Source organism: Dermacentor andersoni, chromosome 8 (genome assembly GCF_023375885.2).
Source record: "Dermacentor andersoni chromosome 8, qqDerAnde1_hic_scaffold, whole genome shotgun sequence".
In the NCBI taxonomy this organism is placed as follows: Eukaryota; Metazoa; Arthropoda; class Arachnida; order Ixodida; family Ixodidae; genus Dermacentor; species Dermacentor andersoni.
This window is the reverse complement of record NC_092821.1, coordinates 147,417,008-147,705,365: the sequence shown is the minus strand read 5'-3', so window position 1 is coordinate 147,705,365 and position 288,358 is coordinate 147,417,008. Positions and strand designations below refer to the sequence as shown.

Here is a 288,358-nt window from a genome sequence, read left to right as displayed (position 1 = left end):
GAGAAAATTTCCCGTCCACCGCAATCACCAGAGTGCGCGGGATTCGCATGTATATATATTCTGATTGTTGAAATCCAGAGACTTCAAGGTGGACATGCTTGTGGCAACGACCCACATGGAAGAAACGTACCAGTACACCTTCGAATGCAGAATCACGGGACCGACCACTTGGGACCACAAGTACGACAGCCACGAGCTTCCCATCGTGAGTCAGCCTCGTTGTTTTCATTTCTCGACTGCAACGTCACATTGATTTCGACAACCGCCCAGACACATGGGCGCCCTCGCGAGGCCATCCTCACCTCACTAAGGTGACGTGGGTTGTCCGTATTACCTATAGCGCTTCTCGACAGGCGCCTCGCGATTGAGCTTGTCGAGGCGCGGTCACAACGACGATTCGCCTATTCTTGAAGCTTACTTTGCGAGCCCTCCCAAATTTTTTTTTTCTGATCATGGCTGTTGGGTATTGCTGCGTGCGTCTGGGTGACGCAGCTGTCTGGTCGAATAGGCCACACTTTAAGAACAACAAAAAAACATTAATAACTTGCTCGATGATGGGATCGAACATCGGAATCCCAGCACAGCAGAGCATCCCGATGCTTTGACCAATACAGGCCACAATCGCATGTACACTTCTATCGGACCAAATCAAAATTACAGCTCTTTGAGATGATCGCCGAGTGTGTCACGTTGCGTATAGCTCGGGTTCGCGAGAGGACGTAGGCACGTACGCCCGCTCAATCAGGTTCGAAGGGGTTGCGTTTGGACAGCCCGTGACGTGGATGATGTGATTTGGGCGATGGCCCCTTCGGCATGACCTTGCACTTACCATTGCCATTACATATAAAGCCATTCGAGTCTCGGCGCTCTTCATGTGTTGGAACAAAGGCTTCGATATATGTATAGATTCCCAAGAAATGTGCGTTGGATCTGACGCAGTTTTTTTTTTTATTATTATTGTCTGCCCACATTCCGGTGACCGTGACCGGCGTCCCTGTCACGAGCAGCTGTTGTAGTTTCCCAACTTATGCACCCGAACGTCAACGCGTATTGATCCAAGAAAGTGAACAAGAGGAACCGAAGGGCCCTATTTTCGTTAGTCGCAGCCGTGTGAAGCCAACGCACAATGAAGCCAAGAAAAGCGTAGGGAGAAACTGTTTGCACTTGTTAACTGAAGTGCGTATAAGCTACACGCGTCACGCCAGAACAGCCGAATGACGTGGAACTCGCAATGATTCTGGAGCCAACTGTAAACGGCGTTTCAATTTTGTGCCAATAAATTCTGGAACGTAGAAAGCCGTAGTTCGTACGTCAGCGGGCAAGCCAAACATGAGATTGAAAAAGAGCGTCGGGAAACGGTGTCATTTTATAGCTGCCAACGTTTAACTCCAAGTGTATGTTCATGCGAAAGCACCAAATTGTCCATTGAGCGAAAAAGCTGGCGTCAGTAGCAGCCAAATGGCCCCTAAAATCCCATTGGCTGCGACGCCAGGTCACGTGCGCGCCTCGATGGAGCAGAGTGGGTGAAAGGGCAAACTGCTGGCGCACCAGGTGTTGCGTGAGGGCGTCGCCGCGACGCCACGTCACCATCGCTCTCGCTCTCGGGAGCATGTGTTATCCGCCCGTTCCTTGTCCGCGCAATCTCTCGACTTCGTACTAACTTCGCCTCGGTAACCGCTACAAAGAAATTAATGTACAAAGGTGAAGCATTGTTTGCGATAGCAAATAAGTAGACAGCTATACGAAGTAAGGATAGCAGTTCTACCGGCCGTGTCAACTTGTAAACACCTTTCGCATCTCACTCGATGACCGCGCACACTCGCTGTCCAAATGCTGGAGCGAGAAAGCACGGCAGCAGCAGAGAGCGAATTCACCTTCGTGCTGCCTCTCGGCTTCAGCGCGAACTGAGCGGCGAGAACAGAGCGCGCACGAAGCGATTAGCCCTCGGTGCTCTTAAACTCTGTACTCTAGGGTTGGTAATCTCGATTAACGATTAAACGATTAAATGCATCACGCGAGACGATCAATCTTCATCGATGCTCGCCTTTCATTTAATCGACTTAATCGATTAGACTTGTTCGATAAATCGTTTTCGTGACACCGACAGGAGTGGCGCGAAAGTCTTGGAATCACACTGAAATGGCGGCGCACGAGCAGTGGCTGTGCGGCCACGCTAGAGCGACTGTCGACTGTTTTTCCGAGTCTCGAGCGATGCCTAACCGAGCGCTTTCCCGCTCTTTCCTCACACCGTACACGCTCCCCGAAGCCGGAGGCTTGAAATGCCCTAGCAATTCAAGGCACGTTATTGCAACCCAGTCGCTGATCGTCGTGCCACTCCCAGTCCACTAGATACGTATCACAGCATGCGCGCCGATTTGGAGTGCTTATCTGACATAGCGATAGAGTTCATGTCGATTCCCGCAAATCTATAGAGTCAAGAGCATCTATTCTCGCAAGCTGGTTGAGTGGCCATTCAAAGAAGGTGTCGGTTTTGCTCAAACATCCCAGCCAATTGACATTCCTTCGCTCTGTAGAAAAGAATATGTGGTTTAAAATCCTAAACCTGTAATTTTCTTTCCCCTTGTGCATATTGCAATGTCTTGCATATTTCAGTCGGACTTCACTTTTGCCATTTTTCTTATTGCATGTTTAACTATACTGTACAGAGGTTCCCTAGTGCCATTGTATCTTATCTAAGCCTGCACTAAATGTCATTTCATAACGTAAATTGTTTATCTTTTCATAAGCCACTAGCGCCAACAAGTTAAAAATTATCTTTGATCAAACTTTTACACACTCGTGTTTCAAACTCGTTTCCACCTCTCAAAAACTAAGATAGGGTCCTACAAATGTAAATAACTGTATTTCAACATCTTTAAAAGTGCCCACCAAATTTTCATTTATTTATTTATTTATTTATTACATACTGCAAGCCGTGAGGCCCAAGCAGGAGTGGTATACAAAAATACAACAATATTAAATTGTAACATCCAAATTCAAGCAACACGAGCAGTAAGAAATAACTCTTAACAATGCTAATTGCTAATTAAACAACACACACAGTCAGCGGGCACGGAGTTCCAATCATTCATTGTAACTCCTTGCCAATCATTGATTGATTGAGTTCCATTTATTTATTTATTTATTTATTTATTTATTTATTTATTTATTTATTTATTTATTTATTTATTTATTAACATATACTGCAGCCCAAGAGAGGGCTATAGCAGGAGTGGAGAATATTATACGTTACTATACATAAACATTAAAAACACACAAACACAGAAAGATGAATGATCAAAAAGAAGGGCTTTACATGTTAGCGAGGTGCTTATCAGTGGTAGCTATGAAATATTTTAGTGATAGTGAACGAATATTACCGGGTAGAGAATTGCAAAGCTCTATTGTACGTGGAAAAGAACTGTTCTTGAATGTGTTAGTACCGGCATAAATCGGCGTTATTTTCAAGGCCTGGGAGCTACGGGTACAACTTGCGTTAGTAAATGTGATGTAGTTACAACCAGAAAGACCAGGTCAGTAAATTAATCGATGAGAAATCTCGCATCGACAGCTATTAATCGATTAAACACTGAAATGATGAATGAGTAATCGTTAATCCAAGAAAAAAATTATTCGTCCATCCCTACGGTACTCATCACACATCGGATTGAAGATAGGGCCTGGGCGGCAGCGCCCTACGCAGCCGCCGCCGGAGTAGAACCCAGCACCCTTCCCTCCCGTTCCCCCGGTGCCTTGCGCGCGACGGAAGACGACGCGCTTCCTCACCGCTTTCCTCCCTTGCGCGGGCGAGATTGAGCCATCGTCGTCGGCTCACTCTCGCTCGCTTTTACTCGCACGTACAGCATACGGCACGCGGCGACGATGTTATCGCCCTTGGACCTTATGCAGAACATCACAGCGACGCCGACGGCAGATGTGCGCCTGGAGTGTCCTTGGAATTGCTACCGCAATAAACAAATAAATAAATATATGCAGATGGTATGGTGACACCTCCCCCTCCCCTCCGCTCACAGACACCTTTTTTTTCCTGCAGCAACGCCTTCAGGACAACTTATAAATACGTGGTCGGTCACGAAATAAAACGCCTGCGAGAATCGCGCATGCGCAGCATTCCTTTTGTCCGCGTGTTCCCCTGTTTCCGTGTTTCAACGTGGTATGCACGTGTCGTTAAACGTATCGCAATTTTTTTTTAATATGACCAACCCGTATTGCGCCAGTAAAAAAAAAACAGTCCTGCAAAAACGTGTGCGCAGATCGATGTGATCAAGCGGCTCTCCGACCGGGGATACCTGGACCTGAACATCCCGGTGGCCGTGTCGTTCACCCTCAAGGGGTTTTGGTACAGGCCGGAAAAGAACGTACACGAGGTCTACTTTGCTCCGGGCAAGCCGTGTGGCTACATTGTCGGTGATCCGACCGTCGGCAGCTACACCGAGGTAATGTACGCACATGCGTCCACACCGTGTAGTCTCTATATAGACTGACTGTTTGCACACTCCGTGACCGTCCTGACGGGGTCAACTGAAACGCTCTTGGAAAACAGTAAAAAAAAAAAAAACGTCGCCGATCTGTTAACGAGGCTCCTGCGAACATGTGAGCCAAATATTACTGCACGGCATGCCGCCGGGAGTTTACAATCGCGTGTCGAAAGCAGTGAACAGTCGCTTGCTCTCGCTTCCGCGATGTCGCCATGCAGCGTCATCGCGAGTAGCTGGACCCATCAACACTATTGGCTGATTTCGTGATCGCGAGAACATTCGCAGTAATACATAAATAACTTTGATATAGTGTGTGTGTGTGTGCGTGTGCGTGTGTGTGTGTGTGTGTGTGTGTGTGTGTGTGTGTGTGTGTGTGTGTGTGTGTGTGTGTGTGTGTGTGTGTGTGTGTGTGTGTGTGTGTGCGCGCGCGCGTTATGTCAAAGCCAACAAACACTGACACCCAGGAGAACATAAGGGAAATTACTTCTACTTAATAAATGAAATAAATAAACGATACATCAATGGAAATGAAAGTGGATGAAAATACAAATTCTTTGTATGTTTCTCATCTATATTAATGACTTGCCGTAATGCGTGACCCCTAACATTCACTTATTCGCCGACGATTGCGTAGTCTTCCGAGAAATTATTGACTAAAATGATGTTACGATCCTTCAAAACGACATCAACTGTATATCTAACTCGTTTGAAGTCTGGCTGATGGAACTCAACACAACGAAATGTAAGGTATTGCGTACCTCCCGTACAACTTTTTGCCCCACTTCCTACTTGCTCGAGAATTCCGCTCTCGTATCCGTAACATCCTATTGCTACTTAGGTGTCCACATAACTTCCTCTCTTTCTTGGTCTCTTCATATTAGCAAAATAATTAGCAATGCAAACCGCTCGTTAGGTTACCTCCATCGCAATTTTTCATCTGCTCCTGTTTCTTTAAAGCTCCTCCTTTACAACTCTTTAGTCCGAAGTAAACTCGAATATGCCTCTTCCGTCTGGGACCCAAGCACTGCTATATCAACCTCTGCCCTCGAGCTTGTCCAAAATAATTCTGACCGCTTCCTTCTAGGAAACTAGTCTTACTGCCAGTATCACTTTAATGAAAGAGTCTCTACAGCTTGCGTCACTCGCCTGTCGCCGCAAGTTTTCTGCGCCTATGTCTTTTCCACAAAATATACTACAGTCCCGCCCTACATAACGACCTTATTCTTCCTCCATCATACATTTCCCCTCGTTTCCATCATGCACAAAAAGTGGGAATAATGTCGTGCTTAACGCAAACATGTTATCAATCATTTGTACCCTGCACCTCACAGGACTGGAACCAGCTTCCGGGATCAGTCACGTCCACTGCTCACTATTCCCAGTTTCATAATGTTTTAAACACAGGTGTATTGCAATGTAACTAACCAACTATGTAATTATATTTGTTATCAGTCAATTGCTTGAATTTTTTGTTGCTTCCCGCTGTTATCTCATCTTTTTAGCTAACATTGTATTAGCAGAAGAAAAACTTGTGTCGTGTCCTTTTTCCCGTATGTTCCACTCCCCTCTGTAATGCCTCTGGCCCTGAGGGTAATGCTAATAAATAAATAAATAAATAAATAAATAAATAAATGATGTAATGGTGTAGATGTGCACGATGATGACAACTATGCCTTTGTTGATGCCCATGATAAAGACGACGCCCACAATGATTATGATGATGATGAGCCCTCGTTATATGTTCTCGTCCCTGACGTTGTCTTCAAGAGATAGGTTCTACCGAGAGTACTTTTCCTTTTTTTTTCTTCTCTTACCAGGTCTGCGAGAACACCACCTACCAGAGCCATATGACGACCTTCGAGGAAGGCCACTTCTTCAATTACACGTTCTGCAGGGAATACGACCGCACCTTCGTCTTCGACACCCTCAGCAGCATCACTCAAAAGGTAGGGGAGGACATGCTCCCCACTCACGTACACCAGATACATCGCAGGAATGCAGAGGAATCGAGGTTGCCGTTAGTCCAGAGCAATGATACAAAATGCGTTCGCGGCGACACCTGCAGCCTTTGTACCCTGAATATGTCTCTTCTCGCTATCGCATTACCGAGTTTACAAGCGCTCTGCAGCCATTTCAAGGAACAGCTTGTTAATGGTAAGGGATTCTAGGGACAAGGCAGGTCGGATAACACACGCGGGTACCGCTCGTGTAAGCGACGCATTCTACACGAGAATTTAGGGATGCGAGCGCCAAGTAACCTTTCTCTCTCTCTATCTCTCTCTCTCCACATTTTTTGTTTTTGTCAGTTCGCGTGTTTCGCGCTTGGCGCAATCACTAGGGGCGCCCATGTCCAAAGAATATGCGCTGCTCAGCCTGATCGGCCCACGTGCAGTTTGTTCAAAAAGTGCAGGCACCAAATTTTCGATGATTATTTTCTTTTAAGTAATACACATCGCCTAGGGGACCATAATAATATTCGGCATATGCACGATCGTGTCCCAAGTAATTTAGTTCAAGGATAGTTACGTAAAACAGTTCCCGATTTCGTATCGCCCGCCAACAGGGGTGGATAAGCTCACGTCACGGATAAGCCCCACCTCACGGAGTTCGCGTTCACTGCGCGCGTTACGAGCGCTGGAAAAATAGTCCAATCTTGCTAAGCTCTCTTTCTGACCCCTTTGAAAGTACGGCGCAATTCAATTTCTATAAAGATAAAAAAAAAGCTAGCTAGGCACGAAAAGACAAGGTCAACGTACATATGACGTCACCGCGGGCGCGAGCAGGTGGTGCTGGCTCACCGCGCTCACCGCGGGCTGAGCTTCGCGCTTTTCGACATCGACTACGAGGACGTGTTCAACCTGTGTCCGGACAACCTGTACGGGGCCTTCGACCGGGTGGCCGCCGTGCGATGGCTCACGGACCGGTTCAAGGAGCTACGGGAAGCCGCGATCGCCGCAGGCCCGGGGTCCCCGGCCTCATGACGCTGGCGCACCCCCGCGGCCGTCGGCCGCATCACGCGCAGACGGACGCTGCCAACCTAAATTTTTCCGCACTTAATGGAAAGAGAAATTCGCTTATTATGGACGCGCTCTTTGCCTGTGTGCATTCCCTTTCCACCCGCCACGGTGACGGAAGACGCTGGGGCGGGAAATGCTCGTATACGGAAACGCTGGTCATTAGATTTAGGTGCGTAATAATAATTAAAAAAACAACGGTGGTCAAAATTAATCCGGAATCTGCCCCACTACGTCGTGCCTGCATAATCAGACCGTGGTTTTGGCACTTAAGAAAACCCAGAATTTGTTTTTAATTTGTACACTCATCTGGAGCTCTCCGCAGTGTCCCTCATAGCCCTAGCGTTTCTTTGGCGCATAAACATCACGAATCAATCGACCGATCGATCGATCGATTGATCAACCAATTCCGCAACAGATTCCGTACAGAAGTACAGACCCCCCCCCCCCCCCCCTTATGAGACCACGAAGCGCCGCCATGTTTTTATGTTCACTTTACGGACGTTAGCCAGCCCACATACCACCCCCCTACGACACCACGCATACGGCTCATTCATACAAGTCCGTCAAGTAAACAGCTGCGCTGTAAGAATTACACGTTAGGCGTTTGTGTTGTGTACAGCTCACACATGGCTATAATAGTCCGCTTTTCGCACTCGCTAACTGCAGCGCACGCACCAGTGTACATGGGCTGAATCACTCGCCCAAAGTCGTATATAGGCAACAGCAGTCGCATTCCTCGAGCCAAGGATGAGGTGCCAGGCAACGATGGCTGCAACAAGCTGAAGCGATCGCATGCTCGAAAATTGGCGCTTGCAAGCGCACAAACCGACCTCGCTAGATTTCGTTCCGGACCAGGGCGAATTTTCCTTTAAATGCGTGGCTCACTTTCTGAGAATTCCGTATGGGTTTCCTTTGTATATCTTCGTGTTACAATTCAGGTGGATGCAAATTTTCCCTTTCATGTACTTTCCTCCCATCTTGCGGGCTTCCGCAGAACTGATTTTCCATATTCAGTGTCCCTGCAGTGCCTCGAGTTGATAATTCGCCCTCGCTCTACGATCGGCTAGCCTCCTGGTTAGCTCAGATTGTTGAGCGACCACCCCGGAAAGGCGTTGGTCCCGGGTTCGTGTCCCGGACCAGGACGATTTCTTCCTCAACTGCGAGGCTTTCGTTCTGAGAAAGGCCGTATGGGTTCCCTTTGTAGCTTCGCGCTACAATTCAGGCGGATGCCAATTTTTTCCCTTTCATATCTTGTATTTGTTTTCACTATGTCTAACGCTGCATGATTAATAGGGCCCCCGCCTTAATTCGCGGTATATCTGCTGTTTTTGCAGTCTGGCTATTCTGGCCAATCCGGCCGCCTTAATTCGCACTATATATCTGGTGTTTGTTTGCACTACGTCTATTACTGGCCAATCGGGCCGCCTTACTTGGCACAATATCTGGTGTTTGCACTGTCTCTAATATTGGCCAATCGGGTTGCCTTAATTCGCACTATATCTGGTGTTTGCACTATTTCTAATACTGGTCAATCGGGCCACCTTAATTAGCACGCACTGTCTAATACTGGCCAATCGGGTCCCCTTAATTCGCACTGCATATTAGCTGTTTCCACCATCTCTATTACTGGCCAATTGGGCCGCCTTAATTTGCACTATACCTGGTGTTTGCACTACGTCTATTACTGGCCAATCGGGTCACCTTAATTCGCAATACATAATAGCTGTTTGCACTATTTATATTACTGGCCAATTTGGCCGCGTTAATTTGCACTGTATCTGTCGTTTGCACTACGTCTATTACTGGCCAATCGGGCCGCCTTGATTCGCACTATACCCCATGTTCGTTTGCTTTATGTCTAATAGTGGCCAATCAGCCCGCCCTAATTCGCACTATCTGGTATTTGCATTATGTCCAACCGGGCCCTTAATTCTTACTATATCTGGTGTTTGCACTGCAAAAGTGCTGGCCAATCGGGCCGCCTTAATTTACTATATATCCGGCGTTTGTTTGCACTGGCCAATCGGGTCACCTTAATTCGCACTGCATTCGCACTGAGAGTTTCTCGCTCTCGTCTCTATATCCGCTTATTTATTTATTCGGGGGGGGGGGGGGGGGGGGGCAGAGCACCACCATAAACAGCTCTGAGTGACTCCCAGTGGCTATCAGACGTCTCGGCGTTCGTACAATGACATTGGACGGTGCGTGTGTAATCAAGGGACATGTACTATTGGTCCCCTTTCCAGTCTTAAAATATGCTTCACCGCACAACACGACGAATCAACGCACATTAGGTATTTGCATCAGGCACACTCCTCAACGAGCGCGTCTCGATCTGAAGCGAACCGAGTTAGGCCTACTCAAAAATGGCTTGGATTTAAATCCGACTTCGGCTAGCCACCTAGCGCATGGTGGCAATTGCGATGCGGTTGCGCTGCGTGACGCGGTTTTTTTTTTTTTTTTTTTGCTGCGATGGTGTTGGGGCAGTTTTACGGGATACTTGTGGCCGTGCCCGTAAAATCGGGAGGATCAGTCGCGATTCGGGAGTCGCACGAATAAAAAATGATCGGGACAGTTGGCAAAGTATGTGCCGCGCTCATCCTCGTGGTACGAGACTTTACGCGTGCCGCCCGTTACTGCACTGGATCCGTTTGTATTTTTTTAGCAGACCTTGCTTGTAGTTTTATCCGGACCATGACCTTGCTAGTGAAGAGAATACCCAAGCAAGCTCGGGCTCCCGGCGGAAGTTGCTCCCCTAGCCACTCCCGATGTACCTTGCTACGCGTCTGCCCATTCAGGCTAAGATTCCAAACGTTTCAAAAACTACCCTCTGCATCCCATCCTGGGAACAAAGTGTTTGCTAACGTAGTGTGCTCCGTTCGTAACTGCAATGTGGAGCGCTAGGGGGAAGACATGTGCTGTAGTTGGTTGCAAAGATAGCGATTGGCATATTTGGGATGAATCTGTGTGGACAGGTTCACGGAACGCTGCTACACAACGACAGCCTGTGTCACTGGCCCTTCGCGATGGACGGCCTTTTTTTTTTCCAAGGATAAAAAATGTAATTCATAGACGATTACGATACTTTCTAACGTTAAATTTCAGCGCAGCTCCATACGCGTTTTCTTTTCGCGATACATTGGCTAGCGCACACAATCTATTTGCAAACGGACCGAAGTGTGGCGCGACTGCCTCGCTAAACGAGATATCGCGAGGCACCGCGTGGGTGACGCGTGGGCGCGATTCACAGCAGCCACAGCAGACGGACCTTCCAGACGACGCACGCTACTCTAGCGCCATCTCGTAGCCATCGTCGCCGCAAAGCTCGTCTTGCGCGGCACTAAGCTTCTCTCACGCTTTCGCCATACCCTCCTCCTCCGCTTTCCTCCTAGTGCTCTTCACTATGGCCGCCTTTCATCTCTCGCTGAGCTCCGCGTTCGGTTGTATACGCGCCGCTTCCTGGCATATTAACGCGACAGCGTTAAGGAGCTTGTGTCGCAGAAAAGCCGCTGCCGTCGGCGGCGTTGGCCGTGAGCGAAAAATCCGGGAAGACAATTCATAAAACTTGCAAGATGGGCTGGGTGGGAATCGAACCAGGGTCTCCAGAGTGTGACGGAGACGCTACCACTAAGACACGAGTTCGAAGGTTCAAAGCGAGACAAAAGCGCCTCTAGTGAATGCGGTCTTGCCTTAGAAACGTGCCGTAGAAAGTTATACTGCGGTGTATATCGGTAATTATGAGCATGTAAATTACAGAAGTCGCAGTTAAACAAGTAACGAAGTACGTTTCCGCTACATTTCTGTGCTTGGCGCACACGCAGAGCTATCTTGCAGCAAACACAGAAGACCCTCTCCTCGCACTGTATGGCGCTGCCCCGACAGGTGGCGCGCCGCTCGCCCGCTTCTCCCCTTCGTCTCGTCAAGAGCATGCCCAGCAAATGAGTGGGCGGTGCAAACGGGGTGCAATAACGCTATTCCGTTTCACTCTTGAAGGCGAAGCTTAAGTGTCCTCCAATTTTTTAAGCTTCTATCTACAGACATCCACCCTAATTTACATGCAGACTTACGGCCTCACCCACAACTTAGTGGGGAAGCCGAGTGGCACGAATACAGACCTGGGTATTCTCACATCTAAAAACGCTAAACTCCATGTACCCCACTCGCTGCAAGGCCAACAGCCCTTAGTGCAGTGGCACACCCACCCCAATACATGTAATCTGGGAGTGCACTACACGCCCTCATAGGCAAGATAAGCAGCGAGAGGCACAGCTCGCCCACTCCAACCTGGCAAGACAAAAGTTCTTAAGGAGCCCCTGAAACAATTCGGACAAATTTTGTAGATGCGAAGGGCACAGCTAAAGTTAATCATTCACACCACAATTTGCATGAAGCGCCTCATATTAAGAGAGCTACGGACAATACAAGTTACCCTCCTCCATAGCCACGCATTTTCTCAACTCATTCGCCGAGTGATTGGGGCTAAGCTCCGCCTTCACTGGCTCAGTGTCGTGATGGCACGTCGTGTCGTCTACTTCCGATTCTCTAGGAGCGAGCGCACGAAGCCTCCCCAACCTCTCCGGCAGCTGCTTGGCAGTCGACCCCAAGCCAGAGCTATCGAAGCAGCATGCGTTGCGAGCATTCTGTCGCAGCACCGAACATGTCTGGTATTCCGGTAACCACAGGCGAGCTGGGTGTTTCGACGGATGGGTGGAGGCATACACTCAAGCTGGTGAAGCAAATTTAGCGTAGACGTACGTGAGCGGCCTGATCGGTCTGCTTAGTCCAGCCACCTGTTGGCGCAGAGTTTAACCAACCAAACAGAGCTAAAATTGCTTTAACCAAGTGTAAAACATTTTAAACATTTACAAAAACAGCATGTTAATGATTATGCTCCTGCGAATAATTTATACCAGCAGAATACACTTCGTTACTGCTACTTTGTTTGGTTGAGCTCTGTGCCACCAGGTGGCTGCACCGTACACATTCACATTTGCGCTTTTGCTCCTCCCGTGAAACGGCACGGACGAACGGCCAGGCCCTGTTCCCTTGCACTTGCGTTCACCCGAATACCGGACTTGCGAAACGCTGTTGTGGTAGTAATTTTCCGGTGCAAAGTGACAGCTGCAAACGCGCAATCCTGGCACCGATCGGATAGCAATAGTATGATGCGCTGCAGCCACTCCGCTCGTCTGGTGTGTTGCAGAGGGAGACTATGAGGTATGTTGAGATATTGCCAGTTGCTACGTTTGCAGGCCACAACGCAACAAAGTTGGATCATGGTGCTCACGAAAAGACAGACCGACACCGACTGCGGAGCTCTCAAGACGGAGCACGTTGACACAAGCACACGACACTTGCCGTGCCCCGGAAGTGCTTAAGTGTGCTGAGAAATTGTTCTTGTGCATTTTCTTTCTGTTACTTTCTTTTTATAGAAACAAATTAACTGACATTACAACTATTACGAACAACTGTACACCATTAAGTTGGAAAAATGATCGCCAACACACCCTGAGCAGCCAATCGTATAGCTCGCGCTACTGACATCATTAGGGCAATTTACACCAAATGGGTAAGGGCGGCTGAAGATTCAGCCGAGCAGTGTTCTGCGATTGGCAGCGATGTACATTTTTAAAACCTTATAATAAATTACAGGCTTTACGCGGAGCACTTAGATGCATCAATGATCACTTAACGTTGGTACAACATCGTTAAAATCATTTCAGGGGTCCCTTTAAATGGCCAGGTCAGGCAGGCAGAAGCCAGTGGGGCCCTGGACTGAGGGGCTCCGACCAGCCCTCCTTAAAATAGTTGCCTGCCTAATAGTTTATATATAAACTATTAGACAGTCACTTTAATGCCGACATATCAAGAATAAGTGAATGGGCAAACAAATCAATGTGCCAAAGCATAGCACATGGCGACACGATGTGCCTTGTTAACAGTCATTCACGACACCTTTTGCATATCACATGAGCCTCCGAGATGTGCCCCCAGGCATTGCAATAAGTCATATTTGCACTGGTTCTTATCTTGTCTTAAGCTTTTTGTGTGTCATATGTCAAAGCACGTAAAAAAGATAAAGAAAATGCAAGAGTGCATGCATAAACCTTGGAGGCAACAGCTGTCATTCGCTGAATGCATGCTAGACGACGAAGCATGCACAGCTACCACTTCAGTGTGCTGCTGATGCGGCAATAAATGATCAATAGCACCTACAGAATGGTCCACTTTTAGGGTAAACACCACATATAGTATTCAAACATCTATAGTTGCCTAAACTTGGCTTGAAATCCAGCAAACTAATCCTTAAATATTAGATATCTGCATTAGGAGTCATATTCGCTTGAGGTGCCCGTACCCACATTTCTGGACACAACTTGGTTTTGATGGTTCAGTCATGTGATGGCTAAGAGAAAGCTCCAGGTGAACTAAAGTCTCATGCCTGCTCAACATGCCTCGATCCGACTTCTAATGCGCTGCATACTGCTACAGCCAACCACGTCCCTGAACGTACTACCACATTTGATGGGATCTTCAACATCCCGCAGCATGCATGCAGTCAAGAATGACATTGTGCATGTGTTTCAAGCATGCGATTTAACCTTTATAACGCAAAAACTGAGCATTAGTGACTGCACAGTACGACAACTCGCCAGAAAATGCACAGTACCATGCTACCACCTTGTCTTTCTAGCAGTAGTGTCAGGTGCCTTGGAAGTTTGACACATTTATAGAGAGTCCTTCATAATTCAAGCCTGAAGGGGCTACAAGACAGATTTTCCCCATTGAGAAATGCTGAAGTTACAGTGGCCTGCATACTAATGATGATGGCGATGTTGGCTACAGGTTGATCTAGCCTTCCGGAACATGTTGCCAATTGCACCACCAGAGCCTCCAGGAAAGTTAAATGAAAAAGCTAGATATGTTGTTGAGTTCGACGACACTCAGTAGCCCTGTGCACGGGAGATACCTGAACTTGCTTTCGCAGTTCCTTTCACTCTCTGTTTTATGCATGGTTATCAAAAAAATGCTTTCAAGCAGTTCACCCGGGCATACACTGGTGAGCAACAAGGCGATGTCAAATAGGTGTTACGTGCCTACCAAACCACGAAACAGAGCCCAAGACTAGAGCTCATGAAACTGCGCTTAGATGATATATTAGAAATACTTTTGCATTGCAATACGCTCCAGGAGACGCAGCCGAAAATGCATCCCAACTTGTTTGGGAAGGCAAGAGGCAGCAAATGAGAGCGTGTCTCAAACACTGATCGAACATAGCGCATCGTTTTATTTTCTTCTCTGCATTCCTCCCAGTATTGTTGAGTGACACATGGCAGACTGTTTTTTTTTCTCCAGTTCCACAGCTGATTGAACGTTCGGCAACGTTTTATGTTAGCATTGGCCGGCATTGCAACAGATACACCATGCAATGTTCCTCAGTTATTCAAAAAAAAAAAAAATTATGCAATGCACTCAGACATGCCATCATTCGCACCCCACACACGCATAACAGAAAAATTAAAAAAAAAGGACAAAGTGTCTCACGAAAGGAGCAACAAGCCACACACCTTTCATTCAGAGGACTTGCAGAATAAGCAATTAGCATCTCTATATTTATAAAAGCTATAATAAAACTCTGTAAATAGAAATAGTCCATTTCATTAGAGGAAAACGTCTTCACATGCAGTAACGTAAGTGTTTTCTTTCTAACCTCGTTAGACTGTAACATACTTTCACAGTTTAGGCAAAACACATTTCATTCAGGACAGCCCTGCAATGCAGGTTTTGCCGATTATCGCACCAAATACATACCAGACAGTGTCGAATTTCGTGACATGTCTCAATGGCACCCCCACGTGCCGATCGAAACTGGAAAGCAGAGTATCGTAAATGTGCCAGCAAGCTTCCTGCCGACGGCCACTCTAAGCCGCCATCAGCAATTACCTGTTCAGGATGGCTCACTTAATATTAATTTACAGCCATTCCACAAGTGGATTAGACATGTTAGGAGTGTCAAAGTCCTGCATTCATCAAGTGGAAGCTTGTGTGCTTTGTTCATCTACCATACACTTTCAACGTGGCATAGTGCTGCATCTAACCAACCAGACCAATGACATGGCAGGAACACCACTCGACAGAGAAACAAATCCCACACACATACACATCTGTTTGAATCCCTCCTCGGGCAACTTTGTACAAGCTTATATGAGGTTACCATTCTTCGCAACAAGCTTCCTAAAGCTCGCACTAACACGTCTTCATTGCTACGACAGAAACAACACCAGCACGTGTCACAGTACACAGGACCGTGTGAACAGCCCCATTCTCCCCATTTCGTTAGTTTGTATAATGGCCCAGTCAACATACACACGTGCACTACCAAAGCCCACCCCTTCTTGTAGAAGCAAAGAGACAATGCACCTTTGTACACTAGCCCGACATGAGACGTCCACATTAGAGCACGTAAAACGTCGGCGCACAGCTTTCAGCACAATTAAGTGTTGTTTTTTTTTAACTAGGAACAGGCGATACAAATGATTTATGCTAGCACATTCACTCTCTGAAAGAAAGCGACGTCTCTCGAAAGTGACACAAGCCGGCCTCATGCCGAAGCAACATGGCGAGGACAAAACGAAATGCTCACTTTTGCCGCCGAAGAGTCCACACATCACGGCAAATTCCAAGTGTCATGAAAACATCCACGCATACCACCATACGTGTCAAGGGCTGGTTATATCAGTGGTACAGTAAAAAGTGCTCAGTTGAAAAGTGTAACTAGTGACAGCCACAGGTGTGCACCACTTTTTTTTCTTTTTTTTAGTGCCTAAAGCCTCCGCTACAGACTTCTCCAGCCAGTGTACAAACGTATGTACGCCTGCAGGAAAGCGTATGAAAAGGCGAACCACTGCAACCGCCAGCAAGCAGTTTCAGTCGCAGCGAAACGAGCAAGGCTGCACAAACCAAATAAGTGGGCTGAACTTCCACTAATGGCACAGGTTGATAACGGAGAAAAACGTGCCCTTACGTAAATTTTGTGCGAGCTACGCGACTTGATGCAAAGAAGGCTAGTCTTTCAACGCCCTGCCTCCTCGATGGAAATGAGCATATGCTGTTTCTTCCCAGCCCCAAGTGCACGCTGCACAATCAAATTGCACGTGGCAACCGCAGCCTTTTGCACTGAAGTGCGGGATGACTTCTCAAACTCTATGTAAAAAAGGCCGCTCACCTGCTACCCTCCACACTTCTAAACATTAGCCCACCAAGATCACGAGCACATCAGCCGTTCAGGACCCGGCAGCTTCCGATGATCCGTGCAAGTCCAATAGCAGTTATCGGGCAGAAGTAAGAAAAGCTTTGCTACCCACAACTAGGACTCTCCGACGCAGCCATACCGGCAGGAAATGGGCCACACTATTCAGTTTCCAGAAGGGGAAGTGCCCAACTATGACATTTATCAGAAAGGAGCTGCAGACTTGGCATAAAACGACCAGCACGAGTGCAAATTTCCTAAACAAGCTTCATAAGCATACGTCATGAACATGCATAAGAGAGCTAAGACCACAAGAAAATGTATTGGGATACCACAAGAATGGATTGCACGGTCTCTCGATGATCTCACTTTGCTGGCATTGCATGCTAATGAAGTCCAGATGAGAAGTTTGCGCCCGTGTTTGCCGTCTCACGTCTAGTGGGTCTTTTTCGTGCTAAATGTGGTAGCTACGAGCACCAATTAGAGCGATGAATGCAGTGGAGGGAAAGCGCCTTCAACAGATGTTAACAGGCGCAACAACCTTTCCCCATCTTTGCTCAGTGTTACCTCCATAAAGATATGGCTCTTTTCCTGCCGTCTGCACGGTAACACAATGCTCAAGAACTGCCTTCATTCTGCCTCCACTCAATGTCAAAGGTGGAACAGGGAGCACCACGTGAGAATGCATCTGTCAACGATGCCCGACGCAGACACTTTCTCGCTCCTAAGCAAGACAACATAGTGGTCCTCCAATACAAAGAATAAAAGGTGGGGAAGGCAAAAATATAACAATAGAGCTAGTCCGTGAAATGCAAGTTTGTTTTTCGTTTCTTCTGTTAGTACGAGACAGTCACGACAGGGGCTGGTTGTGCTGGTGGTCCGACATCGCTTTGACCGGGCCACAGGTCAAGCGAGCTTGGTCGTGACGACGTGGTGCTGAGCTGCACCCCTTTACCCCGCCGCCTCGTAAATGCTCTCTCACAAGAGGGGAAAGGAGAAACGCCGCTGGCACTCCCAAGATTTCACGTGTATGACCGCTCTCCTTTGGGAGACTCGGGTCGGAACTGGAACCGCGCTCAATTTGATGCACATATATTTATATATACTATATATTAAAACTTTCCACTTTCCAACCAACCCCTTTACCTACCGCCGTACACTTTCACGCCTCAGAGAAAACATCTAGATAGAGCGCACACTACATCGATCCGTTGGGCCTCGTTCGATGGTCAGGTGAGTTCATTAGTCTGGCCAGCTCTACATGAGACACGAAAAAAAGTTCACAGTTCACCATGTAGGAGGAGGAACCACTCGCACCTTGGCTCCATTTTCGCTTGCACCTCGGAAGAAGATGGGCGAACACCAAGCGGAATGCGCAGCAGCATCTTGGCTCTTTATGCACACACCGATTAAGAAGAAACAAGGGCCTTTTCAGAGCGACAGGTAGGTCATTTAAAAGAAAAAAATAAGAGACACTGCTGGGCAAGGCAGCGGCGGGCCCGACTCTCGCGCTTTTTTTTTTTTTTTTTTTCCGCGGTCCTAGTGCGAAACAGAACCCCTCCCTACTGCTGCGGTTTCCTTCAGAGGAAGGGGTTCTGCTGGCCCACCGCAGCTGCACCTGCAGGCAGGCCTACGTAGCCACTGTGTGGGGGCAAGGGCTGCTGTGGAACCAGGGTAGCGGTGGCGACCGGATGCGTCAGGAGCGTCGTCGTCGTCGGGGCAACCGGTGCCGGCGGGAAGCTGCTGTTCTGCAGTCGCAGCTGGTTGATTGTAGGTGGCTTGGACGCCTGGAACGGATTGCTGGCTGCTGCCACTGCTGCTGCTGCCGCTGCCGCTGTCGTGGTAGGTGCCACCAGGCCTGACGATGGCGTGGGGAGTGGTGCCGCGAAAGGGTTTGCCGCAGCGGGTGCCGGGGCACCTAACGTACCTGGCCCTGCGGACAAAAGAGGTGAAGTCTTGCTTTAAGACCTTGCGTACATGAAAGCCACTGCGGTTAGAAAACTAGCACAGGAGCATGCTGGCTCTCGAGCACCCTCGAGGTTACACCCTTGCGTAGCATATTATGGCAGAACACGTTTGAACTTTGATTGGTTGGGGCGAGACTTTCAACGGTGGTATGGAAGGACTGAAATCAGAGGAGCCATGAACACGGTTGTACTTCTTAAATTATTCTTGTTGTATCAGTTATAGTCGGGCTATCTTATAGAGCAAAAAATTTTTCTGAAGAAGAACTACTTGTGTTTCTTATTTTATTTTTTTTTATTTTTCACAAATGCACCATTTCCAAAACTACCAAAGAGCTTTCGAATTTTCCTAAAAGAACGAAAATGATATGCTACACATTAGGTACTAGAGCTACGTAGATGCATAAAAAATTAGGGAGAAGAAAAAGGTTGCACTAAATGAAGGTCTTGGACCACGACACCCTAGAAACAGTGGCATGCCTTAGAGATCCCTAAATAGTTGGCTATAATAGCTTTTTAGCTGTAACAGCTAAATGGTTGCTAACTAGTTCCAGTTTTGCTTCCAAGAAGGTGCATTTGTGGCGAGCCACTGAAAGTGGTCGGGTGCAAGCATGACATTGTAACATTGTATTTTGCCATTTTCTCTGCATCTTGTTTATGACTCGCCATATAATTCAATCAATTTCATCGGTCCCGTAAGGGTCGAATTAACGAAGTCGACTGTCAGTCATTTACAGTGCTGCTTAGCATGCCAGTGTTCCTTCTAGGATTGGGAGGTCCCAATACCTTCATTCACAGCACAGAATGAAAAGTCTGAAATGCAATTTCAGTGCTCTTTTATAGTCCCCAACGCTGTGGTTCAAACTGGCATGGAAGTAAATTAGCCTAACACACCCCTGCGGCCTCTTACGCACCTTTGAACTGCATGTCAGAGGCGTCTGAACACATCTTTTTGGGGCTGTTGCAAGAAGGCAGGTGTTCGAATTTCGAATGCTTTCTGCAGAGTTCCTCACGAGCCTAACACAGAATTTGGCAGTGTCCAGGAGCACTACAGTTGTAAACCAATAAAATGTTATGCAGAGACTAACTGGTTCTTGACCGAGTAAGTATGGTTGCGCTGTGTAGCAGAAACACGTATTGAAAACGCATCACCCATGTGTTTGCAAGAGCGTGTGTATGTGTGTCTTAGCCTCGTTCCAGCTTTACAGTGCCAATCTGCCTCCTTTCCTGCAGCAGAAATTTTATCCCTACTGTCTTGCAGTCTTGTCAATACCTTGTAGACACCGTACATGTTGACACAACAAAGCAAGCAATGCAGGTAGAGAGCTACACAGGTGTTTTCATGTTATATGTGCCCTCCACGACAAGGTTTGACTGCATCATAGCGCAGCAAAGCACAGAATGCAGGATGCACACTGCTGCAGCAATTCTCGACTCTCTCCGAGCAAGCCGTCAGACCAGGGCCCTCAGTTTCAGGCATTGCCATGCATGAAGCCACACCGCTGTGCTACTCTCCGCTCTAGGTGGTAGGCGCGATCTTGTTTCTGTGTTCACGAGACCGCACGGCTCACCTGCGGGTCGTGTCGTGACGAGTGCATCCAAGTTCACCAGGTTCGAATTGGGACCTAGGAAGCTCTCCGGTGTTTTCCGTTTGCTCAGTTCTTCTTCCTCTGCACTGGGCAAGGCACGGCGCAGCCCGCCCAATGCCAACGCATCGCCGACCGCCCCAGTTTGTTCTACAGGCGTGCACGTGCCGACAACATCCCCGAGACAATGCACAGTTTAGTCGAGGTATTTCATGTCACAGGGCGTTCATGGTATGCGTTCATTAGAACACGGTGCACCATTTTCATTACACCGTGGTTGCAAATTTCATTTCGTGGTGTGCAAGTACATCGCAATATTTTGTAAGAGTGAGTTGACAGCATGCATTGAAGAGATAGCAGGGACAAGACATGTTCAGTGCAACAGGAAGATGATAAGATTGCAGTCACAAGATGGACGTGGTGAGAAAACATCTCAGTGGCAAGGAAATATTGTAATGAAAGTGTCATTGCGTTGCAAATGCCACAATTTAAGAAAGAACACGCCAGTTAATTAAAATAAGTTTTACAGGCAGTTTGAGATATTGTATTTGCAATGAGATAACCAGCGCACATCATAAGCCCGATGAGATAACCAGCGTTATTTCAAAGGGATCAAGAGGTACCGCATACCAGAGGACAGAATGTGAAACGCGAAACAGAAGAGAGTGCCCAATGACAGCGTTCAGCGCAGGACATTACCAGAACATTACCGATCGATTTGTTAGTAAATCAATTAATGCAAGGGAATGAAATGCATGTGAGAGAAGTAAGGAAAAACAGAAATGGTGTCACCATAAACGTTGTCAGCGATCGGCCGAACAACGACGACGAGCATCGTTGTGACAAGACGTTACCATTGCCACGATGATGCCGCACGGTTGGAGGTGAACGCAGCAATTGTTGCAGACAAGATGCCGTTTGCACCGCGCGATGAAGTCGAGGAAGGTGTGAGACGAAGATGGTAGACACGAAAGGGAATGGGAAAGAGGGAGCGGGAAGAGATAAAACACAAAACACACAAATCAGAGACAACACAACACCACAGGAGAACACAGGAGAAGTCACAGTCACAACACTTTTGAAAAGATTATGCGTCGCCGATTAAGGCATGCTTCTTTACACACATAGCTTCTAAAAGTTTTGCAGGAAGTAAGGTGAGCATCAATACTGTCAAACCTTGCTATAGCAATGTCACATCCAACATGAACGCATCTTTTTACCCCCCTCCACAAATCATAATGATATCAATGTGTAACACACCGATATCAGTGATAAACATTCCCGATATATTTTTCTTTATACAGTATAACCTTGCTGATACAATCCCATTTCACGACTTCCAGACACCAACATTCGCAATTGAGAACAAGAAAATTACCCAATACACTAACACTTCTTTTTTTTTTCTTTGCCGGTTTATAAGTACCCAGAAGAGAGTACCTTTCGGCATCACCATTCAGTACATCGCCTAACTGCGATCATGTGATAAGTTTTCCAGCCACTAGATACCGTGTGAACAAGATGCAAAGCACATGTGATCAACAGCAGTTGATGCCCGTCACAGCACCTTCCCTGCAAATAGCCGCTCGTGTCAAGTTAAACGCCGGCATGCACTCGGTTCCATTGCTGGTACCAGCAAATCTCCTCACGGTTCGCACCATGCCACATCTACAGCTATCCCCGCCAACCCTACTGCGATAAGCATCTTCCCCCCATCTGTTGCACAGCCCGGTTGGCATAGCGCCATTGGAAGCGCGCAGGTCGCTTTCAGTAGGCAACAACCCAAACGCGCTTCTGTTCTATGCTGCAAGAAGTGCAAGGTAAGCGTCATGTTCCGCTCTGGCAGCATTGTATTACAGCGTTGCCCACCAGCTCGATTTCATTTCAGTTTTCCCGTCACTGTCTTAAAACACTACACATCAGGAAAAAACAACAAAGCATGCCTCAGACCGCGTTGGCGTCTCATGGCCCAACAACTGTCGACAAGTGGGCATGTGAAACACAAACCCCCCCCCCAAAGCACAGCCCCAAGAACCCGCTGAGCTAAGCCGAATTCCAGGATCACACATGTAAGCTTGTGAAAGCCACAAAAAAACGACTATGCAGGTCTCACCAGCTCAGCATGCGCGGGTGTCCCCGTGCTACAACATTTCGCACAAAACTTCGCCTTGCACAGACATGAGCTACACTGCAGTCTGCCACATTTTTTAATAGTGACTTCAGGTCATACGCTTTCCCGGTGAGTACGTTTCTTTCTCACATTTTTTTTCTCCAAATTGAGGTTCTACTGTATCTGATATCTTGTTATACAGTCAACGACTGATAATTCGGACTCCATGGGGAACATAGGTCCGAACTACCCGATGTCCAAAAAAACAAATGTATCAAAAAAAAAATTGTTTCATTTACATTTTAAGGCCCCCTATGCAAGGAATAAGTGGACGATTCATTGCTTCGCGTACTCCTGCTTATGTGCAACCAAGCATGCCTGTATTTCTGCCAGTTTTTTTGCTGTTGCTGTACACCAATGCAAGGACTGCAAAAGCTCAACTCCGCATGTGAAGGCTACGAAGCACACGGCAGATCATCATCATCCGAGTTAGAGTCACTGTATGATGGTGGGAGAACTTGCTCAATTATTTCGTCATCGCTCAGTTCGGTGCACAACACCCCGTTGTCAACGTCTGTAACGTCTTCAAATGTAACGGTGGCAGAAATCAGCGCACTGCGGCCTAGCAGGTCATCAATGACGTTCGCATTTGTGCCCGTTGTGGTAGGCGGCAGGTTGAGGCTCGTCAGATGTGGAGTCATTCGGACTGCGACTCGAGACTCATTCCAAGTCTGAATGCGAGGGCACCGCTGGTGCCATTTCACTCGGCCTGTCAATAAGTTCCCGAGAAAGACTTTTTGAAGCCAGCGGAGTGCTGTCTGGAACACAAACTAAACCAAGCACAGAATAGCGGAACGGTGTCCGAAAGGCAAACTCAACAGAACGACGAGAGCAGGCCATGTGCGGAGTTGCCGGAATAGGATGCGATGATTGTGATGTTGATTCCATCTACAATTCGTGCAAATCCTCCAAGATTGGCATTTGCAATCAAATCCCTGAAGGGTAATGCTGTGACCAAGGCAAGGCCTCAGGGATTACTGTCTAATGCATAATCTTTTAGGTCATACTTGATGTCTCGGGTATTTAAGGCCTTACTTGATGCCTTGTCGAGGTTGCCAGAGGAAATAATGTCAGCAGAGTTGGCTTATGCTACAGCCACAGACGGAGTCCGGATAATCGAATGTAGAGCTGGCAACTGTCCGAAATTTCGGTCATCTCTACACATCGAGTCTATGGGGCCACAAGCGGTGCCGCAATGCTACCTGAATTACCGAGCATGTCCGAATTATCGGCGTCCAATTTATCAGTCGGCGACTGTATTGAGGTTTGACTATATACTGTTTTTATTCAAATCTAGGCCGATAGCTTTTTCCAAATAATAATATACAAAATTCTAGGGTCGGCTTAGATTCGAGGATTTAAAAAAATGCACCAGTTTGTGAGTGAAAATGATAAATATGGTCCATAGCTAGTGCCATCTAGAAAAGTCAGTATCGCAGCCGCTACTAGCCAGGCCAGTAGCCAACTGAAATACACGAGCGATGTCGCTTTGACCTGTATCGTATCAGAGTTAGTTTTATGGTATCGACGCGGGGCGTGGCATTAGCATAATGGCAGGCTATAATGCCGCTTTCAAACAAAAAGTTGAGCTAGCCGCAGAGGCATAGTAAGCGAGGCGGGACTTCAGCATCGACGAGAAAAACGTCCCTCATTGGAAGGGGCAACGGGAGACGCTTTTGCGTGTGCCACAACAAGGAGATGACAGCAATAAGGAAGATAAGCGCACAATAACAGAAAGGAGCTGTTCACCGAGATCGCGCTGTGTTTCGATGCGTGCGATGGCGTGCAGACGCAAGCTTGCGTGCGTCCGCAAAGCGCATGTGTGGTCTGGCCTATAGGGACGAGGCTAACGGCAGTGACAATGTAGAGTGACGTCGGTACGTTCATATTAAATAAATGCTGTTATCATTTTGTGAACGCCGTCCTTAATTTTTTTTTTTTTTTTCGGCCTACATTTGAGGTAAGCTTTTAAAATTTTTTTTCTAGCTTCAGACATTCGGGGGTCGGCTTATAATCGGAGCCTGCCTAGATTCGAGTAAATACGGTAACACGGATATAACAATTTGCTGCGGAAACTGCGGCTACATTTGATGTGGTTGACATATCAGATCAAATGTAGTGAATACAGCAGCTTACACTCCTCATAACGTAACCGTTTATAGTGCGGAACTGGCTAGAACGCGCCCTCTTTTGACTCCCATTTACTCTCCCATAGAACACACACCACTTGTAATGAAGATACGCCATATGAACTACAGTCTACGGTCGTTACAACAGACCCGCATACAACAGACTTTCGGATATAATGGACCATATTTCACTGTTAGTTTGTTCTACCTATTTTATTTATGCAACGAAGTTCACATTTAACGAACGGTGCTACAACAAACTACGGGCTACAGCGGATGAAATTTGCGGCAATTTTTTTCAAAATCGGGTGTGTAAAACGTGGTTTTGCAGTGTCAACACGGGCTGACAACTGTCTTACGAGGGTCAGCCAACGATCGCAGCTTAATATCGTGCACGTGAGAGAGGAAGGTGGGGCGGAAACGCGCCGTCTTCGTCCATGCGCGAGGCACCGGGGGAGGCAAGGGATAGGGGGGTTCTATCCGGCGGCTGCTGATTATGGTGCAACTGCGCGGCCGCCGTATCTTCAAAGCGATCTGCAATGTGGACGAAGTGTGCGCTTGCGCGGGCCTCGTCTCCAAAGCAATCTGCGACGTGGACAAAGTGCGCCCGGTGCCGGTAGCTTCGTATGCGCTGTGCTTTCAATGTTCGTGTGCGAGAGACAGGTCAATTCACTCGCTGCTGCTGCCGGGCTTCCTCACTCCAACGTTCTGACAGCGAGTTCCCGCGGTCACTGAGCGAAATAAAACTACTATCTTTGCTTCGCACAGCCATGTACCAATTTGTTATCGCAATGGATGCTTCACCTTTCGGGCAAAACTTCATGTTTCTTTGTTTTTTACTTTCGATGTTCGTAACTCACTCTTTGCAATAACACTGTTAGACATCGCAACCAAAGTTTTGGAAGTGAGTTTCAAATATTATAGACTACGGATAAAACAGATGTTTTTGGTCGGATTATCAAGGTCCGTTTTAACGAGAGTCGACTGCACTGGTTATAACGCGACTTCCGTGGGAAAATGCTGCCAACAAGTGCAGTAGCGAGCACACTTCTCAACGAGGTGTGCTGGCCAACAGGGAGAGAGAAGGAGATTCTTGTTGATGGGAAGGAAAGGTTGGGGTAAAGTGCAGCGCAGTAACTGTCTCTCAGCAGAGGACACCTCAACCGCGCTGCACAGGGGGTAGGGAATGAAAGTAGAGGGAAGGGCGAGCAACGAGGTCTATGTGGAGGAGGAGGAGAAGGAGCACGAGACGAGGAGCAAGCGAATGAAGGAACACGGAAAAAAAGCGCCGGCAGAGCGATGCAGGCACGCGGTGGTTGCCTAGGCAACGGAGAAGCCTTTTGCTTGACTGTGCACTGAACGTGGCTTCAGTTTCTGTGCACCCGTCGTGATGCACGTCGTCATGATCTGCAGATACTAGAAAGCTCTAGTTTTTCCGGTATTCGGGTAAACATGGGCGGACTGGGTGTTGGAGCGGAGGGGAAACATGAGCGGCCTGTATGGTGGAGCCACGTGGTGGCGTAGTGCTCAGACAGACAAAACCAGCTAATATTACAGTAACCAGGTTTATTCGACTTCGCTGCTGGTGTAAATTTTCGCAGTGGCGTAATCGTGTTGCTGCAGAAAAAAAAATGATGCCATGGCAACACAGGTGAGACTACGTAACTACATTATTAGGGATTGTTCAATGCACCAAAGACTTGGCACATGACCCACATGCCTGCAGGAATTTTTCTTAACAGCACACCCTCCAGAGAAAATTATCGATGCTCACCATCACACAACAGTGTTCGCTTATGTTGGCTACAGCAGCAGCTCACGTTAGTTTGAGTTCTTCAGCCAGGCGCCAAGTAATGAGACAATTGGTGCATGTTTGCTGTTCCCACTATATCCTTGAAACTAAGCGATCCTACATGTTCCAAATTGACAATTTTTGGAAGGATAGAAAAAGCATGCTCTCACTTTCGTATAAATATCGCAAAAATTCTGATTGTTCCCTTAAAGACTATGCAATACAAGAAGCATGAACAAGAGCATGTTTAACCCACCTGAGATCGGGCTGGTAGCAGCCGATCGTTTGCTCAGCGTGTCAAACTCGTCCAGGTCATTTCCGTTGGTTGTGGGCCCCGTGGCTGAAGATCGCCAGGGGTCTTGGCTGCTCGACCATGGGTCTCCATGATTCGCTGCTTCAGACAATTGATTGATTGATTGGGTCAAACCTATGACCCAATCTAGGGCTATGATCTAATCAAGGGCTATGATGTCATAGTGAAAGACTAAGGATTAAGACAAGTAATACACGTCCAAACCTCGACAACCAAACCTTTTTTTTTTTTTTTTTGCATGGCAGCCCCCCCCCCCCATCAGAATGTGAGACAGAACAGCAGACCACCCATTTGACTCACCAAAACATAATTCCTTGAATGAAGATAAAATGAAAGAAAAAAGCGCTACAAGAACACTGCTACATTTGTGCAAATAGGGTAGATTCATATCTGTGACGCTTTCCATGTAATACATGCGCCAAATTTTGCAACGAAAAAGGTATGCGCCTTAAGGGGGGAGGAGGGGATCAGAATTAACTTTTTTGTTTCTTGACAGAAAGGGCTGAAATTTAGCACACACACTGCACATTGCAATAAAGAGACAATTCTAAAATTTCATTAGGATATCTTAATTAGTTTTTGTTTTATAAGAATTTATAAGTTCCTTGCTTGTGGAAAGCCTGGCACAGTAACGAAACATGATAGGGAGCTGGAAATACTTTGCATGTTTGCCCAGATGTCTAATCTACATCAAGACAGTGTTCGATTTTTTTTTTAGTGCGCTAATAATTTTTTCCTCAACATAACATGCAAATGACTGTGCTTCACTGCATGGAGCCATGTAGTAATTGTGAAATAATTAAATAACGGAAAGATAAAGAAACATTTCAAGACTGTCTTTAAGTACAGCACAGCTTGTGGATCACAGCAAAACAAACTGGACCAAAATCGGTCCAGCCATTATTGTGCTACGCTTTCCACGAACGAGGTGAATGACAAAAAAAATGCAATTGAGAAAAATGGCTGCGAAGTTTTAAAAGCACTGCAAATTTATTAAAAAGCACCAGGGCTGTAATATTTTGAATCATTGCTGTCAGGCATCTTCTTACACCTTTGCCTCTTTATTTGGTGGGCTTTGGATGCCTTCTTCAGGCGTTCTTTATCCTTTTCTTGCGCCGTTTGGAGTAGTGCATGACCACCATTTTCACTGCCAGGCCGAGCCTGGTATCGCAGTGTACACCCACAGAACGCTGTTGGCATCTTGGGCACAGAGCTTTAGCAATCAAAGAGTTCATCGCGGAAACAGACATAATAATGAACTCGCAGTCACAAGGGGCCTAAATTTGTTCTTGGCATTGCTGCTTCCGCACAGTCGCGGACACTGCGCGAACGGAGTCGCGAACGCTGCATGCCTGCGCTTCTGCAGTCACCGCCGACACAAAACGCGGCTCGAGGTGCGTCTGAATCGTGCAACGATTCGTCTGGTGAGCCTTGAGTCACCATACAGTATGTAGCTCGTCGACGGTTGGGGCTCACTCGCAGGCTGCATGTCCTTGTCGCACGATGCATCGGAAACGCACACAGTCTCTGCCGGCGATGGAGACCTTCGACCCGCGTCGCCTCCAACAACGCGATCTCGGTTGCTGACTCACGCGGCCGTACGCACAGGTGCGAGAGCCTCCATTGGCACGCCTTCCGGTGGCTTAGTTATCAGTATCGATGTCACAGGGCGATTGTCGGCTTCGCTGCTGGAATAGCACGGTGCAAGATAACGCGGCACGTTATCCACGTGTTCAGTCGGGTTCTCCGCTTCTCCCGCTGGCCGCCGTCTTTTTCTCGCCGTAGGAGGCTTGCGCTTCCGTTTTCCGAAGGCATGCTTCATTTAAAAGTTCTTTTCGAACGAGCGACGATCCATCACTGACCGGGGAGCTTTCATAAATCTGAATTCTGCGAGTGTCAAGCGAAGAACGACGCCGGCGTGGTTTTCAAAGCAGACAACTGCCGTCCGCTGTGGTTGCCAGCTTGCCCGCTGCTGCAGCAGCAACCAATGGCGAGACGCCTTTCAGTACGGCAACCAATCGGAGGCCCGCTTTCATCGCAGGGCCCGTGTGACCGCCTCTAGCAGACCCGCGCTTCTTTTGTGTTTGTGCGTTTGTTACAAGATGGCGACGACCGAAGAATTCAGAAACGGAATGGCGAAACTTCAAGCGTTCGAACGATACCAAGATGGCGGCGTTCGGTGGCGGGAAAGACGAGTTAGGGCTCCGCGAACTGCGGTGATTTTACGTGATTTAAAGCTGTTTTCTCGCCCTACGCACTGATAAATTAATTTTTTTCGGGCACTTTTAGTGCGTTTTCAGTCAAACCATTTTGATACAATGTAGATTAGGCATTGCAGATACCGAAACACGTCGTTGCCAAAAATCGATCTTTTTTGCGATTTTCGCGATCTGATCCCCGCGTCCCCCCTTAATCCATCAAGTTACAACACACACAACTATAGACCGCGAGACCGACCAGAGTCGCCACCTGGTGGATACTAGCTGAACCTCACACTTAGTGTGGATGGCACGGTGCGTCGTCTGCTAGCCACTATGTGTTCACGAGTGGCTGTACGCTGGGCTTATCCTACAAGTTTGCTGTGCGGTTGCAGCACAGTCTTAAATGGTGGTATGCATTATTTTTTTTATGAAGTACAGAAGAATTTTGCCTCGAGCTGCAGCCTTTGCACCGTAATAAGATCAGTGAGAGCATGTGTCGTGCGCGCTATGTGTGATCGTCGCGATCTCTGTTCTCCACAATTCTTTCAATTTCATTGCCACATTGCGTTTAAAGAACATCACATCACAAAATACATTTGCAGTGTCATTTTAGACAAATGAAGCATTCTCTACTAAACCTAAACGCCGCACTTCAGCGACTTCTTGTCGCAATGTGTTGATCATTACAGAATCTTTCCAATACCATGAAACACGAACGAGGTGGCGTGAAGATCACTCAGCAGTAGCAAAAAGGAACCTTAAGCACTTATAATCGTAGGATACACTTGATCTTAGGAGTGACATTGCCTCACTTTCACTTAGTGGTTATGCAATCATCCTTAGCTGTTCCCAAGGTGTCCTTCTAGTATGTGGATATCCCACTACACAGAAATAATTTGCCCTTGCAATATAATTTTATCACTTTGGTACTTTGATTATCTGTTACAAGGTAGAAGCAGAAATAAAGTATTCCAAGAGGATGATGTGTAACATTGCAGCCGCAAGACACAGGACATCATAAAACTGAGTCACTGGCAGCTAATATAATGCACTTTTAAGTGTGGTTGTTAATGTGCTTGGTAGCAGCCATTATTTCCTTAAGTAAAGCAAACGACATAGGTTTGGTCCTTAAAATAATTTTGAACTTTCTCGCATCACTTTCATGCACGTAGACATGCAAGGACAAGCTTTACACTTAAATAACATGTTTTTACTGTCTTTGAGAAAAGAAAAAAGAATTGTCTGAGGTCACATGGCACTCCTGTCCCTGCACAATTATTCATAGTGACGTACCTTGTTTAGCTGAACATGGTAACTGTTTCTTATTTAACAGAAAATTAGGAAAGAAAGAAAAAATAAGGTAGTTATGTATGCATACAAGCGTTGAAGCACAGTGCGCATTAACTGGCTACTTCAATTTCATGTTACCAGAATACAGACATTTCTTAGTTCCAGCTTTAGTACAAGTTCAGTCACGCGAAAGCAGTGCCAACAGAGTTGGCAGAACGCGAGTCGAACGCGAAACAAAAAGCACCGAGGAAGTACTGAAACAGAAACTATGTCTTGCACTTCCTTCCCGTACAGCAAGAACGTTCTGTTCCCCTTGCGCAATGATGTGGCATTGGCGAGTAATACAGTATGTTTACTGCAGTCAGCACATTTCCTTGCTAAGCAGTTATCCCAAATCACTCGCAGCGAAGTGCTGCCGTATACATTTCACTGCATGCCACCAACTGCCTATCCACACCAACATGGCAACGCTGCTTCCCCCTGTAGCTCGATCGTGCGGCCAATACAGTCAATACCCCTAATATCAACCTTGAGGGGTCAAAAATTTTTTTGGATTAAGCAAAGTTCAAATTAAAGGAATCTCATTAAATGGAGGGTTTACTCGATGTGCTCCGTTATGCAGCAGGTGTGCTCTGCGCCAACACAAGTGACGAGTTGCAGAAGTGTGGCTTCACGGCAGCACAGCGTGCACTGCCGCGAAGCCTCATTCGTAAGCAAAAGATTTGCTGCTGTGAAGGCACACCTCAGGTCAAAATTTGCACATAACGCGCACCCAGACTTTACGGTTACATAAAAAAAAAACTTCTGGTGCAGGTTATACAGCGACAAAATAGAGTACTGGCTACAGGAGACATCGCGTGAGTTGCGCCGCCTCATGAGTTGGCACACTGATGAGAGCACAATCAGCAGCACAGTATGTTCGAATTAGCCATCACAAATGCTTAAGCATTTTAATTACTGGGCGCTTTCGCACGTTGAAGTACATGTAATTTTGAGAGGACCATCGCGTTGGCTCAACTAAGCCACAAATTCAAGTTAAGCGGGTTAGAATTAACAAGAGTCCACTATCTCTCGTTTATAAGACACTATTTTTTGGTCATGAATACAGGCATTGAGAAAAAGCATTTAGCCTTCAAAGCACTGCTTGCCATGAATGGGACGGGGTTAGCACACTGCACTGAAACAAGTCCCTCGCCAAAAGAGAGCGCACCTGGCTTGGAAGTGGGCGACCGCCAAGGGTCACCTGGTTGACTACCTGTGTTCGGACGACTGCTTGTGGGTGATGACCATGGGTCCGGAGCAGCAGCCTGGTCGTGAAATGAAAAAAAAAAAAAAAGAAAGATGGCCACGCTGTGGAAAATGAGTCTGTTTACCAGCCATGCCACTTACATTCAATTATTTACTTTACCCTCAGAGCCAACAAAGGGACATTAAGGATGGCAGGGCTTAAGAGGAAGCTTAAGCTCATGGCTAACTCTGATTTTACGATTCAAATACAGTCAATATCCGATTTTTCGGACTCCCTAGCAGCCGTGAAAACATCTGAAAAATCAGGCTGTCTGAAAAAGATGAATGCATGCCTTCTACTGCCCTCAAGGGCTCAGATCAGCACAAGCAAGTCTGAAGGCCTGCCAGTACACTTATTAGGCATATCAGCGCTCGTACTTTGACAGGAGGTCGTGAGTGCACGCGTATGTAATTAAGGAATACTAAATGTGTCCTGTGACTATTGCCCCTTCCTCCTATTAATATGCTTCACCGCAATGCTTCACAGTGCAAAACTGATGTGTGGAGGCAAAGCTGACTTTTGCAAACCAGCGTTGTGCGTGTGCTGTGCTTCCGAGCTCTGATTCCATTGGTGAGGATTACAAAGACAGAGTCAGAGCCTTTGCCAGCAACAAATTAATTCAATGAAAAACATGGCACCAAACAGCAAGAAGCTTTGTGACAAACATCGAAGCACCTAGGCCTAGCATTGCCGTGATGGTGGCTATGGCTGCCAGTGGATCTGCATTTCGAAGGGGCATAATAATCAAGATGGCAGCAGTGGTGGCTTTTATTATTGCCGTTTCGGGCATACGGTCACGGCAAAAAGTTGTAAAAGTCGGACTACGAAGGGCTTTTGCATCCGAAATTTTAGCCGTTCTTATACATTGATTCAATGGGGTACGTGGCAATGTCACAAAGGTGTCCAAATCTTCGGGCATGTCCGAAAAATTAGGCATCCAGAAAATCGGCCACTGACTATACAGACAAATGTCATTTGCAATGAAATAATAGATATAATGAAGTGAAAAACCCCTTGAAATCTAACTGTACAAGTAATAATAGACATAATGAAATAATTCTGGCTCCCCCTTTGACTTCACTATAACGAGGTTTTATTCTACAGTAAAACGTCGTCAACTGGACTCTGATTAATTCAGAAAATCAGATAATTTGGACTCGTCCTTCGTTCCCGGCAGGCGTATGCATCATTTAATGCAATGAAACTCGTTAATTCAAATGTATTTGGCCACATATCCGTTAATTTGAATAACCTTCAGAGCTCGGCAAGTGTGGAGCGCCACAAATGTGCGACGCAAAAGAGCAAAAACGGTGTCAACATCCACCGAAACAAAGTGGCAGAGTTTGCATCACCGTAGTCATCAGTGGAAATCGTACATGAATGACAGCAACGCCAGAACACTTCGTGCCTATTTGTGTCTTTAAAGCCTTTATTCTTGCATTTACTGCCACACGCTTTAAGTACCGCAAGGTCTATGATCGTGTCAACAGTAGCCACGGTTTCATCTGCAGCGGTTACGGCAAACAGTAGTTTCGTTTTCACTCAGTGCAAAGCGGTCGAGGATGAAGAGCAACTTCTACATCGCGATGGGTGGTGACCTGGCAATGCTGGCAAAAAAGTAATGAAGATGTGTGCACAGTAGCAAAAAACATTCCTCAGATGCAGAAACGTGCTGCAGCTGTGCTGCAAAGGAAGTTGCAAGGCCTTTGCCGCTGCGAGTGCTATCAGTCACGAGATGACGACAATTGCAGCTTCCGCACTGTTTTTGTGCAAGGTAGAGGCAGGATTTGCCGGTTCGTTCAGTAAATAAAAGCGTGACATAGTTAAACATTTGTTTATTGTTTCTTGATGCCCTCAATAATTTGACGTTTAGTTAACCAGACATTTTTTCGGTCCCATAAAATCCGAATTTACAAGGTTGTACTGGGTATGCGAGACAAAAATGCTCTCACAAGACAACTGCTGAACTAATTTCAATGAAATTCCATTCTGGGAAAATGAAAGGATCCTGGTAAACAAACCTAGCGTGCGAAAGACAAACAATAGAGCGAGAGAGAAATAACATTTATTAGTCCCAAAGGAACTAAGGCCCGGACCTTCTGGTAGGCTCATGTCTCCTGACCTTTACACGTTCTTTACATGTTCCTGTTCTTTACATGCTGCACCAGAAGTAGCGACCATAGTTTTTTGAACTTTCGTGGCGGAGTGGTCCATTCTTCCCAGCGACCGGGATGCTGGTTGTGTGGTAGTTTAGAAAGCACTGCCTTTCTGTAGATGCGAGTGGTTAGGGCACTCCCACAAGGTGTGTTTATTCGGTGGATAGGCCCCGCAGTGTTTGCAAGTGAGGGAACCCGGGTCCCCGTCAATACAGTAAAACCTCGTTGATACGTTCCCGTTACGCGTGTTTTTCTGGCGTCAACGTTCGCAATCGAGATCGAGAACACAAAAAGTGACCCAATAGAGTTAGTTACGCTCGTTTTTTACCAGTTAATACGGTCCCGGAAAACATGATTTTTCGGCACCAGCGTTCAGTGCATCACCAAACTGTGATGGTATGATACGTTTTCTGGCCACTAGATCCTGTGTAAACAAGAAAACGCGCAAGGCACGCGATCGAGAACAGTATATAGCTGCCCACCGCAGCAGCTTCACTGCAATACTCACCCGCCCTTCTCACATGAAAACGCCGGCACGCATTCGGTTTCTCATTCCGGTACCAGCAAATCTTCTCCAGAGTCACCGCACGTGGCATTTGCAGCTATCACTGCCAATCCTATTACATCTTCGCCTATCTGTTTCACAGTATGCAGCGCAGCCAGAAGCGTAGTGCATGCTTTTAATAGGCAATAACCGAAACACACTGTCCTTCCCTGCCGCAGATTGCAATCGTACACGCTTTCCGGCTGCTAGATCTCACATGAACCGGAAAAGGTGCATGGCGCACGCGATCGAGAACAGTATAAGCCGCCTGTCTCACGCGAAAACGACGGCGCATACAGTTTCTTCTTCTGGTACCAGCAAATCTCCGCCCGGGCCGTCGCATGCTGCATTCACAGCTATCGCCACCAAAGCTATTGCGATAAGCGTCTTCACCTATCTGTTTTACAGTGCACAATGTGTAGTGCCATTGGTAGCATACTGCATGCTTTTAGTAGGTGGCGATAATCCAAACGTGCCGCTGTTTTCCCTGCTGCAGGTGGCGCACAGTTGATGTTTCAAGATAATTCGAAAACTATTAGCAAAATATTTGCAGTTACGAATACATATTGATTATACGATTCAAAGGCCGAATCTGATAGCATGGAATAGGACACCATTTGATTTGTTATTTAAAAGTTTTGAACATTTGCACACTCATAGTTTTTAGTTGAGTGGCATTTTGAGTTGGGCCTGCTGTCTGTTCACTGTCGCAAGGAAACAGTGCAGAAATCTGATGTACAAAGGCACAACAAAAGACACACACACAGCGCTGTATTTGTTTTCTCTTCGTGCTCTTTCCTTCTCTGCTACCTCTTTTGAATTCTGCCCACCTGAGCACCGTCGTACAGCGGCATGCCCCAGGGATCTGTCACCGACGGGGGCTCGGCCCCACTGGGACCCCCCGAGGCCCCCAGGCTGAGACCCAGCAGGTCGTCGAGGCCCGACGCAGCCTGGTGGTGTGACGAAGATGGGCCAGCCCCTGCCGAGGAGGAGGAGGATGTCGCCCCGTTGTGCAGTGTCGCCGTGCTGCGAATGTGGCGGGCCCGGCAGGTGAGGAACAAGCGCCCTTGCACTCCGAAACGGAGGATCAGGAACGAAAGGAAATGGTTGTGCTTACAGTTCGGGGTGTCGAAGCACATGCTGCATGTGCATTTCGAGCGAGAAACTGTGGAAGTCAATGAACAGAGAGACAGATTTGAATGGGCGCAAAATGGAAGTTGCGACGGGCTGGCGTCACCATCTGCCGAGGGAATCCACTGGGCATAGCAGCAAATGGCTCTTCAGCTTTCTTCCCGGCAGGTGGCGACACCAGTCCGGTACTAGGCCTGGCTGGCCTCGCTTTGCTTTTCGCGCAGCTGGTTTTGAACGAGATCTGCCGAATGGCAGCTCATAAATGCTGGCTTAAACACAAGCTTACAACATTGGCATCGCAAGCCTCAGTAAAATAAAAAAAATGTTGCCCCAAAGGCTTAATTACTTGCAGTTATTCAGATATTAGGAACACTCATGATAAGCAAGGACCTATTGCCAGTAACTTTGGTACAGAAGAAATAAAGAACAAAATGGTTCAGCCTGACTAACATGGTTCATCTCTTCCATGTACTACCATACTCAATATAAGCTGCAACACGATATGCACCTGCTATTATTGCTGTTGACAAGGGTCCTACCACTAATCTTGAATAGCGTTCACCAATGTTTTGTGTCCCTCGGGCCATAGGCAACTTGTATTCAAGATGATGTACTGTCGGCCAAAAAAGTAAACGGACCACAGCTTATCTGGCCGGAGCAACTGCGGGGCCACACCGGGGCGTTGCTATCTAGCTCCGCACGCCGACGGCGAGAGTGCCCCGAGTGACGCCAGACTTCACCCTCACTCTCACACCGGGCCTCATCACGCTTGATAATTTTCTAGTGCACCGTTCGCTTGCTCTGGTGCTAACGGTCGCGATGAAGGGGACCGTGCATCTCCAGTAGTCCAGCACATGGCGCTGTCGTGCAGTAGCGGGCGGCCGCAGGACATCAAACCGCGACACTGAGAGGGAATGAAGACCCGTTCCGATTGTTGTTTTGCTTATATTCACCTTATCCTTCATATTAGTGCATGTCGCCGGCGTCCACCACTGCTCGATTTTAGGCAACATTGTGCAAGTAGCCGCCGTTGCGGCTACAGTGATGCCCGCTCTTTCACCTCGGTGCGATTGAGAGTGGGAAGCACTGCACGGATGCACGAACATCCAAAGCTATAGTGGCGGCGCTCTCGATGACAAGGCGAGCAAGCCAAGTCATCGCGATCGGTGGCAACTTTTCATCGCACTGAGGACGCCTTCAAGCCATGGTATGCTTCCGTGAATAAACTTTCACGACAGACTAGTTATTCCGATTCGTCATCCCAATTACATCTTCCTGGCCATACCTTTGTAAAATTTCATAACGACCTATGCATTGTAGTAGCTAATTAAAGCAGTTTTCAGAAGTGTCGCTGATACAATAAACCCACTGCTGGAGACAATGCCGGAAAAGTAATCTCGACAGAAAAGCCATGCCCTCAGTAAAACTTGGCGCCTGTAACTTATCTTACCGGCGTGAACGAGCGCGCATCACCGTAGCCGCCATTGCAGCTACTTGCGTTATGTTGCCTAAAATCGAGCAGCGGTGGACGCCGGCGACATGCACTAATATGAAGGATAAGGAAGGTGAATATAAGCAAAACAACAATCAGAACGGGTCTTCATTCCTTCTCAGTGCCGCACTTTGATGCCCGGCTGCCCTCCGTTACTGTGCGACAGCACCATGTTCTAGACTATCGGCAATGCATGGTCCTATTCGTCGCAACCGTCAGCACCAGAGCAACCGAACGGTGCACTAGTATCAAGCGTGATAAGGCCCAGCGCGAGAGTGAGGGCGAAGTCTGGCGTCACTCGGGGCACTCTCGTCGTCAACACGCGGAGCGAGGTTGCAGTGCCCCGGTGTGGCCCCGCAGCCGCTCCGGCCACCTACGCCATGGTCCGTTTACTTTTTGGGCCGACAGTACATTCCCATTTTAACCATTATATTTTGATAATGCTGCGGACTTTCTTTTTTTTTTTTTTTCTGGCACAGCCACAAGTCATTCCGGGTGCCAAAACAAGATATACAGTCAACGTTCGATTTTTCAGCCTTCCTAGGGGCCGTAAAAAAGACAAAAAAATTAAATGGATGCTTTTTACTACACCCAAGGGCGCGAATTACCACAGGCGCATCCAAAATAGCTGTGAAGGTCTGCCAGTGCACTTGTTAGCAGTACCGATGCTTGTCCCTTGACAGGGGACAGCGAGTGCACGCGTGTGTAATTAAGGAATACTAAGTGAGTTCCGTGACAACTGCCGCTTCCCACTCTTGATATGCTTCACCGCAATACTTCATGTACGCTTCACCGCACAAGATTGCTGTGTCGAGGTGAAGCTGACTTTCGGAAACCGGCATTATGCAATGCACTGTGCTTTCCCAGCTTCGAAGTCATTGGCGAGGATTACAAGTGCGGAGTCGGAGCCTTCGCTAACAGCAGCAAATTATTATTAGCAGCAGCAAATTACACCGAACAGCAAGAAGCCTTGTAGCCAACATCAAAACAGCCAGGCCTAGCGTTGCTGCAGTGGTGGCTACAGCTGGCAGATCTGCATGAGAGAGCACCTGTTCGAGGCAGTGAGATAATGAAAGTGTCGCCAGTGGTAGCTTCGACAACGCCATTTCAAAGCTGTGGTGATGGGAAAAAAGTCTGGAAAATCGGACGGCGAAGGATTTTGCGTCCAAAATTTCAGACTTTCTTATAAGTGCATTGACCCTATGGGGTAAGTGGAGATGCCGCAAAGGCGTCCGAATTATCGGGCGTGTCCGAAAAGCCGGGCATCTGAAAAATCAGTCCTTGAGTGTATGCGTGCACTGGCCACTCGGAACAGTTCGTATTTTCTATTTATTTAAGGCCCCGCAAGGTCTTCCTGTGTGAACAGTGACCTTGACCAAGTGCTGCTAATAATACAGTGTGTACATTCGTGTGTGCTTTGTGTTCATGCATGCTGCATCTGTGCATCTCACTTTGAACATCATTCACACAGAGTAGCTACTGAAAATTTGAAAACAAAGCAATACTTCTACATCAAGTATTGTCATAATTCAACTGACTGTTTACAATTGCATTTCTTGTATAAACTGACATGTAATTTGTTTCAGAGTTTTTTGCATTATAATAACACTGTCACTGTCAAATTTTATTTTGGCCATTTCTAACCCCTTTATGTAATACCTGCCGGGTCTTTAGTGTACCTTAATTCTCAAAATGTAGCTTCGTTTCTAGCTCTACCTTGAACATGTGGCAAGATAAGCCTATTAGTGTCCATTATAGTTAGAGATTTGTACAAAAATTACTTGAGAGAACTCTGGTGCTGCTGCTACCATGGGAAGGACAATTGGTGCACAAATTTTTCAATTTTTGTGTTTGCAGTTTCAGACATTCCCCTGTCTTTTAATGTGCCAGCATTAGATCGCTCATGCCAATGAAAGCCCATCGACGTCCGTCAGTTTTCTTGTGGCATGGTAGAGGATGAAAAGAATGGCGAGGAGGCGAAAAATGCTTGCCGTCACAAGTGGAGAGGACGAGTGTTAGAAGGGAGAGGATGTGAGAGAGGGTGTGTAAAGGAGGGAGAAGGTGGTGTGACATAACACCTTGGGAGGAGGAGGGGTAAGGAGGGAATCCCGCTGTGGCGGACTTGGCAGATAGAATGTGGCGTTTCAAAGGTTCACACACGTCTTGTGAAGACGTGTGCATTTTAGTACAAATTAAAATGGATGCAGTGCCATCAACAAGCACAATGGAAAGTCATGCTGAGAAGCGTCACTGAACGACAAGATCAAGTGAAAGTGAACGAAAGTGAACGAATGCAATTGGTGCAAAATACCAAGTGGAACATTAGGCGTAAAGTGACATGTATTAGGTGTTATTAAGGAGCCTTGCGGCATTCTTCAGACATCTTGTCAGTTACTTAAGGCTTGCGAAGGGTTAACGCTATTGCAGTTCCGTTGGATCAAACCAATCGATCGACTATCTTTTATATTTTATTCGCTATGCGTCACCTTTCTATATTTTCCAAGCAATTGTACGATTCTAAATGCACAAAGACAATGCCTTCAGCAGAGTAGAAACTCAGACTGGCCGGTGTAGCACAGTCAAGAGAGCGACACACACACGCTGCGACCCACATCGCAATCTGTGTGTTGCTCTTTTCTGTGCGCTTCGCCTGAGGGCTGGTGTTTCCAGAATTTGAACTAAGCCGCAGAAAGTCTCTGCGCCGATGCATAATCCTTGTGCACGCCTTTGCAATGGCAGCATTTCGCTGAAAGTCCTAAATTTGTGAAGCCACAGAGTTGCTTGTTCCCACACTCGCCGAGCTACCGCACTTGCAGCAGCCCCAGCAGATGTTAGTGCTCAATTTCAGTCTAGCAATTTTTGCAAAAAATTTATGAAGAAACAACCCCAGTTGCTATTCAAAAATGCATTTAGCATGCTTTGGGAGGTGGTTATTTGGGGCACTTTATTGCACTATGTGTTATGCATGGTACTCCCCTTGCCACCTTGCCTTACCCATATGCTACAGACAACCGGCACTTTGAGTGCCACTTCCTGAAAAGGACACTAAAGGCAAATATGAAGTCAAGCTAATGTGACAGATTAATGCTCGAGAACACCTAAGGGATCAATTTTACTGACAGCAGAGCTTTAGTATTCGAGAAATTGAAGTAAATGGTGGATCCAACTTGAGACTCACCCAAGACATTAAAGTACTGGCCCGACGACATAGGCACTCCTCATTATAATTCTTTCAGTGGTAGTACTCAGCCACTAATAATAAAAAGATAGTCTCATTGCCTTATAAGATGAAAGGAAATGCTACAAAAGAAAATGCTACTATAATTCTATTCAATTTTTAGAAAAAAGATATGTTACCCTTGACAGTGATGTGTATGTTGAAAAGGTTTTGCTTTCGCTCGACTATGCGCCATCCGTACTTTCAGATTTCAGTAGTTTCGTTATCACGTTGTGCTGCATTGGCTTTGCTGGCATGCGAAACTCGTGCAAACTGAAAGTAGCAGCGAATGCCATGTTCATGTAATATTGCAGGATGACCAAACAGTCCATGCCACTTGACCAAAGCAGCTGCAACGGCGAATCCAACGTCGTCTTGACTCAGTTTCTCCATAGCAGTGCATTTGCATTTTGCATAATAAACTGTAGCGCAGTCTGTTAGGTGCCGTTTTACCTACGGACTGCTGTAGAGGGCAGTGATGACGTACGCAATGTCACCACTCCTAGCTCGGGGGCAGGTGATTTGAATTGCACTAAAGGTATGTGGACCCTTCAGACCCAAGTTTCTCATTAACTAAGTCATTCCTTGGCACGAAGCAAGCACTGTGAGGTTTCTGTATTGGTATTTTAACAGTCCACGTTGACTTAGTATTTGCCTTTAGTCTCTCTTGAAGAACCAGTTCGCAACATCGCGCGGAATCTGCAACTGCCTGTGGTCACACGCTACCACTGCGAAAATTTTACCGCTGTGTTAGAGCGTGCAATCTTTGCGATCGGCCCATGAAAACGGGTCAGACATTTACAAGAAATCCTGGTTGGTTCCCAAAGAATGCTAAACGCATTAAATACCCTGTGCATTACAGAGTTGTCTCTCTTTTGTCTCTCTCCGCCGAGTGTTTGATAATTCCCAAACTCAAGAGAGCCGCTGCGGCTTTTTTTTTTTTCTCTGGCCTCTCGCGGGACAAGGGTCGGAGTGGGAGGGGCGGCAACTCACGTGTGCTGGGACTCGTTGATGGCCATCTGGAGCCGCAGGTCGTCGTGCTTGCGGAGCCGCTCCTCCTGCTCCGCCTCCTCTTTGCTCATGGCCAGCGCCAGCTGCAGCTGAAGCTCCTCCTCACCCGCCGTCTGGGGCCGGGCACACTCCAACTCTGAGGAGAGGCCGCTCGCTCCATCACCCTCGCCTATGAGCCACACACACACGTCCATCAATCAAACCGTCAAACTACAGGGACAAACTGATCAGTAGTTTTGCGTGCTCATTTCAGCCATGAGGTCCTTTTTTATCTCGTTTGGTTCTGGTTTTACACTAATTTCCTGTACTTAAATTTCTGAACCAACCTGAATATGTTTCTTCGACTTCACTAAGCAGGGTATCAGTGGCTTCTACACAATTCAGGAAATCCAATGACATCGACCTCATAGCTCTGTCCACTTTGGTACAAAAGTTGCAAGACCTTAAAGGTGACGCACAGGCACATACACTTTTCAGAGCGTCAACTTCGAAGTCCTGCAACTCTCGCAGCTATAGGCCACGCTGGCAATGCCAGGTACTGTATGTACAGTGTTATCAGACAAGATTAACAAGAATTTACCAAGATTTTGCATCAAGAGATGGCAAGACAAAGCTACACAATACTGATTTTCGAAGTCGGCCACTACATAACATCATGCACGCTGATGCACTAGTCTATCCCCATAGGCCAACTATTGTTACGAAGCATTTGGAAAAGGCCACGTGCGAAAGGATGTTGAAGAAATGGTCAGCCATTTACTGGAACTGCAAGCACATCACCTTGGATGTTGACCATTGCACCTTTACTTGTACATAGTTTGTATATGCATTTGTGCTTTAAGCTTTCTTTAATGACATTTGAGACTATACTTCTCTTTTGTGTCCCTTTCAGACCACGACGTAAAACCAAATCAAGTCCTCTTTTTCCTACACGCTGGTCTGGGCAGCACAGTGCGATAACTTTGATGTGCCTTGCTTTCTCAAATCGTCAATCTATTCTTTGCTTTCACACCTACTCGCAAACGGTTATAAGACATTTTCAACAAAAAGAAATTTCTTTTTTTTTTTAATACCTTTACAAGTTTTGTAACCCTGAGAGATGATCTCACCTCTGGGTGACGTCGCATCAGAGTTGTACGAGTCTCGCCGACTGGAGCTGCCATACTGAAAATCAAGAAGCAAAATAGATTGTAGGGAAAGTAAAATTATGAAAAAGTTAATGCAAGACAACTCATTTCTTTTAGCACAACAATAATTAGACATGAAAAATGATCAGAACAAAGATTCACACAAGAACTCCAACGAGCACACACTGAAAATTTTAATTACACAATTCTAGAAGCGACAGAATATGTCAATTTAAATTGCATGGGATCAGCAAGTTGCACTGCGGATTAATGTGTACCCTCGCTTACACGTGTTCTGAGAAACTACCTTTCCCAACATATATGCTGCTGAATGCAGTGCACAATGTCACACATGGGTCCACATTAACTAAATGTCAGATGCAATTTTCTCGTTAACTAAGTCTTTGCTTGGCACAAAGCAAATGTTCCGAGGTTTCTGGAATGGTATTTAAACAGCCCACACCGACTTTGTATTTGCCTTTAGTGTCCCTTTAAAATGACATTCACAGCATCTTTGTAGCTATCCACTTAGTGTCCCTTTAAAATGACATTCACAGCATCCTTGTTGCTGTCCACTAGCTTTCAACTGACGATCTGTCAAAATCACAGTTTGCACTTCAACAACAATCGCATCATTGCTCGTCGAAGGCCTCCCAAAGCGTGGCTCACTCCCAACATACACGTAGCCTTACTTGAAGCAGTTTTACCACACTTTCATCTGATTCCTGCCTATAGCATCATTTCTAAACGCTATTTGAATATTCCCCGTTGATCCTGCTTGGCTATTTATAGCCTATTACCAAGCTTCACGCAGAACTATATGCAATATCTTTGTTCAATTTGTTACGCCACTTTTGGCCACATAGAATCCTGCCGAGACCAGTCAAGAATACTCAACTGGTCCTGTACAACAAGATGCAACTCAATATAATGCCACATGCAGGGGTAAACACATCAAGGGCCCCCCTTGCATAACATGCGGTATGGCCAACCCGCACCCTGTAGTTTTCCCCAAAATAAAGAAGGCTGTACACTTTTTAGACAGCCCTTGTAGTTAGCATTTCTTTGTTAGGTTCCTGGGCAAATCAATGGTTCCGCATTCGGTCAATTCGAACATTTCTTCCACTCCCATGAAATCCTGACACATTTTACTGTACGACCAACTGGCAACAATTGCAGTTTAACAGGTTTCGTACCAAAAGGTGCCTAACGCAGGAGAAATCAGAAGAGACAAGGAAGTGGAGAAGCGATCTGCGCAGAAACGCAAAGAGCGAAGAGAGTCAGTGTAAAACGTAGGGGGACGCTGCATTGCGCAGGCGGCCACAACGCAACGGCTGTTGGGAGTGGGGGGAAGGGGGGAGGGTTGGAGACAGGTGAAAGAGCCCACGCTGCGGCATTTCGCAGGTGTGCACATGGATACTTGCACTGAACGCACTCCGTCACTGTCACTGTGCCTTTGGAAAAGTGCCAATGTCATGTAGAAGGGCACATAGCAACGTCGCCACTGCACGGAGAATCAACAAAGGACCTCCTTCAGACGCACACGCAGACCCTTTGATATGCAAGGCTGCACCGAGAACCTCAAGGAGCACAACGTGTTTCCTATGGAATGAGCGAAAATAATAAGAGGATGCCAGGGGCTTGACCTTTTGTTAAGCACTGCCATGCGAAAGAACCGAGAGTGAAGCCAGGGAAAGCACACGAGAATTTTAATGCTGTTTTAGCTGAAACATACAAATGATAATGTAAGAGGACAAAACAGCTTGCTGCCAGGCAGTAGTCGAAACACACATCTTCCGCGTCACACATGTGGTGCTTCACATCAAGCTACTGCAACAACCATCCTTCAAACTACTTTCTGTCGGGTATTTGTGTGTGCACACGAGATTAATCTTGGTACTGTTCATGTACCAAGTGACGATGCCTGCAGTTAAATAGACACTGCCTTGGCTGTGACCGGCACTGGCTAACACTTCCAGAGCTAACCTCGTACACAAATAGTACTTAAGAAAGTGGACCGCAGGGTGGCTGATGCGGTGGCTCGACAGGTGAAGCTGCATATACGTAACGTACAATGTGTCGGTTCAGCTCTCACACCTGCGGAAAGTTGTCTCTGCATCCACTTTCACTTCCCTTTACCTTATCATTTCTACAGTTCAATTAAACAACAAATAACTTTCCCCTATGCTACGAGTCCAGTGTTACTACGCTTCAAAAAAAGCATGGCTCGAATAGCATGCACGGCGGTCGGGACTGCGAAAAAGCTTCGTACAATGCAATACTTTAAATAAACTGATCTTGTTACGAGGGCTTGCTGTACCTTGGCCAGGGCCTCGGACCCGACGCGGGCCGTGGCCTGCGCAAAGCGTTCCTTGGCCTTGAGGGCGCGGGTGCGCTCCGCGCGCAGTCGCTCGTCGTCCTTGAGCAGGGCCACCAGCTGCTTGGACTTCTCCCTGACGTTCACCCCCTGGTCCTTGTTGTCCTCCGTGTGCTGGAAGTCCTTCAGCGTCTGGATCGCAAAGATGTTCTCCTTGCACTGCTGGCTCACCTGCAACGTGCAGCAGCGAGAGAAAGAGAGAGAGCAGGGTGCGGAATTCCGTCAGTCCATGCACACTTTGCAGTGCCCTCACAGCAGTGCAACGACTGCAGCTTAAGAAGAAATCTGCAGTTTCTTTTGAAAGACGGAGAATTGGTAGCGATGGCAACCAATGATGAGAACGGAAGTACGGGAGGGAAGCGGGGTGGATAATGGCAATGGCAGGGCAGCTATACTTGCACCTCTGAACCAGTGTTGCTGATTTAGTTTCTTTCCAGCTGAATTTAGGGGTTTCTTGTGCTGCCTAGCGGGAAAGTTTGTTCTCTTGTGGGCAGCTGGTTTCTTAGCTGTTTTCTTGCAATGTTGGCTTCTTCTATGGCAGTATGATTTTTTTTTTTACAATAATTTGTGCTTCATGTGTGGCAAACATGCAGCTTATCCATGCTCCTTTTGGAATTGAGAGAATTATCATCATCATATGAAGATGAAACGAAGGACACTTTTCTGTAACTTTAATCACTGCCCGGTAGCTCACCCTGTTTTACAGTAAGTAATTTTAATTCACAGAAGCCTTATTTTTTAGTTTTGTTTTGCAATACGTTTATGAATTTCAGTCACACAAAAAAGCACTTATAACAACATTGACTATTTGTATATTTTATTCCATTACAAGTGAAAAGAAACAGACCTTTCTGTCCAGTGCAACTTTTTTCTTTCTGGCTGTGTTTTACGTAGATGCAATGAAATGTGTTCTGAACATGACTAGGATAGTTGACTGCATTTACCGAGCTTTTATGGACTTTGGGTGCTTGTACTGGGGGCTTTAGAGTTTCTTGGGATCTTGACTAGAGCAATTTTCTTTTATTTCTAGTCGGCAATGCTGCTCTGAACATGGCAAGATGGGCCATTTGCAAAGGGCATCACAGCAGACAGGCAAAGGATCCTCAAAGAAGATATATAAAATAAAATACCGACCACTAGGCCATCATGTTTACTCAGTAAATACAAAACAACCAGATTCCACAGGTATCCGAGTACAGTACATTATAGCGAGAGAAGTGTTTTGTTACTTTCAAGATACCTTTTGCACCATTGAAGTGCTTAATATTTTCAAACAGCTCAGGGCCAAATCACCAGAAGCCTCAGAGAAGTGTTGCTTTGCAAAATGTGCATTTGACAACCTGAAGTATATGGAAAAGTACCTTCAAAAGTAGTAAATACCAAAGAGAATTATTTAGGCTAAAGTGCTTAGTACTCTTTTGTAAAAGTACTTGTGAAATACCAAAATACTTGCAGAAGTATAATAAAGCAATTTGAGTAGACGAAGACATGTAATACAAGCCTGCATCACCAATACAGCGGTAGCTGTGTAACAGAATACTAGCCTCCAGTGCAATCGGCTCAAGCTCGACTCTCGGGTGAAGTAGGTTATTTTGTTTATAGCCTGTGGCTGTTGACACAGTCAGGCACACAGCCTGCATGCACACTGAGTACTACCGAGTGCTAACCATTAACAGCTATTTGCCACAAAATGAACTTTCGACATACACGATGAACCGCTACAAAAAGTGAATACAGCCAAACCTCGATATAAAGAAGCCATGCATGCAGTCAAAAAAACTCCTTTAAAGTATATATGTCATATGTAAGTCATTAGGTCAAGGTTTCTGTGAAAGAAAGTTCAGTCGAGGATGCATGAGAGTGATGAATCCACTGTCAGGCGATGCTCTATTTCTGTTATATTCCTCATCACAAAAGCTTTGAGGTTCACGCACGTGATCAGCGCAGATTTTATTACTGTCGATGAGGTCATGGGTTAAATTCCCAGCTGCGATGCCTGCATTCTGATGGGTGCGGAATGGAGAGATACTTGTGCAATTCAATGCACGTTGAAGAACCCCGGATGGTTGAGAACAATACGCAGCCCTCTACTACGAGGAGCCTCCTAACCTACACTGTGCAGTTTCTGAAACCTAAACTAAAAAGTAAAAAAGAAAAGGACTTGGCCTACAGCATTGCCAGGCAATGCCGAAAGCCCGCCACACGCCTACGACCTACGGTTACGCAGCCAACAAACACCTGCTCCGGGATACACAGGAAGAAACTCGTGGGATGTGGCAATACAGGTGTTTATCGAGAAACGTACCCAGCGGGACGCATATGCTTTAGCATGCACAAGGCCAGGTCGCAGTGGCAATAGCTCGGTTGTTCCACGCATTTCAAAAGAAACCTTAATTTGTGGTCAACTCCAACTTCTTCTTTTCAAGCACGGGAAAAAAATGCACGAATGCTCACGTTATGTGATGATTTGAACAGCCTCTCGGGCTCTAAAGAAAAGGACGAATTCCAGCAACTTATGGGGCGCGTGATTTTATGACAGGTGTAAGGTATGATTATCAAAGGAAACCTTAACCCTTTGAAGAAATCATGATTGCAAATGCAAGTGTAAAAAAAAAAGCACTAGATGTGAGGGACGAAAAGGACAAAGCAAATGTCGTCCTTCCTGGCACCCTTTTTTTTTTTTTTACTTCTTTAGTGCCCGCTTTTAAAATCACAAATATTTACCAACTCCCCCCAACTTTCGAACTTGGCTTTGTCAAATTAAACTTCAAAAAATTTGAATGTCAAGTTCTCAAAGAAAGTATATGCAACTCTGTAAAGATGCACCAAAAGGCGAGAACTCTTCAAATGGAGAAATTTGCTACCTTATATCTTGCTTGCGCACCTGCTCAGATGCAGTGACTGTGCCTATGTGCTAACAATTAGTTAGTTGTCATTGCTGCTATTTTTCAATAATTCTTACCATCCCCCGCAGGATGTTCCAATTCAGTTTATAAGTATGTGACCCCTTTTTGTATACCTACATCTCTTGTCATTCTTAATTCTTACCTCATTACTGATATGAACAAACCAATGGTTCGAAGTCTGTAGCAATACGCAGCACACCAAAGTGGAAAGAAGCCACACTGAGTAGGCAGGGGGTTCAGTTCCACCTGAACTTCATAGAAGGACGGATTACGAGCGAAGCTGTTTAGGCCGCATACATGGGCTGCATACATTATGAAATCACACATTTCACAACTTCAATTACTGTTGCCTTTTCTTTGCCACCACTGGATATAACTTCCAAAAACAAATCGCCTACACGAATGTGTACATCGTTCCTGAAGGGGGTTATCTATCAAAGATAGCAGGGTGAATCAAATCAGAGAAGCACACAGGGCAGGGGCTTGACAGTTTGAGAGGCGCCCGACGGTCAGCACCTGTCACTGCATTGTCCTCCACTCTGTGTTGCGTCTTTCACACTTCTGTCATCATGATGAAAGCGTACCAGCATACCAACTTGCTGCCCACTTATCGGTCTAAGTTCATCTAGTAACACGTCATTAACAAAGCTAACTTGCGAACCTGTGATGCAACGAACAAAACCGTTAAACCGGTCAATAACCCAGAGGACATATAGACCACAAAAGAAAGGAAAAATCCGCACAATGCAACACACATTTGATAGCCTGTACACACAGTGTCGAAGCAATAAAGATATTCGGTTCTTGGCCACCATGGCCACATTTCAATGTGAGCGAAATGCACAAACATTTGTGTACTGAAGCTCAGATGCCCATTAAAACAACTCCAGGTGGTCAAAATTAGTCCAGAGCCCACCACTGCACCACCACCACCTCATAACCAACTGCACTGTTTCGTAACATTAAAAACCAACAATTTAATTTAATTTAATTTAATTTAACAGTAAAGACAGAACAGGTCGCCGCAACCTTGGGGTGTGATAGCAACCTTGGGGTGTTAAACCTTGATAATGTTAAAACAATGGCTAGCATGTTCCGCAGCTCCGAATTTCGGCTCCATCGAGTGAAACTAACACACATCCAAATTTTGGTACAAGAGCGTTTCCTCAACCCACACTTTCTGAAACGAGACCATTACAGCTGGCAATCGAACCTGCAACCTCGAGCCCAGCAGGGTAAAAGCTACAGTCGCCGCACGACAGGCGCCAGCACTCACCTTCTCGGAGCCAGTCTTGATGAGGTACTCCAGCAGCACCAGCGCCTTGTAGACGTGTCGCCAGTTCTTGCCGTGGTCGTTGAGCCGCTTCCATATCATCTGCATGATCTCGGTGAAGGCCACCACGTTGTACGACAGGTCGGCAATCTCGCCCATCAGGGTCGAGGGCGGCCCCCAGGGGTCGTTGGAGGTCGCCTCGCGCACCTTAACCTGGGCGTCCGAATAGTTCCGCACCACATTCTTCACGTTTCGTCTGAGGCCGTGGACGTTCATCATGAGCACGAAGGAGGCGCAGCACAGAAGCTGCCGGGGGTTGTTCTTGGGCACGGTAGCTGCCTTGGCGGGCGTCAGCTGCTAACACAGGCCAAGCAACTGTGCGCAGCTGCGGGGTCGGTTGCCGGCAGACAACGCGGACTGGCAGAGCAAGCCTCCAACGCGACGATCGGGCTTCGCGTGCGACCGAGCGTAGTGCTGAGTCGCTGGCCGACTCGCGCCTCCGTTGCTGGCGCACCTTCGCAGATTTTTGTTGCTTGCACCGATGATGGGTCCTCGGGTGCGGACTGATGCTGCTGCTTACGACTGAGGAATCGGCACACTTTACGGATGGCAGAGTAGTCCAGAAGACGGCAAGCCCAAAGGGGGCGGACGCGATTTCTGCCGCGTCTTGAAGAAGGCGGCGACGGACGGAGCGTCAACGACGGCTCAAAGTATGGCACACATTAAAATTGGTGGCGCCTGTCTCCAGGTCTTGATGGCAGGGGGTGTGGGGTGGCGCTCGGAACGTTTGCTGGGCAAGAAAAGAATGTAACAAGAAAAATTTCGTTAAGCAAGCTCAACACCATACCATATGGGTTCAAAATAACTGCCGCATTACTTTTCCATTTACTTCAACTACCCCAAAGGTCAAATGACATTATGGAAGGGAGCAGTTACTTTGACAGACTGCATAAAACAATTGGTAGTTCCTGCTTATACAATATCAGCCACGAGAAAAGAATGCAGATAACTATTAATAAACAGATATTAATTGGTGAAATAGAACAGAAAGCATTATATACATTTAACCGTAAGTGCATTTTAATATGTAATACACCGATACACTATATACATTACATGCATAATATAAACATGTATTCCTATGAACATTAAACCACAATACATTTTAATTAAAACAAAGACATATCTCGCGCAATGTTGACGCGTTGCTTATACATGGATCAGTTACATTTTGGCTCAAGATTTAAATATTCAGCCCCTTTCCTCCCAAAGCAGGTTTGACCTTACAACATAAAAAGAAAATTCCATGATTACACAAGCAAATATAGCTACAATAAAGTACAAAACAAGCAAACATATGACTATGTTGATGGCTACAGATGGCTGAATTGTGTTCATTGTTCTTTTCACAGTAACACATCTTTCATCACTGCCAAAGGGGTCAACTGCAATGAAATTTCACTTTGGTTAAATCAGTTATACTCAAGCAATCTTGGCAAAGCTGCAAGGCTGGTAACTGTCCAATTGTCACATTGGTGGCCCTTAAATAGCACCTTAGCAGAGTTGGTGACGGTGACGATTTGCCCAGCAGATGACGCAGACATTTGCGGTTAGTGGAGGGGACACAAATTTCTGTCCGTGGCCTCCAAGATTTTCACTGCCACGTTTAATCTCGGAAGTCGTGCCAAGGAGCATTCACAGTTCTGCACCGTTTCCAGCCTGTGGTAACGGCAACACTTTCCATTTCTCAGCTTTAGTATTAAAAAGCAATTTTTCAAGCTTTTCCCAATGCATCCACTCAGGTTTCAAGCGTCAGAGTTTGCACATCAACATTGTCTGAAACTAAGGTGGTAATGTGGTCCAAAAAAATGGCGCAGTTGGTCTTTGTTACTCGGGCTATTATTAACGAAAAGCACCAACGAATATTTTTTTTTTCAAAATTTTCTTTCACATTGTACACAATTCAGCTATTACAAAAGTATGTGTGGTATTCAGCACTTCATCAATTTTTCAGCGAAAGCCAAACGCTTTTCCAAGACACTGCAATCACTCCGGCCTTGCACAGAGTGCAACACACTATATGGTGGAGGGCCAAACCTCGATGTCTGCACCTCTGCAAGGACCGGCTTTGCTTCCTTGCGCCGCTATCCAGTCTGTCGGTCTGATAAAAAAAGAAGGGGGGAGGGGGCTGCCTGTTATCTATTATGTGCGTCGCATGCATCACTGGCCCTGCCCACTCCTTATTCATCCCCCAATTTTAGCTGAAACATCCTGAATACTCCTGAATACATCCTGAAGCTCCTAAATACTCTAATCAAATCCGGCACGTATGAGTGTTTGAGCGCTCATTGAGATCATGTTCAGTAAGAGCAGGATCCTGCGAATAAGCTTACAGCATCTGGACTAAGTGGAATGGGATTGATGCAAAAATAGCTATCCGTAGTTCTACGAGACCGGAAAGTACAAAAAAGAGAAAACTAATGAAACAGCTCCTATAATGTTTACTTCATGAAGAAACACAAGGGAAGTAGACACGTGCTCAAGACAAGCCCATGTACAAAATACCATGTGCAAATCGTGCAAAAAAAAAATTTGAGAGAGAGTATGGAACAGTGAAAGGTGGATCACTGAACATGAGATACGAAAACACCCCCAGGCGGCATTGTCGCTAAACGTTTCCTGTGAAGTTCCACTTGCAGAAACGACTGAGCTACGTGCGTACATGCTGCAGGGTGTGCTAGCCGCGCACATTTAAAAGAGCTGTCAAATGAGAGCTTACACAGCAACCATGCTTCCCTAAAACCGTAAGAACGAAGCACTCGTTTGTAACACTTTTTCATTTGCATCAATTTTTCCCCCTGTCCCATGCCCCAAAACTATGCAGCACTGCTCTGAAGCCTCGGGCAGGAGTCAGATATGACACAACACCGCGTTGGCTGGTGGCACCATCCTTACTGCCCTCCATTCCCCTCACGCCATTCAAGCTTTCAGTATGCAGAAGATTGGCCATCTTGAATAGAGCACGTTCGGTCCGCAAGCTACCCTTCTTACAGAATTAACCATGTGGACACGAGCACACTGTTTCTTTCTTCAGTGAACATTTTTCACCCACTAACCACTGTTATAAAGTTACCACTGCCTGCAAGACGCCTACGCGTATAGAAACTTTCCAGAATGTTGCCGCCAATTCTGTAGCCATAGGGCCTCGTCTAACCAGGTTGCATGCTTCAAGAGAGCAGTGGCATACGTTCTCTAGCCAACACGAGCACCAGCGACTATGCTGCAAAGTACGATGAGTCATGTATAAGCAGCCGACACTCTTGTCCCGGAGATCAGATTTCGATGACTGACGACTGCGCTCGCCACTATCAGTGGTGCTTTGAGTGTCACTTGTTTCCTTCAGGGCAGCAGTCCGCCAACGAAGTGTTGAGTTTGTGACTCGCAGTTGCGCCACACTGTCTGGCTCTTCACCGTCACCACAACTGAAGTTATGCCATCACCCCATTTTACATAAACAGCTAGTCCTTCCCCTGCAGCACTTTTCACATATATTAAATCAGTTATCTAAAGTCGGCGTTCCACCATTGTCGGACTACTCGATTTTATAACTGTTACCTATCGTGCACATCAAGCTAGTGGAATTACCTCCCCGCATCACTTGCAACTATTTTAAACCTCTGTTAATATAGTAATGTCCCAGTTAGCATTGTTTAGCAAGGAAATAATCGTTGACCTTGTATGTTTTATTTGTTGACTTTTCTGCTACAACGAATATTTGTGATTTTCTTCTCTCATAGCATAAGCATAGCATTGCATAAGCAGGAAGTGCTGAACGTTTCGCGCATTATCCCATATTCACCACTCCCTTCTGTAAATGTCACTCAAGCTCGAAGGCATGCAAAATAACTAAGTGTGCCGGACTCACCTTCTGAAAAAGCACCAATCCTGGACATGGGCTCCCGCAGCAGGTGCCTCCGAAGCAAGATGGTTGGCTGCCTAGCTCGATGTTCCCAGCAGCACTTCGTGCCCGCAAAAGGACACGACTGCACAAATTGGGGGGGGGGGGGATGGGGGGGTGGCACCGCACCTGCACTCACAGTTCGGGCCTGGCGTGGCACTGGATCTCGCGTCCGAAAGCGTCGCAGCCTGGCTTCGAAATTTTGACCGGCGACGAGACGGTGGGGGGGGGAAGGTCACGGATGTGAATGGAGGGGATGAGGGGTCGCCGTCAACTGTACGGCCGGGACAACATGTCACGCGACGACGACCGGGCGGCGACACGGGGGAAGGCGAAGCGTCAGCGACACGAAGCGCAGTGGTAGCCTGGCAGAAAACAACCTGCGTGACACGGTGAAAGGGAGGGTCACAGGAAGCGCATTCCAGACAAAGTCACTTAATAGCATATTCTGTAAGTGCTTTCTGGGTGCTACGGCAGCACTTCAAAGAAGTTCACATGAAACAATAACCAAGTTTTCACTGCAAGCTTAAGTGGGCTCCAATGGTGATGTAAAGCGCCACTAAGGTTATCCGGCACGCTTACTAATGTTATATAAAAGCATACAGGGCCTTAGGTATGTTATATGCAAGCATCTTATGAACACTGCAGTATTTGTCACTTGCAGAAACTCAAACGCAAGAATTACAGGGTCTCTTAAGAGGTGAACAGCGAAAGCCTACTCTTCCTCCTCTTATCATTTGCCTCTTCTATTTCTCCTCCTTCTTTTAGTCATTACTGCTCACTACTAAGCATATTTAGTCATTTGTAATCAATTCTAGTCATTACAAGCCGTCGTTACAGACATGTTGGTCATTTCACAGTCATTAGAAGCAATTTCAGACATTATTAGTCATTACTAAGCATTTTAGTCATTTCTAATCAGTTGTCATCACAAGTTTTCATTAGACATATTGGTCATTACAAGTCATTTCAGTCATTACTGCTCACTAGTAAGCATTTCTAGTCATTTGTAATCAATTGTGCTCATTACAAGCCATCGTTAGACATATTGGTCATTTCATAGTCATCACTACTCATTACTACACATTTCTAATCAATAGTGGCCATTACAAGCCATCGCTAGACATATTGGTCATTTTGGAGTCATTAGTAGTTATTACAAGTCATTAGTAATCATTACTAGTCATTATTAACCTCTACCAATCTCTATTATAATTCACTGTCACTACAATCATTTTTCATTCTTTAATCTGTCTTCACAGGGCGTGATGACGCTTCGGCAGACACTCCGGCGGTCAGGTCTGCTGACACAAACTTCACCATGAGCTTAGAAAGGCTTTCGCCTTAAAAACTAAGGGGTGGTGCCACCTGGTGCTTGTTGTGAAACCTGTCCAAGACAAGACAATCCATCGGCCCCCAATGTGCCGTTTCTATGCGAATTCATCATGTCAAGCTTAGTCACCAGCACTGCTGCACAATTTCTCAGAAATTGGGGGAATTGGGTGAGGGGGGGCTGGCCTTTTATTACTTGTGGTTAAGGTTTACAAGTAGTAGTACAGACTTAATTTATCATTCACATTACCTGTGATTAAAGAAAGTGAGAGTGCAGCCACTATGACAATTTGCACACGAAAAGAAGCGGCAAGTGCCATAGGCTCGACAATGTTAGTTTTCAGAATATGTATGCACTATGTACATTCAGCTCCTCAATTAACATACGCTAACATAGACTACAGTAGCCACAAAAACAATACACACAGAATGTGCAGTAAGAAGAGCACTATTTCTTTCAGCACCTAAGGCCTATCTGTTTGCTTGTACACACTATTCTAACGGTACAGTTAGAATAGTGTACACGGTATATCACACGGTACAGTTTCAAAGCCATCTGGCACTACCTTAATAGCACTGCCACAGCAATCTGAAGCAGCCAGTTTATTATACTGCAAGACATAGGCAAGTTTGGCACAAACTATTTTGGTGCACTTGTGCAAGGTTTGTGCTCCATTTGACCCACATTGGGCAATATGGCAAAAGCTGCGCATCAGATCAGCCAACCAGGAAAGGAACCAACAGTGTGACCTGCTATGTTGGCTCCGCAGCTATGGCATTCTGTTGCCATGCTCGAAGGCGAAGGTTCAATTCCCATATCATTGCAGCCACACTTCAGAAGGCGGGCTGATTGCCAGAATGCCCGCGTAACCGAGCTCTGGATTAAAAAAATACTAGGGCAGTCACAGTCTACCTGTGTGACACTCCTCCACCATGATCATATCATGAGAAGCCAATAAACAAAGACACCAACGACAACATAGGGGCAACATAATTCAATTGGTAAGGACAAGTAATTTCCCCTATGTTGTCCTTGCTATCTTTGTCTGTTGGCTTCTCATGATATGATTAATAAAAATCGGGCTCCTCTGTTAACCCCCTTTCTCGTTCCTCCACCATGATGCATCTTTACTCTGCCTCGTCAACTCCACGCAGTGCGATGAAGGCCAGGGCTCATGTAAGCCAATCGAAACGGAAAGCCAGTGAGGAGGGAGAAGGGCTCGCCCAACGTGCACAACAAATCCTTCCATTCCATTCAGCCAGGTTCGCACAGAGGGCAGCCAATGAAGGAGCACTTCCTCCGATACTCTTTTCCAGCTAGCTCACACAACCCATGGCTTTCGCTGCACTTGCACGGAGTTGGCAAGGCAAAGTACAGGCTCATGTTTCTTCAGAATGCGAAGTCCCATCGATCTCTTGGTCAAACACATATCTGCATGTCTTGCCTATTGTTTGCTGCTAATCCTCCAGTGAGCAATGCTGGCGTAATAAAGGTGTCACAGCAAGACAAGCAGCACACGGTGGAAAAGCCCTCTTCCCGTTCTTGACGGGCCTGTGCAGCCACTTCTCTCCGGCCTTATGCTATCCATACACTTCACTGCACAGCACAGAGTTGGTGAGCTGAAGCACAGTCCATTAATTACAAGAACTTCACTCTCTCACTTAAACTCATATTTCATGACGTAGCTCTACCAGTTCCCAAAGGCGACAAAGATGCTGGACAAAAAAAGCCTGCCTTCACGCGGAAGTAGCCAGCGAGGTATCACTCCAGGACAGCAACAGCTGCAATATTGCATGACAGTTTGACTGTGCGTGTGCCTGTCACACCCAGCTGCTCTCTACGTCACGGATCATGCTGCCTTCTTTTGCAAGAGTACAACTGCTTGCTTGACAACCAGAGCAGTGCCCAACCTCCCCCTCTCCCATCTATGTAGTTCGCTCTCTTCCTCGAGGTCGTGCCACTGATGTTGTGTTGGCATATCGCAATGGTGTAATACTACATTTTCAGAAGCTTCACTCTGAACCATAAGGATGGCCCTACAGTTTACTTTTCGGCTGTTTCACAAGAATGAATTCTGCTGCCCTTCGCATCTGTAATAGAACCACACGGCTATCAGGAGTGACTAGAGAGGTCGCATTCAATGCGCGCTCCATGGACTAGTATCGTATTCATGCACAATGCCCGCTTCGTTTCCGCTTTTCTTTACAACAGCAAAAATCTCATCATATCCCCACGAAAGAAAAACACAAGTCTGTTCATGCCCAATCACTCAAAACAAAGATAATAAGCCTCGCCCGCTGTAGACACTGACATGGTATCAAGGGAGTTAGGTTAAAAAAGGCTACTTTCTTCCCTTCAATAAGAATTGTCAGAAAGCACATTCTACAATGGCAACTAAAGTTGGTTACCACACAACCAGAAAGCGGCATAACCTCCAACACGTTCACTGTGTCAGAACTTCTTTTCCCGATTACTGCACAGAATGGCTCAGTGGGGCATGAAGCATCAAATTCCCCTGGTGCAATGTGACCCACCATTGTGTAAACTTTCCTTTGAAACTTTTTCAAGCTCCAGAAAGGAGGTGTCACGACAAGTCGAATCAGATGCAACAAATAATTTTTTTTTATGTCGACTTATTTCCAGCAAAAATGGCCCTTCGCGCCCCAGGAAAGCCCTGCACAGAATAAATAACTGCCTTGACCCGTGCCACAGTGAACATGTGAAGAGCATAGCGTGTCTGGTAACTGCATCTGCAAACATTGCCTTAGAGCTGAGCGATAACGCTGTAGACTAGTAGAAACATTAAACAGACTCATGCAAAAAATAAATAAAAAGCATGGCAAGCCACAGCGTGAATAACACGCACTTGGTGATATCAGAGCACTTACAGTGCCTGCAGCAAATAACCAGAAGCCATCAAGCTTACGCCCAGCTCAGTCCGAATGACCGCAAAAAGCATACCCGGGCAGATAAACATGTTCGACACACACGCAAAACTACTATCGGGTCGAATAGAAGGGCGCGCCTACCCATTAACAAAGGTACGGGTCGGTGTATATCTATATCGGCGAAGCTGCATTTTTCAATTAGACGTATCTCGATCAACGCTAGGACACGTCTGGTTGTGCTCAAAATGAGATATACGTACTACAAAAGCTGGCGGACAGCTTCAGTCACATCATTTTGCTGCGTCGGGCACCATAAAACGACCGTCGAACACTGAGCATCGCTCGACGAAACGAGGCAGGAGAACGAGGGCCCCGGGCCTCGTAAGCTCCCCTTGCCGCTCGTTTGAACTTAAAAGAAATAAATTGCCGAACAAGAAACTGAGCGAAAGAGCATGGAAAGAGTGGGAAATATATGGCAGCAGAAGCGATAGCGATACTCGAACCTTTCGACACGCCGTCTGCGTCACTTCTCTTTATCGTCTGCTGCAGCAACGCTCGCATTAATGGGAGTCGCGCATACCACGGCCGAACGCGATACGAAACACCGACGTCACAGGCTTCCCGAAAGCTCTGGAAAAAACTTCCTCTCCGATGTCGAATGACTAACGCAACAGCCCTTTGGCACAACCGCACGAGCACCCACAAGGATGCTCTCTACATTTGTAACCTCGCACTACCAGACTGCTGCGGCGGCAGTACTTCGACCTGAGCGAAACCGAATGTCTTGTTTATTTTCTTTTTTTTTTTTTCAGCGGTTAGCGACACACATGGAATCCAATTACGTGACGATGCGCTGTCCGAAACTGCAACCGCGCTGGAGGAGCTCGCAGCCCTAAATGGGTGAACAAAGAGAAAAAAAAAATGGAGTTTTACGTGGCAAAACCACGATCCGATTATGAGGCACATCGTAGTGGGGCACTCCGGAATAACTTGGGCCACCTGGGGTTCTTTAACGTGCACCTAAATCGTACATCACGGGTGTTAAACCGTAAAGTACACGGGCGTTTTCGCATTTCGCCCCCCATCGAAATGCGACCGCCGTGGCAACAAAGAGACGATACAGAATGAGCGATTAATACAACAGAGCAAAAAAAAAAAAAAAAACACCGAGGATCCCGAAACGCGCACCCGTTTGTTTACAGTGCTCAGTCCTCGACATTTTTTTTTTTTCCTAAATCCTGTGAGGTTAACGTGTGCGGCTAACGGCCACCGCAGAGTCGACCCTCGCGAACATATCAGGACGTCAGGTTCATCAGGCGCTGGATTAAGCTAGCCTCCGTGATCGTCTGCATTCGTAGCGTTTTGATAGTGCACAGAAAGAAAAAAAGAAAGGAGAAAAACTGAATAGCGTTACAAACTTTAGTTTATCGGTAGCAGTGGCATTTATTAAAACCCAGTTTCGTCTGCACGATCAGCACTGCAATGTCGCGTTCAGCGAAACGCTACCCTTCGACGTGTCACGCTGCTTTCCTTTGGTTCTTTTTTTTCCTGCTAACGTAGCGAACCGAAGCCCCCTCACGACACCGCCCGCCCGGGGAGTCAACAAGCATCGATTTGACATTCCGACCGCGGTTCGCTAGCTACGACTTCGCGCGGTTCGGTCACCCGCCCTGGGGGAGTTGTTCGTTCCTCCGACAACGTCAGGGGATCCAAGAGAGCGTGTCGGTCGCAGATAACAGCAGCTGCTACGGAGCGCCCTATCCGACCCTGTGGAGTTGTTCACCACCGCGAGGTTAAAAAACGGGCATTCCTCCAAGAGCAATAAACAGGCACGCGGCGTAGCACGGACTGGGGAAAGGAGACACGGAAACAGAAAGGGTACGAGGGACAAGTCACGGCGATTTTTTGCGAGCGGTCCGATATCCGACGTTAGGGGAGGAAAAAGCAAGAAAAGTGCGCGCAACAAAATATTATCGGTCTTTCACGTTCTCCCCTTTGACACACCTGCCAGGTCGACAGATACTACGCCGACGCCGTAGTAGTAGTGGATAGAATGCGGGTGCGCCCGCAACTTGGCTCACGACCCACGGAAGACGCACGCCTACACTCATTGTAATTAGCTTCGGCGCGAGGTGGTTGACTTGGCGGAGTAGGCAGCCAGCCAGCCCAGACACAGAGGGACGCGACTCGTAGCTAGCTGGAGAACGAATCGACCCCGAGCACCTCGGTTTCTCGGAAGCGCCCTGTGCCGCGTCACTTCTCACGGGGTTGCCTCTTCGAAAGTCACACGGCCTTGCTTACACAAGACGCCTCCTTCTGCATGCAAAAGCAACACACAAACAACACAAGCCCACCAACGGGACTCTTTCGGGTGGTATCTAGCCTCCGTCGAGCCAGCCTCCTCCTCTAGCTGAACGACGGCTCTCGGCCACAGAACATTACAAAACTCGGCTGTCGCTTGCGCCCGACATACTAAGGTGGCCGCGAGAACAATCGTCAACGTAGCCGTGCGCCAGGCCGCGCGGCACGGGAAAAGCTCTGGCTGTCATTCGAAGAAGCGAGTCTTTTAAAGGGGCCCCCTGTCGCCGATAGGCCTAGCCGAAACAGCAAACGTCACTCGCGTGGATGGCCAAGGTGAAATGTGACAGGTCGTCAACGAGACGTGAAGAACGTTTGGGGACAACACGAGTCCCCCAAGGGGCTTCCGATCGCGCAACACCCTGGCGTAAGTGGGAAAAATTGAAGCGTAAGCGGAACACAAACTTACATTTGATCAGTTGACCCATCCAGCGGAAGTCGGCTGCGGATGGATCTTTACGCAGGCAAGCAACAAACCGGAAGCCTCCGCCAAAGTGGCCGATGATGATGATAGTAACGACACTTAAAAATTTGTATTTGTCGGCAGTCAATATGCGCAATTTCGCTTGCAGAAATGAGCTATCAGTGATGCTAGCAACCAGAGAACACCTATAGTTGGAGTACATTCAAAACATTGCTTCTAATTTACCTGGAATTCGGACTTGCTAACCGGCGAAAATGTGCACGTCGTCTGCTATCCGGGTCATTTGAATTAGTACTTACTTTTCATAGGTTCTCATTAGCTCAAATATAAGCTCATTTGTTCATACTCGAGATTGCCAAAGCACTCCTTAAAAAGGCTTAGTGCCTTTGTAACGCCGCATGGGGTGGCGCCCTCTAGAGTAAAGGTGTGGCATTTAAAGACTGCGCTTTTGCTGGCTGAAATCGCCAGACCATGCGCCAGCCGGAAAATTGCGTTTTGTACACCACCTATTTGCTCTTGAAATGAAATTCTCTGCCGACTGCAGCGTCATACATGAACTAGTTTCGGCAACAAATTTAAGGCAAAGGCATGTGACTTATTATGTTCGTTATGATTGGTTGGACATGAAGAATATATTAGAGGAAGAGCTCACCATAGCGCCCATATTCTAGGAAACTCTATGGCACCCATGCATTGAAACCGCAAGGGCGCCGCCATGTTGTTATATTGTACAGGCGCGCCGGCGCAAACAGAGATCTGGATCACACAAGTTGAACAGGCAACGCGATCCCCTGTCACAGTCACACATTCGCAGATGCACAGTCAACACATTCCTTCAATGTAGTGGCGCCATCTAGTTCAGGTGAATGGAAACGCATCCTTTCGAACACAGTAATTTGTCCATTCAAATTTTATAAATAGCCATCCAATATTTCTGGATAATATAAAGAATGAAAGTTGCCCATACGTGTTTGCTCCCAAGGCACTTAACACTTGGACAACATTAACTTAGTGCAACCTCAGGACAAGCGTCATATTGAGGTTTGACCATGCGATGAAACAAAACTGCCACAAACATTGTGCGGAAGGGTTTCGATTTATTAGCTCACAGTTGCAGCGGGAATCAAAGATGCAGTCCATCTGGGAAGACCATTTGCATGCGACGCGGGAGTGCCTACTCCAATAGTAAAAACGCGTGCAACATGCATGTTAAATATGACTAGCATCGAAGTTTGTTACATTAAGAACAAGTCTTTTTAATGTACATTAATAAACAACTGAAGCGCTGCACAAAAATTTCCCAGAGGAATCATGTGATCATCATAGATACACTGAATAAATATATAAGAATTTTATAAAACGTTAAATGACATTTAAATTTTATGAGCAGAAATTAACGCATTATGTTGCCGAAAGCAACATGAAAAGTAAGGAGAAACACAACAAAATATTTTATCAAATGTGGTAGAGTCACACTGTAATATGTGCGTCTGAACATTCTATTAAAGAAAAGGCATTATTTTCCTGAGCATTACACCACTCATTTGATAGCGGAAACAATTTGTCAATCACAAAACATTTTTATGTATAAACATAAGGAAATGAAGTCTAGATCAATGTACACCCGGCCACAAAATTTTACGGACCACGAAATCTGAGAAAAAGCTCAATACCTCAGCAGCCTCACAAAGGAGTGTTGCGTTCGCATTTGCAGTCGCTGCTAGTATATGCGAAAAAAATAGTGATGCACTGTTTCAGTGGCTACTTTTACAGGCTGCTCGTAAATTCAACATTTTACGAGATCCCGCGGTACGTAAAATTTTGTAGCCGGGTGTACCTAACTGCTCAATTACAACTTACAGCCGCCTTAAGTCGCCAACAACACAGAGTTCACGTGTTTACAAGACCCTCATTATATAGACCGGCACCTAGTAATACACTTCATATGGGCTCATAGTTAATGGAGAGATCACTTGGACACGTTTTCTTGTGTACACGCATGCAAAGCAGGACAACAGGGGCAGAACACCAGGTGGCGCAGGGTGACAGGCTGAAACAGCTTGAGAAGCTGAAATAATAAGCGCTCTTGACAGCATGTAGATGCAATAATAGTTGAGGCACAGGTTAACATGTCAGGCGTTTTCAACATGGCAAAGATGCAGACAGAGACACAGCATATAGACCCAACGGCACAGAAAGCTTCCTTCTTCATGGTCACATATATTTTTTTTTTTGCACATCATGCACACCTTTTCTCTCACTCCTTTTCCCAACAGCTGTGCAATACCAAGCAAGATTAACATGCCTTCAATGAAAAAAACATGCTAAGACCACTTCGAAACAACTCATTACTAAACTGCTCATAATGTAGCATAAATGGTACAATGAAAATAGCGTAAAAGATTGCATAGCATCAAAGAAGTGCCGGCGCGATTGAACAGCAGCTAGAAAAAGTAAAAAAATTTCATCGTTCGGAAAGTGAAGACGGCACAAAATGCAAGTTTCACAGAAGTGCATAGAAAAACGCGATCCTAATTGTTTTATTTTCAATAACAAAAGCTTTTCTTGCCAGAAAAGTTATATTTGCCACAAGCATGTGGCTCTACAGTTGTGCCGTGACAATGATCCCGACAATAAAGTTGAGTGGGAATAAATTTCTGCAAGAACTTCACCACGCTACTCTCCAAACCCTCCAAATTATTTCATTTTAAACTTTATCTGTTCCGTCTGGATCAAGGTATATACGTGCAAACATATTTGTAAGCTTTAGCTGACTTTTTAAATAACTGCAGTGGAATGATGCACATGCAGCGTAATGTAAATAAAAGCACTTGGTGTGCATGCATTATCTGACTAACGCAATAGCCTATGTATTCCTGCTCAGTTTTCACACAGCAGGCACCTTGTGGCCCACGGCTACATTGCTCGTCTGTTTCGTCCAGAATAAATCAGAGGTATGTGGCCGTCTGCTACACTGCCAGAGGGAACAAGTGTAAATGTTTCCTACTACGAAGCAGTGGCTCCTTCACATCACAATAATTGACAAATACAGTGTGCATCACTGTTCATCGTTACAGTTCCAGATGGCACCACCTTTACTTTCACCCGAGACAATTTCCAGGCTCCACATCGCTGCAGACGACGCATACTTGCGAATATATTCTGCACAACACAGGTGTGCAATGCCCCCAAACATGGCATTAAGCTGCGTATATCGTGAAACAACATTTCTGTGGAAAATTTTATCACGGTGGAGTCTCTTGTTTAGCCAGTAGAGTTCGGTGTATCTAACACTTTTGTTTGCACAACATTTAATGGATTGTGCCCTGTGGGCGACAGGTTTTAAGAGGCGATACCTCTGACATCTCACTCTACTGGTGTGAGACCATCTACCTAACTTTCATACTGTTTCACCCATTAGAGTGAAACTTCTGCGGCCTAAGTAGCAAAACAGGAGAGCAAGCAAGGGTATTCAAAGGCTTGATTTGAGAGACGAGTGCAACGTTTCAGTGTAAACCATTTTTCCCGTGTACAGCAGACTGACAAATTTTAAAAAGAAATGCAGAAAAAAATGTAGGGCAAAGTGTAGGGCAAATTATATTCAAATTATATCCAAATGGGACATTTCCAATATCTTCCACTTGTGACTATGCTAAAGCAATATGTTTTACAAACTAGGAATGCATCGACGTTCCAGTGCACAAGTCAAATGATCAAAATGGTTGATCTTTCGCTAGCTTTAGCTGCATTGGCTAAACAAAAGCAAAGCCTCTTTAAAGCAAGAAAAAATAATGACAGTCATGCATTGCTTCATAAGGCTTGAAATCATTTGAAGTTGAATATCAAGGAAAAAAATTTGTATTTTTTTACCTAACTGATAATTGTTATAGTTGAGCAACTACAAAGGTTTGCAGATGAGCTTAGGGTGTATTACACTGCCCAGTTAGGAACACCACTTCAATTATACTCAGTCAAGCCATTGAAGCATGAGCAGAAGGTGGGAACTAGATGTGGCTTCGTGTACATACACCGCAACCTTGCGATACACAAATGCATTCGACAAGTGGCCTCAGCTTCTGGAAGTACACAGCCTTTTCTATAGTGACTGGAATGTTTGAGGAACATTTAGCTGCACATCGCACCATGCTGCGCATTATGCATACAGAACATCCAGGACTACGATATGCAGATACGGTGGCACACTGCAAGCCAATGCAAACTAAAGAAATGATCTGGCAGAGTTCTCAGCTGTTACACGAGTGGTGTTACACGAGTGGTGATGAACAGCAAGAACCAACAGGACACAGATGGACGTACAAAGACGGGACCTGGCACTGAATTTCAGGCTGGTAGTTTAAATTGGACGATCTTATTTTCGATCTGTGGGTGCTACCACGCTGGGTCGTAACAAGCATTTTCTCATTTTCGTGTGCGCCGACGTTAGGTCAAGCATGCTTGATCGATGCCAAATGCACCTGGACTATTTCTGTGAATACAAAAGCACCGCATTAACCTGTGTTGCTTGTTATGGCTAGAAGGCGCACGCGTTAAGAGCCCCCGATGGAGGCACTACGACACTTCCGCCATTACCCTTGATCAGATGAAGCAGAAAAACAGGAGGTGAAGAAAGACCCCAAAAAAGTATTCCATGTCGTTGATGGAAAATACCAAGTAGATGTTCAGCAATGGTCCTATTTTTCTGTGTCCTTCTGCATTTTGACTGTTTATAGTGCTCGTCATTGTTCACGATGGACCCACTTGCCTGATGGAAAGCACAGTCGAAGCTGTCAGCTTAAGAAAATTACCGAACTAATTAGTAATACATATTCCAAAATCTTTACAGTGCTCACAACATGGACATTGAGAGCACTGAGCATGTATTCTCCTTGAGTCTGTACTGAAAGTACTGCGAAAATTTTGGCGTGCACTACAAAGTTGCCCGTTTTTCTTCTTGCAAGGACCTACAATGAAGCAAAACAGCCTCTGCAAATGAGCTTATTCTACTCTCTAAGCAGCCTTAAGTAGTTCCGGGACAGTGGAGCATCAATGATTATCTACAACCCCTCGTTCACAGCAGCATATGTAGTGCCAACGTCCAGGGCGCCGTCTCCAGAATCAAGGCAAGAAAGTCACAACCTCTAATTGCAGGAACTCTGCGTATTACACAGAATGCACAACCACGACTGGATACACATCAACAGCAATAAAATAATGCATCCAGACGGTTTGAAATATTAAAGCTGAAGTGACAGACTCAAAAGTTCCAGGTCACTCTGATAACCGATACTAGTTCAGGAATAGAAAACTGGGCAACTTGGGTCATGTTCATGACAGATAGTGGAAAAAGGAACAGACGAAAATGGAGTCTCCTGTCTGTTCCTTTCTTGTCATCCGTTTCTGCAGCAGCAACAGACGAAAAATGGAGGTAGGACTTCTTTCTCCTTGTTTTGTCGTCTGCTCCTCTTTGCAATAGAAACAGGTGACACGAAAGAAGGTGAAACTTCTGTTCACTTCTTTTGTCGGCTTCTTTTTGTTATGGGAAAGGATTACAAAAAGGGCAGTGGAACTCCTGTTTCCATTTTCAGTCATCTGTTCTTTTTTGCACTCCATCATTAACTCAATGCCAACAACAGGGTGCAAACCCAACATTACTAATCCAAAAACACAAAAAATTTTTTTAACTAGTTAGGATGTAATGTAAGTGTTGTGCAGCACGAAATACAAGAAATGTGCACAAAAGCAAAAAGAGAGAAACTGAGAACAAGGCATAGTCGTGGCACTTAAACTATTCCTTTGCTCTAATCCGGTTTGTAGTTATGTACAGTAATGTCAAACAACAACGTGTAGTGGCTGCCATATTGATATGCAATGCTCATTCAAGAAAACTGCGCTGCTTTGGCTGGGCTTCAATCGAAAACTCTGTGGCTTTGTAATGTTTTTCACACCCCAAATACTCAAATTTGTGACCAAACCATCTACGATATAAAATTATCAGAAAGGTTGTGCAGTACAGTAAGAAGGAAAGGTGAGTTCACCTCTGTCAAGCATGCCACAGATACTGGACATTCCGCTTACAAAATAGGGCTAGAAATTAACTTAAAACAACACACACACATGCAACTCTATGGTGAATGACAAATTCAAACAAGAAAGTCTTCACAAAAAAAAGAAAGAAAGGAGAGAGAATCTACATGTCGTAAGAATGCTCTGTGACAACGCTAGAAAAATTCCCTAAACACATCAACACAGCACGTACTGGACATCACATTGTCTAAAGCCACAGGGCGCTTCAATCTCCTTGCAAAACAAGCTGCCTTCACATTTCAGACATAACACGAGCTCAACATTCGTTAATATTCATGACTAGATGTATAAATACTTGCTCACTTCTTCAGTGAAGCATGGGGGCACCATCTCCCTAACCCTTCCTGTCCATTCTTACGTTCAAAATCCCCACACAAGAGGCAACAGAGGGTAACAAAGTGAACCAGACGTTTTTCAGGGAACTCCAGCAGAGCAAAGGACGTGAATCTAATGAGACGACTACAACACAATAAACAGCTAGTTACCCTCCAGCCGTCGTTAACCCTTTTGCCTTCATACTTTTCTTTCCTAATGCCCCTTTACGAGCCTGTGCCGACTCAAAAAAGATTCCCGAATGAAAACTTCAGCTTGTAAATGCAATCGTAAAAATTCCCTCAAGTGTGCGAAGCTTCCTCTACCCCCCAAGTTCACTGGTGTGAGCGCGTTCTTCGGAACGGGGACGGAAGATGTGAAAAAGACGACCAACAACCCATGCTCGTCAGAGAGAGAGACTAGCATGGTCCGTGCATGTACTTTGGAAAAATGTTCTTGCAAGGGAACAGCAACTTCAAAAGCAGCATTGGGAAGAGAGGCGACGTCTTACGTCCATGGATGCAGAAATCCTGCCTAAGCACTGCTGCAGGTGTGGAGCAGGTAACCACAATCCTTGATTCCAGAAGCGGCATTGAAACAAGCAAAGGCTTAGCAGTCGGAGAAGTCCGACAATGGCAGCTAGTGAAGTTACCGTCACAGCTCCTCTGTTCACTGGTTCACGAGTGGCTGGAAAGAGTGCGAACGCCACCAGACTGGCTTAGCATCAACGTCGCGCTGTGCCGCGACATCGTTGACAGTGGGTGTACAGAGGCGCAAAATGTCTGCATCACCTGGGCAAAACCTCCACCATTCAGATCCGAGTTTTACATCATCACTTACGTCAGAAAAGCAAATCGCTCTCGTCTCGTGATAACATGTTTTGCCCTGCAGACTACCCCTCTATCTGCCAAGGCTTGGCGACAACTCTGCGGGAAGAAATGACAGAAGTGAATAAAAAACGAATGTGTGTAATGGTCGTTACGAGATGCTCCATGACGTAACAAGGCGATCGAAGCTCGCCAAACTGAGCGTACTCTCGGTCTCTGTGACTGCGATTACATATCGTAGTGATGGCAAGTTGGGTGAGATCTATTAGTAAGTGCGCTAGTGCGAGGCATTATAGATGGTGAAGCAGCCTAGACTGTATCCTACTCCGTGATATACAAGCTACAGCAATCTAAGGACTACTAGTGGGCAAGCACAGGTAGCACAGTCAGGTGACTTACTATCACTAGGTAAATTCAATGCCACCAATGAAACATGCCATATTCGCGAACAGTCTGGGGAGCACTATTTCCTGAGTAATTACGGCCATTTCCTTCCAGTGGGCTATGCAAGTATGCTTCCAATATTCTGAAAGCCAACTGTACAGCGACCTTCACGTTTATCCTAACAATTCGCAAATATCCCAAACAACAAGCAATTTTCTTATTTTGAATGGGGTTTGTCTAACATGTCAATCTTAAGTTTACTGCTGAATGCTGGCAATCTGGACAAATGGAATAAGCTTTCACAGCGTGTCCAAGTACATTGTGACCCCAAAATCAGACCAACCTTATCGAATGTACTATAGCAGACAAACCAAATAACAAGGTAGGCCTCACAAGCTGAGCCTGATAGGAAACGTCCTTTCACTTTGGCCACATTATATGATGTTAGCATAAAATCCACTAGCGTGCCTAGTTTAGAGCTTACACCATATTTGGCAACAGGACATCTAGCACTGTGAAGTCAGACCCTGATAAGAAATGTTCCACCTATTCATTTATCCATCATGTAACGCATAAACAACATACAAGAAGCATAAAAAGCCTGACCAATGTGCACCCAACAATGAGCCACATAGGCCTTACATTGGGCAGTACTGGCCCTATTTATTGCCAACACAGGCCTCACTTCCAATGCTACTTGGGTACACTTGGCGATCTCAAACTCTGCTTGCAAGTACCCGGGTGCAAGGGTGCAAGTACTCGTACATTTAGTCCGACTGCCAGCGGGGCATCCACTTAAAGCTTTTCGACTACAGGATGTCCACTTAAAGCTTGCATTGCTGAAAACCTTTGACAGCTGGAGTGAAATTTCATTCTCCCATGCTCGAGGTTAAAACTGTGCAAGTTAAAAAATGTGTGAGCAAGCCACAGCATGCGTTTGAGGTATGCATGCAACTCCATTAAATGCGGTATATGTTACAGCTAGAGCTAAGAGCTAATGCGCAGGCCTGAGCTAGATGAATAAAGAAGATGTGTCCTGAAATCGGTCACATTGCAGGCTTAACTTAGATTAGGCGAGACCTCAGTCCCCTTTTGAGCTACAAATGTTCTATGGGGAACACAGGGAATGTGGGAGATGTAAATTCAAGACGATGAGCAAAACGAGAAAAAGGTGTAAGCAGGAGCCAATGTTTCGACAAGTGGACTTGTCTTTTTCAAGGCGACATGAGCTCTCCTTGGCACGGTGTGTATAGGTACGGTTCTTACAAAGGGAAGAGAGGGTAAGGTAGGTGGGTGAGGCAATGACCGAGGGAGTGTTAGCGGCGAGGGTGTAGAATCGAAAAGAAAGGTGCGCTACTGGACATCGGTGGAGGAATGTGAGGTAGCGGCATGTGTCGGCCGGTTGACATGTCACTGTAGGTTCCTCGCCCTCACCCCTAACACACCCTCGTCACTAACACACTAACACATCCTCGGTCATTGCCTTGCCCACCCACCTTACCCTCTCCCCACTTTAGAAGAAATGTATCTATATATACTGCGCCGGGGAAAGCGTATATAGGAAAGCGCCGAGGAAAGCGAGGAAAGCGCCGAGGAAGTGCTTTTACCTTCTCGTTTTGCTCAAATGTTCTATGAGCAACACAACATGGCAGCTGACATTTACAGCCAACTGGACAGCCATACGCAAACACTTGACACATTCTTAAAAGATGCGCATGCATTGGTATACAGCAAGATGCTTTGATACGAATTCATCACGCAAGTTGATGAGGAAGAATGGAATGTATCAACATTGGGCAACAGGTTAATATTCGGACAAATATTAAATACCTTCTTAACATTTTGTGTGTGTATAAATACATATATATATATATATATATATATATATATATATATATATATATATATATATATATATATATATATATATATATGGTGGCAAAATACCTGTCTTTATGTGTCAGTGCACTACCTGAAACCAAACTTTGCCGGGTACAAACTGGTATCATTAGTATCGGTGCAAGCCTTCACAGAATAAAGATAGGTATCACCATAAAGAACAACCAGTTTCTGGATACTGTTTTCTGGAAAAAGTTAATGCTTGCATTTTACTCTGATGTGCCAAACATGTATTTTTTGCACTGGTGCAGCGTACTGCAGATGTTGTATATTTCCTGCAGGTTTAGCTACTAGCAGTTGTCGAACTTCCTTGAAACGCACAAGGCAGCAAGTATTGTGCGTGGTTGCGAGTCTGCACGAGTGGTAGCTGCGGTCATTGAGATTAGTTTTTTCGAGTTAAATTGAATTAAAAGTGAATTATTAGGTTAATTTGGAATGCCTCGATCAATTATGCATACTAATCATGACTTTGAAGAAATTGTTAAATGACAGCCTGACTGCGGTCAGACACTGAATTACCTGTCCCATGTTAATCCCTCTTACATTTTTCCCTAGGCCTGTGGGCCCCTTCTGTTAGAAATGAACGACAACAGTCACTTAAAGTTGACAGGGTTAACTAGACTGCAATCAACCACCGCAGTTGGCATGTCCACAGTGTAACGTTAATACCACTGCTTACATTTTCAGCATAGTGATTCCAACAGCCTTTTGGGTAGAAAGGCTGAAATCAATGAACAGATTTAGTTGCAGCCGCAATGTCCCACATGAATGGTCACAGTACTTCTGAGTGCTTTCAAAGAAATCATGTGTAACACGTTATGGTAATACAACAAACTAAACACGCCTAGCATGCAATGAGGAAAGATTTTTCCACCACGAGCAAATTTTTCCACCAGCACACGTCTGTAGTGATATTGTCATCTAGAAAATGTTTTGTTCAAGAAACTTGTTCCAAAGCTTCAGCAGAGAAATGAATTAGCAAAGAATTAGACTTAATAAAAACAATTAATTTGGCAGCGCTTGCCTCAATGTTCCAGCCAGAGAAATATGGCTTTTTCCTGCTCGACTTCGCGACAGGGGTGTCATTCTTATTGTATATAATTGAGCCCTTCCCTGATGTTCCTGGCACCAATTTTCGAAATTAGCACATTATAAAAAGCGCCCACCTTTCTTAAAATTAACCCCATTCTTGATACAGGATGCTTAACCAGCTGGCACAGAATGCATTTAGCAAGGTCTTAAAGTTTACATTCATAGTCACTAATACTAGAACTCAAGCAGCATCCTTCGCGTGCCTCCAACAGGCAGAAAAACGGTTTCCTCCTCTCAAAGGAAGTTACAACCTGTCAACGATAACTTTGTGACCCTTAAATGCAGTGTGTGCTCTAGGTTCATTATAAACAGGCAGTAGGAAACGACACTTTTGGCATAGGGTTGTAAGAATGTGTGCTCCCATTCACCAAGAGTGTTTTACCCTTTTAGGAATGCGATGTGACATCATCAAGCTGCAACCGCAAAACTGCAGACACCATGCCAAACGCGCAGCGAGGCAGTGCGTAGGATTAAAAAGCAGAAAATGCTGTATAGATCACATGTACATACAATGTGTCATAACACATACGGGGTAGGTTAGAGATCCCCCCCCAAGCCACAGAGACCCTGGAGACATTGCTTCTCACAGCTATGTCAAATACACACTGATCAACAAAGTTCTTTTGGTCAATACCAGGCCCAGTGCACACAACGTGAACGTGGTAAGCAAGCTCTGTTTGTAAAATGAACCGATATATAGCAAGAAAAAAACTTGAACATCCTTACCCACTACCCTAACACAATGCTAATCTGCAAGCCCTTTAACAATCACATTCATGAGGCTGAGCGTCCTAGGGTGGGTTACAGACAGAATCACAACACGCATTTCCCTAAGAAGGCTGAGCAAGTTGATTACTTTAAGCATGCCAAGCTGCATTAACGACCCAGGCACAATTAAGTGGGCAATAGAAGATATGCAATAGATATCAGAAGCTGTAGATTTCTTAGTTGTTTGCAGTGATCGTTGTTTGCTTGATAACGCGCAGGCAATACCTATTTGCATGCAAAAACACCCGGCACAGAATGTCAAGAAATAATGGCATATAACATGGCATGCCATACAGTACGGCACGATACCAAGTTCGAAGGCCAAGTTCACAAGGTTGAGAAATGCTCTCAAACTGGCATCAAGACATTGTGTAACAAGCTGAAGAAAAGACAAGAAAGAGCTTTGTTACAATGCAGAAGCAATGTGGTGTGGTTGTGTGAAACACGGTCACAAAGTCTTATACAGAAGAAAAGTGTGGCAGCACGTGCCGAGGTGGGACATGGTGTGGGTTCAACGTGCAATGACACAGAAAGCATAAAAACGAAGCGTGATGAAATGGAGTTACATTAACAAACAGGGATGAGCCCGAATGTTCACGTCAGAAATGGGTGCAACAACTCCATGAAGCCTCTAATTTGCCTGTGGACTGGCCAGAATGTGCTCAATTTCAAGTAGTCCTAGTGGCATTCAGGTCTGGAGTAACAAATATTTCTATGTTCTGCGTGTCACCAAAACACAGTCTGCACCAGTGTAAAGAGCAATTATATACGTTTCGACCGCACAACAACTTTCCATAGCATTACCATGAACAAATGGACAAATGAATCCTGAATGGGAAAATTTTAAGTCTCAGGAAATTTCACTTGAGCTACGTGATATAGTACTAGCACTGTTGATTTTTTACTTTGACACACCATACATTGTTTGAAGAGAAATGTTATTACACACCTATTTATGAAAACCAGCAAGGAAATCTGTGATCATTATAACAGCTATAAACAGCTGTGAACAGCTATAAATACCTTGGTGTTCACATTTCTTCTAATCTATCGTGGAATACGCATGTAGAATTTGTAACTAACCACGCCAATCGCATGCTTGGTTATCTGCGTCTAAACTTTTTTGATGCCCCATCGTCCCTGAAGTTAACACTTTACAAAACCTTGGTACGTTCTAAATTAGAGTACGCATGCGCCATATGGGATCCTACTCAGACTACACTCATTCAAACTCTTGAAGCCATTCAGAATCGCGGCGCACGTTTCATCTTGTCGAATTATTCCATCATTCCAGTGTCACATCTATGAAGAAAACCCTAAACTTGCCTGACCTTTCGTTGCGTCGAAAGTCATCTCGCCTTAGCCTTTTTCATAAAATCTATTATTATAACAACGAGATGAAGGACGTTTTGTTCCATCCACCTCATTACATATCTTCAAGGACCGATCATCGCTTCAAGGTGGGGCTACCTTCTTGTCGCACAAAATTGTGTAATGACTCTTTTGTTCCTAGAACAAGTGTCGCATGGAACCACCTTCCCTCCACAATCGCCAGCATTGCTGATGACCACCAGTTCAAGATCGCTTTACAAGACGCCTTGTAATACTTCTGTTTGTTTGTTTGCTGCACGCCTTGCCATTTCTTCCCCACTCCTTTCTGTAGTGCCTTTGGGCCCTGAAAGTATTTTAAATAAATAAATAAATAAATCATTTTGCGTTGGTGCTTCAAATGCCCTGTTTGCAATTCATATGTCTGCAAATACAGTGCATAACCAAGGAATGACAACTTCATGAGTTGACATAAGGAATATGAACACTGACCTAAAATGGCACAGATTAGCTGGCTTTGATTCCGTAGAGTTCATCATTTGGGTCCCAAAGCTGACTTAAGCAAGATTCTCATTGATTCAGTCAACCACGCACTTTCAGTGCTCAGAAAACGGTACTGGGCAGAGACAGCTTGGCCAGTTCACAGGAAATTGGAGTAACACTTTCGTGCAATAACAGGAACAAGTCTGCATGTCCAGAAGTCAATGGCATCCAGACAGCGGGATATTCAGGTGAGGATATAAAACCTCAAAGACCAAGCCCTCCTTGAGGTTCCCCGACAGCACAGTGAGTTCACAGGAAATCGAAGCAACCTTTCATGCCATTACAAGAAGTCGTCTGCTTGTCCACCATACGCGAATGGCATTCAGACGTCTGGAATGTGGCACTTCGTCTGCACATCTTGACGTCTGGAATGTGGCACCCAGATGTCCAGATGTCCAGGTGAGGGTGTAAAGCCTTTGTGAAGATCAAGCCTCTTCGAGGCATTCTTCAGGAAGTGGGGAAAGTAGGGAACAAGACAGCACAACAACGGCTGGGATGCATTCAACGCACGACGATGACGACAACAGCATGTTGCCACTGCCGCGGTCGTTTTCCCCGGCTGCCAACGAACGCGATGCACCGCGGGTCCATTTGCTCACGTCTTCGCCTTGTCCGAGGCAGCCGGCTCCACGGTCGTGTTGACACTCATCACAAGCATCTCGATAGTGTGCGAGCCCGGAAGGCCCGAGCCGGCAAGGTTGGGCGAGTCTGCTTCAAAGTTTTCGAGCGGAACTTGGACGCAGACCAAATTCCACTGCCGAAGCAGGCCTTCCATTGAGTAGTCCGCACTGGAAATGAGACGAGGAACATAGTGGCCACCTTGTGAACGCAAGATGCCACGAAGACCAATAGTTTCAAGCAAAAAGGTTCAAGCAATAAACAAATAGTAAGGTTAATGGCTGCAGGAAGCACAAAACAGATGGAAACATAGAAGCAGACGACACCAGTACACGTCTTGTCTGTCCCTCATGTTACCATCTGTTTTGTGAAGCTGTTTGCAGTGGATTCGTAGCAATTTGCCTAATTACAGTGTTTCATGGGTTACTACTAAAAAAAAAAGTGCACTAAATGAATCATTGATTTCTTGGTAAAAAGCAACAAGCTAGCTTGGATCAACTAAAGCACTCGTAAGTTGCATTTTCGAAAACTGAGCAGGTGAAGACGAAACAAACAAAAGAAATTAGTCGAAGCCGGGCACAGACTTGCAACTGAATTTATTGAAATTAAACACAAAATATGCATGCTAGCTGCCCCTCCTACACGCATCACCTGGTCAAACGTGAACAAAAAAAAGTAATGATCACCATGAAACGTAATTATTCATGCAACGTGCTTTGAACGTATGCAAATTCTTCACTTCACCTGCTAAGTTTTCAAGAATGCAATTGTGCCAACTTGCCCCACTATCCGTACTTTTGATATGTAAGTAGTTTGTACAAATCTGGAAGCGAAGTGAAGTGGAACAGTCCATAACGCACACAGAAAGAGAATGACACCACAATCCTGACTTCAACACAATGTCATTACCTTGACTGGTCTACGTACATACACGGCCAAAACAGCAAATTAGTACAGCAAGGAATAAGTAACACTTGTGTTTTATTAGTTATTTTGTTTATATACACTATATAAATATGACTGACAAATGCAATGAAATTCTGCTGAAGTCAGCACTGTGATGTCACTCTTCCTTGTTCTTACTGTTATGCATATGACACTTTTCTATGAGTTAACTCAGCATAAGTCGTCTTATACAAAGCCAGGAGTCAAAGTCGCCTCCTTTATTGTAGTTGGAGAACATATCATAAAACAAACAATTGGTGTTAAATTGCATGACCTGTAGTAGCAATCTGCATTGCTTTCCCAATAGAGCAGTTGTTTAGCTCATGGGGTGCTCACCTTCGAATCTGGTAGGCACACCAGAAGCGCCCGTGAGGGTTCTGGTGCAGCAGGTAGGACACTGTGACAATGATGTTCTCAAAGTCTGCAACAAAGTAAGTGTTAAACGATTGAGAAAAGTATATACTAAAGGCTCTTTGCGTACAACTCTGACTAAAGGAATGTGCAATAGAAAGTTCGCATCTCGCTTGCATGCCGTGCCACTGATGTACAAGCCCTTGCTCAACTTCCGATCACCAAAAGCATGCATTGATTGAAATTGCCTCGCTGAAAAGATTACTCTTATAACTGACTCCTCCCATTTTCGAGATATGCTAATTGCGTTTTTTTAATTGTGAGTAATTTATGTTCTTGTTTTTGCATTGTACTACTTGTGTTCCTAGCTCAGCTATTTCTGTACTTCGTATATTCGTTTAGTTGTTTGCAATTGTATTCCTTTACCTTGTTTTTGCATTTTGCCCATGCCTGCTCCCCTCAGTAATGCTGTTAAGCCTTGAGGGTAATAATAAATGAAATAAAATGATTAGTAAAAGGTGCAAGGCATGATTACTAAGTGCCTCGAAAAGCCCTCCAATTTTTCTGTGGTACGGTCTTGCGGCATCATCTAACATTCACTTACTGAATTACAACCATTGCCTCCCAGATTTCGGCACACATCCTTATGTCCTCTTTCACCTCTTTGTTCTTTTTCTGCCTTTCTTTTTGTCCATGTGTTATTAAGCATATGGGACACAAAGAGCTTCAGACAAGATGACACGGACCAGTACAAACACTGAGCGTAACTTGCTCTTGCAAGTAAAATGTTGTGTGATTACACATATTGAGGCACATATGACACACAAGAGGCTTCAGACAAACTTGCTTGTGCAAGTAGAAAAAAAAACAGGATCAGAGCTGTCAAACGAAATAGGCCACAACAGTGAAGGAATTCTAGGCCTATTACACAAACATGCCATGTTGCAGATACCAGATGGCTTGGTGTTCTCAATGTACAGCTGACTCATGGGTTCTCAAATTCCTAGCGAGCACATATCACTGGCTGAATTATGACAGGGCTGAATTGCTTGAAGCTGAATATCATATCATTAGCATTATAAAGTGCACTGCAGAATGAAGGCCTCTGCCAGCGATCTACAGTCACTCTACCTGTCCTTGTTGAGGTTAACCCACCATAAACAACAAATCTCTTCAAAAGACTCATCACTTCATACAAGCCTCTGCCACCTTTAATTTAATTTCCCCTTCCTTGGCACCCGTTCTGTCAGGCCACTAGTTAGCTGCTCAACATTTTACGTGGCCTGGCACATTGCAATTTTGTCTCTCCGTCTCTACAAAAATATCAGCTACTATAACATTGCACTCATTACTGCACTCTTCCTACATATACTTCCAAAAGGACTTGTTCTAGGGCAAGTTGGTGTTGAGGCTTATCATACATGCTGTTCCTGGCACAAAGTATGGAACATGAAGCTAGGAAACAGGAAAGACACAAAGAAGCTCCAACTACCAACTGTCCAATAGCAGACCCACATACAAAAATGAAGAAGACTTCCAGATGTGCACAGTTCAGAGAACGTGTGACACAAAAACAAGGCATCATGAAATCTGCCTTTTGAAAAAGCACGCTGTAGAAGAAAAGAATGCGATAGATGTGCCATTAACGCAAGTTTGACCCTTTCTTTCAGATAGAAAAGCTTCCACAAAAGCTTCCAACCCTTACAGTATGGTCCCTGCTCTTGCCTACAATATTAATAGTGATTTTTCTACTTTCTAATGTACTGTGTGCTGTTTCTTATTCGACTGCTTGTTTTGTGGCACTTAAATATTACTACGAGTGGGTTCGACTTACTAGTATACAATGATAAATCCGAATACCGGACTGTATTCAGAGGCTGTGGAGATATACAGCTTTATCTACAACCCTGTCGCCTGTAAACTTTTGTGGCTGACTGTACATGAACGTCTTCCTTTGTGGTGTTTTCGTGCACTACAAGTTTGTGAATTAAACAACTTTTCCAAGCCAATACCTTTGGGGTCGTAGAAACAGTCCGACCCCAGGATGATGTCGATGGGCCCGAGCTGGAAGAGGGCCGGGTTGAACAGGCCCCAGGAGATGGAGACCACGGGCACCTCATTGGCCGTCAGCCCGTTGGCCTCCACATTGCGTTGGCAGTTCTTGAGGCCCAGTGGCGAGCTGTCCGACAGGGTCACTCGGGCTCCCAGAAGAGCCGCTAGGATCCCCGGCAGGCCGGTGCCAGCACCGATCTGAAATTCAACGCACGGCCAGTGATACGGTATCAAGCATTCAGTTAGCGCCTAGCTGATAAAAACATTCATCTTGCATTTTCCACCAGGAAAGCAACGCATTAAAGCACCCTCAGAACAGTGTGAAAATTTGGAACGTAACAAAGGGCATGCGATGAGACATTATATCGTGCAGGCATTGCAATCAAAACACAGGCGAAATAACATTCGAGGCGTATCACATCAACAAAGAAGTAGAGTCCTGTGTCAGCTAGCCGAGTATAACCCTGTCAAAAAAATAATAATAAAAGAACGAAGTAGTGTTTCCAGATGTGTCATAGCCTTGAAGCGGCAGTGGTTTGTCTATTATTCATTGATGCTTTGTGCACTTGTTTATCACCACCAAGTTGAGTATTACCCTATACTATGTACATAGACTCCTCTCTTTAATAACATTTAGTCACTAGTCAGCAGTCTTGTCTTGCGCTTCTTTATGTCCCATCTTTTCGTGCTTTTCTAACCCCAACTTGCTCAACTTTCAGTACTATACAGCTGTGAAATAAGAGCAGCTACTACTGACTGGTTGATAAAACAAGTCATATGTCCTCATCCCTCTTGGTGTTGCCTTTTGCGTCCAGAAAGCGGTGCAGTAAAAAAAAACAGTGATTGGCTGTCAACGTGATGGCAACATGTTGACTCACTGTGCGACTGGTTTATTGAGTGGGTCGAACAGAAGAAAGTGACAACTTGCCTATGAGGGACGCCATAGCAGAGGTCTCCAGATTAATTCAGCCTGCCTGAGGTTATTCAATGCACACATAAATCTAAGCACTCCTTAATTTAATTTATTTCTTTATTTGTACTCAGTGGACTTGCTGGAAAGGCACATAAAAAGAAATAGCCAAAAGAATCAAATACAAGTGCCCGAGCATTTTTGCATTTTGCCTTTATCACAGCATGCAAATTTTCGCCACTGCCAGCAGTTTTATAAGAAAAAAATAATAACCGGAGAGACATGCAGGGACATGCATATTTCGCTTCAAGCATTCCAAAAAAAGATTTTGCGCTTACCGCTGCACTGTTCTTGCGAAAGTTTTCCAGAGGGATCGCATTTTGGTATCTACGTCGTTCAGTGTAACGCATGCCACAGCTAATTGCCTGGTCTTTAAGAAAATAGTGCAAATTTGCCTTCGTTTATGGGGATGCGAGCTGATGCCACGACGGTGCAAGCATAAACCTGTGTCGCGGCCTGCTGGCAGCTGCAGAAAGCAGCGTTTCGAGAATGGCTGCCGCGTGTTCCGGAGGAGCAGTCGACACGCGACAACCCTCCCTGACTGGCTGCTTTCTGCAGCTGCCAGCAGGCTACGACACAGGTTTATGCTTGCACCGTCGTGGCATCAGCTCACATCCCCATAAACGAAGGCAAATTTGCACTATTTTCTTAAAGACCAGGCAATTAGCCATGGCATGTGCTACACTGAACAATGTAGACTCCAAAATGTAATCCTTCTGCAAAATTATACCAATCACAGTGCAGTGGTAAATGCGAAATCATTTTTCGAACGTCTTAAGCAAGATATGCATGTCCCTGTACTTATTGCCTGAACACACACAGGTTGAACACAGTATACTTTAGTGTAAAAAATGAGGTATGTCACCGAACACAACTGGCAACTGCCTGCGCGTTCTACATACTCGAAGCGTAAAAAATTACTGCATCGTTGCGCTTATAATCTGCATCGAAAATTCTAGAAGTTTATTAGGTACAAGGTTTGAGTTGGGTTTCACAGCAATGGTGCCCTACATTGCCGTGAAGCTGCACTCGAAGCCAAAATTTGCATTTAACTCGAACTTCGCCTTTGTACCTAGAACTTCCATTAAATTACAAGGCACATTATACAACTAAATGTACAGTACAGCTGCTGCAGCAAATTGCACCAAAAGAACTTGCACGTGCCGGAAGAGCTTTGCCGCAATCCGTAATAAACAAGGATGACTGCAGCCAGACAATGAACAATGATGGGTCATTGGCAGGAATTCAGTCGGGTTATCTTGTGGCAAACACGACAGGAAGCGTTGATAAGGGCCCGGCCCGAGCAGTGTACCAAAGACCCAAAATTCAAGCAAACAAGGCCAAGGCTCTGTGCCAGTTTGGTTTCTTCCACGGCCATTGTCATGTCCTTGAATGAGCCAAGCTAAGAACATCGTCTTTGTGTTTCTACATCAAGCGCAAAACAATGTGTGCAAAACAACATGCACATAGCATGCCTAAAACAATGACCTGCCAAAATGTGTCAACGACAGTGTTTTCTGATCACATGGTCTGCGGACCTCCAAAGGTTCAAGGAATCCTGCAGGGACCTGTCTCGCAATGCATCATCAATGAGCATCATTGATCTAAAAGAGTGAATGAGATGCCTGCAATGACATTTCTGTGTGGAATTCGACTCTCCATATTGATTAAAATGGAAAAAAAGAAAAAAAATGAAAATGACATTCCAATCAAACCAGACTCTCATCTTTGACAGGCCTGAAACGTTTACTACCAGAAGCAGACACCAATTCTAATAGTGACTGTAATTTATCTCAATGGTTGATGAACTCTCATATCACCGTAACCGGTACAAAGGTGCTCAATTTCACATTTACAGGTCACACAGCTATTACCACAAATAGTAATGCTAGTTTTCACATTCTGTAAGTTTTTCTTCAGATCTAAATGCAACACCAATAAGTCATTTTTGCAGGAGCAACTCATAATTGGCTGTAGTGCAACACGTCAAGTTGCCAGCTAGGTGTCAACATGGTGCTTGGCACTAGAGTCACCCATAAACTGCTTTTGTGGCTTTTGCTATGGTTGATGTTAGCTTCATAACTGGTGAAGAATAACTGCCCAGTCAAACCACATCAGCCTCTTTTCACATAAAGTGGCTGTATGCAGTTATCTGCAGACAAAGCTTTTCGCAGCAAAGCAACCTTCCGAACACTCTACTGTTCCCTGGAAAGAAGTCTTGCACAATAGAAGAATGCTCCAGCAGAGCCTAATATGAACACATCTTCATATTTTACCATCAGAATTGGGGCCGACGTTTTCATCCCTGTATTCTGCTAAAACAGTAATGCTAAAACATATGCATAGCGCTAAATCTCCTGTTCGTTTGATTGTACAGCCAACGGAAATTGTATGAGCGGGTCCAAATTGCTGTAAATGTTTAGCTGGAATGAGGACACTTGTAACTAAGTCAAGCTTAAACTGAGGTCGCATGCCTTCAAAACCTTATTTTCATTCTGTTGCTAGAAAATAGTTCATTAATGATTATCACTGCAGCAAATTCAAGACCCTGCTCGACTTTCTTGCCATAGGCTAAGTGGCTGGTAGGTCAGTGTGACACCACAATTAAAGTATTTTCTCACATTTGGGTTGCATTGGGGGCAGGAAAAATTGTCAAAACTTGCTAGGTTGAGCCTTTGGCTCCCCCTAAGAATGTGCCGTGGTCATTATTTGCTGGTTAACCACTGACCAAGCAGATGCTGTGAAAATCTGCGACGTCACTACGAGCTTATGTGGGAACTTTGGGCCCAGTGTTACCGCCCATATTTCATTTCTGAATTCTTTTTTCTGGCTTGCCGATCTGGAAAGCCTTTCGAAGTAAGGATGGGTGTTGTGCTATTGCGAAAGCTTAACTTTGTTTTACTTCATTTTCATAGTGGTCTCACTTCAAGCAATGTGACTTGCAGCCAGTCACCAGTGAGTGAAGTGAGCCTGATCGCACTCACCTCGAGAATGCGTTTGCCCTTGATGTGCTCCCGGTTGAACCAGAGGTACTGGGCCAAAACGGGACTGCAGGGCCAGACGTACATGCCGTAACTTGGGTCCAGCATCTGCACGAAGCGTGACAGGATGCGTGTGTTTGGAGACCTGCAGCTGCAGGAACTAGGGCACATTCTTGGTCGATCACTTTTGGGGATATCAGTTTCAGTACCAGAATCACTTTCACTGTCACCAATCACTTTCGGGGATACCTATGTGCGTGCCAGCGTCACTTTTGCTATCATCAAACACTTTCAGGGATATCTATATCAGTGCCAGCATCACTTTTGCTATTATCAGTTACTTTTGGGGATACTTATGTCAGTGCCAGTATATATTATGCAAGAAAAGGTGAGGCATGCAGACAGGACACAAGAGAAGAGAAGTGGACAACACGAACGCCGGAGACAACGAACGCCGTCCACTTCTCTTCTCTTGTGTCCTGTCTGCACACCTCACCTTTTCTTGCATAATGAATCCTTACCAACCAGCTCAGCTTTCTGTCATTCTAAGCCAGTATATAACTTTCTCTATCATCAATCACTTTTGGGGATATGAGCTTCAGTGCCAGAATCACTTTCACTATCATTGATCACTTCCGGCGGATTTTGGAGATATCAGCTTCAGTACCAGTTTCTGGGATGTCAGATTTATTGGAGAAGCCTGCGAGCAGGATGCCCATGACTCCAATGACGTGTTGTGCTGGATGTTTTGCTGCGCAAAAGTATGAATAAAAGTGATCGACCAAGAATACCATGCCAGAGCAAGTAACAATTGCAATGTATGTGTGGTATAGATCAAACTTAATACAGGACATGAGCCTAATTAGTGCTCTAACACTGAATGCAGCTAATGCCAAACATGATGACCTTCAGGCTGACCTTTTTTAAATGGCTGCTCAACTTACATACAAGCACAACTACACCTTGTTGTTTAACAGTCAGAAAAAACAAATTAAATGTAGTGTGGAATTCACATTAATATTCAGCAGAGGTTCCTCTAGCTTTGCCATGGTACGGGATGATTCAATGTTGAGGGGCGTACTTTACTGTGTTGTTACTGCTAGAAATGTGCTCATGTTAGTTCTTGTTATGTTTTACCATTTTATTTCAAGACATAGTACTCGCAATGTATACCGTGATACATTAAATTATAGTCTTAGCCTCAGTGTATTGAGTGAATGTAAGGCAGTGATAAATGCTCAGGCAGTCTTTCTTAATTTTTATGTGAAACTTCGAAGCAGCACCTCAAGGAACCTGACTGAAAGTAATAATTTGCTATTTTAGTATAAGTACTAAAAGAGCGAGAAAAAAATTTGGAATGCACTAATTATGCACCTGGCTCTTAGCTCCCAAATGTTGTAAGTTGGACCACGCAACAAAATTATTATGCAGATTTGGTGGCATCAATATAAGCCATGGTGAAGCCCATATTACGTGGCAGAGCAGTTCTTTCACAAATGTGAAAACAGTTAAGTTCCTATTGTGCAGCGGGCATTTGTTTTTGCAAATGTCAGCATGCACCTCGTTAATTTTTACTTCATTCTTTAGGCTTGTTAAGCAACAGTTGTCAGGTCAGGGAGAATGCAGACGCCTCCTCATTCTTGTATATTGCGGTCGATCGGCTTTTCTGTGAAAGCAAGCTCGTCTAGTACGTGTTCGAGTGGCACTGAAGCCTCCACATGCTTTGTACAGCTCCCGTACAGGCGTCCCGTACGGGCGTACGGACATTAATGCGGAGTGTTGCACAATATTGTACAGTAAATAATATGGGCACTTGCACAGGCAGTGTTCAAAATGAAGGGATTAGACTGATTGTCAAGCTTCGGTCGAAGGTCATTCTGAAATCAACTGCGTGCACTCGTGCGAGTGAAAAGCCCAAAACGAAAGGAGAGACTGCTCGTAATACCTTGTACACACGCTGTCGAAACGCTGATGAATAAAAGCAAGCCATGGGGGAAAATGTTACACTTTTTATTAGTCGAACAGAATTATCGATATAACATGCACTCATAAGCATCTATCATTGTCTGAGACATTGATAATACAGCCTGGACTTCAGGTCGCAAAATTAGACACTAAGGAAGCTTCTGTGTCCCCGTTGTTGCTGTCATTTCAAAACTGTGTTGCCACATCGGCCAAAGCACAAATCTTGCGTCGTTACATTGAGGAAGTGTTAGGAGCACTGGCGACTAATTTCGACAATACCTCCAGTGAAAGCTTTATTTTTCCAGACTCCCCAATCTGCCAAAAATAGTCAAATCTGAGCAGTAGTTAAAGTTCAGTCGTCGTTTCAGATGTTGCATCATGTCGCTAGCAGAGCTATTCCAACAGAAATGATTAACACTGTGTTGAAATACTGTCGAACACATTGATCAATTTATATGGGCCCGGTAAAGGAAGACTGAAATGGCAATAACACTGATACTACGGGAACATTTCTTCAACTTCCTCAGAAAAAGTGACTGATCTGGTGCTTTGGGTTGACATTTAAAAATAAAAATATACAATTTACAAGTCGGTGTCACATCTCAGCAACAATCAATGGCAAAATACTAAATCAGTGTCTTTAAGAGTGGCTTATAATGTACATGCATACTACGTATAGTTTGATTACTAAAGGCATGCATTCACACTGTGTTTACCTTATTAAAGAGTTTCAGCTTGTCTGTAAACATATTACTCCACGGAATCTGGGGTTACCTGAGATGTGGACAGCAGCAAGTGGCACTGGTAGTGACATTTCGTGATGCTTCCTTCAATCACAATGTGTTAGGCCCAATTTTAAGTACATGTGTTCTTAATGAAGAAAATTTTTTTGAGGCTGCACGTTAACAATTACGTCCCTGTGAACACTTTATACCAGCGGCTAAGTAGAATATGGTCGACTACAACAATAAGTCTGCGTGCTCTCTTGTTAATGTATTAACTCTATGTACGCTCTATGCTACAGGCATTATAATATAATATCTGTGCCACTAACCCCGTCACTCACATCTACGTCTCTAGTAAACCAGTATTCGGCAGAGGCCAATGCGTTCACAGACAAACTAAATCTATTATTTTATGATTTCAGCCTCAAAATAATGAATGTGAAGTGTGTAAAACCTGGCAATAGAAGACTCTTGTAAACAGCTTTATATACATGTATATGGCTTCGTGCATTTCTATACACTTTGCCCAGGTCATTAGGAAGAGACTGGGACATTTCTACCAGATCAATGAGATGCATTTTCCCATACCACAATATACCTGGCCGGCTAGTCCGAAAAGTCATTCGTGTGCTATAATATGAGCACATAAATGTTCACATTATAACATGTTACGTGAAGGGTATGTGCTTATACACTTTCCACTGTGGATGAAAAGTGGTCCTTTAAAGGGAAATCTCGCCGATCACGCCTAACAATGTACGTCAGAACGACGGCACTAAATCTTCAACTGTAACTCAGCTGTGTTGTTAAATCTTTCTCACGAGGGGGGTTGCAATATGGAACTTAAATGGCCGCATGTTTACAAAGCCTGCGTCAAAAAAACTCTTCAGCTATATATATCCATCACGTACAAATATGATGATAGTATAAAGTCTGTTGGCGTAAGCGTAACACATTACTGCGAAACATCGATCATTTTCATAGCGTGGCCTGCGCACCATGCTGATATCGTGACATGTCGCATGGAAGCAAGCCCAGCAGGCCGCCGATCACGTGGCACGGCATTCTGGCCTCTCTTATCACGCGCAATTTGTGTTTCGGACATGCATAACGCCCGAGATAGACAACACAAGCTTACAGCGATCGCTACAGAAATCGGTCGACAAGAAGCTACGTCTACATACAATCTAACAGCTTGTCGCGAGGCAAAAGTGACAGTAATCTCAAAAGAACAATCTAGAACAAGTTGGTGGATTTTTCTCTCGCTCTTCTTTTTCTTCGTGCGGTGGTTACACGCGCCTTATCCTCTGTGGCCTCGTCTACCAATCTGTCGCTCAAATCAAATTAAAGCCACCGGTTGCATAAACAAGATGTCCGAAACCGAAACTGGCTTTCCCGGCTTTCTTCTTCCGCGCGCAGCGCACCCTAGACTGATAGCACATCGCGATAACGCGCCGCCCGCTTACCTCGATGATCTTGACAGTGAGCGACTCCTTGTGCGATTCGAAGACGAACGTCCTCGTCTTGTGGTTGCCGTCGCCGTTCTCCATGTAGTCTGGCTGCCTCATCCGCTGTTTTTTGCGACTCAGTGCCATGTCCGCTCAACGCGTTCGACGTCGAAGGGGCTGCGGGCGCCTCTGATCTCGACCAGCGACTGTCGCGATCACGCTACATGCTAACCTACGCACGGCCCTACGCGCCTATACCTAGAACAATAACGGCTACGCCCCTGGCGAAGAAAAAGAAGACACATATCCGAGCGAACAAGAAACTAAGCTAAACATAAAACGGCCTAAAACACAATACACACACCGAAAATTGGCGCACGCAAGGCGCCTCCCTCACTAGCGCTCCCCCATCTTTGAATAGCTTCGCCGCACTGCACCGACCGCAGCGCCCTCGGATTTTTCTGGCGGCGGTGACGGGAAACGCGTCCGCGCGCGTGTCGTCTGCTCGAGCGGCGCAGACGACGCGAACGATGCGCGTGTCAGTCCCAGGTGATGGTCGAACTGGCGGGACTTTCACTCCACTTGCATAATTTTTTAATGGCTTCTGTTGTTCTCTCTTGTTTGTTTTCTCTGCTGAACACAGCAAAACGAAGATAAAATGTCCCGGTGACGAATATTCGGGCCGCAATCGCGCAGAAATGCGGGCGCGCTCGAGTTTGCTTCAAGGCAAAACAGAATTAAAGCATTCAGTGTGTCGAATTTTAAAAGCGTGCATGTTGGAACACTTTCCTGTGCCTCATATAAAAAAAATATAGAATTTGTTTTTGGTGTTGGCATTGATCCGATAAGCCTGCACAGTTATGGGTGGTCATCTCGAGCACGTTGAGCGGACTCGCTATATTATAAGTTGCTTATAAACTCGCTTCAAGAATCGCGTAAGGCGTCTGGAAATAATTCAAAATGACTGTAGAGAACTAAAAGGTGTCCCTCAAAACGGTGTTTGCTGGCCTCAAGACGATGCCTTTATCAACAAGTGGATAGATTCCCCGAGTGTGCGTGGTGTCTTTTATCACTGATATAATTATCATCGTAATAACATGATGATAATTATTATAATGATGATGATCTATTTGATGGTGCACTGACGGACGGGGCATAACTGCTACTGCGGTAGAAAAGAAAGAAAGATAGTTTGCGTCTTTTCTTTCCCTCTTTTTTGTTTCCTTTTCCTTCTCGCAAGCTGCCAAGATTCGGGCGTAGAAACCCCCGTTCTTTGCAGACGTCCATATAAAAGTGCGTAGCAGACGACCGTTCCGAGACTCTTGAAGACGTCCCACATAAGTGAGCCGAGACGAGTTCTCGCATGAAGCACTTGTGCGAACGCTAGGTTGTTGTCTTCCGGTAGGCACGGTGAAGCATATCACTTTTTCTTTTTTATCGCGTTTGTTCTTTCGAGACGCACGAGCCGAGCCCCCCCCCCCTCCTTCATCGTTGGTCAAACAAACGCAGAAACCTCCTCGCGACCCCGCTAGGGTTGTTTTCGCGATGGAGCGATCGCACGAGGGTGCGGACTGGCGGAACGAACTCCTTATTTGGGAGGAGCTGGAGCTGCGGGCTGTTTCCGGGGCTCCGTTGGCCTCGAGGCTGGCATGGGCCGCGCTTGCGCCGAGCAGACGATACGCGACCGAGTGCGACGTCTTTTATCAAGCGGGGCTTTTCTCCTATTTTTCTTTCTTTCTTTTTTTTTTCTTCTCTCAAAAAACGCGTCGTTGCGCCGACGACGACGGCTAAGCGGTAGGCTTACAGAGTCCAGCCTTCTGGAACTTTCTCCGAATTGTTACACTGGATGCAATGGATGCGAACGTCCGGACAGTGGTGGCTTTTTGCAAGAACTTCGTTAAAGTTCTGGCCGCTAGTATGCAGTAAGTCGGGCCAGAGCTCGCTAAACGTGTCTGAGACGCCCAGCATGTCAATGCCGAAACGTTAGTAAAAGATTATTTACAACGCATATATGTCGTCGCTTAGACTTCAAGTTAAGAAAGATAATGGCCATGCGTGTGCGCACCTAAACCAAACTACGCAGTTTGAGATATATATTAGAGGAAAGCAAAGAATATACTGCTGGACGAATGTAAGAACATATACTCAGGGCGCGGTATAACGTAAGGGTTTCTTTCGCTTGGTTCTATTCATTTGTTATCATCTCTCATAATTATATATATATATATATATATATATATATATATATATATATATATATATATATATATATATATATATATATATATGGAAGGCAGGGAAGTTAACCAGTCAAGAGTCTGGTTGGCTACTCTGTGTCGAAGAGCAAAAAGGAATAGTGCGCTGGAACAAAATCGTCAAATTATCTTGGCCCGGGTTTTCGGAGTTACCGTCTCGCTATTGATTCCGAAACCGTTCCGGCTTCCTTGGAAGCCCGGAATGAAGGAGTGTATGGGAATGGAATTGTGACCATAGTTCCGAAGGAATGGGAATCGCTTGGTTTCCACTGATTCTCCTAAATGAACTCATGTTTCCCTGTAAAGCACTGAGAAAATCGCACACAGGGCAAGCAGGTCTGATTACGAACCTCTTCCACGCAGTATATAGAAAAGGAAAAAGTCCGTGTTGTCACGGCTGTTGCCCCGCGGCACCTTTGTCGGAATTCAATGTATGAAATAAGCTGCAATGTGAGGTCATTCCTGAGATAGACATGTGGACGCCTTTTGCAGCGCAGAAGACGTTCTTTGTCGTCCGGTCTTCCAGTGCCAACGGCGTATGTGATAATCAATAAATCAATCAATCAATCAATCAACCAATCAATCACTCGCATGTTTACTTTAGCGCCCAGGAATTACAGCTACGGAGCCTTTGTACTAGCGCAAATAAAATGCAATACGCAAGACACAATATCCAGGAAAAGCAAACATGTGGCAAAAGAAAACAAGGAGAGGAGAGTAAAAGGGAGCTACTCATACCACTAGATTGTCTACACATACACAAAACACAGGGAATGAACTCCGAAATATGTCCAGTACAGGCAGAATACTTATTGCATTTTTTTTTTTTTGACGCCATATAGCACAGTGACAGACGACCGACACGTATTCGGGTTGAAGAATACAGATTATTGCGTACAACATGCGGCATGCATAGTGTAGGCGAATTGAATTATCTCGGTAGTCTGCAAGCGGATCCAAGAGAGCGCACACCCCGCATTGCAACGCATTTAGTGTGAGCTGAAAAGTATAAGGTTGTATCTAAAGGTACACCGAGATCATTGACCTCACAGACCTGACGCAATGGTACAGAATCTACTGAATAAGAATGTTTGCTTCTTTAATTATGTGCGAAAGTCATCACTTGGTTGATGGAACATGGTTATAACGGCGCGTATTGAGGACAGGACAAAGAAAGAATGCACACAGGACAGTCGCCGAGCATTCTTTCTGTGTCCTGCCCTCAAAACGCGCCGGTATAACCATGTTTCATCAAGCCAGCAACCAACTAGCCCATCTAAGTCTGTTGATTCATGACTTGAGTCTTAGCAGCATTCGATGCGCAGCCTCACTCCGCAAATCCGGTGGTAGTATGTTAGCAAAAAATTTCAACATTGTCTCATGCGAAACAGAGTTTGTTTTCCCCCTTTCCCAATATAGCGGGAGAGGAGAAACACGTTCGCGTCCTTCTGCACGCAACTGAAGGCACCGGACATACAGCCCTGCTTAGCGTCCGCAGAGCGGATATGCAGATAGCGTCCCCGGTATATATATACAAGCAACACAATCGGCGAAAAGTGTGTCAATGACACGTCGTGTCCTCGACGGTTACAATCCACTGAAGTGCGCGCAGCAGACGACGAGAGGCAAAAGTGTTGCAAACGAATGACGTCTGTCTCGTGCAGACGATAACGGAGGTTTAAAACAAGATGGCGCAAGAAGCAGCGCTCAAGGAACTTGCGCAGCGCATGCAGGAAAACCAAACGAACTAAGGCATAACTTCATGCGACCCCTCTTTTTTTTTTTTTGTACTTTATGATGCATAATCATGTGAGCGCAAAAGTGCCCACATGTGTGACTCGAAAGTACTAAAATTGTGACGTCACGATATCGCATATTACACATAACCGAGAGAAAAATTGAAGAAACAAAACGAACATTCGTTGCAGACGTGGCAACGGATCCATGTTTCAATTAAGAGTAAGCATTATGTCGTGCCGAACTCCGATGTCACCTATTCAAATATATGTAAAACGCAAGAACGCTGTTCTGAAATAGCCACTGGGCCTATTTTAATGAACTTCACTGTGTTTGGGAGGGGAAGTTAAATTATAGTGACTGATGGAAGCAGAATTTCAATTTAGGCCCTGAATGTTCTTAACGAATTTTCAAAAATCGGTAGGTTCGAGAAAGTAACACAGTGTTCGCAAAGTTCGAATATTAAGTTACAAATTCGTAGCTCTGCACTAAGAACAAATATCGCAGTTCTGTACATTGCCTCCGGCAGAGCGTCCAAAGAGGACAAATTTGATATATCAATTTATTCCGAAGTTTTCGAGCTTACTATTCCAGAGTTAATTCCACAGTTACAAGTCGATCTTACCCCTTAAAGGTGTGGGTGCTGGTCATGCTGCCCGTGTTACGGTGAACGTTGTTACGGTTAAGGTGAACACCCTAAGGGCGTTAAAACGTTTAGTTTGCACCTACACGTACTACACTCTTCCTCTCGTTTCACTTATATTTCAAATAGTAAGTGGTTTTTCTTTTTTTCAATTTTGATCCCCCACTTATCTAAATGAAACTGGCAGCCGAAATAAATTCACAAAATATATCGAACAATGTTCAATGTATTTGGACCTCGTACTTTCTTAAACCATGCGGAACATTGGTCCACAAAACGTAATAGTCATGTAGAACTGCGTTCCAGTAAATTAACAACTGTTGTCTGTAAAGTTCCCTGGAACCATGTTTAAGCGTGTACAGCCTACATTTACAGAGGGTACGCAAATCACGCTGGGAAAACGTGGAACAACTTTAATCGTGGTAAAAGCTAAAGTAGCCTCATCGTGTATCTTATAAATCATGGTGTCATTTCAGACCTCGATGCAAAGAAGGAACGCCGCAGAAGGCAATCCGTTATTTACACCATATATGTGTATATATATATATATATATATATATATATATATCCAAGAGTGGACCGCTGCATGCGTTCATGCGTGTACGCAGAATTGTTACGACCGCTGTAAAACGCTTTCATTTCGTTTTATCACGCTTTGTTTCGACGTTCATATACCGAGAGCCGCGAAACATCGAAACTACGAGCGCTGCCACTTAAAGCACTCACACAAATTAAATCTTTCTGAACTGCCTCCGGGGTTTTGGGCACAAGTGCACGTAGTAGACGACAAGCCCAAAAAGGAGACCGCGCTCCATCCGAGCAGACGACGTGGAACACGAAAAGGAAAACGCCGTAAACAAATAACCGAAACGAATGATATTCAGAAACTGGCCCTCGGTGCGGACATTCACATTTAATTGTTTTTTGTTTTTTCAACAGGAATCAATAGGAACGTCCGAGAGTTTCATTTATTCACTTTTTTCTCTTCCTTGTACTGCCGTTGTGTAGAACCATGGAGGGTGGTGGTGGTAAGGGGGGGGAAGGCACGTTTTGTTTTCAGCCAGGGCGACGGGCACAAAAACATGTCGTCTGCTTCGTCTACTGTTTTTCGTCTGTTTTTCTTTGCACGTCTGCGCCGCAAGCGCGCATGCAGACGGACGTGCTTTCGAGGTCGGTCGTGCAGCAATCGATTTTCACGGCAAGGCCGCGCTGTGCACGTTATACATGGACTCCTTACGTGGGTGTGCCCCGAGGCGTGCCAAGAGGCCCCGGTTCTTCCTAACCTGTAAATAGCATCTCCACTTCGAGTCGGATCGATGCATACGAGAGCACCTTGTTTTTGAAGGGACACCATCGCTATGTTGTATGCACAAGCATGTACTGTGCCCCAGATATACATCGCTACCATAATAATAATCAATAATTTACTTAATGTATCCGAGAACAACAGCTGATGTGTGGGTGTTGGTGCACAGAACAAAAGAAAGGAGTAAAAATATAAAACAACTGCGACTAAAAGTTATGGGATAAAAAATAGAATAAATCAAATAAATCGATGAACAGCTACACATTGAACAACAGTAAAACAGTAACATACAGTTGTGACACAGAGAACACATACGGAATGAGAGATAAACTATTTGAAAGCAGGAAAGGAGTGTATAGCTAGAAAGAGCGCCCAAGAGAAAATGCAAAGCTAGGTACAGAAGGAAGATAACACGTTTTGAACGATATCAAGACGGAGAAAATGAGTTTTCTACTGACTTTGCATTCTGTGGAGAGGCGAAAGAAATTAACAGCGAAAGAATCGGCGACTGCTATAGCACTTCTGCATCGCAGGAGTCGAGAAGACGGACACAATCTCCTTGTTTGCTGGAGGGCGTATAAAGCGCCTCCAAAGTCTACCGGCCGGTTGTCATTGTAAAATAGTTCACGCTATTAAAAGTGAATAATGGTGTAAATGTGTCTATAACTCACACCCTTGCACCCAAATAAAAGCGAATGCGGGAATAAATGTGTACATAACTCATACTCCTGCACCCAATTAAATGTGAATGAGGTCGTAAATATGTCTATAACTCGCACCGTTACACCCAATTAAAAGTGAATAAGGGTGTTAATATTTCTATAACTCCATCCTTACATTACAGAGGGACCCCAAGAGGCGGAATTCTTTTATCTGTTTTTCAGGCTCGAAACTTTTGGCTTTTCTATAGGCTCGCCGTTTGCGCTGTATAGCAGTTATAAGTTCCGTAAAGAACCAATAGGGAAATTTAAATCGTTTGGGCTTGTACTGGGGGATTTAGTTGTGCATACCATTCAAACTCGATCACCTTGAACTGATGGACGCGTACGTCGACATCGCATGTACTAGTTACGATAGACCAATAAGCTGCAGGGAAAAAAACTTGAAAGAGACAACAGGGTCGTCAGATCTGAAAGCAAAGCGGGAGGACTTAGTGAGCCCGTTTGAACCGTTATGGCGTTATTAACGTATACGGGTAATGCCGTTGATGATTACAGGGCGCTATGCGAATGAGCCCAACTGTTTGTCCTCGTCTTGTGAGTGCGAATAAGTATAACTAATTAACAGAAATAATACGCTGACATACCCGTTGCTTGCCGTCGTATTAAAAAAAGAAAGAACGCGCGAATGGAGTGGTTACAATCCGTAAATGTGTATACACAGCATACTCCCGTTACAACGAACCCGCTTAATCCGATTTTTCGGATTAAGCGGGATTACGTGGGACGTGAGTCGCTACCATGAACCCAATAGAAAATAATCCGCTTAACACGAACCGCTATACTTCGGTTAAATCGAACTTTCAGAACATCCACTGGCGCTTTTTATACACGACTCAGCGAGAGGCCCGGACTTGGAAGCGGCAGCTCTGCTATAGCTACATGAAATGCAAAAGGCGTTTCCGAGGACACGAACAGCCATGTCGGTGTCGACGGTGATGGGGAAACTTCCACGGCTGGCACTGCAGAAACATTAATAATAATTCGGGAGGTCCACTATAGGTGTCTCTGCACGCTGATAATTATGGTGAAGGCACTACCCAGAGCCAGCGGTATTCACTTATGATGCAGTTGATAATGACCAGAATACTTAGGTACATTTTTTCCTCAGCAACATAAGGAAACTTGAAAAGCTTTAGAGCAAGCTGTAGGGGAAATGTCTTTCATATGACTGCTCAATGACAGCTGTCATGTCTACACAGTGTCGGCAAGCAACAATAATTGCTCTATTGCTTATGCATGCATGAGAGTGAGTAAAAAAATAGTTTTTCGCGTAAAAAAATCCAATAAAGGTCTATTTTTACATCTATAGGAGAAGAAAAGCCGAGGGGCCCGTTTTTTTTCCTCAGTTACAGCCGTATGAATCCAACAGACAATGAAGAATTCTAGTAAAACACGTTGTTGGGCTAGTTGGCGCAATGTATTAAGAAAAAAAAACAGCAAAAAAAGAAGACGCACACAGGAAACATACAAGAAGACAGGAAAGAGGCTGGACTAATAAACATTTGGTACAGTCCAACCTCTTTCTTGTCTTCTTGTAAGTTTCCTATGTGCGTCTTTTTTTATCTTTTTTTCTTAATCTCAAGATAATGAAGCGAAATAAATATCGTGTAGGAAATTATTGTTTGTTTTAATTGATGTGTACAAATGATAAGCTATGCGAAAAGGAATGTGCACGTTCACAAAAAAAAAAAAAAAAAAAACACTTGCCGGCGGTGGGAGCCGAATCCAAGGGTGTGGATTAAGCCTAATTTCTGACAGACGAACGAACGAATTTCTGCTACTACGAAATTTCCAATAAGACGAACAAGTTTACCCTCTCCCTGCGAGTTCGCCTCAACGGGAGCCTACACTTATAGTTCTCTTTTTAGGCCTATAGTTTAAAATCGGTGGGCTCGATACGGTGTACGATTGTTATCATCAATAGCGCGATGCGCCCTGCTGTTCCAGTACGGCTACGAAGCCGATGAAGCCAGCCACGAATTAATTGTGAGAGCCCTTATCCAGCCATTGCTGTAAAGAAAGGACGCTTCATAACGCGTCTCGTGACAGCGAGTCAGGCGAGCACACAAGGCGACGAGATAGGCGCATATCGCGCAGTTGACGCGTGGCACGCCCGCAGCAGACGACTCTAAACAGACGTTGTGGACGTTGTAACGACAACGCGCGCTGATGCGTAAGCAGACGACGGGAGTGGGTTGCTGACGCGATTATGCGCTGCGCCGACAAAACATCTTTTGGCACAGCGAAGGCGCACGCGAGCGGCTGACGAAATACAAACACACACGCTTATAACAACGCGTACACGTGCGCACCCACGCAAGAAAGAAAGGAAAAGACGCGCATTAATGCACGTATACGTGTATGAGTAGACATAATTGTTTCAGAAACCGTCGAAGGTGGTTGTCAGAGTGAGCGAATTCAGCAAATGCGAACCGCCCAAATAAAACGGACGCACTTGTAGCAATACAAATTGCAAAGTATATATATATATATATATATATATATATATATATATATATATATATATATATATATATATATATATATATATATATATATCGTCGACGTGTTTTGGCAGACGGCACGACAACTCCACGACGACGATACATGGCGCGTGACGGCGATAGAATGACGGCATTGTAATGCGTGACGATCATGTATGACCCGACGACGACATGACAATTAACGGCTGCGCAACTGCGCTTCCTTCTTTGTTCGTCTGCTCCACACAGGCCACACTCCTCCGAACATTCGATTTAAAACCGTGCAGAACCGGCGCACTGTGTAAGAATACGCGGTCTTTTTTTTTTTCAGCAAAACATTGAGGAACTAGACAAACATCTGGATAATTTGACATGGTATGAGCGATATGTATATACACAAGTAGCTAGTTTTATAGACTGCATGTGGTATGTCGGAGATCCTCCAGCAGGCGCCAGGAAGAAAAGATGGCGCGCGACCACGAAACAGGCGAGCCCCGTCACGTGACGCGACGTGAGCGTATTGCGCAACTGATTCTGACACGCTACCAGCAGCAGACTACTCTAGCAGACGGTAGCTGTGTGTGCTCGGCGGCTAGTAGACGACGCACGGAGTTAGGGACTGCTGGCTCATTAGGCTTAGTGGCGGCGCCGCTGGGAAGCATTATCGCATACTATATCGCTTGAGATAACGCTCGTGCGGGCTTGGCAAGCAGATCAGCGTGGCTGGAGGAATATCAAGAACACACATGCGACCGTGCATACGTAGGGAGGAGACAAAAGGCACGCCATTCGCGCGCACTTCGGCGGAAGTTGCTTCGGACTCACGATTGAAATGTGCACAGTCACCATAAACGAAGATAGAGAAAGAAGACATGGCATCAACACGCAGCACACACTACGCTACTTAGAAGAGCAGATTTAAGTAATGCTTAAAAATAGCGCCGTCAGAGGCGGATAGCACGGTTTGACGGGTGACACGGGGTAATGAGATGCTAATTAACAAAAGAAATTCATTAATTTACTTATAACTTGTTGTCTCAGCAGGCTCATCGTAGTTAGGAAATCGAAGCGAGCTCTCCGTACAACTTCGATCAACTTTTGGATCTGGAAAAATGGCATTCCGAGCGGAACCGTGACACGACGAATTTCGGCTCTCAAGAGAGCGCGAAGCCGAAACTGGGAGGCTGCAGCGAGCGCAATGCACCTCGAGGCGACGTTCTTTGCTTACGTCACCCAGCGGTGGCCAGCCGCCAGCACACAGCCAGTACACTCTAAAAACAGCTGCACCCTTTAGGGTGTATATTTGCCACACAACGATAATCGTCATCTGCCTTACCTGCATTTCCTTTCTTCGACGCGGCGAGCCCGGTACCTTGCCGGTACTTCCAAGCCACGAACGGAATGCGCGTTATCAGCATGACCGAGCTTTCTCGACAGGAAAGTAACGAGCGCAGCGTTTTTAAGAAAGGAAATGCGGGCAAGACAGATGACGATTATCGTTGTGTGGCAAATATACACCCCGAAGGGCGTAAACTTTTTTAAGAGCGTACACTCTTAGAAAAATTTACACCCTTTGGGGCGTATCTTGTCCCACAACAATAATCGTCATCTGTCTTGCCCGCGTTTCCTTTCTTTAACGCTGCGAGCCCGGTACTTTCCAGTCACGAACGGCATGCGCCTTATCAGTGTGACGCAGCGTTCTCGACAGGAAAGTAGCGTGCGCCGAGTTTTCAGGAAAGGAAACGCAAGCAAGGCAGATGACGATTATTGTTGTGGGACAAATATACACCCCAAAGGGTGCAACCGTTTTAAGAGTGTAAACAAATCGTACACCCTTTGGGGTGTATATTTGCCACACAACGATAACTTCTGTCTTGCTTGCGTTTCCTTGTTTGAAAACACTACGCTTGATACTTTCCTGTCGAGAAACCTCTGTCAAGCTGAAAACGCGCAAGCCATTCGTGACTATAAAGTACCGGGCTCGCAGCGTTAAAGAAAGGAAATGGGGACAAGACAGATGACAATTATCGTTTGAGGACAAAATAAAACCTAAAACGTGTAATTTTTTTTTTTAGAGTGTACACTCTAAAGACGGTTGCACCCTTTGGAGTGTATATTTGCCACACGACGATACTTTATAGTCACGAACGGCTTGCGCGTTTTCAGCTTGACGGAGCTTTCTCGACAGGAAAGTATCAAGCGTAGTGTTTTCAAAAAAGGAAACGCAAGCAAGACAGGTGATGATTATCGTTGTGTGGCAGATATACTCCCCAAGGGTGCAACTGTTTTTAGAGTGTGCGAAGCCGCATTTTTACGGCGAATTTGATGCCACATATCTCGATCCAAACTGATGTCATTCTAGAAATTCATTCCAAGTGGATACTAGCCTTGAAAACTCACCGGCTACAATTCGTAAATTGCCGTATGTGCTGTAATGTAATTAAGTGATGTCAAATATAGCGAATTTTCGTGTTTCGATTTCTCGGACAAATAATGTCCACCTCTCTGAATGACCCAGCTCAAGGACTAGAATTATATGTTATTATCTGCAACAGGCAATTTTTAAAAATTCCGCAAAACTTAAAGTCGACGTTCACCCTTTATAATGTCAGTATTAAACAGCACAACATTCAGAGCTTAAGTCAATATGTCATATATGCATACGACGCACTAAAGGCGTTCTTACACCGACCTCTATGAGCAATACGGACAAAAAATTAAGAAAAACTAGACGGGTTGACATCTCATTGAATATCTGCAGAGCATGTTTGTTTTATTTTTATTTATTTATTTTACCCGTGGTTTTTGCGCGAGTCGCCACTTTAAGGCACATTTTAAGACAGGAATAATTGGAGATCGCCGGAAGAAGCCTTCGTCCTGCTACAGTGTACTAGAATGGTAGTCCTGCTGTGTGCATAAAATAGGATTATGGTTATGATGATGATGGACTGAGTATCATATTTAACCGAATCTTCTGATCACGCTCAATTGTACCCCATGAAAAGTGCATTCGGATCCTTCAAAGAAGGGAAGATAAGTCTGAATGCAAGGCCTGGAGCCCGCGAGAGAAATCACTGCTTTGCGTTGGCCGTCGATCGCTGCTACTTCCTTTTACCTCTCCTGCGGGCTCATCACCTAATAGCATCTAAATATGTACATTTATTACTAGTTCGTATTCCTTCTTTTCTTTTTCTTTCGCGTCAGCGTTCGTTCTGTCGGATCCTAGGATACAGCCAACTATGGCGGTCCTACAGCCGAATTGTCATGGCTACATCATTGCCTCTGTCAAAATTCCCATTCCTTTGCTAACTCTTTCATGTATACGCCTCTCACACTTATCCACGATCTTAAGTCTCATTCGATGTACCTTATTCTCAGCTCTCTTATTCTTTGTCTCTTTATGTTTGTCTCTTACATTGAAACTTGGTAGTTTTACTGCCCTTGCCTCTGCTCTGTCAGCGATCAAGTGTGCTCATGGTCATCCAGACATGATCCAGAGACCGAGTTCATTACGCCGCTGAACGCTGCTAACAGCTCAAGACATCTGTAGGATTTTCCCTCCTTGTGTTTTCATTTTCTCCAATTTCGCATCGTCGACAAAATCAAACGTTAGAATTGTCCAGATCTCACACGCCAAATTATTACAGCTAATATAACGATAATTACTTCTTATTCGTTCCATTATTAGGTTTCCAGATACCTCATTCAGGATTTATATTGGTACATTTTTTTATTTATATAATTGCCGTTTCAATACGCTTCCTTTTGTGTTTTCGGTCCCTTTTATTTACTTTTTCTTTTATTGGCTTTAAGCCTGTCATAACTTTGTTGGTGCGGTTTCAGTTTCAGGTGCGGCAGCGTCAGTTTCAATTTCAATTTATTTGTTTATTTTCTGATAAAGAAAAAAAGGTGCCATTTTCAGAAATGTATGCCATCCGTGTGGTAAATTACACTCCGAATTTTTATAAAAACAGTGAACACTTATGACGCGTTGTTTATAAATGTTTACAAAATCACAGCGAACAACATGTTCTTTCAGTTTCAGTTTCAGCTTCAGCGTTTCGGTCGACATAAGCCAGATACAAAGCCGTTAGTTTTGACCTGTTTACTGCATTTCGCCAGAAAACACTGCACGAGTTCGCCGCGCTCAATGCAGTGCTGTGCACCGAGCGTCGTCAAGTGCGTTTCCTTCGACTTGCCCTGCCCTTTTTGCTACGTTGCGAGACCCCCCCTTGTCTGGGCAGTCGTCTGGCGTCTTATCGCTGACGCTGCGACGTCTCCCTCCGTCCTGGACGAATGGGCGTGCGGCTCGAGCGATGACTACCGCTACGCGACGATAAGGTTTCTTATCTCGCCTTGAAAAGGCTTTTGACGGCCGGCGCGCCTTCATGCGCCAGTCTGGCACCGAGGAGCGCAGCGAAAGCAAGTCCATGGCGGACGTCATCATAAGCGTGAGCTTATCGCGTTTATTTTTATAGCGCTCTCTCTACAGCGCCGATCGTTTCGATCGGCCAATTATATGTAGGCGTTGCGTTCTCTAAACTGTCCTTATCTTCGTGGCATTGCACTGGTTGAAGCCGAGGCGCGTTGCGTAACCGGGGCAGTTGACCTCTGAGCAATGCGGTGTCGTCGTTCCTGCCTGCGGGCGGGCCGCGCGTCGTCTGCTAGGAATAGTTGCCGTCTGCTCTTCTTCGTCTGCTAGGTTTGTTTCGTGATATCGGGCTTTTGGCATCATTCGACTGGCTCCTTACCTAAAAGTTTGTACGTGTACTACCTATCGTATATAGCAGCACTTGCTGAGGGGTCGCATTCGTGATTAGCCAGAATACGTCTATCGAAGCTCGCCTGGGATATGCGGCACATGCATTCATAGCAGACCTCATTATGGCGAAGTTTTATTACGAGATGCCTTGCTTTCTGAACGTGCGATGTGCATTGTAATTGTATCACAATTCTGCTTGCAGTCACCCCTTGTCAAGTCATTCCTCGCCGGCTCACTGAGCGGAACATTCTCCACACTACTGTTCCAGCCATTGGACTTGCTGAAGACCAGACTACAACAACCACAGATTTCTGGGTGCGTATAGGTGTACTACAACCAAGCCAATCAATGAACTTAGGGATTTATCTCTTATCTTTTGTGGCGAGATTATCGCAAGTATTATCTGCAGCTGAGGCCAACTCGACCGTGATTGATTGGCGACCTCTTGCATCATCTGCTTCATTTCTTTGCGTGTGAGAGTTCCCATAACATTTGGTCACAGCAATCATTAATCATTGCACCATTGTACAAAGCTATAAATCTTATCGAATCTATTGCCAAGTGGATGTGACGGCACATGCAGGCAGGTAGGAGGAGACTGGAGACAAGCTGCAAAATATTTGCTGGGTGCCCTTGTGGCCCTTAAAGAAAGGCACAACTCGGAGGCTACAATAGCAATAAATGTGGTTGTCGAATGCCACCCCTTGCGTCTGACCATCTTTATATGAGCCGTTGAACCTTCTAGATGCGTTTGCGGTGATGATGGCGTAATTTCTAGAACATACTGCAATCATCCGGTAGAACGCTTGTGAACTGATTGACTGGCCCGTCTTTCTGGAAAGATTGACAGCATTCAAGAATCGTGCATTATGCCGTATCGAAATCGTGTTCCATGTGCGGCAGCAAATATGTGATAACAAAGCCAATCAGCGAAAGCAAATGATTGAGGCTGGATTAAACTCGTATGGCAGTGTTGACAGTTGCAACATTTACAGTTATCTCGTTGGCAGCTTTATTGCACTGCCTGAGTTACTTCAACACACTTACCCCCGTATTTAGAAATGCAAGTTAAGTTGAAGCCCACGCTTGACTTGATCTAAGTGATGCCTATCGTGAACGCGCCGAATAAAACGCAGGGAGCGTCTTTGGGAACGTCAATGCCAGGCGTCACTTCAGTCAAGTCAAGCATGGGCTTCGACTTAAGTTGCATTTCTGAGTACAGGGGTTAGAACATCTTGCGCTGCACTGTCTTTTATGAAAGCCAAGTCAAATTTAATTGACACAGGTGACCTTTTTGCTCTGCGTGCAGGGAGACCTCAAGAGTGGGTATGCTCAAGCATGTCGTCCACGTCGTCAAAAATGAAAGAGTCTTCGGTCTGTGGAAAGGCACAGTGCCTGTAAGTGAGTGCGAGGCATTTGGTCCCTCAAAGTTATTGACATTAAACTCCAATCAATCAGTCAGTCAATCAATCATGGAGAACTACAACTAGCTGCTGTTGGTGGAGGCCCTTCACCTTTGCAAGGAAAAAAACAGGAGCCGCATTTTAGATTGATCATCTACAGTGTGCATTCGTCAGCCAAGAGAGTGAAAGCGCATATAACAGAAGTAGGCGTGTCCGAACAGTTCGATTTTCTAATAAAATAGAATACAAATGTACAAAAATTGCTGGCTTCAAATCTCAACTAAAATACTGACAATTTTTATGGTTGTTTTTGAGTGCAAATGTTGAAGAAAAAAACGTGGAAACAAATTGTTCAAAAAACAGATTTATTTCCTTTGGTATGCATAATGGTATTTGGAAGTGTATTCAACTGATGAAGCAGCGAGGGCTATAGAGGGAAAATTTTAATTATGTATAATGCTGCTGCTCCATGATGGTCTAGAAAAATTTTTTATAAGTGATTTGTGAGTAGGTGCAGTTTTACATTATAAATTGTCGCATGTTTGTTGAAGGGTGTTTTGGGGTCCTTTTAATAAGAGCTGCATGGTGGATTGACCTGGAATTGCAAATGGCTTATTTGTTCCAGCAGTTTGTAAATGTGCTGTGAATACTGAAAGCTAGAAGCAATAAATCTTGGAGCAAATATTTTTTTATATATTTGTTTGAGTGCTCATTCCGGTTATGAATGCATTAAAACACAAGTTTCTACACCCTATTGGCCATCCGGTGTAAATTTAGGGATTTTCATTTTTCTTACGAGAGTGAATACCCTTTGAATAAACCCTGTTTTGCCTACGATATCATGTATGCTGTCCTGAGTTTGATACCTCACAATGCATAATTAAGCCCAGGAAAGCTAACACAAAGCCCTTAGTTATGTTTTTGATGTGCTAGAGCGAAGTTCCAATTGTGGATAGTTCAACGACGTGATTAATAAATAATTAATTACTGTATGAAATCAGTTTTAATTCAAACAACATTTCATTGTTTTTTTTTGTACAAGTGCAAGTGACCAGAGTAAAGGTGGGCAATTTGTTCTAGTTTCCCTTAATGTAGAACTGCAATTGGGGATTACAAGCTTAAAATACTCTGTGTGTTTTCTTGTCTTATGTATAACATTTGTATAAGCTTTGTCATGTGTATAACAGCTGTCTGGACTGCCGTGCCTCATATACATTTTGTCACTTTTTCAAATCTGCAGCTGTTCACATGTGGAGGTTCTTCCTTTGAACCCCCCCCCCCCCCCTCTCTCTCTCTCTTCTTTTTTATTTTTTTAATTAAAGCAACACAGCAGTTCTTGTAGACCCTTTGATGCTCCTTGGCTAAAGCGAAAGTGAAAACGAAAAAAAAAGGAAGTTGGAGACCTGTGGAGAATGTTGTGATGCCAGATATTTGGCTTTCCTGTTTTCAGTCCATCGTTCGCTGCGTTCCTGGAGTCGGATTGTACTTCTGCACCCTTCATTTCCTGAAGACAAGCCTCCAGTAAGCATTAAAAAAAAAAATTCTTCAGCGCTTTTCCTTCTGTATAGGTTTAGAGAGCAGCCACTTTGCAAGCAATAACAACTGCAATAGTGCTAAGAGAAACCTATCATTCTTGTATAATGCAGTTCTAGACAGTTCAACTGCTTTCCATCTTTTTTTACCACATGATGTACTGCATCCATGACGAAGTATTAACAACAAATCTTGCTAGCCAATGTAACATGTTGATTTTTCAATGGAATGTGCTGGTTATATTGAGGCCAAACAGGTTGCACTTCAGTTTATCAGATGTTTACAGATATATTTACTGATATGTTGTACTTCTTGAATGACTGTATACGAGAAAGTTGGGCAGTAATGCAATGCTTCATAAGGACGAAACCGCTTTACTTGATTGCTTGACTTGAAGCAGGCACCTTGGTTACAAATGCATGTCTTGCATGCCTGTCAAGTTCTTCATTGTTTATCTCTGATCACAGTTTTCAAGAGCAGCGAATTGGGACCTAAGTTTAGGCATTCAAATTTGTGCTTAGTATGTGGTCATATTTTTACTAGAGTATTTGTACATCAAATTTTAACTTTATGTGCACACTTCATTCACTTTCATGCTGCTTTACATTGGTTTGTAAGAAAGATTTTGCATGAATTATGTGACAGTTGAAGTAGTTTTCTTGCTTCTGTATTGGATAATACTATATAATTGAAATTGGTTTCCGCTAATGCGTATCTAAGGGAGTGCAGGCGTTTACTGGTCATTAACCTAGCTTGCCACAACATTCTCCCTGGCTTAGCGTCCAAGAGATTGTCTTTGTTGCTTTGCCAATCGCCTCCAATCTCGTGAGCAAGGAATGCGCAAGTCACGTCTCGAGCTGTCTTCGCAGTTGCATTTGGCATCCTGCCGTACATCGTAGTCTGGCTATCAGTCGCGTGCATGTCTCGAATGACATGTTATCTGCGGTTGCACCATCTTTGTTGAGATATTACGATAGTCTCGAGAAACTCCCTCGTCCGAGGTGTTGCTGTAATCTTCGTCAGCGTGCATTTTGGTGCTCACTACAGAGCTCTGCTGGCACTTGACAAATGCACAATATTGAAGAAATGGTTTAAAATTTTCAAAATTTACAACATCAAAACTTTTTTTTTCTTTGCTGTCGTGTATAAGCTATAAAAGGGTGGTAGACTGAACTAGTTGGCACTCCATTCTTATTGCAAAATTCTGGGACACTAAGCAGGGAACGGGAAAACAACAGACAAACATGGGTGCTAACATCCAACCGAGGTTTATATTGATATACAGGGATTTTATACTGGTTAACAAAAAAGTAGTGTACAGGCAAGAAGGCCGGATAAGAAAACAAGCACAGGGAGCTAACACAGCATAAAAGAAAGCAAAAGTATCTAGGTCCAGTGACAGATACAAAATAATTACGATTACCAACTGTACGTGCATGCCAGCTTCCTCCATGAAACGCAAGTTCTTGCAGTATAGGGACTTCATGCAGTATAGGGACTTGCAATAAGTAGAAGCCTAACACTAAAGTTTTCTTTTTCCCTTACATTTGCTGCTTGCACTGTGAAGGGGAGCTGCCTGAATGGAATGCAACAGCTCTTGAGTCTGCTTATCATTTATTTCTCTACTCTCTGCAATTCTCATGAAGTTGATTTCTGTACAATGGTTTATCAGTGCTTGAAAAGCTCTGCATTGTCTTGCGACACTTGACAGCTGCAAGATATCCATTTGTACGCATTGATCGCTTCATTTGCTCTTTCTTTCTGTTTTTCTCATGAGTACGACAAATTTTGAAAAGTGTTCTGGGGGCCAAATTTTCCTGCAGTTCTTCTCCCAGTCGCATTTTTTTCCCCTCACTATTTGGTATTGACTCGTGGGACTTCTGCATTTATCCACTTTGAAAGTCTCTTGACCTTTCTAGAAATTCTGGTGAGAAAGGATGATGGCAGCACAGAGTTGAATGTTTGTGCACAATTGTGTGAACATGTTCCGTATTTTCGTATGGATAACACTCTCGTGTATGTAACTCGCACCTCCAATTTAAACACTGAGGGGGAAAATAAGCCTAGCATAACCTGCCTGCCATACGACAGCTGTCAGATCTTAATGAAAGCAGTTTGGCACCACCATCGGCACCAGTTAGAGCTCTGGAAGCAATTTCGCTTTCTATGTTAATTTGTCGTCGCATTCGCAGCTGTTCTCTCTTGAAGCGTGGCATGTCCTCGCAGCAATGCAAAGCATGTTAAGTTTAATTGCCTTCTGGTTGGGCTTCACGGCAGTGCACTTCACATTTATAAGTACAGTCGAACTTGAATGTAACAAGTCTGGGTCAAACAAGTTATTCTCTATATAGAAAGTGTGAAAGTTACTGACCGATACCCTTGTAAGATAATTGCCTCATAATGAAGTGGACATCGGATATATCAAATATGGCGAATATGCCGCCAGCCCTCTAAAGCAACGTGCATGCCATGAACATAATGTACAGGGTAGTTATTAATCTTTTTTGTCATGATCGGGTGAAAATTGCTGCCTACTACGCATGCTATCATATTCAGTAAATTTCTTATCCTTGATTATTTCTTCCACTGGAGATAACAGATCCGTATATAATGAACGCATCGCAGAAGTTCATTTAGGTTCATTATAGGCAAGTTTGGGTATATCGAATTACTTGGTACATCAAACTCTTTTTATCATATAAGGCCATTTGTTATAACCACGTTGGACTGTATACACGAATTCTGCCTTTGGGTGCGTCTTCACAGCAGTCACTTTGGCATTGCCGTGAAGCTACACATAAAGGCAAAATTTGCATGCAATTTCTATCCCAATTTGGTACTTGAAGACTTTGAATTTTCTTGGTGTGGGTTTTACATATGAAGATGTGGTACTATACGAGAAAATGTAGGAGCTTTATTGTGCGCCACCAACCTGATGCAGTGATGGGCCAGCTTTAAAACTGAGCCTAGTTGGTTTGTGTTTCAACAAGAATGGCCAGCAGACTCGCAGTGAAAGTTTGGCTTTCGACTACAGCAGGAATAATGGATTGCCTTCGCAGCCTTGACAACCCAAGCTCAAGCGAAGCCATGTTCCTTGGTGCCAGTGCCCGGTCCATAGCCGGTGTTGTGCTGCTGCCGGTCACAGTCATCAAGACGAGATTCGAGGTCAGCCTCATTGTTTAGGTTATTATATCTTTTGTTTACGGGATTCCTGCGGCGCCGTAGTGGCATTACTGTGGGGATGGGGGAGCAGGGGAGGGGGTGCATAGACAGAGTCCACCTATGGAGACATAGCTGAGCAAATTAACTGGGGGAAATCGAAATGCAAAGTACAATATCAAGTGGCATAAGCCATACAAAATCAGAGTGTCCATTGAATAGAGCATCATAAGTTACAAGGACGAAAAAAAGAGAAGGTTACCAGAGTGCTGACAGCACCTTGAAAGATACATTAGCTCCAAAGGATACTCTGTTTTGTTAATGCCGGTTCTATTATAACGTATAATGATTAAAAATTTCAAACTATGTTTCCGCCTTCCTGTTGATCAATTTACCTTGATTGATTCAGCGTACCATTGCGTGCATGCGTCGAATGCTGCTTGCAATCTGGGCCACCAGAAGCGTGATACAGGCATTTGTGTTGCCTGTTCTTAGCTGTAAATGTTTGTAATAAAGAGTTTTAGTACAGTGTAAAGCAGGAAATGCAAGGATTCTGCATTAGCGTTGCATTGATTCACACTGGTGCACGCCCAGTACACTAGCAATGCTGGGGCTCTTGCGAGCTTACGCAAGACTGGTTCTCACTGCACTCATCAGTGTATGATAGCGCTAGCGTTGCGCCGCCCACTAATGCTAACGTGAGCGTTTCGCACTGTACTAAACCTCTCTAATAGATACAGTGAACAAACGTGTTCTCAACATTTACTGAATTTACTAACTATAGCATGCTGATGTCGTACAAGTAAAATGCTCTAAGTGGAAAATAAAGCAATATTTAGTGTCGGAACTACCCTGAACAGCTTCCAGCTTGCTCACACAATGGGAAACCTTGGCACAGGCAATGAAAAAACAATAAAAAAAGAAGAAAAAACGGAAGAAGAGAAGTTCGAGCAACTGAGCGGTATTGCCTAATGCAGCCAGGACAGTACAATGTGTCAGAAAGTAAAGAACGCTCATGAAATTACAAAGCACTTTCCAACTTTGTAACCTCCTTTTAGAACACTGTAAGTGCAAAAGTGCTGCATGGCCTTCTCGATGGGAAACTGCTGTAACCTGTGCAACGTGCAGTGTAAGGTGTTGGAAACCATTCGGTTTCTGCTATCAGACAGCTGACGAAGGAAAGAAATCAGAGTTTTGCCGCAATGCCTACCTCTTGCAATGCCTACCTCTCGTCAAGCGTGGGTCTTCTTTTCTTTTTTTTTTTTGGTCTTTGCAAGCTGAATCTACAATTCTCAGAGCCAGCAGGCACAATCTCCTGCTGACAAGCGGCACTGATAAGGGCGTGTGTGTGAGTTGGGTTGAGGCTCCCGCTATCTCGGCGAACAAACTGCGCGGATTTCGGAGAGCCGCGAAAGCCTTTTTATTTCGTTTCGCGCACTCATCGAGGAAGTCGCACAATCTTTCTGCCTCTTGTCGTCAAAAGCAGCATCTGCCCACGCCCCCCCCCCCCCCCCCTCTCCTTATGCCTCTGCCAATTTTTCTGTAGTCGAGTGTGTCCACTTCATTGGCTCGCCGCAGACAGTGTGGTTAGGAAAAAGAGATACCTCCTGTCAGGTTTTCACCTGATGAACCATTCCAAGTGAGCAAACTTGATTCAGCTTCGAAGAGCGGTCTGAAGGAGTGTCACAACCAGTCAACACCAACAGACAATACACTGCCCTATCGGTAGGGTGAACAAGCAGATAATGGGACAAGTGATGCAAGCAGGAAAGATGTGCTAACAGTGTGCATAAGTTGCTTAGTCAGCTGAGCTACTTAATGTTTTGCACTTTTCTCTCATATATATATATATATATATATATATATATATATATACTATAAAAGAAATATCAGGAAATCATGTCCAGTTTATTAGAAAAAGAAATTTAAAAAATAATTGTCAGTTCGAGACCCACCGAGGTAGATTAGAGGCTATCTCGAGGTTGTGGGTTCGATCCCGGCCACGGTGGCCGCATTTTTATGGAAGCAAAAATTCAGGAATGCTCGTGTGCCTTGATTTAGGTGCACCTTGATGAAACCCGGCTAGTCAATATTAATACGGAGTCCCCCAATTATGGAGTGCGTCATAACCAGGTTGTGGTTTTGGCACATAATGTCCCAGAATTGAATTTATTTGTCAGTTCAAGGGCTAAAAACCATCACTCAAAATCGTATTTCCAACGAGAGCATTTATGCCTCTCACAAATTACCCTAGTGTACGGGTCCAGGGAAAACGTGGGGAGGGCAGGAGATGGAAATTCAAGACGATTAGCAAAACGAGAACTAAGTAATAGCAGGAGCCAACATTTCGACAGGTGGACTTGTCTTTTTCCAGGCACCTTGAAAGAAATGAGTCCATTTGGCGAAACTTTCGCTCCTGCTTTTGCCTTATTCCCATTTTGATCATCGCCTAGTGTTTGGGGTGAGCCAGAGATAGTCTCCTGTTTCAGTGGCATTTTTCTATCGCATTGATGGTAGAGGAGGCCAGTCGGACACTTCTACCCTCTGATAAGTGATCTTTCACGGTGAAGCTGTCAGCTGGGATCAGCATGGCTGTCGCCACCCGGAAGCCCATCGGGCGTAGTCTGTAGCCCGCCACGTTTCGAGCAGACGCCTCTGGTCGTTCACCTTTGGTTTTGAGAATGCAAGCACGAGGATGCCAGCACGTGGTTTTATGTTTGTGTGGAGCAGTGAGAGGCAGGAGGAGGCTTGGAGCCGATATGTCCCCTTATCTCTTATTGCCTATCTTGTCTCTGACGACAGACACATGACTGTCTGCCCCGCTCCCCTGTTCAAGCGCCAGACCACATCTCTTCTCTCTAGGCAGTTCCTTCTCCCCAGCAGGTGCAAAGTGTGGAGCATGATAAGGACTCTCAGTTTGATATTTACATTCACGGTTTAAGGCATGTTTGTCTAGGAGAAAAAAAAGCGCTGCGGTGCTGTTGGCAGGCCCTGCTTTCACGTGCCTGGAAAAGGAGTCGGGCACATCACAATCCATGCTTTATGTTGCCTTATCGAGGCATGTCAGGGTGGTACATCTATGGAGGAGTCGTTCCTGACTCATGCACGTGAAGCGCCGGCGGAGAATTTTAAAGTTTGACCATATCAACGATAACCCAAACCCCCCACTTGGTGGATGGATTTTCCCGCACTTCCAGAACCACTGAGTGACAACATTCATATCCTTACAAAAAGTGAATTTATTTTGCTTCTTTTCTTATGGAATATTTTTAAACTTGCCCATTTCTAGAAGACTTGTGAAGTATTTCCTGTGTCTTAGCTTGTGAGCTAAGGCATGGAAAATGTGTAGACACAAAAAGGAAGGGCAGGAGGTGGTTGATGTCCATGCTGCACCAATGTCTCTTGACGTCATTGCTGTCCTCACTTGCTGGATCACCACTTTCAGTAGTTGATGATAACAATGTTATCATCACATTTTCATGCACAATGTTTGCATGCACAGGCTGCATGCAAGCTGTCAGACCCACGTACAAGTTGTCAGCTCGAAGTCGTGGATTCGATCCCAGCTATGGCGGCTGCATTTTGATGGGCCCTGAAATGCAAAGAACACTCCTGCGCTTAGACTTAAGTGCACGTTGGAGAACTGCAGATGGTCAAAATTAATCTGGAGTCTCGTAATGTGATTGCAGTTTTGGCACTTAATGCCTTGTAATTTATTTATAATTTCTTACTTTAAATTTATCGAACGTGAATAGTAACACTGGCAGTGTTACTAAAACAAGAGAAAGAAAAAGGAGGGAGGTTTCTGCCCAGTGCGCATTGGTTTCAATGGTTTCCGTCGTGTCTCATTATTTCTTTACTTGTTATGCTTGTGCACGAGCAAGTATAAATGTGAAATTTACTGGGATAATGCAAAAAGCTTGTGAATAATCCTAACCCCCCTCCCCCCACACACACAATGGTGTATTTCGTAGTCCGTATGAGTAGCTCCGAGATGATTAAATGCCACAATCTTTTTTTTTTTTCTTATCTCATACTTTCAGAGTGAAGTGTACCACTACAGGACTATGAGTGAGGCCACCAGAGACATCTACAGGACAAATGGACTACGAGGTAGGCGCTGCAGCCTTACTTAAACACCAACTGCGAAGAAATTTCACTTTGGCTAAACTGGTTAAAAATGAGTAGGTATGTCGGAGCAATCTTTGCAAACCTGCAGTGCTGGTGATTATGCAGATTTGTCTTACTGTTAACAGCCTTTATGTACTAGCTCCTAAGCAGACAACAAGGGCGCCTCGTCAGATGTGATGCAAATCCCAGACCATGGGCTCCGAGACCCTTCAGCATGCCGCAGACATTGCCAGATCTTGGAGATAATGGCCAGGTGCTGCGCTGTTATTTAATATTCAGGGTTATGCATCATTTACAGTGAGTGGCTATGACATAGTTTTTTTGTTCTTTTAAGTTTAGTATCAAGTATTTTTTTTCTAGCGTTTCCTGATTTGCATTTCTAGTGTTATGTTTTGCACACACACCATTTTTCGTGCACAATGTCACTGCAGTCAGCCTTTAAAAAAAAGCAAGTGCAGATTGTGTGTGCTTCCTTCACTTTTTGTTATGTATACTCTTGACCTTTCGCTTGGTCATTCACTTCGCTTGCAATGCTCACTGTACCTGAACTGACCATTGTTCTAAACTGCAGGTCTTTACTCTGGTCTTATTCCGACTTTGGTTCGGGACGCTCCATACTCGGGAATCTACCTTGTCTTCTACGTCCAGGCCAAGCGCTTTGTCCCTGAAAGTGAGTTTTCCCATGCACATGGATCAATCAAAACAAAAGCGCATCCTGTTATGTGCTTTCCATATCCACTGAATGCCTATGTGCTGGCTGTACTGCTTGTAGTCGTCGGCGTCATCATCACCAGTGGTCTTTTCATGTCAACTGCAAGACAAAACTTGGAGGTTAACAAGGAAGCTTGAAAAGAAGCTAATGATCGTGCACTAAGTGATGGATGAAAAATCGTAGATGTGACATTGCGAGATGTGCAAGATAGTTCTTTAAGGCTGCTGCCTTAAGAGTTTTTGGGGACAAAGATAGTAGCTTTGATGAAAAGTGTTAGAGTGCCTCTGTCCTGTCTTTCTTTCACATTTGAAAAAGCACATGACCCAAAGGTGCCATAACTTCAGTCTGTGCCATGTATTGATGCTTCTCCTAAATTGTTTTGAGTGCAGTGTAATGGTGCTGCATCTGTCACGTGCACTTTCTCTTGACTGCATTCGTGTGCTCCTAATTACTTTTACGATTCAGTCATAACGCTGAGTTTGTTGATTTGAGGATTACCCACTGCTGCGGCTCTGTGTGCATAGCATTCTGCTTCTGTTTACTACCTTACAGGCTTTATCCCTAGAATTGACCGCTTCGTTTGAGTGGAGTGCGGTAACATTTGTATACCAAGCATGGGCACATGTGAAAGAATCCCGGGGTTCAAAATTAATTTGAATTCCTCTGCGGTGGAGTCCCTCATAGCCCACTCTACATAAAACCACATCACAGATTAATTTGAACATTCGGCGATTGATTGAATGATTAATTTACTAATTAATTAATTAATTATTTATTTAATGTGCACTCAAAGCTCATTGCACTAGCACTTCTCACATTTCTTCCCCTTAGCAGTGTAGTCCACACTCCCATGTCTACCTGCAGAACCCCATAGCTTGTGAGCCACCATGGTGGGTAACTTGAACGTTTAAATTTAACTCAATATGGAATGGATGTCTCGCATTAAGGAATAAATTTAAGGAGCACATTAAAAAGTGACACATTCTGGACAGGGAACAGCACAAGCGCTTACTATTAAGTGACATATTTTAGGAAGAAGTAAACGCACAGTTCAGGGTCTGCACATGTGCACAAACAAACACGAGGGGTAATCAAAAGGAAAAAGAAGCCCGGCCACTCCTTTATCAGAACCAACAGCCTCGTCAATTTAGCCTTTCACATGCCCACCATGAGCTGTCCTTTCACTCATTTCTGAAATGCACCAGCCGTTACTGACAGTTGTTAGTGAGCACTTGTGCTGTTCCCTGCCCGTATCTTTTTTTTCTTTATTGTGCTCTTTTATTTTATTTCGTATCATGAACCAACTCGCCCAACAACACGTCTCGCTTTAAGCCTTTCTGTAATATGAGTACATTGATGGAGGTAGTATTCCTGGTGAAACTCTGCCGTGTTCGAGATCGAGATCTGGAGCTTTGAAACATTATTCTGGCAGCCAGCGCTCTCTAGTGTTGGGGAAGGAGGTTGTCCCTCATGTTGTGGTGAAAAATGTTGGAACCTTGTTGCAGCAGTCATCGGCTAATGAGGCCCTTTGCTGCAAATCTCGCCCATCTAGGAGTGAGGGAGGGGAGCCACCTGGTGGCCGCCAACTTCACATGCGGTGTGGTCGCGGGCCTGCTCGCCTCACTCGTCACGCAGCCGGCCGACGTGATCAAGACCCACATGCAGCTGCAGCCGGGAAAGTTCCGGAGTATCCTCACCTCCATTCTCCTCATTGCCAAGGTGTGTGTGAAGAGCTGTGGAACCATGGAGGTTACTAGGTTCCTGCAGTGCACTCATTTACGAGGGGCGTTCGCAAACATTGTTTCATCAGTACCATAAATTTGGAGCAGGCACATGCGATAGGCATCAAAATGAGTGCACGTCTCTCTACTTTTAGCAGAATCCAAAAATTGTGTTCTATATAGGACCGCGAAACACCCTTAGGGCGTCAAACCAAAAATGGCAGTGTTAGTTAGTAAAGCTGGTTGAAGCACAAGCAGTGATCCGCTTTCTGCATTTCAAGAGGCACGATGCCGAAGAGATTCATAGCCAAGCTGGTGACGTTGTATGGTGACAGTCACCGGGCACTCTCACCAGCTCCGCTGTAATCTGCATTCCTGCATTTTGTATGTATTGCAATAGGAAAAGTCAGAGTTGGCCTCAAGGTAAAGCTACCTCTTAAGTGAATCCTAGCCTGAGTAATTGCTGCAGGAGTCCAACTAGGTTCTCTGTAGTCCAACTGGGTGCAACTGTGGTATGGAGCCCAGTTGTGTGGACAAAACGTTTTCTATATTGGCCACCAGCAGCGGTTGTATAGTACAGGGCAGAGCTCTCGCAGCAGAGCTGAAAAACACCGACTGGTGCCACTGGAAAATGTTGGGCATTACTCAAGTCACCCAGCTATATTACACCTTTCAGGTTTAATATTCTTTGTGGAATGTTGAAGACGAAGGTAATTAGGGCTGTTCTCTGGCTCAAAATGATGTAGGACTATGGTTGTAGTTGAAGTTCGCTCTTTAGATTGGTACACACTGACTCAAAATGGAGTAGCAAGCATTGGCGTAGCATGTTTCATGCTGTTACTTTATCAGATTTATGGGAAGAGCTGCACAAAAAGTAATTTCATTACAGTTTCCATAGTATCATGAACAAGCACAGAAAGTTACTTCTGCCAATTTATTAAAGGAGAAGGCTTTGCTGAGACACCCAACGTCCTCAGTAATTTATCAAGTATTTATATTTGTAAATAGCACAAAAAAACCAGGACAACAAAAAGGATCGGACACACAAATGTGGTATCCCAAATGAAAGTTCATTAATGAAATTAATGCATCCTCTTTCATACAGGCAATGGTCACATGACTTCACTGTGTGCAAACAATGCAGATGGCCACCTTAAACAGAATGTGAAAGAACAAGGCATGATAAGCAGTAGAAAGAGTGTTGATTGGCATGGTGACCTGTCCCCCAAGAATAAAAAAAAAGTCACTCTTGTACAGCGTTACCGATAGCACAGAATAGCAGTTCTTTTTGCCCCATTTTCAAATATGGTGAAATAAAGTGAGACATTGACCACGAAAGATTCAGTAGACGATGTTTCGGCTCCCGTGACGTTGACCTCACTAAATCTTTTGTGGTCAGTTTCCCATTTTATTTCGCCACATTTTATGCTGACGCAACGAGATTTTGTCACACCCTCACTTTTACTTACAAATGTGCATTGAAACCGACATGCCCAGTCCTCTATCACGTCACCATTAAGTATACCCCCAAATCCATTACAAAAAATTTCACCCAGGATGCTCTAAATTAAATCCTCATGATCTTGTTGTTCAGTGAGCTGAAAATTAAAAAATATATAATAAAGAAAGGAAATGGCAGCAATCCTCTGCATACGGCTCTACAAGGTACTTGCTGATGCAGTTGGGAAGATGCTGCGTTGATGTTTGACTGAAATGCGATATGTTAACTGCAGTGATTCAACAGTCATCCGAGCTTTTTCATGTTACGGCTACATGCGGCATTGTGCTTTGGCGAGTATTGTCACAGATGTGCTGCACTGTCAATGGCACTTGCAGGAGGAGGGCATGGTTGGTTATTTCCGGGGGCTGGTGCCAAGGATGCTGCGAAGGACGTTGGTCACTGCCATGGCTTGGTCATTCTACGAACAGGCAAGTCGTGGCCCTTGCTTGGTTCCATTGGTGTGGCCGTGATTAAGAACCACCTTGTGAATATACAGGCTGAGCAAAAGTCCAACGACGTAGACAAAATGAGCATAGGCTACCAAGAATGCATTTTGTTTTCTCTCATAGCTGTCATGTATGTGTCCTTTTGGGTTCTTGGTCTATTTAGATGCCCATATACCATGCCAAAAGGTTGTCGTTTTTAATAGACTATGTTCGAAATCGTCAACAGTAATAACCGTGTGGCAGCACTAAGCAAGTAAATCCACTCTTGAATGGGTCATGGGACAAAAAATACTTGAAACAGCTTGTCATGGCTGTGATAAAGTAGAGCACTATAATAAACGAAAGAGGGCACCACTTGAAGATGGGACTTGGTCGATTTCAGAGTTATCATCTGGGCAAAACAGACCCAGGTATATGTGAAATTACCATCAGATAGGTCTATGACGTCACACTGACATCAAAGCCTAGGTTTGCGAAAAAAATTCAAAAGAACATTCAGTTTCTATTGTGCTGCAGAAATTTTGTACAGTTGACTCCCATTAATTCAAGCCTTGTGGGACCTCAAGATTTGGTGGAATTATTGCAAAGGTAAAATTACCAAATGGTGACAAAAATTAATGAATGCACATCTTTTTTTCGCTTGAAGTAGCCTGTAATGTCTTTTTATTTGCTTCTTACTCATCAAGCATGACTCAACCATCATATGGTGGAGAGCGCCGAGATGTTTAAATGCTGCCTCAGCGTTGGACTGAAAAGTTCCGCAGCATTGAGTCTAGCCTCAACATCAGCCATATTCGTGACATGGCACGAAAGTGGAAATAGATGACTTCATGAGTGGAAAGAGCATGAGACACTAAAAAATAAAAATGGAACAGCTTAATGCCTAGGGATTCAGTAGCATCATTTGATGAATTTCTTGTTTTTTAAAGCTTTTAATAACCGTTGTGCTCATTAGGGTGCTGGTGGGGCTGAACTAACTGAAGCAGCATGCTTTACATTCGAACTAAAGAAGTTATTTCGTACCTTCTTGCTGGGGAATTCGAGTGTATTCAAATTAAGTGAAGTTTCAAATTAACCACAGACAAATTAACAGGAGTCAACTGTATATTGAATTTTGAATGGCTAATCTACAGAGTGAATTTAGTGTTCTTCTGTAGTGTCTCATTATGTGCTGAAAGTGATACAGTTGTCTCATGGTACTCTTGTGTTGTCTGCTTTTCAGGCAGTCACAACATGACGTCTGCTTTCACCTTGGCACTGTTCTTGTCTGTGTTGTGTGGCAAGTAGTGTCTTTTGTCTGCTTTTGTTTTTGTGATTTGCTTGGTCATGTGATGATGTGTCTTGCTATGCCGTGATTACTGTCGCATTAGTAAACACTCTCTATGATAACATAAGTGATACACTTCAAAACTTCTCCCCAAAATGCTAGCAAAAGCTTGGTGAAAAGTCTTTCTTCTGTTTGCACACAGCAAATGGTAGTTTTTATTAGGGGAATTTTAATACCTTTGGCTTGAAATGTGAGTAGAAAAGAGGACTAAACATCACATAAATAGAGCAGTCTGCACTTCACAAGCTTTTCAGCGCCACAAAATGTAGCAGTGTGTTCATCACAAGTAACAATGTCACAAAATGATGGAACAATGCAAGCAACAAGTGTGACAGTGTCACTAAACAAAACCGTGTGCACTTACCAAGTGTGTCAGCATTGCAGGTTAGAATAATGGAGCAGTGTGCCACACAAGTGTGACAATGTCACTGAATGGAACAGTGTGCACATCATAAGTGCATCATTGTCACAAAATGTAGCTAATGGCTCACCACAAGTCTGTCACAATATGGATTACTGCAAGTGACAAGCATGACAGTGTCACCATTGCAGGCACAGCGCACATGCAAGTGCATCACATCACAAAATGGCACAATGTGCACATGTGACAATGCCCCAAATGTAACATTCTGCACATGCAAGTGTGTCAGCAGCACAGATTGTAGTAATGTGTACATCACAAATGTGTCAATGCTGCGAAATGAAAGTGTGCACGGCACGATTGTGTCAGTGTCACAAAATGGAACATCCACACGATGAAGGAAGTGGCATGACGACGCTAACTTGGCTGTGCGTTCATCATTAGTGTGATTGACACAGAAGGCTTAGGACAGGACACTAGCAGATAGTGAACACCAGTCAACATCCCATGACTGCATCTTACTCAGACCGGAAGTGCATGATGACTGTAAGGGCCACTGAGGCATGCATACAGGCCATCTTTAATGCACTTTCCTTTCAGGCATTGTTGAATCATAGTCACTGCACTTGAGACAATGCAGAAAGGCTTCTTAATTGTGCAGTGTGTGGCATTCTGGGTTCTTTTACTCATTCCCTGAGCAGGCCCATTGTATCTTAGTTTTTAGAGCTGATTGTGACATAGCATGTGTTTATAGCTAATGCTAGAGGAAATGAATGTTTACTTAGTTTATCATTGATCTTCACCAGGGACAAATGAAGAAATTTGTCTGCAGATATTTTATCAGGGCAGCTATAAGATGTCCAAACTTAAATGGATGGTGCATACAAAGAGAACATTACAGGCATGCCCAACATGCGCGGAAACTTGTCATGTCTGTCAGGTCAATGTGAATCAAGAACTGTTAAGCGACATGGAAACTGCATCAGTGCTCCTTTTTCTCAATGATGCATGGACTCTGTGTATATTGCACAATGCTTACAGATGGGCTCTTTTTCATCTATTTTGCAGGTTACCAAAGGATTCATCAAGAAGTGAACGAAAATCAGTTTTTCAGTGTGCCAGAGCTAAAACAAAAAAGTCTTCATGCGAAGTTTCGCACGGGCAGTGACAATCCTGTGTGACCCTTTGGCCTCTAAGCTCAGACTCTGTCCTTGTACTGCGAATTCCCAGTGGAATCAACCTCCAGACTCTATACCTCACTGTACATACATCTCTCACTGTTTGTTACTGAATCTAGTCGTGCCCTTAGTCCAGACTCCTTTGCCCACAAGCATTGTTGGGTAGCATCTGTGATTCAAGCCAAGGTGGTTCGTGGTGAGGTGACTCGCTGGAGCTGTGGTGGTTTTGAGAGAGTTTTGCTGACTTGTACTGACATGTTGTTTCATGTTCATGTTGTTTCGTATGGCTATGTCTCGTGTGTAATGAGCTTTCCTTTTTTCATTTCTTTGCTGCCATAGCTTCTTTACAAGGTATCTAACCGAGCACATTGCTTGTTCATTCTTGAAGCACTGTAATGAATCACTTGCCAGCCACATAAATTACTTTTTTTTAAGAGGGAGCTTTAGCTTGGGTGCTCCTATCTAAATGCATGTAAAAGGAGAATTAGTTTTTCTCGGCAACCTCTGCACCAAATTTGACGCGGTTTTTCGCATTTGAAAGAAAAACTTAAAATCTAGTGACTGTTGGTTTCAAATTATTTATTTAGATTGTCATTTCTTTTATTAAAAATTTGCAAAAATCAAAAATTTTCAGTAAACGAAACTATCAAGTTTACAACTCTTTAAGTCAGCAATGAAAAATGATATCACAATACTGTGAATTGCATATAATAGTGCAGCTAAAGTGGACAAAATTGATGTGTTACACATGAATCTAAAAAAGAAATTTGCAATATTGAAATACAGCTTTTGCAGACATACACAGCGTAACGAGTTCATGTAAGCTATAAATTGACATATCAAATTTGTCCGCGTTGAATGATCTAATGGATGCCGTTTATAGAACCGCGATATCTGTTGTTGATGCAGAGATATTAATTTGTAAACTTCGTGCTTTTGTATTTTTCAACCTTTCAAATTTTAGAAATTTTTTTAAACAACATTCAAATCATAAATCAAAATTCCACTTGCAACAGTCACTAGAATTTAACTTTATCTCTCAAATGCAACAAAGTTAATTAAACTCGGTCCAGGGGTTATCTCAGAAAAACGAAAAAGCTCAAGCATGTGCCAGCGAGGCTTTTGTTATTCTAAAGGAACTACTTGCAGACGTTGATGCATGGTGGCTGAATGAGTCTTGAGGACCTTCGGAGAGTAATTGCAGACTGTATGCAACTTTTATCATGCTGGAAAACACTATACACATTGCTGCAAAAGTTTAAAGAATTTGGAGACATGCAAAGCTAAATATTTTTGTTAGGCTGGAAGCAGGAAGTTGAGTGCTGCAGTTGTGTGTTATGTCTGCCAGCACACTCAGATTTTTGTAGCCTACATGTTCCATGACATCTGTAACCCTTGGTAACATATGCTGTGGTCTCTTCCATGATTTGTCGATGCAACTTTATTAGGCGTCGGCTATGTATAGTGTGAGTCGCTTACATGACTGCTCATACGTCCACATTTTTTTAGGGTTGGTGGGTGGTTCGTATTCAGTGTCATTGTTGCCTTGCACAAACTGCACTTCATCTGTGGATTTAGCCAGTGGCAAGCTAATGAAATGAATTCTAAGGAAAGCGTTACATTGTTTTTGTTGTCATTGAACCATCAGCGTTACCTCATTTAGGTTGTCCGTATCTACAAATTTAGCCAGAAGAAGGGTTTGTTGTGAAATTTATTCAAAAGAAAGCAGGGCATTGTTTAGCTCTTTAACTTGGCAACAGGCAGGCGAGGGTTGTGTGTGAGTCGGGATGTCTTTACAGTTGCAAGTGAAGATGCAGTCCTGCAAGTGCAACCTGTGAAAACGTTTTGTGGCTTACGCAATGTGACTGTTGCAGCACTGTCTATGCAACTGTTTTCTTGCATGCCATGCAACATCGATGCTATTTCTTTGTGCAGAGTTCTTCTTGCATGTTTTTTGTACATTTGTACAGATGGAAGCATGATCTTTTTACATCTATTGGCTCTGAAGAAGTATCTGATCTGTTGCAACTAAGCATCACACTGAGCAGGTTGTTGTTAACTTGGCCTAATCAGCAGCGCTTTAAAGCTAGCGCTACACTTGTGAAGCAGACATTACACTGAGCGCTTATCATCTCTGATTAGTAGCCTGTGCCTTCAGATGCTTTAACTAGAGTTATATTATGTATAGTTGACAATTTCTTGTAAAGGACTTTGTATTTTGTAAATACACATAAAGATAATTTTTCATCGTACGATTGCTGTTGTCGCTGTATACTGCAGTCCAATGCACACAATATTAAATGCTTTTACTTTGCGATTCGACTGCTACAAATACATGGAATTTCAGACACCACATAATTGTACATCCGTGTTGCATGCATGCATGCAAGCTTTATGAAAACACTTTTTCTTTTTTTTTTTCATATTGTATTTGCGCAGGCTTTCAGTCATCCACACCAAAACAGTAAAAAGGAAAGTGGGACCATGTATGCATTAAATTTGGTTGCATCTGGAACTTGAATTATAGAATGAACAAGACAGCATACGACGAATTCCAATTCTCGTAGCTGTTCATGGCTTTTTATTTTAAAAATTCGGGCTCATTTAGCAGCTGTCAAATAACCCAGGAAGCACAAGTTGGCTACTAGCTAGCTTGTACAACTTGAGCCGTCTAGAAGCAGCTAAAGCTATGTCAAGTTATAGTTTAGACCTCTTCAGGATGGCTAGCACTTGATGTCTACAAGCCATATGCTTCTAGCCATTGTGTAGACAGTTGCTTAAAAAAAGTGCCCAAATTTCGAAGGCATTGTCAGAGAAGATCCAAGAAAGGCTCAACAAATTGGAGGGGGCGCGACACGGTCAATTTTGTAAGCGCGGAAGCTGCCGGCATGCTTCGGAAAAGGTGAGAAGATAGTTGTGTTGATAGGGCATATGAAACCCCTTGTAGCGTAATCAGCACCACAAATGGAGCGCGCGGAATCTTGTTCTTCGTAGATTTGCTATCCATGCTTTGAAGCACGTACGTTCGCCGGTTCAAATCTGGCGACACATTAATAGCGTGCTGCGACTTGCAGCCTGCAAAGGATCGAGGTGCGCAATTTAAAATGAACATAAAGAGAGTAAAATTAAAATACATAAGCTTAAGAAAAGACTATAAACAACTTTCTTCAAGCGCAGCACGGGTACGTAGCAGAGGTGGCGCGCCACACGCAGAGCTGCCCACTGCCAAAAGTCGGTGGGGCGCCTCTCATTGGGCGCTCACGGTAAGACTACAAATGAAGCCGTGCAGGGTGATATGGGCTGGACAAGTTTTGTATTGAGGGAAGCTCACAGTAAAATTATGAAGAACGAATTAAGAATATGGCAGAAAGCAAGTGGTCTGGGAGAGTGTTCAGATATTTGTACAGGAAAAACATTTATTCACAATGGAGGAAAATAACTAGGAAGCTTACCAACAAGTATGCGACCGGTATGGTGAGCAACATGGCGACAAAGAATGTTGAGCGGAAAGAGAGAGAGGCGGGAGATAATGTCAAGGGGGGCTGCAATGATAAAGAAACCTGCCATGAGTAACTAAACCTAAATGAAAAAAAAATTTAATCGAAGCGAGATCAGGATCTCAGAACATGCACTTATAAAGCGAAATACAAGGAGGAAGAATCATGTGCGTATTGCGATAAAGCTAGGGAAAAGGTGGAGCATGTTTTTTAGAATATGAAGACGACTGCCGAGCGATCGATGGCCTCCTTGAAACACTTGGATTCAGCGAGAGCAGGGGGTAAGTAAACATGTCCGCAATAGAGATTAGTTAAGAGGCGATTAGAAGATTCACTCTTTAAAAAATTTACCCCCTTTGGGGCTTATCTTGTCCCACAACAATAATCGGCATCTGCCTTGCCCGCGTTTCCTTTCTTTAACGCTGCGAGCCCGGTACTTACCAGTCACGAACGGTGTGCACGTTATCAGTGTGACAGCATTCTCGAAGGAAAGTAGCGAGCGCCGAGTTTTCAAGAAAGGAAATGCAAGCAAGGTAGATGACGATTATTGTGGGACAAATATACCCCCAAAAGGGGGCTACCGTTTTAAGAGTGTTGCACTCTAAAACAAAATTACACCCTTTGGGTTGTATCTTGCCCCACAACAATAAACGTCATTCGTCTTATCCGCATTTCCTCTCTACCGCGGCGAGCCCGGTACTTCCCAGTAAGGAACAGCATGCGCCTTAATATTATCAGCATGACATATAGCATTCCCGACAGGAAAGTAGCAGGCGCGGCGTTTTCAAGGAAACGCTAGCAAGCCAGATGACGATTACACTCTTAAAACGGTTGCGCCCTTTGGGGTGTGTATTTGTCCCACAACGATAATCGTTATCTGCCTAGCTTGCGTTTCCTTTCTTGAAAACTCGGCGCTCGCTACTTTCCTGTCGAGAATGCTGCGTCACACTGATAACGCGCATGCCGTTCGTGACTGGGAAGTACCGGACTCGCAGCGTTAAAGAAAGGAAACGCGGGTAAGATAGATGACGCTTATCATTGTGGGACAAGATAAGCCCCAAAGGGTGTACATTTTTCTAAGAGTGTATTGTTGTGTGGCAGATATACACCCCAAAGGGTGTAAATTTTTCTAGGAGTATCGTTGTGTGGCAGATATACACCCTAAAGGGTGTACCTTTGCCTGAGAGTGTGGTGGAAGAAAAGTACACTCTTAAGCAAATGTAGGCCCTTTGGCGTGTATATTTGCCACACAATGATAATCGTCATCTGTCTTGCTTGCGCTTACTTCCCTGAAAACGCTGCGCTCGCTACTTTCCTGTCGCGAATGCTCTGTCATGCATGCTGATAACGGGCATGCATGGGGCATGCCGTTCGTGATTTGGAAGTACCGGACTCGCCGCGTTAAATAAAGGAAATGGGGACAAGACAGATGACAATTATCGGTGTGTGGCAAAAGCATAGAGTTACTATACTGACTATAGAGGGCAAGCTACCCATAGGGCTCATGCATTGAAATCTGGAACCGCAAGAGGGCCGCCATGTTAACTGCTACGCCCTGAGGTTGCTAGCTCCTGAGACGCTTGCTAGACTTGGTGAGAGTAGTCAGTTTTCTTCTGGCAACAGTAGCAGCATGGCGTCTCGTTTGTAGTGTGTTGATGTGTAATTGTGCGGGCAGCGGTGTGTTTCGGCTTTATACGTTGATTTATTCTATGTTGCGGGATGGTGTGGGTGTGGTCGACATTGGCCGTGCAGGTGGAAGTTATGCAACTGAAGTATGATCCCGTAGAAATTTCCGGCGGTATGCGGTTTTCAGCGGTCACGTCTGTTACAGGAGTTGTTCCGTTCGAACTGCGGGGGCTGGCGATCTTCGGGGAAGCGACAGTCCCCAACCGAACGGCGCCGGGATGTCTACTGCGGCGACTCGCTTCGTAAAGACGACAATGCGACAGTCCCCAACCGAACGGCGCCAGGATGTCTACTGCGGCGATTCGTTTCGTAAGGACGACAATACGACAGTCCCCAACCGAAATGCGCCGGTATGTCTACTGCGGCGACTCGCTTTGTAAGGACGACAATACGACAGTTCCCAAACGAAATGCGCCGGTATGTCTACTGCGGCGACTCGCTTTGTAAGGACGACAATATGACAGTCCCCAACCGAACGGCGCCGGGATGTCTGCTGCGGCGACTCGCTTCGTAAAGACCACAATACGACAGTCCCCAACCGAACGGCGCCGGGATGTCTACTGCGGCGACTCGTTTCGTAAGGACGACAATACGACAGTCCCCAACCGAAATGCGCCGGTATGTCTATACTGCGGCGACTCGCTTTGTAAAGACGACAATACGACAGTCCCCAACCGAAATGCGCCGGTATGTCTACTGCGGCGACTCGCTTCGTAAGGACGACAATACGACAGTCCCCAACCGAAATGCGCCGGTATGTCTACTGCGGCGACTCGCTTTGTAAGGACGACAATACGACAGTCCCCAACCGAAATGCGCCGGTATGTCTATACTGCGGCGACTCGCTTTGTAAGGACGACAATACGGCAGTCCCCAACCAAACGGCGCTGGGATGTCTACTGCGGCGACTCGTTTCGTAAGGACGACAATACGACAGTCCCCAACCGAAATGCGCCGGTATGTCTACTGCGGCGACTCGCTTTGTAAGGACGACAATACGACAGTCCCCAACCGAAATGCGCCGGTATGTTTATACTGCGGCGACTCGCTTTGTAAGGACAATACGACAGTCCCCAACCGAAATACACCGGTATGTCTACTGCGGCGACTCGCTTTGTAAGGACGTCAATACGACAGTCCCCAACCGAAATGCGCCGGTATGTCTATACTGCGGCGACTCGCTTTGTAAGGACGACAATACGACAGACCCCAAACGAAATGCGCCGGTATGTCTACTGCGGCGACTCGCTTTGTAAGGACGACAATACGACAGTCCCCAACCGAAATGCGCCAGTATGTCTACTGCGGCGACTCGCTTTGTAAGGACGACAATACGACAGTCCCCAACCGAATGGCGCCGGTATGTCTACTGCGGCGACTCGCTTTGTAAGGACGACAATACGACAGTCTCCAACCGAAATGCGCCGGTATGTCTACTGCGGCGACTCGCTTTGTAAGGACGACAATACGACAGTCCCCAACCGAATGGCGCCGGGATGTCTACTGCGGCGACTCGCTTTGTAAGGACGACAATACGACAGTCCGCAACCGAAATGCGCCGGTATGTCTACTGCGGCGACTCGCTTTGTAAGGACGACAATACGACAGTCCCCAACCGAAATGCGCCGGTATGTCTACTGCGGCGACTCGCTTTGTAAGGACGACAATACGACAGTCCCCAACCGAATGGCGCCGGGATGTCTACTGCGGCGACTTGTTTCGTAAGGACGCCAATACAAGAGTCCCCAACCGAAATGCGACGGTATGTCTACTGCGGCGACTCGTTTCGTAAGGACGACAATACGACAGTCCCCAACCGAAATGCGCTGGTATGTCTACTGCGGCGACTCGCTTTGTAAGGACGACAATACGACAGTTCCCAACCGAAATGCGCCGGTATGTCTACTGCGGTGACTCGCTTTGTAAGGACGACAATACGACAGTCTCCAACCGAAATGCGCCGGTATGTCTACTGCGGCGACTCGCTTTGTAAGGAGTACAATACGACAGTCCCCAACCGAAATGCGCCGGTATGTCTATACTGCGGCGACTCGCTTTCTAAGGACGACAATACGACAGTCCCCAACCAAACGGCGCCGGGATGTATACTGCGGCGACTCGCTTTGTAAGGACGACAATACGATAGTCCCCAACCAAACGGCACCGGGATGTCTACTGCGGCGACTTGCTTCGTAAGGACGACAGTACGACAGTCCCCAACCGAACGGCGCCGGTATGAGTACAGGCAGTCGGCGGACCAAGTATTGTTAATGGATTCGCCGTTACCGTCACGGTTTGTTTGAAGCGGTGGCACTCCTGGAAGAATGTGTTTTGCGGCGCCGTCTTACGGGTCTTAGAAGTCGTCAGTCAATGATAGACGCAGCGGCCACTGTATGCATGCGGGGTCAACTCCGGGACCAAGAGGCACCTGCTCAGGGCAAGATCTGTGTCTGCGAAAACCCTCTCACGTTGGTGTGGTCAGTGAAACCTGTGCGGAAGTCTGTGTAAACCCTCCCCCTCAAGGGCGGGTCGGCTACGATGACTTTGGCGGCTCTGAATTGGTCGACGGTTGAACTGCCGTTTTCCCTCACATAGGGATCTAGGGAGGACAGAGTGTTTATAAGCAGCCGTGGCGCGGCTGGTGGGTGTGCATTCTCTTTTAGTCATGCTAGACTGATGAACTAGACTGATGAAGATGATGAAGACTGATGATGATGAAGACTGATGAACTAGACTGATGAAGATACTGTAAGTAAATCCCATATTCCTCGTTTTCGATGAGAACAAGTCTCTCCCTTCAACAACGTCCTCAGCGTGGATGACTTGGACGACGGCATCGGCCAGCTACCATCTATTTCATGCCCGACCCCAACCATTACAACTGACTGACAGCGGTGAGATGGACTTTGTGACGTGGTGCTGTGTCTGCGGTGAGTGCTTGGTTCTTGTTTTGACTTTCTTGGTGACTTTCTGGTTCTTGTTTTGACTTTTAGAACAGTAGGAAAGCTGGATTGTTGATTGTTAGCTTGGTTGTGTTTATCTACGTATGTTTAGCGAGCACGACCAAGGCAGTAAAGCAGCAATCATGGAGTTAAGGGCAATGCTGAAAGACGAATTGTTGACTGTTGGTGAGGAACTGAGCATAGAGGTACGCAAGGAAGTGCTAAAATCGGTATTATTGCGGCTGATTTTCGAACAAGCCAGTGACGAGGACATTGAAATTGGGTTGGAACTTCTTAGGAAAAGTGAAACGGGACAGAGGGAGAGAAGAGCGGGGCAGAGAGAGAGAGAAGCGCGAGAAATATCGCGAGTTAAGAAAAATGCAACTTGAGCTTGAAAGCAAGGATGAGCTACGGTAAGGATGTAGTTGACTGGAAGCATGCTGAAAACAGTGATAGGTGAGCGCAAAAGCTGTAGTGGAAGGCAGACGACAAGTGTGGCCGTAGCTGTAAGAAAGTACGATTTTGTTTATCAAGTCGATATTCCTGCGATTCATTTTTTTTCGAATTGTTAAATTATTTGTGCAATAACAGCTACATGTTTTCGTAGTTTCCTGTCCAACGTGCCAAAGTCTGAAGAATTCCGCGTCACTGAAATGGCTGAGTGTATGTAGAGGTAATTAAGAGTGGAACTTGCAAAAAGAAAAAGAAAGCCTCACAGGTTTTATTAGGTGTAGGTACGTTGTTGCCCAATACAGGACTAATTTCTCAGATTGAATACAATAAAAGTGGAATAGTGCCCGAAGTGAAACAAATGTAGAATACGTTTCAAATAGTTTTCAAAAGATGAGCAGGTATTATCGAAATATGCGTGAAACAATGTGAACGTCCTGGTGTTCATAACATTGGCAAGTTCTTGTAGTTCCATCGCACATTATGAAGCACTGTTTATTAAAAGCACAAATGGAGCAGAACGAATGAATGAACAAATCATTCTCATACAAACGGCTCTTCAGAGAGTGAAAATGGTCTCTGTATAGCCAGGAAAGCCTAGCTGCCTGAGAAGTGTATCCTGCCTCTACTACGCGCGCTCTCATGTGTTATGCCTATACTATGCTTACGGGGGCGGCATTTATCATGCTTTTGCTTCCATTTGAGATTTATTTCTGTCCACGTAATGTTTTAAGTGTTCGAAGGCTATTGGAAAATGGTTGTATTGACAAAGTGACTGCTTTAAAGTATCAAATATTTGCATGTCCTTAATCTAAACAGTGAATCCTTGTATTTATTATCTTAAAAGCATGTCCCGTGCACACTTTTGTCGGTGAAGAAATTCCTGATGAGAGACTGGCCCTGTTTCTTGCCTTCTGCACACAAATGTATTGCACAGTGCAGGTCTGTAAGCCCAACTCGAAATGTAAAGTTTATACAAACATTTCTACAAATATATGTCATACTAGTGCTTGTAGAAATGCTGGTACATTAGTTTGAATTAAATGTAGGAATGAATTAGGCATGGTGGACTTGACATTAGACTGAAAAAGATTACTCATTTATGTTACTTATAACAGCTTCTTTCTATGCTAATAATGAATTTGCGAATGTCGCCACTAAACTTCTCTTCCAGCTCCAGATACAATAAAATGCTAACATTCGTTTATTGCATGCTATCATTCACATATAAAAATACCAACAAGAGACATGAATACTCACAAACACTGACATTTATTTGATGCTCTGATGAAACATACCGTCGAAAGCTTTAATTTAGTGAACAAGCAATTCCACTAAAGAAGTAACCATTGCAAAAAAATAAAGATGTGAATAGAATAAGTTCTAAATAATCCAGGATGAACCACGTAAAACAGAACCTAGAGCCAACAAATACATGAATTGGTCAAACAGAAAAATTTGATATTACCAATGAGAATACTGAAAAAAAAACTGCTTAAAAAGCAGATCATTCATACATCTGTAATGTAATAATAATATTATTACACACAGTGATATACATAGTTTGTAGGGGCATGCAAACAGTAATTTTTGAGAAAGGAACGAACATCGATTAATTTTCGAATAATGAAAACCCACAAGATGACAAACCAAATTTCAGATTTTACCGACGTCAAGAAGTGTTTCAGGCACCCTTAATAGGAAGCTTCAGCTCAGAGGCTCCCATCTAAATACATGGGAAAGGAGAAATCGTTTTTCTCGAGAACTACTGCACCAAACTTGATGAGGTTTGTTGCAGTTAACAGAAATACAATCTAGTCACTGCTGACAGTGAATTTTTTATTTAGGCCATCAATCTCATAATAAAAATTGTTGAAAATCGCAAATTTTCAGAGAACGAAACCATCAAGTTTACAACTCAGCAATGAAAATGATATCACAATTCTGTAAAATACATCGAATAGGACATCTAAAGCAGACAAAATTGATGTATTAAACAAGGCTTTCAACTATGCCACTAATTAGTGGCACCCTGTCAACGTGTAACAGCCGAGCTCTGTCGAGTGAGGCTAGCATAGCTCGACTGTTTGAGGAACTATCAGACATTCTTTAGGATATCATCGGCCTAAGACGGATTAGAAACACTGGTGAGGCTGATACATTGATGAATAACGGCCATGTCTTCTGCTATAGAGGTCTCCCAGAAAAGAACCAATACGGGGTGCGATTCCAAATCCATAAGGACATGCCGGGCAACATTGACGAATTCTACAGCATTAATGAGAGGCTAGCAGCAGTCGTAATCAAACTTAATAAGAGGTGTAGACTAAACATAGTACAAGCCTATCCTCCCACATCCAATCACGATGTTGAGGAAGTAGACCGGTTTTATGAAGATGTTGAATCAGCAATGAGAAACGTGCACTCAGCATACTGTAGCAATGGGCGACTTCAATGCAACAGGGGGGGAAAAGCAGGCTGGTGAACAAGCAACTAGAAACTACGGTGTCGATTCTAGGAACGCTTGAGGAGAGATACTGGTATAATTGGCAGAAAGGAATAAGCTTCAAATAATGAACACCTTTTTCAGGAAGCGTAATAAAAGAAGGTGGACCTCGAAAAGCCCGAATGGTAATAAAAATGAAATTGATTTCACACTTTCTGCCTATTCCAGCAGAGTGCAGGATGTAGAAGTAATAGGCAAGGTAAAGTGCAGTGATCATAGGCCAGTGTGGGCTAGGATTCACTTAATTTGAAGAAAGAAGGAGTAAAATTGGTCAAGAAGAAACAGGTATACCTAGAGGTAGTAAAGGTAAAAGGAGACGAATTCAGGCTGGTACTTGCAAACAAATATGCAACCTTAGAACAGAGAGATGAAGATGACATAGAGGTAATGAATGAAACCATAACTAGGCTGGCTACAGAACCAGCAATTGAAATGAGAGGCAAGGCACCAAGGCAACCAGTAGGCAAGCTCTCCGAAATAACAAAGGACATAATAAAGAAACGACAAAGAATGAAAGTGTCCAACTCAAGAGATAGAATTCGCGGAACTGTCAAAACTGATCAAAAAGGCGAAAATAAGTGATATTCGAAACTGTAACGTGAGAGACTAAGAAAGCCATAAAAAATTGACGCAGCTTGAACTCCGTGAGGAAGATACTTGGCATAGGAAAACCAAGATGTATGCACTAAAAGATAAGCAGGTTAATATCATCAGCAATCTGAAAGGTATAGTAAAAGCAGCGAAAGAATTCTGTACGGACCTGTAAAGTACCCAGGGAAAACAGAATACCTCCACTGAAACAGTAATGAACAGGATTCAGAAACTCCTCCTATAACTAGCGATGAGGTCAGAAGAGCCTCGCAAGACATGAAACGAGGAAGCGCGGCAGAAGAAGATGGAACAACAGTCAACTTAATCAAAGATGGAGGAGACATAATGCTTGGAAAACTGGCAGCTCTACGTCTTTACAAGGCGTCTACCGACTGCATGCAAGGGTCCCAGAAAACTGGAGGAATGCAAACATTATAGCAATCCACAAAAAGGGAGACGTGAAAGAATTGAAAAATTATAGGCCTATGTAGCTTACTCCCTTATTTTTTATCATATAAAATATTCACCAAAATAATCCCCAATAGAATAAGGGCAACACTGGACTTTAGTCAACCAAGGAAACAGGCTGGCTTCAGGAAGGGGTGCTCTACAATGGATCACATCCACGTCATTATTCGGGCAACCGAGAAATCCGCAGAATACAATAAGCCTCTCTGTATTGCTATCATAGATTACGAAAAGGCATTTGATTCAGTAGAGATACCAGCAGTCATAGCGGCATTACGTAATCAAGGAGTATAGACCGCTTACATAAATACCTTGAAAAATATCCTGAGAGATTCCATAGCTACATTAATTCTACATAAGTAGGAACGTACCTATAATGAAAGGGGTCAGAAAGGGAAACAATCTCTCCACTGTGTGCCTGGAAGAGGCATTCAAGCTATTAAACTGGGAAGGCTCAGGAGTAAGGATCGATACCGAATATCTCAGCAACCTTCGGTTTGCTGATGACATTGTTCTATTTAGCAACATAGCAGACGAGTTACAACAAATGATTGAGGACTTTAAGAGAGAGAATGTAAAAGTAGGGTTGAAGATAATAAGCAGAAGACAAAGATAATGATGAATAAGTTGGCAAGGGAACAAGAGTTCAGGATCGCGAGTCAGCCTCTAGAGTCCGTGAAGGAGTATGTTTACCTAGGTCAAATAATCATGGGGAACCCTGATCATGAGGAGGAAATTCATAGAATAATAAAAATGGGTTGGATCGCGCACGGAAAGCATTGTCAGCTCGTGACTGGACGCTTACCATTAACATGGAAAAGGGAGGTGTACAATCAGTGCATTTTACTGGTGCTGGCATATGGGGCAGAGACTTGGAGATTGACAAAGAAGCTTGAGACCAAATTGAGGACCGCACAAAGAGCGATGGAACGAAGTATGCTAGGCATCACATTAAGAGACAGAAAGAGAGCAGTTTGGATCAGAGAGCAAATGGGGATAGTCGATATTCTAATTCACATTAAGAGAAAAAAATGGAGCTAGGAGGTCATGCAGTGTGTTAGATAACCGTTGGACCATTCGAGTTACAAAATGGGTACCAAGAGAAGGGAAACGCAGTCAAATACGGCAGAAGACTAGGTGGAGCGATGAAATTAGGAAATTCGCGGTGCTAGTTGAAATGGGTTGGCGCAGGACAGGAGTAATTGCAGATTGCAGGGAGAGGCCTTGAACCCGCAGTGGACATAAAATATGCTGATGATGACGACATTTGCAAAGTCTCCGAAAACAATGTAACAAGTTCACGAAAGATATAAATTGATACAACAAATTTGTACGCTTTGGATTATTATCATATACAACTTACAGGACTCCGATACCTATTTAAGGTGCAGACAAATTTATGAACATCTTCAATTTCTTTTCAAGCTTAACAATTTCTGTAAATGCCTGTTATAACATTCAGGCCTTCAACCAAAAATCTGCTTCCAACAGTCACCAAAATTCAATTCTTTCTCTCATATGTAACAAATTTTGTTATAAACTGCCCACTGGTTATCTCAGAAAAGCATTACTGTGTTTTAAAGCATTAATGCGTTTGAATAGGCGGCATTGGAGTGGGGCCCGAGCTAAAGCTTCCTCTTAGGAGCATGTGGAGACACTGATGAGACACTACCTGATGCAGTAGAACACTATGCAACATGCTGTACATTTGTAAATTTTGATTCAGACTCTTCTTCAACATGATTGTTGACCTACCCTACAGTATCATGGTGTTGTGCTCTCAAAGGTCTCATCAAGTGATGAGGACCTGGAGCAGATGGTGCAACTATATGGCGGATCACTTGTATGAACGTGATTGTGTATCGTCAGGGCATTCTTCGAGTATCTCAGACGGCAGAGTGGGCACTGAAATGGCTTCTCGCCTCGTGTTTCCTAAGGTTACTGCTTTCTGAGAAGCTGTGAGAGCAAGAAGGGCACTGATATGGCTTCTCGCCTGTGTGGGTGCGCAGGTGGACTTTCAGGTGACCCTTGCGTGAGAAGCTCTGAGAGCATGAAGGACACTGATATGGCTTCTCGCCTGTGTGGCTTCGCAGGTGATCGATAAAGCGGTATCTGTATACAAAGCCCCTAGAGCATGAAGCACACTGATATGGCTTCTCGCTGGTGTGGGTGGTGATCAAATGGGTATGCAGGCTACCCTTGCGTGAGAAGCTCTGAGAACATGAAGTGCAGTGATATGGCTTCTCTCCAGTGTGGGTGTGCAGGTGGTAATCCAGAGAACACTTGTGTGTGAAGCTCCGAGCACATGAAGGGCATTGATATGGTTTCTCGCCTGTGTGGGTGCGTAGGTGAACTTTTAAGTTGTATTTGACTGAGAAGCTTCGAGGGCACGAAGGACACTCAAACGGCTTCTCGGCAGTATGGACGCTGGCATGTGCTTCCAGAAGAAATAGATCATCAGCCTCACAGTCACACAGGTGACATCGGTGGAGGCATCCTTGCCTTGAGTTGTCACGTTTGGCAGTGGATGGAGAAAGACAAGGCCTCGACGCTGCACGAATAAAACAAAAGCACTTAAGAGTTATTATGAAATGTGAAAAAAGAACACAGATGCTAAATTTGACATCAAGCTGCCTTCTTTTATTTAGGAGATCTTCCGGGTGATTTTAAGTAGGATGAAACAAACCACTTCTAATGGCCCTTATTAATTTACTCAATCCTTCTGCATTTGAATGCTTCATGGCGCCGTTTGTGTAGTCCGCTTATAAAAAAGCATTTTTTCAGAAAGCTAAAAAATCACAAATGACAGGATTTGGAGTGTTTGACTACTCTCTTGGATTCCTCCGACTCTTAGAGAACACTAAAAATGCTATGGACAAGCTTGCTCTTTTAACCTCAATGAGCACTTGAGGCCCGGAGGCCATATTTGGCACTTGCAAAACTGGTTGCGATTCGCTGGCACAAAAAATTTCTCTCATACAAGACTCCATCAGTGGCTTTCCTTTTTATCACACACTGAACTTTGTCAATGTTTTCGTGAGTTGAGATTGCAAAGGTGCTGGCTATGAAATAACGTATTTTTCCCCATATAACCCACAAACACGTACAACCCGCATCCTCTTTCAGAACAGCCCAGATGGAAAAAAATAATGTGTGCGTATAACGCATGGAAATAACTGCATACAACCCTCACATGTTTACAAAAACAGCATACATTTGGGGATAAACGACTTGTCCATGTCGTAGCTTCAAACAGTGACTTAGCTTTACTGTTTTCAGAGACTGGAGCTGGGCCATTAAAATGGGAGGCCACCCTGGAGACCGAACCTTTTTATTTTTAAAGATATCCGAATGAAACTTTCAGGGTAGGTTCACACCACCGAACTATGAGGAAATACAAAGTTTCATGAAGATGTGTTTATTAGTTCCAGAGTTATTGAGGTCTAACCAAGTTGTTCATCTATATGCCTCAGGAAGAGCCTGGAGAAATGCCAGGACATCGTAGGAAGCTTAAATTCACTGTCATCATCCTTTGATAGATATGCCAGGGGGCTACGAAGCCCTTTTCTTTAATTTTCCCTCCAAAAAAAATTTAACACAGCTTTGAATTTAATGTAGCCAGCAATGACCACATTCATCACAAAATTAATTGTTTATTATAAATTAACCGCACCGGCTTTCAAAAGAAGAAACTTGTTACCCCCTGGCAAGGTCAATCAGGAATAGAATAAAAACAAACGGCACACAAATCTGACGAGCGGTTCTTGAGATATCGCCTTCCCCAGCACCACTACTAGCGAAAAAAATCCATTCCGAGAAAACGGGCCTTAAAGTTGAACACGTGATTTTTTATCAGAAAGCTCCTGCGGAGGTTCTAATTAGCTCTTGCGGCTACAGGCACACTCAATGTGTCGGATTTTCGACTGGCGACAGCCGACAGCACAGTTCCGCCTCTAAAAGCGTCTATGCAGTCGGCACTCGCTGTGGAAGATCGGAAGTTCCATGCTCGTACAAGTCGCAAATCGAGCTTCGGCGCACCGAACATCTGCACTGTCTTGGGCTTCGTTGCTGGCATCGCGTGCAGCAAAGAACTAGCGAAAAAAAGAAAGCTGAGAAATAACCTAAAAAAATTGGAGGGCGCGCTTAAGCTTCGCCTTCAAGAGTGGAACACGATAGCGTTATCGCAGCCCATTCGCACCGCCCACTCATTCGCTCGGCATGCTCTTGAGTCCCACAAAGACATAGTTTTCATATACAACACTTCTAAGTCCGCAGCACAACCTTTTTTCGAATTATTTGCTCCAGGAGCACCACGCAGACGCGTGACTCCTCGCCAGCAGCACGGCACACATCGCAGGGGACGCTTTCCCACCAGACGCGATGAGGTCAGCGAAGGTACACGCACGCTCCTTCGAGAAACACCCCATGAGGTCCGCCTGTGCCCGGTTTCTCGAAAAAAAAAAAAAAAAGGAATCGGCGGCCTCATTGCGGGCGCTTCCAGAGTGCGCGGGCTCCCAGATGAGTTCAGAGCTGCGGGAGAAGGGAGGGTTGTGGGTCAGTATGTGGAAGGTGGCAGGGCGAACTCTGCCCCATAATTTAGCGGTGCAGTCTTAGAATCACTCAGGATGTAGGTAGCACTGGAGCCGCCGAGAGCTAGCGCTATAGCGATCTCTTCCGCTTCCTCTGGGTCTGTTCTCGGGGGTAGTTCCTGTATTAAGGGAAGGGTGTTCGGTGTGTAAGCAACCGCTGTGGCTCCGTGCTGATCGCAGCAGATCTGCTCATATTACATTCTGTTCATCGCCGTACCGCTTAAGAAGGGCTGCTGCTCTGGCTTCTCGTCGCTCGCTCGCGGTTTTGGTCGGGGCGCATGTTACGGGGGAGCGGTCGAATGCGTATACCGTTTGACGAATTGCCAAGGGAAGGGTTTTTAGGGAGTTATGATTAGCAGGAATGTTAATTTGAAGCTTAGAAAGTATATGTTTTCCGGTAGGGGTGCTGGCTAATCGGAGATATATTGTGCCTGTAGGAATGCTTCGGTTAGTTCTTGTATGGTGTTATGCACACCTCAACTCCGCCATGCGTTCGTTACTGGCATTTTTGGGCAGACGGAGCGCTGCCTTGGTAGCTTGCCTGATTATAGAATTTATTGTTTGGGTTTCCGTTGCATTGAGGTTGAGATAGGGGGCAGAATACAATACTTTACTCATGGGAAAAGCTTGTACCACTTGCAGAGTATCTGATTCACGCAGGCCGTGAGCTTTATTTGTTACTCTGCGTATTAGCTATGCGGTGACTGCTAGTGTGCTCTTTAAACGTTTGATTGTTTCAGTATTTCTGCCATCTTAATGCAGGCAGAAGCCCAGGATTCGAATGGTGTGGACCTGTGGGACCTCTCTAATGTGCACTTAGATTCTGATAGGAGTATGATACGTTTTACCCTTTGGCGGGATGAAGAAAAGTTCAGATTTTTCCGGTGAGCAAGTGAGGCCTACCTTGGTGACTTCGTCCTGTATTACCATTGCGGCTGTTTGCAGTACTTCTTCGATTTGGGCCTCTGATCCATATGTAGTCCACAGGGCGATATCATCCGCGTACAGAGTATGGTCAAGATGGGGAATTTGCTGCAGCTTCCGTGCGAGCGGAAGAAGTACTGCATTGAAAAGGAAAGGGGGCAGCACGGAGCCTTGAGGTGTGCCCATATTCGTTAGAGTGTAGCGGCGTGTACGAAGGTTGTCTATGCACATGCTGGCCGTTCGGTTTTGCAGGAAAGCCCTTATGCAGTTGTGTGCTCGTTGGCCAACGCCTAGGTATAACATAGCTTTTAAGATGGCCTCGTGGGTGACGTCGAAGGCCTTCTTGAGTTCAATCGCCAGTACCGCTTTGGCGTGCATAGGTATGAGAGGGTCCAGTATAGGGCCGCTATTTTGTAGCGATGCCTTATGCCTTATTCTATGCTATTCTTATCATCCACCACACACGGCCGCCTGATCGCGTTGATAATGTGGGCAGACCGTCGCTCTGACCAGTGGCCAAGCGCGAAAAGCCTGAAAAGGCATAGAATCGGAAAAGGCATCGCTACAATATACCGACCTAGCTTTCGTGAGTTGAAGCATGGCATCTTGTGCGGATAGGCCAGATCGGAATCCACTCATTGAGTGTGGGTGTTGACTGGTGTCTTCCATGAGGCCGTGCAGTCTAGCTAGGATGACTTGCCCAAAGAGATTGCCTAAGCTAGAGGTAAGGGAGATGGGACGCATATTTTCTGGTGTAACTGGTTTGTGAGGTTTGGGTATTAGAATGACCCTTCCATGCGTCCACTCCTCTGGCAGTGTGCCGCTCTGCCAATGCTCTGTCGTATTTATGGTTGTGTGTTAGTTGAGCGACGATATTTCTAGTATGTTGTTGACTTTTCATTGGATCAATTAGATGTTTTAAAAGATGCCATGCTCGAGCGGTACTGAGATTGCCCCTGAGACCTTCGCATATCTGCTGCCAATTCTGCCTACAGAGTTGTTGGCTATAATCCTGAATTTGCTTTGCAAGCTCAGATATCTTGTTTTGGAGCTTCTTATTGCTTTTTTGCTGAACGTATCGTTTCATGAGACTTTCATGTGCTTCTATCATGTGGGCCAATTTTGAGTCCATAACTGGGACTTGTTGTTCTACGCTATATTCCTTGGTACACGCCGCTTGGTCCTCGAGGACTTGTGCTGTCCAGGTTCGCGCATCCACCGGCCCAGTTTTTTGGTTTGTTTCCCGTTGTTTTCTAAATTCATCCCAGTTGATTAGTTTATGTTTTATTCTCGTACGAGACGCTTGGGGACCTGAGACTTGAACTTCGATAATATAGTGGTCACGGCCTAAAGTATGTGTTGTTCTGTTCCACTCCAAATTGTTGATGCGTCTGCCCATCATGAGGTCCAGACTTGTTTCCATCATTCCTGTTGTACCTTCTCTGGTGGGGCAATCGAAATCATTGTACACTGTGAGCTGAGACTATTGAGTTTGTGTCATAAGAACCTCCCCTCTGCCATAAGTTTTCTGGTATCCCAGTCGATGTGTGCGCAGTTAGTCTCCGGTCACTATGATTGGCGTTTTATTTGCCGCTGTGGTTATTTGTGCTATTAGGTTAGCGCAGCGCGTTGCTGGCATGCTCGGTGCATTATAGATATTGGCGATGAGCAAGGAATCCTGTTGAATGTCGACTGGGATTACTTCAAGGACTACGTTTTGGACTTTGTGTGGGAATGTAAGTTGTGTGTGCCCTATGAATCGCTTGATAAAGGTGGACACAACTGGAGCACTATTATTTGGCGAGTAATAAGCAGTATATCCCGGGAGCGAGACACTAATTTTAGGGTCCTGTAGCAGAATTAGGTCTGGCGGGTGTTCATTTAGTATGAGTTGGATTAGCGCTTCTCGTTTGCGACGTATGCTGCGACAGTTACAATGCCAGAGTTTTAAAAGGGAAGGAGCTATAGTCTTCGATTTAGGCGAATCACCTGCCATTTTGCTGGCGAGAAGTTTTGGAAGTGGAAGGGGGGTGGGTTTTGGGGTAGCGCCGCCTGCATTTGGTTGGTTGCCTCCACCACCATTAGGCTCATTTATGTACTGAGCTGGGTGCAGAAGGTATCTAGTTTGTTCTCTAAAATTTTGAAGCGTTCGTCAATGAGGCAGTGCATATGCAAGTTTCGAGTGTTTGAAATCGAGCCTCAAGTGTTTGTAGGCGACTTCCTAGGAACTGCTGACATTGATCGCGCATCTGCTGTTTGAAGTCTGCTAGTTTCGCTGTTGATGTTGCCTCAAGTTTCGCTTCAAACTGAGCCTCCATCTCAGCTGTTTTGTCTGGTGGTTCATTCTCAGCTGTTTCGTCCGACAACGGAACTTAAACGATGCCATTTTGCAAGGCGGCAAAACAGAGACGGAGAACTCACGGTCAAAACGACGCCAAGACGGCGCGGCGCGGACAGGCCGCATGGGCCGGGAATGGCGCGCATGCGAAGTTTCGTTTCGGCATTTGCGCGTGTTTTGTGGGCCGTGGTGGCCTCAAATGTAGCGTTTTTCTTTTTACTTTGCGGTTGAACTAGATGCTGATAATTACAGAACAGGTAGTTTATGAGACATACAACCCAATAATAATTTTTTTTTCAAAAATCTACTTTTTCGCGATTTCTCTGTTTTCGAGGGCCGCGTCCCCCCTAAGCGTGGTTACCGTGTGACCCAAGTTCTACTTTGCCAGTGCCATGTGCAATATTCACTAACTGCTAAACGCATGTTGCACTGCCATGGACCCACACCTCAAATCAAAATTCCATCAATTCGCACGCCGATCCTGACCTCACAGTAAAATTTTTCCGGTGTTTGGTGCGGGTTATGGGTACAAAAATCTTTTTGCTCTACCATCGCAAAATAGTGGCAAATGATTGCTGGAACCGGCAAGGAATAGTTGAAACAAACCACTTCTTTTGCAAAGCACAATGCATTTTAACACACTAACAGGTGAAGGAATTGTAGTGTTTGCGAAGGGAGGCACTGAGCACCGTCAGTGGCTCCGAAGGAACGACACACACACGAGTTTCATACCCCGCAACCAACTTACCCCTCGGTTGCAGTGAGGGCGTTTATATATGTACGAGGACTGATCTAGAATTAAGGTTCCAATCAATTTTAGAAATAGACAACATTGTTTATTCTCATAGAAATTTACATCATTGGAAAAACGAAACATTTCTATATTTTTCTACATAATCGCCATCTTTTCTAGGCATTTATGTAAAAGGTGTTCCAATTTCTGTATCCCAATGTCGTAGAACTCCGCCGCCAACCCGTTGCGGAAGCGTTTCCCCTCTTCTTAGACTTCATAGTCGCTACGGAAGCGTTGACCATTCAAATGTTCCTTTAACCCTTTGAGTGTCAGTGACATAAGTATACGGCGACGCGAACAAGCGCAAAATGGTTGATGCCGTATATTTATGGCGGTGAAAAGAAGTGCCAGCGCTGCGGACGCACTTCGCGACGGCTCATGCCTTTATGAATGTTTTCCGCAGAATCATCGAGTCAAATGCCTGAAAACCGACCACCATCGGATAGAGCAAATCGATCCGAACCCAGGGACACCGTGACCCGGGGAGAGCGACCTTTTTCGAAGATTTTTCGAAGTGAGAAGCACAGCTAAGCCTAACGCCGACTAGGCCTATAGCGGACCCCTACCGGCCCCCGGCAGGTCGGAAAACGGTGTCGCAGTGTAAACCGGAGCATCGGAAGCACTTCCGAAATGGAGGTAGACGAGGCAGAAGTGGGGGAAACCCTGAATACCAAGTCCAGAGAAGAAAGAAATGGTCCCGCGAGCCGAGCCGAGGAAGGCGACGCGGATGGATGGATCGAAGTTACGCACAAAAGAAAGGGCCGCGCGAACGCTACTGATGAGGCAGACAAGCAGGGCACCCGCTGGATAAGGCCGACGCGCAAAGGCGGGAAGACCATAGTGAACAGGATTCTACGAGCAAGCGAGATGCACAGACTACCTAGAGACGACATCAAGATAATCGTCAGACCGAGAGACGGGCTGAACATCAGAAACACGTGCAGCGCCAGCCTAGACGAGGCGATACGCAATGAAGCAGGAGTGAGCAGCGACGAAATCATCACGATCTGCCCCAATCACACGCAAAACATCCTGGTGATAAGCACACCGGACGAGACGACGGTGACGAACGTCGCCAAAATCAAGGAATTAACAGTCAACGGGAGGAAGCTCACGACCAACGCGTACGTCTCGGCACCGGAAGAGATGGCCAAGGGGATAATCCGCCACATTCCCCTGAATTACGCACAAGACCAGCTCGTGCAAGCACTGGTGAACGTGAGGAACCCTTCCCTGGCGTACGCCAAGAGACTGGGCAGCACGACCACCGTGATACTACTGCACGAGGGCAGCAGGGTCCCCGCGTGGACGCACTTCAACAGCATCATGATGAGAGTATCCCTCTATCGGAAACAAATAGACTTTTGTAAAGAGTGCGGCAGGCTCGGGCATCGATCGACCCGATGTGTGCCCCATACCATACGACAAGCTGTGCCCGGCGTGCGGTAGCAAAAACCCGGCCAAAGACCACGAATGCACACCTAAATGCAAGCTCTGCGGAGCTCACCCCACGGCGGACCGAACTTGCAAGGCTAAATACAAGATGCCGCACATGGTCAAATTAAGAAGATGGACAGCGAGAAGAAACGAGGAGGAACTCTTGCGGATAGCTGGCTCCCAAGACCCCGACGGCGGGGAAAGCAACAACACACAACCATCTCCCGCACCCAGATTCAAGTCCAGCTCCAGATACAGATCCATGTCCAGGCCGGGAGCGCGGGGACGACCGATCTGGAGTTCCAGGTCCAGGGGCAGATGCAGGTCCAGGCCGGGAGCGCGGGGTCGACCGACCTCGAGGTCCAGGTCTAGGAACAGGGACAGGACCGGGAGTCACTCAAAGCGCGACCGCCTGTTTCTTGCTCGTTTAGCGCTCACAGGGGTGCGCATAGGATGGACGCCGCCGTACATGCGTTTCCTTTTTTTTTTTATTAGTGGAAGTTTGTCACACGTTTTGCTTTTTTGACGGGCACACAAGCACAGTTTTCTTGAGTGCGCTTACCTGCGCAGTTCGATTACGCTATGGACGTAAATATTAGTGTAAGAGCAGGAACTCTTGTCACTTGCGAAATATTCTCGTGTGCGCATTTTGTAAGCCTGATGTTTATAACAATGCATCAAATTTATAATTATTATAAGTTTATTTCCTTTTTTATTGTTGTTACTCATGAATAAACAGTACATATATACCAATGCAAAATATGTTTTTCTCACTTTACAGTCACGCTAGAAAAATTACGGTAAATTTTTTTTTCGAAATAGGTCCCTCAGAAGAATTGGAATCTGCAATAAAAAAAAAATCAACCCTCGGCGGTCGCATATGGCGCAAAGAATCGACCCTCAAAGCGTTAACTTGGGGAAGAAGTGATAATCACTAGTCGCAAGGTCTGGACTGTACAGTGAGTGGGGCATGACAGTCCACCCAAAGTTTGTCAAAAGTTCGTGGGTTTGACGGGAGAAGTGAGGTCGGGAATTGTCGTGAAGCAGCGTTACACCGACTGCCAGTCGTCCTCGCCGGCAATTCTCGATAGCTCGCCTGAGTTTCCTTAGTGTTGCACAATAACTGTCCGAGTTGATTGTTGCCCCACGTTCGATGAAATAGATCAGCAGTATCCCCTTACGATCCCAAGAAACACTGGCCATGACTTTGCCAGCACAAGGAGTTTGTTTGCACTGTTCGAATTTTTGTTTCGTTTCGGGAGTGAAATGAAACACGCACACATTGTCTTCCGTAATAACAGAGTCCAACAATCCTTCCTTATCTTTTTGACACTTGAAGAAACTGGCGAGCACAGTCAGGGCATTTCTCCTTGTGATCTGATCTCAATATATCCGTGGCACCCATCGAGCACAACAGTTGTGATACCCCAATTTTTCAGTCAACGCACTTTCCACTGTACCGTAAGAGCTACCAGCAACCTGAGCAACAAGTTCACGGACGCTGATCCTTCTGTTTTGAAGCACTTCGCAATGGACCATCTCGATAACCGCCTCCAAAACTGACGGTCTTCCACTCCGTTCTTCATCGTGGACTTCCTTCCGACCGGCACTCAACTCCTTGCCCCACTTTCGGACGTGTTGAATGGACCACACTTGTCGCCATACACCTCTGACAACTGACGATGAATATTCACGAGTGGAGTCCCTTTGGCATGCAAAAAGCTAATTTCGGAACGAATCTCATACTTGGCAGGATCAACAATGGGAACCTCCATATTGGACGGCTACTGAGCCAAGAACGAGTAGCAAAGCAAAGCACGGTCGGGGAGAAACAGCCGCGCGCAGCGGTGTTGCTGTTGCCGGACTTCACCTCACACCTTCCTGTGTGGCTGGAGTTCTTTGGGCACCTTCGTTCTGGATCAACCTTCGTATATATATATATATATATATATATATATATATATATATATATATATATATATATATATATATATATATATATATAGTGGGAGCCCCCTGGGGCCATCGAATAGAACAAAGTACTAAAATATACAACAGGTACGACAAAACATAATCTAAACAGTTGGATTCGACGAATGACAGCAGTGGCTACACCAATTCAATCAAAGTCATTGCGTGGATGTCAAATAATAGCGCTGTGTACAACCGAAAGCTACAGATAAGATAATTGAAGGGTGATCGAAAGGAATGCATTTTATGTTTTTTACTGTGCTCAAATGGTTGAAGCGTAGCACCAATCGCTGTCCAGACAACCAGCACCAAAGAAATGCGGGTGAGTGCCTTCAGAACTTGTGCCAGGTGCGCGGCCAATCGCAAGCAACACATGTAACTGGCTGCCTTGGCAACCAAAATGGCGGTTCTTTTTTCTCGGCCACCAGCATGATCGTTGCTCCGTGGGCTTGTGGCTTTATCTGGTCGCTGCAAACAATGGTGTTTCCACTTCTAAATGTTTCTTGCTCCATGGCTAGGGCTAACCGAGAAGCGGTCAACCAAGTGCAAGAACGAGAGGTCGCGGAAAGAAAGGTCCCACGTAACCACCTCGTTGCGGGCCTTTGAGCACCTTCTGCGGCGATGAAGCGCTCAGAGGAGGAGAGCTCGGGTGGAGAGGGCACCCGGGGGCCACCACTCGGGAGGCCAATCAGGGCTCGTCCCACTAACCCTTGCTTGCGCAGTGATTCGACCCCAGGAGGGAAAAGCACGGTTTGCGCAGGAAATCAGCTCCAGTGCGCTACCCAGTGTCCGCCATGTTGCCGTTACGGCGGTAGTTCCCGGAGATCGCGCCAAGCACAATGCGCGAGCTGCGCGGTCGGGGCACGGGAAGGCACAGATTTGATTGTGTCAGAGCAACACAGTCAGGATAAGCTGGCTTCTCGACGTCAGCCAGCGCACTGTCTGTTAATAAGAAAATTTCGCCGTAATTCTTTACAGCCACCGCTTATCGCACAACCTGAAGATAGGACTACGTGGAAAGGTTGCCATAGTATTCACAACTCCAAACAAGCTTATCAGCTTTTGTGCAAAATCAAGACTATATACAAAACAAAAGGAGGTATGCAAAACGCAGCATAGAAAAGGGTACATTGCCCTGTGGAAAGAGTTATATAGACCTCAGACTCTGCCCAGGCGGCGCTGCGGAAAAACCCGCTACCAGCGCCCCCATCGCAGCCTTGGCGCTAACTGAGTAGTGCAAGGAGAGCTGTCCGCAAGCGAAGGTGCATAGGCCACAATGGACCCTTCTCTTTCGTTTGTGTTGAGGCCCGGTTTCCTAAAAATGAAGGACCTGGAAAGCTTCTGCCCATCCACGCTTCGGAAAGGAAGCTCAGCAGGGCGAAGTGCGTGTACAATATAAAATAAAGTCTCAAGTGTTATTTCGGCGTGCTGCAACTCGCAAATACAGAGAGCATCAGGTTTGTCTGTATATCAGCATAAAAATCTAAGCATTTCAAATTGGTTCACATTGAATATTTGAAAAACACAGTCGAGCAGGCTCAGCACATTGCGAAGCGTGCTTGCTGTATCGGCGCAGGACTTACAAAATACCGAAAGTGGAAATGAGCTCGCGATAGAACGATGCTCTAGAACAGGATTTTGAATTCATAAACGAACCAAAATGCTTGGTTAAGCTGACCTGCCAATTCTCTCCGTTGCACTTGTTGAGTCAAGCGGAGGCGGACGTCTGTTAAAAGGTGGAGATATCGATGGCACATAAGCAGGATGGTTCACAACGTTGTTGTTTCTGTTACTAACGAAGTGGCGGCTGCAGATTCTTGAGTTTTCGCTTGGCTACCATTGTCCTCCGTCAGGGCTACGCAACACAATTACATAAGAAAAAAATTGTCGCACTTTCTCATGCGAGCTGCTGTGTTGTGGGGAATGCAAGTAATCCGATTACCCAACAGGTTGAACGGCCCGTATCCAGCGCTCTCGCCATTCCCCTTAATACGATCGCGATAGAAATCGGTAAAACTGAACGTTGTTATTCCGTCCTTCACGTTCATGGCAATTTACAACACAACAGTAACGTATATTGCGGCCTTTCTTCGTAGCGCGCGGAGCTATCGCGGTTGCCTTCGTTTCCGCCATCAGTCTGAAGAGTAAGCCAGCAAGCGCTTTATGGCAGTTCAGCGGCGCGTCCGACTAGCCTAGAAATTCATAGCTATCTGTCTGGGTGTTAAATGCGCAAAACACTCGCAATATGGACCAAAATCTAGTTAAATCGTTGTTTCGCAGTCGCTAGCTGCATAGGCAACTTAGCAAGGGAGTCGGGCTTCGCACTACCAGAGTCCTTCCATGTTTTTCTGGTCACGAAACTCCGCCGTCACGCTATGGGAGAGGTTCATATGCTGCCCAAAGGTGCCGCGACGCGGCGCCACTGTGCCACAGAGGGCATCGTTCGCGTACCGAAGCGCGTGCGCAGTGCGAGGCGAGCTGAGTGATCGGGTGCGTTATGTGCATCTGCTGCGCTATTTCTCGAGTGCTGGGCTGTTTAGTTGAAGTGGCGGGGTGGGACAACGATGCCGAACACGTGTTGCAAGTAACAGCTGAAGAAGTAGGATGTTGGTATCTCTAACAAGCCATTAAAAAAATTGCTGCATTTGTGATGTGGCTACTTGTGTTCGTTTAGAGAGTTGTTTTGCCATATGTTATGAAATGCTTATGCTTTAAACTTTCTTGTTTATAGAAACAATCGATTATGCATTCTGTATTTATTGCCATTCGTTTGCTGGTGTTTGTTTCCTGCCCCCCAATGCATATATCTCATGTTTGATGTTATTTCTTTATGCTTATTATATCAGTGTCATGCTTTTAACGAACTTCTTGCATTGTGAATGGTGGACCATTCGTGACCCGACGCCTCTGTGATGTCTGTACTTCGCTCCGCTTATTTTACATGATAAATAAATGATCGTGCTTGTATGTTGTTTTTGCACCAACACGTTCTATTTCTTTTCTTAATCGAATTATAAAGTTTTTAACATATTGTAAATAGTTGCGCATTAAGAACCAAAATACCTAGTCCCGTCGTTTCTGCGTTGGAACCACGAGCAGCGTGAATAAGTGCTGGGCTTTCTGACACTTCTAAACGACTGCTTGCTAAGGCAATTGCCTAATTACGATACAGCTAGTTTCAACTGTGCAAGTCCTAACACTTCACGTTCGCCTTAATCCGTTGCTAAAAGCCGCACCGAAGACATTTAGTAGCGAAGTTTGTCTTGCATTAATCCTACCTAAATCTCATTCATAAATGGCATCGCTTTGCAGAGAAATCTTAAGGGCACGGAGCAGCTCCATTTCCTTTTCTTTGTTATTAAGTATTCTACGGCAGCAGACCTTTGCAATAACAATTTCATTCTTTTGATCTTATTAGATACTGCCCACAGTATGAGTCCTTCTCTGCCACAGTTTAACAGAAAGTGAACAGCTGTGCTCGGCGAACAATCTGGCGCTATGCGCCACGGAGAGTTGGCGCTTACTTACGGGTAAGCGGGGGTGCAACAGCCCACATATTTGCATCTGGTGATAAGTGGGACCACTGGCACTTTGTTGCGAATGTGTTTAAATTAAATTATGGGGTTTTACGTGCCAAAAACACTTTCTGATTATGAGGCACGCCGTAGTGGAGGACTCCGGAAATTTTGACCACCTGGGATTCTTTAACGTGCACCTAAATCTAAGTACACGGGTGTTTTCGCATTTCGCCCCCATCGAAATGCGGCCGCCGTGGCCGGGATTCGATCCCGCGACCTCGTGCTCAGCAGCCCAACACCATAGCCACTGAGCAACCACGGCGGGTGCGCGGTGTTCAATTTCAGGCAAATATTAAAAAGCGGAGCCCACCGAAGTGTTGAGGCGAACGGCGATGATGAAATCTGGACCGAGACCGCCCGGCCGTGTACTGCGGACGCATTTCGACGGGGGCGAAATGCAAAACACCCGTTTATTTAAATTTAGGTGCATTTTAAATATATTTAGTAGCGAAGTTTGTCCTGCATTAATCCTACCTAAATCGCATTCAGACATTTATTTATGTTTATTTAAATTTAGGTGCATTTTAAAGGATCCCAGGTGGTCAAAATTAATCCTGAGTCCCCCACTACGGCGTGCCTCATAATCGTATCGCGGTTCTGGCTCTTAAGATCCCAGATTGTAAAAAATTTTTTTGGTCTGAGACCGCCGCAAGCTCCATGTTATGAGCGGCTTTTTTTTTTCGTCCCGGGCGCTCATATGATGGCAGAAGACACGCTCAGGCAGTAATTTAAACATATTCAATGTTAAAAATAGTTACGTGAAACTAAAGCGATGGTTGAGGAAGTTGAGAAAGCTAGAATACCGAGGCTGCCCCACACACAACCACAGCGGTAGCGGCGTTCGCATGCCCTCTCATGCACGGTTGCGCCTCTAGCGGCGGGCGCTGGCTCTATATGAAACTGAGGCGGCAGTTTCGTGACCAGAAAAAAAATGGAAGGACTCTGGCACTACTCAATTACTGCCTCTTCGCAACGGCAGGTGGCGCTACGCGTCTTGCAAAACTCCAGAGTCTGACGTCCATAGGACAAACCGGCAGATGCATTAACGATAGGCTTAAGAGAGCACTCCAATAAAGTTAACAAGCCTTCGCCAGATGGCTATCTCGCAATGCATTATCATAAGTGCAGGTGCGTTCTGTGATTTGGAGATACAGTTAATATTGGGAGAAGCAAATGCAATTTAACTCATCTCATCATTGAAAGTGCTCCCATTGAAGAGTTTGGCGATGCCTGCGTTAGCCAATCGTCCATGTCACTATCAAAGAAGGAGTTAAATTCCTGAGCATGTTCAGTTCAGTTTATTACTTTAAAAGTCCCCCGTAGGGGCTTTACATAAGGGGTGGGTTTTTATAAGATAGCAAAAACATCGTGAGAAATAATTATTTAACAAACTGGTCGGTTACAAGTTCTGTGAACGAAGATGGACAAGTGGTAGTAGCGAAGTTGGTGGGAAGGCCGTTCCAGTCTGTGGCGGTACGGAAGAAAAAGGAGGCTGCGAAGGTGGTTGTCCGTGCACGTGGGCGCGCTACTTGGGAGTGGTTGGCTGGTGCGATGAGATATGCGTGCTGCTGCTGTGATGTAAGGCTCTTGATTAAGGGAAGAAGAATTTGTGGTACAGGGAAAGAATGGAAATGCGACGTCAACATGAAGGCAGTGACAAGCCAGATTCTGATTTCAGAGATGAAACGCTGACGTCGTATGAGTATGAGGTATGAATGAATCACCCTGCCCGATTTTAAACTGATTCTCATGCGTCGGTGAGATATGCTTGATGCGGGTTCCAGATGGCCGACGCGTATTCCAGTTTCGCTCTGACAAGTGACTTATATGCTAAAATCTGATGGGACCTGCCATAAATTCTGTTTTAGAAAACCTAAGGTTTCGTTAGCTGCGGAGATAATGCTAGTGACATGTGCGTGCCAAGACAAATCGTGAGATAGGGTTACACCTAGATATTTAGAGGATTGTACTAATTCTAATGGTGTGTTATTAATTGTACATGGGAAGAAGGAAGGGTTGCGACGGCGGGAGAAGGACACGAATTTACATTTGTTGGCGTTAAGGGTCATCAGCGAATTGCTGCACCATTCTAAAACACTATGAAGATCATTTTGGAGAGCCGTATGGTCAGAGGAGTTATTGATAGCGCGGTAGATGACGCAGTCGTCTGCAAACATGCGTATATTGCAGGAGACACACTGAGGTAAATCATTAATATATATTAAAAATAACAGGGGGACCAAGAACAGATCCTTGGGGCACCCCAGAGGTTACTGGGAGGGGACCTGATAGGTTACTGTTGACTAAAACCATTTGTGTGCGATTAGACAAAAATTCCTTTATCCAGATTAGAATTTTAGGGTCCAAGTTCAACAGTTAAAGTTTTATTAGCAAATGTCGGTGGGATACTTTATCAAATGCCTTCGCAAAATCTAAATAGACTGTGTCAGTTTGTACATTGATGTCAAGGTTAATATGCAAGTCATGAACGAAAAAAGCTAATTGAGTTTCACAAGAGAAACCTTTGCGAAAACCATGTTGTGAAGGGTGAAAAAAGTGATTACTGTCCAAGAAGGCAATGATTTGAGAGTAGATAACATGTTCCATGATTTTGCCCGGCACGCTTGTTAGTGAGATGGGTCGATAATTTAATGGAGAATTCCTATTACCTGTTTGTACACTGGAACGACCTTTCCTACTTTCCAATCACCCGGCATGTTTCCTGAAAAAAGTGACTGTGAGAACAGTAAGGACAAGTATGATGCAGCCACGTGTCTTGTGTTTCTTAGAAGTTTAGAGTTAATTTCATCAATGCCAAATGATGATAGCTTAGTCTTCTGGATTATGGATGAAATTCTGTCAGCACAAAATGTGATGCACGGCATGTGACCTTCAATATTGCACAAACGTGAAGAAATGTTTATTTTGATTTCTTTCGTGAATACCGTTGCAAATGCGGAATTAAAAGCGTCAGCGCATTCAGTATCGGTAATCGTCTCTTGTGAGTCATTGGTGAGCGTAATAGTGCGAACAGGATGAGGATTTATTACTTGCCTAATTGCCTTGGGTTAGTGCGCAGCAAATTTGGGAGTTTGGTGCCATAAAAGGAACGCTTTGCGCTGCGGATAGCAATGAGATATTCGTTTTCAGCTTTGTAGTAGATTTCCCATCAATGCGAATTCCCATTATCTTTAGCCGCTCGGTAAAGGCATTTATTTTCTAGTTTTCTTAAGGCATTAGAAAACCATGGTTTTTGATTACTGGGGCGAATGTGAACTTTAGGAATATATTTGTTAGCCAAATCTGTGAACTTACCCTTAAACATCGACCAGTTAATAAATATTGACTGATTGCGATACGCGGCTTCAAACGTGGGGAAGAAGGTCTCAAGTTCGCGGTTAATTGCGTCATAGTCACCCTTTTCCTAAAGCCTTATAGTTTTCTTATGTGTCTTATTTGGTGTTACAGGAAAAGAGAAAGTAGCATGAATGACATTATGGTCCCTAATTCCTCGAAGGTGTGTAATTGATGAGACGGTACTGGGATTATTAGTCAGGATTAGGTCCAGCATGGTTGCGGATTCTGGTGTGACGCGTGTTGGCTCTGAAGCTAATTGTGTCAGATTAAAGTTCAAACAAATGTCAATAAAATACCTTGTCTCTGGGGGACCTACTATTAAGTTGCTCCAGTCTATGTTTGGGAAATTAAAGTCCCCGAAAAGTAGGATGGAGGCATTAGGGTAGGTTGTCGTAAGTTGTATTAAATTGTTATTGAACTCCCCACAGAATTCAGGAGTGGCATGGGGAGGCCTGTAGCAAACCCCCAGCAGCACTGTAAGCAGTGATGCGCAATATAATAGCCATGGTATTTCGAGTTTTGATGCGATGTTAATAGCTGAACACAAAAGTTGCCGGTGGACTGCTACAAGAACACCGCCGCCCATTGTGCATAAGCGGTCAGTTCGATAAACTTGGAAGTCGGGTAGCTTGGCCAAAACTTCGGTATCAGTGACGTCATTGTGTAGCCAAGTTTCTGTTAGAATGAGCAAGTTGCTGCCTGTTTATGATGTTAGATACAAGCTCGCGCTTCGGAAGATAACTGCGTGCGTCAGTAAAGACTGCGGAAAACGAAAGATCATTTCTAGGTGCAAGTTCTGGTTGATTCTTTTTTTGTAGAGGACGAGATGATTGCTACACAATCTCGTTTACAGAGATTGATGATTCGTCAAAAACATATCGTTTAGGACCAATGTACAAGGTTTTATAGCGTAGAGAGTATACAAGTGATTTAGATTTGGCGAAATGCAAAAGGGCCTTCCGTGCTTTCCGAGTCAGGCGGGAGAAATCATTACCTACACTATAATTAGTTCCTCTTTCCGTCTTTCGTTTTCCAATGTGCAAATTTTACTATTATTGGACAATTTCGATCTTTGGTGTGTTTTCCTAAGCAATGTGCCCGTTCTATATCTGTGGGGTTGATGTCGGCTTGTAGATGATTACTACGGCAGATCTGAATTATTAATTCTTCAGACTTAGTAAAAGTTTCATTTGTAGTGGGGTCAGTAATTCTGTAGAAGATCAGGTTATTGCGGTTTTCGGCGTCGTCGAAACGGGCTTCTAAAGCTGTGACCAGGCGAGTTGTTTCAGTTGATGTCTGCAGTATTTTTATGTCTTGGTGTTGAGGCATGAGAGCCTGATAATGGGCCTCTAAGTCGGTCATGCGCTTATTCAGGTTGCTGATTGTTTTGTCTGTGGTGGGCAGCTGCAGTTTCAGGCCTTTAAATTTAGCTCCTGCACAAGTGTTGTTTGGCCTGCGGTTAGTTTCTGCAATTCGGCCAGTACAGTGCCTAGGCTGGCAGGACCAGGGTTAGTCTCGACGTCACCAGATATGATTAGCAGCAGACGGATAACATAAATGTATTCAGTGGCAATCACGTCACAGCACCGTGGGCTCGGGAGCTGTACCAGGAGATAATTGCTTTATTTTTTTGCAAGAAGTGCTTATGTTTGACTAACCTGCATGGCGAGAGCAAAGCGGTTAGTGAACTGCACCAAGGTATAGTCACCGGGCCCACAGAGCTGCATCGACGGTGGTTGTTGCTTTATAGCTGGTAGGGTTGTCGATGACGATGATTCTTTCCAAGATGGCTGCAGAACCGGTAGGTCGTATTCAAACGGTGAGGCAGATCGAAATGGTGATGTGTTGAAACCAGGCAAAGCATGACACGTGGCCGCCCCGTCTCCGTGACAAGGGGAAGCCCGCACTGACGAGGCATCCGAGGATGCGCATGCCAGAACAGGAAGCAGCAGGTTGGAGATGAGATAGACGACCATCTGCATGGTGAGGGCAAAGCGGTTAGGGAACTGCACCAAGGTACAGTCGCCGGGCCCACCTGTGTTAAACATGTGTTAAACATAGTAGTTTATGCCTAGTCTGCAAGTGAGTTTTACTATAATTTGCTCTGATACGTTGTTAGTAGATATGGACGTATAAAAAAAAGCGGGAGAAGAAAGTGAGGGGAGGGCAACCGTCCCACAAATAAATGGTTGTTGGAAGTTAGCGCCTGTGTGTGTATGCTTTCTCTTCTAAGTCATTGTGCTATTTGTGCTACAGGAAAAAACAGCAAAATGTTACACCAACAAGCCCAAATGTCTACACTGATGGAACACATGCTTTGGCGCTGCTTGGCGTTGGCCGGTGATGGTTCTCAAGGTGAACAGTGGCGGCAGCTGATGCTACGCAGTGAAGAGCTGGCGGACTAATTCAGGCCTGTCCAGAGGGCCCGTGTCATGGCAGAGGGGCTTGGACTCTCTGTACCGACGTGGGAGCGGCTCGCATCAATCCCAGACTGATTCCTCAGGACCTAAATAAAGTTCTTCGTACCATACCATAGTTGTCTTAAGAGCCATGACATTATCGAACTCCGCTGGCAGACAGTTGGCATCACCTTTTTCTACCGAGTGGGAGAGGAGTATGGAAGCATCGTTGACTTTTACCTGTTATATTTTGAGCTTCGGCACTTGAAGCACACAACGGCAGAAGCTGTCATTAAGTAATGCCAAGAGGTAAGAGGTAAGTAACGCATGGCGTTCCCCGTTAACTTATGAGCAACAATGAACCACCGTTTAAGAGACAAGTTGGATCTGCACATGGAGCTACCCGACAATAGTCACTACATTGAGCCCACACTACCCCCGTTTAAATGGAATGGCAGAGCGAGCCATCTAAGAGGTGAAGAAGCTTCTGAACAAGACACCCTACCACACCACAGAGTTCCACAGTACCATATTGGAGTAGAGAAACATGCCAAGAGACAAACTCCTGCAGTCTCCAGTCAGGCGTCTGATGGGAAGGACAAAGATGTAGCTGCCTATGCACACTACGCTTCTAGAGCTTGAGACAGTGCCACCACAGCAAGTGACTGCAAGACTTAAGGAGATACACCAGTGTAAACAGACATACTACAACTGAGGTGCAAGAGACCTGGAGAGTCTGCACCCTGGCTCTGTGCGACAGCCGAACAGGTGTGGTCACAGAAAACCGCATACCCAGTCCCTACATCGTGGCAAATGAACATTGTCAAGAGCTTTGTAGCAACAAAGAGCATCCCCACTCCCACAGCCCAACATCAACAGCAGCAAAGATGCCACAGCCTACAGGACCCCAAACCCGAACACGAAGGTGTAGTTCGAAAAAGCGCTGAAAGCCACGATGCTACGTGGAGTGCAAATGAAGCCTTAGTTCCAAAATAGTAATTTTCTTTCGCTAAACAAAGGGAAATGTGGCCAACAACATCATCATGTGCATCATCAGTACAACTAGTGCCACATCCCTCCTTAATTAGTTGTAATCAAAGCGCACCTATAAAACGTCTGTTTCTTAGTGGCCAAGATGTGCAGTTGCGTGTGAAGCAGGGTCCACCGGATAGGCAACGCAAAAAGAAGTACAAACAGAGTACAAGTAGAAGCAGATGAGTGATTTCATAATGTGCCACCGTGCCGTAAATCTGCCTCTACTACTAACAGGTACAAGGCTCAAGGTGTGACCCGACCAAGCACACGCTACAGTGTTGAGCTTGACCTAAAGGCCATGATGCTACATGGTTGAACACAGCGAGGCGGTGTCCTGCAGCGTAACTGGTGCCACCTGATCCCCTTTGTTCCTGCAAGAGAACCGCAGACAACTTCACCAGGTATGCAAGAGCCACTGCAGCATTTTGTTGCAGTCCGAGGACCACCGTCTTCCAGCACAGCAGGTTCAGGAACTGCCCAGGGACAGTCCTCTATGGACAGTGCTCGAGTAGTGTGGACATTTAGTGGCCAACGTGTTGTTTCCCCAGATCACCTACACCTTTAATTGTTTCCTGGCCTCACCTCTCTCCTCTGGTCTTCAAGAGGGGAGATGTAGAGGATACCACTGTTCTGTATGCGAAAATTTCGTGGCTCCCTCTGGATTTTGGTTGACTGTATATGTACTGGCCTTAGAGTAATTGGTACTTGTTCATTTGGAATTGAGCGTGTCAGGCGTCTGTCTTTCTGTGCGGTCACATCAAGTCGTATGGGCCTACAAGCCTACACCGGTCATATTCGCAAACCAAAGATGTGAGGAACATTGTGCAAACATAGCATCTCACATAGCACCATCAAAAGAAGTAGCACTAAATAGCAGCTTAGCAATGTAGCTGGAATAAATCTAAGAACATTTCTTGGACTTCAAGACAGCAAACTTTAGAGCGCAATAGAGCATGAGTAGAACTATAAGTGGTCAGGCCACATTACTTAATATTCGCCTTCATTGTTTACATATGGGTTGCTGAACACGTGCCTTTTGCATTACGGCGAGCAGTTGCTGAAGCAAGTCTTCGATTCTCTAGCCACAAAAATCCGAGATAAACAGGGTAACAGTATGAAATGCAAGGCAAGCAACAGTACACGTAAACACTACATAGAGTGCCAATCAAATTTGAAACAGGTCACGTACCGCGCATTATCTGCAACATCAAGCCCCACGAAGAAGGACAAAATTTTTTTCATGATCGATGCGCAAAACCAAGTGCCAACAACAGCAACATGCATAAAAACCAGTTTAAACGATTGCACCGTGAGAGAAGAAAGGCCAAGTTGAGAGCCCACATGCACCCCATTCACAACGGCAAATTCAACAAAGAAGAGACACAGCACTGAATAAAAGATAAAAGCTGCACCGGACCAGCCTACCAACCACAAGCGCACTGCAAGGCACAAGGAAATGAGCTGCTCCAGAATGGCACCCAAGTGTCCCAACGTGTGTGGTCTGACTTTAAAGGGACTGACAATCAATTTTCATTGCACCCTTTTTTTTTACTGCAATGGAAAGCTTACCGGTCAGAGTGTCTAATCATGAAGTGGCAACGTGGAAAAAGCCGTGGAACATCCTCTATCACAATTTTTCAATCTGCAGTAAGCATGTAGTTCACTGGAAGCATGCCGAAAACAGTGATAGGTGAGCGCAAAAGCGATTATACACCGGCAATAGTGGGAGGCAGACGACAATTGTGGCCGTAGCTGTAAGAAAGTACGATTTTGTTTATCAAGTCTATATTCCTGCGATTCATATTATGCAAATTGTTCAATTATTTGTGCAATAACAGCTACGTGTTTTCGCAGTTTCCTATCCAAAGTGCCACAGTCTGAAGGCAGCCGTGTCACTAAAATGGCTGAGTGGATGAAGAGGTAATCCTTAGGAGTGGAACTTGCAAAAAGAAAAAGAGAGCCTCACAGGTTTATTATGTAGGGTACGTTTTTGCCCAACTTAGGAGTAATTTCTCAGATTGAATACAATAAAATTGGAATAGTGCCCGAAGCGAAACAAATGTAGAATACACTTCAAATAGTTTTCAAAAGATGAACAGGTATTATCGAAATATGCATGATACAATGTACACATGCTGGTGTTCATAACATTGGCAAGTTCTTGTATTTCCATCGCACATTAAGAAGCTATGTTTATTAAAAGCACAAATGGAGCAGAAGGAATGAATGAGGAAATCACTCGCATACAAAAGGCTGTTCAGAGAGCGCAAATGGTCTCTGAAACAATCTCTCTGAAAGGAGAGATCGTTTTTCTTGACAACTACTGCACTAAACTTGATTAGGCTTGTTGCAGTTAAAAGAAATACAATCTAATGGCTGTTGGTAGTGAATCTTTTACTTAGGCCACCAATCTCATAATAAAAATTGTTGAAGATCACAAATCTTCAGAAACAGAAACAATCAAGTTTACAACTCAGCAATGAAACTGATATCAAAGTTCTGTAAAACGGATCGAATAGGACATCTAAAGCAGACTAAATTGATGTATTAAACAAGACTTTCAATTATGCCACTAATTAGTGGCACCCTGTCAACATTTAACAGCCGAGCTCTGTCGAGTGAGGCTAGCATAGCAGGACTCTTTGAGGAACTATCAGACATTCTTAGGGATATCCTCGGCTTTAGAGACATTGGGAAAACTGGCGAGGCTTATACACTGATTAATAACGACGATACCCTCTGCTATAGAGGTCATAGAAGCAATAGAAGGTTGGATTCCTAATCCACAAAGACATAGCAGGAAACATTGACGAATTCTACAGCAATGAGAGGGTACCAGTCATCATCATTATCACCAGCCTATATATGGCCACTGCAGGACGAAGGCCACTCCCTGTGATCTGCAATTACCCCTGTCCTGCACCAACCGATTCCAACTAGCACCAGCAAATTTCCTAATTTCGTCGCACCACCTAGTCTTCTGCCATCCTCTACAGTGCTTCCTTTCTCTTCGTACCCATTCTGTCACCCTAATGGTCCAACGGTTATCTGATGTACGCATTATATGACCTGCCCAGCACCATTTTTTTCTCTCCATGTCTATTAGAATATCATCTATACCCATTTGCTCTCTGATCCAAACCACTCTCTTTCTGTCTCTTAAAAGTTAGGCGTAGCATTCTTCGTTCCATCGCTCTTTGTGCGGTCCGTAACTTGTTCTCAAGCTTCTTTGTCAGTCTCCAGGTCTCTGCCCCATATGTCAGCACTGGTAAAATGCAATGATTGTATACTTTCCTTTTCAATGATAATGTGGGCAGCAGCGGTCGCAATCAAACTTAACAAGAGGCATAGATTAAAGGTAGTACAAGCCTACACGCCAACATAAAGTCAAGATAATGAGGAAGTAGATCAGTTTTATGAAGATGTTCAACTAGCGATGAGAAAAGTGCAAACTCGATATACTGTAGTAATGGGTGACTTCAATGCAAAAGTGGGGAAAAAGCAGGCTGGTGAACAAGCAATTGGCAACTACGGCATAGATTCTAGGAACGCTAGAGGAGATATCCTGGTAGAATTCGCAGAAAGCTTCGAATAATGAACACCTTTTTTCAGCAAGCGTAGCAACAGCCCTAATGGTGAAACAAGAAGTGAAATTGACTTCATACTTTCTGCTGATCGCAGCATAGTGCAGGATGTAGAAGTGAAAGGCAGGGTAAAGTGCAGTGATCATAGGCTAGTAAGGGCTAGGATTAACTCCATTTGAAGAGAGAAAGAGTAAAATTGGTCAAGAAGAAACAGGTCAACCTAGAGGCAGTAAGGGTAAAAGCAGACAAAATCAGGCTGGCACAATATGCAGCCTTAGAACAGAGATGAAGATGACATAGAGGTAATGAATGAAACCATAACTAGGCTGTTTACAGAGGCAGCAATTGAAATGGGAGGCAAGGCATCACGGCAATCAGTAGGCAAGCGTTGTGAAGTAACAGAGAACCCAATAAAGAACTGACAAAGAATAAAAGTGTCCAACTCAAGAGATAAGAAAAAATTTGCAGGACTGTCAAAACTGATCAAAAAGACGAAAATAAGTGGTATTCGAAACTGTAATGTGAGAAAGACTGAAAAAGCCGTAAAAAATGAATGCAGCCTGAAATCAGAGAGAAAGACACTTGGCATAGGACAAACCAAGATGTATGCACTAAAATATAAGCAGGGTAATATCATCTGCAATCTCAAAGGTATAGTAAAAGCAGCGAAGGAATTCCAGACGGACATGTACAGTACCCAGAGGAGACAAGATACCTCCACTGAAACAGTAAAGAACAGGATTCAGAAACTTCTCCTATAACTAGTGATGAAGTCAGAAAAGCCTTGCAGGACATGAAACGAGGAAGTGTGGCAGAAGAAGATGGAACAACAGTCAATTTAATCAAAGATGGAGGAGACATAATGCTTGGAAAACTGGCAGCTCTACGTATTTACGTGTCTATCGACTGCCAGGGTCCCAGAAAACTGGAGGAATGCAAACGTTATACTAATCCACAAAAAGGGAGACATTAGAGAATTGAAAAATTATACGCCCATGAGCTTACTCCCAGTATTACATAAAATATTCACCAAAATTATCTCCAGTAGAGTAAGGGCAACACTGGACTTTAGTCAACCAAAGGAACAGGCTGGCTTCAGGAAGGGGTACTCTACAATGGATCACCCTCATGTCATTATTCGGGTAATCAAGAAATCTGCAGAGTACAATAAGCCTCTCTGCATTGCTATCATAGATTAGGAAAAGGCATTTGATTCAGTAGAGATACCAGCAGTCATAGCGGCATTACGTAATCAAGGAGTACAGACCGCTTACGTAAATACTTTGGAAAATATCTAGAGAGATTTCACAGCTGCATTAATTATATAAAAGAAAAGTAGGAAGATACCAATAAAGAAAGCAGTCAGAAAGGGAAACAACCTCTTCACTGTGTGCTCGGGAGAAGCATTCAAGCTATTAAACTGGGAAAGCTTAGGATTAAGGATTGAAGCCGAATATCTCAGCAACCTTCGGTTTGTCGATGACGTTGTTCTATTCAGCAACATAGCAGACAAGTTACAACAAATGATTGAGAACCTTAACAGAGAGAATGTAAAAGTGGGGTTGAAGATAATAAGCAGAAGACAAAGATAATGATGAATAGATTGGCAAGGGAACAAGAGTTCAGGATCGCAAGTCAGCCTCTAGATTCCGTGAATGAGTAGATTTACCTAGGTCAATTAATTACAGGGAACCCTGACCATGAGAAGGAAATTCATAGAAAAATAAAAATGGGTTGGATTGCATACGGAAAGCATTGTCAGCTCCTGACTGGGAGCTTACCATTATCACTGAAAAGGATGGTGCGCAATCGGTGCATTTTACTGGTGCAGTATGCTACGCATCACACTAAGCGACAGAAAGAGAGCAGTTTGGATCAAAGATCAAATGGGGATAGTCGATATTCTAATTCACATTAAGAGAAAAAAATGGAGCTAGGCAGGTTATGCAATGTGTTAGATAACCGTTGGACCATTAGGGTTACAGAATGGGTACCAAGAGAAGGGAAACGCAGTCAAATACGGTAGAAGACTAGGTGGAGTGATGAAATTAGGAAATTCGCGAGCGCTAGTTGGAATCGGTTGGCGCAGGAATAGGGTAATTGCAGATCGCAGGGAGAGGCCTTCAACTCCCAGTGTACGTAAAATAGGCTGATGATGATGACATTTGCAAAGTCCCCGAAAACAATGTAACAAGTTCACGAAAGATATAAATTGATACAACAAATTTGTACACGTTGGATTATTATCATATACAACTTACAGAACTACGATACCTATTCCAGGTGCAAAGCTACAAATTTATAAACATACTGCTTATATTTTGTTTCAAGCTGAACAATCTTTGTAAATTCGTGTTATAACATTCAGGCCTTCAACCGAAAATCTGCTTCCAGCAGTCGCCAGAATTCAATCTTATCTCAAAGACCTAAGAAATTTCCTTATAATCGGCCCACTGGTTATCTGAGAAAAGCATTACTGTGTTTTACATGCGTTTAAATAAGCGTAATCGGAGTGGGGCCGGAGCGAAAGCTTCCGCTTAGGAGCATGTGGTACCTTGTGGAGCATGTGGAGCATGAGACGCTTGTGCTACCTGATGCTGTAGAACACTACGTAACATGCTGCACATATGTAGATTTTTAATTCAGATTCTAATTCAACGAGATTGTTGACCTACCCTACAGTATCATGGTGCTGTGCTCTTTTAAGTCGGTTCAAGTGATCAGGACCTGGAGCAGACGGTGCAACTATATGGCCAGTCACCTTTATGAATGCACTGGTGTGTCTTCAGGGCATTCTGCAACGAGAATCTCTGAAGGCATAGTGGGCATTGAAGTGGCTTCCCGCTTCATGTGTTTTTGGAGGCTGGACTTTAGTTTGAACCTCTGAGAGCATGAAGGGCACTGATATGGCTTCTCGTCTGTGTGGCTGAGAAGGTGGGCTTCCAGGTGGCCCTTTACCAAGAATCTCTGAGAGCATGATGGGCAATGATATGGCTTCTCATCTGTGTGGCTGCGCATATGGGCTTTCATGTACCACCCGCTTGAGAACCTCCGAGAGCATACAGAGCACTGATATGGCTTCTCGCCTGTGTGGGTGCGCAGGTGGGCTTTCAGGTGGACCTTGAGTGAGAAGCTCCGAGAGCATGAAGGGCACTTAAATGGCTTCTCGCCTGTGTGGATGCGCAGGTGCTGATTGAGGGTGCTCTTTCGTAAGAAGCTCTGAGAGCATGAAGGACACTGATATGGCTTCTCGCCTGTGTGGCTGCGCATGTGATCAATTAAGCGGTTTTTGTGAAAAAAGCCCCGAGAGCATGAAGTGCACTGATATGGCTTCTCGCCGGTGTGGGTGATCACATGGGCATTCAGGCTAACCTTGTGTGAGAAGCTCCGAGAACATGAAGGGCAGTGATATGGCTTCTCACCAGAGTGGGAGCGCAGGTGCCTATTCAGATAACACTTGTGTGAGAAGCTCCTAGAACATGAAGGGCATTGATGTGGCTTCTTGCCTGTGTGGGTGCGCAGGTGAACCTTTAAGTTGGATTTGACCGAGAAGCTGTGAGAACATGAAGGGCACTCAAACGGCTTCTCGGCAGTATGGATGCTGGCATGTGCTTCCAGAAGAAATAGTTCATCGGCCTCATAGTCACACAGGTGACATCGGTGGAGGCATCCTTGCCTTGAGTTGTCACGTTTGGCAGTGGATGGAGAAATACAGGGCCTCGACGCTGCACAAATAAAACAAAAGCACTTAAGAGTTATTGTGAAATGCGAAAAAAGAACACAGATGCTAAATTTAATAACAAGCTGGCTTTTATTTAGATCTTCTGGCGATTTTAAGTAGGATGAAACAAAAAACTTCTAATTGCCCTTTTCAATTTACTGAATATTTTTGCACTTGAATGCTTCATGTCGCCATTTGTGAAGTCCGCTTACAAAAAGTATTTTTTTCAGAAGGCTAAAAAATCACAAATGAGAGAATGTGGAGAGTTTAACTGCTCTTTTGGATTCCTACGACTCCTAGAGAAGACTAAACATGCTAGGACAAAGCTTGCTCTTTTATCCTCAACGAGCAATTGAGGCCCGGAGGCCTAATTTGGCACTTGCAAAAGTTGTTTCGATTCTCTGGCAGAAAAAATTTGTCTCGTAAGAGACTTCATCAGCGGGTTTCCACTTGATCACACATTGAACTTTGGCAATGTTTTCATAAGTTGAGATTGCAAGGAGCTGGCTCGGAAATAACATATTTTTCCCCATATAACCCACACACACGTACAAGCTACATCCTCTTTCAGAACAGCCCAGAAGGAAAAAAATAATGTGCATATAACGTATGGAAATAACTGCATACAACCCTTAGATGTTTACAATAACAGCATCCATTTGGGGATAAACAACTTGTCCACGTTGCATCTTCAGCCAGTGACTCTGCTGTTTTCGGAGACTGGTGCTGGGCCATTAAGCATGGCTTATCGTGACCCAAGTTATACTTTGCCAGTGCCATGAGCACTAGTCACTAACTCCTAAACGCTAAATGGTGACCCATGTAGAGGAGGAAAATGACCGACAGTACAGGAGGATAGAAGGGATCTTCCACACACAGGTGGGAAAAACTGTGGGGCTCCTCAGGAGATAACAAAAGTGTGGGTAGTCAAGAACTTTGCCCGGAAGAGTGGCTTTATGGCAGCGCACATTGCACTGCCATGGACCCACACCTCAAATCGAAATCCCAGTACTTCATACGCTGATCCTCACCTCACAGTAAAATTTTTTCGGTGTTTGGTGTGGGTTATAGGTGCACAAATAGAGCAACATCTTTTTGCTCTGCCATCACACAATAGTGGCAAATGATTGCTGGCACCGACAAGGAATAGTGCAGATCAACCACTCCCTTTGCAAAGCGCAATGCATTTTAACACACTAACAGGTGAAAGTACTGTAGCGTTTCCAAAGGGAGGAACCGACCACCGTCGGTGGCTCCGACGGAACGACATCCGCACTAGTTTCATGCCCAGCGCCCAACTTACGCCTGAGTTGCAGTGTGAGCGTTTATATTGTATATATATATATATATATATATATATACGAGGATCGACCCAGAATTAAGCTTTACATCAATCTTATAAATAGACAACATTGTTTATTCTCATAGAAATTTACATCATTGGAAAAATGAAACTTACCTCTATTTTCACACATAATCGCCATCTCTTTCTCGGCATTTTTGTAAAAGGTGCTCCAATTTCTGTATCCCAATGTCACAGAACTCTGCCACCAACCCGTTGAGGCGTTTCACCTCTCCTTTGACTTCATAGTCACCACAGAAGCGTTGGCCATTCAAATGTTCCTTTAACTTGGGGAACAAGTGATAATCGCTAGGCAGGAGGTCTGGACTGTACCGTGAGTGGGGCAAGACAGTCCACCCAAAGTTTGTCAAAATGTCGTGGGTTTGATGGGAGAAGTGAGGTCGGGCGTTGTCGTGAAACAGCATTGCACCGGCTGCCAGTCGTCCTCGCTGGCAGTTCTGGATAGCTCGCCTGAGTTTCCATAGTGTTGCACAATAACTGTCCCGAGTTGACTGTTGCCCCACGTTCGATGAAATCCATCAGCAGTATCCCGTTACGGTCCCAAGAATCACTGGCCATGACTTCGCCAGCAAAAGGAGTTCGTTTGAATTTCTTTGCGACTGCCGACTCTGGGTGACGCCACTGTTGGGACTTTTGTTTCGTTTCAGCCACATTTCGTCTCCCGTAACAATCGAGTAACTACACTTCCTTATCTTCTTGACACTCTTTAAGAAACTGGCGAGCACAGTCAAGGCATTTCTTCTTGTGGTCTGATGTCAATAGCCATGGTACCCATTGAGCACCACACTTGTGATACACCATTTTTCAGTCAAAGCACTTTGCACTGTACCGTGAGAACTCCCAGGAATCTGAGCAACAAGTTCACGGACGCTGATCCTTCTGTTTTGAAGCACTTCGCATTGGGCCATCCGAAACTGACAGTCTTCCACTACGTTCTTCATCGTGGACTTCCTTCCGACCGGCACTCAACTCCTTGCACCACTTTCGGACGTGTTGAATGGCCATACACTTGTCACCATACACCTCTGATAACTGACGATGAATATCCATGGGTGGAGTCCCTTTGCAAGCAAAAAGCGAATTACAGAACGAATCTCACACTTGGCGGGATCAACAATGGGAACCTCCATATCGCACGGCTGCTGAGCCAAGAATGAGCCACCCAGCGATGCGTGGCCAAGGAAAATCGAGAGTGGGGGAACAGCTGCGAGCAGCAGTGTTTCCAGACTTCACCTTGCACCTTAAATATACAACAGGTATAACAAAACATGACCTAGACAGTTGGATAAAAACAAGGGAGGCAACTGTAGGCAGTGATGGAAGTGGCACTTGGTCTTTTTCAGCAGCTTCCAGCGAAAAAAATCACAGTTTGGAGCAGAAATATATGCTTTTAGAGCAAGAAACGAATGCTTTTGAGCAGCAACTTACTACTTCAGTGCAAGGAAGACACACTGTGTAAGTTAGTACTATCTGAAACATTCCATACAACACGTTTTATGCTAAGATGCTAGTATTTTTTCTGCAACTTTCTGTTCCATATCTTTTTATACAAGATGGTGAAGATAAGTCCTAGCTTAATCCTGATTCACAGTTAAATCTGCATTAAAGTAAAGCGTTAACCCCTCCATCAAGCCACGCATCATAATTGGGTGGCTATACCATATCGACACTATATATATCCCTACCATTGAAATTACTAGCTGAGCAAGTTGGTAGATGATCAGAAGCATGACTTAGCAGTGAAAATACAGATGGAACAGAAACAATCATTTTATTTTAACTGCCCTCGCAGGAATAGATTCAACAGCGTCTGTGTTGCGTGACCTCTATGCCCGTGGCTACCTCCGTCTACCATTATCGTATTTTTTTTTTCTATGTAGAAGCTGCCTAGTCATAATAAAATGTGCCTCAGAGTTCCAGAGAGTTCCACAGTGCCATATTGGAGCAGAAAAACATGCCAAGAGACGAGCTCCTGCATTCGCCAGTCAAGCATCTCATGGGAAGGACAAGGACGCAACTGCCTATGCACACCAAGCTTCTAGAGCTTGAGACAGAGCCACCCCAGCAAGTGACTGCAAGACTTAAGGTGATATGCCAGTGCTAACAGGCATACTACAACTGAGGTGCAAGAGACCTGGAGAGTCTGCACCCTGGGTCTGTGCTACAGCCGAACAGGTGCGGTCACAGAAAACCTTACACCCAGTTCCTACATCGTGGCAAACGAACATGGTCAAGAGATTTGTTGCAACAGAGAGCACCCCCGCTCCCACATCCCCACATCAACAGCAGTAACGATGTCACAGCCTACAGGACCCCAACCTCTGACACGTACGTGAAGCTCACGAGAGTGCTGAAAGCCACGTGATGCCAAAAGCCACGATTCTACGTGGAGTGCGACCAAAACCTTAGTTACAAGATAGTCATTTTCTTTCACTAAACAAAGGTAGATGTGGCCAGCAAGATCGTCATAAGCATAACCAGTATAACTAATGCCACATCTCACCTTAATTAGTAGTAATCAAAGCGCACCTATAAAATGTCTGTTTCTTAGTGGCCAGAATGTGCAGTTGCGTGTGTAGCAGGGTCCACAGGATAGGGAACACAAAAAGACGTACAAACAGAGTACAAGTAGAAGTAGATTAGTGACTTCAATATGTGCCACCGAGCCATAAATCTGCCTCCACTATTAACAGGTCCGACATTGTAGGTGCGACCCGACGAAGCACACGCTACAGTGTTGAGCTTGGCCCAAAGGCCGTGATGCTACATTGTTGAACACAGCGAGGCGGTGCCCTGCAGCGTAATTGGTGCCATCTGATCCCTTTTGTTCCTGCAAAAGAACCGCAGACAACTTCACCAGGTATACAAGAGCCACCGCAGCACCTTGTTGCAGTCTGAGAACCACCGTCTTCCAGCACAACAGGTTCAGGAAATGCCCAGGGACAGTCCTCTATGGACAGTGATCGAGTAGTGTGGATATGTAGTGGCCACCGTGTTGTTTCTTCAGATCACCTACACCTTTACTTGGTTCCTGGCCTCACCTCTCTCCTCTGGTCTTTAAGAGGGGAGATGTAGAGGATGCCACTGTTCTGTACACCAAAAGTTCGTGGCTCCCTCTGGATGTTGGTTGACTGTATATGTACTGGCCTTAGAATAATTGGTACTTGTTCATTTGGAATTGAGCATGTCAGGCGTCCGTCTTTCTGTGCGGTCACAACAAGTGGTATGGGCCTACAAGCCTACACCGGTCATATTCACACGTAAAAGATGTGAGGAACCTTGTGCAAAAATAGTAGCTTGCATAGCACCATCAAACGAAGCAATAATAAATAGCAGCTTAGCAATCTAGCTGTCATAAATCTAGGAAAATTTATTGGACTTCAAGAAAGCCAAAGTTTAGAGCAAAATTGAGCCTGAATAAAACTATCAGCGGTCGGGCCATATTACTTAATATTTGCTTTTATTGTTCACATTTAGGTTACTGAACATGTGCCCTTTGCATTACGGCGAGGAGTTGCTCAAGCAAGTCTTCGATTCATAGCTGCAAAAATCCGAGATAAACAGGGTAAAAGTATCAAATACAAAGGAAGAAACAGTGCATGTAAACGCTACATAGAGTGCCATTAAAATTTGCAACAGCTCACGTACTTGTGCATTATCTACAACAGGAAGCCCCACAACGGAGGAAATTTTTTGTTCGTGATTTATGCACAAAACTCGGTGGCAACAATAGCAACAAGCGTAAGAACCAGTTTAAACCTTTGCACCGTGAAAGAAGAAAGGCCAAGCTGAGAGCCCACGTGCGCCCCATTCACAATGGCAAATTCGACAAAGAGCAACAGCACTGAATAAAAGATAAATGCTGCAAACGACCAATCTACACACCACAAATGCACTGCAAGCACAAGGAAATGAGCTGCTCCAGAGCTTCACCCAAGTGTCCCTGCGTGCATGTGGTCCGACTTTAAACGGACTAACAATCAATGTTCATTGTACACATTTTATTTTTACTGCAATGGAAAGCTTACCGGTCAGAGTGTCTAATTATGAAGTGCTAACATGGAAAAAGCCGTGGAACATCTTTCATCAAAATTTTTCAATCTACGGTAAGCATGTAGTTCACTGGAAGCATGCTGAAAACAGTGATAGGTGAGCACAAGCGCTATTATACACCGGCAATAGTGGGAGGCAGACGACAAGTGTGGCCGTAGCTGTAAGAAATTACGATTATGTTTATCAAGTCTATATTCCTGCGATTCATGTTTTGCAAATTGTTAAATTATTTGTGCAATAACAGCTACATGTTTTTGCAGTTTCCTGTCCAACGTGCCACAGCCTGAAGGCAGCCGTGTCACTGAAATGGCTGAGTGTATGTAGAGGTAATTCTTAAGAGTGGAACTTTCAAAAAGAAAAGCCTCACAGGTTTTATTATGTGTAGGTACGTTGTTGCCCAATATAGGACTAATTTCTCAGATTGAATACAATAAAATTGGAATAGTGCCCGAAGTGAAACAAATGTAGAATACGTTTCAAATAGTTTTCAAACGATGAACAGGTATTATTGAAATATGCGTGAAACAATGTGAACATCCTGATGTTCATAACATTGGCAAGTTCTTGTAGTTCCGTCGCACATTATGAAGCACTGTTTATTAAATGCACAAATGGCGCAGAAAGAATGAATGAGGAAACCACTCGCATACAAAAGGCTCTTCAGAGAGTGCAAATGGTCTCTGTATAGCCAGGAAGGTCTAGTTGCATGAGAAGTGTATCCAGCCTCTACTACGCACGCTCTCATGTGTTATGCCTATACTATGCCTACGGCGGTGGCATTTATCACGCCTTTGCTTCCATTTGAGGTGTATTTCTGTACAGGTAAGGTTTTAAGTGTTTGAAGGCTATCAAAATATATTTGCAATTACGAAGTGCCTACTATAAAGCATCAACTATTTGCACACCCTTAATCAAAACAGTTAATCCTTGTATTTGTTGTTTGAAAAGCATGTCCTGAGCACAATTTTGTTGGTGAGGAAATTCCCGATGAGAGACCAGCACAACTGGAATTCACAAAGAACCTTTTCAAATTTCGAAAAACGGGATTGGCCCAATTTTTTGCCTTCTGAGCACAAACGTATCATACAGTGCAGGTTTATAAGCCCAACTCAAAATGTCAAGATTATACAAATATTTCTACAAACATATGTCATACTAGTGCTTATAGAAATGCTGGTACATTAGTTGCAGTCACATGTGGGAATGAATTACGCATGGTGGACTTGCCATTCGACTCAAAACTTAAATTACTCATTTATGTTACTTATAACAGCTTCTTTCTATGCTAATAATGAACTTTCAACTACCGTCACTCAACTTCTCTTGTAGCCCCAGATACAAGAAAATGCTAACATCGCTATATTGCATGCTGTCATTCAAGCATAGAAATACAGTACCAACAACAGACAATGAATACTCACAAACACTGGCATTTATTTGTTGCTCTGATGAAACAGAGAGTCAAATGCTTTAACTTAGTGATCAACCAATCCCTCTAAAAAAGTACCCATTCGTAAAAAAAAAAAGAGATGTGAATAGAATAAGCTCAAAATAATCCAGGGTGAAGCAAGAAAATCAGAACCTAGAGCCAACCAGTACATCAATTGGTCAAACAGAACAATTTATAGGTACCAATCAGAATACTGGAAAAAAAAACAGAGCTTAAAAAGCAGATCATTCAGTCATCTGTAAAATGAAAATAATACAACATACAATTACATACATAGTTTGCAGGGGCATGCAAACAGAAATTACTGAGATAGGAACAAACATAGATTACTTTTCAAATAATGAAAAGCCAGAATATGACAAAGCAAATTGGTGATTTCACAGACTTCATAATATCAAGGTTTAACTGTATCTTGAAATTTTTCTCAGCTATAAAAGCCTTTGTGTGGATCAGTTCTCATAACTCATTTTGCTCTGTGCTCTGTAACGTGTTGAGAAACGATCTAGAGAAAATATGGTGACTCCAAAAAAGTGTTTCAGGCACCCTTTAAGCTTCAGCTCAGGGGTTGCCGTCTAAATACGTGGGAAAGGAGAGATAGTTTTTCTCGACAACTACTGCACCAAACTTGATGATGTTTGTTGCAGTTAAAAGAAATACAATCTAATGGCTGTTGGTAGTGAATTTTTTATTTAGGCCACCAATCTCATAACAAAAATTGATGAAGATTACGAATTTTCAGAAAACAAAACCATCAAGTTTACAATTCAGCAATGAAAATGACATCAAAGTTCTGCAAAATCCATCGAATAGGACATATAAAGCAGACAAAATTGATGTATTAAACAAGGCTTTCAACCATGCAGTTAATTACTGGCACCCTGTCAACGTTTAACAGCCGAGCTCTGTCCAGTGAGGCTAGCATAGCAGGACTCTTTGAGGAACTATCTGCCATTTTTTGGGATATCCTTGGCCTTAGAGAGATTAGAAAAACCGGTGAAGCTTATACATTGGTGAATAACGGCCACGTCCTCTGCTATAGAGGTCATCCCAGAAAAGAAGCAATACGAGGTGGGATTCCTAATCCATAAGGACATAGCGGGCAACATTGACGAATTCTACAGCAATAATGAGGGAAGCAGTCATCATCATCATCATCATCATCATCATCATCATCATCATCATCAGCCTATTTATGTCCACTGCAGGACGAAGGCCTCTCCCTGTGATCTGCAATTACCCCTGCCCTGCGCCAACCGATTCCAACTAGCACCAGCAAATTTCCTAATTTCGTCACACCACCTAGTCTTCTGCCGCCCTCTACGGCCCTTCCGTTCTCTCGGTACCCATTCTGTCACCCCAATAGTCCAACGGTTATCTGATATGCGTATTATATGACCTGCCCAGCGCCATTCTTTTCTCTTGATGTCTGTTAGAATATCGTCTGTACCCGTTATCCAAGCCGCTCTCTTTCTATTAAAAGTTATGCCTAGCATTCTTCGTTCCATCGCTCTTTGTGTGGTCCTTAACTTGTTCTCAAACTTCTTTGTCAGTCTCCAGGTCTCTGTCCAATATGTCAGCACTGGTAAAATGCCCTTATTGTATACTTTCCTTTTCAATGATAATGGGGGTAGCAGCGGTCATAATCAAACTTAACAAGAGGTATAGATTAAAGGTAGTACAAGCCTACACTCCAACATCAAGTCACGATAATGAAGAAGTATATCAGTTTTATGAAGAAGTTCAATTAGCGATGAGAAAAGTGCAAACTCAATATACTGAAGTAATGGGCGACTTCAATGCAAAAGTGGGGAAAAAGCAGGCTGGTGAACTAGCAATTGGCAACTATGGCATAGATTCTAGGAACGCTACAGCAGATAACCTGGTAGAATTCACAGAAAGCTTCGAATAATGAACACCTTTTACAGCAAGCATAGCAACAGCCCTAATGGTGAAACCAGGAAGTGATATTGAATTCATACTTTCTGCTGATCACAGCATAGTGCAGGATGTAAAAGTGATAGGCAGGGTAAAGTGCAGTGATCATAGGCTAGTAAGGTCTAGGATTCACTTCATTTTATGATTGAAAGCGTAAAATTGGTCAAGAAAAAACAGGTCAACCACGAGGCAGTAAGGGTAAAAGCAGACCAATTCAGGCTGGTACTTGCAAACAAATATGCAGCTTTAGAACAGAGAGATGAAGATGGCATAGAGGTAATGAAGAAAACTATAACTAGGCTGGCTATTGAGGAAGCGAATGAAATGGGAGGCAAGGCACCAAGGCGATCAGCAGGGAAGCGCTCCGAAGTAACAGAGGACCTAATAAAGGAACGACAAAGAATGAAAGTGTCCAACTTAAGAGATAAGACAGAATTCGAGGAACTGTCAAAACTGACCAAAAAGGCGAAAATAACTGCTATTCGAAACTATAATGTGAGAAAGACTGAAGAAGCCATAAAAAATGGATGCAGCTTGAAATCAGTGAGAAAGAAACTTGGCATAGGACAAAGCAAGATGTATGCACTAAAATATAAGCAGGGTAAATATCATCAGCAATCTCAAAGGTATAGTAAAAGCAGTGAAGGAATTCTATAAGGTCACGTACAGTACCCAGAGGAGACAGGATACCTCCACTGAAACAGTTATGAACAGGATTGGGAAACTCATCCTATAACTAGCAATCAAGTCAGAAGAGCCTCGCAAGACATGAAACGAGGAAGCGCGGCAGAGGAAGATGGAACAACAGTCAATTTAATCAAAGATGGAGGAGACATAATTGCTTGGAAAACTGGCAGCTCTACGTATGTACAAAGTGTTTATTGACTGCAAGGGTCCCAGAAAACTGGAGGAATGCAAACATTATACTAATCCACATAAAGGGAGACGTTAAAGAATTCAAAAGTTATACGCCCATGAGCTTACTCCCAGTATTACATAAAATATTCACAAAATTATCTCCAATAAAGTAAGGGCAACACTGGACTTTAGTCAACCAAGGGAACAGGCTGGCTTCAGGAAGGGGTACTCTACAATGGATCATGCCCACGTCATCATTCGGGTAATTGAGAAATCTGCAGAGTACAATAAGCCTCTCTGTATTGCTATCATAGATTAAGGAAAAGCATTTGTTTCAGTACAGATACCAGCAGTCATAGTGGCATTACGTAATCAAGGAGTACAAACCGCATACGTAAATACCTTGAAAAATATGTAGAGAGATTTTACAGCTGCATTAGTTATACACAAGAAAAGTAGGAAGATACCTTTAAAGAAAGCAGTCAGAAAGGGAAGCAACCTCTCCACTGTGTGCTTGGAAAAAGCATTCAAGCTATTAAACTGGGAAGGCTTAAGATTAAGGATCGAAGGCGAATATCTCAGCAACCTTCGGTTTGTCGATGACATTGTTCTATTCAGCAACATAGCAGACGAATTACAACAAATGATTGAGAACCTTAACAGAGAGAATTTAAAAGTGTGGTTGAAGATTAATAAACAGAAAACAAAGATAATGATGAATAGATTGGAAAGGGAACAAGAGTTAAGGATCGCAAGTCAGCCTCTAGAGTCCATGAAGGAGTATGTTTACCTAGGTCTAATCACAGGGAACCATGACCATGAGAAGGAAATTCATAGAATAATAAAGATGGGTTGAATTGCATACGGAAAGCATTGTCGGCTCCTCACTGGGAGCTTACCATTATAATTGAAAAGGATGGTCCACAATCGGTGCATTTTACTGGTGCTGACATATAATGCAGAGACTTAGACATTGACAAAGATGCTTAAGAACAAGTTGAGAACCGCACAAAGAGCGATGTAACGAAGTATGCTAGGCATCACATTAAGGGACAGAAAAAGAGCAGTTTGGATCAGAGAGCAAATAGGGATAGTCGATATTCTAATTCACATTAAGAGAAAAAAATGGAGCTAGGCAGGTTATGCAATGTGTTAGATAACCGTTGGACCATTAGGTTTACAGAATGGGTACCAAGAGAAATGAAACGCAGTCAAATACGGTAAAAGGCTAGGTGGAGCGATGAAATTAGGAAATTCGCAGGCGCTAGTTGGAATCGGTTGGCGCAGGAATGGGGTAATTGCAGATTGCAGGGAGAGGCCTTCAACCCACAGTGGACATAAACTAGGCTGATGGTAATGATATTTGCAACGTCCCCGAAAACAATGTGACAATTACACAAAAGATATAAACTGATAAAACAAATTTGTACACTTTGGATTATTATCATATACAGCTTACAGAACTACGATACCTATTCCAGGTGCAGAGCTACAAATTTATAAACATATTGCTTCAATCTTTTTTTCAAGCTGAACAATCTTCGTAAATTCCTGTTATAACATTCAGGCCTTCAACCAAAAATCTGCTTCCAGCAATCGGCAGAATTCAATCTTATCTCTCAGATGTAACAAATTTCCTTATAATCGGTCTACTGGTTATCTCAGAAAAGCATTACTGCGCTTTACATGTGTTTATAGGCGGCATCGAAGTGGGGCCCGAGCGAAAGCTTCGCTTAGGAGCATGTGGAGACACTTGTGCTACCTGATGCTGTTGAACATTACGTAACATACTGCACGTATGTAGATTTTTAATTGAGACTTTAGTTCAAAGAGATTGTTGACGTACCCTACAGTATCATGGTGCTGTGCTCTTTTAAGCCTGTTCAAGTGATGAGGACCTGGAGCAGAGGGTGAAACTATATGGACACTCATCTGGATGAAGGCACTGGTCTGTCTTCAGGGCATTCTGCAACGAGAATCTCTGAAGGCAGAGTGGGCATTGAAGTGGCTTCCCGCTTCATGTGTTTTTGGAGGCTGGACTTGAATGAGAAGCTCTTAGAGCATGAAGGGCATTGATATGGTTTCTCGCCTGTGTGAGTGCGCATATGGACTTTCATGTGACTCTTGCGTGAGAAGCGCTGAGAGCATGAAGGGCACTGATATGGCTTCAAGCCTGTGTGGGTGTACAGGTGGGATACCAGTTGGCCCTTTAACACGAATCTCCGAGAGCATGAAGGGCACTTAAATGGCTTCTCGCCTGTGTGGATGCGCAGGTGCTCATTGAGGGCGCTCTTTCGTTGGAAGCTGTGAGAGCATGAAAGACACTGATATGGCTTCTCGCCTGTGTGGCTGCGCATGTGAACAATTAAGCGGCTTTTGTGAAAAAAGGCCCGAGAGCATGAAGCGCACTGATATGGCTTCTCGCGTGTGTGGGTGTGCAGGTGGGCTGCCAGTTGGCCCTTTACCAAGAATCTCTTAGAGCATGAAGGGCACTTAAATGGCTCCTCGCTTGTGTGGATGCGCAGGTGCTGATTGAGGGCGCTTTTTCGTGAGAAGCTCTGAGAGCATGAAGGGCACTTAAATGGCTCCTCGCTTGTGTGGATGCGCAGGTGCTGATTGAGGGCGCTCTTTCGTGAGAAGCTCTGAGAGCATGAAGGACACTGATATGGCTTCTCGCCTGTGTGGCTGCGCATGTGGTCAATTAAGCGGCATTTGTAAAGAAAGCCCCGAGAGCATGAAGCGCACTGATATGGCTTCTCATCGGTGTGGGTGATCATATGGGAATTCAGGTTATCCTTGCGTGAGAAGCTCCGAGAACATGAAGGGCACTTAAATGTCTTCACATTATTGTGGTTGCGCAGGTGCTGATTGAGGGTGCTCTTTCGTGTGAAGCTCTGAGAGCATGAAGGACACTGATATGGCTTCTCGCCTGTGTGGCTGCGCATGTGACAAATTAAGCGGCATTTCAAAAAAAAGCCCCGAGAGCATGAAGGACACTGATGTGGCTTCTCGCCGGTGTGGGTGATCACATGGGCATTCAGGCTATCCTTGCGTGAGAAGCTCCGAGAACATGAAGGGCAGTGATATGGCTTCTCCCCAGGGTGGCTGCGCAGGTGATTCTTTAAGTGGGATCTGTAGAACAAGCCCTGAGAACAGAAAGGGCACTGGTATGGCTTCTCGCTGGTGGGGGTGTTGATCACGTGGGCTTGCAGGTGACCCTTGCTTGAGAAGCTTTGAGAAAATGAAGGACACTCAAACGGCTTCTCGGCAGTATGGACGCTGGCATGTGCTTCCAGAAGAAATAGTTCATTAGCCTCATAGTCACACAGGTGACATCGGTGGAGGCATCCTTGCCTCGAGTTGTCACGTTTTGCAGTGGATGGAGAAATACAGGGCCTCGACGCTGCACAAGTAAAACAAAAGTGCTTAAGAGTTATTATGAAATGCGAAAAAAGAACACAGATGCTAAATTTATTAACAAGCTGCATTTTTTTATTTAAGAGATATTCTGGGTGATTTTAAGTAGGATGAAACAAAAATCTTCTAATGGCCCTTTTTAATTTCTCAATATTTTTGCACTTGAATGCTTCATGTCGCCGTTTGTGAAGTTCGCTTACAAGAAGAATTTTTTCAGAAGGCTAAAAAATCACAAATGAGAGAATGTGGAGTGTTTAACTACTCTCTTGGATTCCTACGACTCTTAGAGAAGAATAAGAATGCTAGGATCAAGCTAGCTCCTTTATCCTTTATGAGCAGTTGAGGCCTGGAGGCCTAATTTGGTACTTGCAAAAGTTGTTGCGATTCTCTGGCACAAAAAATTTGTCTCATATGAGACTTCTTCTGTGGGTTTCCACTTGATCACACACTGAACTTTGGCAATGTTTTCATAAGTTGAGATTGCAAGGAGCTGGCTAGGAAATAACAATTTTCCCCATATAACCCACAAACATGTAGAAGCCGTATCCTCTTTCAGAACAGCCCAGAAGGAAAAAAATAATGTGTGCATATAAAGTATGGAAATAACTGCATACAACCCTCAGATGTTTACAATAACAGCATCCGTTTGGAGATAAACGACTTGTCCATGTAGTATCTTCAGCCAGTGACTCTGCTTTGCTGTTTTCAGAGACTGGAGCCGGGCCATTAAGCATGGCTTATTGAGACCCAAGTTATACTTTGCCAGTACCATGTGCACTATTCACTAACTGCTAAACGCTAAATGGCGACCCATGTAGAGGAGGAAAATGAAAATGACCGCCATGGACTGCCATGGACCCGCACCTCAAATCGAAATCCCAATAATTCATATGCTGATCCTGTCCTCACAGTGAAATTTTTTAGGGAACCGACAAGGAATAGTGCAAACCAACCGCTCCCTTTGCAAAGCGCAATGCATTTGAACACACTAACAGGTGAAGGTATTGTAGTGTTTGCGAAGGGAGGCACCGAGCACCGTCGGTGGCTCGGTGCCGGTGAGGAACATTGTGCAAACATAGCATCTCACATAGCACCATCAAAAGAAGTAGCACTAAATAGCAGCTTAGCAATGTAGCTGGAATAAATCTAAGAACAATTCTTGGCCTTCAAGACAGCCAAACTTTAGAGCACAATAGAGCATGAGTAGAACTATAAGTGGTCGGGCCACATTACTTAATATTCGCCTTCATTGTTTACATATGGGTTACTGAACACGTGCCCTTTGCATTACGGCGAGCAGTTGCTGAAGCAAGTCTTCGATTCACTAGCCACAAAAATCCGAGATAAACAGGGTAACAGTATGAAATGCAAAGGAAGAAACAGTACATATAAATGCTACATAGAGTGCCATTAAATTTGCAACAGCTCACCTACTCGCGCATTATCTGCAACAGCAAGCCCCATGAAGAAGGAAAACTTTTTTTTAATGATCGATGCACAAAATCAAGTGGCAACAACAGCAAGAAGCGTAACAACCAGTTTAAACCTTTGCAACATGAGAGAAGAAAGGCCAAGCTGAAAGGCCGAATGCAACCCATTCACAATGGCAAATTCAACAAAGAGCAACAGCACTCAATAAAATATAATAGCTGCACACGACTAATCTACCAACCACAAACGCACTGCAAGGGACAAGGAAACGAGCTGCTCCAAATTTGCACCCAAGTGTCCCTTCGTGTGTGGTCCGACTTTAAAGGGACTGACAATCAATGTTCATTGTACCCATTTTATTTTTACTGCAATGGAAAGCTTACAGGTCAGAGTGTATAATTATGAAGTGTTAACGTGTAAAAAGCTGTGCAACATCTTCTATCAAAATTTTTCAATCTATGGTAAGCATGTAGTTTACTGGAAGCATGTTGAAAACAGTGATAGGTGAGCATACGCGCGATTATACACTGGCAATAGTGGGAGGCAGACAAGTGTGGTCGTAGCTCTAAGAAAGTACGATTTTGTTTATCACGTCTATATTCCTGCTATTAATGTTTTGCGATTTGTTAAATTATTTGTGCAATAATAGCTATGTGTTTTCGTACCTTTCTGTCGAACGTGAAACATTCTGAAGGCACGCGTGTCACTGAAATGGCTGAGTGGATGTACAGGTAATCCTTAGGAGTGGAACTAGCAAAACGAAAAAGAAAGCCTTATAGGTTTATTATGTGTAGATATGTTGTTGCGAAATATGGAACTAATTTCTCCGATTGAATACCATAAAATTTGAATAGTGCCTGAAGTGAAACAAATGTAGAATACATTTCAAATAGTTTTCAGACGATGAACAGGTATTATTGAAATATGCGTGAAACAATGTGCACGTCCTGGTGTTCGCAACACTGGCAAGTTCTTGTAGTTCCATCGCACATTATGAACCACTGTTTATTAAAAGCACAAATGGAGCAGAAGGAATGAATGAGGAAATCACTTGCATACAAAAGGCTCTTCAGAGAGTGCAAATGCTCTCTGTATAGCCAGGAAGGTCTAGCTGCCTGAGAAGTGTATCCAGCCTCTACTACGCACGCTCTCATGTGTTATGCCTATACTATGCCTACGGCGGTGGCATTTATCACGCCTTTGCTTCCATTTGAGGTTTATTTCTGTACAGGTAACGTTTTAGGTGTTCGAAGGCTATTAAAATATATTTGCAATTACAATGTGCCTACTATAAAGCATCAACTATTTGCACACCCTTAATCAAAACAGTTAATCCATGTATTTGTTATTCGAAAAGCATGTCCCAAGCACAATTTTGTCAGTAAAGAAAATTCCTGATGAGAGACTGGCCCAATTTCCTGCCTTTTGCACACAAATGTATTACGCAGTGCAGGTCTATAAGCCCAAGTCAACATGTAAAGTTTATACAAACATTTCTACAAATATATGTCACACTAGTACTTATAGAAATGCTGGTACATTAGTTGGAATTAAATGTAGGAATGAATTAGGCATGGTGGACTTGACATTCGACTCAAAATTTCAATTACTCATTTATGTTACTTATAACAGCTTCTTTCTATGCTAATAATGAAATTCCGAATGTCGTCACTAAGCTTCTCTTCCAGCTCCAGATACAATAAAATGCTAACAACCCTTTATTGGATGTTGTCATTCAAGTATAAAAATACCGATAACAGACAATGAATACAAACAAACACTGGCATTTATTTGATGCTCTGATGAAAAAGACAGTCGAAAGCTTTAACGTAGTGAACAAGCAATTCCACTAGAAAAGCACCCATTTGTTAAAAAAAAAAAAAAAAAAAAAAACGGACATGTGAATAGAATAAGCTCAGAATAATCCAGGATGAACCACGTAAACCAGAACCTAGAGCCAACAAATACATGAATTGGTCAAACAGAACAATTTCATAGGTACCAATGAGAATACTAAAAAAAAAAGCAGCTTAAAAAGCAGATCATTCATACATCTGTAATGTAATAATAATATTACATACAGTGACATACATAGTTTTTAGGGCATGCAAACAGTCATTTTTGAGGTAGGAACATACATCGAATACTTTTCGAATAATGAGAAGCCACAATAGGACAAACCAAATTGCTGATTTTACTGATTTCAAGAAAAGTGTTTCAGCCACCCTTTAAGAGGAAGCTTCAGTTCAGGGGCTGCCGTCTAAATACATGGGAAGGGAGAGATCGTTTTTCTCTACAACTACTGTACCAAATTAGATGAGGTTTGTTGCAGTTAACAGATACAATCTAGTCACTGCTGACAGTGAATTTTTTATTTAGGCCATCAATCTCATAATAAAAACTTTTGAATATCACAAATTTTCAGAGAATGAAACCATCAAGCTTGCATCTCAGCAATGAAAATGATATCACAATTCTGTAAAATGCATCGAATAGGATATCTAAAGCAGACAAAATTGATGTATTAAACAAGGCTTTCAACTATGCCACTAATAAGTGGCACGCTGTCAACGTTTAACAGCCAAACTCTGTCAAGTGAGGCTAGCATAGCACGACTGCTTGAGGAACTATCAGACATTCTTTGGGATATCATCGGCTTTAGAGACATTAGAAAAACTGGTGAGGCTTATACATTGATTAATAACGACGATGTCCTCTGCTATAGAGGTCATCCCAGAAAAGAAGCACTACGAGGTGGTATTCCTAATCCATAAGGACATAGCGGGCAACATTGACGAATTCTACAGCATTCATGAGGGGGTAGCAGTCATCATCATCATCATGATCATCATCATCATCAGCCTATTTATGTCCACTGCAGGACGAACGCCTCTCCCTGTGTTCTGCAATTACCCCTGTCCTGCGCCAACAGATTCCAACTAGCACCAGCAAATTTCCTAATTTCGTCGCAACACCTAGTCTTCTGCCGTCCTCTACTGCGAGTCTGTTCTCTTGGTACCCATTCTGTCACCCTAATGGTCCAATGGTTATCTGATCTGCGCATTACATGACCTGCCCAGCACCATTTTTCTCTCTCCATGTATATTAGAATATCGTCTATACCCGTTTGCTCTCCGATCCAAACCGCTCTCTTTTTGTCTCTCAAAAGTTATGCCTAGCATTGTTCCTTCCGTCGCTCTTTGTGCGGTCCTTAACTTGTTCTCAAGCTTCTTTGTCAGTCTCCAAGCCTCTCCCCCATATGTCAGCACCGGTAAAATGCACTGATTGTATACTTTGCTTTTCAATTATAATTAGGGTAGCAGTGGTCGTAATCAAACTTAATAAGAGGTATAAATTAAAGATAGCACAAGCCTATGCTCCAACATCCAGTCACGATGATGCGGAAATAGATCGGTTTTATGATGTTCAATCAGCAATGAGAAAAGCACAAACACAGTATACCGTTGTAATGGGCGACTTCAATGCAAAAGTGGGGAAAAGGGAGGCTGGTGAACAAGGAACTGGCAACTATGGCGTCGATTCTAGGAAAGCTAGAGGAGGGATGTTAGCAGAATTCGCAGAAAGTAATAAGCTTCGAATAATGAAGACCTTTTTCAGGAAGCGTAATAACAGAAAGTGGACCTCTAAAAGCCCTAACCGTGATACAAGAAATGAAATTAATTTCACACTTTCTGCCAATCCCAGCACAGTGCAGGATGTAGAAGTGATAGGCAAGGTAAAGCACAGTGATCACAGGGTAGTAAGGGTTAGGATTCACCTAATTTGAAGAGAGAAAGAGTAAAATTGGTTAAGAAGAAACAGGCCAAATTAGAGGCAGCAAGGGTAAAAGCTAACAAATTCAGGCTAGTACTTGCAAACAAATATGCCACCTTAGAACAGAGACATGATGATGACATAGGGCTAATGAATGAAACCGTAACTAGGTTGGCAGCATATGCAGCAATTAAAGTGGGAGGCAAGGCACCAAGGTAGCTAGTAGGCAAGCTCTCCCACGTAACAAAGGACCTAATAAAGAAACGACAAAGAATGAAAGTATCATCCAATTCAAGAGATAAAATAAAATTCGAGGAACTGTCAAAACTGATCAAAAAGGCGAAAGTAACTGATATTTGAAACTATAACGTGAGAAAGACTGAAGAAGCCATAAAAAATTGATGCAGCCTGAAATCAGTGAGAAAGAAACTTGGCATAGGAAAAAGCAAAATGTATGCACTAAAATATAAGCAGGGTAAATATCATCAGCAATCTCAAAGGTCTAGTAAAAGCAGTGAAGGAATTCTATAAGGACACGTACAGTACCCAGAGGAGACAGGATACCACCACTGAAACAGTAATGAACAGGATTTGGAAACTCGTTCTATAACTAGCAATGAGGTCAGAAGAGCCTCGCAAGACATGAAACGAGGAAGCGCGGCAGAGGAAGATGGAACAACAGTCAATTTAATCAAAGATGGAGGAGACATAATGCTTGGAAAACTGGCAGCTCTACGTATTTACAAAGTGTCTATTGACTGCAAGGGTCCCAGAAAACTGGAGGAATGCCAATATTATACTAATCCACAAAAAAGGAGACGTTAAAGAATTAAAAAATTATACGCCCGTGAGCTTACTCCCAGTATTACATAAAATATTCACCAACATAATCTCCAATAGAGTAAGGGACTACCGGACTTTAGTCAACCAAGGGAACAGGCTGGCTTCAGGAAGGGGTACTCTACAATGGATCACGCCCACGTCATTATTCGGGTAATCGAGAAATCTGCAGAGTACAATAAGCCTCTCTGTATTGCTATCATAGATTACGAAAAGGCATTTGTTTCAGTAGAGATACCAGCAGTCATAGCGCAATTACGTAATCAAGGAGTACAAACCGCTTACGTAAATACCTTCGAAAATATGTAGAGAGATTTCACAGCTGCATTAATTATACACAAGAAAAGTAGGTAGATACCTTTAAAGAAAGCAGTCAGAAAGGGAAACAATCTCTTCACTGCGTGCTTGGGAGAAGCATTCAAGCTATTAAACTGGGAAGGCGTAAGATTAAGGATAGAAGGCGAATATCTCCGCAACCTTCGGTTTGTCGATGACATTGTTCTATTCAGCAACACAGCAGACGAGTTACAAAAAATGATTGAGAACCTTAACAGAGAGAATGTAAAAGTGTGGTTGAAGATTAATAAGCAAGAAGACAAAGATAATGATGAATAGATGGGCAAGGGAACAAGAGTTCAGGATCGCAAGTCAGCCTCTAGAGTCCGTGAAGGAGTACATTTACCTAGGTCTACTAATTACAGGGAACCCTGACCATGAGAAGGAAATTCATAGAATAATAAAAATGAATTGGATTGCATACAGAAAGCATTGTCATCTCCTGACTGGGAGCTTACCATTATTATTGAAAAGGATGGTTCACAATCGGTGCAGTCTACTGGTGCTGACATATAATGCAGAGGCTTAGACATTGACAAAGAAGCTTAAGAACAAGTTGAGAACCGCACAAAGAGCGATGTAACGAAGTATGCTAGGCATCACATTAAGAGACAGAAAGAGAGCGGTTTGGACCAGACAGCAAATGGGGATAGTTGATATTTTAATTCACATCAATAGGGAAAAATGGAGCTAGGCAGGTCATGCAATGTGTTAGATAACCGTTGGACCATTAAGGTTACAGAAAGGGTACCAGGAGAAGGGAAACGCAGTCAAATATGGTAAAAGGCTAGGTGGAGCGATAAAATTAGGAAATTCACGAGCGCTAGTTGGAATCGGTTGGCGCACGAATGGGGTAATTGCAGATTGCAGGGAGAGGCTTTCAACACACACTGGACATAAAATAGGCTGATGGTGATGACATTTGCAAAGTCCCCGAACACAATGTGACAATTTCATGAAAGATATAAATTGATAAAACAAATTTGTACACTTTGGATTATTATCATATACAGCTTACAGAACTACGATACCTATTCCAGGTGCAGAGCTACAAATTTATAAACATATTGCTTCAATTTTTTTTTCAAGCTGAAAAATCTTTGTAAATTCCTGTTATAGCATTCAGGCCTTCAATCAAAAATCTGCTTCCAGCAATCGCCAGAATTCAAGCTTATCTCTCAGACGTAACAAATTTCCTTATAATCGGTCCACTGGTTATCTCAGAAAAACATTATTGCATTTTATATGCGCTTATAGGCGGCATCGGAGTGGGGCCGAGCGAAAGCTTCCGCTTAGGAGCATGTGGAGACACTTGTGCTACCTGATGCTGTAGAACACAACGTAACATGCTGCACGTATGTAGATTTTTATTGAGACTCTTGTTCAAAGAGATTGTTGACCTACCCTACAGTATCATGGTGCTGTGCTCTTTTAAGTTTGTTCAAGTGATGAGGACCTGGAGCAGAGGGTAAAACTATATTGACACTCATCTGGATGAAGGCACTGGTGTGTCTTCAGGGCATTCTGCAACGAGAACCTCTGAAGGCAGAGTGGGCACTGAAGTGGCTTCCCGCTTCATGTGTTTTTGGAGGCTGGACTTGAATGAGAAGCTCTTAGAGCATGAAGGGCATTGATATGGTTTCTCGCCTGTGTGAGTGCGCATATGGACTTTCATGTGACACTTGCGTGAGAAGCGCTGAGAGCATGAAGGGCACTGATATGGCTTCAAGCCGGTGTGGGTGTACAGGTGGGATACCAGTTGGGCCTTTAACACGAATCTCCGAGAGCATGTAGGGCACTTAAATGGCTTCTCGCCTGTGTGGATGCGCAGGTGCTGTTTGAGGGCGTCCTTTCGTTGGAAGCTGCGAGAGCATGAAGGACACTGATATGGCTTCTCGCCTGTGTGGCTGCGCATGTGAACAATTAGGCGGCTTTTGTGCAAAAAGCCCCGAGAGCATGAAGCGCACTGATATGGCTTCTCGCCTGTGTAGGTGCACAGGTGGGCATCCAGTTGGCCCTTTACCAAGAATCTCTGAGAGCATGAAGGGCACTCAAATGGCTTCTCGCGTGTGTGGATGCGCAGGTGCTGATTGAGGGTGCTCTTTCGAGAGAAGCCCTGAGAGCATGAAGGACACTGATATGGCTTCTCGCCTGAGTGGCTGGGCATGTGACGAATTAAGCGGCTTTTGTGAACAAAGCCCCGAGAGCATGAAGGGCACTTAAATGGCTTCTCGCCTGAGTGGATGCGCAGGTGCTGATTAAGTGTGCTCTTTTGTAAGAAGCTCTGAGAGCATGAAGGACACTGATAAGGCCTCTCGCCTGTGTGGCTGCGCATGTGGTCAATTAAGCGGCATTTGTAACGAAAGCCCCGAGAGCATGAAGTGCACTGATATGGCTTCTCGCCGGTGTGGGTGATCAAATGGGTATCCAGGCTATCCTTGCGTGAGAAGCTCCGAGAACATGAAGGGCAGTGATATGGCTTCTCACCAGTGTGGCTGCGCAGGTGATTGTTTAAGTGGGATCTGTAGGAGAAGCCGTGAGAGCATGAAGGGCACTGATATGGCTTCTCGCCGGTGTGTGTGTTGGCCACATGGGCATTCAGGAGATCCTTGCGTGAGAAGCTCCGAGAACATGAAGGGCACTCAAACGGCTTCTTGGCAGTATGGACACTGGCATGTGCTTCCAGAAGAAATAGTTCATCGACCTCATAGTCACACAGGTGACATCGGTGGAGGCATCCTTCCCTTGAGTTGTCACGTTTGGCACTGGATGGAGAAATACAGGGCCTCGACGCTGCACAAATAAAACAAAAGCGCTTAAGAGTTATTATGAAATGCGATAAAAGAACACAGATGCTAAATTTAATAACAAGCTGCATTTTTTTTATTTAGGATATCTTCTGGGTGATCTTAAGTAGGATGAAACAAAAATTTCTAATGGCCCTTTTTAGTTTACTCAACATTTTTGCACTTGAATTCTTCATGTCGCCGTTTGTGAAGTTCGCTTACAATAAGTATTCTTTCAGAAGGCTAAAAAATCACAAATGAGAGAATGTGGAGTGTTTAACTACTCTCTTGGATTCCTACGACTCTTAGAGAAGAATAAGAATGCTTAGGATCAAGCTAGCTCCTTTATCCTCAATGAGCACTTGAGGCCTGGAGGCCTAATCTGGCACTTGCAAAAGTTGTTGCGATTCTCTGGCACAAAAAATTTGTCTCATATGAGACTTCATCTGTGGGTTTCCACTTGATCACACACTGAACTTTGGCAATGTTTTCATAAGTTGAGATTGCAAGGAGCTGGCTCGGAAATAACATATTTTTCGCCATATAACCCACAAACACGTACAAGCCGCATCCTCTTTCAGAACAGCCCAGAAGGAAAAAAATAATGTGTGCATATAACGTATGGAAATAACTGCCTACAACCCTCAGATGTTTACCATAACAGCATCCGTTTGGAGATAAACGACTTGTCCACGTAGTATCTTCAGCCAGTGACTCTGCTTTGCTGTTTTCAGAGACTGGAGCCGGGCCATTAAGCATGGCTTATTGAGACCCAAGTTATACTTTGCCAGTGCCATGTGCACCATTCACTAACTGCTAAAGGCTAAATGGCCACCCATGTAGAGGAGTAAAATGACCGACAGTGCCGGACGGGAGAAGGGAGCTTCCACACACAGGTGGGAAACACTGTGGGATTCCTCAGGAGATAACAAAAGTGTGGGTAGTCAAGAAATTTGCCCTGAAGTGTGGCTTTATGGCAGCGCACATTACACTGCCATGGACCCGCACCTCAAATCGAAATCCCAATAATTCATACGCTGATCCTGTTCTCACAGTAAAATTTTTCCGGGAACCGACAAGGAATAGTGCAAACCAACCCTTTGCAAAGCGCAATGCATTTTAACATACTAACAGGTGAAGGTATTGTAGTGTTCGCAAAGGGAGGCACCGAGCACCGTCGGTGGCTCCAAAGGAACGACATCCACACTAGTTTCATACCCTTCGCCCAACTTTATATATATATATATATATATATATATATATATATATATATATATATATATATATATATATATATATATATATATATATATATTATATATATATATATATATATATATATACGAGGATTGATCCAGAATTAAGGTTTCCATGAATTTTATAAATAGACAACATTGGTTATTCGCACAGAAATTTACATTATTGGAAAAATGAAACTTTGCTCTATTTTCATACATAATCGCCATCTCTTTCTAGGCATTTTTGTAAAAGGTGCTCCAATTTCTGTATCCTAGTGTCGTAAAACTACGCCGCCAACCCGTTGAAGCGTTTCACCTCTTCTTTGACTTCATAGTTGCCACGGAAGCGTTGGCCATTCAAATGTTCCTCTAACTTGGGGAACAAGTGATAATCGCTAGGCGCCATGTCTGGACTGTACAGTGAGTGGGGCAAGACATTCCACCCAAAGTTTGTCAAAACTACGTGGGTTTGATGGGAGAAGTGAGGTCGGGCGTTGTCGTGAAACAGCATTACACCGGCTGCCAGTCATCCTCGCTGGCAGTTCTGGATAGCTCGCCTGAGTTTCCTTAGTGTTGCACAATTACTGTTCTGAGTTGACTGTTGCCCCACGTTTGATGAAATCGATCAGCAGTATCCCGTTACGATCCCAAGAAACACTGGCCATGACTTTGCCAGCAAAAGGAGATAGTTTGAACTTCTTTGCGACAGCCGACTCTGGGTGACGCCACTATATGGATTTTTGTTTCGTTTCAGGAGTGAAATGAAACACCCACATTTCGTCTCCCGTAACAATGGAGTAACTACCCTTCCTTATCTTCTTTACAGTTTTGAAGAAACTGGCGTGCACAATCAGGGCATTTATTCTTGTCGTCTGATGTCAATAGCCATGGTACCGATCGAGCACAACACTTGTGATACCCTAATTTTTCAGTCAAAGGCCTTTCCACTTTACCGTGAGAACTCCCAGGAATCTGAGCAACAAGTTCACGGACGCTGATCCTTCTGTTTTGAAGCACTTCGCATTGGGCCATCCGAAACTGACAGTCTTCCACTACGTTCTTCATCGTGGACTTCCTTCCGACCGGCACTCAACTCCTTGCACCACTTTCGGACGTGTTGAACGGACATACACTTGTCACCATACACCTCTGATAACTGACGATGAATATCCACAGGTGGAGTCCCTGTGGCATGCAAAAAGCAAATTACGAAACGAATCTACCACTTGGCAGAAATCAACAATGGAAACCTCCATATCGCACGGCTGCTCAGCCAAGAATGAGCCGCCCAGCGAAGCGTGGCCGGGGGAATCAAGAGTGGGGGAACAGCTGCGCGCAGCAGTATTGCCAGACTTCACCTTGCGCCTTAAGTATGCAACAGGTATAACAAAAAATAACCTAAACAGTTGGATAAAAACAAGGGAGGCAACTGGAGGCAATGATGGAAGTGGCACTTGGTCTTTTTGAACAGCTTCCAGCAGAAAAAAATCGCTGTTTGGAGCAGAAATAGAAGCTTTTAGAGCAAGAAAACAATGCTTTTGACATGCAACTTACTACTCCAGTGCAAGGAAGACACACTGTGTAAGTTAGTACTTTCTGAAACATTGCATACAACACGTGTTATGCTAAGATGCTAGTATTTTTTCTCAGACTTGCTCTTCCATTTTTTTTATACGAGATGCTGAAGATAAGTGCTAACTTAATTCTAATTCATAGTTAAATCTGCATTCAAATAAAGAGTTAACCCCCCCATCAAGCCATGCATCATAATTGGGTGGCTGAACCATATCGACACTCTATATCCCTACCATTGAAATTACTAGCTAAGCAAGTTGGTAGATGATCAGAAGCATGACTTAGCAGTGAAAATACAGATGGAACAGAAACAATCATGTTATTTTAACTGCCTTCGCAGGAATAGATTCAACAGCCTCTGTGTTGCGTGATTTGTACACCCGTGGCTACCTCCGTCTCCCATTATCGTATATTTTTTTCTACGTCGAAGCTGCCTAGTCATAATAAAAGGTGCCTCAGAGTTCCACAGAGTTCCACAGTGCCATATTGGAGCAGAAAAACATGCCAAGAGACGAGCTCCTGCAACTCTAGTCAAGCATCTCAGGGGAAGGACAAGGACGCAGCTGCCTATGAACACAAAGCTTCTAGAGCTTGAGACAGTGCCACCCCAGCAAGTGACTGCAAGACTTAATGAGATACGCCAGTGCGAACAGACATACTACAACTGAGGTGCAAGAGAACTGGAGTCTGCACCCTGGGTCTGTGCGACAACCGAATAGGTGCGGTCACAGAAAACCATACACCCAGTTCCTACATCGTGGCAAATGAACAAGGTCAAGAGCTTTGTTGCAAGAGAGCATCCCCACTCCCACAGCCCCACATCAACAGCAGCAATGATGTTACAGCCGACAGGACCCCAACCCCGGGCACGAAGGTGAAGCTCAAGAGAGTGCTGAAAGCCACATGCTGCCGAAAGCTACGATGCTACGTGGAGTGCGGCTAAAGCCTTAGTTACAAAATAGTCATTTTCTTTCACTAAACAAAGATAGATGTGGCCAGCAACATCGTCATACACATCACCAGTATAACTAGTGCCACATCCCTCCTTAATTAGTTGTAATCAAAGCGCACCTATAACACGTCTGTTTCTTAGTGGCCAAGATGTGCAGTTGCGTGTGAATCAGGGTCCACAGGATAGGCAACGCAAAAAGAAGTACAAACAGAGTACAAGTAGAAGCAGATGAGTGATTTCATAATGTGCCACCATGCCGTAAATCTGCCTCTACTACTAACAGGTACAAGGCTCAAGGTGTGACCCGACCAAGCACACGCTACAGTGTTGAGCTTGACCCAAAGGCCATGATGCTACATGGTTGAGCACAGCGAGGCGGTGTCCTGCAGCGTAACTGGTGCCACCTGATCCCCTTTGTTCCTGCAAGAGAACCGCAGACAACTTCACCAGGTATGCAAGAGCCACTGCAGCATTTTGTTGCAGTCCGAGGACCACTGTCTTCCAGCACAGCAGGTTCAGGAACTGCCCAGGGACAGTCCTCTATGGACAGTGCTCGAGTAGTATGGACATTTAGTGGCCAACGTGTTGTTTCCCCAGATCACCTACACCTTTAATTGTTTCCTGGCCTCACCTCTCTCCTCTGGTCTTCAAGAGGGGAGATGTAGAGGATGCCACTGTTCTGTATGCGAAAATTTCGTGGCTCCCTCTGGATTTTGGTTGACTGTATATGTACTGGCCTTAGAGTAATTGGTACTTGTTCATTTGGAATTGAGCGTGTCAGGCGTCTGTCCTTCTGTGCGGTCACAACAAGTGGTATGGGCATACAAGCCTACACCGGTCATATTCGCACACCAAAGATGTGAGGAACATTGTGCAAACAAAACATCTCGCATAGCACCATCAAAAGAAGTAGCACTATATAGCAGCTTAGCAATGTAGCTGGAATAAATCTAAGAACATTTCTTGGACTTCAAGACAGCCAAACTTTAGAGCACAATAGAGCATGAGTAGAACTATAAGTGGTCGGGCCACATTACTTAATATTCGCCTTCACTGTTTACATATGGGTTACTGAACACGTGCCCTTTGCATTAGGCAAGCAGTTGCTGAAGCAAGTCTTCGATTCACTAGCCACAAAAATCCGAGATAAACAGGGTAACAGTATGAAATGCAAAGGAAGAAACAGTACATGTAGATGCTACATAGAGTGCCATTAAAATTTGCGACAGCTCACCTACTCGCGCATTATCTGCAACAGCAAGCCCCATGAAGAAGGAAAATTTTTTTCTAATGATCCATGCGCAAAACCAAGTGGCAACAACAGCAAGAAGCGTAAGAACCAGTTTAAACCTTTGCAACATGAGAGAAGAAAGGCCAAGCTGAAAGCCCGAATGCAACCCATTCACAATGGCAAATTCAACAAAGAGCAATAGGACTCAATAAAAGATAATAGCTGCACACGACCAATCTACCAACCACAAACACACTGCAAGGGACAAGGAAACGAGCTGCTCCAGAGCTTCACCCAAGTGTCCCTGCGTGCATGTGGTCCAACTTTAAACGGACTGACAATCAATGTTCATTGTACCCATTTTATTTTTACTGCAATGGAAAGCTTACAGGTCAGAATGTCTAATTATGAAGTGTTAATGTGTAAAAAGCCGTGCAACATCTTTTATCAAAATTTTTCAATCTATGGTAAGCATGTAGTTCACTGGAAGCATGTTGAAAACAGTGATAGGTGAGCATACGCGCGATTATACACTGGCAATAGCGGAAGGCAGACAACAAGTGTGGTCGTAGCTCTAAGAAAGTACGATTTTGTTTATCAAGTCTATATTCCTGCTATTAATGTTTTGCGATTTGTTAAATTATTTGTGCAATAATAGCTATGTGTTTTCGTAGTTTTCTGTCGAACGTGCCACAGTCTGAAGGCACGCGTGTCACTGAAATGGCAGAGTGGATGTAGAGGTAATCCTTAGGAGTGGAACTAGCAAAACGAAAAAGAAAGCCTTATAGGTTTGTTATGTGTAGATATGTTGTTGCCAAATATGGAACTAATTTCTCAGATTTAATACAATAAAATTTGAATAGTGCCTGAAGTGAAAGAAATGTAGAATACATTTCAAATAGTTTTCAAACGATGAACTGGTATTATCGAAATATGCGTGAAATAATGTGCACATCCTGGTGTTCATAACACTGGCAAGTTCTTGTAGTTCCATCGCACATTATGAACCACTGTTTATTAAAAGCACAAATGGAGCAGAAGGAATGAATGAGGAAATCACTTGCATACAAGAGGCTCTTCAGAGAGTGCAAATGGTCTCTGTATAGCCAGGAAGGTCTAGCTGCCTGAGAAGTGTATCCAGCCTCTACTACGCACGCTCTCATGCGTTATGCCTATACTATGACTACGGCGGTGGCATTTATCACGCCTTTGCTTCCATTTGAGGTTTATTTCTGTACAGGTAACGTTTTAGGTCTTCGAAGGCTATTAAAATATATTTGCAATTACAATGTGCCTACTATAAAGCATCAACTATTTGCACACTCTTAATCAAAACAGTTAATCCTTGTATTTGTTATCCAAAAAGCATGTCCTACGCACAATTTTGTCGGCAAAGAAAATTCCTCATGAGAGACTGGCCCAATTTCTTGCCTTTTGCACACAAATGTATTACGCAGTGCAGGTCTATAAGCCCAACTCAACATGTAAAGTTTATACAAACATTTCTACAAATATATGTCACACTAGTACTTATAGAAATGCTGGTACATTAGTTGGAATTAAATGTAGGAATGAATTAGGCATGGTGGACTTGACATTCGACTCAAAACTTCAATTACTCATTTATGTTACTTATAACAGCTTCTTTCTATGCTAATAATGAAATTCCGAATGTCGTCACTAAGCTTCTCTTCCAGCTCCTGATACAATAAAATGCTAACAACCCTTTATTGGATGCTGTCATTCAAGTATAAAAATACCGATAACAGACAATGAATACAAACAAACACTGGCATTTATTTGATGCTCTGATGAAAAAGACAGTCGAAAGCTTTAACGTAGTGAACAAGCAATTCCACTAGAAAAGCACCCATTTGTAAAAACGAAAACAAAAAAGGACATGTGAATAGAATAAGCTCAGAATAATCCAGGATGAACCACGTAAACCAGAACCTAGAGCCAACAAATACATGAATTGGTCAAACAGAACAATTTCATAGGCACCAATGAGAATACTGAAAAAAAAAGCAGCTTAAAAAGCAGATCATTCATACATCTGTAATGTAATAATAATATTACATACAGTGACATACATAGTTTTTAGGGCATGCAAACAGTCATTTTTGAGATAGGAACATACATCGAATACTTTTCGAATAATGAAAAGCCACAATAAGACAAACCAAATTGCTGATTTTACTGACTTCAAGAAAAGTGTTTCAACCACCCTTTAAGAGGAAGCTTCAGTTCAGGGGCTGCCGTCAAAATACATGGGAAGGGAGAGATCGTTTTTCTCGACAACTACTGTAACAAATTAGATGAGGTTTGTTGCAGTTAACAGAAATACAATCTAGTCACAGCTGACAGTGAATTTTTTATTTAGGCCATCAATGTCATAATAAATATTTTTGAAAATCACAGATTTTCAGAGAATGAAACCATCAAGTTTGCAACTCAGCAATCAAAATGATATTGCCACATGCAGTGGCACAGCAAGGGGACTAAAGAAGAAGACAACGAGGTTCGTCTCGGTATCGCGCGTCAACGGTTTCGTTTCGTGAAGGACAAACGCCGGGATCCCTATTCAGTGTGTATACTTCAGCAGAGTATACGCGACAATTTGGTGGAGGTGCTGGGTACACCTAACTTATGCAGGAGACCCCACTGGGCAGCAAGAACCTCGCACAATTGGCGTTGACTCCAGTTCACCGCACAAGCCGGCGAATCCGAGGCCTCTCCCCAGAATTTGGAAACCTCCCGGAAAAAGTGATGACTACGACCACAGCGACGTCTACGGGAAGGGTGACACCGACTTACCTAACGCTGCTGAACCCCCAAGTGCCGACGGCTTTTCATGGCGACATATTTGAAGATGTGAAGACTGGCTGGCGGAGTTCGAGCGCGTGGCTGCGTTTAACGAGTGGGACAACAACGCTAAGCTCAGGAACGTCTACTTCAGCCTCCAAGATGGTGCTCGCACGTGGTTTGTGAACCGCGAAAGTGCCCTGTCATCCTGGCCTGAATTCCAGCGCAAGCTACTGGAGACTTACTCCAGCTCCGATAGCCGGGAAAAAGAGGAGCGAGCCCTTCAGTCACGCGTCCAAAAGCCCAACGAGAGCGTCACGATGTACGTGGAGGACATGACACGTCTCTTTCAGCGTGCCGATCCGAGCATGTCGGAAGGGAAGAAGGTGCGTCATCTGATGAGAGGCGTAAAGGAACAGCTCTTTGGCGGTCTTGTTCGGAATACGCCCAAGACTGTCGCGGAGTTCTCACCGAAGCCACCGCAATGGAGAAGACGCTTCAGCAACGGTCGAACATGTACAACCGACAAGCAAATTCCGCCTGCACTCCAGATACGCCCGTAGGCTTCGGGTGCGACGTCGCCTTGCTTTGTGAGCTGATTCGCTCAGTGGTTCGCGACGAGCTGCAGAAGCACCACGGTACGTCGCCGCCGCCAGTCAGCTTCCTTGCGAGCGTCATACGCAACGAAGTACAGCAGGCACTGCAGGCATCTCTTTCCAGCAGTGAAGCGCCACCTCTGCCAAGTGAATCCCTGCGCAAGACTTACGCAGAAACATTACTGAGCCCCGCCCAAGCTTTCGCACCTACTTATGTTGCGTCGCCAGTTGCGTTGCAATCGGCGCAAGCCGCTCCGACAACTCCGCTACCGTACTTCGACGACCGCCGAGCACCCGCGAGGAAATCAGAGGTTTGGCGAGACCCCGACCGACGACCGCTGTGCTACCACTGCGGCGAAGCTGGTCATGTGTATCGGGAGTGCCCCTATTGACGACTCGGCCAGCGGGGTTTTTCCATCGATTCGCCTCGACCTAGGATTGGCCAGAGGCCTCCCGACATCCCAGAATTCATCGAACAGCAGCGCAGGCTGGGTGCATCGCAGCGGCAGTCACGCTCACCCTTCCCACGGCGATATTTCCCTGCTCGTGATACCACCTCGAGGACGACGCAAGGGCAATCACCAAGTCCACGCCAGGAAAACTGACGTCAGCGACCTTCCGAGGCGGGGCCGCTGATACTCGACGCGCTGAAGACCTCGTATCGTGCCGACCGCAGAACAACGAGAACATGACGCCAGAACCAGTTCCCGCCAACAAAATTTCACTGGACATACCTGTGTTGATCGACAGCAGAAAAATGAGTGCACTTGCAGATACCGGCACCAATTGCTCCATTCTTAGTGGCAAACTGGCGAGCGTTTTGAAAAAAGTTACGTTGCCCTGGAATGGGGCACCAGTTCGTACGGCAGGTGGCCACGTCGTCACACCGCTTGGCTTATGCACGGCGAGAGTAGAAATTCGCGGTGCTGCTTTTCTCGCCACTTGTCTGGTTCTACGCGAGTGTTCCCGCGATTTAATTCTTGGGATGGACTTTCTCCGGGAATATGGCGCCATTATTGGCCTCCGCGAGCGCTGCATCACTTTCTCGACACAAAGGGCAACAACACAGACCGACGCTGTTGGACCCAGATCCACACTTCGCATTTCGGACGACAGCATCACAATACCGCCGCGTGCGAGTGTTATGGTCCCGGTCAAGTCCGACGAGGTACGAGACGGTGAAGCCATTGTAGAAGGCAACATTTCTATGTTGCTGGCCCAAGGTATTTGTGTAGCACGAAGCCTTGTGGAACTTCGTGATAGCCAGACAGCGGTCCTCGTTACCAACTTTAGCTTTGAGCATCGGCACATTTTTCGTGGCACTGCCGTCGCCTACGCCGAACCATCAGCGGACATCGCCGAGTGCTTTGCTTCTGAAGTGGACACAAACGACGGTTCGCTCAGAGACGTCGATATAAACTCCGAGCTTACGGACGACCAAAAGAGCGCACTGCAGGAACTTTTGAACGAGTTCCGCACATGCTTCGCTCGGTCTACTAAGGTGGGCCAAACGCCAATCACGAAGCACCGAATCGCGACATCTGCTGACGCACGCCCCATCAAACAACAACCTTATCGTGTCTCGCCGAAAGAACGTGAGGCAATTCAAGCCCAAGTCAAGGAGATGCTAGATGATGGTGTCATTCAGCCTTCGCACAGTCCGTGGTCGTCTCCGGTCGTTCTGGTCAAGAAAAAAGACGGAACGCTTCGTTTCTGTGTTGATTATCGACGCCTCAACGATGTCACCAAGAAGGACGTGTACCCACTACCACGTATCGATGACTCTTTAGACAGGTTCCGGTGAGCTAAGTATTTTTCGTCTCTCGATCTAAAGAGCGGTTACTGGCAAATTGAGGTAGATGAACGAGACCGCGAAAAAACTGCTTTCGTCACTCCAGATGGCCTGTACGAATTCAGGGTACTTCCTTTCGGGCTCTGCTCGGCACCAGCAACTTTCCAGCGAATGATGGACACCGTTCTCGCTGGTCTGAAGTGGCAAACCTGCCTCGTCTGCCTCGACAACGTAGTTGTTTTTTCGGCGACATTTGACGACCACCTGAAACGACTGCGGCAAGTTCTCGAAGCCATCCGATTGGCTAACCTCACCCTTAAGGCTCAGAAGTGTCACTTCGGCTACAAGGAGCTGATGTTTCTGGGACACGTGGTCAGCGCGGAAGGCGTTAGCCCCGACCCCGTGAAAACTGCCGCTGTTGCCACATTTCCAACACCGACCGACAAGAAAGGTGTCCGACGCTTCCTGGGCCTTTGCGCATACTACCGGCGTTTCATTGAAAATTTTTCGAAGATGGCGGAGCCGCTGACTCGACTCACGAGGGACGATGTATCGTTCATCTGGGCCTCAGAGCAAGAGACTGCTTTCATTGAACTTCGACAGCGTCTGGTGTCAGCACCAGTTCTGGCCCACTTTGACGAGGAGGCGGACACGGAAGTTCATACAGACGCCAGTAACGTTGGTCTTGGCGCGGTACTTGTACAACGGAAGGAAGGTATTGAAAGAGTGATCGCCTACGCAAGTAGCACACTATCGCGTGCAGAGACCTAACTACGCCACTACGGAGAAAGAGTGTCTTGCCGTCGTATGGGCGCTGGCGAAATTTAGACCTTACCTCTACGGCCGCCCATTCAAAGTTGTAACCGATCATCACTCGTTATGTTGGCTTGCAAATCTGCGGGACCCTTCTAGGCAACTGGCACGGTGGAGTCTACATTTGCAGGAGTACGACGTGACCATCGTGTACAAGTCAGGCCGCATACACGAAGACGCTGACGCACTCTCGCGCGCCCCTATCGACACTACCGACCAAGACATTGAGGACGACGGCGTTTCCCTTGGGGCCGTAAGCGTTACTGATTTGTCCACACGGCAGCGCGCAGACAACTCACTACGACCTATATTCGAACATCTGGAAGGACGAAACCCCGGCACATCGCTCGAGGATTGTCGTCTTTTTGTTTACGACATGGCATCTTGTATAAGAAGAACTCCGCTGCCACCAACAAGACATACCTTTTGGTCGTTCCAGCAGACCTCCGCGCCGAAGTTTTATTTGCCTGTCATGACGAGCCTCCATCTGGCCATTTGGGTTTTACGCGAACGCTTGATAGAGTGCGCAAATCCTACTACTGGCCGAAACTTGCCGAGTGTGTTAAGTGATACGTCCAAGCCTGCCGTGAATGCCAGCGCCGAAAGTCGCGAGCTGTGAAACCTGCGGGATTGCTGAATCCGATTGACCCACCTGGCAAACCTTTCGACCAAGTCGGCATGGATCTTCTGGGCCCATTTCCACTGTCATCTTCTGGCAACAGGTGGATAATCGTCGCCACAGACTATTTAACGCGATATGCTGAGACAAAGGCGTTGCCTCGAGGCACAGCTTCCGAGGTTGCCCAGTTTTTCATACAGAACATCGTCCTACGGCATGGCGCCCCATCGCACGTCATCACAGACCGAGGCAAAGCCTTTAGAGCGCAGCTCATTGAAGACGTTTTTAGGCTCAGCTGCACAACCCATCGACGGACAACTGCCTATCATCCGCAGACAAACGGCTTGACCGAACGACTGAACAAAACGATGACTGACATGCTGCCTATGTACATAGACGTACAGCACAAGACGTGGGACGAGATACTCCCATACGTAACGTTTGCGTATAATACCGCTACGCAAGAAACAACACGCTTCACGCCGTTTTGCCTCGTTTACGGCCGTGAAGTGCAGACTATGTTAGAAGCAATGCTGCCATGCAACAACATCAATCACCTCGATCTCGCCCAAGATGCCGAACTCTTCGTGAAACGAGCGGAAGAAGCCCGTCAGCTTGCCCGAGTGCAAATAAAGAAACAACAGAGCATCGATGCACAACGTTACAATCTCCGCCATCAACAAGTCGAGTTGCAACCTGGCAATCAAGTTTTGGTCTGGACTCCCGTGCGCCGAAAAGGACTATCCGAGAAGCTTTTGAGTCGCTACTTCGGACCTTACAAAGTGTTGTAGCGGATTAGCAACGTGAATTACGAAGTGCTTCCTGACGGAAGCCAGCCTCCCCGACGTCGACAACCGCAATCTGAGATTGTGCATGTTGTGCGGTTGAAACCGTATCATAGCCGCTAAAATCCGACTTCTTCAGCCGCTTAGGTTAGTTTTTGTTGTTGCTCGTCCCTCAGTGCCTTGTGACTATATCGCACACCACAGTGATTGTGACTATAGCCTATGTGTTCGTCCTAGGCCATCTCGGCGCTCTCACGTCAAGCCTATGTATGTTTTCATTCTTTTATTATTATTTTTTTGAAGAGGGGGTAGTGCCATATGCAGTAGCACAGCAAGGGGACTAAAGAAGAAGAGAACGAGGTTCGTCTCGGTATCGCGCATCAACGGTTTCTTTTCGTGAAAGACAAACGCCTGGATCCCCATTCAGTGTGCATACTTCAGCAGAGTATACGCGACAATATCACAATTCTGTAAAATGCATCGAATAGGATATCTAAAGCAGACGAAATTGATGTATTAAACAAGGCTTTCAACTATGCCACTAATAAGTGGCACGCTGTCAACGTTTAACAGCCAAACTCTGTCAAGTGAGGCTAGCATAGCACGACTGCTTGAGGAACTATCAGACATTCTTTGGGATATCATCGGCTTTAGAAACATTAGAAAAACTGGTGAGGCTTATACATTGATTAATAACGACGATGTCCTCTGCTATAGAGGTCATCCCAGAAAAGAAGCAATACGAGGTGGGATTCATAATCCATAAGGACATAGCGGGCAACATTGACGAATTCTACAGCATTCATGAGGGGGTAGCAGTCATCATCATCATCATCATCATCATCAGCCTATTTATGTCCACTGCAGGACGAACGCCTCTCCCTGTGTTCTGCAATTACCCCTGTCCTGCACCAACAGATTCCAACTAGCACCAGCAAATTTCCTAATTTCGTCGCAACACCTAGTCTTCTGCCGTCCTCTACTGCGAGTCTGTTCTCTTGGTACCCATTCTGTCACCCTAATGTCCAATGGTTATCTGATCTGCGCATTACATGACCTGCCCAGCGCCATTTTTCTCTCTCCATGTATATTAGAATATCGTCTATACCCGTTTGCTCTCCGATCCAAACCGCTCTCTTTTTGTCTCTCAAAAGTTATGCCTAGCATTGTTCCTTCCGTCGCTCTTTGTGCGGTCCTTAACTTGTTCTCAAGCTTCTTTGTCAGTCTCCAAGCCTCTCCCCCATATGTCAGCACCGGTAAAATGCACTGATTGTATACTTTGCTTTTCAATTATAATTAGGGTAGCAGTGGTCGTAATCAAACTTAATAAGAGGTATAAATTAAAGATAGCACAAGCCTATGCTCCAACATCCAGTCACGATGATGCGGAAATAGATCGGTTTTATGATGTTCAATCAGCAATGAGAAAAGCACAAACACAGTATACCGTTGTAATGGGCGACTTCAATGCAAAAGTGGGGAAAAGGGAGGCTGGTGAACAAGGAACTGGCAACTATGGCGTCGATTCTAGGAAAGCTAGAGGAGGGATGTTAGCAGAATTCGCAGAAAGTAATAAGCTTCGAATAATGAAGACCTTTTTCAGGAAGCGTAATAACAGAAAGTGGACCTCTAAAAGCCCTAACCGTGATACAAGAAATGAAATTAATTTCACACTTTCTGCCAATCCCAGCACAGTGCAGGATGTAGAAGTGATAGGCAAGGTAAAGCACAGTGATCACAGGGTAGTAAGGGTTAGGATTCACCTAATTTGAAGAGAGAAAGAGTAAAATTGGTCAAGAAGAAACAGGCCAAATTAGAGGCAGCAAGGGTAAAAGCTAACAAATTCAGGCTAGTACTTGCAAACAAATATGCCACCTTAGAACAGAGACATGATGATGACATAGGGCTAATGAATGAAACCGTAACTAGGTTGGCAGCATATGCAGCAATTAAAGTGGGAGGCAAGGCACCAAGGTAGCTAGTAGGCAAGCTCTCCCACGTAACAAAGGACCTAATAAAGAAACGACAAAGAATGAAAGTATCATCCAATTCAAGAGATAAAATAAAATTCGAGGAACTGTCAAAACTGATCAAACAGGCGAAAGTAACTGATATTTGAAACTATAATGTGAGAAAGACTGAAGAAGCCATAAAAAATTGATGCAGCCTGAAATCAGTGAGAAAGAAACTTGGCATAGGAAAAAGCAAAATGTATGCACTAAAATATAAGCAGGGTAAATATCATCAGCAATCTCAAAGGTCTAGTAAAAGCAGTGAAGGAATTCTATAAGGACACGTACAGTACCCAGAGGAGACAGGATACCACCACTGAAACAGTAATGAACAGGATTTGGAAACTCGTTCTATAACTAGCAATGAGAGCCTCACAAGACATGAAACGAGAAAGCGCGGCAGAGGAAGATGGAACAACAGTCAATTTAATCAAAGATGGAGGAGACATAATGCTTGGAAAACTGGCAGCTCTACGTATTTACAAAGTGTCTATTGACTGCAAGGGTCCCAGAAAACTTGAGGAATGCCAATATTATGCTAATCCACAAAAAGGGAGACGTGAAAGAATTGAAAAATTATAGGCCCATTAGCTTACACCCAGTACTATATAAAATATTCATCAAAATAATATCCAATAGAATAAGGGCAACACTGGACTTTAGTCAACCAAGGGAACAGGCTGGCTTCAGGAAGGGGTACTCTACAATGGATCACGCCCACGTCATCATTCGGGTAATTGAGAAATCTGCAGAGTACAATAAGCCTCTCTGCATTGCTATCATAGATTACGAAAAGGCATTTGATTCAGTAGAGATACCAGCAGTCATAGCGGCATTACGTAATCAAGGAGTACAGACCGCTTACGTAAATACTTTGGAAAATATCTAGAGAGATTTCACAGCTGCATTAATTAAACAAAAGAAAAGTAGGAAGATACCAATAAAGAAAGCAGTCAGAAAGGGAAACAACCTCTTCACTGTGTGCTTGGGAGAAGCATTCAAGCTATTAAACTGGGAAGGCTAATGATTAAGGATTGAAGCCGAATATCTCAGCAACCTTCGGTTTGTCGATGATGTTGTTCTATTCAGCAACATGGCAGACAAGTTACAACAAATTCTATTCAGCAGACAAGTTCTATTCAGCAGACGAGTTACAACAAGTGATTAAGGACCTTAACAGAGAGAATTTAAAAGTGGGGTTAAAGATTAATAAGCAGAAGACAAAGATAATGATGAATAAGTTGGAAAGGGAACAAGAGTTCAGGATCGCGAGTCAGCCTCTAGCGTCCATGAAGGAGTGTTTACCTAGGTCAACTAATCACGGGGAACCCTAGCCATGAGAAGGAAATTCATAGAATAATAAAGATGAGTTCGATGGCATATGGAAAGCATTGTCAGCTCCTGACTGAAAGCTTACCATTATAATTGAAAAGGAAGGTGCACAATCGGTGCATTTTACTGGTGCTGACATATGGGGCAGAGACTTAGAGATTGACAAAGAAGCTTGAGAACAAGTAGAGAATCGTAGAAAGAGCGATGGAACGAAGAATGCTAGGCATCACATTAAGAGACAGAAAGAGAGCGGTTTGGACCAGACAGCAAATGGGGATAGTTGATATTCTAATTGACATCAATAGGGAAAGATGGAGCTGGGCAAGTTATGTAATGTGCCGGTTAGATAACCGTTCAACTATTAGGGTTGCAGAATGGGTGCCAAGAGAAGGAAAACGCCATCATGGACGACAGAAGATAAGGTGGAGCAATAAAATTAGGAAATTCGCGGGCGCTAGTTGGAATTGGTTGGTGCAGGACAGGGGTGGTTGCAGGTTGCAGGGAGAGGCCTTCAACTCGCAGTGGACATAACATAGGCTTATGATGATGACATTTGGAAAGTCCCCGAAAACAATTTAACAAGTTCACGAAAGGTATAATTTGATACAACAAACTTGTACGCTTTGGATGATTATCATATACAGCTTGCATAACTGCGATGCCTATTCCAGGTGCAGAGCTACAAATTTATAAACATCTTGCTTCAATTTTTTTTCAAGCTGAACAATCTTTGTAAATTCCTGTTAGAACATTCAGGCTTTCAACCAAAAATCTGCTTCCAGCAGTCGCCAGAATTCAATCTTATCTCTCAGATGGAAGAAATTTCCTTATAATTGGACAACTGGTTATTTCAGGAAAGCATTACTGTGTTTTACATGCGTTTAAATACGCAGCATTGGTGTGGGGCTCGAGCTAAAGCTTCCCCTTAGGAACATGTGGAGACAATTGTGCTACCTGACGCTGTTGAACACTATGTAACATGCTGCACGTATGTAGATATTTAATTTAGACTATAGTTCAACGAGATTGTTGACCTACCCTACAGTGTCATGGTGCTGTGCTATTTTAAGTCTGTTGAAGTGACAAGGACCTGGAGCAGATGGTGAAACTATATGGCCAGTCACTTGTATGAATGCACTGGTGTGTCTTCAAAGAATTCTGCAACGAGAATCTCTGAAGGCTGAGTGGGCATTGAAATGGCTTCTTGCCTCATGTGTTTCCTGAGGCTGCACCTTAATAAGAAGCTCTTAGAACATAAAGGGCACTGATATGGCTTCTCGCCTGTGTGGGTGCGCAGGTGGATTTCCAGGTGGCTCTTTACCCAGAAGCTCTGAGAGCATGAAGGGCAATGATATGGCTTCTCACCTGTGTGGGTGCGCATATGGACTTTCAGGTGACCATTGTGTGAGAAGCTCCGAGAGCATGAAGGGCACTGATACGACTTCTCGCCTGTATGGGTGTGCAGGTGGGCGTTCAGGGAGGCCTTGAGTGAGAAGGTCTGAGAGCGTGAAGGGCACATAAAGGGCTTCTCGCCTGTGAGGATGCGCAGGTGCTGATTGAGCTTGCCCTTTCGTGAGAAGCTCTGAGAGCATGAAGGGCACTGATATGGCTTCTCGCCTGTGTGCCTCCGCAGGTGATTGTTGAAGTGTGATCTGTATAAAAAGCCCTGAGAGCATGAAGCGCACTGATATGGCTTCTCGCCTGTGTGCCTCCGCAGGTGATTGTTGAAGTGTGATCTGTATAAAAAGCCCTGAGAGCATGAAGCGCACTGATATGGCTTCTCGCCTGTGTGCCTCCGCAGGTGATTGTTGAAGTGTGATCTGTATAAAAAGCCCTGAGAGCATGAAGCGCACTGATATGGCTTCTCGCCTGTGTGCCTCCGCAGGTGATTGTTGAAGTGTGATCTGTATAAAAAGCCCTGAGAGCATGAAGCGCACTGATATGGCTTCTCGCCTGTGTGCCTCCGCAGGTGATTGTTGAAGTGTGATCTGTATAAAAAGCCCTGAGAGCATGAAGCGCACTGATATGGCTTCTCGCCTGTGTGCCTCCGCAGGTGATTGTTGAAGTGTGATCTGTATAAAAAGCCCTGAGAGCATGAAGCGCACTGATATGGCTTCTCGCCTGTGTGCCTCCGCAGGTGATTGTTGAAGTGTGATCTGTATAAAAAGCCCTGAGAGCATGAAGCGCACTGATATGGCTTCTCGCCTGTGTGCCTCCGCAGGTGATTGTTGAAGTGTGATCTGTATAAAAAGCCCTGAGAGCATGAAGCGCACTGATATGGCTTCTCGCCTGTGTGCCTCCGCAGGTGATTGTTGAAGTGTGATCCGTATAAAAAGCCCTGAGAGCATGAAGCGCGCTGATATGGCTTCTCGCCTGTGTGCCTCCGCAGGTGATTGTTGAAGTGTGATCTGTATAAAAAGCCCTGAGAGCATGAAGGGCACTGATATGGCTTCTCGCCTGTGTGCCTCCGCAGGTGATTGTTGAAGTGTGATCTGTATAAAAAGCCCTGAGAGCATGAAGCGCACTGATATGGCTTCTCGCCTGTGTGCCTCCGCAGGTGATTGTTGAAGTGTGATCTGTATAAAAAGCCCTGAGAGCATGAAGCGCACTGATATGGCTTCTCGCCGTTGTGGGTGATCACATGGGCATTCAGGCTGCCCTTGCGTGAGAAGCTCCGAGAACATGAAGGGCAGTGATATGGCTTCTCACCAGTGTGGCTGTGCAGGTGATTGCTTAAGTGGGATCTGTAGAAGAAGCCCTGAGAGCATGAAGCGCACTGATATGGCTTCTCGCCGGTGTGGGTGTTGATCACATGGGCTTGCAGGTGACCCTTGCTTGAGAAGCTCAGAGAACATGAAGGAGACTCAAACGGCTCCTCGGCAGTATGGACACTGGCATGTGCTTCCATTAGCCTCATAGTCACACAGGTGACATCGGTGGAGGCATCCTTGCCTTGAGTTGTCACGTTTGGCAGTGGATGGAGAAATACAAGGTCTCGACGCTGCACAAGTAAGACAAAAGCACTTAAGAGTTATAATGAAATGCGAAAAAAGAACACAGAGTGCTAAATTTAATAACAAGCTGCCTTTTTTTTTTATTTAGGAGATCTTCTGGGTGATTTTAAGTAGGATGAAACAAAGAACTTCTAATGGCCCTTTTTATTTTACTCAATACTTCTGCATTTGAATGATTCATGTTGCCGTTTGTGAAGTCCGCTTATAAAAAATATTTTTTCAGAAAGCTAAAAAATCCCAAATGAGAGAATGTGGATGTGTCTCTTGGATTGCTATGACTCTTAGAGAAGACTAAAGATGCTAGGACCAAGCTTGCTTTTTTATCTTCAATGAGCACTTGAGGCCCGGAGGCCATATCTGGCACTTGAAAAAGTTGTTGCAATTTTCTGGCACAAAAAAATGGTCTCCTATGAGACTTCATGGGTGGGTTTCCACTTGATCACACACTGAACTTTGGCAATGTTTTCGTAAGTTGAGATTGCAAGGAGCTGGCTAGGAAACAATGTATCTTTCCCCATATAACCCATAAATACGTACAACCCACATCCTACTAACCAACCGCGCCGCTGCTACTATGGCCGACCCATCGTGGTGGTGGGAAACCAAGGACAATATGACTTCTTACAACGAAATTGTGAAATGGTACCGACTAGAGCGAAGGACTATGCTGCCACCTCATCCGGGCTTGACCCGTAAGGAGGCGGTTTTATATCAACAACTTCAAACGGGGTCGTTATTCACCCCGGTGCTGATGAGGCACGTGTGTCCAAGTGTTTATGAAAGTGATCTGTGTTGTGTGTGCCGAAAGGAAAGAGCCACTGCAGCTCACATCCTTTGAGACTGTGCTAAGAATCCGCACGAAGCTGCTACGATGACAATGATCCCACCGCGGCTCGAGGCCGCAACGAGGTGCTATGACCAAGATGTTCAAACCCAGGCCGTCCAGTAGATCTCGGCGGCCTTCGAAAGGCAATGACCGAGCGAAACCGGAGGGAGGCTGCCACCCCAAAAGAGGGGCAGGCGCGGTCGACCAAAGGGAATAGTGCGGCCGCAGCCGAAGTAGAGGCGCCACACGCCGCGAAGACATCATGGCCGCGTCACGGTAACGCCTCCCTAAAATGGGAAGGATAACCGTTCTGCAGGCATTCACAACAAAGTTTCTTCACTCACTCACTCGCATCCTCTTTCAGAAAAGCCCAGAAGGAAAAAAATAATGTGTGCCTATAACACATGAAAATAACTGCATACAACTCTCATATGTTTACAATACCAGCATCCATTTGGAGATAAACGACTTGTCCACGTAGTATCTTCAGCCAGTGACTCTGCTTTGCTGTTTTCAGAGACTGGTGCTGGGCCATTAAGCATGGCTTATCATGACCCAAGTTATACTTTACCAGTGCCATGTGCACTATTCATCATCATCAGCAGCAGCCTGGTTATGCCCACTGCAGGGCAAAGGCCTCTCCCATACTTCTCCAACTACCCCGGTCATGTACTAATTGTGGTCATGTCGTCCCTGCAAACTTCCTAATCTCATCCGTCCACCTAACTTCCTGCTGCCCCCCGCTACGCTTCCCTTCCCTTGGAATCCATTCCGTAACCCTTAATGACCATCGGTTATCTTCCCTCCTCATTACATGTCCTGCACATGCCCATTTCTTTTTTTGTTTATTTCAACTAATATGTCAGTAACTCGCGTTTCTTCCCTAACCCAATCTGCTCTTTTATTATCCCTTAACGTTACACCCATCATTCTTCTTTCCATAGCTCTTTGCATCGTCCTCAATTTATCTTTATTTCACAAATTCTTTCATAGCCCTATGCGCATTGCACCTTATATCCTTCCTCCTTCACGCATATCTCACTGCACCAGCCATCAGCTATAGGTTGCCCGTCCACGCTCACGCACTGTCACGTTTTCAAATTCTTTTGTTCCTCGCACAGCTGTAGACTGGCACGGCCTTCCTAATGACGTTGCTGTCATTATGTGCCCATTGAAGTTCATCGAAAATGTAAAGATCTTCCTGTTATTGTAACTATGCATTTTTATTCTTGCCACCCCTTATGTAACGCTCCATTTATTGGAGCCTTTAAGGTTATAAAATGAAATTAAATGAAATGTAGAACCCTTTTCGTAAACCTCTAGGTTTTTACCCCATACATGAGTACTGGTAAGACACCATCTCATCCAGCTGTTATACAGTACCAGCTGTTATATGAGTACTGGTAGGACACCATCTCATCCAGCTGTTATACACTTTTCTCTTGAGGGATAATGGTAACCTGCTGTTCATGATCTGAGAATGCCTGCCAAACGCACCCCAGCCCATTCTTATTCTTCTGATTATTTCAGTCTCATGATCCGAATCTGCAGTCGCTACCTGTCCTAAGTAGATGTATTCCCTTACCACATCCAGTGCCTCGCTACCTATTGTAAACTGCTGTTCTCTTCCGAGACTGTTAAACATTACTTTAGTTTAGTGTTCTGCAGATTAATTTTTAGACCCACCCTTCTGCATTGCCTCTCCAGGTCAGTGAGCATGCATTGCAGTTGGTCCCAAGTTACTAAGCAAGGCAATATCATCAGCGAATCGCAAGTTACTAAGGTATTCTCCATTAACTCTTATCCCCAATTCTTCCCAATCCAGGTCTCTGAATACCTCCTGTAAACACGCTGTGAATAGCATCGGAGAGATCGAATCTCCCTGCCTGATGCCTTTCTTTATTGGGATTTCGTTGCTTTCTTTATGGAGGACTACGGTGGCTGTGGAGCCGCTATAGATATCTTTCAGTATTCTTACATACGGCTCGTATACAGCACGATTTCCTAATTCTTCCACGACTGCTGAGGTTTCGACTGAATCAAACGCTTTCTCGTAATCAATGAAAGCTATATATAAGGGTTGGTTATATTCTGCACATTTCTCTATCACCTGATTGATAGAGAAATGTGCGGACTATAACTGCTAAATGCTAAATGGCGACCCATGTAGAGGAGCAAAATGACCAACAGTGCAGGAGAGGAGAAGGGAGCTTCCACACACAGGGGGGGAAAACGATGGGGCTCCTCAGGAGATCACAAAAGTGTGGGTAGTCGCGAACTTGGCCCGAAAGTGTGGCTTTGTGGCGGCGCATGTTGCGCTGCCATGGACCCACACCTCAAATCGAAATCCCAGTAATTTACACACCGAGCCTGGCCTCACAGTAAAATTTTTCCGGTGTTTGGCGTGGTTTACAGGTGCAAAAATATGGAGCTTCTTTTTGCTCTGCCATCCCAAAACAGTGGCAAATTATTGCTGGAACCGACAAGGAATAGTGCAAACAAACCGCTCCCTTTGCAAAGTGCAATGCATTTTAACACACAAACAGGTGAAGGTATTGTAGTGTTTGCGAAGGGAGGCACTGAGCATCATCGGTGGCTCCGAAGAAACGACATCCACACTAGTTTCATACCCTGCGCCCAACTTGCCCCTCGGTTGCAGTGAGAACGTTTATATATTAGGCCCCACTACAGAACAGCTGCTAAAACAGCTTATTGATGGTCAAAAGAGCATTCATCAAAGATTCAACTACATCGAAGCTAAACTAAAGGAGGTCGAAGCGTCTGTGGCAATAGCGAAGGAAGTGGGGGTGAAAGTTTGTTGCCTAGCGAAAGCTATACAAGACGTGGCGAGAAAACTAGTGAATGTGGAAGACAGAAGCCACAAAAATAATCTCATACTCTTAGGCATCCCGGAGTGTACAGAACAAACGGCATCCTTGACACATACCGTGGTTACTGACTTATTTATGAACACACTCGGTGTTCAGGTATCCTCGGTTAAGCGAATACATAGGTTTGGCAGGAAAAGGTCGAACAGACCACAACCAATAATATTGAAGCTAATTGACTACCGAGAAAAAGTAAACGTGTTGAGAAACAGCTCAAAGCTAAAGGGAAAGAACATACCTATATCGGAGGACTTTTCTGCTACCACTAGGTCAATTAGGAAGAAAGTTTGGGATAGCACAGCTGAAATTAGGAAAGAGTGTGGCAAAGTAAAACTCATCCACAACAGAATTAAAATTGGCAATATGTTTCAATGGGACTGTTCCAAAATGCAAAGAGCACGTGCCTTCAGGGAAGCACCCACTCACGGCCAGACGTCATGACCCGCGAACGCCACAACATTCTGTTGCCTTAATATAAATGCTAGAAGCATAGTTAACAAAAGAGCCGACCTTGAATGTTCTCATTATTGCAAACAAATCACACTTCACAGTTATCACCGAGACATGGTTACATCAAGACATCGCCAATTTTGAGATTACACCTGCTGGCTACGGCATTTACAGAAAAGACCGAGATTCCAGAGGCGGTGGTGTTGCAATTATTTTCTGTGAGTCATTAACTGTGTCTCGATTGCCTGATATTGCAGGAATTGAATGCGTTATCTTGAAGGCCAACTTGCACAATTCGTGTTTAATTATCGGAGCTTTTTATCGCCCTCCAACCGCTAAAGCAATTTCTTTGAAAGCCTAAACGAGTTCTTGTGTGGGCACAGGAATCATTCGAGTTACATATTGTTGGCCGGCGACTTTAATGTCCCAGATGTTAAGTGGTCAGATGAATTTCCCGAGGCACTTTCACAAACGGCCGAACACCTTGTCGACATCGTTCTGCTTCACGATCTGTCACAATTGGTCAAGCTGCGTATACGAGTTCAGAGCAGATGTTCATCAACTTTAGATTTGTTCCTCACCAATTTAAAAACTCTCTCTAGCGATCCAATTATCAGCATTTTTGATGGAATATCTGACCATAAAACAGTGTGCCTGACAATGAAACTTAATCCTGTCTTCAAAGAAAAATGCAAAGAAAGACTCGTTCCTGCGCTTGAACATGCCAGCGATACAGATATTTTAGATGCCCTGGACAATTCCTTTTTCAATTTCGTTTCTGAGTATCAAAATGCCTCTGTAAACACTTTGTGGAACAGCTTCAAAAATCTGGTTACTTTGTGCATAAACAACTTCGTTCCAACAAACCGCTATGTGAAACGTCCTTCTAACACCTGGATGACGCGCGAGGTTGTTCATCTAAGGTGCAGGGTTAAAAAGGCTCGAAAAAAGCACCAGCTTACACCCTTCATCATCTACCGTTGATATGCTGTCTCAGCTACACGTAAACTTGAAAGACGCCGTTAAAAAGGCGCAAGACGACTACCAAACCGTTCGCTTAAAAGGGTTTCTTGCTTTCTCGCTCGCCACAGAAGTTCTGGCGTTATCTATCTACCAGGAAAAAGCCACCCGTCAGACTTCTTTTGCAAGGGATAGCTGTGACTAATGAAGCGCTAATCGCTGATGCATTCAATGTTTACTATTGCTCCGTTTTTACCAGTGATGACAACGTTCCATGCTTCCCTGGTTTCGACGACAAACCACCTATTGACGATGTTCATATAAGCGAAGACGGCGTCCTTTCGCTCTTCCTTAACTTGGATATCAAAAGGCCGCCTGGTATTGATGGTGTTCCTACTGTCTTTCTCTACCGATATGCTGAATGGTGCTCGAAATACCTATGCCTAATATTTAGAACATCGCTCGCAAGCGCTGAACTACCCCACGAATGGAAACAAGCCAACATTACTCCCATTCCAAAGGCAGAAGACAAGTTACTTGTGTCATCGTATAGGCCTATTTCCTTGCTCTGTATTTGTGCTAAAACACTTGAGCATATCATATCCAAACACCAGTCGACATTCCTTGAACAAAACTACATAATTGACAACCGTCAGCATCGCTTTCACCGGGGTATGTCTACCATTACCCAGCTAACTCAAAACTATTCATGACCTTACATTGGCCATCGACAACTCCAGTCAAACTGATATCATATTTTTAGACTTCGAGAAGCTTTTGACCACGTGTCTCATTCTAAACTGCTCTCAAAATTAAGACCAATACTCAAGAATGATTCATTACTCGCATGGTTTGCAGCCTACTTATCCCACAGGTCCCAGACAGTCACCGTTGGCCACACAACTCCTAAATCTGCCCCTGTGCAATCTGGAATCCCTCAGGGCTCTGTACTAGAGCCTTTATTGTTCTTGATTTTTATGAATGATTTGGTTAGGGATCTTCCTGTTGTGGCACGCTTTTCGCTGATGACTGCATTATTTATAAAGAAATCCGCACTCCGGCAGGTCAGGAATTATTAAACAATGCGTTAAATTGCATACAGACATGGTGCTCCACGTGGCAAATGAGTATTAACATTAAGAAAACAGTGGAAATGCAAGTAAGTCAAGCAAGTGCAAGGAAATGCAAGTCTCACCATCGTCAGTCATGTCTTCACTCAACCTGACATCTCTCGCCGAACAGCGACACGTTCATTCTTTAAAATTTTTTCATGGCATTATTCACTCATCTTGTCGCCTCTCCAGTAATGAATATATCACCTTTGCAAAAATATCTTCTAGTAGGAGACATCACGCGCTTAACATTACACCATTTTTTGCACGCACTAATACTTTGAAGTATAGCTTTTTCCCTAAAACAATTGAAGCCTGGAATTCGCTACCAGGAACCAACCGTTCACTCCCATTAAATGAATTCTTGTCCGTACTCCCTCAACACTGCGCCTAAACTTTCTTTGTTGCCTATTGTATTTCTTTCTTGTATTGTATTATCCACTCCTGCTATAGCCCCAGCAGGGGCTGCAGTATGTGTAAATAAATAAATAAATAACATGTAAGGTTCAATCCTTGAAGTTCACTTACGTCCTCAGTGGCACCAGTCTATCTGAAGTATCGAGTTATAAGTACTTAGGACTATTAATTAATCATGATCTTCGTTGGAATAATCACGTGACCTATAAATTAAGAGAGCTATGAAACGCTTAGGATATTTATGCAGATCTTTAGGTACGTCAACAACAGAAATTAAACTCTTGGCCTATAAAACTTATGTAAGACCGATCCTCGAATAATACGCCGCAGTAATTTGGGACCCCCATACAAAAACTAACATTAAAAAACTCGAGAAAATACAGAACAAATTGGTCAGATTTATTTACAACTCTTATAGTTGGAAAACATCCCCTACAGCCCTTTTACAGACAGCCAATTTGGAGAGCTTGGAGGCAAGGTGGTATCGTGATAGACTAAAGCTCTTCTATTTACTGTATCATGACAAATTAGGAATAGATAAGAATCTATACTTTCAACCAGTACAGCGACGGCAAACTCGATCATTCCACTCCAGGAAAGTCAGTGAATATTTTGCCAAAACGTATGCTCTTAAATACTCGTTTTTCCCGCGTACAATCCGTAATTGGAACGACCTGCCTGCTGAGGTGGTCGAAAGCACCACTATTTTGTCTTTCATGTGCGCACTTGACCGTTTGCAATAAGTAATTGCCTTCTATTTATCAAGCGTTTTTTTTTCATACGTATTTATTCATGTGCGTTCGTTCTGAGCTGTGACATCGAATACTCTCTTTGTTATGCGCAGTGCCGAGTGCTGTCATGCGCAACATTGGGATGCTGTTTACATGGAATTCTTGTATTGTTTCTTGCTTTATACATATATGAGCTGCGATATCGAATGCTCACTTTGTTATGCGCAGTGCCGAGTGCTGTTATGAGCAATGTTAGGATGCTTTTGATAAGAAATTTTTGTACCCTTGTATTGATCATTTATTCTTGTATTGTATCGTATATATACCCACTCCTGCCCAAGGCCTGACACTCAGTCCGGCAGTATGTACCAAATAAAATAAACATTATATATATATATATATATATATATATATATATATATATATATATATATATATATATATATATATATATATATACGAGGATTGATCCAGAATTACGGTTCCCATCAATATTATATATAGACAATGTTGTCTATTCTCATAGAAATTTACATCATTCTAAAAATGAAACTTAGCTCTATTTACATACATAATCACCATCTTTTTCTAGGCATTTTTGTAAAAGGTGCTCCAATTTCTGTATCCCAATATCGTAAAACTCCGCCGCCAACCCGCTGAAGCGTTTCACCTCTTCTTTGACTTCATAGTCCCTACAGAAGCGTTGGCCATTCAAATGTTCCTTTAACTTAAGGAACAAGTGATAATCACTAGGCACAAGGTCTGGACTGTACAGTGAGTGGGGCATGACAGTCCACCCAAAGTTTGTCAAAAGTTTGTGGGTATGAAGGGAGAAATGAGGTCGGGCGTTGTCGTGAAGCAGCGTTACACCGGCTGCCAGTCGTCATCGCCGGCAGTTCTCGATAGCTCGCCTGAGTTTCCTTAGTGTTGCACAATGACTGTCCCGAGTTGATTGTTGCCCCACGTTCGATGAAATCGATCAGCAGTATCCCCTTATGATCCTAAGAAACAGTGGCCATGACTTTGCCAGCAAAAGCAGTTTGAACTTCTTTGCGACTGGCAACTCTGGGTGACGTTACTGTTTGGTTTTTTGTTTCATTTCGGGAGTGAAATGAAACACCCACATTTCGTCTCGCATAACAATGGAGCCCAACAATCCTTCTTTATCCTGACACTTTTGAAGAAACTGGCAAGCACAGGGCGTTTCTCCTTGTAGTCTGATGTCAATAGCCACGGTAACCATTGAGCACAACACTTGTGAAACCCCAATTTTTCAGTCAAAGCACTTTCCACTGTACTGTAAGAACTCCCAGGAATCTGAGCGACAAGTTCACGGATGGTGATCCTTCTGTTTTAAAGCACTTCACATTAGACCTTCTTGATATCCGCCTCCGAAAATGAGTCTTCCACTCCATTCTTCATCGTAGACTTCCTTCCGACCGGCCCTAAACTCTTTGCACCACTTTCGTTCATGTTGAACGGACATACACTTGTTGCCATACACCTCTGACAACTGATGATGAATATTCACAGGTGGAGTCCCTTTGGCATGCAAAAAGCCAATTTCGAAACGAATTTCATACTTGGTGGGACCAACAATGGGAACCTTCATATCGGACGGCTGCTGAGCCAAGAATGAACAGCACAACAAAGCACGGCCAGGGAGAAACAGCCACACGCAGCAGTGTTGCTGGACTTCACCTCGCACCTTCCTACATGGCTGGAGTTCTTTGGTAACCTTCGTTCTGGAGCAACCATCGTGTATGTGTGTGTGTGTATATATATATATATATATATATATATATATATATATATATATATATATACACAGTGGGGAGCCCCCTGGGGCCATCCAATAGGATAAAGTACTAAAATATACAACAGGTATGACAAAACATAACATAAACAGTTGGATAAAAACAAGGGAGGCAACTGTAGGCAGTGATGGAAGTGGCACTTAGTCTTTTTGAGGAGCTTTCAGCAGAAAGAATTGCAGTTTGGAGCAGAAATATATGCTCTTAGAGCAATAAAAGAATGCTGTTGAGCAGCAACATACTACTCCAGTGCAAGGAAGACACACGGTGTAAGTTAGTACTTTCTGAAACATTGCATACAACACGTATTATGCTAAGATGCCAGTATTTTTTCTGCAACTTGCTGTTCCATTTTTTTTATACTAGAGGATGAAGATAAGTGCTAACTTAATTCTAATTCACAGTTAAATCTACATTCAAATAAAGAGTTAACCATCTTATTAACCCCCCATCAAACCGTGCTTGGCTTCATTATTTATTTCACCTAGTAAATGTTTTAACTATTCTAGCATTTCAGCCGCTAAACAATAAGGTTGAATGCACATAGCCGCCCAATTCTTTATCAATACAGTGCGAGCGCTGTATTCTCACACATTAAAAATACTGCGTAAGGATAAGCTCATGCACTTAAAGCTCATGCTAGTCAAAGCACATGGTCTTCTACGCTGTTCCAAGGAAGGCACTGGCACACTACCTGTTTGGCACTTCCGCGATTTTTATAAATAATTGGGTGGCTGTACTATATCTACACTATATTTCCCTACAACTGAAATTACTAGCTAAGCAAGTTGGTAGTTTATCAGAAGCACGACTTAGCAGTGCAGATACAGATGAAACTGAAACAATAATTTTATTTTAACTGTCCTCGCAGGAATAGATTCAACAGCATCTTTGTTTCATGACTTGTACACTCGTGGCTACTTCCTTCTCCCGTTATCGTATTTTTTTTCTATGTCGAAGCTGCCTAGTCATAATAAAATGCAACTCATGCACTTGTCAATATACCACTAAGTGACCACGAGAGAGGCGCATTGAGCAGCTGTGCCCTCACAATCGTGCATCAATAGTTACTTAACATAATTGCTATAGAAATTATACGGACACTTGAGGAAAAATTCCAAGGTTGTCGTCGGCGTCAGCGTCGCCGTGAAAGTGTGCATTATGTCCACATGCGATAAGATGGTGGCCACACGCCCTAAATGCTGTAGCTGTGATGGAAACCATGTGAGGGTGAGTAGTGAAGTTTGGTTGGTTGCTTGATGCTAACTGCAGTTGGTTGCTCCACTAACTGCAGTTTGACAAGGCTGCGGCCCCCTACAAACTCCAGCAGCAAGTGAACCGCAGTAATAGTTCTAAATAAATTTAAATGGCAAACAACTAAACATACTTATTGAAAAATAAATACAGTTTGACAAAAGATATACAAATAACCTATAATTTACACAAACAAGGAGCATAATAGGTTTTATTTGTCATACAATGTGGGAATATGAGAAACAGCATCAACGAATGACAAAACTGTGAAATAAAAACAAACAAACAGATAATAAATAAAAAATAAAAAAAACATCTCACGATATATGACGTTGAAATATCAGTGTCGTATCGAGCATGTAAAAACTAAAAACGGAAAGAGGCAAAAAGAACATTTTGCCACTTGCAAGTATAGATATCAAGAAAAAGCCAAAACGACACAGAAAAATTTAGTTTTCAATAAAAAGGAATGAGACAGTCATTGACAAATACATGAGCTACAAATACAATCAAGAGCGTTCTACGACTGCTGAAGTAAATAATACACGGTGTTGCTGAAACTAAGCAAGCAGCAGGCAGCAAAACGGCTTGATGGGTATGTGAACTAAATCGTACCTTGACCTGATAAGAACAAATAAAACATGCACGTGAATGCAGTCTCAGTGATTATCTCATGTTTGGCATATATGTTTAAGGCCACAGTTAGTTGAAATGATAGCGACTGATTTCCGTAATTTGTGCGGCATAATCGGTGAAGCCAAGGATCCCGAATTCTTGTGTTGTATAGGTAGTGTCGCTTTGCTAAACGAAAGGAACCAATAAAGTCAGTGTTATTGGTTTTAATGGTGAAATGATAAGTAGAGGAAAGACGGAATGCATAGGTAAATTCCACTTTTAGTATTTTAAATGTGTTAAAATAAGGAGATGTATGAACAGAATATAAAACGGTGGCGATTGCACGAACAGCATGCTTTTGACAAGACTGAGCTTCTTAATGTTATCTAATGATGTATAGCCCTATACAAGGTGGCAATAATTTAGTGTTGACAAAAATAATCCATTGTAAATCAAACGTTTAACTTTTGCGGGTAATGCTTGACAGTTTTTATTAATCAGTCCTGTGAAACAATTTAACCTGTTGCAGATATTCTCCACTTCCTTGTTCCATGATAGTGTCTCTGAAAATGTAACTCCCGATGTCGTAACCTCGTTAACAATACTAACTACATCATTATCAAGATATAAGGTTTCTGTCAATTCAACAACTGTGTGCTTAGTGCGATAAATTATAGCCTGTCTTTTTGGGTTGATTTTCAAGCAACTTCTTTTGGACCAATTTAATAGCTGTGCAAGCACATCATTTGCTAAAGACACCATCCTACCTGGCTTTATACCCCCCCCAAGAAAGGTGCTTTATCATCTGCATAGCCAACCCATTGACAATTTGTAAGAGCCAAAAATGTCGTTTATACAGCCAATGAACAAGAACGGCCCAAGTATGCTTGCTACCTTGAGGCAGTCCAGTGTTAATGTTGTTTGACTGTGAATTGAAATTACAATGTGAAAGAAACTGACTTCCCACGCATGCCATACTGTTCTAGATTTATACCGTAATAGATTACGTTGCACGTAGTCAAAAGCTTTACAAAGTCAATGTATACACCTAAGACATGGTGTTTATCCTCAAAGGCATCAATTATAAGTTTTTTTTTAGCAAGAAGAGCTTGTTCTGTACATTTGCCTTTCAAAACACCTTATTGGGGCTTGTAGATTAGCCTGTGTTTATTTAGGAATCCAAACAGCCGCACATGCATAATCTTTTTCAATCCTTTGGATGACACTGGTAGTATAGATATTGGCCTAAAGTTTGCTTTATCACCACCCTTTTGAATTGCACTTACCCTCGCCGTTTGCATGTTTTGCGGAAAACAGCTAGTTTCATGCACTAAATTAAACATTTTCATGAGGACAGGATGAATGATGTTTATAATATATTTGATACGGCGAATTTGCATGTCTTTTGCATCAAGTGTTCTTGAATTCTTTAGGCTGTTAACCTACAACTTCAACCTCTGTTGTCGGAAAAAACATCACACTAGAAGAGAGTGTGCTGGTTTCCCGAATAGGATACGGATTTACGTTGTAAGGATTTGGCTGGCCTACTGCAACAAAATGGTTATTCAGTGCATTTGACAAGTCTATTCGATCTTTCATTTGACCATTAATGCACAGACCTGAAATTGTACAGTCAGCCTTAGGATAAATTATGGCGTTTAGTCATTTCCACAGCAGCTCAGTATTGTTGGCCATGACGGAAAAACATGGCATAATACTCGTCCTTCGCACTCTTAAGTCTGGCATTAAAGCGATTTCAAACTACATAACAGTTTCCCACTTGCTAGGATTTCTGTTTTTAATAAAATCCCAGTAAAGGCAGTTTTTTTAGTTTGATTTGGCTGCGAAGGTTACTGGTTAGTCATGGCTTTCGTGAATTCTTACTTCTACAGTGTGCAACATAGGGGAAGTGTTTTTTGTAGGGTGTTAATAGATCAGTAATGAAAGTCTCGTACATGAAATTTGTGTCACGTATTGCAAGAACTTGGCGCCATCATGAGTTTCGACATCCTCATGAAAAGCCTCTAAAAGCACTCTTTTATATCTTGGAGACGCCGCGATGGCTCAAAAGGTTTCTTGATTGACGCTTCATTTTCGATGAAAGCAAAGATGGGAAGGTGGTGACCGCTTGCAATCGAACCACTACAGAAACATTTTTTTTCAGTGTTCGTGATCAAAAGACCAATAAGGGTAGTTGATGAATAGGTAATGTGAGTAGACTTCTCAATAGTGTTTACAAAACCATGTGACTGCAGTAGCAATGACAAGTCATTCTGTGCCCTTGAAATTTTTAGCATTTCAATGTTAAGGTCACTATTGAGGAAAAGGATGTATTTGTTGGCCCGAATGAAATAAAAAAAATTAAAAAACACACAAGAACATTAATATCGGCACCGGATGGGTAGTGGACAAGAGAAAAAATATTGGACCGACTGCGCACACTCAGAACGTCGATGCCAGCATTTGAAACAGAAAATTCAACAATATTAAATTAAATTATGGGGTTTTACGTGCCAAAACCACTTTGATTATGAGGCACGCCGTAGTGGAGGACTCCGGAAATTTCGACCACCTGGGGTTCTTTAACGTGCACCTATATTTAAGTACACGGGTGCTTCTCATTTCGCCCCCATCGAAATGCTGCCGCCGTGGCCGGGATTCGATCCCGTGACCTCGTGCTCAGTAGCCTAACACCATAGCCACTGAGCAACCACGGCGGGTAATTCAACAATATACTGTAAGCAGTAGAGTGGAACCCCGTTCATACATTTTTCACTGGACCGAGGAAAAAAAAACATAACAGCCGGGAAAACGCAAGTGAGGAAAGCTCCAAAAATGAATGAAAAAAGTGCAGCTTCAACTACAGACAATTTATTTCCACAAAGTGCGCTTAGGACTTCAAAAAGTCTAGAATGGTGGCTTGGCGTTTCTTTCGCTCGCTAGAAATCACCACTCGTTTCTCAATAGCCTGGAAGGCGGCATTGCTGTCAGCGTCGCTGTGAGGCGCGACGTACCTGCAGAGGAGGTCCAGAGTCGCGACGGCTTCTCCAAAGCTAGGATTTGGCAACTCCCCAGCATCATGCGGCTCGTGCTCCTCGTCGTCACCGCGCCACGACAATGGCAACGGACGAAGGAATATCCGCGGAAAATTTTGCTCTCTTTGGCGTACTCATGCTAACGTGCTAATGATTGTTTAGTATTGTTGCGGAGAAAGCGCGTCGGAGCAGCTCGGGAAAACGCAGCAGTGAGGAACGTAACAGCGCGGTTCTACTGTATTAACGTACTTCGTCGTTTTCATTTGTACATAGCCATCATCATCTTCCCTGTTCTTCGACTTCTTCGCGCATGAGCTGGAGCGTTGCCTTTTTTTGGGGAATAAACAGCGCTGGACAACTTGGTCGGTCTCAGTATTATAAAGTGGTGGAGGTACGTCAAGACCCCGACATCCTCTCGCGTTCCCGTCCTTCCTGGAGCTACGTTCTGGTCGTCGCCTGCGCCCGGCTATCCCTACAACGATGGACACTTCCAACCCCAGCTCTTTCGGCGCTTCTAACCCTACCACACCGACGACCCTGCCTGCGGCGCCCTCTTGGACTGTGACGAGACCTCAGCGCGATCCCCTTGTCATTGCGGGACTCCGCGGTGATGACGTCGACGATTGGATCAACCACTACGACTGCGTGAGTTCTTGCCACAAGTGGAACGACACCCAGAAATTGAGGCACGTCGCATTCTACTTGACCGGTGTTGCAAAGAAGTGGTATTTCAACCACAAATCCCACAACGTGGATTGGTCCACGTATACCTCCAAGCTGCAGCAAATCTTCGCTTCCTCATCTGGCCGTGCAGAAGTCGCCAAACAGAAGCTGGGCACGTGCCTCCAACTTCCACAGGAGTCTTACACCTCATACATAGAGGATGTCTTGGTTCTGTGCCGCCGTGCGAACCCTAGCATGATGGAAGCCGAACGCGTTGGCCACATATTAATAGGCATCGGGTCTGTCGCGTTCAACGCCTTAATCGTGCGAAATCCGACTTCTGTCCAAGACATCACTTCCACGTGTCAACACCTAGACGAGCTGCAGTCTATTCGTCTTCAACATGACAGCAGAGATCCCCAGGTTCCCCATTCTTCAGATCTGCATGCTCTTATCCGCACCATCATCCGCAAAGAGCTTCAAATACAAGACCTAAGGCGCCCACCTGCTGCCTGCGCCCCAACCCCCACCTTCAACTTGCACGAGGTCGTCAAGCAAGAGTTGACAGCGATGACTACACCCACGACACCTCTTGCTCCAGTAGTGCGCCCCACACCTACCTACGCGTATGTTGCTTCGCTACCCACCCCTACCATGACCTCTGTGCCTATTGACGTTTCCTATGACCATTTGGCTTCGACGGGAACCAGAGAACTTGCTGCGCCATCCTACCCTCAGTGGCTTCCACCTCGTCCGCTTTGTTTTTACTGTGGTATACGTGGCCATATATCTCGCTTCTGCCACTGTCGCCAGCAAGATGAAAGATGAGGCCATGCTGAGCACGAGAGAGACCGCACTCGCCGTCCAGACGCCCACTATCCCGGATCGTACTCGTTCCCACAACAGCGTTCTCCGTCTCCTCCAGCTGCTCCCAATCTGCCTCATAGTTCCCGTTCGGCTGGACGTCATTCTCCTTCGCCTTACCGGTGCTCTACATCACCGCTTCGCCCCACTTCCCATCTTGTCGACCAGCACTCGGAAAACTAACTGTTGCAGTTTCTGGAGGGGAAACTGCTTCTTATCAGTCTTCAAAAATTTCTCCTGTTCGCCCAGCCAATATGCTTTCTGTAACTGTCAAAGGTGTTCCTGCGTCAGCTCTTATCGATATCGGTGCCACTGTTTCTGTTCTTCGTAGTGATCTGTGTTTCCGGCTCCGGAAAGCCAAAAAGCCTCATCTTGAACCTATTTTGCGTGGTGCTAATAATGCATTCATTCACCCCGCAGACAGTGTACTGCTTGTATTCTCATCGACAGCATACGCCACCATATTGAGTTTCTCATCCTTCCAACATGTATCCATGAGCTTATACTGGGTTGGGACTTCCTACATTCTGCTTCAGCCGCCATTTCATGTAGAGAGGAAGTTGTCCATATCACGGATACAGCGCTTGCACCTGTTATGGACTCTTCACTTTCATGCGTGAACTTGGCCATCGCTGTAGACTCCGTCCTGCGTCCTGGTCACGAAGACGTTGTAACAGTAACATCCAGTGAGATCACCGACAGAGAGGCGCTAGTCGCCCCTACTTCCCGCTGTACTTCTCGCGGAATTCTCATTGCCACCTGTCTCGTCCGGTTTTCACGTGGCCGCAACCTTCTGTCTGCTTGCAACACGACCCCAGATCCAGTGATGCTGACCAAAGGGATGACTGTGGCAACCCTCACTGACACTCAACCTATCTCTATAGTTACGCTTTGCCCTTGCTCATCGCCAGCACCAACCTCAGGTTTGGATTCTTCTTTCCCTCCTCCAGCTGTTCTTGGTTCTGACCTAACCGCCGCGCAGACCGAAGCCTTACTGGTGGTCTTGGTAAAGTACAAAGCCTCTTTCGATAGATGTTCCCCTGTGTTGCGCCAAACTTCTGCGGCTACACACCGCATCCAAACCGATGGTTCCGCTATAATACGACGACGCCCCTATCGTGTATCGCCGTCTGAACGCAAGAGCATTGAACAACAGGTTGCTGACATGCTTGCGCGGAAGATAATACGGCCTTCATCTAGCCCATGGGCTTCTCCCGTGGTTCTGGTAAAGAAAAAAGATGGCTCCGTTCACTTTTGCGTCGATTATCGAGCGCTCAATAAGATCACACATAAGGACGTATATCCAATACCTCGAATCGACGACGCTTTGGACACACTACAAGGGGCGGAGTATTTCTCCGGCATTAATCTTCGATCAGGATATTGGCTAAATCCGATGAACAAGTCTGACAAAAAAAAGACCGCATTCGCTACACCAGACGGACTTTATGAATTTAATGTGATGCCTTTTGGCCTTTGCAACGCTCCTACCACATTTGAGCGCGTGATAGACAACATACTTCGTGGTCTGAAGTGGAAGACCTGCCTCTGTTATCTGGACGATATTGTCATCTTTTCGTCTGACTTCAGCCAACATCTTCATCAATTAGACGAAGTTCTCAAGTGCCTTGCAAATGCTGGTCTCCAAATCAATACAAAAAAATGCAAATTTGCAAGCAAGAGCATAATAGTGTTGGGCCACGTCGTCTCAAAAGATGGCATCCAGCCAGACCCCGAAAAGATTAGTGCTGTTTTTCAGTTTTCTCGCCCCCAGCAAAAGAAAGATTACGCAATTTCCTCGGCTTGGCGTCATATTTTCGTCAATTTACACGCAACTTCGCTGCAACAGCAGCTCCTCTACACAAGCTACTGGTTACCGGTGCCTCTTTCACATGGACTAGCGACTGCGAGTCGGCTTGATTCGCAGTCGCTGACTGACTCTGGAGCCTTGTCTGCGCAGTATCAGAGTCGATGAACCCTGCCAAGTGCCTTTTTGCGTTGCGGAGTGGAGGAACATTGTGCTCTTCCCTGACCGTCACTTGTAGAGCAAGCCTTGTGCAAACCCACTTCCACATTCATAGTAAGGTTTGTTACAGCGCAACACAAGACAAGGTCAACAGAAGGTATAAAACGACGACACGGCGCTAACTCTCAACTGATAATTTATAGAAGATATGTCTAACATATATATAGGTGCCATTTGATAACCATGACATGCACAAGATACAGAGATGCATCGAGGCAACTGTGACAAACTGATGCAAAATCAAAATTGACATAGGTAATGCAGCTCCTTGTCATGAAGAGTGATAGACGATTCACTGATACACGCTTTGTCCCTAAACTTTATATTGTTAGCTTCGGCGATTTCCCTTGTCAATTGGCTTAAGTGTTTAAAAAAATGACACTAGTTTTTTTTAAATTCGAGGCGACAACCGCACGACTCGCAGTGCTCCGAGAGATCAAGTGGCGCAACCCCTTGAAGAGATAGCTCATGCTCCCGAAGTCGAACATTCACACATCGCCTCGTTTGTCCCAAGTACTCTCGACCACAAGATAATGGAATGGCATACACAACCTGCGTAGCAAAAGTCATGTACCTGTTCACGTTTGACAGTGCATTTTCCCTTCACTTGCTTATCCTTCAGCAAATTATCAACTAACGGGCATATGCAACCTATCTTATGTTTCGCAGAAAAACGAACAGGCTTCTTTTTCGACGAACCTGTATGGGTTTCCTTTGTAGCGATTGCTACGAATGGGTGGATGTCTGATTTTCCCTTTATTATTTACTTCTCTCCACCTTGCGGGTTTCCGCAGAACTACTATGTCAAACACTTGCCTTTGTCTCGTGTTGTCGACAAATTCGACTTCGCCGTGCCATCTGCTAGCTGCTTGGTTAGGTCAGATGGTAGAGCGGCTGCCCCGGAAAGGCGGTTGTCCCGGGCTCGAGTACCGGACCAGGACGAATTTTTCTTCAACTCTCAGGCTTTTCTTTCAAATAACCCGTATGGGTTTCCTTTGTAGCAATTGCTATGAATGGGTGGATGTCTGATTTTCCCTTTATTAATTACTTCTCTCCACCTTGCGGGTTTCCGTAGAACTACTACATCAAACACTTGCCTTTGTCACATTTTATCGACAAATTCGACTTCGCCGTGCCATCTGCTAGCTGCCTGGTTAGGTCAGATGGTAGAGCGGCTGCCCCAGAAAGGTGGTGCTCCCGGGTTTGAGTCCAGGAGCAGGACGAATTTTTCTTCAACTCTGAGGCTTTTCTTTCTAGGTACCCATATGGGTTTCCTTTGTAGCAATTGCTACGAATGGGTGGATGTCTGATTTTCCCTTTATTTATTAAACCCAGAAGTCAACTTACATTCTGCATTGATCTACATTCATGTTCTTACACTCGTACACCAATCTATACATAACTAAGAGACTCACTGGGTGTAAGGTTATAATAAAGCAATGTAAGGACTACAACAACACCAGGTCAAGACAGCTCTGCATTAAGCTCTGCAATCTAAGGTGCTTCAATGTGTTCAGCAGAGCATTATTTTTGCATTTTGCCTCAATCAGTATACTGACAAGAATAAAAAACCTGCCAATTTGTCCTCAGCAGCACATCACACACACCTGAGCAAGTCGTGCCAAGCTAGGCAGACTTGGCCATTTGCCACACTCACACATGCAAGCGAATGTAAGAGAAGTGCCGGTCACTGCCTACCTGAGGTGGAGCTTAACTGTTCCACAGCCTCCGTAGTCTGCACGCTCCTAGACTCGCTCCCTGGTTTCAACGAGCAACCGACAGACTTGTCAGCGAGAGGCAAGCTGCACTGCATGCCAACATCGACCTGACCAACAACCTTTGAAGGGGTGTGGCATGCCATTTTGGCGGTGATGCTTTCAGCTAGGCTCATTGCATTTGTGAGGCCTGCAAAAAACAAGTGGGGCGATTGCAGTCCTGTTACAGCATCAAGAGCAAGAGGTAGATACAATAGAACAAATACAGGGGAACTTCGCAATGCATAGCCAAGGAACACAAAATAACCCTTCCGGTTCAGTATTCCTAAAGGGCTACAAAGGACAATCCACATTGAATACTTGAAAGGAGGGCAACCTTGTTGTGGAAGGCTTACGACAGCAGAACATATTTGAGACACTTCTTCATCTCATGCATTTTAAAGCTATTGGTGCAGTCCAACTAATGAAAAGTTATTGCAACATCCTAAGGTCATTGCCATCAGCCAATTTAATGTCAACTGTAGGATCCTCAATCACCCCATGTCTTGTGCCAGATGATACCATCCCGTGCTAGTAAATTTTCTATTTCCTCGCACTACCTGTCTGCTGTCCACGATTGCATGTCAGTTCCATTGGTACCAATTCAGTAACCCCGATAGGCCATCGGTTACCTGCCCTACACATTACATTGCTTTTCCAAAGTTCATTTTTAATGCAACAGCGGTCTTTAAGAACTTTACTCAATTAGCGGTAGGTCAGTACGTATGTATGCATGACCACACATAACCTCTTTCCTGCTAACTTGGGTCGGTGTGTAGTCTATGATCAAATGGGTAGAGCATTTGGTTGCTGCTCTCTCCTTGGGAACGGGGTTCAAAATTAACTGCCGGCCCAACTTCAGCCGCTGAGCATGTAACAATGAGTATGTGCTGCTATTCAACAAACTTAGTTAAGAAGAACTTGTTGTTGGGCGAGTTGGTAGATATTAGCGAACATTGTTTAACTGCACGAACAAACGAACCACAAAGAGAGCGAGGGACAAGGACTGCGCCCGTCCTTGTCCCTCGCTCTCTTTGTGGTTCGTTTGTTCGCGCAGTTAAACAATGTTCGTCAACAAACTTCTTTGATGCTGGGGTTGGGTCACTGGGTATGCGGCACTCAGTATGTGCCATTGTTCAATACCCTGAGCAGCCTCTCCCAGTGATCTCCAATTACCCCTGTCTTGACATCCACATTTACCCTGACTGTGTCTAGGTTGGCTGGCCTGTTCCCTCTTAACTAATTAGATCTTTCTCTCTTCAAATTGAGAACAATCCTAGACCTCTCTAACCTATGATCACTGCTATTTACCCTACCTCACACTTCTACAACTTGCACTATGCTAAGGTTGGCACAGAGTATGAAATCTATTTTATTTCTTGTGTCCCCATTACGACTTTTTCAGGCCCACTTCCTGTTATTCCGCTTCCAGAAGAAGGTGTTCATTACTCGGAGGCAATTTTTTTCCATGAAGTCTGCCACATCTCTCATCTTCTAATTCTAGAGTTTATGACATAATTGCCAGTTCCCCCACCCAATTTTCCTTCGCTTTTGCATTAAGGGGCCCCTCGAGGTCTGGCCATTTTGAGCTGACAAGCGCAGTGCATACAATGTGCGCTCACAATCAAGGATGCTAAAATTACAGCGCTACACACCACAGAGAGAGCTTAAATTTCGAATGAAACACCGTTTGCCCTTTTCCTCACGGGCCTTCGCCCCAAGATGAGGGGATGACTTATATCAGCAAAAGCACCTACGTACACCCGTGAGCAAAAGTATACGGACCAGGGATTGCGCGATAAAACCCATTTTCTCCTCTGTCTGTGAACGCAACTAGAAATTAAACACTGCAGTCCAAACTTAACATTACAAATTTTCTAATGCACTCGTCAGTTTCCGCTTACGCGTGTTAATTACGAAGAAATTATGTTTGTTTGGTGACCCTGTGGTCCGCATACTTTTGCTCACGGGTGTACATGTGTATGCTGTGATGTTGCTCATAGTGACATGTGACACTTCAAGAATTATTCAAGGCAACCTGTGTTATTTGTGTAATGTGTTGTCTCAAGAGACGAACTAAAGTTTAGTGAAATAATATAACACGTAGACCAAATGTCCGTAGTGTTCTTGTTTTACTTTGCACCACAGCAAGAGAGATGTACAGTCAAACCAACTTATAACTATACCGGTTTCAACAATATATCGGTTATAACAATGAAAAGCTGCTGCACCATAAACTTTTGTAAGTTTTTTATGGGGAAATAACCTGCTTACTTCAATGTCCTCACTATGCATTATCATTTATAACGATGAAGTATGGCTGCTGGGCATCCATACCGAAAGGTAATGGAATACGAAATCCTTGAAAAGAAAAAAAGAAAAGTGAAACGCAAGCCACTGCATGATTGTCCGGCACCCCAACTGCCGCCTCGTGCTTATCAGCCTCGCGCGCATTTCTTTCGTCGCCCTTCCACCCCTCCAAACACGAATAGACTGTGCCCATAGCTGTGTGCTGCACCACCCTCCGAAACACAGACCACGCCAAACAAGCTGACAATGCTGCCGGCGGTGGTCCCAGATTGCTTGCTCGGCCCTCACAGTTGGTTCTTTATTCTTTGGCCCTCATTCTGAGCAGTTCTGCTAACGGATTAGGTCGCTTGTGCTTGTCTTTGTTCGTTGCATTGAAGTCATTCCTGACCACATTGTTTCTCAGCCTTGTTTGACCTGCCACTAAAATGGGAGATGGCTGATCCACCCGCTGATCATCAGCAATGCACGACATTGCCAGTGAAAAGAAAGCGTACTGCTATAAATTTGGAAACGAAGTGTTTCTAACCAATGAGGTGATTGTCGCGAACGTGCTCGCACGAATAGCAACAGTGATGGCCACTACGGCAGCGCTGACGCGGTAGAGCAGGCTGCCTCAACATTGTCCCCGCAGGAGGTACTGTATATGATTCCGTCACTCACGAGCTTGTTCTCACAAGGGACCTTCCGCTTCACTATATGGAGCACCTAAATGTCTTGGAGAAGGATGTCGGCAAGCTTCGCATAAAGCAAGCAAAGCTGTCGAACATGCGGTTTTCGAGGAAGCCAGTGGGAAGTACGTGGCGAGATGCTTGTGGCGATCTTGCTCCAGCGTTCCTTCTGGATTTCTCAAGCTGAGATACTGCCACGGCAACCTTCCCGCATAGTTAAAAGGCACCTTTTGGGGCCACCAGCGCGATTCCTCAGAGGAGCTCGTATGTCATTTGCTCGTATGTCCATTCTCGTATGTATGTCGTATGTCTAGCTTGTATGTCCATTCTTTGCAGTTCTTACAGCAGTGCTGTTCTTGACTGCCAACAGCCGCACTGGTCAACAACATGTGATCGGAGCGCACAGGAAGCAGAGTTAAACAGTTAAACAAGTCAACACAATCAGAATCCAGATGGAGGAAGGTGGTGGGGAGGAGAACTGACAACTCCCCCATTATAGTTTCTTGGAACAGCTATGCCATCCCCCATTTTGATTTTTTTTTCATGCAACCCAGTTATAACAATGGCATTTTTGTGGCACTTAAATCAGTATTGTTAAATGTGGGTTCGACTCTATTTCTCTTTTGTCCTTATTCCCACATCGTTCAGTTGCACGTAAACACAATGAAACTACGTTATTTTCTAGCCTGTGGTCCAGCATGTGATCTGCTTGTGTCGGCCTCAGTGTCGCACTGACTAATGCCTCCTCTAAATAAGGTTATGCCCCGGATGTTGCTTGTTTTGACATTTGAGGTACGCAATCACGCATTGCGAGTGGACCACCGCCTGGTGGCGCTCGCAACTGTACTACCGGAGACGGAGTGATGTTGTTGGCAACATTGTGTCGGTGCAGTGGAGCATCTCGCTACACGTTGTGCAGGTGGTTGCCTGTACGCTTGCTACATGCACTGGGGGCACGACGTAGAGCATGCGCCTGCTTCGTCACAAAATTTTTCTTTGAAGCTATTAGAAGTATTTTAATGTGAATGAAATGACATGCTTACTTTAATTTTTGTGTGTTGTTAGGACACAACAGAATGTTTATGGTTTCCATTGATGTAATTTGTACCTAGAATTTTTATAAGCATTCGGCCGTCTTTCGATAATGTCGTCCAACAGTGTCCACAACAGTGTCTCTCGCATGTCTGGCATTCGGATAAACTCAAGCACAAGCGGACTGCGCCTGGGCATTTTACGGGATGAGTGGAGGCGCAAATGTGAACGGCCTGCATGGTGCAGCCCCTTGGTGGCAGAGTGCTCAACCACACAACTAATATTCAGTAACTAAGTGCATTGTATTTTCCTGCCAGTGCAAATTTTTAGTAGGAACATGTTTCTATAAATGTTTAGAAGTTTTTAGGCTTGGTCACAGCAATATTAGCTCTTTGTTTGGCTGCTTAAGCTCTGCAGCACCAGGTGCGTGGGCCATGTAGACCGATCAGGCTGCTCACGTACGTCTAAGCTAAAACTCCTTCATCGCAGCAATAGTAGTATGGGGAGGGGCTTTAGTTTATGCCTCCACACACCCGTCAAAGCATCCAGCTCGGCTGTGGTTACTGGAATACCGGACACACTTCGCGCTGCTAAAGAATGCTCGCAACGCACACTGCTTCGAAAGCTCATGCTTGCGATCGACTGCCAGGTGGCTGGAAGGGAGGTTGCAGAGGCTTCGCACACTGGCTCCAAGACAACCGGAAGTAGACAACATGACATTCCATCATCACGTAGAGCCAGTGAAGGTGGAGCTTAAGCCCGATCACTCGGTGAATGAGTTCAGGAGAAAATGTATGGCTGTGGCGGAGGGTGACTTGCAATTGCCTTTAGCTCTCTTAATATGATATGTTTCATGCAAATTGTGGTGCCAATGTTGTACCCTATGCGTCTACAAACCATAGCCACTAAGCAACCACAGCAGGTCCTGAACCATACCAGGGACCCTTTAAAGAACACGATGGTGTCAAAATCCTTAGTCTGCCACTACGGCGTGCTTCCTAATCTGATTGTAGCTTTGACACACACAACCGCATAATTATATTTATGCTTAACACATCTACCACGATGCGATGTTCCATGCAAGGCAGTGACAATGCTCGACCCTTTTGTAGGCCATGAACAATGACATACAACTCCTCAAGAAATGGTTTTCTGTAGTAACAGAAGTTTGACAAAACTTTATCAAAGATGTGCAATGTTAGCAAGCAAGAGCGGAAGTCCTAAGCTATTGTTGGTAAGATTGCTGGCAAATTAGAGTGTGCACTTGAGTGAAGAAAATGTGCAGGGACCATAGATGATGACTGTCAATGTAAGCAAATAGCCTAAAGGAGTGAAAGGGTGAGCAAACAAAAGAACAAGCAAATGAAAGAAGAAAGAGCGAAAATGTTTTCCTTGCAGAGTCAGACCACCAAGGAACAACGAAAATGGTCGAAAGAGCCAAAGAAATTCACTTCAAAAGGTTTCATTGCAGCCACACAACCATGTAAGAATGAAATGCAGAGTACACCACACTGCTACACATGAAGCCCAGAGCAAGTGGCAAAGTTTAAATAATATACCACCATAAGAACAATACACCAACAGTTGCCAATCACAACTCAGACAAACACCGAGACATACATCTAAGCATATATGCAGGCTAGCAGAGCTATTTCTGATGCCGAAACAATTTAAGCAATTGTTTCGGGCGACTGGCATTTCCTATCTACGAGACCGAATACATACTAACACTTTCGCCACCACTCACACGCATCACTTGTGGCGCAGGAACTGCATTGTACAGATAGACAGTCTTATGACAATGAGTCAGAGTGTGAGGATGCAACTGGCAAGTGACAGTGCACCCGACACAAAAGACTTTGGTAAGCAAGAGTATTCCCACAGGGAAATTACTCACAGCTGCAGAGGTTCAGTCGTAGTTCGCAACACAATTATGTCTGTATGATTTATTGTCTTGAGACAGCTGGACACAAATTTTCTGGATTCTTTTAGTTTCTTTTGTGATAGCATCAGGCACCAAGGGCACCACAGTAATATAAGAGTTCTGGCCTAGACAATCTTATATGCACATTTAATGCATTGTGGGAACTTCCAACACATAACTGGCCAGCCTTACTGGCCGAAATCTGAAGATGCCTTGCCACCTGTTTAGCACAACAGCGATAGGGTGTCACGCATCACTCAAACAACATTTAATTCAATCTTCCTTTATTGTAGCAGCTCAAGTATTAGAAGCATCAGCATGCCTTAACCAAATGGATGTGCATACCAGATTCTGGACTGAGCCAACCAGCTGCAATCAGAACTTGCAGCTAATTGTTGTCAACGGTGCAGAGATCGGCTAGATCTTGACGGGCACAATTAACATCTGCAGAAGCTGTAACGACAGCAGTGGCAAAGTAAAACAAATTAGACAAATGACGGTACAAACATGCAGGGATATTTGCCTTGCGCACTTCTCCGCGTGTCTTCCGCAAAGTGCAACATGTGCTCCTCGCGCAACCAGGAAAAATGTTCTTTTAGTTGTAAACATCACGAGTGTGTAGAGTTTGTCCGGGTAGCTCGTAATAGTTATCCTAAAAACAGCAGACAGACTACCTGTGTAGTATACCGTATTAGTGTTATTACAATGTCGACCACAGATCCAAAGTTACGCGCATGACATACTGTTACAAGGCGGGAGGCATCAATTTAGAGGGCTCGGCACTAAAGCACTGGATGGAGCGAGGCCGCCAGAGCAAAAACAAAGTGCTCCTGTTTCCACCGCACCTTTTCCCCTTCGTGTGCAAACGTGCGGTAACGTGTCACACATTACTGCTCTCGTCATTACTCACCCTCTTCTTGTGGCTTCTGGATTGGATTGCCGCGGCTCGCTACGTGTTTGCGCGCGCCTTTCGGAGCGCAGATTCGTGTGCGTCTGGTTTCTGCACTAGGCCGTTATGCGATCGCTTTTTCGAGCGCAGATTGGCGTGAGGCGTGCGGACAGCATCGTTTAGGGATTTTTTGAGAAGGCGCGATGCTGGCGCCGAGCGACGCCGTGGCGTGTTCGTCCTCGGCGTGATCGTTCTCTGGACCGCGCGTTGTTCAACATTGCTCATGTGATTGTACGTGCGTTGCTTGTGTGTTGGTTGTAGGTTCTGTGTTACTTGGCGGAAAGCCGTGAGTAGTGGTGGTGCGGCAGTGCGGCTTTGGCCTCGGTGAGCTCTGGCAGCCTTGTGTGACCCGTGCTTTCTTGAGAACCCTGCGGTGGTGACAATTGAAATAATTAAGTGGCCTAGCGCCTTGGCAGCGAACCGCAATGTGACGTCGCCGTGTCCGACTTTGCTTAGCGGACATCGAGGGATGTGCTGCTCGCTGCAAGTCATATAAATGCAACTGCGTCGACCGCCCACTGTTCAGCGCTGAATGTGTGTTTGGTGTGCTGTGCTTGAAACGAGTGGTGCAGCCGTGCAGAGGGGGTGGCGGAGTAGCAGAGTGGCTTAGGGGCTCCGTTTGCGAATTCACAGACATGTGCTCCCGTCTTGGTCTCATTAGATGCTGTCGCGGGATTGTGGTGTGCTAGCTCCTTGCCTAGTATGAAGTGATGTGACAGCACAATTTTTGTTAAGGGGACAAGATGTTGCCGAGATGGTTGCAGCACAGCTTCTTTTTTCTTCCAGGCACCTTTTCTACTTGAAGCTTCTTCCGTTGCAGTGTTTCGAGCCTCTTTGAACCAGCACGTAGTGTATATAAAAATTGGACACTGATTGGGAACATCACCTAAGTTCATGCCTATATCTAGTAAAAAGATGTAGCACGACCAGACAAAATAAAAGAAGGAGGTGGGCTGCAGCAATACTAAGTGTTAAATGATGCTTTATCCTTTCCCTGAGTTTTCTGTTTTTGTGCTTTTTATGGATCCTCCGCAGTAACCACATGAGTGCCGAACTTGTGCATATTGGTTTCAAGTCTCATGGTTGTTACTAACAGAAGATTGTGATAAATGAACAAGGGCTTCGAGGCATCCGTTCACCTTGCTTGCCTCATGGTGCTGCTTCATAAGCACCATGAGCATCCAGGCCAACTAGGAAAGGAGGTTTGTTGCAATCGCTTCTGAACTGTATTGCCACCAAACCAACAGTGCTCTCAATGACAGCTTTTGGACAGTAGAATGCTTGCACCCAGCAAAATCGTAAGAAGGAAGCATTCAGGATGTGCAAAGTGGGCTTTTGAAGCTGGCAGCATTACTGAAGGGGCTTTGCCCATCTGCCCTCTTTATGGATACACAAAAATGATTTCCTCTTTAAAAGGGATTGTTTCAGAGGTCGTTACATGCAACAGTGTTGGGTGTTTAGTAGCTTGTCTTTGCCCACTGTTAATAATCTGTTCCTTCTCCAGTGCCCCTGTGAAGTGCCTACTTTTTGGACACAATGTGCTCTCCATGCATGCATGCATGTTTAGCTTGTAAAGACGTCTATTACCCCATGCCTCAAGCTGCTCCTTGCTGATGTCACCCAAGAAGGCATTGGGGAGTATGGCAATGTACACTTACAAAACACTGTTGATACCAGTGAAACCAAATTAATGGAGCTGCTGTTCTTTTTTTGTCCACTCCATCCTTGTTAGTTACAATGAGCAGTTCTTTGTCCGAGCATAGGCATATGTAGTTGGTTGTGCATAGCTTGCACACTAAGACTTGTTGGCATGTTATGGCCTTAGCACAGTGTTTGGATGTAAAAACTTTCTGACGTGTTGATGACTTCCTTCTCTTTATCATACTTTACTTGATGGAGCCTGCAAGTGGGTCAACCTGATGTTCAACAGGCTTCCCACTAGTTTTTCCAGAGTCTCCTTTACCAGGGTGCTGCTCATAGACATCTGTTTTCTTGACCTTGCACTGCACTTCAACCGTGGCCACACCTGCTAAACCTATAGCATGCAATCAAAAAAGTGCTATAAATCATGTTCCTCCAAACTCGTGACATGTGCTACAAGGCCTTGAGGAACACCCTCATCATACTGTACGAAGCTTCGCATGATAAGTGCTACAATTAACATCTGCTGGTTTTTCAGTGTTATTCCTGTCTAGCTTGCTGAAAGCTATCCTGAGTGTTTCAAAAGCAAACGACCGCTGCTGGACAAGAAGTGCTTAAAACAAGGGCCGCTATAACCACATATGTCACACGATATGAAGAAGGCCACTGAGTATACAGGCGGTTTACTTCATATCCAACAAGCTTGGTTTACCCTTTGCTAGTGAGTAAACTCAACTTGCCCCGAATACATGGCCTGTGACAAACTATGTGCCAGATGCTGTGTCCCCTGCAAAGCTGAAAATGTGTATGAGATCCTGACACCCTGCAGCGGCTTCTACACTGGGCAACCAGGGTACTATAAAAATGACTGCCTTTACTAATATGCTAATAACATGAAAACGAGCAGAAATTTGGCTATTAATTGGACCCAACTGCAGGTGCAAGCCACTCTTCCACCAGATGTGCGTTGTTCACAGAAACTGGAGCTCTATAAATGCAGATAAAAACAATGATGTTTGAAAGTAGCAGAGTTGAACTATATTCTGCACAAGCAGTGCTACCTGCAGTGCTGGTACCTTATAGCCACAATTCATGGCTGCATCACCATGAAAAGGCACTATTCTTGAATTGTTAACTTCTATTATATTTATGGTGGCCATATATAGCAATTACATATCCACATTGTGTGCAAAATGGTTAAATGTCAATTATGATAGCCATTCGTAATCTGAAATGCAACAAAATAGCAAATATAGGCAACAAATTGCAATTCAAAGAGAGAACCAGTGCACAGGATAAATGACAGACTTCCTTTTATTGAAAAAGAAATGTCACGTGTCATGCCACCAGCAGTGGGTAGCAATCTTTCAAGCTTGGGTGACAGAGGCAAAACTTGGCAAAATGCTACAATCGCGCTGTAAAACGGCCTTGGACGCAAAAAAAAACTACATCATATTGTACAGAATGAAAGGGCAAGACTCCATCTAAGAAGTCTATGGCACCACATACTTGACATGGTGTAAAAAATGTTGACATGCCCTACCCATAAAGAAAAAGCAACAAACACAGAAAACACGCCTTAAATGCAATGTGCAGAGTCTGAAACCAAGAATAAACAACCCGAAAAAGGCTTCGTTAAGGCTTTCAGCGATTAAAATTGTCAAACTGTCTCATCACTTCTTAATGAATCTGCACAGGTGAAAATGAAGGAAGGAAAGCCCAATAGCAGGGCTGCAGAAAATGTCACCGAATAAATATACTTTGCTTACCAATGATACCTGTGGTTTAGTTGTGGTCTGACTTTGCACAATAATTGTGTATAAACTTTTCTTGATAAGAATGGTTTAGCGGATAGGCAAAAAATGACCGTAAGAGCACCAGGTGTATGCATAGTCTACGCACGAAAAGCCACTGCTTTCTTACTTTTTTTTTCTCTCTACTACTATGCATGAGTATTTAAGTGCCGTAATAGCACTGCTAACATCCTACTGCAAAACACAAAAGTGGGCAAGTTGTGGCATAAAGAAAATTGCAGTTTCACTCGTAATGTGAAACAATGATGCAGTAGCTGGTGAAATATGCGCAGGAAGCTTACTTCATGCAGCGTTTGTTGAACAAATGCCAATGCAAGTCGGTAATCTTCAAAAGTAAAATAAGTAAGAGTCGTATTTATTTGTGGGAGTTGTTCCTCCCAGTGTTGAAGTGGAAAGACTCGGCTTTTCTTCCTCCTCTTTCATATCCGGACTTGGCCACTGCTCTAACCCAAACAACCCTTTAGCTTCTTACTGCTGAATTCATTTTGGTGTTCTCAAATATATATTTGGGCTACCCATTGCTAGGTCTCACGCTTAAAGAATGAACCAATGAAATGAATCATTTCTCAAAGAGCACGTGCAGTCCAGCCAAAAGCAGGGGCAAGAATCCGCATTGTGCTCCTGCATTGAAGGTGAATAACACGTACCATAATGGCGAATGTGCTTTAGTAAGCTTCCCTGCAATATTAATTTGTAATGTACAAAGAATTGTCAATGAAGCTTACCACGAGCATAGATGCACTTGCAAATTATGTCACAACTGAAAATAATGAGCACAGTGTAAACCTATGTGCCCCTTCCACTCTTAGTATGCTTTACTGCATGATGCTTATTTACACCCCTGTACTGCGGTGTAGCAAGCTAAAAAAGAAACGTTGCACATTTAGGCTTTTTACGATTATCTTTCTCGCAATACACTAATATTTTGCGGTGAAGCCTAAGCAATGTACTGCGGTGAAACATACTAAAATTGAAAAGGGGCCACCGTCACTGGACATAATAAGAGTTCTGTAATTATACACTCGCGCACCCGCGGCCTCTGAGGTCGCCTAAGTGGACATACTATGCTGGCTGATAGCGGCCCCCTACAACTTTTAGTACGCTTCACCGCGTAACTAAAATGTACTGCGGCGAAGAAGCCGTACATCTTTATTGAGTGAATAAACAAGTGGTTTTTACAACAGTACAGCAATAAAATCACACCATGCATCAGTCTACCACACGGAAGAGCGTCGCAACATACGGTAGCTGATTCACACAGACATGTGTTTATGTTTACGTTCGCACTCCTTGCGTAATAAGACACCCAGAACTTCCACAATAGAACGTAATTTACAATACACAAACGCAAAGAACACAGACGTACGTCTCGTTTTCAACTCGGCCGTCATGCAAATGACATATAGCGCGGAAAAACGTGAACATGCTGTGTGTTCGCGTCGTAAACTTCATACTAGGCAAGGAGATAGCACACCACAATCCCGCGACAGCCGCTGAGACCAAGACGGGAGCACATATCTGTGAACACGCAAACGGAGCCCCTAAGCCACTCTGCTCCTTCGCCACCCCCTCTGCACGGCTGCACCACTCGTTTCAAGCACAGCACACCAAACACGCACTCAGCGCTGAACAGTGGGCGGTAGACGCAGTTGCATTTACGTGACTTGCAGCGAGCAGCACATCCCTCGATGTCCGTTAAGCAAAGTCGGACACGGCGACGCCACATCGCGGATCGCAGAACTTCGCTGCCGAAGCGCTAGGCCACTTCGATATTTCAATTGTCACCACCGCCGGGTTCTCTAGAAAGCACGGGTCACACAACGCAGATTCTGTACTACCAGAGCTCACCGAGGCCAAAGCCGCACTGCCGCACCGCCACTACTCACGGCTTTCCGCCAAGTAACACAGAACCTACAACCAACACACAAGCAACGCACGTAAAATCACATAAGCAATGTTGAACAACGCGCGGTCCAGAGAACGAACACGCCACGGCGTCGCTCGGCGTCAGCATCGCGCCGTCTCAAGAATCCTTAACGACACGATGCTTTCCCTAGGCACCTAGGATCAGGTCACGTGAGAAATTTTTGTACGACAAATAGACGCACTCCGCGCGCGTAGGGGGTAGGTTACCGGCGGCGCAAACGTGACCCCACAGCGCACCGATGCCGCGGGGCGGCGCTGTTGACCAAGGTATGCGTGCCGTAAGACCTGTAAACTGCAAACTACCTGATAAAGTCTGGACGTATTTACAAACCACTTTTTGTCTGCGCTTGCAGACCTGTAGCATGTCATTTTAACGCTCATATAAGGAAATTACTATGATTGCAGACAGTGAAGCAACAGATCTGGTCATGAAATCGTTTATTATTACAAGTGAGCAAAAATATTTACAACACACAAGGTTTCAGTGTTTTCCGTTTCTTCTCACTGCTCTGCTGATTGAAACTTTTAAGCAAAAAGTGAATCCTTGTGAGGCAATAAAAACGTATAACTGAGGCTGTCAGGGTAGCAGAATGGTCTAGGCAACCAATCTTTGACATTTAACCAATTGACTGCAAAATCTCGGCCACAGCTTTGGCATGCTAGCGTGTTACACTGAATTAAAAAAACTGGGGTTCTACGAGCCAAAACCACTTTCTGATTATGAGGCACGCCGTAGAGGAGGGCTCCGGAAATTTTGACCACCTGGGGTTCTTTAACGTGCACCTAGATATAAGTACACGGGTGTTTTCACAGTTCGGCCCCATCGAAATGCGGCCGCCGTGGCCAGGATTCGATCCCACGACCTCGTGCTCAGCAGCCCAACACCATAGCCACTGAGCAACCACGGCGAGTGTTACACTGAATAAACGAGTGAGTTTGTTTTCAAGGGCATTGTCCAGCTTATAGAACGATTCTGAGCGATATAAAAGGCCCTCAAGATCCCACTCTTTGGATGCCTCTGGTGGAAGCTCTCTGGGGATATTGCCTTTATGGTGCTTCGTAGTCTTCACAATGTGTGGGCAAAACACGCCTTCTCACCACATAACCTGCAATGTAGTAAACTAGCCGTGCGTCGCTGCGGTGCTCAACATAACTTTGGTGGTCCACAGCATCTCGCCCTCGAATGACGGAATGTCGGGAGGAACACTCCAAAACAGGCGACGAGCAGCGCCACGTTCCCCCTGGTGGCATCGGTGCGCAAGGGGTTCACGCGCGCCCGAAGGAAAGCGCCGCCGGTATTCACACCTCCCCTTCTAGCCACCCTAGTAGGGCTTCTCCTCAGTTTCCTTCTTCCATGCTCCCCACCCTTTTCGTGGCTTCTGGATTGAATTGGCGCGGCTCGTTACGTGCTTGCACGCGCTTTTTTGAGCGCAGATTGGTGTGCGCATGGATTCTGCACTAGGCTTTTGCACAATCGCTTGTCGCTGCTTTCCTTTCCTCTGGTGCAGGCGCACAGACTCGGTGTGCGCCTGCTTTTCGCACTGGGCTTTCAAAAGACGAACTGAGCGTCGCTTACTGTGGAAGTGCTGCGCCGCGGGCGTACCGTGTATGGAAGCGCGCAGCAATGCCGGGAAACATTCATACAAAAGCAAAGGGTCAGAAAACTGCGCTTCATTTTCCATCAGTGGGTCGATCAGTGGGCATCAGTGGGTCGATGCAATGCGCGCGCGTGAGCCATAAAGCAGATAATCCGGAAAATATTTGCCGCCGCGACGCGGCGCCACAGAACACTTATGGCTTAGAGTTTCTCACTACATTGTGAGAAACTCTATGCAGCGCCTCTATGCTTATGGCCATAGAGTTTTATGTTAGTATAACTAGTGGGAAATCTGGCGCTGCGATCGTTCAACCATCGTGTATGTCGTACCATGGTCGTACTAAAGCCCCTGCAACCACGCGCCACCGCCGCTTTCTTGCGGAAACGTACCAGTGCCTGGTCGTACAAAGGCCGTACAAAAAGGCGTACAAAAATCCCTCACGTGACCTGATCTTAGGTGCCTAGGGACAGGATCGTTTCGGGATTTTTGAGAAGGAATGATGGTGGCGCCGAACGACGCGGCAGGGTGTCTACCAAGTTGACATTTCCAAATTCCCTGAGTTTTCCAGGTTTTCCCTGAGCACCTTTGCAAAATTCCCTGAATGAGCCAGAACATTGTTTTATGTCAAGACAGGCTGACACCACGTTGCCTGATGCTGTCACTCTCTAGTAAGCATGCTGAAACAAAAAAGACTTAATCCAGTTTGAATAGTAAGGAGTAATATCTATTTTATTTAAAAAGAAAACAGAAGAAAGGTGTTAGTAAAATGCACAGCGAAAGAAATGGTAAAGCCCATTCCAAATTGAGTCGAACATGTTCAAATACGAATGAAAAGGAGATGCATACATTAGTCAATATCTTTTAATATGAGCTATGGAATACATACTGTGTCGCGTGACAATTGCCCCCTTCCCACGCTTGTTATGCTTCACCGCCTAACACTACTGTACTGAGGTGAAGCTAACTTTCGGAGACTGACATTACGCAACGCACTGTGCTCTGCGAGCTTCAAAGCCAATTGCGAGGATTACAAAGGCGGAGTCGGTGCCATTGGTGATAGCGGCAAATTCTTTCAATGAAAAACACGGCACCGCACGGCAAGAAGCGTAATAGCGAATATATAAGCAGCTAAGCCTAACGTTGCCGCGGTGGTGGTTATATATACGGCTGCCAGCGGATCTGCGTGCGAGAGTGCCGGTTCGAGGCGGCGAGATAATCAAAATAGCGGCGGTGGCGGCTTTGATTAATGCCATTTCAGACCTGCAGTCAGGGCAATATACATTGACTATATGGAGTACGTGGTGGTGCCGCAAAGCCTTGCAAATTATCGGGCATGTCCGAAAAATCGGGCGTCTAGAAAATCGGTCGTTGACGCCGTGCTGATGACGCCGTGCCATTGACGCCGTGCCGATGACACGGCGTCAATGACGATTCGTTGCGATTCCTCTGTTACTGGAGCCAGCATTAACACGACTTTCGTTCCCTTTCCATACGTTATAGCTAATTTTCCCTGATAGAAGCACAAATTCCCTGAGTTTTCCCTGACTGTTCAAATTCCCTGAGAATTCCCGGTTTTCCCGGTTGGTAGACACCCTGCGCGGTAGCTGGTAGCGTGTTCGTTCTCCGGCTCTCGCGGACCGCGCGTTGTTCAACGTTGCTTATGTTATTGTGCTTGCGTTGCTTGTGTGTTGGTTGTAAGTTCTGTGTGTTACTTGGCGGAATGCCGCGAGTAGCGGCAGTGCGGCTTTCGCCTCGGTGAGCTCTGGCAGCCCAGAGCACAGAGTCTGCGTTGTGCGACCCATCGCTACCAGATACTTGTGCGACCCGTGCTTCCTTGACCATTGAAATGTCGAAGTGGCCTAGCGCCTCGGCAGCGAAGTTCTGCGAACCGCGATGTGGCGTCGCCACGTCCGACTTTGCTTAACGGACATCGAGAATGTGCTGCTTGCTACATTAAGTCATGTAAATGCGACTGCGTCGACCGCCCACGGTTCAGCGCTGAATGTGTGGTTGGTGTGCTGTGCTTGAAACGAGTAGTGCGGCCGTGCAGCGGGGGTGGTGGAGGAGCAGAGTGGCTTAGGGGGCTCCATTTGCGCGTTCACAGACATGTGCTCCCGTTTTGGTCCCATTAGCGGCTGTCGCGGGATTGTGGTGCTCCTTGCCTAGTATGAAGTTTACGATGCTAGCACACAGGTTGTTCACGTTCTTCCGTGCTAGATATCATTTGCATGACGACCGAGTTGAAAACGAGGCATGTGTCTGTGTTCTTTGCGTTTGTGTGTTGTAAATTACTTTTTATTGTGGAAGTTCTGGCAGTCTTATTACGCAAGGAGTACGAACGTAAACATATTTCTGTGTGTCTGTAATCTTGAATTATACATAATACACTTTACGACTGATGAGTTGGCTACACGGCCTGTGTGAAGCTACCTTTTGTTGCGGCGCTCTTCCGTATGGTAGACTGATGCATGGTGCGCGTTTATTTCCGTAATGTTGTAAAAACCGTTTGTTCACTCAATACAAATGTACTGCTTTTTCGCCGCAGTACATTTTAGTTACGCGGTGAAGCATACTAAAAGTAGGAGGGGGTCGCTATCGCTCAGCATAGTATGTCCACTTAGGTGACCTGAGAAGCGGCAGGTGCGCGAGTGTATAATTAAAGCACTCTTAGTATGGGGTCCAGTGACAGTGACCCCTTTCCACTTTTAGTATGCTTTGCTTCAAAACGTTCGTCTTTTGCGAGAAACGTAATCTTAAGAAGCCCATTTATGCAATGTATCTTTTGTAGCTTGCTACACCGCAATACACGGGTGCAAATAAGCATCATGCAGTAAAGCATGCTAAGAGTGGAAAGGGCACATAGGTTTCCACTGGGTTCATCATATTCAATTGTGATATAATTTGAAAGTGCATCTGTGCTTGTAGTAAGTTTCATTGACAATTCTTTGTACATTACAAATCCATATTGAAGGGAAGCCTACTAAAGCACATTCGCCATTTTGGAACATGTTTTTCACCTTCAATGCAGGAGCACAATGCAGATTCATGCCCATGCTTTTGGCTGGACTGCACATGCTCTTTGAGAATTGATTCATTGTTCATAAGTGCAGTGGTACTTTCTCTAAACTGGAGGGCTGAAGTTGACTTGGAAGCACAATTTTTATTAAGGGGACAAGATGGTTGCAGCACAGCTTTTTTTTTCGTTTCTTCCAGGCACCATTTCTACTAGAAGCTTCCATTGCAGTGTTTTGAGCCAGCACATAGCGTATATAATAATCAGACACTGATTGGGAACATCACCTTTGCTCTCTGCAGTAAGCTGTGCACAGAAGTTCATGCCTATCTGTAGTAAAAAAAATGTAGCACGGCCAGACAAAATAAAAGAAGGGGGTGGGCTGCAGCAATACTAAGTGTTAAATGGTGCTTTATCCTTTCCCTTGAGTTTTCTGTTTTTCTGCTTTTCATTATGGACCTTCCTCAGTAACCACACGAGTGCCGAACTTGAGCTTGTTGGTTTCAGGTCTCATGGTTGTTACTAACAGAAGAGTGTGATAAAAACAAGGGCTTGGAGGCATCCAGTCACCTTGCTTGTCTCATGGTGTCGCTTCATGGGCACCATGAGCCGCCAGACCAACTAGGAAGGGAGGTTTGTTGCAATCGCTTCTGAACTGTATTGCCACCAAACCAACAGTGCTCTCAATGACAACTTTTGGACACTAGAATGCTTGCACCCAGCAATGTCTGAGAAGGAAGCATTCAGGATGGTGCAAAGTGGGCCTTTTGAAGCTGGCAGCATTGCTGAAGGGGCTTCGCCTGTCTGCCCCAGATGATTTCCTCTTTGAGAGGGATTGTTTCAGAGGTTGTTACGTGGAAAAGTGCTGGGTGTTTACTAGCAGAGAAGCTTGTCTTTGCCCACTGTCAATAATCCAAGAAAAAATAACCCAATAAAAGGTTTCGTTAAGTACTTCAATTATTTGAATTGTCACACTGTCTCGTCACTTCTTAATGAACCTGCACAGCCGAAAAGGAAGGAAGGAAAGCCCAATAGCAAGGTGACAGAAAATGTCGCCAAATAAATATACTTTGTTTACCAAGGATACCTCCGGTTTAGCTGTGGTCTGACTTTGCACAATAATTGTGTATAAGCTTTTTTTGTTGAGAATAGTTTAGCAGATAGGGAAGAAATGACTGAGAGCACCAGGTCTATGCATAGTCTACGCACAAAAAGCCACTGCTTTCTTAATTCAGTTTTTTTTTTCTACTACTATTCTCGAGTATTTAAGTGCTTTAATAGCACTGCTAACATCCTACTGCAAAACACAAAATAGGGCAAGTTGTGTCAAAAAGAAAATTGCAGTTTCACTCGTAACGCAGAACAATGATGCAGTGGTGAAATATGCGTAGGAAGGTTGCCTCATGCGGTGTTTGAAGTGAACGCTTGCCAATGCAAGTGAGTAATCTCCTTTAGAGAAGTAAAATAAGTGCAAGTCGTATTTATTTGTGGGAGTTGTGCCTCCCAGTGTTGAAGTTGAAAGACTCGACTTTTCTTACTACTCTTTCATATCCGGACTTGGCCACTGTTCCCCACCAAAACCCTTTAGCTTCTTACTGCTGAATTTGTTTTGGTTTTCTCAAATCTATATTTGGGCTACCCATTGCTAGGTCTCGCGCTGTGCTTGAGGAAAACAAGATACCAACAGCTCCATCCAGTAAATTTGAGAAGCCAAGATTAATGAAGAAGATGCACTCAATCGCTGTCATTACATGTAAGAAAAAAAATTAACATAGGACTGCCTTCACGAGTGGGAAGGTGATGTGTCAGAACTTGAAGGTGTGGACGCCAGCACTATATACAGTATGCAGACATTGAGCAGGTGTTAGCCAATCATGGCACCGGTTGGATTGATTGCACTCTCCAGGATCAGCATTTACCACGACTGTACCTTCAGCAGAGTGGCTCAAATGTAGAATGGTGGACTGCCAATCTTTTGATCGTATGTTTCAATCCTCGCAGCAGAATGAGAACTTTATTTGCAATATTCTAGAAAGAAATTTGGGAATTCCATTGACACCACCAGTAGACATCAAAACAACCAGGGGAATAAGCCCACAGCAGCTATTGCATTAAAAAAGATGACTGGCATAAGCACAAGAATTGAGGTGGGCACACCACATGCCTTTGTTCTAGTAGTGGTCCACTACATTGGTGCTACAGTTATTGATCTCGAATGAGTTCAAGGGGCAAGCATTTAGCCCAGAAAAAATATTACACTGTATCTAGTTGTATCATTTCGCATATGCAGCTTTATATAACCCAGTCCACATTTGCCTAAAGCACGTGTGGCATCCTGAAAAAAAGAAATGAGCTTTTGATATTGCTTTGGAGAACATTCATCTGTTTCGGCCTAACAGTACATGTACATACTGCACATACTTGCATTCAGTATACGTTATCGCAACTGTCAGGTCACCTTGCCTCATCAGCGAATCACTCCTGCAACCAAGTGTGCTTGTCTGGGTTTTACCTGCATTTCCACCTGTGCAGTTGGTAAAAGTCTGGCTGTTTACTGTAACTTCATATTTCAAACATTTGGCTGCAAAAGAGCCTTTGGCAGCACTGGTAACCCTAATGCCTGGGCAGGCTTCACGAAAGGCCACCAGTACCTCCTCGTTGTAGACTGCTCAACATTCTTGGTTCGACTGTAACTAAGAACCCATATATCCTTCCGAAGCGGCTGGTATTGGCAATGCTTTGATGCAGAAAATGGCTATCGTCACACGTGTCAACCTTAAGCCAGAAACCAATCTGGCACAGGTGGAAATAGTCTTGTCTTTCCCATATGGTGGTTCAGCCTCGCGAGGCACATCACTTCAGTCAATTTGCACACTGTCAATGTGAGTGAGACTGATCAAAGGTTGGCTATGGTGTCAGGTTTCTTGCCTAATTTCTTTTGTGCCATCATGACCAAGTGTTTCCACTCTGTGGGGAATTCCAATATTCCAGATTTCATTGATTACATGCAATAGTGCTTGCTTCCTCGTTTCGGCAAGATTCCTCAACATCTGCAAAATGACTCCATTTTTACCACGTGCACTTTAAGTGCCGACATGTTCGAGAGCAACAACAGGTTCTGCCATCGTAAAGAGGCTTTCCATTCCTTCCTTTCCAAGTGGTCAGTAAGGTGCGTACAACTCTAGTGACGGTCAGTCACTGTGAAGTGGTCGGGGGAAAGCATCTGCAGCTTGTTCCTCAAATTTCTCATATGTGCACTGAATATCGAGCAGCGTGTTTTCAATAATATTACAGTACTTAATTTATCCTGTTATAGCCGAGAATGTGTCACAGCTTACCGAGTCCTATACATTAAAACGACGCGCATTGGTCCATCCACTAGTCTCTGGCAAATTTCTTAGCATGACATCTTGCCTGCTCAGGCTTGTGCAGAGCATTGATCAGGGTTTGTTGTGTGCAGCCACAATTTAAGTATGCAACTTGGCTTGCTAACCCCAAAGTTGCAGCAGCTGCTTGTCAGGGCTGGATGCTGCCCCAGTAAGCTCTAGTTCGCATGTTGCTCTTTGCAGTGTGCAAAGGATGCGTGTTGCCAGCGATCCTTCAACACCTTCACATTCTGCACACTCAAGTGCATCACGGAAGTGGTCCCAGCCTGAAACCCTGATTGCGTGAATGTGGCACATTTTCACCCCGACATCAAGTGTTATATAGGATAATGGTCACTGCCTCTTGGGCCAGAGTCACACTGACATTCTGAATGAAACCCCCAGTTGCCCATGCTAGGCAAGTGTACTGCCCTTCTGGTTTTAATGGAAGGTGTGGCAGTTGTGACAGATGGTGTCATTGATTAATTTGAGGTCTGTGGTGTCTGCTTCGTCAAGGTGGCATCTTCTTGGCCACCTTGCATCCCCAATGTGGGTGGTGTGCATTCAGCTCACCTTGACCTAGTATTCTGTGCTCAGGAAAGTGAACTTGAAGATGTCAAAGCCAAGTGAAGTCGCCTCGGCTGTGGTGCTTGGTTTTGGGACAGAGGTAGACGAACACCAAAACGGCTTGCATTCACTGCCTTAGCCTGCAGCACACCACCACAACTTTCTGATCAGACATATGTTTATTCAAACTGTTCTTTCCCTGCCCTCATTCGATAATAGCCAATTTTAGGAGCTGCTAATCAAGTTGACTTCAGAAGACTGCAGATTTTTTAGCTACTTCTAGTAGCTTATTGCTTGGCTAATATTTTAGTTGGGCATGACATGCTTAGTGCTTAAAAAATGAATGGATTAAATAAATCTTGGAGTAATATTAGGACAGGCAACTGTAACTGCGTGATCATTGCTTTTTTCACAAAATGTGGCAATGAGCTAAGCAGATGCTCTCACGACGGCGTAGTGTTCAGGTTGTATGAGTATACAAGAAACAAAATTGGAGTTGGGAAGTTCAAAGCCCTACTTTTACAGCCTCTCTTTATATTGTTGACATTAGAGATACTTAAATTAGTGGATGCAAGCAGCATGTGTAAACAAGAACCCTGTTTGGCTATTTCTGGGACCCATCTGGTTTGCATAACCAAGCAGCACACGAGTTGCTTGCATCCTCTTATCCAATACTATTATTTTCAGTGTAAAGCAACCAATATCACAGTAAGTCTGATGAATCTGCATCAATATGCTAGAAATTTTGAAGCACTTAAGGCATTTCAGTTGAGTGTTTAAAGCACTTCACCACACCCTTGGTCACTAGACTTGTTCTTTCCAGTATTACTTACTGGTCAACTCTTGAGGTGGTTACATTGTTTTTCTGTGCTGTAGTATTAGTTTGACAGTCCCAATAAAATTGTTCAAGTGAAGGTCTTGGCTGTTGTATTGGCCATATCATTCTAAAACTGTTAGGTCTGACACTGTGAAAGCATTTGGCAACTTTAATGAGCTTCACCTCACTACAAATAAGTATTGCGATGGGACCATTCAGTATGTCAAAATAAAAATACCGGCAAATAGAGAGTTCGAGAGTACCTGAGATTATAGTAAAGCGGGCGGAGCAGTATCTTCAGGGCAACGGGGACATCAAAGCTGGAACTAGGGCTGCCATACATCCCGTCACCGCAATACACTGTTTCCTTCATCGCATTACACAAATGTGTTGCGGTGAAGTTATTGCAGACGCATATACACATTCATTCATCCCAACTTTGCATAGAACCCTGCGTGCCATTGCTAAATCTAAGAGCGCGAAAAGCGGGCAGAGATGCAGCAGAACATCACAGGGCCCAGTATTAAGCTCCACTTCACTGTGTGTATCGCGCCCTTAGTACCAATAATATGAAACATCTACTCTGCATTTTAGTTCGTGGATTTCTGGCAGACCATGTGGTGTCACTAAAGCTCAGTTATGTTTACAGCACTACGCGAGAATTGTGGCGAAGCCCACGATATAAGTAAATCGCATGAAGTCACGGATAACGCACTAGCGCTGAACACGATTGAAAACATGCGCTGCCCCATTTCAAGGACGCGTGAAAAGTTGTGAGCGAACAATATTACTTACGTAAGTCGTTGAAAAACACGTACAATACCTCCGCCTACAACGCCCGCCAAATAAAGGTGCATGTGCGATTTGATCATGCTTCCGAAAAGGGCGAACACAGCGACGCTGCAGCACAGCGCCGGTTCGCAAATTGCACTGCCAAGGCGCTACGCCACTTGAATATTTCGATCGTCAGCACCACTGAATTCTTCAGTAATACGGGTCTCAGACCACCAGAGTTCACCGAGACCAAAAGCCAACATGCCACACCACTACTACTGCACGACTTTTCGCCAACAAGTACTGAACCTACTGTGGAGACATCATACGGATCATACCACTGGCCATCGGCATGGCCCGGAGATACAACATGCCACATGGCGCAAAGTGATGCCATGCGCAGGTATGATCCGTATGATGTTTCTACAGTAGTTTCAGTATTTGTTGGTGAAAAGTCGTGCAGTAGTAGTGGTGTGGCATGTCAGCTTTTGGTCTCGGCAACTTGTGGTGGTCTGAGAAGGGCACAGAAGGACATGTCACAGGTTAAGGGTGACAAAGTTGGAAGTCTTTAAATTGAGTTGCTATGGTACGCCGCAGGTATCTGTACTCTCGCGAATGTTATATTCTGATAATATCGAAGTTGGCTAATACACTGGACACTGTGCAGGGTATTGGCTATTCCACCTACACGGATGACGTTACTGTATGGAGTGTCGGTGGTAGTGATGGAGAGCTTGATGCTAGGCTGCAGGAGGTGGTAACGCTTACGGAAGGGTATTTGGGTCTTATGTGGCTCAAGTGCTCCACTAAAAAGTTGGAGTCATTGATCTTCAAATCTAAGAAGCTAGGTGGTAGGCCGAAGGACTGGGTACCAGAAGTTTAGCCTTGCATTATAATCTACACTTGTGAAGGGTTGTTGATACCTAAAGTTGAGGCAATCAGGGTCCTGGGTTTGGTAGTTGAAGCGAATGAATCGAACAATAGAAACATTCAGCGTATTACCAAGAAGACGGAGCAGACCGTAAGACTTATCAGAAGGATCTATAATAAGCATAGGGGTTTAGGAGAAGGTGCGATGCAGTTAGTTCCCCCATTTATTCTGCGTCATTTCTCGTATGTGACAGCTATGCTAAATTGGAATAGGGGGGAGGAAGATAATTGGAAGGTTTAATCAGAAAAGCTGTTAAGGTGGCGCTTGGTCTACCTGTGAGTATGTCAAATGATATGTTGTTGTGACTGGGTTTGCATAATGCTTTAGATGAAATTGCTGAGGCTCAGTGTACGGCATAAAAAGAGCAGTTGCTAGGTGTACCAGCAGGTAGATACATCTTAAGAGTCAATTGGAGAATCGGTGGCTGTGTTGTGCGATGAGGCACAGCTACACGTGTTGAATGTAAACCTTAGGACCAATATCATGGTTTGTCCATTTTTGCGGAATGTGCACCCTGTGCACAATGTAGGGAGGCGGTGGCGAGAGATAGGGCTTTGTTGCGAGTGGCAAAGTAACAGGAGGAGGCTGCATTTGTTGACGCGGCATGGATTAATTGGAAAGATGCTTATTCGGTGGTGGTGGTAGATGGCACAGGGAGCGTTCAAAATGCCGTTCCTTTTTATACAAAAGAGCTGGGGGTTGTTGAGCAGGTGGCTATTGCTCCAGCACTGACTGATTCAGGAATACTTTTGGTGTTTAGTGACTCGCAATCTGCAATTAAAGCCTTCTCGAGGTGACTTGTTGCGGAACCGTCTTACAGACTGCTGCAGAGTAGAGATATCACTTCGCATACAGTTAAGTTACTTGGTTCTCGGCGCACAGGGGGTCTGGAGGGAGCCCCGACACCTCAACAAGGTGGCACACAGGGAAGCACGAGGATTAGTGTGCCATGTACTCCCTGAAGGGGCTGGATCTCCTGCTCCCGAGTTCAGGGACCAGCTGTTAACCTACGAGATCACCAAGCACTATAACTTAGGGCGCCGGGCATTCCCCCCGACACATTCTAAATTAAATATGCCACAGGCGGTTACATTAAGGCTTGTGCAGACACGAACATACCCTAACCCGGTTGTCATGAATAATATTAATTTGGACTGCGGGGTTTCAGTCTATTGTAGTAAGTTTGGGGGTTTGCTCTATTTAGAACACATGTTGCAGCTTTTTCCTGTAGCGCAAATAGCACAAGGACGTAGAAGAGAAAACAGACACACACGGGCGCTAACTTTCAACAATTTATTTCTGGGATGGACGCCACTTTTATACTCTCACTTCTTCATCTCTCTTTTCTTTATAAGCACATGCCTACTGAGAAGGCAACAGCGCAAATGACAATACAACTCACTTGCAGACAAGGCAAAAACTGTTCTGTTTAACCCATGCGCATGAATTACAACTCTTTTGATAGTGACATGGACTGGGTAACGCAAGCATCGCCAAACTCTTCAATGAGAGCACTTTCAATGATGAGACGAGTTAATTCGCCTTTGCTTCTCTCTACAATAACTGCATCTTCAAATCACAGAACTCATCCAGGGAAGGCTTGTCAACTATATTGGAGTGCTCCCTAAACCTATCATTATCACATCTGCCGGTTTATCTGATATAACTCTATCCACAGGACAATGGAATTTGTTACATAACACAGGTCCTACACTTAGCGTACTCTTTTCTGTGCTGCTTTTTGCACGCATCCTTTGTTTTATTATATGGTCTTGTTTTTGCACACAAGGGGATATGCCTGTTTGGAGCTGTGAATACTGTCAACCTATCCATGTTGTCCTACCTTCTTCAGGTTATGCGATAAGCGGTGGATGTAAGGAATTACGTCAAAATTTTTCTTTTTAGCAGACTCTGCCCTAGCTGACGTTGAGAAACCAACCTCTGCTGACTGCGTTGCTCTGAGCAGTGCTTCAGCAATTGCCGCAATCAAATTGCTTGGAAAACCGGCCTCACTCAACCACAGCACCTGTTGAAAACTGGAAAAAAAATGTAGGCACAACTTCTTTAGTACATTGTTTAAACACATTTTTGTTATGCCCCTCTTAATAAGGTTGGAATGAGCAGAGCTGTACGATAAAAGAGGCTAATTATTAGCTCCAGGTTGGTAACACCAGCAGATGTGATCCTCAGACAACACAAATTGTAGATCGAAAAAGCATTGGCATTTCGAAAGTCACATCAAGGGGACTAAGACGTTCACAAATTATGCTTTTAACACTTTCCCATCCTTGTTGAAAACAATGAGAAGTGCAGTCAAGAAACAAAAGGAAATCATCAACATATCAAAATGCTCTGTAGATTGAGGCTCCCTTATGCCTGTCTGCCTAGACTCTACTTTTGCAAGACACAGGTTGCAGAGGACAACTTCCAAACAACACCCGATACATACGCCTTGCTTCTATAGAAACGGAATATTATTCCAGTGGATAAACGCTGAGGTCAGGTACTGCTCAAGTAATGCTAAAAAACTCTGAACAGAAGTTGCGGCTTCATTGCAAAACCACACTGCGCCAAATTTGTCAATGCTTTCTTCAATGCAGGTTAACAGGTCGGACTGAGGAATAGAATAATTCAGGTCTTTTCTGTCAGCAGAGAATATATTCAGCTTCTTGTCAGAGTGCACTTTAACAAATTCTAAAACCTGCTCTGAACTCTTCACAAAGAAGGGGTCATTCATGTTGAGAAGATTTAGTATTTTTAGCAGGTAAGTGGCTATTTACTTCTGCCAGGTCCCTTTCTCATATATGATTACCCTCAAGGCCTGAAGGGGACGTTACTTTTGTGTGTCGTTCGCACTAAAACATACCTCTAAACACTTCCCGGTGTTCTTCTCAGTGCCTTTTACAACCTTACTCAGATTTATGTTTTTTTGCACATTTCAAAGGCTTTAGCTATTGGGCTTTAGCTATTGGACTTTAGCTAACGAGACGCTTTTATCTTGCCTAAGCACGCCTGAGATTGCTTCATTAGCCTTTGAGAAAAAAAAAGAGCTATGAGTCATGGCTGCAAGCCCACCCTCCTTGTCAGCGGGCGCAACGCACAACGAATTATCTACTAAATACGAAGCTGCGCAACACACAGATAACCTTGAAGGATTACAGCGTTTTTGATTAAAAGGGGCATGTAGCGAAAATGTGTGAACAATACTTTAAAGAAGTTGTAACCTCTTAATTTCTTCCAGTTTTCAACAACAGCTACTGCGGTTGAGTGAGGCGGGTTTTTAACACAGTTTGATTGCGTCAATTGCTGAAGCAGTGCTCAGAGCAACAAAGTCAGGATAAGCTGGTTTCTCGACGTTAGACAGCGCAAAGTCTGTTAAAAAGAAAAATTTCGCCATAATTCTTTATATCCATCGCTTATCGCATAGCCTGAAGATAGGACTATGTGGAAAGGTCACAGTATTCACAGCTCCAAACAAGCTTATCACCTTTTGTGCAAAATCAAGACCGTGTAGAAAAACAAAGGGCGGATGCAAAACGTGGCATAGAAAAGGGTACGTTGCCCTGTGGAAAAAGTTATATAGGACAAACCGGCAGTTGCATTAATGATAGGCTTAGGGAGCACTCCAATAAAGTTAACAAGCCTTCGCTGAAAGGCTATCTCGCAATGCATTATCATAAGTGAAGATGCATTCCGCAATTTGAAGATACATTATCGGGAGAAGCAAACGCGAATTAACTTATCTCATCATTGAAAGTGCTCGCACTGAAGAGTTTGGCGATGCTTGTGTTAGCCAATCGTCCATGTGACTATCAAAGGAGTTAAAATTCCTGTGCATGCGATAAAGATAACAGTTTTTGCTTAGTCTGCAAGTGAGTTGTACCATCATTTGCTCCGATACGTCGTTAGCAGATACATGCTTATAAAAAAAAAAAGCGGGAGAAGAAAGTGAGGGTATAAAAGTGGCACCCGTCCCGCAAATAAATTGTTGTTGGAAGTTAGTGCCTGTGTGTGCCTGCTTTCTCTTCTATGTCATTGTGCTATTTCTGCTACAGGAAAAAACAGCAAAATGTTACACCAACAAGCCTGTATATCTACACTGATGAAACACATGCTTTGGCGCTGCTTGGCGTTGGCTGGTGATGGTTCTCAAGGTGAACAGTGGTGGCAGGAGATGCTACACAGTGAAGTGCTGGCAGACCAACTCAGGCCTGCCTAGAGGGCCCGTGTAATGGCAGAGGGGCTTGGCCTCTCTGTACCGATGTGGAAGTGGCTCGAATCAGTCCCGGACCGATTCCTCGGGACCTAAATAAAGTTCTTCATACCATACCATAGTTGTCCCAAGAGGCACGACGTCCTCGAACTCCCCTGGCAGACAGTTGGCATCACCTTTTTCTACCGAGTGGGAGAGGAGTATGAAAACACAACAGCAGAAGCTGTCATTAAGTAATGCCAAGAGGTCTTCGCTACGCATGGCATTCCCCACAAACTTATGAGCAACATTGAACGACTGTTTAAGAGACACAAGTTGGCCGAGTACATGGAGCTACCTGACACTATCCACACTACAATGAGACCACACTACCCCCGTTTAAACAGAATGGCAAAGCGAGCCATCCAAGAGGTGAAGAAGCGTCTGAACAAGACACCGTACCACACCACAGAGTTCTATAGTGCCTTATTTGAGAAGAGAAACATGCCAAGAGACAAGCTCCTGCAGTCTCCAGTCAAGTGTCTGACGGGAAGGACAAGGACGCAGCTGCCTATGCCCGCCAAGCTTCTAGAGCTTGAGACAGTGCCACCCCAGCAAGTGACTGCAAGACTTAAGTAGATACACCACTGCAAACAAACATACTACAACTGAGGTGCAAGAGACCTGGAGAGTCTGCACCCTGGGTCTGTGTGACAGCCAAACCACCAAGTGATCCCCAACAGGCGCGGTCACAGAAAACCGTACACCCGGTTCCTACATTGTGGCAAACGAACAACAAACGAAGAGTTTTGTTGCAACAGAGAGCGCCCCCACTACCACAGCCCCACATCAATAGCAGCAACGATGCCACAGCCTATAGGACCCCAACCCCTGGCACGAAGGTGAAGCTCAAGAAAGCGCTGAAAGCCACGTGCTGCCGAAAGCCACAATGCTATGTGGAGTGTGACTGAAGCCTTAGTTCGAAAAGTCATTTTCTTTCACTACACAAAGGGAGATGTGGCCAGCAACATCGTCATATGTATCACCAGTATAGCCAGTGCCACATCCCTCCTTAATTAGTTGTAATCAAAGAGCACCTATAAAATGTCTGTTTCTTAGTGGCCAAAATGTGCAATTGTGTGTGTAGCAGGATCCACAGGAAGGGGAATGCAAGAAAAAGTACAAACAGAGTACAAGTAGAAGTAGATTAGTGACTTCAATATGTGCCACCGATCCATAAATCTCCCTCCACTACTAACAGGTCCGAGGGTGTAGGTGCGACCCGACCAAGCAGACGCTACAGTGCTCAGCTTGGCCCAAGGGCCATGATGCTACTTGGTTGAAACACAGCGAGGCAGTGTCCTGCAGCGTAACTGGCGCCATCTGATCCCCTTTGTTCTTGCAAGAGAACAGCAGACAACTTCACCAGGTGTACGAGAGCCACCACATCTTGTTGCAGTCCGAGAACCACCGTCCTCCAGCACAGGAGGTTCAGGAACTGCCCAGGGAATGTCCTCTATGGACCGTGATCGAGTAGTGTGGATATGTAGTGGCCAACGCGTGGTTTCCCCAGATCACCTAAACTTTGAATTGCTTCCTGGCCTCACCTTTCTCCTCTGGTCTTTAAGAAGGGAGATGTAGAGGATGCCACTGCTCTGTGCACCAAAAGATTGTGGCTCCCTCTTGATGTTGGTTGACTGTGTATGTACTGGCCTTAGAATAAAGGGGGCACTTGCTCATTTGGAATTGAGTGTGTCAGGTGTCTGTCTTTCTGTGCGGTCACAACGAGTGGTATGGGCCTACAAGCCTACACCGGTCATATTCACACATAAAAGATGTGAGGAAGATTGTGCAAACATAGTATCTTGCATAGCACCATCAAACGAAGCAATACTAAATAGCAGCTTAGCAATCTAGCTGGCATAAATCTAGGAAAATTTTGTGGACTTCAAAAAAGCCAAACTTTAGAGCGAAATTGAGCCCGAGTAGAACTATCAGTGGTAGGGCCACATTACTTAATATTCGCTTTCATTGTTTACATATGGGTTACTGAACATGAGCCCTTTGCATTACGGCGAGCAGTTGCTCGAGCAAGTCTTCGGTTCACTAGCCACAAAAATTCAAGATAAACAGGGTAACAGTATGAAATGCAAGGCAAGAAACAGTACATGGAAACGCTACATAGAGTGCCATAAAAATTTGCAAAAGCTCACCTACTCGCGCATTATCTACAACAGGAAGCCCCACAATGGAGCAAAAATTTTTTTCGTGATCTATGCACAAATCTCACTGGCAACAATAGCAACAAGCGTAAGAACCACTTTAAACCTGTGCACTGTGAGAGAAGAAAGCCAAGCTGAAAGGCGAAGCAGAAAGCCCAAAATACACCCCATTCACAATTGCAAACTCAACAAAGAGCAACAGCATTGAATAAATGATAACAGCTGCACAGGACCAATCTACCAACCACAAGCGCACTGCAAGGCACAAGGAAATGAGCTTCTCCAGAATTGCACTCAATTGTCCCAATGTGCGGGGTCTGACTTTAAAGGGACTGACAGTCAATGTTCATTGTACCCATTTTTTTTTTTTTACTGCAATGGAAAACTTACCAGTCAGAGTGTCTAATCAAGAAGTGCTACTGCGGAAAACTCCGTGGAACATCTTTTATCAAAATTTGTCAATCTGCATTAAGGATGTAGTTAACTGGAAGCATGCTGAAAACAGTGATAGGTAAGCACAAAAGCGATTTTGCACCGGCAACAGAGAGAGGCAGATGACAAGTGTGGTTGTAGCTGCAACAAAGTACGCTTTTGTTTATCAAGTCTATATTCCTGCGATTCATGCTTTCCGAATTGTTAAATTATTTGTGCAATAATAGCTACGTGTTTTCATAGTTTCCTGTCCAACGTGCCACAGTCTGAAGGCATGCGTGTCACTGAAATGGCTGAGTGGATGTACAGGTAATCCTTAGGAGACGAACTTGCAAAAAGAAAAAGAAAGCCTGACATGTTTATTAGGTGTAGGTACGTTGTTGCCCAATATAGAACTAATTTCTCAGATTGAATGAAATAAAATTTGAGTAGTGCCCGAAGCGAAACAAATGTAGAATACGTTTCAAATAGTTTTCAAAAGATGAACAGGTATTATTGAAATATGCGTGAAACAATGTGCACGTCTTGGTGTTCATAACATTAGCAAGTTCTTGTAGTTCCATCGCACATTATGAAGCACTGTTTATTAAAAGCACAAATGGAGCAGAAGAAATGAATGAGGAAATCACTCGCATACAAAAGGCTCTTCAGAGAGTGCAAATGGTCTCTGTATAGCCAGGAAGGTCTAGCTGCCTGAGAAGTGTATCCAGCCTCTACTACGCACGCTCTCATGTGTTATGCCTATACTATGCCTACGGCAGTGGCATTTATCACGCCTTTGCTTCCATTTGAGGTTTATTTCTGTACAGGTAATGTTTTAAGTGTTTGAAGGCTATCAAAATATATTTGCAATTACAAAGTGCCTACTATAAAGCATCAACTATTTGCACACCCTTAATCAAAACAGTTAATCCTTGTATTTGCTATTTGAAAAGCATGTCCTGAGCACAATCTTGTTGGTGAGGAAATTCCCGATGAGAGACCAGCACAACTGGAATTCACAAAGAACCTTTTCAAATTTCGAAAAACGGGATTGGCCCAATTTTTTGCCTTCTGAGCACAAACGTATCATACAGTGCAGGTTTATAAGCCCAACTCAAAATGTCAAGATTATACAAATATTTCTACAAATATATGTCATACTAGTGCTTATAGAAATGCTGGTACATTAGTTGGAATTAAATGTAGGAATGATTTAGGCATGGTGGACTTGACATCCGACTCAAAACTTAAATTACTCATTTATGTTACTTATAACAGCTTCTTTCTATGCTAATAATGAACTTCCATATATCGTCCCTCAACTTCTCTTGAAGCCCCAGATACAATAAAATGCTAACATCACTATATTGCATGCTGTCATTCAAGCATAGAAATACAGTACCAACAACGGACAATGAATACTCACAAACACTGGCACTTCTTTGATTCTCTGATGAAACAGACAGTCGAAAGCTAACTTAGTGAACAATCAATTCCTCTAAAAAAGTACCCATTTGTAAAAAAAATTAAAAAATATGCGAATAGAATAAGCTCAAGATAATCAAGGGTGAAGCAAGAAAACCACAACCTAGGGCCAACCAATACATGAAATGGTCAAACAGAACAATTTTATAGGTACCAATGAGAATACTGGAAAAAATAAACAGAGCTTAAAAAGCATCATTCAGTCATCTGTAATGTGAAAATAATACAACATACAATTACATACATAGTTTGCAGGGGCATGCAAACAGTAATTTTTGAGATAGGAACAAACATAGATTACTTTTAAAATAATGAAAAGTCACACTATGACAAAGCAAATTGTGATTTTACAGACTTCAAACTATCAAGGTTTAACTGTATCTTTAAATTTTTATCAGCTATAAAAGCCTTTGCGTGGATCAGTTCTCATAACTCATTTTGCTCTGTGCTCTGTAACGTGTTGAGAAATGATCTAGAGAAAATATGGCGAGTCCAAAAAAAGCGTTTCAGGCACCCTTTAGGCTTCAGCTCAGGGGTTGCCGTCTAAATACATGGGAAAGGAGAGATCGTTTTTCTTGACAACTACTGCACCAAACTTGATGAGGCTTCTTGCAGTTAAAAGAAATACAATCTAATGGCTGTTGGTAGTGAATTTTTTACTTAGGCCACCAATCTGATAATAAAAATTGTTGAAGATCACAAATCTTCAGAAAAAGAAACAATCAAGTGTACAACTCAGCAATGAAAATTATATCAAAGTTCTGTAAAATGGATCGAATAGGACATCTAAAGCAGACAAAATTGATGTATTAAACAAGGCTTTCAGTTACGCCACTAATTAGTGGCACCCTGTCAACGTTTAACAGCCGAGCTCTGTCGAGTGAGGCTAGCATAGCAGGACTCTTCGAGGAACTATCAGACATTCTTTGGGATATCCTCGGCTTTAGAGACATTAGGAAAACTGGCGAGGCTTATACACTGATTAATAACGACGATGCCCTCTGCTATTGAGGTCATAGAAGCAATAGAAGGTTGGATTCCTAATCCACAAAGACATAGCAGGCAATATTGACGAATTCTACAGCAATGAGGGGGTACCAGTCATCATCATCATTACCAGCCTATATATGGCCACTTCAGGACGAAGGCCTCTTCCTGTGATCTTCAATTACCCCTGTCCTGCACCAACCGATTCCAACTAGCACCAGCAAATTTCCCAATTTCGTCGCACCACCTAGTCTTCTGCCATCCTCTCCTGCACTTCCTTTCTCTTGGTACCCATTCTGTCACCCAAATGGTCCAACGGTTATCTGATGTACGCATTATATGACCTGCCCAGCACCATTTTTTCTCTCTCCATGTCTATTAGAATATCATCTATACCCGTTTGCTGTCAGATCCAAACCACTCTCTTTCTGTCTCTTAAAAGTTGTGCCTAGCATTCTTCGTTCCATCACTCTTTGTGCAGTCCGTAACTTGTTCTCAAGCTTCTTTGTCAGTCTCCAGATCTCTGTCCCATATGTCGGCACTGGTAAAATGCACTTATTGTATACTTTCCTTTTCAATGATAATGGGGGTAGCAGCGGTCATAATCAAACTTAACAAGAGGTATAGATTAAAGGTAATACAAGCCTACACGTCAACATAAAGTCACGATAATGAGGAAGTAGATCAGCTTTATGAAGATGTTCAATTAGCGATGAGAAAAGTGAAAACTCAATATACTGTAGTCATGGGCGACTTCAATGCAAAAGTGGGGAAAAAGCAGGCTAGTGAACAAGCAATTGGCAACTACGGCATAGATTCTAGGAACGCTAGAGGAGATATCCTGGTAGAATTCGCAGAAAGCTTCGAATAATGAACACCTTTTTCAGCAAGCGTAGCAACAGCCCTAATGGTGAAACAAGAAGCGATATTGACTTCATACTTTCTGCTGATCGCAGCATAGTGCAGTGATCATAGGCTAGTAAGGGCTAGGATTCACTCCATTTGAAGAGAGAAAGAGTAAAATTGGTCAAGAAGAAACAGGTCAACCTAGAGGAAGTAAGGGTAAAAGCAGACAAAGTCAGGCTGGTACAATATGCAGCCTTAGAACAGAGATGAAGTTGACATAGAGGTAATGAATGAAACCATAACTAGGCTGGTTACAGAGGCAGCAATTGAAATGGGAGGCAAGGCATCAAGGCAATCAGTAGCCAAGCGTTGTGAAGTAACAAAGAACCTAATAAAGAACTGACAAAGAATAAAGGTGTCCAACTCAAGAGATAAGATAAAATTTGCAGAACTGTCAAAACTGATCAAAAAGGAGAAAATAAGTGGTATTCGAAACTGTAATGTGAGAAAGCCTGAGGAAGCCGTAAAAAATGAATGCAGCCTGAAATCAGTGAGAAAGACACTTGGCATAGGACAAATCAAGATGTATGCACTAAAATATAAGCAGGGTAATATCATCCGCAATCTCAAAGGTATAGTAAAAGCAGCGAAGGAATTCTATAAGGACAGGTACAGTACCTAGAGGAGACAAGATACCTCCACTGAAACAGTAAAGAACAGGATTCAGAAACTCCTCCTATAACTAGCAATGAAGTCAGAAGAGCCTCGCAAGACATGAAATGAGAAAGCGCGGCAGAAGAAGATGGAACAACAGTCAATTTAATCAAAGATGGAGGAGACGTAATGCTTGGAAAACTGGGAGCTCTACGTATTTACGTGTCTATCGACTGCAAGGGTCCCAGAAAACTGGAGGAATGCAAACGTTATACTAATCCACAAAAAGAGAGACGTGAAAGAATTGAAAAATTATACGCCCATTAGCTTACTCCCAGTATTACATAAAATATTCACCAAAATAATCTCCAGTAGAGTAAGGGCAACACTGGACTTTAGTCAACCAAAGGAACAGGCTGGCTTCAGGAAGGGGTACTCTACAATGGATCACCCTCATGTCATTATTCGGGTAATCAAGAAATCTGCAGAGTACAATAAGCCTCTCTGCATTGCTATCATAGATTACGAAAAGGCATTTGATTCAGTAGAGATACCAGCAGTCATAGCAGCATTACGTAATCAAGGAGTACAGACCGCTTACGTAAATACTTTGGAAAATATCTAGAGAGATTTCACAGCTGCATTAATTATACAAAAGAAAAGTAGGAAGATACCAATAAAGAAAGCAGTCAGAAAGGGAAACAAACTCTTCACTGTGTGCTTGGGAGAAGCATTCAAGCTATTAAACTGGGAAGGCTTAGGATTAAGCATTGAAGCCGAATATCTCAGCAACCTTCGGTTTGTCGATGACGTTGTTCTATTCAGCAACATAGCAGACAAGTTACAACAAATGATTGAGAACCTTAACAGAGAGAATGTAAAAGTGGGTTTGAAGATTAATAAGCAGAAGACAAAGATAATGATAAATAGATTGGCAAGGAAACAAGAGTTCAGAATCGCAAGTCAGCCTCTAGATTCCGTGAAGGAGTACATTTACCTAGGTCAACTAATCACAGGGAACCCTGACCATGAGAAGGAAATTCATAGGATAATAAAAATGGGTTGGATCGCAAACAAAAAGCATTGTCAGCTCCTGACTGGGAGCTTACCATTATCATTGAAAATGAAGGTGCACAATCGATGCATTTTACTGGTGCCGACATATGAGGCAGAGACTTAGAGATTGACAATGAAGCTTGAGAATAAGTTGAGGACCGTGCAAAGAGCCATGGAACAAAGAATGCTAGGCATCACGTTAAAAGACAGAAAGAGAGCAGTTTGGGTCAGAGAACAAATGGGGATTTTCGATATTCCAATTCACATTAAGAAAAAGAAAAGGAGCTAGGCAGGTCATGCAATGTGTTAGATAACCGTTGGACCATTAGGGTTACAGAATGGGTACCAAGAGAAGGGAAACGCAGTCAAATACGGTAGAAGACTAGGTGGAGTGACGAAATTAGGAAATTCGCGAGTGCTAGTCGGAATCGGTTGGCGCAGGAATGGGGTAATTGCAGATCGCAGGGAGAGGCCTTCAACCCGCAGTGTACATAAAATAGGCTGATGATGATGACATTTGCAAAGTCCCCGAAAACAATGTAACAAGTTCACGAAAGATATAAATTGATACAACAAATTTGTACACTTTGGATTATTATCATATACAACTTACAGAACTACGATACCTATTCCAGGTGCACATATTGCCTCAATTTTTTTTCAAGCTGTACAATTTTTGTAAATGCCTGCTATAACATTCAGGCCTTCAACCAAAAATCTGCTTCCAACAGTCGCCAGAATTCAATCTTATCGCTCAGATGTAACAAATTTCCTTATAATTGGCTCGATGGTTATCTCAGAAAAGCATTACTGTGCTTTACATGTGTTTAAATAGGCGGCATCAGAGTGGGGCCCGAGCTAAAGCTTCCGCTTAAAAGCATGCGGAGACACTTGTGCTACCTGATGCTGTAAAACACTACGTAGCACGCTGCACGTATGTAGATTTTTAATTCAGACTCTAGTTCAACGAGATTGTTGACCTACCCTACAGTATCATGGTGCTGTGCTCTTTTAAGTCTGTTCATGTGATCAAGACATGGAGCAGACGGTGCAACTATATGGCCAGTCACCTGTATGAATGCACTGGTGTGTCTTCAGGGCATTCTGCAACGAGAATCTCTGAAGGCAGAGTGGGCACTGAAGTCTCTTCCCGCTTCATGTGTTTTTCGAAGTTGGACTTTAGTTTGAACCTCTGAGAGCATGAAGGGCACTGATATGGCTTCTCGTCTGTGTGGCTGAGCAGGTGGGCTTCCAGGTGGCCCTTTACCAAGAATCTCCGAGAGCATGATGGGCAATGATATGGCTTCTCATCTGTGTGGCTGCGCATATGGGCTTTCATGTACCACCTGCTTGTGAAGCTCCGAGAGCATACAGAGCACTGATATGGCTTCTCGCCTGTGTGAGTGCGCAGGTGCTGATTGAGGGTGCTCTTTTTTGAGAAGCTCCGAGAGCATGAAGGACACTGATATGGCTTCTCGCCTGTGTGGTTCCGCAGATGATTGTTTAAGTGTGATCTGTATAAAAAGCCCTGAGAGCATGAAGCGCACTGATATGGCTTCTCGCCGGTGTGGGTGATCACATGGACATTCAGGCTAACCTTGTGTGAGAAGCTCCGAGAACATGAAGGGCAGTGATATGGCTTCTCGCCGGTGTGGGTGATCACATGGGCATTCAGGCTAACCTTGTGTGAGAAGCTCCAAGAACATGAAGGGCAGTGATATGGCTTCTCACCAGTGTGGGAGCGCAGGTGCCTATTCAGATAACACTTGTGTGAGAAGCTCCGAGAACATGAAGGGCATTGATGCGGATTCTCGCCTGTGTGGGTGCGCAGGTGCTGATTGAGGGTGCTCTTTTGTAAGAAGCTCTTAGAGCATGAAGGACACTGATATGGCTTCTCGCCTGTGTGGCTGTGCATGTGATCAATTAAGCGGTTTTTGTGAAAAAAGCGCCGAGAGCATGAAGTGCACTGATATGGCTTCTCGCCGGTGTGGGTGATCACATGGGCATTCAGTCTATCCTTGTGTGAGAAGCTCCGAGAACATGAAGGGCAGTGATATGGCTTCTCACCAGTGTGGGAGCGCAGGTGCCTATTCAGATAACACTTGTGTGAATAGCTCCTAGAACATGAAGGGCATTGATGTGGCTTCTTGCCTGTATGGGTGCGCAGGTGAACTTTTAAGTTGGATTTGACTGAGAAGCTCTGAGAACATGAAGGGCACTCAAACGGCTTCTCGGCAGTATGGACGCTGGCATGTGCTTCCAGAAGAAATAGTTCATCGGCCTCATAGTCACACAGGTGACATCGGTGGAGGCATCCTTTCCTTGAGTTGTCACGTTTGGCAGTGGATGGAGAAATACAGGGCCTCGACGCTGCACAAATAACACAAAAGCACTTAAGAGTTATTGTGAAATGCGAAAAAAGAACACAGAGTGCTAAATTTATTAACAAGCTGCCTTCTTTTATTTAGGAGATCTTCTGGGTGATCTTAAGTAGGATGAAACAAAGAACTTCTAATGGCCCTTCTTAATTTACTAAATATTTTTGTACTTGAATGCTTCATGTCACCGTTTGTGAACTCCGCTTAAAAAAAGTATTTTTTCAGAAGGCTAAAAAATCACAAATGATAGAATGTGGAGTGTTTAACTATTCTCTTGGATTCCTACGACATTTAGAGAAGACTAAAAATGCTAGGACTAAGCTTGCTCTTTTATCCTCAATGAGCACTTGAGGCCTGGAGGCCTAATTTGGCACTTGCAAAAGTTGTTGCGATTCTCTGGCACAAAAAATTTGCCTCATATGAGACTTCATGAGTGGGTTTCCACTTGATCACACACTGAACTTTGGCAATGTTTTCATAAGTTGAGATTGCAAGGAGCTGGCTATAAAATAAAGTATCTTTCTCCATATAACCCACAAACACGTACAACCCGCATCCTCTTTCAGAACAGCCCAGAAGGAAAAACATAATGTGTGCATATAATGTATGGAAATAACTGTATACAATCCTCAGATGTTTACAATAATAGCATCCGTTTGGAGGTAAACGACTTGTCCACGTAGTATCTTCAGCCAGTGACTCTGCTTTGCTGTTTTCAGAGACTGGAGCTGGGCCATTAAGCATGGCTTATGGTGACCCGAGTTATAATTTGCCAGTACCTTGTGCACTATTCACTAACTGCTAAACGCTAAATGGCGACCCATGTAGAATAGGAAAATGACTGACAGTGGCGGAGGGGAGAAGGAAGCTTCCACACACAGGTGGGAAAAACTGTGGGGCTCCTCAGGAGATAACAAAAGTGTGGGTAGTTGTGAACTTTGCCCTGAAGTGTGGCTTTATGGCAGTGCACATTGCACTGCCATGGACCCACACCTCAAATCGAAATCCCAGTAATTCGCACGCCAATCCTGACCTCACAGTAAAATTTTTCCACTGTTTGGTGCGAGTTATAGGTGCAAAAATACAGCAACTTCTTTTTGCTCTACCATCACAAAATAGTGGCAAAAGATTGCTGGAACCGACAAGGAATAGTTCAAATAAACCACTCCCTTTGCAAAGCGCGATGCATTTTAACACACTAAGAGGTAAAGGTATTGTAGTGTTTGCAAAGGGAGGCACCGAGCACCGTCGGTGGCTCCGTAGGAACGACATCCACACTAGTTTCATAGCCCGCGCCCAACTTATCCCGCAGTTGCAACGAGAGCGTTTATATATATATATATATATATATATATATATATATATATATATATATATATATATATATATATATACATATGTATATATACGAGGATCGACCCAGAATTAAGCTTTCCATCAATCTTAGAAATAGACATCACTGTTTATTCTCCCAGAAATTTACATCATTGGAAAAATGAAACTTTGCTCTAATTTCATACATAATCGCAATCTTTTTCTCGGCATTTTTGTAAAAGGTGCTCCCATTTCTGTATCCCAGTGTCACAGAACTCCGCCACCAACCTCATTTTTCACTTCATAGTCACCACGGAAGCGTTGGCCATTCAAATTTTCCTTTAACTTGGGGAACAAGTGATAATCGCTAGGCGCGAGGTCTGGACTGTACAGTGAGTGGGGCAAGACAGTCCACCCAAAGTTTGTCAAAACTACGTGGGTCTGATGGGAGAAGTGAGGTCGGGTGTGGTCGTGACACAGCATTACACCGGCTGCCAGTCGTCCTCGGGCAAGTTTTCTTAGTGTGGCACAGTAACTGTCCTGAGTTGATTGTTGCCCCACGTTCGATGAAATCCATCAGCAGTATCCCGTTACGATCCCAAGAAACACTGGCCATGACTTTGCCAGCAAAAGGAGTTCGTTTGAACTTCTTTGTGACTGCCGACTCTGGGTGACGCCACTCCTTGCGCCACTTTCGGACCTGTTGAACGGACATACACTTGTCGCCATACACCTCTGAGAACTGATGATCAATGTCCATGTGTGGAGACCCTTTGGCGGGCAAAAAGCGAATTACGGAATGAATCTCACACTTGGCAGGATCAACAATGGGAACCTGTATATCGGATGGCTGCTGAGACAAAAATGAGCAGCACAGATAAGCACGGCCAGGGGGAATCGAGAAAGGGGGAACAGCCGCGCGAAGCAGTGTTGCTGTTGCCGGATTTCATCTCTCACTTTCCCGTGTGGCTGGAGCTCTAGGAATCTTATAGCTAAATCAACCTGTGTGTGTGTGTGCGTGCGTGCATATATATACATACATACATACATATAGTGGGGAGCCCCCTCGCGCCACCCAATAGAACAAAGCACTAAAATATACAACAGGCATAACAAAACATAACCTAAACAGTTGCATAAAACCAAGGGAGGCAATGTAGGCAGTGATGGAAGTGTCATTTGGTATTTTTGAGCAGCTTCCAGCAGTAGGAAATCACAGTTTGGAGCAGAAATATATGCTTTTAGAGCAAGAAAAGAATGCTTTTGGGCAGCAACATACTACTCCAGTACTACTCCTACTTTCTGAAACATTGCATACAACACGTATTATGCTAAGATGCCAGTATTTTTTCTCCAACTTGCTGTTCCATATTTTTTTATACAAGATGGTGAAGATAAGTGCTAACTTAATCCTGATTCATAGTTAAATCTGAATTCAAATAAAGCGTTAACCCCCCCCATCAAGCCACGCATCATAATTGGGTGGCTATACCATATCGACACTATATAACCCTACCATTGAAATTACTAGCTGAGCAAGTTGGTAGATGATCAGAAGCATGACTTAGCAGTGAAAATACAGATGGAACAGAAACAATCATTTTATTTTAACTGCCCTCGCAGGAATAGATTCAACAGCGTCTGTGTTGCGTGACTTGTACGCCCGTGGCTACCTCCGTTTCCCATTATCGTATTTTTTTTCTACGTCGAAGCTGCCTAGTCATAATAAAATATGCCTCAGAGTTCCACACAATTCCATAGTGCCATATTGGAGTAGAGAAACATGGCAGGAGACGAGCTCCTGCATTCTCCAGTCAAACGTCTCATGGGAAGGACAAGGACGCAGCTGCCTATGCACACCAAGCTTCTAGAGCTTGAGACAGTGCCACCCCAGCAAGTGACTGCGAGACTTAAGGAGATACGCCACTGCAAACAGACATACTACAACTGAGGTGCAAAAGACCTGGAGAGTCTGCACCCTGGGTCTGTGCGACAGCCAATCAGGCATGGTCACAGAAAACCGTACACCCAGTTCCTACAACGTGGCAAATGAGCATGGTCAAGAGATTTGTTGCAACAGAGAGCATCCCCGCTCCCACAGCCCCACATTAACAGCAACGATGTCGCAGCCTACAGGACCCCAACCCCGGGCACGAAGGTGAAGCTCAAGAGAGTGCTGAAAGCCACGTGCTGTCGAAAGGTACGATGCTACGTGGAGTGCGGCTAAAGCCTCAGTTACAAGATAGTCATTTTCTTTCACTAAACAAAGGTAGACGTGGCCAGCAACATATGCATCACCAGTATAACTAGTGCCACATCCCTCCTTAATTAGTTGTAATCAAAGCGCACCTATAAAATGTCTGTTTCTTAGTGGCCAAAATGTGCAGTTGCGTGTGTAGCAGGGTCCACAGGATAGGGAACGCAAAAAGAAGTACAAACAGAGTACAAGTAGAAGCAGATGAGTGATTTCATAATGTGCCATCGTGCCGTAAATCTGCCTCTACTACTAACAGGTCTAAGGGTCAAGGCGTGACCCGACCAAGCACACGCTACAGTCTTGAGCTCGGCCCAAAGGCCATGATGCTACATGGTTGAACACAGTGAGGCAGTGTCCTGCAGCGTAACTGGTGCCATCTGTGTTTTTGCAAGAGAACAGCACAAAACTTCACGAGGTATACGAGAGCCACCGCATCTTGTTGCAGTCCGAGAACCACCGTCTTCCAGCACAGCAGGTTCAGGACCTGCCCAGGGACAGTCCTCTATGGACAGTGATCGAGTAGTGTGGACATGCAGTGGCCAATGCGTTGTTTCCCCAGATCACCTAAACTTTGAATTGTTTCCTGGCCTCGCCTCTCTCCTCTGGTCTTTAAGAGGGGAGATGTAGAGGATGCCACTGTTCTGTATGCCAAAATTTCGTGGCTCCCTCTGGATTTTGGTTGACTGTATATGTACTGGCCTTATGCTAAGGCCAGTACATTTTTTCAGTACATTGGTACTTGTTTATTTGGAATTGAGCGTGTCAGGCGTCTGTCTTTCTGTGTGGTCACAACAAGTGGTATGGGCCTACAAGCCTACACCGGTCATATTCGCACACCAAAGATGTGAGGAACATTGTGGAAACATAGCATCACGCATAGCACCATCAAAAGAAGTAGCACTAAATAGTAGCTTAGCAATGTAGTTGGAATAAGTCTAAGAAAATTTCTTGGTCTTCAAGTAAGCCAAACTTTAGAGCACAATTGAGCGTGAGTAGAACTATCAGTGGTTGGGCCACATTACTTAATATTCGCCTTCATTGTTTACATATGGGTTACTGAACACGTGCCCTTTGCATTACGGCGAGCAGTTGCTGAAGCAAGTCTTCGATTCACTAGCCACAAAAATCCGACATAAACAGGGTAACAGTATGAAATGCAAAGGAAGAAACAGTACATGTAAATGCTACATAGAGTGCCATTAAAATTTGCAAGAGCTCACCTACTCATGCATTATCTGCAACAGCAAGCCCTATGAAGAAGGAAAATTTTTTTTAATGATCGATGCGCAAAACCAAGTGGCTACAACAGCAAGAAGCGTAAGAACCAGTTTAAACCTTTGCACCGTGAGAGAAGAAAGGCCAAGCTGAAAGCCCAAATGCACCCCATTCACAATGGCAAATTCAACAAAGAGCAACAGCACTCAATAAAAGATAAAAGCTGCACACAACCAATCTACCAACCACAAACGCACTGCAAGGGACAAGGAAACAAGCTGCTCCAAAATTGCACCCAAGTGTCCCAACGTGCGCGGTCTGACTTTAAAGGGACTGACAATCAATTTTCATTGCACCCTTTTTTTATTTTACTGCAATGGAAAGCTTATCAGTCAAAGTCTGCAATCATGAAGTGCTAACATAGAAAAAGCCGTGGAACAACTTTTATCAAAATATTTCAATCTGCGGTAAGCATGTAGTTCACTGGAAGCATGTTGAAAACAGTGATGGGTGAGCATACGCGTGAGTATACGCCGGCAATAGTGGGAAGCAGACGACAAATGTGGCCGCAGCCATAAGGAAGTACGATTTTGCTTATCAAGTCTATATTCCAGCGACTCGTTTTCTAAATTGTTAAATTATTTGTGCAATAATAGCTACGTGTTTTCGCAGTTTCCTGTCCAACGTGCCACAGTCTGAAGGCATGCGTGTCACTGAAATGGCTGAGTGGATGTAGAGGTAATCCTTAGGTGACGAACTTGCAAAAATAAAAAGAAAGCCTCACATGTTTATTATGTGTAGGTACGTTGTTGCCCAATATAGGACTAATTTCTCAGATTGAATACAATAAAATTGGAATATTGCCCGAAGCGAAACAAATGTAGAATATGTTTCAAATAGTTTTCAAAAGATGAACAGGTATTACGAAATATACCTTACAAAGAGATTAAAGATGCCAATGATCAAGTGATCTTGAGTAAGTCTTACTGCGATTTCTGACTGGTGCGACACCTGGGAAATGAAACTTAATGAAGAAAAACCGGTTTTTATGCGCATTACCAACAAAAAACACCCTCTAGCATATCAATACACTATTAATCAATCCGCGGTCTCTGAAACAGACTCCTTTAAATATTTGGGCGTAACCATCAACAATCGTCTAACCTGGTCGCAACACATTGATAATGTTTGTGCGTCTGCTCGACGTAAACTCGGCCTACTGAGACAAGCTGAAACATTCTCCTCCGTCCGTGAAACAATTGGCATTCAACACACTAGTAAGGTTGCGAATAGAATATGCTTGCATCGTCTAGGACCCATTCACGAAAAAAAATATTTAGAAACTGGAAAACATAAACAGGCTTGCTGTCCGCTACATATATAATTGTTATGGACGTTACGACTCCCCCTCTCAATTGATTAATGAAAATAATATTGCCACCCTAGAATCCCGAAGAAAGGTAGCATGCCTAACATTGCTTTTCCACCTTTGGAAAAGGGAACTACAACTTGGTCATTCACCCTGTCTCCAGCCGCTACCAGCTAGAGGTACCAGAAATTATCACCCCGACAAGATAACCCCTATTTTCGCGAGTACAAATTGCTTTAAATATTCCTCCTTTCCTAGAACAATAAATGATTGGAACTCTCTGCCGGCCAATGTATTCCTGTCGAATAACATATTACATGCCATTCAAAAACTGCATTTCAAATAAATGTGTGACCGCATGAGTAGTTTCATGTGAGCTAGCATGGAAAAAAAAAAAAAAAACTGTGTAAAAACTGTGTAAACTGGTACTGTAAATATTTCTCTCCTTTCAATTCAATCCCTTGCATTGTATGCTTGTAGAATGTGTTTTTTACGGATTTATATCATCCTTCAATGTATCTCATTTCAGGTGCGCTTCTTTTCTTTGAATCTATTTAATTGCATTACTGTATGAACAAATTCCCTCCTGCCTGGGTCACATGTTGGCCTGCAGTATTCTGTAAATAAAAAAATAAAAATAAGAAAGAAACAATGTGCGTCCTGGTGTCTGTGTAAACTGGTACTGTAAATATTTCTCTCCTTTCAATTCAATGCCTTGCATTGTATGCTTGTAGAATGTGTTTTTTACGGATTTATATCATCCTTCAATGTATCTCATTTCAGGTGCGCTTCTCTTCTTTGAATGTATGTAATTGCATTACTGTATGAACAAATTCCCTCCTGCCTGGGTCACATGCTGGCCTGCAGTATTCTGTGAATAAAAAAATAAAAATAAAAAAGAAACAATGTGCACGTCCTGGTGTTCGTAACATTGGCAAGTTCTTCTAGTTCCATCGCACATTATGAAGCACTGTGTATTAAAAGCACAAATGGAGCAGAAGGAATGAATGAGGAAATCACTCGCACACAAAGGCTCTTCAGAGAGTGCAAATGGTCTCTGTATAACCAGGAAAGTCTAGCTGCCGCAGAAGCATATACAGCCTCTACTACGCACGCTCTCATGTGTTATGCCAATACTGTCCCTACGGCAGTGGCATTTATCACGCCTTTGCTTCCATTCGAGGTTTATTTCTGTACAGGTAATCTTTTTAAGTGTTTGAAGGCTATTAGGATATATTTGCAATTACAAAGTGCCTACTATAAAGCATCAACTATTTTCACACCCTTAATGTAAACAGTTAAGCCTTGTATTTGTTATCTTAAAAGCATGTCCTGTGCACAATTTTGTTGGTGAGGAAATTCCTGATGAGACACTGGTGCAACTGAAATTAAAAAAGAACCTTTTCAAATTTCAAAAACAGGATTGGCCCAATTTCTTGCCTTCTGAGCACGAATGATACAGTGCAGGTTTATAAGCCCAACTCAAAATGTCAAGATTATACAAATATATCTACAAATATATGTCATACTAGTGCTTATAGAAATGCTGGTACATTAGTTGGAATTAAATGTAGGAATGAATTAGGCATGGTGGACTTGACATTCGACTCAAAACTTAAATTACTCATTTATGTTACTTATAACAGCTTCTTTCTATGCTAATAATGAACTTCCAAATATCGTCCCTCAACTTCTCTTGAAGCCTCAGATACAATAAAATGCTAACATCACTATATTGCATGCTGTCATTCAAGAATAGAAATACAGTACCAACAACAGACAATACTCACAAACACTGGCACTTATTTGATTCTCTGATGAAACAGACAGTCGAAAGCTAACTTAGTGAACAATCAATTCCCCTAAAAAAGTACCCACTTGTAAAAAAAAACAAAAAAAAAAACGTGGATAAAGTAAGCTCAAAATAATCCAGGGTGAAACAAAAAAAACGAAACCTAGAGCCAACAAATACATGAATTGGTCAAACAGAACAATTTCATAGGTACCAATGAGAATACTGGAAAAAATAAACAGAGCTTAAAAAGCAGATCATTCAGTCATCTGTAATGTGAAAATTATACAACATACAATTACATGCATAGTTTGCAGGGGCATGCAAACAGTAATTTTTGAGATAGGAACAAACAGACTACTTTTAAAATAATGAAAAGCCACAATAAGACAAAGAAAATTGGTGATTTTAAAGATTTCATAATATCAAGGTTTAACTGTATCTTGAAATTTTTCTCAGCTATAAAAGCCTTTGTGTGGATCTGTTCTCATAACTCATTTTTCTCTGTGCTCTGTAACGTGTTGAGAAACTATCTAGAGAAAATATGGCGACTCCAAAAAAGTGTTTCAGGCACCCTTTAAGCTTCAGCTCAGGGGTTGACGTCTAAATACATGGGAAAGGAGAGATAGTTTTTCTCGACAACTACTGCACCAAACTTGATGAGATTTGTTGCAGTTAAAAGAAATACAATCTAATGGCTGTTGGTAGTGAATTTTTTATTTAGACCACCAATCTCACAATAAAAACTGTTGAACATCACAAATCTTCAGAAAACGAAACCAGCAATGAAAATGATATCAAAGTTCTGTAAAATGCATCGAATAGGACATCTAAAGCAGACAAAATTGATGTATTAAACAAGGCTTTCAAATATGCCACTAATAAGTGGCACCCTGTCAACGTTTAACAGCCGAGCTCTGTCGAGTGAGGCTAGCATAGCAGGACTCTTTCCGGAACTATCAGACATTCTTTGGTATATCCTCGGCCTTAGAGAGATTAGAAAAACTGGTCAGGCTTATACATTCATGAATATTGGCCATGTCCTCTGTTATAGAGGTCATCCCAGAAAAGAAGCAATATGAGGTGGGATTCCTTGTCTATAAGGACATAGCGGGCAACATTGACGAATTCTACAGCAATAATGAGGGGGAAGCAGTCATCATCATCATCAGCCTATTTATGTCCATTGCAGGACGAAGGCCTCTCCCTGCGATCTGTAATTACTCCTGTCCTGTGTCAAACGATTCTAACTAGCACCAGCAAATTTCCTAATTTCGTCGCACCACCTAGTCTTCTGCCATCCTCTGCTGCGCTTTCCTTCTCTTGGTACCCATTCTGTCCCCCTAATGGTCCAATGCTTATCTGATCTACGCATTATATGACCTGCCCAGTGCCATTTTCTTTCTCTCCATGTCTATTAAAATATCGTCTATACCCATTTGCTCTCTGATCCAAACCACTCTATAGACCTCAGACTCTGCCCAGGCGGCGCTGCGAAAAAACCGGTCACCAGCGCCCCCATCGGAGCCTTGGCGCGAACTGAGTAGTGCAAGGAGAGCTGTCCGCAAGCGAAGGTGCATAGGCCACAATGGATCCTTCTCTTTCGTTTGTGTTGAGGCGCGGTTTCCTAACTATCAAAGACCTGGAAAGCTTCTTCCGCCCATCCGCGCTTCGGAAAGGAAGCTCAACAGGGCGAAGTACGTGTACAATATAAAATAAAGTCTCAAGTGTTATTTCGGCGTGCTGCAACTCGCAAGTACAGAGAGCATCAGGTTTGTCTATAGGCATATCAGCATAAAAATATAAGCATTTCAAATTGGTTCATATTGAATATGTCCTGAATACAAGACTTATTAAGTATCTCCTATATTTTTTATGTATTTAATCGTAATGTTCTGTCTCGCAATTATTTACAGAGAGTAAATCCTTTCATAGCCTTTTCCAGGGCAGCAAACAGAAAACGTTTTCCAAGGCAGCAAATAGCGCGCGATCATAATGAAAGTAAGCTTCCTTCAGTGCCTACGCGCTGCAGCTTTCTTTCTCGCAGGAGCTACGGCATCGCTCAGTACCTTAATTTGAACTTTTTGCAGATGCTTCGAGCAGCGAGCGCGGACACATAAATGTAAATAAACGCAACATTTTTTTTTTCTTTACACATGTGCGTTATTTCCCAATTACTCATCCGGTGCTCCTACAGCAACTTTATTGCTCACATTTGAAAAACGCAGTCGAGCAGGCTCAGCACATTGCGAAGCGTGCTTGTTGTATCGGCGCAGGACATACAAAATACCGGAAGTAGGAATGAGCTCGCAATACAACGATGCTCCAGAACAAGATTTTGAATTCATAAACGAACCAAAATGTTTGGTTAAGCTGACCTGCCAAATCTCTCCGTTGTACTTGTTGAGTAAAGCGGAGGCGGACGTCTGTTAAAAGGCGGAAATATCGATGGCACATAAGCAGGATGGTTCGCAACGTTGTTTTTTATGTTACCAACGAAGTGGCGGCTGCAGATTCTTGAGTTTTCGCTTGGTTACCACGGTCTTCCGTCAGGGCTACGCAACACAATTACAGAAGAACAAAATTGTCGCACTTTCTCATGCGAGCCGCTGTGTTGTAGGTAATGCAAGTAATCCGATAAGCCAACAGGTTGAACGGCACGTATCCAGCGCTCTCCCCTTTCCCCTTCATACGATCGCGATGGAAATCGGTAAAACTGAACGTTGTTATTCCGTCCTTCACGTTCATGACAATTTACAACACAACAGTAGCGTCGATTGCGGCGTTTCTTCATAGCGCGCGGAGCTATCGCGGTTGCCGTTGTTTCCGTCATCAGTCTGATGAGTGAGCCAGCAAGCGCTTTATGGCAGCTCGGCGGCGCGTCCGACTGGAGTAGAAATTCATAGCTCTCTGTCTGGGTGTTAAATGCGCAAAGCACTCGCCATATGTACCAAAATCTAGTTAAATCGTTGTTTCGCAGTCGCTAGCTGCATAGGCAACTTAGCAAGGGAGTCGGGCTTCGCACTACTCAATTACTCTCTCTTCGCACCGGCAGGTGGCGCTACGCGTCTTGCAAAACTCCAGAGTCTGACGTCCATTTCGGTCTCTTAAAAGTTATTTGCCTTGCATTCTTCGTTCCATCGCTCTTTGTGCGGTCCTTAACTTGTTCTCAAGCTTCTTTGTCAGTCTCCAGGTCTCTGCCCCATATGTCAGCACTGGTAAAATGCACTCATTGTATACTTTCCTTTTCAATGATAATGAGGGTAGCAGCGGTCGCAATCAAACTTAACAAGAGGTATAGATTAAAGGTAGTACAAGCCTATGCTCCAACATCCAGTCACGATGATGAGGAAGTAGATCGGTTTTATGAAGATGTTGAATCAGCAATCAGAAAAGTGCAAACTCAATATAGTGTAGTAATGGGCGACTTCAATGCAAAAGTGGAGGAAGAAGCAGGCTGGTGAACAAGCAATTGGCAACTACGGCATAGATTCTAGGAACGCTAGAGGAGATATCCTGGTAGAATTTGCAGAAAGCTTCGAATAATGAACACCTTTTTCAGCAAGCGTAGCAACAGCTCTAATGGTGAAACAAGAAGTGCAATTGACTTCATACTTTCTGCTGATTGCAGCATAGTGCAGGATGTAGAAGTGAAAGGCAGGGTAAAGTGCAGTGGTCATAGGCTAGTAAGGGCTAGGATTCACTTCATTTGAAGAGAGAAAGAGTAAAATTGATACAGAAGAAACAGGCCAACCATGATACAGTAAGGATAAAAGCAGATAAATTCAGGCTGGTACTTGCAAACCAATATGCAGCTTTAGAACAGAGAGATGATGATGACATAGAGGTAATGAATAAAACTATAACTAGGCTGGTTATTGAGGCAGCAATTGAAATGGGAGGCAAGGCACTAAGGCAATCAGTAGGCAAGCGCTCCGAAGTAACAGAGGACCTAATAAAGAAACGACAAAGAATCAAAGTGTCCAACTCAAGAGATAAGATAGAATTCGAGGAACTGTCGAAAGTGATCAATAAGGCGAAATAAGTGCTATTCGAAACTATAATGTGAGAAAGACTGACGAAGCCATAAATAATTGATGCAGCCTGAGATCAGTGAGAAAGAAACTTGGCATAGGACAAACCAAGATGTATGCACTAAAAGATAAGCAGGTTAATATAATCATCGATCTCAAAGGTATAGTAAAAGCAGCGAAGGAATTTTATGCGGACACGTGCAGTACCCAGAGGAGACAGGATACCTCCACTGAGACAGTAATGAACAGAATTCAGAAACTCCTCCTATAACCAGCAATGAGGTCAGAAGAGCCTCGCAAGACATGAAACAAGGAAGCACAGCAGAAGAAGATGGAACAACAGTCAATTTAATCAAAGATGGAGGATACACAATGCTTGGAAAACTGGCAGCTCCACGTATTTACAAAGTGTCTATTCACTGCAAGGGTCCCAGAAAACTGGAGGAATGCAAACATTATACTAATCCACAAAAAGGGAGACATTAGAGAATTGAAAAATTATATGCCGATTAGTTTATTCCCAGTATTATATAAAATATTGACCAAAATTATCTACAATACTATAAGGGCAACACTGGACTTTAGTCAACCAAGGGAACAGGCTGGCTTCAGGAAGGGGTACTCTACAATGGATCACGCCCATGTCATTATTCGGGTAATCGAGAAATCTGCAGAGTACAATAAGCCTCTCTGTATTGCTATCATAGATCATGAAAAGGCATTTGATTCAGTAGAGATACCAGCAGTCATGGTGGCATTACGTAATCAAGGAGTACAGATCGCTTACGTAAATACTAATAATAAGCTAATAATAGTAATAAGCAGAATATCTCAGCAACCTTCGGTTTGTCTATGACGTTGTTCTATTCAGCAACATAGCAGACGAGTTACAACAAATGATTGAGAACCTTAACAGAGAGAATGTAAAAGTGGGGTTGAAGATTAATAAGCAGAAGACAAAGATAATTATGAATAGATCGGCAAGGGAACAAGTGTTCAGGATTGCGAGTCAGCCTCTAGAGTCTGTGAAGGAGTATGTTTACCTAGGTCAACGAATCACAGGGAACCCTGACCATGAGAAAAAAATTCATAGGATAATAAAAATGGGTTGGATCGCAAACGGAAAGCGTTGTCAGCTGCTGACTGGGAGCTTACCATTATCATTGAAAATGAAGGTGCACAATCGATGCATTTTATTGGTGCTGACATATGAGGCAGAGACTTAGAGATTGACAATGAATCTGGAGAATAAGTTGAGGACCGTGCAAAGAGCCATGGAACGAAGAATGCTGGGCATCAGGTTAAGAGACAGAAAGAGTGCAGTCTGGATCAGAGAGCAAATCGGCATAGTTTATATTCTAATTCCCATTAGGAGAAAAAAAAATGAAACTGGGCAGGTCATGTAATGTGTTAGATAACCGTTGGAGCATTAGGGTAACAGAATGGGTACCAAGAGAAGGGAAGCACAGTCTAGGATGGCAGAAGACAAAGGGGACTGATGAAATAAATAAATTCGCAGGCCCTAGTTTGAATCGGTTGGCACAGGACAGGGGTAATTGCAGATCACCTTCAACCCGCAGTGGACGTAATATACGCTGATGATGATGACATTTGCAAAGTCCCCGAAAACAATGTAACAAGTTCACAAAAGATATAAATTGATAATACAAATCTGTACACTTTGGATTATTATCATATACAACTTACAGAACTACGATACCTATTCCAGGTGCAGAGCTACAATTTATAAACATATTGCTTCAATTTTTTTTTTCAAGCTGAACAATCTTTGTAAATTCCTGTTATAACATTCAGGCCTTCAACCAAAAATCTGCTTCCAGCAGTCGCCAGAATTCAATCTTACCTCTCAGATGTAAGAAATTTACTTATAATCGGCCCACTGGTTATCTCAGAAAAGCATTACTGCGTTTTACATGTGTCTATATAGGCGGCATCGGAGTGGGGCCCGAGCAAGAGCTTCCGCTTAGGAGCATGTGGTGACACTTGTGCTACCTGATGCTGTAGAACACTACGTAACATGTTGCACATATGTAGATTTTTAATTCAGACTCTAGTTCAACGAGATTCTTGACCTACCCTACAGTATCATGGTGCTGTGCTCTTTTAAGTCTGTTTAAGTGATGAGGACCTGGAGAAGATGGTGAAACTATACGGCCAGTCACCTGTATGAATGCACTGGTGTGTCTTCAGGGCATTCTGCAACGAGAATCTCTGAAGGCTGAGTGGGCACTGAAATGGCTTCTTGCCTCATGTGTTTCCTAAGGCTGCACTTTAATGAGAAGCTCTTAGAGCATGAAGGGCACTGATATGGCTTCTCGCCTGTGTGGGTGCGCATATGGACTTTCATGTGACACTTGCGTGAGAAGCGCTGAGAGCATGAAGGGCACTGATATGGCTTCTCGCCTGTGTGGGTGCGCAGGTGGGTTTCCAGGTGGCTCTTTACCGAGAAGCTCTGAGAGCATGAAGGGCAATGATATGGCTTCTCACCTGTGTGGGTGCGCATATGGACTTTGAGGTGACCCTTGTGTGAGAAGCTCCGAGAGCATGAAGGGCACTGATACGACTTCTCACCTGTATGGGTGCGCAGGTGGGCATTCAGGTAGGCCTTGAATGAGAAGCTCTGAGAGCATGAAGGGCACCTAAAAGGCTTCTCGCCTGTGTGGATGCGCAGGTGCTGATTGAGCTTGCCTTTTCGTGAGAAGCTCTGAGAGCATGAAGGGCACTGATATGGCTTCTCGCCTGTGTGGCTCCGCAGGTGATTGTTGAAGTGTGACCTGTATAGAAAGCCCTGAGAGCATGAAGCGCACTGATATGGCTTCTCGCCATTGTGGGTGATCACATGGGCACTCAGGCTACCCTTGCGTGAGAAGCTCCGAGAACATGAAGGGCAGTGATATGGCTTCTCACCAGTGTGGCTGCGCAGGTGATTGCTTAAGTGGGATCTGTAGAAGAAGCCCTGAGAGCATGAAGGGCACTGATATGGCTTCTCGCCGGTGTGTGTGTTGATCACATGGGCTTGCAGGTGACCCTTGCTTGAGAAGCTCTGATAACATGAAGGACATTCAAACGGCTTCTCGGCAGTATGGACACTGGCATGTGCTTCCAGAAGAAATAGTTCATTAGCCTCATAGTCACACAGGTGACATCGGTGGAGGCATCCTTGCCTTGAGTTGTCACATTTGGCAGTGGATGGAGAAATACAAGGCCTCGAAGCTGCACATGTAAGACAAAAGCACTTAAGAGTTATTATGAAATGCGAAAAAAGAAGACAGATGGTAAATTTAATAACAAGCTGCCTTTTTTTTTATTTAGGAGATCTGGGTGATTTTAAGTAGGATGAAATAAAAAGCTTCTAATGGCTCTTTTTATTTTACTCAATACCTCTGCATTTGAATGATTCATGTCGCCGTTTGTGAAGTCCGCTTATAAAAAATATTTTTTCAGAAAGCTAAAAAATCCCAAATGAGAGAATGTGGAGTGTCTCTTGGATTGCTATGATTCTTAGAGAAGACTAAAAATGCTAGGACCAAGCTTGCTCTTTTATCCTCAATGAGCAATTGAGGCCCCGAGGCCATATTTGGCACTTGCAAAAGTTGTTGCGATTTCCTGGCACAAGAAATTTGTCTCGTATGAGACTTCATGAGTGGGTTTCCACTTGATCACACACTGAACTTCGGCAATGTTTTCGTAAGTTGATATTGCAAGGAGCTGGCAAGGAAATAATGTATCTTTCCCGATATAACCCATAAATACATACAACCCGCATCCTCTTTCAGAAAAGCCCAGAAGGAAAAAAATAATGTGTGCATATAACACATGAAAATAACTGCATACAACCCTCATATGTTAACAATACCAGCATCCATTTGGAGATAAACGAGTTGTCCACGTAGTAACTTCAGCTAGTGACTCTGCTTTGCTGTTTTCAGAGACTGGTGCTGGGCCATTAAGCATGGCTTATCATGACCCAAGTTATACTTTGCCAGTGCTTGTGCATTATTCATCGTCATCAGCAGCAGCAGCAGCCTGGTTATGCCCACTGCAGGGCAAAGGCCTCTCCCATACTTCTCCAACTATCCCGGTCATGTTCTAATTGTGGCCATGTTGTCCCTGCAAACTTCTTAATCTCATCCGCCCACCCAACTTTCTGCGCGCCCCCTGCTACGCTTCTTTTCCCTTGGAATCCATTCCGTAACCCTTAATGACCACCGGTTATCTTCCCTTCTCATCACATGTCCTGCCCATGCCCATTTCTTTTTCTTGATTTCAACTAAGATGTCTAACTCGCGTTTGTTCCATCACCCAATCTGCTCTCTTCTTATCCCTTAACGTTACACCCATCATTCTTCTTTCCATAGCTTGTTCCGTCGTCCTCAATTTATCTTTATTTCACAAATTCTGTCATAGCTCTATGCGCATCGCACCTTATATCCTTCCTCCTACACGCATATCTCACTGCACCAGCCATCAGCTACAGGTTGCCCGTCCACGCTCACGCACTGTCACGTTTTCAAATTCTTTTTTTTTCTCGCACAGCTGCAGACTGGAACGGCCTTCCTAACGACGTTGCTGTCATTATGTGCGCATCAAAGTTCATCGAAAATGTAAAAAACTTCCTGTTATTGTAACTATGTATTTTTATTCTTGCCCCCCCTTATGTAACGCTCCATTTATTGGAGCCTTTAAGATAATAAAATGAAATTAAATGAAATGTAGAACCCTTTTCATAAGCCTCTAGGTTTCTGCCCCATACATGAGACACCATCTCATCCAGCTGTTATACACTTTTCTCTTGAGGGATAATGGTAACCTGCTGTTCATGATCTGAGAATGCACCCCAGCCCATTCTTATTCTTCTGACTATTTCAGTCTCATGATCCGGATCTGCAGTCACTACCTGTCCTAAGTAGATGTATTCCCTTACCACTTCCAGTGCCTCGCTACCTATTATAAACTGCTGTTCTCTTCAGGGACTGTTAAACATTAGTTTAGTTTTCTGCAGATTAATTTTTAGACCCACTTGGCCCAGAAATGTGGCTTTGTGGCAGCGCACGTTGCACTACCATGGACCCACACCTCAAATCGAAATCCCAGTAATTTACACACCGAGCCTGGCCTCACAGTAAAATTTTTCCAGTGTTTGGCACGGTTTACAGGTCCAAAAATACCGCAGCTTCTTTTCGCTCTGCCATCACAAAACAGTGGCAAATTATTGCTGGAACCGACAAGGAATAGTGCAAACAAACCGCTCCCTTTGCAAAGTGCAATGCATATTAACACACAAACAGGTGATGGTATTGTAGTGTTTGCGAAGGGAGGCACGGAGCATCATCGGTGGCTCCGAAGAAACGACATCCACACTAGTTTCATACCCTGCGCCCAACTTGCCCCTCGGTTGCAGTGAGAACGTTTATATATTAGGCCCCACTACAGAACAGCTGCTAAAACAGCTTATTGATGGTCAAAAGAGCATTCATCAAAGATTCAACAACATCGAAGCTAAACTAAAGGAGGTCGAAGCATCTGTGGCAATAGCGAAGGAAGTGGGGGTGAAAGTTTGTTGCCTAGCGAAAGCTATACAAGACGTGGCGAGAAAACTAGTGAATGTGGAAGACAGAAGCCACAAAAATAATCTTATACTCTTAGGCATCCCGGAGTGTACAGAACAAACGGCATCCTTGACACATACCGTGGTTACTGACTTATTTATGAACACACTCGGTGTTCAGGTATCCTCGGTTAAGCGAATACATAGGTTTGGCAGGAAAAGGTCAAATAGACCACAACCAATAATATTGAAGCTAATTGACTACCGAGAAAAAGTAAACGTGCTGAGAAACAGCTCAAAGCTAAAGGGAAAGAACATACCTATATCGGAGGACTTTTCTGCTACCACTAGGTCAATTAGGAAGAAAGTTTGGGATAGCACAGCTGAAATTAGGAAAGAGTGTGGCAAAGTAAAACTCATCTACAACAGAATTAAAATTGGCAATATGTTTCAATGGGACTGTTCCAAAATGCAAAGAGCACGTGCCTTCAGGGGAGCACCCACTCACGACCAGACGCCATGACCCGTGAACGCCACAACATTCTGTTGCCTTAATATAAATGCTAGAAGCATAGTTAAAAAAAGAGCCGACCTTGAATGTTCTCATTATTGGAAACAAACCACACTTCACAGTTATCACCGAGACATGGTTACATCAAGACATCGCCAATTTCGAGATTACACCTACTGGCTACGGCATTTACAGAAAAGACCGAGATTCCAGAGGCAGTGGTGTTGCAATTATTTTCTATGAGTCATTAACTGTGTCTCAGTTGCCTGATATTGCAGGAATTAAATGCGTTATCTTGAAGGCCAACTTGCACAATTCGTGATTAATTATCGGAGCTTTTTATCGCCCTCCAGCCGCTAAAGCAATTTCTTTGAAAGCCTAAACAAGTTTTTGTGTGGGCACAGGAATCATTCGAGTTACATTTTGTTGGCCGGCGACTTTAATGTCCCAGATGTTAAGTGGTCAGATGAATTTCCCGAGGCACTTTCACAAACGGCCGAACACCTTGTCGACATCGTTCTGCTTCACGATCTGTCACAATTGGTCAAGCTGCGTATACGAGTTCAGAGCAGATGTTCATCAACTTTAGATTTGTTCCTCACCAATTTAAAAACTCTCACTAGCGATCCAATTATCAGCATTTTTGATGGAATATCTGACCATAAAACAGTGTGCCTGACAATGAAACTTAATCCTGTCTCCAAAGAAAAACGCAAAGAAAGAGTTGTTCCTGTATTTGAACGCACCAGCGATACAGATATTTTAGATGCCCTGGACAATTCCTTTTCCAATTTCGTTTCTGAGTATCAAAATGCCTGTGTAAACACTCTGCGGAACAGCTTCAAAAATCTGGTTACTTTGTGCATAAACAACTTCGTTCCGACAAACCGCTATGTGAAACGTCCTTCTAACACCTGGATGACGCGCGAGGTTGTTCATCTAAGGCGCAGGGTTAAAAAGGCTCGAAAAAAGCACCAGCTACACCCTTCATCACCTACCATTGATATGCTGTCTCAGCTACACGTAAACTTGAAAGACGCCATTAAAAAGGCGCAAGACCACTACCAAACCGTTCACTTAAAAGGGTTTCTTGCTTCCTCGCCACAGAAGTTCTGGCGTTATCTATCTCCCAGGAAAAAGCCACCCGTCAGACTTCTTTTGCAAGGGATAGCTGTGACTAATTAGGCGCTAATCGCTGATGCATTCAATGATTACTTTTGCTCGGTTTTTACCAGTGATGACAGCAACGTTCCATGCTTCCCTGGTTTCGACGACAAACCACCTATTGACGATGTTAATATAAGCGAAGACGGCGTCTTTTCGCTCTTGTTTAACTTGGATATCAAAAAAAGTCGCCTGGTATTGATGATATTCCTACTGTCTTTCTCTACCGATAAGCTGAATGGTGCTCAAAATACCTATGCCTAATATTTAGAACATCGCTCGCCAGCACTGAACTACCCCACGATTGGAAACAAGCCAACATTACTCCCATTCCAAAGGCAGAAGACAAGTTACTTGTGTCATCGTATAGGACTATTTCCTTGCTCTGTATTTGTGCTAAAACACTTGAGCATATCATATCCAAACACCAGTCGACATTCCTTGAATAAAACTACGTAATTGACAACTGTCAGCATCGCTTTCGCCGGGGTATGTCTACCATTACCCAGCTACTCGAAACTATTCATGACCTTACGTTGGTCATCGACAAGTCCAGTCAAATTGAAATCATATTTTTAGACTTCGAGAAGCTTCTAAACTAAACATTCTAAACTGCTCTCAAAATTAAAGCCAATGCTCAAGAATGATTCGTTACTCGCATGGTTTGCAACCTACTTATCCCACAGGTCCCGGACAGTCACCGTTGGCCACACAACTTCTAAATCTGCCCCTGTGCAATCTGGAATCCCTCAGGGCTCTGTACTAGGGCCTTTATTGTTCTTGATTTTTATAAATGAATTGGTTAGGGAAATTCCTGTTGTGACATAGCTTTTCGCAGATGACTCAATTATTTATAAAGAAATCCGCACTCTGGCAGATCAAGAATTATTAAACAACGCGTTAAATTGCATACAGACATGGTGTTCCACATGGCAAATGAGTATTGACTTTAAGAAAACAGTGGCAATGCAAGTAACACATAAGGTTCAATCTTTTAAGTTCACTTACGTCCTCAGTGGCACCAGTCTATCTGAAGTATCAAGTTATAAGTAATTAGGACTATTAATTAATCATGATCTTCATTGGAATAATCACGTGACCTACATAATTAGGAGAGCTATGAAACACTTAGGATATTTACACAGATCTTTAGGTACATCAACAACAGAAATTAAACTCTTGGCCTATATAAATTATGTAAGACCGATCCTCGAATACACCGCAGTAATTTGGGACCCCCATACGAAAACTAACATTCAAGAACTTGAGAAAGTACAGAGGAAATAGGTCAGATTTATTTATAACTTTTATAGTTGGAAAACATCCCCTACAGCCCTTTTACTGACAGCCAATTTGGGGAGCTTGGAGACAAGGCGGTATCGTGATGGACTAAAACTCTTCTATTTACTGTATCATGACAAATTAGGAATAGATAAGAATTTATACTTTCAACCAGTACAGCGACGGCAAACTCGGTTCTTGTACTCCAGGAAAGTCGGCGAATATTTTGCCAAAACATATGCTTTTAAATACTTCTTCTTCCCGCGTACAATCCGTAATTGGAACGACTTGCCCGCTGTGGTGGTCGAAAGCCCCACTATATTGTCTTTCATGAGCGCGCTTGACCATTTGCAATAAGTAATTGCCTTCTATTTATCAAGCGTTTTTTTTTTCACATTCGTTTTTATTCATATGCCTTCGTTCTGAGCTGTGACATCGAATACTCTATTTGTTATGCGCAGTGCCGAGTGCTGTCATACGCAACGTTGGGATGCTGTTTATACGGAATTTTTGTATCCTTGTATTGTTTCACTTATTGTATTGTTTCTTGCTTTATATATATGAGCTGCGATACCGAATGCTCACTTTGTTATGCGCATTGCCGAGTGCTGTTAAGCGCAATGTTAGGATGCTGTTGATAAGAAATTTTTTTACCCTTTTATTGATCATTTATTCTTGTATTGTTTCATATTGATATGTGTACTTGCTTGTCTTTATTGGGCGACACGTTTCACCGCCTAACAAATGTCATCGCACAGCGCAGCGCGCGCCTGCATGTATCGGAAGTTTGTGGAATGTTATCGATGCTTCCATCCGCTGTCTGTGACCAAACCTTCTGTAATTAGATTGCATGTGTGAGCAACGCAAATAATGTAGAACTTTGTGGAAGGCACGCGGGTCCCAGCGATAACTCTGAAACATTCGACGACTGATGTATAAAATCCGACGCGCTTGACCCGCTGATCAGATTTTCGACGACCACCGACTGTGTTCGCCGCTGTCGCCGTTCTTTGAGTGTAGTCTGTTTTTGAGGGCACAAGTTCGCCCAATAAAACGCTAGTTTCGTCTTTCCCAGTTTGGCTGCTTTCTTTACCGTCACTACCCGGCGGGTCAACAGGGGTGTGTCATAAGCAACCGGCATCAGAGTGTTTTCGTCCGGACTTGTAGATTACAGTGATGTCGTATTCTTGTAGTCTGAGGCTCCACCGTGCCAGTTGGCCTAAAGGGTCCTTTAAGTTAGCTAGCCAACACAACGCGTGATGGTTGCTGACTACTTTGAATAGCCTGCCATAGAGGTAAGGGCAGAATTTTGCTGTAGCCCAAATGATGGCGAGGCATTCCTTTTCAGGCGTAGAATAATTGCCTTCCGCTTTTGACAGCGACCGGCTAGCATAAGATATCACCTGTTCAAGTCCGTCTTTCCTCTGGACTAGGACGGCACCGAGGCCTAGGCTACTGGCGTCAGTGTGGATTTCAGTATCGGCGTCCTCGTCGAAGTGTGCAAGTACCGGCGGCGACTGCATGCGTCGTTTGAGTTCTTGAAATGCGTCTGCCTGCGGCGTTTCCAACTTGAACTCGACATCACATTTCGTTAGATGTGTTAGCGGCTCCGCGATGCGTGAAAAGTCCTTGACAAAGCGCCTATAGTAGGCACACATGCCAAGGAATCTGCGCACTGCCTTCTTGTCGATTGGCTGCGGGAACTTTGCGATGGCAGCTGTCTTCTGTGGGTCGGGGCGTACTCCTGATTTGCTGATGACGTGGCCTAGGAACAAAAGCTCATCGTAAGCGAAGCGGCACTTTTCTGGCTTCAGAGTGAGCCCTGACGACTTAATGGCCTCTAACACTGTCGCAAGCTGCCTAAGGTGATCGTCGAAATTTCCAGCGAAGACAACGATGTCATCCAAGTAAACAAGGCACGTCTGCCACTTCAGTCCGGCTAACACCGTGTCCATGACGCGCTGAAACGTTGCAGGCGCTGAGCACAGTCCGAATGGCATGACCTTGCACTCGTAGAGGCCGTCTGGCATGATGAAGGCAGTCTTTTTGAGATCTCTCTCGTCGACTTCTATTTGCCAGTAGCCAGACTTGAGGTCCATCGACGAGAAGTATTTAGCGTTGCAGAGCCGATCCAATGTGTCGTCTATCCGTGGAAGGGGGTACACATCCTTCTTCGTGATCTTGTTCAGTCGACGATAATCGACGCAGAAGCGTAGGGTTCCGTCCTTTTTCTTCACCAGGACTACAGGAGAGGTCCACGGGCTTATCGCAGCTGGATGATGTCGTCGCGCAGCATTTCGTCAACTTGTTGCCTAATAGCTTCACATTCTCGCGTCGAAACTCGGTAAGGGCTCTGGCGGAGTGGTCGAGCGCTCTCTTCGGTTATTATGCAATGTTTTGCAACTGGTGTTTGTCGAATCCTCGATGACGTCGAAAAGCAGCCTTTGTATCGTCGGAGAAGACTTCTGATCTATTGCTGCTTACTCATAGGAAGACTTGGATTCACGTCAAACTCTGGTTCGGGGACTATGCTCATCGGGGTAGATGCGGCTGAATCCGAGAGGACAAAGGCATTGCTGGTTTCCACAATATCCTCGATATATGCGATTGTCGTGCCCTTGTTGATGTGCTTGAATTCTTGGCTGAAGTTGGTTAGCATAACTTCCACTTGCCCTCCGTGGAGTCGAGCGATCCCTCTTGCGACACAAATTTCACGGTCAAGCAGTAGATGTTGGTCGCCCTCGATGACGCCTTCTACGTCAGCGGGTGTTTCAGTGCCGACGGAAATAATGCTGGAGCGCGGCGGGATGCTCACTTGATCTTCGAGCACACTCAAGGCGTGGTGACTATGACAGCTCTCCGGCGGTATCGCTTGATCTTGCGACGGCGTTATCGATTTCGACTTCAGGTCGATGACTGCGCCATGTTGATTCAGGACGTCCATGCCGAGAATGACGTCTCGTGAACACTGTTGGAGGATAACGAAGGTGGCAGGGTAAGTCCGGTCATGAACGGTAATTCTTGCCGTGCAGATCCCAGTCGGCGTAATCAGGTGTCGTCCAGCGGTCCGAATTTGAGGGCCTTCCCATGCAGTCTTAACTTTCCTCAACTGGGCGGCGATGGGTCCACTCATGACGGAGTAATCGGCTCCTGTGTCTACTAAGGCGGTGACTGCGTGGCCGTCGAGAAGCACATCGAGGTCGGTGGTTCTTTGTCTTGCGTTACAGTTAGGTCTTGGCGTCGGATCAGGGCTGCGTCGTGTTGAACTGAAGTTAGAACGTCGCGTCGTCAAGTCGTCTTTCGTCGGTGTAGTCTTGGCTTCCTGATTTCGTCGGGACAGCAGCGTGTCGTTATGTCGTCGAGGTAGTTTCTTCGGTGTCTTCGTCAGTTTGACGAACAGCAACCGCACCTCCATCGGTTGCTGCTTTTAGTTTTCCGGATATGGGCTCGCTGACCGGCCCCGGGCTGGGCCAGTGTATGGTCGGCGCTGCGGCGACAGGTAGCTGCCTGGTGATGGCGAGTGCGACGGTCGTCGAGAGCTCCACTGAGTAGCGGCGAGGTAGTCGGCGATATCCCGGGGGCGTTCACCTTGCTGTGGGCGCGGAGCGTTCACGGCGAAACCTCGCAGTCCCATCTCCCGGTATGGACATCGTCAGTAGACATGACCCGCTTCTCCGCAGTGGTAGCAGAGCGGGCGGTGGTCAGGAGCGCGCCAAATGTCCGTCTTCCTCGCGTAGGTGCGCTGGACGACGGGTGTGGTCGTGCTGGCTGCGGCGGACGATGGAACTGCGGCGTGACAGGGCCCTGGCGCGGAGGGGGACCTTGACGGCGCGCGACGGTGGCGTAGGTCATCGCTTGCGGCTCAGGCTGCGGCGATTCAGGGGCTACTCCAAGTTGTTGTTGGAGCTCCTCACGCACGGCGTCGGCAATCAAAGCCACTTGAGGCTGTGATGATGGGAACAGCTTTTGTAGCTCCTCCCGCACGACAGCTCGGATAGTCTCGCGTAGGTCGTCGGTGGCCAGTGACTGAACTCCGGCATAGTTTGTCGAGTTCGTGCGGCGGTCGAATTGCTGGTTTCGCATCTCGAGTGTCTTCTCGATGCTGGTGGCCTCGCGAAGAAACTCGTCGACGGTCTTCGGCGGGCTTCGTACCATTCCGGCAAAACGTTCCTCCTTCACACCACGCATGAGCAGGCGGACTTTCTTCTCCTCGGGCATTTCAGGGTCGGCGTGGTGGAAGAGACAGCTCATTTCCTCCGTGAAGATCGCGGTTGTCTCATCAGGTAGCTGCACCCGAGTTTCTAATAGCGCCGACTCTCAACTGATATTTTATTGAAGATATGTCTAACATATATACAGGTGCCATTTGATAACCATGACATGCACAAGATAGAGATGCATCAAGGCAACTGTGACAAACTGATGCATAATCAAAATTGACACAGGTAACTCAGTTCCTTGTCATGAAGAGTGATAGACGGTTCACTGATACACGCTTTGTCCCTAATCTTTATATTGTGAGCTTCGGCGATTTCCCTTGTCAATTGGCTTACGTGTTTAAATATGACACTAGCTTTTTTAAATTCGGGGCAACAACCGCACGACTTGCAGTGCTCAGGGAGATGAAGTGGCGCAACCCCTCGAAGAGAGAGCTCATGCTCTCAAAGTCGAACATTCACACATCGCTTCGTTTGTCCCACGTACTCTACCACAAGATAATGGAATGGCATACACAACATGCTTAGCACAAGTGATGTACCTGTTCACATGTTTGACAGGGCATTTTCCCTTCACTTGCTTATCCTTCAGCAAATCATCAACTAACGGGCATATGCAACCTATCTTATGTTTCGCAGAAAAACGAACAGGCTTTTCTTTTGAGGAACCCGTATGGGTTTCCTTTGTAGCAAATGCTACGAATGGCTGGATGTCCGATTTTCCCTTTATTAATTACTTCTCTCCACCTTTTTAAACAAATTTACAAATTCCACAAATTTAAACACTTGCCTTTGTCTCGTGTTGTCCACAAATTCGACTTGCCCTGCCACCTGCTAGCTGCCTGGCTAGGTCAGATGGTAGAGCGGCTGCCCCAGAAAGGTGGTGCTCCCGGGTTCGAGTCCCAGACCAGGACGAATTTTTCTTCAACTCCGAGGCTTTTCTTTCGAGGAACCCACATGGGTTTCCTTTGTAGCAATTGCTACGAATGGGTGGATGTCTGATTTTCCCTTTATTTATTAAGCCCGGAGGTCAGCTTACATTCTGCATTGATCTATATTCATGTTCTTACATTCATACACCGATCCATACATAACTAAGAGACTCACTGGGTGTAAGGTTATCATAAAGCAATGTAAGAGCTACAACAACACCAGGTCAAGACGGCTCTGCATTAAGCTCTGCAATCTAAGGTGCTTCAATGTGCTCAGCAGAGCATTATTTTTGCATTTTGCCTCAATCAGTATACAGACAAGAATAAAAAACCTGCTAATTTGTCCTCAGCAGCACGTCACACACACTTGAGCAAGTCGTGCCAAGCTATGCAGACTTGGCCATTTACCACACTCACACAAGCAAGTGAATGTAAGAGAAGTGCCGGTCACTGCCTACCTGAGGTGGAGCTTAACTGTTCCAAAGCCTCCGTAGTCTGCACGCTCCTAGACTCGCTCCCTGGTTTCAACGAGCAGCCGACAGACTTGTCAGCCAGAGGCAAGCTGCACTGCATGCCAAAATCGACCTGACCAACAACCTTTGAAGGGGTGTGGCATGGCATTTTGGCAGTGATGCTTTCAGCTAGGCTCATCGCATTTGTGAGGCCTACAAAAAAAACAAGTGGGGCGATTGCAGTCCTGTTACAGCACCAAGAGCAAGAGGTAAATACAATAGAATAAATACAAGGGAACTCCACAATGCATAGCCAAGGAACACAAAATAACCCTTCCGGTTCAGTATTCCTAAAGGGCTACAAAGGACAATCCACAATGAATACTCGAAAGCAGGGCAACCTCTTCCTTGTGGAAGGCTTACGACAGAACATATTTGAGACACTTTTTCGTCTCATGCATATTAAAGCTATTAAAACTAATGAAAAGTTATTGCAACATCCTGAGGTCATTGCCATACGACTTTTGATGTCAACTGTAGGATCTCTAATCACCCCATGTCTTGCGCCAGATGATACCATCTCTTGCTAGTAAATTTTATATTTCCTCACACTACCTCTTTGCTGTCCACGATTGCACATCAGTTCCATTGGTACTAATTCAGTAGCCCTGATAGGCCCTACACATTACAATGCTGGTCCAAAGTTCATTTTTAATGCAACAGCGTTCTTTAAGAACTTTACCCACTTAGCAGTAGGTCTGTATGTACGCATGTATGATCGCATATAACCTCTTTCCTGCCAACTTGGGTCGGTGTGTAGTCTATGCTAAATGGGTAGAGCATTTGGTTGCTGCACTGTCCCTGGGAACAGGGTTTAAAACTAACTGCCAGCCCAACTTCAGTCGCTGAGCATGTAACAATAGGTATGTGCTGCTATTCAACAAACTTCTTTGATGCTAAGTTGGGTCACTAGGTATGTGCCACTGTTCAATGGCCCTAAGCAGCCTCTCCCAGTGATCTCCAATTACCCCTGTCTTGTCATCTACATTTACCCTGACTGTGTCTAGGTTGGCTGGCCTGTTTCCTCTTAACTAATTTGGTCTTTCTCTCTTCAAATTGAGAACAATCTGAGACCTCTCTAACCTATGATCACTGCTATTTACCCTACCTCACACTTCTACAACTTGCACTATGCGAAGGTTGGCACAGAGTATGAAATCTATTTCATTTCTTGTGTCCCCATTACGACTTTACCGGGCCCACTTCCTGTTATTCCACTTCCAGAAGAAGGTGTTCATTACTCGGAGGCAATTTTTTCCATGAAGTCTGCCACATCTCTCATCTTCTAATTCTAGAGTTCATGACATAACTGCCAGTCACTTGTTCCCCCCCCCCCCAATTTTCCTTCACTTTTGCATTAAGGGGCCCCTCGAGGTCTGGCCATTTTGAGCTGACAAGCGCATTGCATACAATGTGCGCTCATAATCAAGGATGCTAAAATTACATTGCTACACACCGCGGAAGGAGCTTAAATTTCGAAATAAACACCATTTGCCCTTTTCCTCACGGGCCTGCGCCCCAAGATGAGGGCATGACTTATATCAGCATAAGCGCCTACGTACATGTGTATGCTGTGATGTTGCTCATAGTGACATGCGACACTTCAAGAATTATTCAAGGCAGCATGTGTTATTTGTGTAATCTGTTGTCTCAAGAGACGACTTAAAGTTTAGTGGAATAATATAACACGCAGACCGAATGTCTGCAGTGTTATTGTTTTACTTTGCACCACAGCAAAAGTACCGGTACAGTCGAACCCACTTATAGCTATGCTGGTTTCAACAATATATCGGTTATAACAATGAAAAGCTGCTGCACCATAAGCTTTTGTAAGTTTTCTATGGGAAAATAACCTGCTTACTTCAATGTCCTCATGGCGCCTTATCATTTATAACTATGAGGTATGGTTGCTGGGCGTTGCTGCAAATGGGTCGCAAGCCCCAAGGGTAGTGTTGGCCTGGTGGCCTGGGGCACAGCTGGAAGCATCCGAAGGTCCTGGCAAAGGATGAGTCGACTGCTAACAGAACAACTCGTTTATTTTAGCATCGCAAAAGAGCAGCCGGTCAGGTCGACCGAAGTGGAGAAACGGGAGACCACGTTACTCAACGGAAGAAATCGGAGCCTCTCTCTTGGCGTCCGGGGGCAGCTGCTTTTATACTCTCGGAGTCGAGGGCAAGAAGGAACGGCTTGCGAGAGGCGCCCGTGACGGCGGCGCACGGACACGTTGAGACGAGAAGTGACGCATCCACCGGGCCGGCGCCGGTCAGACCTCCTCGCTTCTCAGTTGGGGAGCTCCTCTCCCCGGCTGCCGCGTTTTGACAAGCGTGGGCACCAACATGTACACACACACACACACACACGAAGACACGTGGCATTGAAACATGCCTGGACGCGCTTGGCAGGAAGCGTTGCGGCAGCGCTGAATGGCCAAAATGTCCGCCACTTTGAACGAAGCCCCGGCGTCCGTTGCATCCGCGCCGGCTATACCGCGCGTCGTAGGCGAAACATAACAGCGTCCGTACCGAAAGGTAATGTAAAGCAAAATCCTTGGAAAAAAAAATAGAAAAGTGAAATGTGAGCCGCTGCATCATCGCCCGGCACCCCAACTGCCGCCTCATGCTTCTCTTCACGAGATGCACACCAGCACTACGCACATATTTTCCGTCGCCCTTCCACCCCTCCGAACACAAATAGACTCCGCCCATAGCGCTGTGGTGCACCACCCTCCAAAACACAAATATAGCGCGCCAAACACGCTGACAACGCTGCCGGCGGTGCTCCTACATTGCTCGCTCGGCTCTCACAGTTGGTTCTTTATTCTTTGGCCCTAGTTCTGAACAGTTCTGCTAAGCGATTAAGTCGCTCGTGCTTGTCTTTGTTCGTTGCATTGAAGTGATTCCTGACCATATTGTTTCTCAGCCTTGTTTGACTTGCCACTGAAATGGGAGATGGCCGATTCACCCGCTGATCATCAGCAATGCACGACATTGCCGGTGAAAAGAAAGTGTACTGCTACAGATTTGGAAACGAAGTGGTTTCTGTAGTAACAGTGGCTTGACAAAACTTGATAAAAATGTGCAATGTTAGCAAGCAAGAGTGGAAGTCCTAAGCTATTGTTGGTAAGATTGCTGGCAAGTTAGAATGTGAACTTGAGTGAAGAAAATGTGCAGGGACCATAGATGATGACTGTCAATGTAAGCAAATAGCCTAAACGAATGAAAAGGTGAACAAACAAAAGAACAAGCAAATGAAAGAACAAGAAAGAGGGAAAATGTTTTCCTTGCAGAGTCAGACAACCAAGGAACAACGAAAATGGTCGAAAGAGCCAAAGAAATTCACTTCAAAAGGTTTCATTGCAGCCACACAACCATGTAAGAATTAAATGCAGAGTACACCACACTGCTACACATGAAGCCCAGAGCAAGTGGCAAAGTTTAAATAATATACCACCATAAGAACAACACACCAACAGTTGTCAATCACAACTCAGACAAACACCGAGACATACATCTAAGCATACCTGCAGGCTAGCAGAGCTATTTCTGATGCTGAAATAATTTAAGCAATTGTTTCGGCCGACTGGCATTTCCTATGTACGAGACCTAATTTATACTAACACTTCTGCCACCACTCACAGGCGCAGGAACTGCATTGTACAGATAGACAGTGTTATGACAATGAGTCAGACAGTGAGGATGGAACTGGCAAGTGATAGTGCACCTGACACAAAAGACGTTGGAAAGCAACAGTTTTACCACAGGGAAATTACTCACAGCTGCAAAGGCTCAGTCGTAGTTCGCAACACAATTATTTCAGTATGATTTATTGTCTTGAGACAGCTGGACACAAATTTCCTGGAATCTTCTAGTTTCTCTTGTGATGGCATCAGGCACCAAGGGCACCACAGTAATATAAGAGTTCTGGCCTAGATAATTTTATATGCACATTTAATGCATTGTGGGAACTTCCAACAGATAACTGGCCAGCCTTACTGGCCTAAATCTGAAGATGCCTTGCCACCTCTATAGCACAACAGTGATAGGGTGTCACGCATCGCTCAAACGACATTTAATTCAATCTGCCTTTATTGTACAGCTCAAGTATTAGAAGCATCAGCATGCCTTAACCAAATGGATATACATACCAGATTCTAGACTGAGCCACCCAGCAGCAATCAGAACTTGCAGCTAATTGTTGTCAACGGCGCAAAGATCGGCTAGATCTTGACGGACACAATTAACATCAGCAGAAGCTGTAACGACAGCAGTGGCAAAGTAAAACAAATTAGACAAATGACGGTACAAACATGCAGGGATATCTGCCTTGAGCACTTCACCGCGTGACTGCCACAAAGTGCAACATGTGCTCCTCGCGCAACCAGGAAAAATGTTCTTTTAGCTGTAAACATCACGAGTGTAGAGTTCGTCCGCGTAGCTCGTAATAGATATTCTAAAAACAGCAGACAGACTACCTGTGTAATATACCCTATTAGTGTTATTACAACGTCGACCACAGATGCAAAGTTACGCGCATGACATACTGTTACAAGGCGGGAGGCATCAATTTAGAGGGCTCGGCACTAAAGCACTGGATGGAGCGAGGCCGGCAGAACAAAAACAAGGTCCTCCTGTCCCCACCGCACCTTTTCTCCTTCGTGTGTACAAACCTGCTGCTACAACATGCTACAACACCGCAACCCTTCACCGAGCCCTTCAGTGAAAGCAACGGACGTAGGTATAATAAGCTAATTCGTGAGCTCATCCATATTTACCTTTGAAGGTGCTCGTAAGCGAGAGCAGCAGGGAAGTGAGTTTGATTACCTGCTCGCTCACCACGTACTTAAACACAGCATGACAGCTCACTCACAAAATAAATGATAGTGTACTAAAGTAGCTTCAGTGGGTCGATGGGGAGGCGCATGCAATGCGCGCGCATATTTGCGGCCGCGATGCGGCGCCACAGAACCCTTATGGCCACGGCCGGTCTCGAGGGGAGCGCGCACTTCGGCCGTGTTATGGCCATAGAGTTTCATGTTAGTATAACTAGTGGGAAATATGGCGCTGCGATCGTTCAACCATCGCGTGCGTCGTACCATGGTCGTACTAAGGTCCCTGGTTTAGTAGCCTAGTCCCTAGTACTAAAGTCCCTGGCATAGAGTTTCCTACAGGAAACTCTATGCCTGGTCGTACCACGGCCGCTCGATGCAAAGCAAGGTGCGGCCAGCTACGTCGCGCCGCGGACAATAGGCGGCGCGTCTCGGCCGAGTTTACAATTGCGACCGCTTTTCTTGGTGAGGGCGCCACCGGTCGGGGATGCTTTCGCAACTTCGCGCCGAGGCTAAGCGGGCGTTGGTTCTCGCGTCAGAGCGTGTTTGCCTCGTGCTTTTTCGCATGCGTGTGTGTGAGCAAGTTGGTTCGCGTCAGAACGTGTTTGCCTCGTGCGATATGCATTAATATCGTGCTTTTTCGCGTGCGTGTGTGTGAGCAAGTCGGTTCGCGTCAGAACGTGTTTGCCTCGTGCGGTATGCATTAATCTCGTGCTTTTTCGCGTGCGTGTGTGTGAGCAAGTTTGCCTGTGCTTGCTGTGCTTTGTTAAGGCTCTTCGGTGTGCGTGTGTGCCGTAGTCAGCCTCGTTCATGTGGCGCGATGCCGCGCAACTGTTGTGTGCCACTCTGCGACACAAATGCCAAAAAGGACCCGACTGTGAAACATTACGAGTTCCCATGCGACTTGGAGCGTCGAGAAGCGTGGCTAAAAAATATCTCTCGCCAAGGAGTGTCGGGAAAAGGAAGCAAGTAGGAACTGAGCGATAGATCTCCGGTATATTCCCTGCACTTTACAGAAAGTGACTATAAAACGAACACGGAACTTAGGCTCCTGCTTCCGAATGCGGTACCGACCGTGTTTTTCAAATATCCACAGTACCTGCAAAAAGAGAATGTGCAGCCCAAAAAACGCCATCGAGGAAACTTTACTGATC

General features: G+C 44.7%; 8 protein-coding genes across 27 annotated transcripts in view; 2 read left to right on the top strand and 6 right to left on the bottom strand.

Moving 5' to 3' along the window:
- The window catches only part of LOC129384214 (uncharacterized), a 9,947-nt gene extending 2,364 nt beyond the window's left edge, over positions 1-7,583 (top strand). The window contains exons 3-6 of one of the 2 annotated variants that reach the window (XM_055069435.2): positions 79-205; positions 4,275-4,457; positions 6,317-6,445; positions 7,283-7,583. In XM_055069435.2, the coding sequence (XP_054925410.2) occupies positions 79-205; positions 4,275-4,457; positions 6,317-6,445; positions 7,283-7,480 (637 nt within the window). In that variant the 3' untranslated portion in view covers positions 7,481-7,583. Of the gene's footprint in view, positions 1-78; positions 206-4,274; positions 4,458-6,316; positions 6,983-7,282 lie in introns of those variants that run through there. The other variant, XM_072284183.1, reaches the window with a different exon arrangement.
- A 7,203-nt stretch (positions 7,584-14,786) lies between these two features.
- On the bottom strand, positions 14,787-59,757 carry lqf (epsin homolog lqf). Of its 9 annotated transcripts, none has more exons than XM_055069516.2 (12): positions 59,680-59,757; positions 52,659-53,071; positions 48,737-49,523; positions 44,498-44,725; positions 42,160-42,214; positions 41,033-41,219; positions 35,317-35,364; positions 35,030-35,225; positions 31,422-31,518; positions 26,664-26,801; positions 20,302-20,466; positions 14,787-18,699 (listed from the first exon to the last, which is right to left on the bottom strand). In XM_055069516.2, the coding sequence occupies exons 3-12, from the start codon at positions 49,010-49,012 to the stop codon at positions 18,347-18,349; spliced, it is 1,743 nt and encodes a 580-aa protein (XP_054925491.1). In that variant the 5' UTR covers positions 49,013-49,523; positions 52,659-53,071; positions 59,680-59,757; the 3' UTR covers positions 14,787-18,346. The 9 variants fall into 9 exon arrangements, with proteins under 9 accessions (XP_054925491.1, XP_054925496.1, XP_054925497.1 ...); XM_055069521.2 differs by having other exon boundaries at positions 26,664-26,798; XM_055069522.2 differs by having other exon boundaries at positions 31,467-31,518.
- Positions 59,758-70,757: 11,000 nt separating this feature from the next.
- LOC126528983 (histone-arginine methyltransferase METTL23-like) lies at positions 70,758-85,428 on the bottom strand. 3 transcript variants are annotated; one of them, XR_011896179.1, is made up of 6 exons: positions 85,006-85,428; positions 80,853-80,957; positions 76,859-77,096; positions 74,832-74,916; positions 72,882-73,720; positions 70,758-72,735 (listed from the first exon to the last, which is right to left on the bottom strand). XR_011896179.1 is itself a non-coding variant. In XM_050176587.3 (5 exons), exons 1-5 carry the CDS (start codon positions 85,132-85,134, stop codon positions 73,528-73,530), a joined length of 750 nt encoding a protein of 249 aa, XP_050032544.1. In that variant the 5' UTR covers positions 85,135-85,428; the 3' UTR covers positions 70,758-73,527. The 3 variants fall into 3 exon arrangements, 2 of the variants coding, with proteins under 2 accessions (XP_050032544.1, XP_072146133.1); XM_050176587.3 differs by having other exon boundaries at positions 70,758-73,720; XM_072290032.1 differs by lacking the exon at positions 70,758-72,735 and having other exon boundaries at positions 73,562-73,751.
- A 12,774-nt stretch (positions 85,429-98,202) lies between these two features.
- LOC126528981 (mitochondrial glycine transporter-like) lies at positions 98,203-118,619 on the top strand. 2 transcript variants are annotated; one of them, XM_055069515.2, is made up of 11 exons: positions 98,203-98,584; positions 99,098-99,210; positions 100,205-100,292; positions 101,749-101,819; positions 104,891-104,996; positions 109,034-109,103; positions 109,693-109,791; positions 111,386-111,552; positions 113,391-113,487; positions 114,728-114,780; positions 116,258-118,619. In XM_055069515.2, the coding sequence occupies exons 1-10, from the start codon at positions 98,522-98,524 to the stop codon at positions 114,736-114,738; spliced, it is 885 nt and encodes a 294-aa protein (XP_054925490.2). In that variant the 5' UTR covers positions 98,203-98,521; the 3' UTR covers positions 114,739-114,780; positions 116,258-118,619. The 2 variants fall into 2 exon arrangements, with proteins under 2 accessions (XP_054925490.2, XP_054925489.2); XM_055069514.2 differs by lacking the exon at positions 114,728-114,780 and having other exon boundaries at positions 98,213-98,584; positions 113,391-113,483.
- LOC129384294 (uncharacterized) lies at positions 108,212-225,495 on the bottom strand. Of its 6 annotated transcripts, none has more exons than XM_072290030.1 (4): positions 225,429-225,495; positions 224,929-225,036; positions 218,594-218,800; positions 172,775-180,483 (listed from the first exon to the last, which is right to left on the bottom strand). In XM_072290030.1, exons 3-4 carry the CDS (start codon positions 218,784-218,786, stop codon positions 179,177-179,179), a joined length of 1,500 nt encoding a protein of 499 aa, XP_072146131.1. In that variant the 5' UTR covers positions 218,787-218,800; positions 224,929-225,036; positions 225,429-225,495; the 3' UTR covers positions 172,775-179,176. The 6 variants fall into 6 exon arrangements, 3 of the variants coding, with proteins under 3 accessions (XP_072146132.1, XP_072146131.1, XP_072146130.1); XM_072290029.1 differs by having other exon boundaries at positions 225,107-225,494; XR_011896177.1 differs by lacking the exon at positions 172,775-180,483 and adding an exon at positions 108,212-108,582 and having other exon boundaries at positions 224,929-225,494.
- Positions 169,206-172,708, bottom strand: LOC140219901 (uncharacterized). The gene has a single exon (XM_072290028.1). It carries the CDS (start codon positions 171,378-171,380, stop codon positions 169,821-169,823), a length of 1,560 nt encoding a protein of 519 aa, XP_072146129.1. The 5' UTR covers positions 171,381-172,708; the 3' UTR covers positions 169,206-169,820.
- Positions 197,297-208,236, bottom strand: LOC140219959 (uncharacterized). Its single transcript, XM_072290133.1, has 2 exons — positions 208,129-208,236; positions 197,297-199,227 (listed from the first exon to the last, which is right to left on the bottom strand). Exons 1-2 carry the CDS (start codon positions 208,234-208,236, stop codon positions 197,347-197,349), a joined length of 1,989 nt encoding a protein of 662 aa, XP_072146234.1. The 3' UTR covers positions 197,297-197,346.
- Positions 225,496-249,389: 23,894 nt separating the features above from the next.
- Positions 249,390-287,599, bottom strand: LOC129384295 (uncharacterized). 3 transcript variants are annotated; one of them, XM_055069511.2, is made up of 4 exons: positions 287,151-287,597; positions 286,524-286,631; positions 282,326-282,532; positions 249,390-256,204 (listed from the first exon to the last, which is right to left on the bottom strand). In XM_055069511.2, exons 3-4 carry the CDS (start codon positions 282,516-282,518, stop codon positions 254,901-254,903), a joined length of 1,497 nt encoding a protein of 498 aa, XP_054925486.2. In that variant the 5' UTR covers positions 282,519-282,532; positions 286,524-286,631; positions 287,151-287,597; the 3' UTR covers positions 249,390-254,900. The 3 variants fall into 3 exon arrangements, with proteins under 3 accessions (XP_054925486.2, XP_054925487.2, XP_054925488.2); XM_055069513.2 differs by lacking the exon at positions 249,390-256,204 and adding an exon at positions 269,411-271,427 and having other exon boundaries at positions 287,151-287,599; XM_055069512.2 differs by lacking the exon at positions 286,524-286,631.
- Positions 287,600-288,358: the final 759 nt, after the last annotated feature.

Coding starts and splice junctions, on each gene's coding strand:
- LOC140219959 (XM_072290133.1), bottom strand. CDS start 208,236: ATGAAGGTTCCCATTGTTGGTCCCACCAAGTATGAAATTCGTTTCGAA. Junction 199,228..208,128: donor TTCATCATCAGTTGTCAGAG/GTGTATGGCAAC, acceptor TTACTTGTGCAG/CGTCGAGACCTTGTATTTCT.
- LOC129384295 (XM_055069511.2), bottom strand. CDS start 282,518: ATGAGCCTAGCTGAAAGCATCACTGCCAAAATGCCATGCCACACCCCT. Junction 256,205..282,325: donor ACAGTTAAGCTCCACCTCAG/GTAGGCAGTGAC, acceptor TTATTTGTGCAG/CGTCGAGGCCCTGTATTTCT.
- LOC129384294 (XM_072290030.1), bottom strand. CDS start 218,786: ATGAGCCTAGCTGAAAGCATCACCGCCAAAATGGCATGCCACACCCCT. Junction 180,484..218,593: donor ACAGTTAAGCTCCACCTCAG/GTAGGCAGTGAC, acceptor TTATTTGTGCAG/CGTCGAGGCCCTGTATTTCT.
- lqf (XM_055069516.2), bottom strand. CDS start 49,012: ATGATGAACGTCCACGGCCTCAGACGAAACGTGAAGAATGTGGTGCGG. Junction 41,220..42,159: donor TGATGCGACGTCACCCAGAG/GTGAGATCATCT, acceptor TGTGGCTCATAG/GCGAGGGTGATGGAGCGAGC. Junction 26,802..31,421: donor GTCGCCCACTTCCAAGCCAG/GTGCGCTCTCTT, acceptor AATTGTCTGAAG/CAGCGAATCATGGAGACCCA.
- LOC126528981 (XM_055069514.2), top strand. CDS start 98,522: ATGCGCCAGTCTGGCACCGAGGAGCGCAGCGAAAGCAAGTCCATGGCG. Junction 98,585..99,097: donor TGGCGGACGTCATCATAAGC/GTGAGCTTATCG, acceptor TTCTGCTTGCAG/TCACCCCTTGTCAAGTCATT. Junction 109,104..109,692: donor CAGGACAAATGGACTACGAG/GTAGGCGCTGCA, acceptor TCTAAACTGCAG/GTCTTTACTCTGGTCTTATT.
- LOC140219901 (XM_072290028.1), bottom strand. CDS start 171,380: ATGCAGCTTGTTAATAAATTTAGCATCTGTGTTCTTTTTTCGCATTTC.
- LOC126528983 (XM_050176587.3), bottom strand. CDS start 85,134: ATGGCACTGAGTCGCAAAAAACAGCGGATGAGGCAGCCAGACTACATG. Junction 74,917..76,858: donor CTGTTTCTACGACCCCAAAG/GTATTGGCTTGG, acceptor ACTTTGTTGCAG/ACTTTGAGAACATCATTGTC. Junction 73,721..74,831: donor TGTGCCTACCAGATTCGAAG/GTGAGCACCCCA, acceptor TCTCATTTCCAG/TGCGGACTACTCAATGGAAG.